Source organism: Dermacentor silvarum, chromosome 7 (genome assembly GCF_013339745.2).
Source record: "Dermacentor silvarum isolate Dsil-2018 chromosome 7, BIME_Dsil_1.4, whole genome shotgun sequence".
NCBI classification, from domain to species: domain Eukaryota; kingdom Metazoa; phylum Arthropoda; class Arachnida; order Ixodida; family Ixodidae; genus Dermacentor; species Dermacentor silvarum.
In genome coordinates this window covers 161,184,672-161,473,029 of record NC_051160.1, presented here as the reverse complement: position 1 = coordinate 161,473,029, position 288,358 = coordinate 161,184,672, and the positions used below count along the sequence as shown (strand labels likewise).

The 288,358-nt window shown below is 47.0% G+C and overlaps 1 protein-coding gene and 2 non-coding genes across 3 annotated transcripts; all 3 read right to left on the bottom strand.

Annotated features, from left to right (window-relative positions):
• Positions 1-8,235: 8,235 nt before the first annotated feature.
• On the bottom strand, positions 8,236-8,319 carry Trnal-uaa (transfer RNA leucine (anticodon UAA)). The gene has a single exon. It is a non-coding gene; the product is annotated as a tRNA-Leu (tRNA).
• A 61,091-nt stretch (positions 8,320-69,410) lies between these two features.
• Trnaf-gaa (transfer RNA phenylalanine (anticodon GAA)) lies at positions 69,411-69,485 on the bottom strand. The gene has a single exon. It is a non-coding gene; the product is annotated as a tRNA-Phe (tRNA).
• A 5,095-nt stretch (positions 69,486-74,580) lies between these two features.
• On the bottom strand, positions 74,581-211,135 carry LOC119458628 (cytochrome P450 4c3). The gene is made up of 12 exons (XM_037720474.2): positions 210,954-211,135; positions 163,516-163,800; positions 162,641-162,753; positions 161,466-161,551; positions 153,159-153,352; positions 153,006-153,075; positions 145,929-146,055; positions 132,190-132,378; positions 119,951-120,124; positions 104,870-104,936; positions 96,462-96,641; positions 74,581-74,840 (listed from the first exon to the last, which is right to left on the bottom strand). The coding sequence occupies exons 2-12, from the start codon at positions 163,790-163,792 to the stop codon at positions 74,683-74,685; spliced, it is 1,635 nt and encodes a 544-aa protein (XP_037576402.1). The 5' UTR covers positions 163,793-163,800; positions 210,954-211,135; the 3' UTR covers positions 74,581-74,682.
• Between the last annotated feature and the right edge of the window lie 77,223 nt (positions 211,136-288,358).

The window sequence follows — 288,358 nt, the reverse complement described above, 5'->3', positions numbered from 1 at the left end:
TGCGGTGCACAAGGGCTATATAAGCGCTCGTTCCCGACGCGCGCTCTCTTTCTCTCTTCAGCCATGGATAATAACGGTCGCTTCTGATAACGGCGCGCCCGCTATGGATGAAAAGGTGAGAGTGGCCGCTCAACTGTAAGCAGAGTCGACGGCTCGCAAAGCTGCAGCAAAACTGCCACGCCAGCAAGCGGACACGGAGCTGAGGGCTTGAGGAGCTCGCGCTTGAACCGAGCATCGGCGCCACCAACCTCAGGTAGAGAACACTTCCGGCGTTTTGCCGCCGCTTCCCGCGCTCTCGCCGCCTCTGGGTCCGCTTGCCGGCGTCGCCGTGCTGCTGCACTGATCACAAGGCAGTCTTAATGAAGGGAAAATAAAGTCCGCACCTCAATACCATATACGACTAATAAAACAACAAGGTATATACTGTACATATGTGTTGTCACTCATTTGCATGTTCGAGTGGGCAATGTACGGGGGATTCACGGCGACGCAGACAACAAGCGGACCCAGAGTCCAGGGCGCGGGAGGCTGCAGCAAAACTGCCACGCCAGCAAGCGGACACGGAGCTGAGGGCTTGAGGAGCTCGCGCTTGAACCGAGCATCGGCGCCACCAACCTCAGGTAGAGAACACTTCCGGCGTTTTGCCGCCGCTTCCCGCGCTCTCGCCGCCTCTGGGTCCGCTTGCCGGCGTCGCCGTGCTGCTGCACTGATCACAAGGCAGTCTTAATGAAGGGAAAATAAAGTCCGCACCTCAATACCATATACGACTAATAAAACAACAAGGTATATACTGTACATATGTGTTGTCACTCATTTGCATGTTCGAGTGGGCAATGTACGGGGGATTCACGGCGACGCAGACAACAAGCGGACCCAGAGTCCAGGGCGCGGGAAGCTGCAGCAAAACTGCCACGCCAGCAAGCGGACACGGAGCTGAGGGCTTGAGGAGCTCGCGCTTGAACCGAGCATCGGCGCCACCAACCTCAGGTAGAGAACACTTCCGGCGTTTTGCCGCCGCTTCCCGCGCTCTCGCCGCCTCTGGGTCCGCTTGCCGGCGTCGCCGTGCTGCTGCACTGATCACAAGGCAGTCTTAATGAAGGGAAAATAAAGTCCGCACCTCAATACCATATACGACTAATAAAACAACAAGGTATATACTGTACATATGTGTTGTCACTCATTTGCATGTTCGAGTGGGCAATGTACAACGCAATGCAATGTAAAATTCACGGTTACCCGAATGATCCCCCAGTGCTTCACCCACTCATCGTCATTCACTTTGTGGATATGCGGTGCTTTTTTTCTCTTCCGTGACCGTGGCCACGTGCGCCACTCCAACCGCGAGGGAAGTAGTGCCTTGCGTCGCCGCAAGGGGCGCTGCACCAACGTTCAACAAATATTCGGAACTAGATGAGACATGTGTATGCTGCAGTAAAGATCCAGAGACCACTCAGCACATCCTAATGGAATGCGACGGGATCAACCCAGCGAGAACCGTAGGTAACGTGCAACTCCCAGAAGCGCTTGGGTTTAAAGTGGAAGGAAACATAAACAGATCAGCCGTAGAGATCAGCAAGAGACGATTAGAGTACTGGTGGAAAAAAAGCAGGGAAAAGATGGATACGACCTGATCTCTTAAAATCATAGGCAGCGGTACAAGCTAAATTTTTGAAAAAGGTATACAAAAATGCGAGATAAAGAACATGTGTAGTATACCTGATTAAATCAAGCAGGCTAGGTGACTATTTGTCGCCACCCCGTTTCAAAGGGGATGCCAATAAATCATCATCATCATCATCACAGGGCTGCAGTAAAGATCCAGAGACCACTTAGCACATCCTAATGGAATGCGACGGGATCCACCCAGCGAGAACCGTAGGTAACGTGCAACTCCCAGAAGCGCTTGGGTTTAAAGTGGAAGGAAACATAAACAGATCAGCCGTAGAGATCAGCAAGAGACGATTAGAGTACTGGTGGAAAAAAAGCAGGGAGAAGATGGATACGACCTGATCTCTTAAAATCATAGGCAGCGGTACAAGGTAAATTTTTGAAAAATAGAAATAATGAGAGGTATACAAAAATGATGGATAAAGAACATGTATAATATACCTGATTAAATCAAGCAGGCTAGGTGACTATTTGTCGCCGCCCCGTTTCAAAGGGGATGCCAATAAATCATCATCATCATCAGGGTGGCAGGCATAGAGTTTCACACTATAAAACCTAGAGGGAAATGTGGCGATGCTGCGCTGTGGTATGCATGGGAATGTCGGAATCGGATTGTGGATTCGGATTGGCATCGTTCTTGGAGAGCCCAAACGCCTTGAAGACGCACCTGGCTAGCCCCGTTCCGTCTGTCACAATGATTCATTTCCTGCTAAAAAAGCACGTAAAGAACTGCTTTAGCTTTATTATTACACAAAAACATGTTTTGTTTAATTTTGAGGACATACTATTGGATGCACAATTCTATGAAACGTAAAAAGTATCAGCTTGCCACTAAAGTTGGAGGGCAGATGACAACATTATCACTTGCTCTGGAACAACTTTTCGTCTGTTCTTGCTTTTCTTCGCTTGATGGTGCATTGCAGGTGAGTAAACTTTATTGAGAAATGTAATATGGGTGAATGAAAGCCTTTTATGTAGATTTTATTTTAACAACGCATTATTTGTGTAGCCATATCCACGTTTTAGACGAAGCCTCGTACAACACCAGCCAACACAAGCCTCGCAGACACGTATCCCGTCATTCCCATGAGGGCACGGCAGCCCTTTAAGAAACTCGCATTGACGGTGGCGCCAGTTTACCCTCTAGGTGTTATAGTGGGAAACTCTATGGTGGCAGGAATAGGCTGAAGTGGGAGGAGATAAACGAGCAACTAAGGTAGGAAAAGCTGATGGTATACGGGTTTGTGGAGACACATGTTAGAGACATGGAGCAACCACCCTGTAATCCTGACTATGCATGGGAATGTTGCAATAGAACAGAGGGCAGCAGAAAAGGGGGTGGAATTGGGACATTCATTCATAAAAGTGTGAATTGGCAAAGGGTCAAAGAGGAATGCAAGGAGCATTTATGGCTAAAAGGGAAAGTGGCAGGAGAGCAGACACCTTGGCTTTGTATACCTGTGGACAGGAGCAAATGCCAAAGAGGAAAACAAAAAAATGCTGGAATGCATATCAAGTGACATTAATGAGCTAGGAGGAGGGTGCGAGATTATTATACTAGGAGACATGAACGCACACATACAAGACATGGACGGGTACACAGACTCAACAGGCAACATGATGCTGGATATGTGTGAAATGCATGACTTAGTTGTATGCAACAGTACTGAGAAGTGTGAAGGACACATAACATGGGAGGTAGGGAGCCTGCAGTCGACGATAGATTATACACTAATGTCCAATAGGATGCATAATAGGCTAAAAGTAATGAACATAGATGAATATGGCTCCAAAAGTCTAGGTAGTGATCACAAACATTTTAAGGTGAGTTTTAGTAGAGAAATGAATGTAGGTAGGAGACAAGATGAACAACCAGGTGGGATATTTTACTCGAAAAAGCAGCTGGAAATAGCAACCCAACAAATTGAGGAAGTAATTTCAGAGGATACTAAAACAGAATGGACATAAGCAAATTTAACAGGGCTATTTGAGCTAGAGCTGGCTAAGATACAAGTCAGGCCCAAAGGGAACAGAAGACATAAACCCAAGAGCTGGTGGGATGAGGAGGTTAAGGAGGCCATAGAGAAACGTCAGGAAGCATCCAGGGAACACAGATATTCAAAGCAGAGGGGTGAACCAGAAGCTGATGTAGGCAGAAAATGGAATAACTTTTTAAACTGTAGAAGGGAAACATGCCATTTGATCAATGAGAAGATTAGAAGAAAGTGGACCCAATGGTTGTCAGAAGTAAACAAAAAGGATAGAAAAGCAGCGAAGAAATTTTAGAAACATCTCAACTCCTTGAGTAATAAGACTAGCCTAGAGCAGAGGTTTATAGCTACAGCTCAAGGTGTTCGGCTAGAAGGAGATGAGGCAATGGAACATATAAGAACAATGATGACAGAAAAATTTAAAGAACGAAATGTAGCACGGGCTCAATCAGGTGAGGATAGACTAGTTAGTGCAGTGGCTCCACTTGAACAAAGCGAGTGGGAAAGGGCAGAGAAGAGGGTTCCTAGTAGCACGTCAACAGGTCCTGATGGCATCCCAATTATATTAATAAAGACATTGGGCCCAAAATCTAAGAAAGCATTAGGAGAGGCAGTGAGCAAAATGATAATGGACGGTAAAGCCCCCGATGGGTGGAGACTGAGCAGGATGAGCATGATATATAAGGGAAAGGGGGACAAAGCCGACATAAACAACTACCGTCCCATAACAGTGACGTCAGTGGTTTACAGGGTGGTGATGCAGATCATAAAGGACAGACTGCAGGCATGGGTGGAGAGCGAGGAGGTGCTGGGGGAACTACAAAATGGGTTCCGAAAACAAAGAAGGTTAGAAGATAATCTGTTCTCATTGACGCAGTGTATTGAAATAGCAGAAAAGGAACACAGGCCCCTATGGCTCGCATTTCTGGATATCAAGGCAGCCTATGGCAGTGTAATCCAAACGGATTTGTGGGACATACTGGGCACTCTAGATGTGGAAGATGGAGTAAGTAATCTTTTCAAAGTTATCTATAAAAGTAACAAGGTGCTTATAAAATGGGAAAACAAGGTATCTGAGCCTATAGAGATACAGCAGGGGCTTAGGCAGGGGTGCCCTCTGTCACCTCTGTTGTTCATGCTGTATTTACAAGGATTAGAGAAACAATTAGAGAGGAGCGGACTTGGCTTCAACTTTTCCTTTTTCAATCAAGGAGAATAGATTAAACAGTCATTACCAGGACTGATGTACGCGGATGAGTTTGTACTTATGGCTGACAGCAAGGAAGACTTGCAGTGAATAATGGACATCTGTGGTAAAGAGGGAGATAGCTTAAGTTTGAAATTTAGTAAAGAAAAATCGGCAGTCATGATATTTAATGATAATCAGGGCAGCGAGCATAGGATACAGGAGGTATCCTATGCTGGAGGTGGTGGATAAGTAGAAATATCTTGGAGGTTGGATAAACAATGGGGCTGAGCACCTAACGGAACATGAAAAATATGTGACGGCTAAAGGTAGTAGAAATGCAGCTGTGATGAAAAATAGGGCACTGTGGAATTACAATAGGTACGAAGTGGTGAGAGGGATTTGGAAAGGAATGATGGTCCCTAGTTTGACTTTCGGCAATGCCATCCTGTGCATGAGATCAGAGGCCCGAGCAAGGTTGGAAATTAAGCAGCGAGGGGTAGGTAGGCTTGCTTTGGGAGCTCACCGAAACCATAGTCCCTCAATACGGGACCATGCCGAAACGCACCAAATCAGTGGGTACAGCGTGACATGGGATGGACGTCATTCAAGGGCAGGGAAGCTAGCAGCAAGATAGAATTTGAGGAGCAATTGAGAGAAATGGTGGAAAAGCAGTGGGCAAGGAGAGTTTTCAGTTATTTGTACATGAGGAATGTTGACAGAAAATGGAGGAAGCTGACCAGAAAATTGTCAATCAAATATTTGGACTGCAGGAGGGGTGCAAACCGAAACAGCGGTTAAGAAACTGGTTAAAGAAACAGAGAGGGGTATGTGGAAAACAGGGATGGAGACGAAATCAGCCCTGGGAATATACAGAACTTTCAAGTGAGAAATTGCCAAAGTAAATATCTATGATAATTCTAGGGGAAGCTCTTTGTTGTTTGAAGCCAGGACGGGAGTATTGCGGACTAAGACGTACCGAGTCAAGTACCAAGGTATAGACACGTTGTGCGGTGCATGTGGAGAAGAAGAGGAAACGGCTGAACACCTCATACTTTTCTGTAAAGGGCTTAACCCTACAGTGCAAAGCAACGGAGCTGATTTTTTCAATGCATTGGGGTTTAGGGACAGTGGAGGCAAAATAGACCTTAAGCGGGTAGAAATAATCAAACCGAGGGTATCTGATTGGTGGCTAAAATCAAGGCAAGAGAGAAATTTCACCCTCCACAAAGTACAAAATATGTTAATAGTCCGGCTAGGTGGCGTGTGCCACTGCCCGATTTTAGAGTTACTGCATATATGGAGCATATACAGTAAGTCTACCCGATTTAAAGGGTTCAGCCTCATCGATCCATCCAGCAGCGATAGCACGTCAGAAGCTGTGCGTTTCCTGTTCTCCTAGCGTGACATTATCACGACAAGAGCTCACGCTGGCGCCGTCCCATAGTTTCACCTCCTGTTATTCTTTCTCCGTGCCACAGACCGAAGCTCGAAGGAAGGACAGGAGAGGCCCCGGCAAGCAAAAGTGTGGCGGAAGTCACGTGCCGTTGTTCGCAGAGGAGCACAGGCATAGAGTGAGAAACTCTATGAGCACAGGGACGGGTGAGGTACGTTCGATTCGCCTGCACCGCCTGAACCAGTCTACGAGGTGCTGCACCCTGCCATTCGTTTCAGCGGTGCAGCAATGGCGCCCGCTGAACCACGCCGTTCGTTTCAAAAAGTGCAGGAAAGGTGCAGGGCTGGTTCATGATTTTGCTGCACCCACTCCACTGTCGGTGCCGTCTTGGTGCAGGCGTACAGGTGCGCGGCAGCAGCGCAGCAGACGACACAGCACACGGGCGCGAGCGCCGTTAAGTCCCCGCTTATGCACGCCTGATGCATCTACGCAAGTGTGGTGTGTATTTACGCCCCAGAATCCGATCATATCTGCAGTTCAGGACCTCTCAAACTTACGCACTCCGTGCACATTAGTCGGACATAACATAACGCCTGAACTGCGTGTGCACCTTGGCGTTCGTTTCGAGTGTCGCGCTCTGCCTACACCGCAAAAATCAAGCTGCACAATTTCTGAACTTCTCGTGCACCACCGTGAACTGGTTCACGGTGGTGCAGGCGAATCGAATTTCCACGTTGCCATAGCAAACGCGCTCCTGAAGCTTTCGCTGCTGCTCTCGGTCTCTGAAAAGTGATATAAGATTTTCCCACCGGTGTCTTTCTCGCAGCACCTTTTCTTCGCGAGAAAAATTATGTTGGAGTGTGGTGTGTACGCTTGAAAGGTTTTTTTTTTTTTTTTTGGGGGGGGGGGGGGGGGGCTGTGAGTGTGAGTGTCAGCCAGCAACAGATACACTCAAGCAATCACAGCGCGGGTCTTCGTCGTCTTCTTCACCGGGCCACGGAAAAACACAGGAGCGCGTCTGCTTCACTAAAACTGCTACATAAGTTTCGTATTGAAGTTTAAAGTTCGCGTCCATCTGCTCCGGCGAGCTGTAGAACCCTTGATTGGAGGCGCAAAGGGAGTTGGCACACCAACATGGTTGCACTTCCGGCTTCAAAAACGTTACGTCAGGGCCTGTCCTGTTTTGTTTGTTTCCTGCATGGATTGAACAGCTTCGCCTTTACTACAGTGCCTAGAATACCTTTACCACTCCAAACCCCACTTCTATTAGGCAAGCTTGTAGGTTTCAGTGATGGCGGAAGCCCTTGAATCGCAACATTTCCTCTCGTTGGCTAGGTACGGGGTTGAGCTTGCGCCCGGCCGTGGCTTGCGCTCCTTCCCTGTAGCTAAAACCCTCGTTATTGGTAGTATGCATGAAATAAATAAAACTCCAGCAGCCGGGCAAGACCGCGAACTTGGATTTTTGCAAGTGGTGTAAAACATATCCGCCGCCTATCCGTTTTTCGTGAACGGCCGGCTCGTGTTTCCTTCATTCATTACTTGACACAGAAAAGGTTTAGGAGAAAGAAAGGCGCTTGAAAGAAAGTCAAAGAGCAATAGGAGACCTTTGCCGCACAAGTACTATCGTAAATAAGCGTTGTTTCGGCCAAGGCTACGTACGGAAGAAGGCAGGCACTATTGTGTACGTCGTGCAGTACGTCGCCTGCTATTTTGCACATCGAGCGCTTCCTGCGTTGTGACATGCTATAGGCGGTATAGTTTCTGCATAAGTTAGTGTAAATGCTCCCGTAGGGAGCAGGAGCATTTACAGTAACCTCAGTGGAAGCTAGCACCAACCTCTCATTGATAATGAAAAATGCAAGCGGCCGCGAGCCGGTTGCGTCCGTTTTGGTAGCACGACAAAGATGACCTTAAACCAAATAACTTGCGCGCGAACGCATATTTACGAAAAACACAGTGCTTAAAGATTGAAAAAAAAAAAAAAAAAAAAGATTTGTCAGAAGTGGGGTTCGAACCCACGCCCTCTTACGAGGACCAGAGCTTAAATCTGGCGCCTTAGACCACTCGGCCATCCTGACAGGAACGGTAGTGCGGTAGTCAGAGTGCCCTATAAAGGAATACCGACGTCTTTTATTCTTTTTTAGCTCGTAGTAGAGTGCTCTATTTGTAGTGTGCGTTGTTGGTTCCTAGTTTACTAACTACTTATGCAAGCTTCACGGTTCCAATGCTTCTCGACGATTCTTTACAGATGGCGTTTCTAGCACCGGGCAAGGTCAAGCAACCTCGGCTTGACAAATTGAACGACAGCCTTTATTCTATGCGACAGCTGCAACGAAGCACGACTCAAATGGCAGACGCTCTGCTGCACCAAAGCTGGCAGCTGCTCACATGTAACGATGCCAGCTGGGCGCAGTATTTACTAGCTTCCGCAACTGTTAATATTACCGACACACTGGAAACGATTATAAACAGAGGCAGCGACTGTTGTGAGACATCGTGGATAGTTATGCTTACACTACGTTTCGAGATTGGCGCCGTGTGGGACTGTACGCTAATTAATCACAGTGCGCTATGGCCGTTTACGTAAGTTATACCTCTCCATGTAACCATACGCGTTTAAATTTAAAGGGCGATGTCGCCTTGGACTCAGTGCTTGGATACCACTGGGATAATGATGTTTGTATTAGTGTACAGCGTTGCTGTTTGTGCATGGTTTCTGTTGATTCGTACCAGGCGCTGTTCGTACGTACAACAGTCAATTACCTCTTGGTACAGTACATATATGCGTCCGCTTGATCACAAAGGATTGGGCGTTCAAATTTATACTGTTTATTACACAAACGGTACAATTTGGTGCGATGTGTGGACATGAGCGACTTCGACTGGCTCGACCTACTTACGAACTTTGTAACCCCCCCCCTGAGGCCGACTTAACCCCCCCTTTTGTTTAACACCTTGTCTTGCCTTGCGCATTTGAGTACTACAACTAAAATGTCAGATGCGTAATCGTCCGCACACTTGCAAAAAGCGCATTTTTTTGACGCATTTCCCGTGCAGAAATTGAAATTAGTATCTGTATTGGCGAACTGTCAACTCCCCCTTGGCAGAGATCCTGGGTGCGCTACTGGCAGCAGCAGCAGCCACGACCAGAAAAGTACGGGAGGGTTCATGTAGAAAGATTCTCTTTAGAATTAACAATTAATACGCCTTTGTAGAACGAAACACTTTGGTACACAGGGCAGTATCTACACCAATACACCTGTAAGCTAATAGACCAGTACAAGCTATCGGTTTTACCAGTTTATCAGGCATGCTATTTTATTGTCCAATAGACCAATACTGGCTATCAGTTTTATTAGTGTATTAGGTATATCGTTGCATAATCCAATAAGATGAAACCTATAGAAACCAATAAAATATTTCTATTAGAGTTTTTCCTAGGTTGGGAGCTCGTCTAGGATATCGGAGGTAAAGCGTGGAAACGTAGCAGCATCCCTTATTTTTGCATTGCATTCAACCTGCATTGACTTAAGCTTCATAATTAATCTGGCTGTACGTAACTGAAAGCATATATAGTTGTAAACTTTATTTGCATTTAGTTTAAAGCGACCCCACACCTCAGTTTTTTTGTTTCTTTTTAGCAACGCCTCAATTTACCTGACTGATACTTCAAATTTGCCAACAGCACGAGCTCGTCACCAACACAATTCATTTCAGGTTTCAACTATAATTTAGTACACGTACTGGCCCATTGCAGACGAACTCAAGTGTGTGTGAATTAAAATGCATAGCATTTCAAAGCAAGCAGATATCAATTTAAACATCAATTAATATTATACCAGGCTAGTCAAAATGTAAAATTAATTGTGCTAGTCAATTAATATTATACCAGGCTAGTCATAATGTAAAATTAATTGTGCTAGTCAATTAATATTATACCCGGCTAGTCATAATGTAAAATTAAGTGTGCTAGTCAATTATTCCAGCTATATGTCTGAAAAATTATTCAAGGCTAAGTAATTGAGTAGTGTCATATCATCATCATCATCAGCCTATATTTATGTCCACTGCAGGACGAAGGCCTCTCCCTGCAATCTCCAATTACCCCTGTCTTGTGCTAGCGTATTCCAACTTGCGCCTGCGAATTTCCTAACTTCATCATCCCACCTGGTTTTCTGCCGTCCTCAACTGCGCTTCCCTTCTCTTGGTATCCATTCTGTAACCCTAATGGTCCACCGGTTATCCATCCTACGCATTACATAGCCTGCCCAGCTCCATTTCTTCCGCTTAATGTCAACTAGAATATCGGCTATCCCCGTTTGTTCTCTGATCCACACCGCTCTGTTCCTATCTCTTAACGTTACTCCTAAGATTTTTCATTCCATCGCTCTTTGTGCGGTCCTTAACTTGTTCTCGAGCTTCTTTGTTAACCTCCAAGTTTCTGCCCCATATTTTAGCACCGGTAGAATGCAATGATTGTACACCTTTCTTTTCAACGACAGTGGTAAGCTCCCATTCAGGATTTGGCAATGCCTGCCGTATGCACTCCAACCCAATTTTATTATTCTGTAAATTTCTTTCTCCTGGTCAGGGTCCCCTGTGAGTAATTGACCTAGATAAACATACAGTACTCCTTTACAGACTCTAGAGGCTGACTGGCGATCCTGAATTCTTGTTCCCTTGCCAGGCTATTGAACATTATCTTTGTCTTCTGCATATTCATCTTCAACCCAATTCTTACACTTTCTCGATTAAGGTCCTCAATCATTTGTTGTAATTCGTCTCCATTGTTTCTGAATAGGACAATGTCATCCGCAAACCGAAAGTTGCTGAAATATTCGCCGTCGATCCTCACTCCTAAGCCTTCCCAGTCTAAGAGCTTGAATACTTCTTCTAAGCATGCAGTGAATAGCATTGGAGAGATTGTGTCTCCTTGCTTGACCGCTTTCTTGATAGGTAACTTTCTACTTTTCTTGTGGAGAACCAAGATAGCTGTGGAATCCTTGTAGATGTTTGCTAAGATATTCACGTATGCATCCTGTCCTCCTTGGTTACGTAATGCCTCTATGACTGCTGGTATCTCTACTGAATCAAATGCTTTTTCATAATCTATGAAAGCCATATAGAGAGGTTGATTGTACTCCGCAGATTTCTCGATTACCTGATTGATGACATGGATATGGTCCATCGTAGAATATCCCTTCCTGAAGCCAGCCTGTTCTGTGAAGTCAAGTGTTGCCCTGATTCTATTGGAAATTATCTTGGTGAATATTTTATATAATACTGAAAGCAAGCTAATGGGTCTGTGATTCTTCAATTCTTTAACGTCTCCCTTCTTATGGATAAGCATCATATATGGATAAGTGTCATATATATGTTCACTACTCAGGAATTTTTGTAAATGCGTTCTTGCCATTTTATTTCAGCCATTTTATTAGGGCACCAAAGTTGAAAAGAAAAACTGTCCTACTGTATTACAGTAATATATACCGCAAGACAAAATGTTTGGCCCCCACCCTGTCTGTATGTGCTCTGCTTCTTGCACCTTCAGTGGAATGCAATACCAACTGGTCTGGTGAAGCTGAAATACTCACCGGCAACATGTACGTGCTGCTTTGTCAAATGAATAAATACTGTTGTTTCATGCAATAAAACATTTCGCAGTATTTGTATTGTGTTCTGTTGCCAAGTTCAAAGTCATGGTTTAAAACCGGCCACTGCAGCTGCATGTTGATTGTGGCACAATGCAGGAGTGCTTAGCCCCATGTGATCTGTGTGTTAGTGTAATGTCAAATATTAGGCTAGTTGGTTTTGTCCTCATTCAAGAAGTTGTGCTGTCGTACTTTGAGTTAGTGTCTGTTATAGTTTTAGGTCATTCTGTTATACATACGTTCGGGACATATCATCTGTGTTTCTTTAAGGCACCCTGAAACACCTGTTCATTAAATTTGTGTGACATGTTGGAACGAGTGCGATACCTTCTAGGTGAGCATATATACCTGTCTGTGTACTGTGCAGTGTAGAATGTATATAACACCCAATATGGACAGAGATATATTGAAAGCACAATGTTTACTTACCCAATTTTTCCTATAACTCGATTGCTCTCAGGTCGGCCAGCACGCAGTGCGAGTGACAAAGAATTGGTGAAAGACCGGCAGGACTTATTAATTGCCTATAGCTGTGTGCCACCTCCACATTTCCTAGAATTATATTGCGAAGGGTGTGCATGAATGGGGCCCAATATCTGCGTGACCTGCTGTCATGTCATTGCCACATTATTTATCTATTTATTATTATTTATTTCATAGTACTGTTTGTTTGAGTTCTGCTACAGTAGTGGAAGACATGAGCACGTACAATGGATAGAGTATATGGAAAAACCAACTAAATGAACAACACAGACTTAATTCTCAGTAGAGAAGTAAATCAGTTTAAATTGCAATTCACTCGCCCTCAATAAACAGCTACAGTCTTGGACAAGTTAGGATTTACGTATTAGTTATTGGTAAAAAGAATTTTGTATTCACCTTTCATTTCATTTACTATACCTTAAAGGCCCCATAGATGGAGAATTACATGAGGGATGGGCTGAGTTTAACAGAACAGTGACTTGAGAACAGCCTTGAAGTGATGTGGGTTGGAGTGGTGCGTGGCATTGGCAGACAGACCGTTTCAGTCCCTTGCTGTTTTCACAATAAATGAGCGCAGATGGTTAGTAGTCTGCACCAGGGGAGGATACATGGCTTTTCTGTGGTTAATGCAGCTGGACTGGTGATGAGCTGGTAATATAGCTGAAATTTGAACTGGCAAGTGATAGAATTTATGAAAAAGACACAGTCTGGATATATGATGTCATGCTTCTAGATTAGTAAGACTGGTACGGGTGTTTAGTTAAGAAATGCTTGCGTGATGAATATTCAGACTAAATAAGCCGGGCTGCACGATTTTGAACTGATTCAATCGTATTAGATAGGTTATGTTGATAAGGATCACAGACATAGCATTCATATTCTAACTTAGTGCAGACACATGTAACGTAAGCTAATAATTTTACTGATGGGGGTGTGATATGGATATTGATCTCCTGGTCAGGGTCCCCTGTGAGTAATTGACCTAGATAAACATACAGTACTCCTTTACAGACTCTAGAGGCTGACTGGCGATCCTGAATTCTTGTTCCCTTGCCAGGCTATTGAACATTATCTTTGTCTTCTGCATATTCATCTTCAACCCAATTCGTACACTTTCTCAATTAAGGTCCTCAATCATTTGTTGTAATTCGTCTCCATTGTTGCTGAATAGGACAATGTCATCTGCAAACCGAAAGTTGCTGAAATATTAGGTTCCGGTGGAGAAAACCGAGTTGTTCGATTCGCGGCATTGGCTATGTTAATGAGATGATGTGACCAAGTTAGGGTAGTCGTAAAGGTTATGGCGAGCTATGTATATGATTCAACAGATGATATTTCGGAACCGTATATCACCCGCCGGGGTGGCTCAGTCAGCTAAGGCGTTGCGCTGCTGAGCACGAGATCGCGGGATCGAATCTCGGCCGCGGCGGCCGCATTTCGATGGAGGCAAAATGCAAAAACGCCCGTGTGCTTGCATTGTAGTGCACGTTAAAGAACCCCAGGTGGTCGAAATTAATCCGGAGCCCTCCACTACGGCGTGCCTCATAATCAGAACTGGTTTTGGCACGTAATACCCCAGAAAAGAAGAAGAAGGAACCGTATATCAGTGGCACACCGACGGGGAGGCCGACCTAAGCCCCCCCTTTTGTTTAACCCCTTTTCTTTCCTTGCGCATTTGAGTACTGCAACTAAGATGTAAGACGTGCAATCGTCTGCACACTTGCAAAAAGCGCATTTTTTGCCAATTTCCCGTGAATAACTTGAAATTAGTTAGTGCTGTTTGGATGGTATTGGCAAGCTGTCAACCCCCCCCCCCCGGCAGAGATCTTGGGTGCGCTACTGCCGTATCTGGTGTATTTCCCTGATTTGTGATGCTTTTGTTGATGGAAAATTGGAAAGAAACCAGTGAGGCTTTTTTAGTATTTAATCGACATTAGGCCATTTGTTGTTACACCATTTGAGGTCATTTCGAAACACGTCCATATCTAAAGTCATGAGCCAACTTGATTGCAACCCAATAAAAAAAAATTGCTCAGACCAGTTGAAAATTACCACTTGGAACAAACTGAATAGTTCCAATTGTTTTTTCGGGCACTCATTGGAAAAATCGAACAGGTCCAATCGGACCAGTTGGTCTCTCACTTGGACTTGTTGGGACCAACATGACAAAGAAAGCAAAGAAAGAAAAACCTAAATGGGTCCTAACCCTGATATTTTTTTTCGGGCAAAACAGGTACAAGGTTTGCCCGCGAGGTAAGGCAAAAGGAGGGCTTAAATCTCCTGACTAAGCCTTACCTCGCTGGGGCAGCAGAGATAGCGGAATTTGCAAGTTACAAAAGCAGTTTGTAAAACAGACATTTCATAACTACATACAAAACAATCTTTGAAGCACACTGCAGAACACCATTTGCTTGTAAAATAACATACAAACGAGTTAATACATGACTAACATAAAAGTAACATTTAAAGAATTTAATTATTACATCACTAATGCAACAACCAAGCACCTTTAACACTGAAAAATTCACTGTTGCATTAACATTTGTACAGCATATCTAGATCAGAAGAGAGAAACATGTTCACTATGAAGTGTTTAAATTGGCGCATAGTTCTACAATCTCTAGCGACATCAACAATGTTAGGGTACGTATTACATAAACGCATGGTTTCATATTCGATAGTTTGCATGCCATAGTTTGTCCTGGGTTTCTTCGCTACTATTGAGGTGTGGCGTAAGCTGTACCCTGTGTTCCTACTGAGGTACCGGTTTGAAAATGTCTCAAAATTGCTGGAGATATCTGATACGGATATCCTTAAAAGCTTCTTTTGAGAAGCATACTCATGCATGGACACGATGTGACAATTCTCTTCAATGGCATACCCACCATTCACCACTTCGCTATAAGAGATATATGTCAGGTGGCATATATGTAAGCAAAATTTGGTTGACCAAGTGGTGTCAGTGGTTCATGAGAAATTCTTAAAATTTCAGAAGAGATTTTTAACTTGACAGAAAGCTAAAGGCTTCTATCCATTGATCACGCCAAAAAACAAAGATCTTTTACATGAAAACTAACATTAAAATTGTGCTATTATTATTATCAACTATTTTGTTGTTTCATGAGGTACTCATCCAGTGACTTCCAATTTATTCCAATTGGGACCAATTGGCATACCAAGCTTATCATCATCATCAGCCTATATTTATGTCCACTGCAGGACGAAGGCCTCTCCCTGCGATCTTCAATACCCCTGTCTTGCGGTAGCTGCTTCCGACTTGCACCTGCAAATTTCCTAACTTCATCACCCCATCTAGTTTTCTGCCGTCCTCAACTGCGCTTACCTTCTCTTGGTATCCATTCTGTAACCCTAATGGTCCACCGGTTATCCAACTTATGCATTACATGGCCTGCCCATCTCCACTTTTTTCTCTTAATGTCAGTTACCAAGCTTATAGTGATGTCAATTGGAACCAACTGGACTTCTATTCTTGTTATGCCCAATTAGAACTTGGTCCTCCGACGTGTTCAATTGGAACCAGTTTGGTCCCATTGAAAAATCCAACTGGACTGAATGGTCTCAAGGCTGACATTACTGAATTAGGGAGTGAATTCCATTCATTAATACCTTTCGGAATAAAACTACCTGAAACAGTCATTCAATTCTGATTTCAGGTGGTTGAATGTACTGGCGATATCCAGATGTATCATTTGTTTGAATTTTTAAACACTTGTTTTTGTCAACAACCAAGTGCCCATTATTGATCAGGAAACATAAGGCTGATGTCTGATAAAGCTAGGTGTGTCTGAATATTTTAAACTTTCTAATAACCAATCGCATATTGTGCTATTCGACTTGCTCCTCGAATCGAATAGTCATGATTTGATTTTGTTCATCGAACCTAATAGGGTAGTCATTAGCGTATTTTCCAAATAATGTTTTTTCAAATACTTTAGGTCGTCAACCGCACATGATCAAACGTCAAATTGAAGCAGAAATGTGAAAAGTTTTTCCCATTTATAGTGTAGACAACAATGGACAACGCATTGTCACTCAACCAGCCAGACTTTTCTAGCGAAGCACAATCACTCGCAAATAAAACGTTGGTAAGACGCAATTCGGCATTGGGTAATTGTTTGGTACTATTTAAGATGCAGAACCTGTGCCCTCTCATCGAATTAAATATGAAAACATTTCATTGCAACATTTAACCAATTTAATAGGGGCTCCATATACCGCGACCACTCAAACAAAAAGATGTCACACAGACGGCGCAAATTTATTCTGGTTTGGTCGAGAATGTATACACAAATATTGATTGGCCAATAGGGCTGCTTTTGTAAAATTTGTATAAAAATTCATGAGCCATTCCACTCTGTGAAGGTGGATGACCAGCGAAGCTGTATAGATGGTATATCTAATATACAACAGAGGCACATAAATGATTTGGTGTTATTTTTTCACCCAAGTTACTGTTGCTTTGTGGTCGCTATGGTAGGCGGCCAAGGGTTCAGTAACGACGATGAACAGGTTCTTGGCGAAGGTTAAGTCCAAACACGAGCGCCTCGTGGCATAGGTCGGCAGTGTGGGAGAAAACTGACTCACACTCACCATAATTTTTCCAGGCCCCGCACTTACTCACGTTCACGCTCACCTGCACTCACACTCACTGGCACTCACTCGCACTCACCTGCACTCACACTCACTGGTACTCACCTGCACCCACCTGCACTCGCACTCACTCGCACTTACCTGCACTCACACACACTGGCACTCACTCGCACTCACCTCCACTCACAGTCACTCGCACTCACCTGCACTCACACTCACTGGCACTCGTCGCACTCAGGCGCGGATCCAGGGGGGTGTCCAGATGTCCTGACCCCCCCCTCAGATTTCTGCATCGCCCCCTTGCTGAGAGGGGGATGGCCCTGTCACAAAAAATATGGCCACCAGCATTCTTCAAAATTATTTTTCGTGAGTACCAGTGGTATCAGCCATGTAGAAGTAAAGCTAGCTCGCTCACAAGCTTAGTTGTACTCCGTAGGGGTGTGGTGTCGCGAAGTTGCCGTCGTTAATTTTTCTCATGAACACCTTGGACCTCCTGGCGCCGGCCGTGCCTTACTCGTCCCGTCGGTGGCGTCGAATGAACGAGGGGACGTCCTTTTGCCAAGCACGCCGATGTCCGCGCGAGCGCCTTCGCGCCTGATCAACTTAGTTGCACATTGGGGTGTCATCGGTTGCCTCATTTGCTGTCATCGGTTCCGTGACCAACTTGCTTAATGAAATTGATCTCTCACTGAAGGGTTCATATATAAATAATAACAACTAACAGCTAATCTAAGAACTACGCATAGGCAACTTTTTTAAAACTGTAGCACTCATTGTGATCACAGTTACACGTTGACAATATCAACTACGAGCACAGTACCGTTCGTACGCTACAAGTTTTTCATTGTAACTTCGCAGTTTTATTGTCATACATTAGGTATAGGAGGCTCAAAGCCGCCGGATCCGTTTATCTGAGTGGGCGTTCTCGCGGAGCAGGGCGATGATGATGATGATGATGATAAGTGGTTCTTGAGGAAAGGGAAAGGTTGACGCTATCTTCTGCAGCCCTTGAGGGAGCACGGCTCAGTGCCAACGGGGAGGGGTAAGTGGGATCGAAAGAAGGGATAGAGTGGAGTCACCATGGCCAGGCGTAGCAAACCGGCAGGCATTGGCGGCACGTATCGGCCGAGGTGGTAGGCCGTAAAGTGCTGCGGAGTCTGCGGGTGTGTGGTTCCGGGCCGGTCAGGCCTGGGGTGGGATGGGAGGCCGTGAGGCCTTCCCGCTTGTAGAAATGTCCTTAGAGGCGTGCGGAGAGCCCTGACGAGTCAAGGAACTCCACGACGCCTCGAAGTGCAGAAAGGTGGTGTCGGCCGGGGAAGAGGAGATCTTCCTCCTTGCCAGAGGGGAGGCCCAGGCGGCGGAACTCCTGCAGGAGTGGGCCCCGCTGCTGGAGGTACGCCGGGCAGGCCAACAGGAGATGTTCCATGGTCTCCGGCTCTCCGCAGGAACTGCAGGCCGGGGACGTCGCTCGTCCCAGTCGGTAGCTGCGTGCTGCCGTCCAGCTGCAGCCGATGCGGAGCCGGAGAAGGAGCGAGGTCTCCCTGCGAGCCAGGCCTCGCTGTGGGAGTGGACGTGGAGGGCGTCCCAGTGCCACCCGTTTGTCTGGGTGGTGGGTCGCCAGGTGTCGCCGCAGCCGCAGCCCTGTGAAGTCGCCCTCCGTCACGGCCCGGCTGAGGGGCACAGTGGTGTGGTGGGCGTCCTTCGCCAGGGTGTCGGCGGCCTCGTTGCCCGGGATCCCTACGTGGGCGGGGATCCAGTGCAGGGACACCGGGTGGCCTGCGTCCTGCAGCGCTGTCAGCCGGGTAGACAGCAGTGCGACTCCAAGGCTGGCGCTTTCTGGCCTCTGCAGGCCGAGGAGGTCTGCCTTGGAGTCGCAGAGGATGGCCGCTGGTACCCCAGGAAGCTCCTCGGAGAGTAGGTCGACGGCCAGGTGGAGGCCTGCCACCTCCGCTGCAGTCGAGCTGGCGTGTCTGGGCAGTCGACACTGCCTGCTCTTCTGCAGGGCTGGTGCCGTGCAGGCCGCCGTGGCAGAGCCGGTGTCCGGTACCACCGAACCGTCGACGTACACCAGGAGGTGGTCTCCGAGGGGAGCGGGGCGATGCCTCGAGCAGCGGCTGCGAAGTGGGGGAGCGAGACGTCAGCGGCCAACGCCAGCGCGTGGGCCTATAGATGGCGTCGTGTTGTTAGAGAAACGGGAGCAGATGCGCGCCTTGTGTAAAAGGATGACGTCGCGTGGGAAACAAAATATGAAGACGCTGGTTCGCGCTCTCGGCTACTACGCCACATCGTTCTTCTTGTAGGTGGCGTCGTGAGTCTTCATACGCGGTGATTCGCATATCGTAAACAACCAGCGTAGTGGTTGCCGCGTTGGAGCGGAGCGTTAAAACGAAGGTGTCTCAGCCGAACACAAACAATCTTCTTAAGGAAATCAAGGGGTCCCAACAGAACTCCAAAGACGGACCCGTGCTTACGCATTTATAACGAACCTGCGACAGATCATCCGCAATTCTATTTTAAGAAACAATACAGGCAGTGGGGCACCGACGGGGGGGGGGGGGGGGGAGGGGGGGGAGATTCGGGAGTTGTAACCCCCCCCCCCCTGAGGCCGACTTAACCCCCCTTTTGTTTAACCCCTTTTCTTTCCTTACGCATTTGAGCACTGCAACGAAGATGTAAGACGCGCAATCGTCTGCACAATCGCAAAAAGCGCATTTTTTGACAATTTCCCGTGACGAAATCGAAATCAGTGCTGTTTGTATGGTATTGGCAAACCGTCACCCACCCCCCCCCCTGGCAGAGATCCTGGGTGCGCTACTGAATACAGGCTAGATATACCGGGTTTTCAAAATACGCTTTATGGTTTTCTTAAAATTAGGCACTGGGAGGCACGTGAAGACCACCTGCGCAAATAATTTGTGTGGCCAGGGGGACACAGAGTGAGATAATTATCGCTGTCAGCAGCCGTATTAACTAAAATTGAATAATTAACTTTTTATTGACTGCAGTAAGTGTGTATGTTTGTATTCAAAAGTTAGAGGCAGGCGTGTTTCTACACAGTTTCACTTGGAAGAATTCTTCTAGCATGGGTATGCTCCGAGACATCCAACTCCAAATTTTAATTGTCGTTCGCATGATTACGCATGCAAGAGAATGAGGATCGGCGCAAAGCTCCTCCCTGAAGTGACGCGGCTGTTGGGTGCGGCGTTTAGTCTGACAACGCGGCGGAGGCATTGGCAAAGATAATAACTGCCCCCATTTCCCCTCACGGCTGGCGAAATAAAAAAAAATCGAAGAACCCGTAACCGCTGTCGTAACACGCGACCGCGCAGCCTGTAAAGATGGCGGCAGCTGCCATGCCGAGATATTGGCGCAAGCGGAGAAGCCGGAGGGCAGTGCGCGTGCGTAATGGTGACTAGACGACCGGGCATGGTCCTTGTTTGGGCTACGCAAATAAAGTGACTGCTGATTTCCAAGTATTGTAAGTTTTATTGAAATCAAAAGCAACAACTGCACCATCAGCAGCAGAAACCTTTTTAGCTATGCTAACGAATATTTCATACTGCCGTGGTGTTGTCATGCACAAATCTCATGACGACACTTCACCCATCAAGATGTCAGCGCCCTAAAAATGTTCAAAATGCCTCCCTTCCACAGAAACGCAAAGCATAAACCGCTCTCGCGTCGACTCGATAACTCTGCGCAGTACGACAATTGAAATTTGGAGTCGGATATCTCGGAGCACGAACACGCTAGAATAATTCTTCCGACTGATACTGTGCAGAAACACGACTGCCTCTAAGTTTTCAATACAAACATACCCACTTTCTGCAGTCAACAAAAACTATTTGTTCAATTTTAGTTAATTGGGCTGCTCACAGCGATAATTATCATCTCACTTTGTGCCCCCCTGGCCACATAACTTATTTGCATAGGTGGTCTTCGCGTGCCTCTCAGTGCCTAATTTTAAGAAAAGTTGCAGTGGCTTAGCTCGGCTATGCCAGGATATACGTAGCGTTAGAAAAGGTTCAGCTGATTATTCTTAGCTTATTCTTAAGATTATTCTTAAGATAAGATTATTCTTATGAGTCAAGCTTCTCCGTTCTTCTGCGCTGTTGAGCAGCATTTGCGCTCTCCTTCTCCATGGCTATACCACACTGGCAAACGCCAGTCAGAAGCGCAGCGGCTCCAGCGCAGTGTCAGACGGCGACTGCACAGCGAGCGCGCGCCGGCGCCAGTGCGTCTACCACGGCTACGACGTCACTCCTCTGGAATGCGCAGACCGGCGGCGGTGAGTCGCGCGCGGCGGCGGCGGAGTGCGCGAGAGGTGCCGGCTCCGGTGGCTCCGGTGCGCAAGCCGTGTGACATCACTGATCCTTGCGCATGCGCAGCACGGCTCTTGGTGTGCCGCGCGAAACGGGCTTGGCTAGGCTAGTGTAGCTAACGCTACAAAACCATAAAGCTTAGTTTTGAACACCCTGTATCATCAGGCACAGCCGCCAAGCACATGGCTGTATTTGGTAACGTCTTTTTCCTATAAGCTCGGAGAAACCGATACCTGGCTTCGCTATAGGGCTTCTTCCTCTTTCTGGAGTTTTACGTGCCAAAACCAATTCTGATTACGAATCGTGCCGTAGTGAAGACTCCGGGTTAATTTTGACCACCTGGGATTCTTTAACGTGCACTACAACGCAAGCACACGGGCGTTTTTGCATTTCGCCTCCATCGAAATGCGGCCGCGGCGGCCGTGCTCGGCAGCGCAACGCCTGAGCTGACTGAGCCACCACGGCGTGCTACAGGTGTTGCTCTAGCAGTATAAAACGCGGGTTTATCGTGAGCAGAAACGGTGAATTTCGGTAAATGAGAAAGGCTACTATCATCATCATCATCATTGACAGAAGCTGACCCCCCCCCCCCCTCAAAAAAAAACCTGGATCCGCCCCTGGTCGCACTCACCAGCACACACACTCACTGGCACTCACTCGCACTCACACTCACTCACTCACACTCGCACTCACTCACTCACACTCGCACTCACTTCCACTCATACTGACTGGCACTCACTCGCACTCGTACTCACGCCTTTGAAATGAGTACGAGTGAGTGCGCCGACCTATGCCTCGTGGTCGTTGGCACCTCCAGATCGGTGTAGCACTGTAGCCCTAACCGTCCGAGCATAAACGAAGGCATGCAGCCACTGGCCGCGACACGTCCACGTTGAAGTCGCCAATGACCAGGACTGGAGCTTAATCTTCGTTGGCCGGATCGAGCAGCCATCCAAAGTCGTCGTTCATAAAGTCCTCTACGTTGCGCTTGGAAGAGGCAGGTCGAATGCACAACACGCCGCGTTTTCTTTGGGTGGCGGACGAAACATCGTACGGCGCGATGGCGGGTAAACCACTGTCAGTTGTACCACCGGTTACATGTCCCGAGCGTGCGGTAGAGGGGCTGGAGCACCGACAGTTATGCTGGTCGGGCATCGTCTGTGGCCTTACATGGTCGAGATGCGGGGTCTATTGTCGCTCGTCATTCTCTTGTAGCTCCTCCTGTGAATTGTGTTGCCTGGAGACTACAGCGGAATCCAGCTCGGACCTGACCGAAAATTCCTGGTGAATACCCTGTCTCCTGGTTCTGTTGGCACCCTCGGTTTCGCTCTTTGATCGTACTCCATCTTCTGAGCGAGTTGTTTTTGGAGGATTGTTTTCCTTAGGTCCGACCGCAGCAGATCCGATGCAGGCCTGAGCCTCCGTCCCATCAACAGCTCGAATGGGCAACACCAGGTGACCTCGTGGGATGTTGACCTATATGATAACAGTATTCGTGCAATTTGTGCACGAAGGTCTCCTGGACCAACTCTGTGTAATTTTACTTTCATAGTTTGAACGGCTCTCTCCGCCGCACCATTAGAAGCAGGGTGATAGGGCGGTACTATCATCCTCTTCACGCCGTTCTTCAAGAATGTCTCGTACGCTTCACTCGCGAATGCGGGTCTATTGTCCGATACCAGCATGTCTGGGAGGCCCTGATTCGCAAACATGACCCGCATGCACGCAATTGTACATTCCTCTGAGGGAAACGAAACGGGAAAAAAATTCAATCCATTTGGAGAATGCATCAATTGCAATAAATAAAAAAAAGGAATTCTAGTAAGCTAGGTCCCGCATATTCCACGTGGATCCTTGACCAGGCCCTGTCTGGGAACGGCCACGGCATCATAGGCACTGGTCTCAATGGTCTCTGCTGTTGTTGGCAGGCGAAGCACTCTTGAACCGTGGTTATGATGTCACTTATGATGTCATAAAACGGCTGGTGCTGTCAAGGATCAGCAGCAGATGCTCGGAATCATTATTTTCTTTGGCACTGAGGGTCCCGCTCGGCTTAACTCGGTGCGCAGTAGCCGCATTACCTACCTATGATACAAATGTGTCATTGATAGGGTAACACAAAGGGAAAGTCAAATCAGTTGCAGGATACACACAACAGCAACAATGTAGAAGTGTAAACTGGGTAGCTGGCATGGGTTAATGTTGAAATATCATTGCAGAAAAGGAGATTGGACAGAAAGAATGCACGAGACAAGAGCGGGTGACGTGTTCTTTTCGTACCATCTCCTTTGTGAAGTGAAGTTTCAACGAGACTGTCTTCTGCAATGTTATTTCATACAGTTTGGCTGTGTAAAGGTGCATAGCCTTGTCAACAACAGTTGTGAGGGTAAATGAAAACAGGCTGAAGTGAAGAGAATTTTTTACATGCTCATATTCCTCATTGGAACAGTAGTTCCCACTGGAATGCGTATTTTTGCATGTTGCTTATAAAATAGCCAAATTGATTCACTTTCGCACTGTTAGCTGCAAACTAGAATCTGCACAATTTTTGTATTGCTTCTTGCAGCGACATCAAAAAGCCTAAAGCATCGCAAGTCTGGTGAGGTTATGCCACAATATACAGTTTTTGTAATTGCAGAATAAAAAAAAAAAAACTTCAGCCAGCTGCAAGTAGGTGGAGCACTTCTTACCGCTTAGTTCAGTAATAAGTTTGACCACGGAATTGAATTTTTCTGAGTATGTTGCAAATTCTGAAAATTTATATATTGCACTCCAGTGTGCAATCAAAATTTTTTGTTGGGATCAGATTCGTTTGCACTTTGCCTCATTAAAGTGTGCAAAACGTAAAATGTTCTTTCTGTTCCCCGACTTTTAATCATAATTTACCATTATATGTACTTCCAACAGCATTTAAGGGTGGCTACAGTGAGCACACATCACAGGTAGCATCTGTCAGTCAGAATTTATACTAGGGCTCCATGGAACTTTACCGTCGAACTTCACGCCTGCAGCACAACCCTCTCTACCACTGTGGTGCCTGCATCCAATCCAAGCCCTTCTTGTAATTCCCGGTATCAAAAAGAAAACGGAGATGTCATTCGCCCTCAAACAAACCGTGTTTTCATTCATGCATGAAAAGCACAGAGAACGCACCCACGTTTACGCGGACGGTTCTGTCTCCTCCAAAAGTTCAGCTGGAGGCAGTGGTAATTCCCGTGAAATCTGTCACCATCCAATTCAAGACGTCTCACGTTACATCATCGACGGCTGCAGAACTCGCAGCTATCCGTGCTGCTCTGGAATTTATTGGTCCCAAATCATCACAGTCATCATGGTCCATCTTTTGTGACTCTAAGGCAGCTCTCCAGTCCCTGCTGTCCCCTTTCAACCACGGACCTAACGCACAATTAGTCGCAGACATCCGACTACTTTTGTAGCAAACTGAGTGACGTGTTGGCACTGGCGCGCTTGATGGGTAACCGCCGCAGCGGAAACACCCGCGTTCGCGACGGCCAAGTTGCACTACGTTTGTTTCCACCATGGCAGTTTCGACTGTCAATTGGGCTGGCTCCGAATGTGGCGTTGGGTGAGCTCTTAGCGTACGGGAATCTTTGCGAGCAGCCTCGGTGGCCCGTACCGTACTCATTGCGGTTTCCAGGTTTAAATCGGCTGTTTCAAGTAAACGCGTTTGCATTGGCACGTCGTCAGTGCCACTGACGATTTGGTCTCGTAACATGCTGTCTCGGAATGACCCAAATTTGCAGTCGTCGGTCAGTCGCTTTAATGATAAAAAGTACTCGCTCACGGCCTCTATGTCGTGAGAAGAACTTGAAACTTGCTACCACTTCTGACACCCTTGGCGCGAAGTGGTTGTTGAGGGCTTCAAAAATTGCCGCTAAGTTCGCTGCGGCAGGTTTCTCAGGGGCCAGTAGGCTTCGCAGCAAGGAATACGTCGCGGTCCTGCAACACGTTAGAAATACGGCCGTCTTCTTAATGTCTGGCACGTCGTTCACCGTCAGGAATAGTTCCACCCGCTCTCGGTACTCGGTCCAGTCCGCAGTGTCCGCGTTGAACTTGTCTATCTTTCCGGTGACCGGCGTGTCCCACGAAACACAAAACGTCTTGAAAACTTCTCAGAACGGCTACAAACGGCTATAGACGTCTTGGTCTACGCGAAGACGTTAAACAGATGTTGTTGGAAACATCATGTAGCAGGAAGTACGGTTAATCAAATATGCTATTGTGTTTCAGCTGTGGTAATAGCCCACCTCTGGCGTCACCGGAGTATACTTTGGTGAACGGCTTGGTGGCGTATAACTCAAGAACTTTTTTAGATGTTTTTGTCGGAAAGTGTGCGACATGCTTGGGCGTGCGCGTGAAAGTGAAAAAGATTTAAAATGCGCGTGCCCGACGCGCAGCCTTATACATTCCGTGCGACTTCAACAAACCATATGCAATCCGTTAACGTCGCATCATATAGCCTTTCGCTGCTTTCCCCCTTTTGGTGAACAAGCAGAAAAAGCCTGCGGGGTTATTTGATAAAATCCGGCGTCGGCGTCCGTGGCGGAAAAAAATCTGCAACCACCGCATCCGCAAGGTGTTAGTGCAGCAGAAAAACATAATGCTGTTACGAGGAAACTTACACACAAATCACTTTTGCCAGCATTTCTACCCAAGGCGGTTGAAAAAAAAAAGAAAAAGGAACTTGTTTCTACCTACCAACTGCGGCGCGCTCGGGTATGCTACTTGCGACAATCTTATCCAGATGGCGCTCGCATCCTCGGCAGGTCAAATTGGGCCTTGCCCTGCCAAATACGTTTGGGACACGCGCGCGCGTCGGGGCAATAGCAAACAATTAATAAAATAATGAAAAAAAGGTCCTTGGGCCTTCACCGTACAATACAAGACGACTTATATTGCCCCTGGAAGAACGTCTTCCCAGCAATGCATTTCTGTTTAAAAGTGAAGCCGACTTTAAGGGAATCGGTGTAAGCTTGGTCTTTGTAAGCTGGCTTTCCCACGTTCGGTGTTGCAGTGATTGAAGCCTACTTGCCGTTTGCGAACGGTCCCGATAATGCTATCGCGTTCACTCTTAAAGGCGAAGCTTAAGGCCCTTATTTTGAGGATTTCGCAGAATTGAAAGCGCGGAACAGTATTTCAAACGAAGCAGTTTGCGCCGCGAAAAAGCAATCATGTTTACAGTGTTAGAAAATAAATGAGTGCAGCGGACCCCTCTGACGTTGTTGGTAGATGTGTCGCGCAAATCAAAAGCGACGTGCGGCGTCAGGTAAGCAAAACATCGTTATTTCGTGCGCTCTCTCTCATTTCGTTTTTTATTACTCAGTTGTCTTCGCGCACGAGGCACACTGTGGGAGCGAGCTGCACATGTAAGGCTGGATGCCGAGGGTGGTGTAAACACGCCGCAGCCCTGGCTGTGTTTGGTTTGGTTCTTCACACGCTGCCAAAGGCCTGTTTCGGGGCTGAAACAGGCAAAGTTCATGACCGCGATGAGCAAATGTCCAATGATAGCAAAAAAAAAAAAACACGCAAAAAAATTGAACAGCGCGTTTGTTTACGTCGCCCGTCGGACGGCCCGGATCCATGCGCTCCCGTCGCTCCTCATAAAATTTCCCAGGAAACCCATAAAATTTTATCTTTGGGGAGCTTACCGGCGGCGTTTCTGTAGCTGTTGTAGCCGTACACGCAACAATGCACAGTTACACTCTTTTTTGACCGCGATTGTGCGTCGTTCTTTCGAGGTGCCATGCCTTCGCCCTCACGTGCTCGCGTTGAGCAACGACTGATTAGTAGCGCTCCTCGTCGCATGCGGCGCCACTTGTTCAGCACGAAGCTGCAGCTCCAGCTCTCGAGCCCTATATGGCAACTCCGCCCGCTCGCGAGTTGACTCGACGGTCGCACGCGGCGCCGGTGTAGCCGTCGACTTGAACGAACAACAACACCACCACCGACCGCGTCGTCGTAGACTACGGTTTGACTCACCACGTGCATCGCCGCAGAACACTGCACCGGTCGTTTGGATCATCCACCTGCGAAGCCGTCTGGATTGCCTCCTCTTGTCCGTCGTGGTCGGGGATCGCGTGCAACTTTACACGATCTACACTAACGCAGTAGTGTCTATACAAGGGCGTGTCGAGCATAAAGGCCAACCACGCTTTCACGTTCGAGTCCCATAGGCGTATCTACCGGGGGGGGGGGGGGGGGGGGGCAAAGGGGGGACTTTTCCCCCTCCCCACTGTCAGAAGAGGGGCGGAGAGGGAAAGTATGCCAATTACCCCCCCCCCCCCCCCCCCACACACACACACACACACACACGCTTTTGAAAGCGGGCACTTTCGGCTACACGCTGGAAAGCCCAACAGAACTACAGCTGAAGCTCAGTTTTCTTTGTTAATAAAGTGGCCACGTAAGTAATGGTTTATGCCCTGCTTGGGCAGCGACTATTGTTTTCATAATGAAATATTTAGCGCGCAAAATAGACAAGGACACAGTGAAGGGGGACACACGAGCGCTGAAAAGGTGTGCTGAAAAATGCATCAGTCAACCATCGGTTGCAATCACTGTCAAAGAATTTGCATTTTTCAATACCGGTTGAACCTTTGTAATCTGTTTCTGTACATACTGATGACTCTTGTTGCACATGCTCAGTGCAGATAGCTGGTGCATTTTCTGTCTCTTTCGAAAAATGAACAGCTGTGAGTAAGCGTTCGTGTGTCCCCCTTCACTGTGTCCTTGTCGATTATGCGCGCTAAATATTTCACTATGCATACGCACTAACTCGGCCAACTATTAGTTTTGCAGCGAGTATTGTCTTTTGTGCCTCCTCGGGAGTCGGGTCTCGCTGTAGCGGACGACGCGCGGGATTCGCCATACACGCTCCCGTTGCGGAGAAGGCCTGACGCTAGGCAGTTCCCGCCCTAAAAAATGTCAGCTTGCGTTACTTGCATCATGCCCAGTTTTTTGGGACCGCTATACCTGAATTGGAAAACACAGTAAGCTTGATATATTTAACCTGCGGGCGAGGGGGAGGTCTGGATAAAGTATGATAACCAGCCGCGCCCAACGACTGGTGTGCCATACAGCATGAAATCGTTGGATTATCAAACGCTGAAACTATTTAATCTCTGTCCAGAGATCGCCTACATAGCGTTGCAGTCTCAGTATCTTATCGCCATAAAAAATCTAATCAGACCTCTTACAGATTTAACTGTCTAAATTCATTGTGTATTCACAAGTTATCGTAGATATTGCTGATCGAACGTGCAATATGCCAATAGAACACTTACTTGAATTTTTTCTAAAGGCATGTTTCACTACTGACTTTGTCAATTTCATTCTGAGACTTAGACGGCTGGCTGGCTTAATTACAACAACTGAGGTCAAAGTTTGAGAACATAGGGGAAAAATACGTGAAGTTTATGTGCGAGGATAAAGGCGTGTTTATTAAATACAGCTTGAAAAAAATTGTGAGTATTCAAAAGAATCACGCAGCTTTTATTATCTAGGTTTCCCAACGTCCCAAGAGAACTCTTGTGTTTTAGATATTTTATGCTTTGAAGGAATTGGCAGCATTTTAAGTACAGTGTGTGGCGTAGTTTTAACGTTTCTGGCTTATTTAGAAGCTTTACGAATAACAATTGAACACTCGTCTCTTTCCTTTGTACTTTTTCATGCGTGATATATTAGGGCCGCCTGGTGCCCTCACTAAACTAAAGGACGCAGCTTCGTTATGTTTGGTGACTGTAAGAACAAGGTAATGGGTGATGTGTAGGTGAAGTTCAAAATAGATAGGTAATTGGGGCTTTCGCAGTAAATTACGTATGCGAGCACTCTAGAGTGTTATGAGCGTGTCTAACGAGCGGGGAAGAATTGAGTCCGCTGCCATGGCAGAACTATAGAAGTCATCTAGACCAAATTTAGCCAAGATTGATGGTACGCTGTGGACCATCTCTGTGCGAAGTTAAATTCGGTTGAATCAAACAGCCTTTGTAAAAAATATTATTAAAGTGTTAGAGCGTTTGATATGGCAGCTATCAGCTTTTTTGCCAGTGTCCCGACATAGCTGGCGGTTACAACAGGTTTATATTTCGTAGAAAGGGGAGAGGGGTCGTGGTAAATGCAATGTGTGACATCATTTTTTACGTTTCTAGTCCAGTTAGAAGCGTTGCAAAAAAAAGTGGCAGTTTCAATCGCCCGAAAGGCGAAGCGTCGATTGCGATAGCAAATTAGTATAGAAAGTTATACGAAGCAAGGATAGTAGTTTAATTGGCCGTATAATGTTGTAAACATTCGCTTACTAACTAAATAAACGAGCACGGTGTCGCACACGCAAAGGTAAACATGAACACATCTCGCTCGATGACCGCGGAAACTCGCCGTGAAAACGCCGGAGTGAGAAAGCGCGCCAGCAGCAGCGGGAAAATTGACCTTCTAGCTGTCTCTCGGCTCGCTTCAACGCAAACTAAACGTCGAAAGCACAGCGCACACGAAGCTACCGACACTCGGTGCATCTACTTTGTCCCCGTCGCAGATCGCTTTCAAGATGAGGCCCGCGCGGGCGCTCACTTCTCCCACATCGTAAATCGCTTTCAAGAACGCACCCCCCTCCCCGCCTCCCTCCCTCTCCGTCGCCTCGCCCCCGTGCCTTGCGCGCCAAAGAAGACCACGCGCTTCCGGCCTGCCTACGCTTTCACTCGCACACGCAACGTACGACGCGCGGCGGCGATTTTATCGTCGTTGGACTTTACACGGAACCTCACGGCGACGCCGACGAAAGAAATGTGCTTGGAGTGTCCATATAATTGCAATCGCAATAATAATTACTGAGCCGTCGTTCTTTCCCCCTATTTGCAGCCTTCATAAGAGGTTCCTACTTGGTTTCAGTTATGCCTTCGGTGAACTAAACAAGGCACTTCGTTTATAATTAGAAAAAAAAAATAAAGGGCGTGTTGTGGGCAATATGTAGGTAAACTTCAAAGACAGGGGACTATACAAGTATGGCATTTGCAGTAACTTACGCATGCAAGCGATCCGGAGCTTTATGAATGTGTTTTGCGAACAAAGCAGAATTTATCCCGTTGCCCTGGGAGAACTGCGAACTCAACCGATATCAAATCTAGCGTAAATTAAGTAGGGGAGGGGGCATGGATGGAGTAAGGACACCGTAATAAATGGTATGGCGATGTACCATGTGTGTTGATGAATTACTGACTTTTTAAAAATTCTAAACAACAAGTGCACCAAACATTACACGCGCAGGCAAGGTTTCAAACGGAACAGTCAGATACGGGCTACTTTTTAAGCTATAGAAACTGAAATTTTTATTGCAGCTGTTCCACAGAAACTACTTCGCCAGAAATCGGGTTGTAATTCTCCAAGGTTGTACAGATCTGCTATTTTTTCTTGCGAATATTGCAAATAATTTATGTTGATTGTACTTCGTTCTGTATAACCTCGACAATACTATTGCCTGAACTAGCGATACATTTATGCTGTAGACGTAAACACCAAGCTAGTACAGTTCCAAGCTAGTCAGTGATCGTAGCGATCTGCCTCAGCTCCGATCTCTCAGTGTATCCTTGTGATTTTCTCGTGATTTCTGCAATCAGAGACAAGAACACTGGGGGACGTTTTCTCTTAGGATGGGGGATAAAAACCCCTCCCAGCAATGGGGCCCTGGACGACCACATCCTTGTGCCTCCGATGTGAGTGACCGCTTCGGCCCCAGCGTCGTCGACATTGATACTTCCGATGGCTATTCCACTGAAGACATGGCCTCGGATAGCGACTTCACCGTTGTCTCAAGCCGCCGTTTGAAGAGGAAGATCGGAAGGACATCACCGACCGGTCGGCAGCCACCGAAAAAGGCGAGTGGCATGCGGTCATACGCAATCTCGTATGTACCAACAACGACGACGGACATCTTGAACTCTCTGAATAGGCAGAGCTTGACGGAGTATTTTGAACTTGTCGCCCCTGGCCAAGTTGAAGAGATACGTATAAATGCTCAAAAGAACATCCTGTCTGTGGAAGTCAATACAAAGACCATACTGGACACACTAAAAGCAATTAGTCAGTTGGGCAACATTCCGGTCCGCGCATTCTCCGCGTATGACAAGGAAACTACAACAGGCGTCATCTACGATGTGGACGAAGACATTACTGACTCCAGCCTTGAAAAATTGCTCTCATCGTCGGCTCCTGTACTTGGTTTTCACCGCTTTGGACGGTCCCGATGTGTGAAAGTAGTGTTTCAGTCGGAGACCTTGCCTACACACGTCAAGGTTGGATACGTGAGGCATTCGGTACGTCCTTACGTACCGAGGCCTCTACAATGTCATAAATGCTTAAAATTTGGGCATGTAAGTGCAGTTTGCAAATGTGTGGTAACATGCAAACGATGCTGTGGATCTCACGAAGATGATAACTGCAGCGTTGCTGCAAAATGTCCAAACTGTTCGGGCGCCCATGATGCTACATCAAAGGAATGTCCCAAGATGAGGAACGAAGTAAGTATCATGAAAAAGATGGTTAGAGACCGTTCCACACACAGAGAAGCTGCAAGGACTGTCCAGCGCCGTAGGCTTCGTTCACGACACCGACTACGACGACGAAGCAGCAGTGCTCATCAAGTAGAAAAACCTACACCCAAAGTACAGTCTTCATCACCTCCTCGCCCGATCTTGCCGGCCAGAAATGAAGACACGCGTACTTCAATGTGCTTACAGAACGCGAAAGTGCAAGGTCACCAGTCATTAGCCCCGAATACATCGGAGGCAGAATGGCCATCGTTACCATCGAGACCCACGTGTACGCCTCCATCGCACAGTGCTGCTGCTTGCAATGAAGAGAATCGAAAGACGGATGAAGTTGACGTGAAGGCTATGTTAAAAAATTTGATGGGTTCGATGCGCAAGATCCTTGGCAACCTCAACAGCCCGGCTGCTAAGGCTGCTGTACAGCTACTTGAGGTGTTGGAGCCACTTCTAGTGGTTCTTCAATAAGCGAATATGGCATTGATGTTTGAGGAACGCATACGTCAGTCGCTTGTTATGCAATGGAACGCCAGAGGTCTACGTGGTCGTCTGCCGGATTTCAGACAGCGTTTGTTTAAGTACCAATTTCCAGTTATTGTTATATGCGAACCAAACATGTATTCCACGTTCCGTATCTCTGGGTATATCCAGGAATGGTCTCGCAGCGACCAACGTGCAAGCACAGTACTAGTTTGTATACGCCGCGATCTGACGTACTTTACACATGACATCATGCCGCATACTGCCAATGATTACGTATGCCTGACTATAACACACAAAAGGCGAACGTTCACTGTAATTGGTGGATACATCCATCCAAGAGCGAAGATTGACTGCTCCTACCTGACGTCTGTGCTGCAAACCGCATGAGGTCCGCACGTTGTGATTGGTGACTTTAATGCACATCATCCCATATGGGGTAGGGCTGCAGTGAATTGTCGTGGCAGAGATTTGGCCGACTTCATGTGTACTCAGGGACTCAGTGTGCTCAACGACGGGTCACCTACATTCATTCGTGGAACTTCTTACAGCAGCTGCCTTGACCTTACTTTTGTGTCCAGAAGCCTTCTGTCAACTGCATGTCGGTCCATGGATGTAGAAACTCATGGAAGTGACTACCTCCCAACATACGTTCAATTTAGCTGGTTCCGCCAATCAGCCTCACGATGCATACACCAAACAGACTGGACTTTATTTAAGGCATCTATCAAAACCAGATGTCAGTGCCCGCCTACACCATCCGAGGTTGAGGACATCATTTCTACTTCTCTGCGTGACACAACGAAACAAGTTAACCTACCAATGCGCAGATCAGCGATCGATTCACAATACGAGGCTCTTCGTGCAATCCGCCGCCGCGCAGAACGACGATACAGAAGAACGAAGTCTCCGTCAGACCTTTCAGCCAGTCGCCGAGCGCAACGACACGTTCTTAGACATCTAGACAAGCTTGACAGGCAGCGGTGGCGGACGTTCTGCGGCTCTCTGGACCCAAGACAGCCTTTATCTAAGATCTGGCGGGTAGTACGAAGTCTGCAGACGAGTCCACAACAAAGCCACCCATTCCGTGCCGTGGCTCTACATCAAGGCCGGAGCGAACTGGAGGTGGCCAATGACTACTGTATACTTGTGGTGGCTACCTCTAATAGCGAAATTGAAGCTCTTACCACCATAGCGCCCCCGTCACCTGATGAGCGTCTCGAGGTGCCTTTTACGATGCAAGAACTTGACGCTGCAATTTCAGTCTCCCGACGCTCATCGGCTCCAGGTCCAGACGGAATCACGTACGCTGCACTCCGTCATCTTGGCACAGAAGCACGACAAATCCTGTTGTCCTATTATAACATCTCATGGGAATCAGGAAATGTTCCTGCCAATTGGAAATGCAGCCGCATTATTGCACTGCTCAAACCAGGGAAGTGCCCTAATGAACTTTGATCCTACAGACCGATCGCCTTAGCCAGCTGCGTCGGCAAAGTAATGGAAAGGATGGTACTGTCTAGATTAGAGTGGTTCTTAGAAAGCAATAACTGCTTTCCCCAATTTATGCATGGATTCAGAAGAGGCCGATCTGCCATTGACGGTGTGGTCAACTTGATCTCCGATGTTGATCAAGAAAGAAGTCGACGCAGATTAGTCGGGGCAGTATTCCTTGACATTAAGGGCGCCTATGACAATGTTCTGCATTACGCGATCCTTGATGCGCTTGACGATTTAGGCATTGGTGGCCGACTATATAATTGGATCGTTAGTTATCTCAATGACCGTACCGTATATATGTCGACAAGCGATGGAGACACCGGTCACTATAATATTCACCGCGGTGTTCCCCAAGGAGGAGTTCTCAGTCCAATTCTCTTCAATGTGACATTGATTGGACTTGCGTCTGAGCTTGCCAACACAGTAAAGATTAGAGCGTGTGCCGACGACATATGCATATGGGCATCTGGAGCTACGCGTCCGCAACTGCGTGCGCGTTTGCAACGTGCAGTGACTATTACAGCCACGTACTTACGACGTCAAGGCCTCACACTTTCAACTGAAAAATGTGCAGTGCTTGCCTTCACGCGCAAACAAATGACTAAATATCCGATAGTCGTTAAAGGAACATCAATACCTTACGTAAAACACCACAAGTTCCTTGGTGTAACCATCGACCGTGAACTGTGATGGTCAAGGCACGTCACTGCACTGAAGTCAAAACTGAAGAGTTTTGTCCTTGTGCTTCGGGTGGTAGCAGGAGCAAGATGGGGCCCGTCGGAATCATCTCTTCTTCAATTGTACCAAGCCCTGTTCGTAGGCTATATAAGATACAGCATGCCGGTGCTCTCGAACATGAGACCCAGCTGTGTGCGGACGTTAGAGAGCATACAAGCTCAAGGTTTGCGCACGTGCTTGGGCCTACCACGCTGCACCTCAACGAATGGAACCATTGCGGAAGCTCGGGCTTGCCCATCAACGTATATATGCTCTGCGAACCTCTTCGAGTGCACATACGCTTGTTGACCCGACATAGGCAACATCCCCTATCAGCACTCCCTGCCACACACCCAAACTGCAGTTTTTCAAGAACTATATTGCGTCATGAGAACATTCTGCCGTTTAGATTCTCTTCCCCATGCATTCCTAGTGCACCTCCGTGGGCCCTACCTACACCGCTTGTTAAACTTCAAATCCCTGGGATTACGAGGAAGTCCTGTGTTTCATCCATTGGCCTTAAGCAACTTACCCTATCGCACATTTTTACAGCATACAGTGGTACTTCTCACGTGTATATCGATGGCTCTGTTACCCCATGTGCATCCGCCACAGCCTTTGTCATCCCGCAAATGTCCATCGCTCGACGGTTTAAATTAGACCACAAGTCCACTTCAACTGCTGCAGAACTTGTTGCTATCCGCGAGGCAATACGATTCCTTGCAAGAGAGCCTCCTCGCATATGGACTTTATTTTGCGACGCCAAACCCGCTCTTCAAGCCATTGAGTGCGTTATGAGACAAGGCCCTTATTATATTTTAGCTCTAGAAATCGCAGAGCTTCTCGACATTAATTGCGACCAAATGCGGCCACCACGTCACCTTTCAGTGGATACCTGCACACTGTGGCGTGATAGGAAATGAACAAGCAGACGCTGAAGCTAAAATAGCTGTAAATAATGCGCCAGAAGTAAGCATCGCGTTCTCACGAACAGACACGAATACCCTGCTTAGGTGCGTTATGCGGAACTCTACACTTGAGTACTGGACCAATCCTGATCGACGACACAAGAGACTGCACAAATGGGACCCAGAAATGAAGTTCCGCATGCCTCATAAACTGAAGAGGAGCATAACAAGTCTGCTACACCGGATTCGTCTTGGTGTTGCACTCACGAGGCGTTATACACATATCATCGGCTGCAGTGACACTGGTCCCAACTGCGATCACTGCCCAGTGCCAGAAACACTTGAGCACATATTTTGCTCATGCCCAGCGTACGCGCGAGAACGGCAGAGCCTCATTTCAACTATTCAGCGAGTGACTAAAAGACCAATGTCTGACGAGATTGTCTTAGGTCCTTGGCCTGACGCCAACAGCGCAGCTGTGGTCATCGAAGCGACTATAGCCTTCCTTCAAGCCACTGGACTCCATGCATGGCTATAGTATGACCTCAACGGGATGGACATGTACATACGCACCTCCTAATCTTATCATCATCATTCATCGCTCTTTTTATCCCCTCCCCCCTTCCCCAGTGTAGAGTAGCAGGCCAGAGCAAACTAACGCTCAAGCCGACCTCTCTGCCTTTCTTCAAATAAACCTCTCTCTCTCTAGTACTGTTCGTTGTTTAATTATTAAAATTGTTTGTAGCAAATGTGCATTTTTTATGCGCGCTTTACTTCTGCTACTGGCCGCGATCCGGGACCCCTGTCAGGCACTCATTGCCTTTTGTTCCTGTATCATCTTGAGATTTTATATAGTTGCAAGAAATAATTGCAAAGTCAAATAATTTTCGAGCCATTCTATACTGTACCATGTGTGATTGATAGATAGGCCTATGTCGGTTAAATATAAAAAGAACTGACATATGCATCTCCAGGCTCGTTCACTTATTGTAATAGGGATTTGATTCTGTCTCTCTCTCTCTCTCTCTGTATATATATATATATTGAAACGGGGATTTATTGAAGCTCGTCCGAGGGATCGCAAGTGGATTTTTATGCACAGTCCTAGCTGTTGGCATCAGCAGCTCGAGCTCTGGTCTCGCGCCGAAGCGATGGCAGAGCCCACGGCGCCTACATTCATATTCCCCACTACAATTGCCCCCGCTGCAAAGGTGAGCCTTCCTGGCGACCTAAGGTGATGACACGACGAGGGGGTCGTGGTACGGCTTCTGGCGGCTGATGTGAACCGTCTCGCGGCCACGGCGGCGCTTGTCCGAAGGTGGTGTCACCGGTTCGGCCACATAGTTCACCGGCGATGTACATTCGACGATCCGGTATGGACCCTGATATTTTGGAGCAAGCTTTGGGTTAAGGCCTGGAGATTGGAATGGCAGCTGAAGCCAGACGTGAGAATCCACGGCGTAGGACTGTGTTGGCTGATCGTGGTCGCGGCGATCTTTTTGGATGCCTTGGGTATCCGACGTAAATGAGCGAGCCAGTTGACGGCACTCTTCAGCATGTCGAGCAACTTCTGAAAGCGTGGTGAATTCAGAGGCGTCCGGGTGATACGGAAGTAAGGTGTCAAGCGTAGATGATGGTTCACGTCCATAAGGAAGAAAAAATGGTGAGAAGCCTGTGGTAGCCTGAGTGGCGGTATTGTACGCGTAAGTCACAAAAGGGAGGACGCCGTCCCAATTGGAATGATCCGACGCAACGTACAGGGTCGTCCACTCTTAGTACGAACACGGCGGCGCGTGGCTGCGCTCCGCGGAGCACCAGCGCACATGGCGCGGCCGCGCATCGAAGCTAAGCGGCGCAGGCGCACATGGGCTTGGAGGCGGAGCTTCGTGTCGTCTGCTAAAGCGCGCGAGCGAGCCGTATTTGTTCCGTCTGTTGTCTGCTAAAGCACAGCGCGCTCGCGCACTTTAGCAGACGACGCGAAGCCCCACCTCAAAGCCCCGGTGCGCCTGCGCCGCTTAGCTTCGATGCGCGGCCGCGCCGTGCTTTAGCGCCGTGTGCGCTGGCGCTCCGCGGAGCTCGGCCACGCGGCGCCGTGTTCATACTTAGAGTGGACGACCCTGAGCATGTCACCAAGAGTGCGTTTGAACCGTTCCGTTAGACCGTTAGTCTGTGGGTGATACGGCGTAGTGGTGCGGTGAATAGTGCGGCACGCTGCCAGTAGCTCATTAATAACGTCCGACAAGAAGACGCGGCCTCGGTCGCTGAGCAGCTCTCGCGGTGCGCCGTGCCGTAAGATGAAATACCGTAAGAGAAACGCTGCGACATCGCGAGCAGCAGCCGAAGCAAGTGCAGCAGTTTCGGCGTATCTTGTCAGATGTTCTACTGCGACAATTATCCAACGGTTTCCGTTAGCAGTGCATGGAAGGGGCCCATAAAGGTCGATCCCGACTCAGTCAAAAGGACGTGCAGGACACGGCAAAGGTTGCAGTGGGCCTGTCGTATGAGGAGTTGTCTTGCGTCGCTGACAGGCTGCACATGACCGAATGTATTTGCGCACATAAGAATACATGCCTCGCCAATAGTACAGCTGGCGGAGCCGCTCGTACGTTTTCAGGACGCCAGCATGGGCTTGTTGTGGGTCGGCGTGGAAATACGTGCACATGTCGGAACGCAAATGGCGATGGTTGATGAGCCGCCATTTGAGACCGTCTGGCTGATAGTTTCGGCGGTACACGATGGCGTTCCGCAGCACAAAATGGGTGGTTGGCGACGAAGGGCTCGAGGGCATGTAGCCGTTGAAGAAGTAGTGAGAATGTCAATGAGAGACACAATCCACGGATCCTTTCTCTGTTCAGAAGGCATGTCGGAAACAGTAAGCGCAGCAACCGGGCACTCCCTGGATGCGGGTGGCGTGTCGTCGGATCGCATGGGTGACCGCCGGGAGAGGGCATCCGCGTCAGAATTTTGACGCCCGGAGCGATAGATGACGCTAATGTCAAATTCCAGGAGTCGAAGAGCCCAATGTCCAACACGCCCCCCCCCCCCCCCCCCCCCCTCGACGGGTCTTTCAGTGACGCAAGCCAGCACAGCGCGTGGTGGTCTGTCACAACGTCAAAGGGATGGCCATACAAGTAAGGGCGAAATTTGCTTAAAGCTCAAACTATAGCCAAACACTTTTTTTGTGACAGAATAATTGGTTTCTGCCTTTGTGAGGGCACGACTAGCGTAGGCAACCACATATTCCGGGAAGCCAGGCTTGCGTTGCGCAAGGACGGCTCCAAGACCAACGCCACTGGCGTCCGTGTGAACTTCGGTCGGAGCACTCGGGTCGTAGTGACGGAGAATGGGTGGTGAGGTAAGTAGACGACGCAGAGTGATGAAGGCTTGTTCACATGCCGGAGTCCAATCACGAAGGTCACCAGGCCCAGCCAGGAGCTCCGTCAGGGGTGCGACGATGCAGGCAAAATTGTGCACAAAGCGACGAAAATAAGAGCAGGGACCGACAAAACTTCGGAGCTCTTTCACTGTAATCGGCCACGGAAATTCTGCGACAGCACGAAGCTTGTTAGGGCCGGGACGGACGCCGTCTTTGGAAACGACGTGACCAAGTATGGTCAGCTGGCGGGCTGCAAAGCGCCACTTTTTCAAGTTAAGTTGAAGGCCGGCGGTGGCAAGGCAAGTTAGAACTTCGCGTAGACGAGTGAGGTGAACGGTGAATTCAGGGGAGAAAACTACCACGTCGTCTAAGTAACATAAACACGTCTTCCATTTGAGGTCTCGCAAAAGATTGTCCACCATTCTTTCGAATGTTGCGGGCGCATTGCATAGGCCGAATGGCATCACCGTGAATTCATACAGGCCGTCAGGCGTAATTAAAGCTGTCTTGGAGCGGTCGGACTCATCCATCGGGACTTGCCAATAACCCGATCGCAAGTCCACCGAAGAAAAGAATTCGGCACCATGCAGACAATTCAGGGCGTCATCTATACGCGGTAGAGGGTAGACATCTTTTCGTGTAATCTTGTTAAGGCGACGATAGTCCACACAGAAACGAATCGAGCCATCTTTTTTCTTAACCAGTACCACGGGAGACGACCAAGGACTATATGAAGGTCTGATAACACCACGTTCAAGCATGTCCGCAACTTGCTCAGTAATGACACGACGCTCGGTGGATGACACGCAGTACGGTCGCTGGCGTAATGGTGCGTGTCGCCCCGTATCAATGTGGTGAGAAACGGTACTGGTGTGGCCTAATGGCGCTTGGTTCAAGTCAAAAGAGGCGTGAAAGTCAGTTAAAAGGGTTAGTAGGCGCTCACGTTGTGTCGGGTCGAGGTCATCGGCAATAGAGTGACAAAAAACATCCGGTGAGATCCGGTCAGATGGCACATGGGGCGTCAGTGCTGTTACGTTAGCTGTAGCCTGGTCGTCGGCAGCAGGGAAAGACACAATAACGCCAGCGTCCAGAGTCTGAATGGTGCCAATAGTCTCGCCACAGCGCAAAGCCAAAGTGTGCGAATTTGGGTTAGAAACCAGTATTTCCGCAGCACCATGGTGAACCGTGAGGAGGGCGAAAGACAACGATATAGGGTGGCGGCGACTGAAGATGGCAGCGGGTGTGAACAAGACCGTCGCGTCGGCAAGCGATGTGCATGAAAGAGGGACAAATACAGCACTGTGCGGAGGAAGGTCAGTATCTGAAGCTACACAGATCCTGCTAACATCAGGAACTTGCAAGTCGTGAGATGGCAAATCGCACAGAACGGAGAAATGAACCTCAGCACGTGCACAGTCAATGACGGCATGATAGCGCGAAAGAAAATCCCAGCCGAGAATCACATCGTGGGAACAACAGGGTAGCACAAAGAATTCAATAGAGTACAAAATGTCCCGAATCAGCACCCTGGCAGTGCACATAGCGACTGCTGAACTTTTTGAGCAGTGGCTGTTCGAAGCGATAGTACCGAAGGCGTCATGGTCACTTTCCGTAATAAACAACAAAGCTTCTCACTAATCACGGATATAGCGGCACGACGAGCGCAAAAGATTTGATGCCATCCACTGACACTTCAATAAAGTTAGCGGGGGAGAAGCGAGGACTTCGATTTTCCGACGACGACGCAGTTCGTGCCTCAGGAACTGCGGAAATCAGTTTTCCGCCTCAGTACTGGCACTGGGCCGACGACGCATAGGCGAGAGGGAGTGGCGGCGAGGGGAAGGCGAGCGACGAACACCAACGGGCTGGTACTCCGGAGCTGGCACGCATCAGCAATGTAGACTTCCGGCGGCGGCTGTTGTGGCATACGATATGGTCGGAATCCGTAGCTGGGGGCTCGCGTGGTGCCCATGAAGGCCGGGAAACGCCGGCGGCAGAAGCGCGCTACATGTCCCGGGGTGCCGCAGGCGTAGCATATAGGGCGGTTATCAGCAGTGCGCCAAGGATTTGTATCCTGCTGTTCTGCACCGAAGAAGTGAGCCGCTGGCTGCCGAGGCACAGGTGGAGGAGAGAACACCGGTAGGCGAGGAGCCCGTGCAGCCGCCTCAGCATACGTCAGAGGTGCGGCCACGGGAGCCGGCTGACACGGAGATGGAAGAGCTTCGGTCACTTGCTCTTGAATCATCTGTCGGATCGCTGGAGCCAAAGAGTGAGAAGGCTTCTCCGTGGTCGGCAAAATGGAGAGCTGTCGGGCAACCTCCTCCCGCACAAATTCTTTTATCTGCGTCAGCAAAGTTGTCTGGTTGTCGCCAATAACCAATGCTGCTAGCGAATCTTCCGTGGGTGGTGGGCGTCGAGCTAAGAATGCGTTGTTTCCGTAGCTCGTCAAAACTTTGGCACACATTGATAAGGTCGGCCACGGTACGCGGGTCCTTCGCTAACAACATTTGAAAGGCGTCCTCATCAATGCCTTTCATAATGTGTTTTATCTTGTCCTGTTCTGCCATTGACGAATTTACCCGCCTACACAGGTCAATGACATCTTCGATGTAGCTGGTGAACGTTTCACCGTGACGTTGTGCGCGCCCACGTAGGCGTTGTTCAGCTCGAAGCTTGCGCACAGCGGGGCGCCCGAACAATTCTGCAAAACTAGTCTTGAATGCAGTCCATGTGGTGAAATCGTGTTCGTGGTTTCGGAACCAGAGGTTCGTGACGCCGGTTAAGTAAAACAACACGTTGTGCAACTTGGTGGCGTCACCCCATTTATTGTGCTGGCTTACCAGCTCGTATGATGACAACTAATCCTCCACGTCATGATCATCGGTGCCGCTAAAGACGGCAGGGTCACGCTGGCGCAACACACCACATACGATGACCGCTGGAGGCTGAGGTGTATCTTCCTAGGCGGTGTCGTCAGGCATGGTCGCAGCAGTGGGTAGCGTCCGGCTTCTGAGTTCCAGTTTTCCAGGTTACCCAGCATCTCCACTAAATGAAAGGGGGATTTATTGAAGCTCGTCCGAGGGATCAAAAGTGGCTTTTTATGCACAGTCCTAGCTGTTGGCATCAGCAGCTCGAGCTCGGCTCTCGCGCCGAAGCGATGGCAGAGCCCACGGCGCCTACATGCATATTCCCCACTGCAATATATTGTTACGCTGCGCGGCGGAGCCGAAGAAGAGGAGATGGAAGGAGTGCACGCGGTGTAGAGCTATGCCTGACTGCTTGCAATCTCGTCTCTACGCCCCCTCGATCATCTTGTAAATAAACCCATCTCACCCGCAACAACTTACTCAACTGAGTAATTCTTTTTATAAAGCAAGCCGTCACACAGCGTGAACGGCGTGGTCTGACCTGACGTGCAGGCAGCCTCCAATAGGGGTATCAGTGTAGAATCGCGATGTTGTTCACATTTAAAGGTACTGACGTCAGGAAACTCGGTAATGCTGGTAAGGTAGTCGTCGAAGTCGTTGTCGTTAGCGTCGGTATGTGGCGACGGGAGACGAGACAAGCAGTCGGCATTGGTATGACACCGACCGCTCTTGTAGGCGACAGAAAAGTTGTATTCTTGAAGGCGTAACGCCCAGAGTGCCAGCCGTCCAGAAGGATCTCGCAGTCCAACAAGCCAACAAAGGAAAGGGAATGATGGTCCGTGACTATCTTGAAATGGCGACCGTACAGATACGGCCGAAATTTCTGGATGGCGAAGGCATTCCAATTCGGTGACAGTGTAATTTCGCTCCGCTCGTGTCAGTGCCCGACTTAATTGCGTACGCAACGACGTGCTGGCGCCCATGGTGAAGTTGAACGAGGACGCGCCAACGCCCACACCACTAGCATCAGTGTGTAACTCAGTCATGACCTCGGGATCGAAATGGCGCAAGACTGGCCCAGAGGTTAGTAAGTACTTCAGCTGACGGAATGCGTCTTCGCACTCTGTAGTCCATACGTATGGACTGTCTTTCTGAAGAAGGCACGTGAGTGGGTGAGCAAGTTGGGCGAAGTTCTTAATAAACCGGCGGAAATACGAACACAGCCCTAGGAAACTTCGGAGGTGTTTTGCTGTCTTCGGTTGGCTGAAACCGCGCACTGCAGCAATATTTTCAGGATCAAGTCGTATACTATCTTTGTCGACGAGAAAACTGAGCACGAGAGTCTGGCGCTCACCGAAGTGGCACTTCTTGGAGTTCAAAACCAGTCCTGCGTTTTGTATGCGATCCAGTACGATGCCAAGTAGGTGATTGTGCTCCTCGAGTGTTTTACCAAAAATGATTACATCATCCAGGTAGCACATGCATATCTCCCATTTCAAGCCACGTAGCACTGTGTCCATAAACCTCTCAATAGTTTCTGGCGCGTTACATAAGCCAAAAGGCATGACATTAAACTCGAAGAGTCCGTCTGGGGTCACAAAGGCAGTTTTCTCCTTATCCGTCGGGTGCATCGGTATTTGCCAGTATCCCGATCGTAAGTCAACGGAAGAGAAGTAGGAGGCTGAATGAAGGCAATCGATAGCATCGTCGATGCGTGGCAGAGGGTATACGTCCTTCTTGGTGGCTGCGTTAAGTCTTCGATAATCAACACAGAACCTCCAAGAATTGTCCTTTTTCTTGACTAGTATCACTGGAGCTGCCCAGGGACTGCAAGACTCCTGGACAACACCTTTCCGCAGCTTTTCTTGAACTTGCTCGTCAATTACTTTTCGTTCTGCAGGAGAAACGCGGTGTGGCTTTTGGCGAATAGGTGTCGCTTGGCCCGTGTTTATGCGGTGCTGCGTGCGCGATTCAGGAAGCGAAATTGGACGCTCGTCTTGCGCGAAATCGAATACTGGCGCATAGTGGACGAGCACCCTTTGCAATTCTTCCCGCTCTGAAGAGGACAGCGACTTGTCCGTCATGCGGTAGAACTCCGAGGTGTAGTCACGCTTTGCTGCGCTCGCGTCAAGAGAAGCGTCAACGGCAGCAGTACTGACAGTCGCTTCTGAGTCAAGGTGGCCAGCTTCAGTCCAGTCGACAGTAAAACTTGTTGCATAGACGCGTTCACCGTCCACACGTGAGCACGACCATCTAAGCATTCTATAATCGACCGAGGAACCAGAATATTGTTTTTAAACATGGTAGGGAAGTATGGCTCAATTAAACCATGACAGCGATGCGGAGGGTCATGCGTGGAAGTCACTGGAACAAATGCCGCTGTCTGAGCCGGTAAACGTACATCATGGGACACGGAAAAGACTTGTTGCTTGTCCGCGTCAGATACTTCTGGTAATGGTGTTATCACGTGATTTCGAAGAGAAATTTCACCAGCCCCACAATCTAACAATGCACCACATTCACCGAAGAAAATCAATCCCAAGGATGATGTTGTGAGTGGTGTGTTCCAAAACAATGAATTCAGTTGGAAAATCTTGTCCACCAACACTCACTATAGCAGAGCAAACACCAACGGGCCGCAGGGTGTCACCTCCAACTCCACGACAAGTAGTCTTTCGATCCCACGCGAACATAACCTTGTGTCCAAGACGATTTTTAAACGAAACACTCATTACTGAAACTGTAGCACCGGTATCCACTAAGGCATCAGTATTTAAACCATCAACACAGACACACACTTTGTTTTTGAGCATGGCGACAGGCGGAGCACTACGTGACCGTCCCGCGACCTCACCTCCATCGGTCGCACCAGCTAGTTTCCCAGCTGGGATGGTGGTGAAAGTGAGCGACGGCGAGGCGATGGCGAGCGGCGAAAGCCGGTCGGAGGTGGAGTAAGACTGCGGTTGGAAGCCGGAGACTCATGCCGCGATACATGTTCACGCGCATGTCGTCGAAGAGGCACAGCGGTCTGCCACGGCGCCCTGTAGCGCCCTCCAGATTGATAATCGGGGAAGGCCGACACTTGCTGCTGCCACCTGCGACAATACCTGGTGATATGTCCACGGATTCCGCAGCTAAAGCAAATAGGTGGCTACCGGTACACAGGGTTGTCATAAAATAGGGTCTGAGGCCGGTTGTATTGGGGAGAAAGGCGTTGGGGTGGTGCAGCCTGGCGGCGTTCGAAGTTAGGTGAAGAATGCCTAAACTCCGCCGGGTCGACGCGGAAGCGTTCATCACGCGAGGGTCGATTTTCGCTGTCCGTTTGCAGTTGGCAAAGTACCGGCTGTGCAGGACAGCGTTCATCAAGCGTGGATTGCTGGTATTCCCGGGGGGCGTCTCTTCCTCCACTTTGTGCTTGAAAGTGAGCCAGTTCTTCTTTAATGAGTTGACGTACTAACAAAGCGATGTCGTGGGAAGTAGAGATGTCCACGCTTGCGACAGTGATGCCCTTCAGGAGATGTCCAACCTTTTCTTCATCCGACATGCCCGTGTTCACAATTCTGCACAGTTTCAATACTTCTTCAATGTAAGTTGTGCATGTTTCACCGGGCAACTGTGCTCTTCGCGCAAGCGTATGCTCAGCTTTCTTTCTTTTTGAAAGTGAGTCGCCGAAGCAGCACTTGATTTCCTCAACGAACCTTTCCCACGTAGTCATCGTGCTCTCGTTTTTATCGAACCAGAGAAGGGCGGTTCCGGTGAGAAAGAAAACGACGTTAGCAAGTCGTGCCGTAGAGTTCCAGCCATTGTGACCGCTTACCCGTTGATAATACTTCAGCTAGTCGTCGACATCCTCATCAGCTTTACCGGAAAAGGTGCGCGGTTCTTTTAGAGGGATCCAGCAGATGACTTGCCTGGGGCGCTCACTATCCTCTTGCATGCTTGTGTCATGGCTGCCGCCAGCTGCATGGGGTTCGTTCATGTCCGTGTCTTCTTCAGGTGGTAGTCCGACCAAGCGCCGGCTTCGTCGAAGGGTGCGGAGAAGAAGGTTGTCCAGAGCGATTAGCCCGCACCTCCACCAAAGTTGTTGCGGGTGAGATGGGTTTATTTACAAGATGATCGAGGGGGCGTAGAGACGAGATTGCAGGCAGTCAGGCATAGCTCTACACCGCGTGCACTCCTTCCATCTCCTCTTCTTCGGCTCCGCCGCGCAGCGTAACAATATTGTTACGGTAGGCAAGCAGACAATGTCGACGACGGAGAGGAGGACGAAGTGCTGTTCGTGGAAACAGCCTCTCTGTATTCTCAGCTGCTGTTTATCTATCTCCTGTAAATACACCTTGTAAATAGTTTATACCCGTGACATTTTTGGTGAGAGGTGCTTGGTACGCGTCTTCGCCACGGAGCTCCGCAGCGGGCGTCTCCTCCAGCCTGGGAACATGCATCAAGCGGCAGGCACTGCGTCTGCAGCTGCATCGCCGACTACGCAGACCCAGTACGTTGCTCTACCTCAGCCGCAAGACCCCGGCAAGTTCAACGGCCTCAATGGTGTTGACGTAGAAGAATGGTTAAAGATGTACGAGCGCGTCTGCAAGGTGAGCAGGTGGGATCCTACCATAATGCTGGCCAATGTCGTGTCCTACCTCGACGAAACACCGCGAACGTGGTATTACACACACGAGGAAGAGCTCACCAGCTGGGAGTTGTTTAAAAAGAAGCTGTCCGACGTTTTTGGCAATCCAACCGGTCGACAGCTAGCCGCCAAGCAACAACTCGCCACGCGTGCCCAAACTGCCACCGAGTCGTATGTCTCCTACATTCAGGACGTCCTCGCCCTCTGTCATAAGATCGACACGTCAATGCCAGAGGCGGACAAGGTTGGGCACATTATCAAGGGCATCGCGGACGACGCATTCAACTTTCTGGTCTTTAGAAACTTATCGACTGTCGACGCCATCATGAAGGAATGCCGCCGTTTCGAGCAGGCGAAGAGCCGCCGTATACATAATCAGTTTACACGGCTTCCAAATACTGCAGCGATCTCTTCTTGCACCGACCCAACCGACCAATCTAGCTTGCCACCACCAAGTGAAAATGTGACCCGCATTGTGCGCCGCGAACTCGAAGCAGCGTTTCCTGTCTCGCCTCAACAGACGTCTTTGACCAATACTGCTGAGACAATTTCGCTGATCCAGTCCGTGGTTCGCCAGGAGATCGCTAATATGGCTCTCCCCAGCGCCTGCTCCTTGAGTCGTCCTGACACCGGCCCTGCTCCTATGCCTCGGTCCTATCACAGTCCACCCTACAGTGCCCGTTATCCCTACAGTGCGCGGAATCCATCGGACAGGCGTACACCTGATGACAGGCCGATCTGTTTCTGCTGTGGCCGAATCGGTCACGTTTCCCGTCACTGCCGTAGCCGTTGGCCGTCCCCGCCTCAAAACACATTCTGGAATTCAAGTTCGCCCCGCAGTTCTTCACCCCGTCGCTTCTACGACGCTTCCGACGCCGCTACCTCTCCTCGCCGCTATATTCGCTCGCCCTCGCCTCAACGTCGCCAGCCACGTGCGCCCCAGCTTCACCGCTCGCCCTCGCCGACCTACCCAGGACCATCCCAGCCGGAAAACTAGGCAATGCGGCACCTTGGGGTAGTGCTGCAATGTCGAATTCGCCGCAAAATCCTCCTTTGACGCTGTTTACGAGACATAACCTTCTTGACGTCCACGTTGATGGTACACCCGTCACAGCACTCATAGATACCGGAGCGCACATATCGATTATGACCAGCCGCCTTTGCCGCCTTTTAAGGAAAGTTGTTACGCCTGCCGTTACTCGGGTCGTACGAATCGCCGACGGCAGCACGGTAGCCGTGATCGGACTGTGTACTGCACGTGTGAGCATTTCCGGCCGCCAAACTGTCGTCCTTTTCACTGTGCTTGACCAATGCTTCCATGACCTCATACTAGGCCTCGACTTCCTCTCTGCCCATTCAGCGCTCATCGATTGTTCCTCTAGTACTGTGCGTCTTGACCTGCCTCTGCTGGACGATCCTCCGACACCTCGAGAAATTCGCCTAAGACCGACTGATTTTGTTCCCGTTCCACCACAGGCCTTGACATACATTGAAATGGCGCCATCTACGCCAGTTCCCGATGGTGATTACATCTCCGCTCCTATAACTGCCATCGTTCTCAGCCACAACGTTACTGTCCCGCACACAATACTGAGAGTCACAGACAATCGCACGTATCTCCCTGTGGTGAATTTCGGGCTCACAAAGCAAATTCTGCCTGAAGATATCACCCTGGCTACGATCACTGCTTTAGCAGTTCACTGCGCTGAGACTTTTGCCGTCGACGCATCCTGTGAATCTTTCCGGTCTGCCACTTGTACTGACGACGAAATTAGGAAAATGATGGCCCCGAATCTCACACCTGTGGAGGCTGACCAGCTCTGCAGTTTATTGGTTTCGTACAAGGACATATTCGACCTGAACAACCATCCCTTAGGCCAGACGTCACGTGTCAAACATCGTATACATACAGGCGATAATCCTCCCATCCATCGGCGCCCCTACCGAGTTTCAGCTTCGGAGCGCCAAGTCATCAAAACGGAAGTGGACAAGATGCTCGCGAAAGACATCAATGAGCCATCGTCAAGTCCCTGGGCGTCACCTGTTGTGCTAGTAAAGAAGAAGGACGGCACATGGAGATTCTGCGTCGACTACCGGCACCTCAACCGCATCACGACGAAAGACGTCTACCCACTACCTCGTATAGATGACGCCCTTGATTGCCTATACGGGGCACAGTATTTTTCATCCATCGACCTACGGTCCGGATATTGGCAAATCGCTGTGGATGATCTCGATCGTGAAAAGACCGCCTTTATGACGCCTGATGGTCTTTACCACTTCAAAGTTATGCCTTTTGGGCTCTGCAACGCTCCGGCTACCTTTGAGCGCATGATGGACTCATTACTCCAAGGATTTAAGTGGTCGACTTGTCTCTGCTACCTAGATGATGTTATTGTGTTCTCGCCGACATTCAGCACACACCTTGAGCGCCTTTCAGCTGTACTTGCTGTTTTTCGCAAGGCCGGTCTACAGCTCAACTCGAAGAAATGTAACTTCGGCCACCGTGAAATTACAGTCCTTGGACATGTCGTCAATGCGTCTGGCATCCGACCGGACCCGGAGAAAATTCGCGCCGTGAAAGAGTTTCCTGTCCCACAGTCCGCAAAAGATGTCCGAAGTTTCGTGGGCCTTTGCTCTTATTTCCGCCGCTTTGTTAAAGGTTTTGCCACCATAGCACGCCCTCTGATAGATCTTCTGAAGAAAAGTGTGCCGCTTTCATGGGGAGACTCTGAGGCCGCCGCCTTTTCACGCCTTACCACCATACTCGCCACCCCGCCGATTGTAGGACACTTCGACACGTCAGCCCCTACAGAGATGCGCACCGATGCCAGTGGCCACGGCATCGGTGCCGTCTTGGCACAAGTTCAGCACGGCCGTGAACGTGTTATCGCGTACGCTAGTCGTCTTTTGTCACCTGCGGAGCGGAATTACTCTATTACCGAGCGCGAATGTTTGGCACTTGTGTGGGCAGTAGCGAAATTCCGCCCCTATTTATACGGCAGGCCCTTTTCTATTGTAACGGACCACCACGCCCTCTGTTGGCTTTCGTCCTTAAAAGATCCCACAGGGAGGCTCGGACGATGGGCTTTGCGGCTACAGGAGTATTCCTATTCTGTAGTGTATAGGTCTGGTCGCCTCCACAATGACGCTGACTGCTTGTCCCGTTACCCTGTCCACACGCCCGCCAACGCCGTCACGGATGCTTCCGCAAGTGTTCTTTCCATTTCCCAGCTTTCGGACATGGCCCACGAGCAACGCTTTGACGCTACCTTGAAGACCCTCATTGACCGAATGGAATCTGCTCCCACTGATCCATCGTAACGGTGGTTCGTCCTCAACGACGGGATATTGTACCGCCGCAATTTTCACCCTGACGGTCCTCCCCTTCTATTTGTCGTTCCCCAACATCTCCGCTTAACCGTGCTTCAGGAGCTTCATCATGCACCTACTGCCGGACACCTAGGGGTTGCTCGCACTTACGACCGCGTGCGCCGCCGCTTCTACTGGCCCGGCCTCGCACGCTCCGTACGGCGGTACGTAGCTGCTTGCAAGCCCTGCCAACACCGGAAAAAACCAGCAATGCCTCCTGCCGGGTACTTACAGCCGATCGCCATTCCAACTGAGCCATTCTTCCGCGTGGGTTTGGATCTCCTTGGCCCTTTCCCCGAGTCCAGCTCTGGCAACAGGTGGATTGCTGTGGCTACTGATTACGCGACGCGCTACGCCATCACTCGGGCGCTTCCCACGAGCTGCGCGACTGACGTCGCCGATTTCCTACTCGGGGATATCATTTTAATCCATGGCGCCCCGCGACAGCTCCTTACCGACCGTGGCCGCACTTTTCTCTCCCAAGTCATCGCCGATATCCTACACTCCTGTTCTACCAAGCACAAACTCACTACCTCCTATCATCCCCAGACCAACGGCCTTACTGAGCGGCTTAATCGGACCATCACTGACATGCTATCGAAATACGTTTCACCCGACCACAAGGACTGGGATATTGCGCTACCCTATGTCACGTTCGCCTATAATTCGTCACGCCACGATACTGCTGGGTATTCCCCCTTTTACTTGCTCTTCGGTCGTGACCCTGTATTACCATTGGACGCTTCGCTCCCCTTGGTACGGAATTCCCGGACCGAGTATGCCCGCGACGCCATCGCCCACGCTGACCATGCGCGCCAGCTTGCCCGTACTCGTTTGTTGGCATCGCAGGAAACTCAAAAGCACGCTTACAATTGCCGCCATCGTGAGACATACTTTTCACCAGGCTCTCTGGTACTACTTTGGTCCCCTTGCCGACGAGTGGGGCTCTCCGAGAAACTCTTTCCGTGCTACAAAGGTCCTTACCGCGTTCTACGTCAAGTGACCAATGTCACCTATGAGATCATCCCAGTGACATCCGTCGGGTCACCCGGTTCCAAATCACCTGACGTCGTACACGTCTCTCGGCTTAAGCCCTATTATGCCTTTACCAATGGCCCCATCTGAAGCACCGGGACGGTTGTGTTACGGGTGCGCCGGGGGTTGTGTTACGGTAGGCAAGCAGACAATGTCGACGACGGAGAGGAGGACGAAGCGCTGTTCGTGGAAACAGCCTCTCTGTATTCTCAGCTGCTGTTTATCTATCTCCTGTAAATACACCTTGTAAATAGTTTATACCCGTGACAATATATATAAATAGAGAGAGAGAGAGAGAGAGAGAGAGAGTGAGAAAGAGAGATCAGATCTTTGGCGGTTTGCTCCCCCACTCGAGAAATGGTTGGTGCGCCACTGCGTCGGACTTCTTAACCTGTCCCCTCTTGTACGTCGGCTTCGACAGGAGGTGACGTTTGATGTGGACCTCAGTGGTGGCGTCGTCGGCAATCTCGCGCGGCAAACTATACACGGTCTTCTGCACGTCGATCGGTACGTTGACCACTTGCCCTTTGATGCCAAATTTTCCGCTGCCGAGCATGAGTGGCCGTACGCACACAAACGGAAGGCGCGGCGCAATACACGTACCCGTTCGTAGTGCTGAAACGAGGCACGTAACCCTTTACGAGAGCGTCCTTGCACGTACTGCACACTCGAAACCTCGCAGGGTTCTCCTCGCCGGGGAAGCACCGAGTCAATACGTCCACTGCCTTGTGCCGTCGCTCTTCTGACCGTATCGAGTTGGCTTCGGAGAGGTCGTTGTCGAACCACAGCCCGAAGTTACGGTCGAGAAAGTCTCTCTTGAACCTCGAGTAGGCGCCGTCGGACCCTCGCGCGCCTTCGTTGCGGCCGGCGTCGTCGGCTCTGCGCCGTCTCTTGCGCGCTGCATCGCGGGAACGTTCTTAGAACTTCTCGGGACGGCGAGTCGGCGGCGCGGCGCCGACGCTCACATTCCCGCCACTGCTCTCGGCGTCGTTGCTCGCAAAATCGCTGTTCTTCGGGCGTACGCACCACTCGCGACCGTCCCATGGCGAAGGCGGAGCTAAAATGAGACCGCAACTCCATCTGCTCGAACGTATGACATTGCGCGCATGCGCGCCTGTGCTATACGGGCAAATACGTTCGAGCAGATGCGGAACGGAGCCAGCTATGAAGAAGACGACGACGAACGCGCGAGCAGTGGCACGAGGGCGCGAACGAGCTGTGGAAGACGACGACTACGCTTGAGTCATTGCTGCTGATGATAGTTTCTGTTCGCGGACATGCCCTAGTCATATACAACTTTACTGTAATAATGCATGACCGCATATGCTCTACTCAGGACCTGTGGAAAACTGCTTAGTTAATTGTTCCTAATATCCCTTTGGGCATTTAGTGAAGCATGCTAAATAATCAGTGTAAAGACAAACTTTCTAATGTGGCTGAGAACCAGGATGTGAAAAGTATTTCATAATATAGGCGAGAATGCTGTACATTATTCAGATACTATTAGAAAAATATGCGATATTCAATTCGATGTGATTCGTTCCTGGAAATATTTAATCCACCTTCAATTCACTTCCGACACTATTTGGTTCTTATTTGATTTGCTTCTGCCTTTATTCGATTCGTATTCGATTGGGTTGTAAAAAATTCACCGATGATTACGATACTCCTTAACGTGAAATTTGACCGTAGCTCTGTACATGTTTTCATTTCGTGATATATTGACTGGAGAGGACAATCCGTCTCGTGTGGCACGTGCAAGAGAGAAGTGGTCCGGTATCAGAAAAGGAAATGTTGGCGCTGTCTTCTGCAGCCCTTGAGGGAGCACGGCTCAGCGCCACACGTTGCTAATGAATCGAAGTGTGGCGCCACTGCCTTGCTTATCGGGGGATCGCGAGAGGCAGCGCGTGGGTGACGCGTGGGTGCGATTCACAGCAGCCGCCGCAGAGAGACCTCCGCTCATGCAGCGCTTTGTTTCCATGCAGACGATGCTCGCTACTGTGGTGCCATCTCGTAGCCATCGTCGCCGCAAAGCCCGTCTTGCGCGGCACTAGAGTGTACTAGACAATGGTCGAGTGGGCCGAACGGCGCTCTCCTGCTGAGGCGCCGCGTGTGGAAAAAAGTTGTCGCAGTTTCACCTGAAAGGCGAAGCATCAATTGCGATAGGAAACTTGTAGAGAGCTATGCGGAGTAATGATATTAGCTTTATCAGCTGTATAAACTTGGACATGCAGCAGCATCGGCAACACGCAGAACTGTTGTCGACGCCATCGGCGTTTTGCCCGCGTTAGCTCAAAATGCGTGCGGCGTTGGTGACTGTAGTAGTAGAGGTTCGGGGTGGGAAAAGATGCATATTTCTGCAGCCCTTATAGGGAGCACGGCTCAGCATCTGAGGGGAGGGGAATGGGGGGGAGAAAGAAGGAAATAGTGGGAGAAGGGTGGAAGGGAGAGGGCAGTCGCCCTAGTCTCGGGCAGGGTGTCCCTACAGCCGGTCAGCCAGCACAGTGTCCTGCAAGGTAGCCGAGGACCACCTTGAACACTTGGCTGGGATTGCGGGCTGGATGCAGCAGGTCCGTGCTGGTACCAGAAGGTAGGCCCATGCGGCGGAGTTGAGCCACCATGGTGTTGCGGTGTTGGTCGAGTGCGGGGCAGGAACATAGGAGGTGCTCCAGTGTTTCGTCTGCCCCGCACATAGAGCAGGCTGGGGAGTCTGCTCTTCCCAGGCGGAAGCTTCGGGCGGCTGTCCAGCAGCAGCCAATCCGAAGGCGTAGTAGGAGGGATCTCTCCCTTCTGGTCAGTACCCTGTCAGGCAGCCGTGTCGGAGGGCTCCGCCTTGCCACGCGTGCGTCGGGGTGGCAGCTCAGCAGCAGTCGTTGCAAGGTGCTCCTGGAGTAGTCCGATGACACGACCGCCTGGCTGGGTGCCTTGTCCGTGCCGTGTGCCTCCTTGGCCAAGGCATCTGCCTCTTCATTGCCCGGAATCCCCACGTGAGCAGGTACCCAGTGCAAAGAGACATCAGTACCACTGGCACGGAGGGCGTGAAGATTCGTCACCAGGAGGGCTGCACTGAAGCCAGCCCTCTCCGGGAGGCACACAGCCTGGAGAGCTGCTCGCGAGTCGCTGGCCACTGCGACCGGTACCCCAGGAGGCTCGGCTGCCAGCAGGTCTGCGGCCAGGTGGAGGCCCGTAATCTCAGCAGCGGTGGAGCTGGCCGAGAAGGGAAGTCGACAGGTCGATGTCCTGCCGAGCGCGGGGGCCACACAGGCTGCAGTGGCTGAGCCGCTGTCGGGGAGGACGTAGCCATCCGTGAAGACGAGCAATCTCCCCGCCAGCTCTTCCTCCAGCTTGGAGGTAGCCACCTGAAGGAGTACGCAGCTGGATGATCGCCGCTTGCTGTGTCCTTCAAGCGAGGTGGTGATGACCAGGGGCCTCTCGTGTGGTGGCGGGAGCCGTGGTACCTGGCCGACCACTGCCAGGTAAGTGTCGACGAGGCTCCCCATCCTGGAGGAGGGACGGCTCGCCAGGCGGGTGAGCAGGCGTTCTCCGTCAGGGGCGTGGGCCAGCCTGTGGATGTGCAGCAGGCCACGTTGCTGCAGCAGGAGGGACAGAGGCCACGCCCCCGCCTCTGCGAGCGTTGCTGCTATTTGAGAGGTCCGGGGCAGCCCCAGCACGCTCCTGATGAAGCCTCTGTGTAGCTGCTCCAGACGTCTCAGCCGGGTTGCTGACAGCGTGACGAGTGGCAAGGCGTAGAGCAGCCTGGAGGTGGCGGCTGCAGAATGCAGACGCAGCGCCCAGGATGTCGAGCATCCTCGCCCCCTCAAGAAAATGCGGCTCACGGCTTTCTGGACTCTCTGGACCTGGGCCACGGCAGCCTTTACAGCGGGAGTCCAGGTCAGCAGGTGGTCGATGTGCAGTCCCAGGTACATGACTGTCTTCTGCCAAGGTATCTTGGTGCCTCCTACGCTGAGGTAAGTTCTTGAGGAAAGGAAAAGGTTGGCGCTATCTTCTGCAGCCCTTGAGGGAGCACGGCTCAGCGCTGAGACAGGCAGTGCTCCGTCGGGTGGCCGAACGAGGATGCACCAGGAGAGCCTTGCCGGAGCCTCTGATATAAATAGGCACTTGGTGCCGCAGCTAAACGTAGCCTCCCTTCCCTCCCCCTCCCCCACGGCCTCTCGCGCGTCGGAAGAAGGCGCGTTTGCTCTACATATATGGTGATTGTAAAGGAGAAAAGAGACGCCTACTTCTGCAGCCCTTAAGCGAGCACGGCGCAGAACGTGCGTTTGTTCTCCGCCATGCGTTCACTCCCCGTGAAAGACGCGCCCCTCGCGCCCTTTCACTCGCACATACAGCGTTCGGCGCGCGGCGACGATTTCATCTCCAAATGACGTCATACGGAACCTCACGGCGACGCCGACGGCAGAAATCTGCTTTTGAGTGTCCATATAATTGCTATCGCAATAAAATTGTGGGAGGGCGCTGCGAGCGAACTGGATTGGGGTGGAGACGCGCTCCGTGGCATATTCAACGTACTTTCGCTGCGGGCACCGAGGCCGTTTGCGCATAGTACGCTTGTAAAATAGTGCTTTATTTCAACTGCAAATTTATAGCGTTTAACCCATTGCGCCACAAACGCATTCGCAGAGAGCTACACAGACGCGCCTTATATATCTAACACTCCTCCGTGTACCCGCGCTCTTGCTCGGGGCGGTGCCGCCGCCTATGAGCAGAAAAGAGAAGTACTGCATTATGACACTAAAGCCCGGGATACATGGAGCGAACTTTCTCGACGAACTTCACGCGTCAAGTAACGACGCGGCGACACGACGCAGGATGTTTGCTGTGTTGCAATACATGCGGCGAACGCCGCCGCGCGTTGGCCGCCGTGTTGGCGGCGGTCCCGGCCGCCCGCTTCGAACTGAATTTGGCGTTGTCCTTGTAGAATTCACTTAGTTGGAAGCAAATGACTGCGTAAACGGCTTTCGCTTAGTCTCAGGCCGCTTCGACGACAGAGTATTATGGATAACCTTGAGTAGTTTTCGAGATCGCTTCTCGTTTCGAACGCGTCTAAGCCTAGCGAAAGAAATATCCGATGCCAACGCCATCTATCGGGGAAGTCGGGAGATAGGCATGACGACAGCATGTGGCCTCTGAGATCAGAATATTTCTGTTGAAGGTTGTTGTAGAGAGCTTGCACTGCTTGTCTGTTTCCTCGCAGATCAGCGGATATGGGATGTACAAATACAACGCGATTCCTGAGAGATCATACTAGGAACTACTCAATCGGTGCAGAGACATGCAGACACGGCAACACCAACGCGATTGCAGACGACGCGAAAAGGCGCGCGCGCGCGAAACACCAGCATGCATTGCGACCGGAACTAGTGCCTCCTGATTGGCTGTCGTCCACCGCTGCGCGCTAGACGCTTCCGGCGGCGGCGTTCGCCCGACGAAAATGTTTGGACAGGCAGATCGGCTGCGGACGGCAAATTTCTTGACGCCGGCCGTCGGACGTTCGCCGCCCGACGAAGTTCTTCGCTCGGACGCCGGTTATTCGCTCCATGTATTCCGGCCTTAACGCGCACCGACAGTGAACGCTTCGGTGGTCTCAGTACTACGACGCCTCGATGCCAGCATTCGAAGGGACGCTGGCATCAAGAAGCACTACCAACGCCACCTAGGTGGCGTTCACCGTACTCAGCACAGCGGAGCGTGGCCTCCGCAATTAGCTCTGAAAATGTTTCTGAAGTTGATCGCGGAGGCTGCAATTACGACGCGCTGTACGCGCTGATTTGACTCGGTGACGATTCAGTTACGTGCTTTGTCTTGCGCGTTGTATTAGTGTGTCAGTTACGTGCTTCGTCTTTCGCGTTGTGCTAGCGTGTGCAGCGTAGTGCAGCTTCCATATGCACGACGGTTGCTCATGGTCATCGACGTTGGTAGTCGTGATGGAGGAGACGTGCCACCAGGCGTCAGCGTGGGTGCATCAACGCCTAAGGGCGCTTTAGCCACAAAACACCAATAGACATTATATATCAATGTGCAATAAACATTACACTACTTCTGTGAAGACACGTTTCACTTTCGTGTTCTATACCGATTCCTATATAAGAGGGATCAACCACATTTTTTTTACACAATTTTGCGAAACATATGCATTTGAGGCATGGTCGCATGGACGCGACGTCTTCAATATTGCTGTCTTTCTCAAGCGCGTCGTCTGCTAGCGAGCGCGCGTTCACAACGCGGACGCTGGCGGACGCCCAGTTTTTCTAGCAGAACGTCTGCGCAGTATATTTGTCATGTTTAATTCGCTTTGGTGCGCCCATGACTTAAGGGCCAGTACCAAATGAATTTTTTTATAGTTTTAGCCAAGTAAACTGCTGTTTTTACCACAGTCTTCTAAACGTAACTGGTATCTCTGCAACATGAAGGCTACGTACGAAAATGTTATTAATGGTATCGTGTCATTTACGCGCGCTTCTTGTTGGTGCATGTTGATCAGGGACAATGATCGAAGAAAACAATATTAGAGCGAAATATATAGACCAGATTTATTAACTGCGTAGCGCGAAGAATGACCAATGTATTTCTAGGTAATTAAATCAAAGGGTACATAGACATATATATTGACGATATATATGTTAGGGAAAATATAACAAATATTTTAAAGACACTCATTAAAAAAGTGAGAACTCTCGACCGGAATAAGCGCACGTGTTTGCAGTAACAAGCACACTTATTAGTGAATACTGCACATAAAGCGCTCATTCGCAGAAATATTATTCATAGCAGGCAAAACCATCTTTGATATATATATATATATATATATATATATATATGCAAGTGTTATTGATATACTGTACGTAAGACGCCGAATAGTCGTTTCCGTTTGAATGTAACGCATAACAGTACTCTTGAAGTCTCAAAGCTGAGTGACCGCTGCAAGTGAGGACTGTTATTCCGAATGATTGCACTGCCGGAGAGTCGTGGCTGTTGCGCAGAGGCTCAATTCCTGGGAGAATTAACGCACGGGTGTTAATAAGTCTTGCTTAACAAGTTCCTAGCTGTCATTCAATATAAACACCCTGTTTGGGGCAGCCTGTAAATCTGCTAACCTGAATCAGACAAGGAAACTTTTTTTGACAGTCTCACCATGTTTTCAACCCATTAAAACTGGGTGCCTCATGTTGTACCACACTTATATTCTTCAACGAACGCAGCAGGTCTGCACATATCTCTACGTGTATGTGAGACATGCCGTTCATTTAATTGTTTTATTATGGTCGTCATGATAGTGCACCGGATAACTGAAGGCAGCCGTTTCTAATATACAAGCTGCTGAATTGAGCGGTCATACATTTGGGAACGACATTACATTTATGTATGAAATATAGGATAAGCGTAACATGTTTTTCTCGGAAATCAGGCTCGAGAGTAATTTATTTTGCTTACACCCCTAGAAAAGAGCCGAAGAACGCAGCCACCTGCCTTTTTCTCTTTTCTTCAAGTTTAAACAAATTCTTCGGTTTTACGTGGAAAAACCACGATATGATTTTGAGGCACCCGGTTTAGTTTTCAGCACCCAGGGTTCTTTAACATGCACCTAAATAGAAGTACACGAGTTCCATTTCGTTCCCATCGAATTCCGCGACCTGGATTGAACCCGCGAGCTCCAGTTAAGCAGTGCAACACCGTACCCACTATATAGCCACTAATTAGGCTACCGCGCAGGCTTTTTGAAGTATCGACTCGAAAAAAATTCCACGTACGGCTTACGGCCAAAGAATAACATATAGAATGACTAACTAAAACCGTTTTCGGTGCTCGAGGTCCGACCGCAGTAAATGACCCCGTACCAAGTACTCCGCATTCTCTTACGCGAGGAAGGCGGAAACTTGAATGGAATGTTGCGCTGCAGTTTACTTTCTTTTTTTTTATCTATAACAATGCTTCCCGTAAATCTGAGTGCAAGGCACCGGATGGGGTAGATATTCTTTACTTGTTTGAAGCGGCAAGCGGGAAGGTTACATATGTTTCTTCGTCTGCGTTGCCCAAGACCTACTGATAGAAAACCATCTGCGCAACAATACACGCGTGAGATACACGCTGTTTGAAGAACGCAGTAGAACGGAGAACGCAGTAGAACGCAGTAGAACGCAGTAGAACGAAGAACATAGTAGAATGAAAGCCGTCACTGTGGCCGCAATGCATGCGTAGTCACAGAGCGGCATTAGAAAATAAAATAAAATAAAGAAGAGAAACAAAGCAATTTATTCTTAAGGCACAAATACATGTCATATGTAATTATGAGCACCATTTGAGCGGTCTGTACGCAAATACCAGCGCGCGAAGTAGTACGAAAGACCCTGCCGAGCAGCGTCGCCAGCAGTTTCCAACGGCGCGACCTTGATGCGGCCCAATCCACTTCAAACGCAGCGCCGCCACAGTATTTTTCCTTGTCGGGCGCCTCACTGCAAAGCATGCGCCGCCCCAGCCGCTCGTCCCACTCAGCCGTATTCTACTACACTCTAGCGACACTACGCTTTTCTGCTCAGGCCACGCCGGATGTGGATATGGCTCAGGCTTTCGCCATATCCTGCGCCCTCCTCGCGCTCTCGGTTACGCCGACGCTCGCCGCAGGAACGGGCGCCTAAGAGCTGTGCTCTAAAAGTACTCTTGGCGCACCCCTACATGTTTGAGTCACCTGTACCGCCTGAACCAGTTATCAAAGTGCTGCATCCTGCCATTCGTTTCAGCGATGCATCAGTAGCGCCCCCTGAACCACACCGTTCATAAAAGAAAGAGCACGAAAGGTGCAGGGCTCGGTCTTGATTTTTATACTTTCCCTACAGAGGATGTCGACTTAGTGCAGACGTGCAGATGCGAAGCAGCAGCACAACAGACGACGCAGTATGTGAGCGAAAGTGTCATTGAAATCCCCTTAAGCGCGTCTGCCGTGTATTTACAATATAGGACTGTGTTTAGGCCTCGGAAGCTGACCATGCCGATGGTTTGTGACCTTCAAAACTGACGCGGACGGCGAACCTTAGGCGAACAAAGCGTAGCGCCTCTTGGCAGTCGTTTCAAGTGAGCCTGCACCGCTCAGGTTTGGTCCCTATGTGAACTGGTTCACAGTGGTGACAACTTCTACCATTGATCTTACCGGACTTGCCGCGTTGGCTGACAGTCATGGAAGTAGTCACCCCAACCACTACAGCCACGACATCGTCTCCGGATGACAATACAACCGCCCTGCAAACCCTTCCGTGCTCTTCAGTAGCGCAATCTCCGCTCGACTCCTTGTGTGGTCGCACGGAATGTATCATCTGTGCAGCGGGACATCGCCGCACGCCATCTCGTTGCCCACGCAGCTGTAGTTACCAAGGAAACATAGAACAAGACTTTTACTGTCCTCCCACGGGACATCTGCGCCAAGATCATGGTCAGACCTATACTCAGAAACATACACCCGGAAAACAACAGGGGCAGAAGACAAGACAGAGGGCAATTCCTCCTTAACCAAGCCTTGGACAATTGCGAACGCTCAGCTTTTGTGGACAAGGCGGCATACGCGGGAAACAAAGCTTTCGCAGTTCCGGCGGTAGACGACCGCGGCCACACGACATGCAGCCACGGTAATCGCAAGGAAGTCTGAACAGGCCGAACAGGTTGCCATCACCGTTGCGTTCACCGATGACAATCTTTCTCACTTCTACAGCGACTCGATAGCCGCTATCAGAGCTTTTCAAAAGGGCACGGTCTGCGCTCAGCCTCTCAGAATTGTCACAAACAAAGAGATTAAACACCACGTCATATACTGGTTCCTGGCACACTTAGGGCCAAAGATTGGCGACGTCCTCAACCTTAACGAGGCGGCACACGAGGCTGCGTGCGCGCGCCCTTACAGACCACGCGGCTTCACTCGACCACTCGAACAAGGACGCCCCCACTATACATACAATGAAAGCACTAAACACTACTACCTACAACGTGGAGAGTATAGCACGCCACACCACACGTTCACTCGAGTTCAAGCGGTTACACTCAGAAAGCTACAGACAGACACATACTGTCGATGCAAAACAGACTACACCACTATATGCCAAAGCTCTACAAAAAATCTTATTGCACCAATTACAATACATCACTTAACGTTTATCATTTACTCTGGCCGTGCTCGCAAGCTCACATAGGCTCCGAACCGGACAAGCTCAAGTCTGAAGAAGCAATCCGGAGCGAAGAACTCGCTCCCCAACTCTGGGCCGTCCAGCAGGTCCACGACGCCGCCAGGAAACTCAACCTCCCGGTTTCGTCATGGGAGACGCCCACTCCATGAGCGCCACAAAGCTGTCGTGGCCTGCAGGCCGTTGAATAAAGTTGATTTCATTCATTCATTCATTCCTTCATTCATTCCAGCAAAACAAGGTGCACAGGCACCCACCATGAAACATCACCTACAACATATGGCGTATGCCACTACCACCGCTTTTTGGAAACGACGCTCGTCACTGTCGGCGTCCCTGCGCTTCGCAGGGAAACGGGCCGGCCGACCTCTATGGCGACGAGTGGTCCGGCCCAACGCAGAAGTCGCCTTTTCTACGTGATGGACAGAGTTATGGGACAGCAGTTCTTAGTTGACACAGGAGCTGACGTCAGCATTATTCCCGTTCAACGCCGCGACCGAAAAGCGACACCTATTTGCAAGCCGTCAACGGCACCAGGATTCCAGTTCTTGTTGTCACGCTCCGTCATACTAAACCTTGGCCTTCGACGAGCGTTCCGCTACATTTTCCTGGTTGCAGACGTCCATCGTGCACTCACTGGAGCAGACTTCTTGCACAACTACGGACTCCTTGTCGACGTTCAACGACGCCGTCTCATCGACTCCGTTACCCAGCTGTCCGTTCCCAGAGTCCCAGCAGCAAGCACATCGCCGATCGCTCCTCTTTCTGTCATGTCGGACGAACCGTTCGTCAAGCTACTACACCAGTTTCCCACATAGACGCGCCTGCCGGACTGGACGTAACCGGTCCAACATGACGTGTGCCATCCCATCGTCACTTCCGGCCCACCAGTCTATTTCCGAACCCCGGCGTTTGTCCTCGGAGAATCTCAAGATCGATGGCGCCAAGTTCGAACACATGCTGCAACTTGGCATCATCAATAAAGAGTCGATCTACTGTTGCAGTCCTTTTGCGTGACAAAAGACACCGATTGGAAAACCGCGCTACAATAAGTGGCAGCAAACATTTGAAGCGCTTCTGATAATCTAAGGCCGCAGTGCCACAGTAAAACGTAAGGCATTCTGCATGAGTCATCAACAGGCGCGAGAGAAGGCTGCGCAATTAGCAAAGAAATGCGATGCGCGATGGACGCGCGAGCCAGCTCTACCGTAGTCGCCCACTGAAACAGCGGCACAGATGTGCCGGAGCAGAGTAAGTGGCACAGGCGGCTGCCCGTTCAACGTTTAGTCGACGAGCAGCGCAGCTCGTTAAGAAAAGCAACATGACATGCTGGCATATATGATGGGACGTGCATGCGCACCACCGCTCGAGCACTAATCTCGACAGCAGGCGCCGCGGCGGAAGATGGCGCGTTGATGCTGTATCGTGTTTGATAAAGACAAGCGCCTCATGTTAACATCTTTTCAACTCATCATTATTGCGCATGCCCACTAACGATGGAATTAACAAACATGCCCTCGAAAGTTATCTTAAACGTGTTACTATTCCTACCCACAACGCATAAATAGATGAACAAATAAAGCAACGGTGTTCTGTGTTGACTGATACGTGGCTCGATCGTATTTTTTGCGTGAATTGCACGAAACATGGTGTCAGAAGTTGAATTGAATTTTTTTGAATTGAATTGAATTGAATTTTATTCCGCAACACGAAAAAGTTACGAGGCGGGCAGGTAAAAGCTGTAAGAACAGCTTGAGGTGCCCTGACCCCCCTAGCACACGGGGAAGCATAAAAGCGTGCGGCTAAGGAAGTACAACCTACTAAGGAAACGCAAAAGATATAAAACGTCACTTGAAAATGACGAAGCAGTCATAAAGAACAAGGAAATCGTCGTATCACATCATTATACAAACATTAAACGCAGTTGTTTTGGTGATGTACTAGATATGTCAATGTTATTTTCTTTTATTATGTGATTTAGAAGTGTAGGCAATTGAAATTTTAACATTTGATTTCCGTAATTAGTTCTACATTTCGCGACATACCACACTTCAGGATGGCGTACATTATAAGCGAGAAAGTTTTTCTCTCGCCTTGCTAGAGAAAACATGTCATGGCATCGTTATTTTTCAGCAAACCGAGTTTATATAAACGGCATAGCTTGTAATCATACATTGATGTAACCTGAATGATGTGGTACTTCTTAAACAAGTCTGCAGTGTGGTAGCGATATGGGACTTTACAGGCTAGGCGTAGAGCACTTTTTTGCAGGACGGTAAGTTTGCTAATGTTTCCAGCTGTTGTTGTTGACCATACAAGAAACGCGTAATTTAATAGAGACAAAAATAAAGAGTTATATATGAGTATGTTAACAGAGGTAGGAAAATTGTAGCAGTGGCGGCGCATAATGCCTGTTGTCCTAGATAGTTTATTAATAATGTAGTTCACGTGATCATCCCATGTCATGTTTTGTGAAAAATACACGCCCAATGATTTGAAGCTTTTTACCACTTCAATTTTAGAGTTGTTCAACAAAATGGTGGGTAACTGGACATATGCGTGGCGGGGGAGAAATAAAACTGCCTTCGTTTTCTTAATGTTTAGTTTTAGGGAGTTCATTTGGGCCCATGCATTAATTTCAGACAGTGCGCTATTCACTCGACTACCCAAATCGGCACATGATCTGCCCGAAAAGAATAAACTCGTGTCATCAGCATAGATTATATAATGGGCTGTTTTATCAATGTGGAAAATCTCATTAATATAAAGTATGAACACAAACGGTCCCAGGATGCTTCCCTGAGGGACGCCTGTTTTAATGCATTTTATTGAAGAATGATTTCCTTCGATGGCAACAAATTGAGTACGGTATAGTAAATACGACTTGATTAGTTTGTGCGTGACACCTCTTATGCCATAGTGATCCATTTTTTGAAGCAGAATATCATGATTAATGAGGTCAAAGACGTTTGAAAAGTCTAAAAAAAGCCCAAGCACCATATTTCTACACTCGAAATTTTCTAGAATGAATTCCTTTTGGGCCAGTAGTGCGAGCTCGGTAGACTTGTTTCTGCGAAAGCCATACTGTGCAGAGCTTATCAAGTTGAAGCGGTCAGTGAAAAAGGTCAGGCGTTTCAAAATTATTTTCTCCAAGCCTTTGGAAAATACAGGCAGAACTGAGATAGGACGGTAGTTGGACATATAATTTCTATTACCCTTTTTATATACAACTGTAACCTTTGCTATCTGCATATTTCGAGGAAAAATTCCTGTAGACAAACACATATTAAATATGTAGGTAAGGCATGGTGCTAGTATATCAATGACATATTTTACAGGTTTTATTTGAATATTGTCCGCGTCAGTGGCTTTGCTATTGCTGAGGGTTAGAAATGTGGCTACAAGCTCACCATCTGAAACTGGCTCTAAAAATATGGTTTGGTTAGTTCGGTCATTCATATATCTTAGGTCAGCGCTGCGGATCCAATCCAAGTTGGATCCAACCACCTCTACAATTGGATGCTGCGTGGCCAACCATGATGGAATTCTTAAAGCCTCCTTAACCGCTACGCCTAAGTGGCGACATTGCCAAACAATGGAGGCTTTTTAAGCAGAAATTCGAGCTTTTCCTATCAGCCTCGGTTCCAAGGGACAAGCCTCCGGATGATAGCACAAAGACTGCCCTACCGCTCAGTTTGGGAGGCGACGATGTGTTGGAAATCTACAACTACTTCACTTTCACTGAAGACGCCGAGAGAGTGGACTATGCAACCGTTATCAAGAAATTTGATGAGTACTGCGCAGCGCAGGTGAATGAAATACACGAGTGGTACTTATTTATCACCAAGCAGAAGGTGAGCCCTTTGAACCATTCGCAAAGGACTTGAGGCACCTGGCGAAATCATGCAACTTCGGTGTAATGGAAAATTAAATGATCCGGGACCAAATTGTATTTGGAACGAACAACGACAAAGTGCGCCAGAAGCTGCTACGGGACAAGGAATTGACACTGAGCAGGTGTGCAAAGCCGCCGAGTTGTCAGATGCACAAAATCAACTTTGGGCACGCGAACAGCGCCAAGTTAACCGTATCTAAGCAAGGCCAGAGGAAATTGGTGCATCCGCAGTATTTAAATGCAATGGGTGTGGTCGGGAGCACGGCTCGAGGAATTGTCCGGTGTATGGACGCACCTGTAGACGATATGGAGATAAGTGTAGTGTTATTGGGTGCAGGATCACTCCAGAAAGAGATAGAAGCAGCACGCAGAAGCACAAACACACATCAAACTTGTATTGGACAGTCGTAATACATTGAAACGGCACCACACGCAACAGTTCCCCACAATACATTCTAGAAAACATGCAGCTATATATAGATCAGTCAAACGTAATCTGCCTACTGTTGCGTTGCGCACCGCTTATCAGCCGGCGCCCAAGTCTGGCTCATCTGTTCCGGACGATAATCTGTTTCGCGCATGTGCGCTGATGTTTTCCCTCGCCCTTTGATCACGGCGTTCCTTTATAAAGGACTGCGGATCACGCCGTTGGCGGCTTCTTTTGTACACCTTCTTTCGGCAAGCATGCCGCATTAAAACTACGTTCTTCCTTCTCCCGGCGTCTTCTTCTCCCGGCTTGGAACCGAACTCGGCCAAACGTAACACTACAGTTGATGCGGAAGCAGGTGTCGCCCTGTCGGAGACGCCGTGGAACCGGTGTCGGACAGCAGTGTCGGACAACAGGGTTGGACAGCAGGGTCGAACTGCAAAGTCGGACCGCCTCGTGGAGCTCAGGTGGCCCTGCGCCACAGTCGATGTACCGGAGCCTCCGCGTGCCCGGTTTCCCGACGGCGGGGTTTGCGCCCCGGAGCACACTGCAGCAGCCCACCGGGTCACGCCCCCAGCTGGCGAGGTAGCCCTGTGGCCGCTCACCCGAACGCTCGATCAGCCAGGCTCAGGACCGCCAGCCCTCCTGGACCAGTTGCACTTGCCCAGCGGAAGAACTGGACGAGGTGGCCTCTCAGCTAGTGGCCGCTTTCATTCGGGTGCACACGTAGTGACGCGGGCGGTGATAGCTCCTACGGGCCGGACGCCCAGCGAAGACGCTCTGCCATCGAACGTCGAACCTCGCGCACTGCTCCCGCCACGGGCCACGCTCTCTCGAGCCACGCTTTTCGAGGCGCCACTGTCAACGCTCACAGGTCGCTGTCGATGATGATGATCACCTTAATTTACATACCTACTCACGGGTATTGACCAAGAGTCGGTGTCCTCTTCGCCACCGCACGGCACACTGTTTTCATATGTTTATGTTTGCCACTCCCGCGTGCAATGTATTATCACAGTAAGAACCATTTCGCTGTGCAATGTAAGAGCAGCAGGCAAGTAGCCGAAGTCAGTGCTGACGAAGCCTTCACGATTCTCGACGTATCGGTAGATACTGTCGAAAGCCATCGCGACTGGGTAGTGGAACTTCAGAATAGTGTTTGCCTAAGCTCGTTGGTTGCACATAGCACAAATGGTTTCCAGCAGAACGTATGGACACGGACAGAAAGGGACGACGACACACGCTGGACTAGCAACTGAATGTTTATTCTTAGTTTTCCACACCGTTTAAAGCACAAGACAGCTAAATGCTTCTTCCTTTATGTCATGCCGGTTATCCGTCTCTTAGAGCGAAATATCGTCTTCTGGCTTGGATTGCTCAGTTACAGGTCATGTCCTCTGTTAGACGGCAGATCGCCAGGTGAACTGCTGTTTGGTCGACGGCTTCGAACGCCATTGCCGGATTTTGCGGAGGTGCCCAGCCCGTCTGTGCCGAAGCATCGACAGACGAAACAGCCGAGACGCTCCCTGGCTCCATTGCAGAAAGGACAAGTCGTGCGAGTGGGCGGAGACCGATGGGATACCAAAGCCACAGTGATGCGAGGGGAGCAACCGAGTAGAGACAGAAGACGGAAAAATGCTGCGTCGGAATCGGCAGCACCTTCTTGCGACAGCCGAACCTTTCAGCATGGAGTCAATACACCGACGATTTCTCGGACGACGAAAGCGACAGCGACGGCATTGTAAGCCAACAAACGTCATCAACGGGAGGTGCACCGGTGATATCAAATGAGACAAGTCCGCTTTTGAAGAGATCAACAGGGCAAAGAAGTAAAGCCCCTATATTTATAAAAGTAGCGCCATCCACTTCCCTCCTCCTCCGTTCCACTATCGCGCTCGGCGCGACCAGCGCGATCGAGGCGCGATATCGACAGTGGCGCCGCCTGCGTCGGGCCTGCCGTGGCAGACGACAGCTAACGCGCTACCAGAGGAAATCCGAGGAAAACTTCGTTCGCGCCCTGCAGAGACGTTTTTGAGGCGCGATTTTGCTTCGTCAGTCAGTAACTGGTCTTAATAATGCCGTTTTGGAAGTAGCAACGCGACGATGCGAGACGGCGCAAATATCAAGTGTGCAGCAAGCGTTTGCGCACGCCGGATGGTAAACAAAAAAAGCCTTTTGCCCTCGCCTTGTCGGTTGCGGCAACTTAAGGCGCATCAGCATGCCATCACAACGAAGTTCTTGTCCCTAACACGTTTGATCCGTTTGTGCGTACAGCACTTTCGTCGCACAGGCCCGAGAATGGCAGTCGGAGTGCGCTGGAAAGAAAAAAATATACAAAAGCGCGACGCGAACTTCCACGTGACACGGATTGGCCAATGGGGGAGCGGAGGAGGCTGGGGCGACAGGAGGCGGTAAGAGAGGGCGAGGAGGAAGCGCCGGGGTGAGCGCGGTGGCGGCAAGATCTAAGAATGGCGCTACTTTTATAAATATAGGGGCTTTACAAAGAAGACCACCACAGCGCCTCCAATACGGCAGCAATTTTAAGCAATGTTCGTAACCCCTCGCAAAGCCGTTTCACTTCGGTGTTTGTACAGGAAGGGGGATGTATCGTGTTTGATAAAGACAAGCGCATCATGTTAACATCTTTTCAGCTCAGCATTATTGCGCATGCCCACTAACGATGGAATCAACAACCATGCCCTCAAAAGCTATCTTAAACGTGTTCCCTTTCCTAACCACAACGCCCAAATAGATGAGCAAATAAAGCAACGCTGTTCTGTGTTGACTGACACTTGGCCCGATCGTACGCGTATTCTTTGCGCGAACTGCACGAAACAGATGCAGCGCTCCCGTGGTCTGTATACTTTTGCTCATGGCTGTTCACTGCTTGAATATAGCAAAAATGCAAAATACTTAGACCGGATTTGACAGCAACAGGTCTTGGCACGTACACGTTGATCATGTATGTAGAATTACGAACACTATCTTCGCAACTAAATCATATTAAAATCTCTACTCCTTTGTAAATACGAAGGCTAATATGAGTTCCTAGGAATGTCAGTCCTAAGATACGGGTTCACATTGTATGGATTCCGCTGAAATACCTAAAAAGATCTAGTCGATCGAATTTCAATTATTGTGCAGTTCATGTCGGTTGCGGCATGTATTTTGAAAATGCAGATAAATGGGACATTCGGAAAGCTTTAGGCATATTGAATGGGAACTAATTACATGGTTACGTGATATCATCAACATCATCATCATCAGCCTATATTTTATGTCCACTGCAGGACGAAGGCCTCTCCCTGCGATCTCCAATTACCCCTGAATTGCGCTAGCGTTTTCCAACTTGCGCCTGCAAATTTCCTAACTTTATCATCCCATCTGGTTTTCTGCCGACCTCGACTGTGCTTCGCTTCTCTTGGTATCCATTCTGTAACCCTAATGGTGCACCGGTTATCCATCCTACGCATTACATTGCCTGCCCAGCTCCATTTCTTGCGCTTAATGTCAACTAGAATATCGGCTATCCCCGTTTGTTCTCTGATCCACACCGCTCTCTTCCTGTCTCTTAACGTTAGTTCTAAGATTTTTCGTTCCATCGCTGTTTGTGCGGTCCTTAACTTGTTCTCGAGCTTCTTTGTTAACCTTCAAGTTTCTACCCCATATGTTAGCACCGGTAGAATGCAATGATTGTACACTTTTCTTTTCAGCGACAGTGGTAAGCTCCCAGTCAGGATTTGGCAATGTCTGCCGTATGCACTCCAACCCAATCTTATTCTTCTGTAAATTTATTTCTCGTGATCAGGGTCCCCTGTGAGTAATTGACATAGATAAACGTATTCCTTTACAGACTCTAGAGGCTGACTGGCGATCCTGAATTCTTGTTCCCTTGCCAGGCTATTTAACATTATCTTTGTCTTCTGCATATTCATCTTCAACCCGATTCTCACACTTTCTCGATTAAGGTCCTCAATCATTTGCTGTAATTCGTCTCCATTGTTGCTGAATAGGATGACGTAATAGTTCAGCGGAAATCCGCTAGGTGGAGATAAGTAATTAAAGGAAAACGGAGACATCCACCCAAATGTAGCAATTTGCTACAATGGAAACCCAACCGGGTTCCTCGAAAGAAAGCCTCGCAGTTGAAGAAAAATTCGTCCTGGTCCGGGACTCGAACCCGGGACCACCGCCATTTCGGGGCAGCCGCTCTACCATCTGAGCTAACCAGGCGGCTAGCAGATGGCAGGGCGAAGTCGAATTTGTCGACAACTCGAAGCAAATGCAAGTGTATGACGTAATAGTTCAGCGGAAATCCGCTAGGTGGAGATAAGTAATTAAAGGAAAACTGAGACATCCACCCAAATGTAGCAATTTGCTACAATGGAAACCCAACCGGGTTCCTCGAAAGAAAGCCTCGCAGTTGAAGAAAAAAAACACCGCATATCCACGGGGTGAATGATGATGAGTGGGCGAAGCTCCGGAGGGAATCATCGGTAAACCGTGAATCTTCCGTGTAATTCGCCCAGTCTCGCCGCACTAAATCGAACGATTAACTTCCACCAATGACACGCGCCATATGTGACGTCATTCCTATTTTATAACACCGCCCTTCATTATAATTGCACCATCTCCCGCTTAAGGGGACGCTAGCACAAACGCGTTAGAAACGTGCAGTACGCTCTAGTAAGGGGGAGAGGCCACAGCGTCTTACGCAGCCGTTTACACATGCCGGAACGTGCACCGCGTTTGCCGACGCCATCACATGACTGCTGAGAGAATATAACCCCCGTATTCATAAACGCTCCTCGACTTGAACTTGACTTGCCACCGCCTTCAACGCGTTTCAAACGCGCTGCCCAAGGCGGTGGCAAGTCAAGTTCAAGTCGAGGAGCGTTTATGAATACGGAGGTAAGGCGGAGAGGTCACAGCGTCTTACACCAGCTTCTTACACGGGCCGTAACGCGCTAGCACAAATGCGTTAGAAACGCGCAGTCTTTCGTTAATGTTGGCTATTTATTGTCATCGTGGTGCGTGTGTCCATGTGGGCTTCGTGGTGTAGTGGTTAGCGCCACGCGTTCGGAAGCGAGGGGTCCCTGGTTCGATTCCGCGCAACGGACACAACTTTCGGAATTTTTTTTCATAAAAGTAGACGTGGCTACCTACTACTACTACGACTACTACTACTACTACATACTACAGAGGAGGGACAGACCCACACCCTAAGGAGCTTCGCCCCTAAAAATCACAGCATATCTACGAAGTGAATGATGATGAGTGGGCGAAGCACCGGGAGATCATTCGGGTAAACCACAGCTACGGACGAGAGATAAAGAGAGCGCGCGTCGGGAACGAACGTCCTTGTGCAATACAGCGCCCCTAGCTACGGACGAGAAAGAAAGAGCGCGCGTCGGGAACGAACGCCCTTATGCACCGCAGCGCACCTAGCTACGGACGAGAAAGAAAAACGCCGGAAGCGTTCTCCGGAAGCCGGAAGCTGGCTTCCAGAAGCGGAACCGGAAGTCGGCTTCCGGTTATACCATATATATATATATATATATATATATATATATGCGCATACATACATACATAGCGGTCTCCATGCCAACTAGAGCTGCGGACTTACGCCATCTAGTGAACACTTCATAAAACTACAGGTGGCTACATACGGAGGAAGGACAGACCCACGCCCTAAGGAGCTTCGTCCCTAAAAATTCGTCCTGGTCCGGGACTCGAACCCGGGACCACCGCCTTTCCGGAGCAGCCGCTCTACCATCTGAGCTAACCAGGCGGCTAGCAGATGGCAGGGCGAAGTCAAATACTCCGGTTGGGTTTCCATTGTAGCAAATTGCTACATTTGGGTGGATGTCTCAGTTTTCCTTTAATTACTTATCTCCACCTAGCGGATTTCCGCTGAACTATTACATCATACACTTGCATTTGCTTCGAGTTGTCGACAAATTCGACTTCGCCCTGCCATCTGCTAGCCGCCTGGTTAGCTCAGATGGTAGAGCGGCTGCCCCGGAAAGGCGGTGGTCCCGGGTTCGAGTCCCGGACCAGGACGAATTTTTCTTCAACTGCGAGGCTTTCTTTCGAGGAACCCGGTTGGGTTTCCATTGTAGCAAATTGCTACATTTGGGTGGATGTCTCAGTTTTCCTTTAATTGCTGAATAGGACAATGTCATCTGCAAACCGAAGGTTGCTGAGATATTCGCCGTTGATCCTCACTCCTAAGCCTTCCCAGTCTAAGAGCTTGAATACTTCAATCATGCAGTGAATAGCATTGGAGAGATTTGTCTCCTTGCCTGACCCATTTCTTGATAGGTAATTTTCTACTTTTCTTGTGGAGAACCAAGGTAGCTGTGGAATCCTTGTAGATGTTTGCTAAGATATTCACGTATGCCTCCTGTACTCCTTCATCACGCAATGCCTCTACGACTGCTGGTATCTCTACTGAATCAAATGCCTTTTCATATTCGATGAAAGCCATATAGAGAGGTTGATTGTACTCCGCAGATTTCTCGATTACCTCATTGATGACATGGATATGATCCATCGTAGAATATTCCTTCCTGAAGCCAGCCTGTTCTCTTGGTTGGATGAAGTCAAGTGTTGCCCTGATGCTTTTGCAATTTATCTTGGTGAATATTTTATACATTACTGAAAGCAAGCTAATGGGTCTATAATACTTCAATTCTTTAACGTCTCCCTTCTTACGGATTAGTATAATGTTGGCGTTCTTCCAGCTCTCTGGTACACTTGAAGTTGTGAGGCATTGCGTATAAAGGGCCACAAGCTTTTCAAGCATGATATCGCCTCCATCTTTGATTAAATCTACTGTTATTCCATCTTCTCCAGCAGTTTTTCCCCTGGTCATGTCTTCCAAGGCCCTTCTAACTTCATTGGTAGTTATAGAAGGAGCCTCTGTATGCGGTTCGCCACTATTTCGAATGAAAGTAGCTTGGCTGTTTTGGGCACTGTACAGGTCAGTATAAAATTCTTCCGCTGCTTTTACTATGTCATCGAAATTGCTGATGATATTACCATGCTTATCTTTCAGTGCATACATCTTGCCTTGTCCTATGCCAAGCTTTCTTCTTACTGATTTAATGTTGCGTCCATATTATGCGGCTTCCTCAATGGCTATAATTTCGAATATCCATTACTTTCTTCTTGTTGATCAGTTTTGACAGTTCAGCGAATTCCATCTGATCTCTTGAGTTGGACATGTTTATGTTTTGTTGTTTCTTTATTAGGTCCTTTGTTTGTTGGGAGAGCTTACCTACTGGTTGCCTTGGTGCCTTACCTCCCACTTCAATTGCTGCTTCTGAGATCAACCTAGGTACGGCTCCATTCATTACGCTGTCTTTACCTTCCTGTTTTAAAGCTGCACATTTGTTTGCGAGCACCACCCTGAATTGGTCTGCTTTTACCCTTACTGCCTCTAGGTTGGCTGTTTCCTGTTGACTAATTTCACTCTTTCTCTCTGCAAATTGAGAGAAATCCTAGACCTCACTAATATATTGTCAGTGCACTTTACCTTACCTCTACATACTGCACTATGCTTGGATCGGCAGAGAGTATGAAATCTATTTCAGTCCTTGTTTCTCCGTTAGGGCTTTTCCAGGTCGACTTCCTGTTGCTGCGCTTCCTGAAGGTATTCATTATTCGGAGCCTATTCCTTTCCGTGAATTCTACCAACATCTCTCCTCTTGCATTCCTAGAATCGATGCCGTAGTTGCCAATTGCTTACTCACCAACCTGCTTTTCCCCCACTTTTGCATTGAAGTCGCCCATGACTACAGTATACTGAGTTTCCACCTTTTTCATTGCTAATTCAACATCTTCATAAAATTGTTCTATTTATTCATCATCGTGACTAGAGGTTGGGGCGTAGGCTTGTACTACCTTCATTTTGTACCTCCTATTCAGCTTTATTACGACGACTGCTACTCTCTCATTAAGGCTGTAGAATTCATCAATGTTGCCCGCTACGTTGTTATGGACTAGAAATCCTACCCCGGATTCTCTCTTATCTGGAATACCTCTGTAGCAGAGGACGTGGCCGTTAGTCAGAACTGTGTAAGCCTCACCAGTTCTTCTAACCTCCCTAAGGCCAATAATATCCCAGGCAATGCCTGATAATTCTTCAAATAGTCCTGCTAAGCTAGCCTCACTCGAGAGGGTGCGCGTCAAGCGTTGCCAGGTTCAGTTTTTATTGGCGGCCTGCCACATGTGATATGTATACACGTAATTATTCTGACCGAAGGTTTGAAAACGTGAAACAAGTTCAACGGACGCAACACAAAGTTTTTCAGTACCCTGAATATACACTAAATACGGAAAAAGAAGCAGGTTACACTATGTATCAACACTTGTTAATAACCTACTCGTGGATCTTTTCAATATGACATCATTAAAGAAGTCTAAGCTAGCCCTCAAGAACATGTTCCTAGCAATTTCTTGATGATCCGTATTGATGTACGAGCGGCAAGCATGCAAACGTCCTTGTACATCATAATACCAATGAACTGTCGTACTATAGTTTTGTATTCAAATTGCATTTGTTCAAACCAGATCTTTTGCGTTTTGTACTTCAAACAAGCTAAGCAACGCTGTATAGGTTATTGTAAAAATTTCTAGCATTGACAACCTCTTGCCTGCGATACTTTTTATTGGTGCCATTTTTATTGAGTTTTCTTTGAAATTGAAATGCTGTGATAACTGACTGACTGCGCTGCACTCAAGCATTGCAGTGCTTACGCAGCCCAGGATTATGGAAAGTGTGCGTTCTCCGAATAAACCAATACCACTACAAACAGCTACAAGCAGACAGCCTCCTGGTCTCCAGAAACCAGACAGTGTCGTTAAGCGGAACCATACGGACGACTGAGGTGGGATTGGTCTGTTCCGCGCAAGAAAACATCTTATGCGCACACTATACCTATGTGCACAATTCTGTCCCCAAAGCAAACAAGCAAGAGTACACAGTAGGCATTTGCACCTGTTAACAGTAAATAATAAAGGCAGTGAGGTTGCTGGCACACACAGAAGGTAAACAGCCACTGTTAGCATTGAGTATTCGGCCGCAAATGAGTGGAGTTAGGAAAGTGAAGCGCAGCCGAGGGCGTCAAAGGCTATATCAAGAAACTTGCAGGCATAGGGCCGATTAGATTAATAGAAGATAGTGTTATCTAGAAATCATTGGGACAGGTCTTTGTCCTGTAAGAGGCGTGAAGAGGTTAACGATAATGACTGACTCGAAAAATAGAATTGTGGTTTGTTCTTGCACGACAAAAGTGATTTCATTGAAAAAGGGGACATTGCACAATATATTTAATATATTTATAAGAAAAGCAGTTACATCAGGTATGAATGACAGCTGCAAGAAGGTTTGCTGATGGTCTGTAGAACAATGTCCGAGCTGCAATCACCGTGGTGTAAACTTGATTCTGAGTCCGTTGCGAGGTCGAAGCACCATTTCGGGCACGAGCGCCACTTGATCGCGCTGATCGAGCGATTCAACGATGAAGCGGCGCAGGATGTTGGCGACCACAATCTTTTCTTCAGCGAGGGCGAACCTCTGGCCTGAAAAATTTCGGGACAAGAGTTATGCCAGGTCAGGAACGTCTGTCACCAACGTGTGTCTGTTCCGAAGAAGCAAGCAAATTATTGTTGTAAGGGTTATTATTTGCTGTAATATATATATATATATATATATATATATATATATATATATATATATATATATATATATATATATTTACCAAATACTGCAGGCCCTTTAGTGGGCCCAAGCAGGAGGGGCATAAGAATACAATACTGCACAATGAGAATTGCATCGCAATGACAGCAAAAAAAAAAAAAAAAAAAAAAAACATGAGCACTTATTTACAGTGGGGCATGTTAGAGCAGTAACAGGAGAAAACTTATACAAATGCAAAACATGACTATGAATAAGAAACAATCAATTTGTCAATAGAGCCGATGGACATAATCGCATCAGAAGGCAGCCTGTTCCATTCTTCAATTGTGCGTGGATAGAAAGAATACTTAAAGGCGTTTATTCTGGCGTGGTATGGAGTTAGGGACTGATCATGATGATACCTTGTATGACGGGTAGTGAGGGGCATAGGATACGGATGAGGACTCATAGAAAGTTTATTGTTCTTTAGTAAAAATATAAATTTTAGTCTTTGGATTTTCCTTCGTGCTTGAAGTGGTGGAATGGCATGTTCTTTCATTAAAGCGGAGGGAGAGTCGGTAGTACGGTATTTGGAAAAAATGAAGCGTACGGCTTTCCGTTGGATTGATTCCAGTGCCTCAATATTCTGTTTAGTGTAGGGGTCCCAAACTGAACAAGCATACTCTAGTTTTGGTCTGATGAGACTATAGTATGCTAAATGTTTTACCCTGGAAGGAGAGTTTCTTAGTTTATGGCGGAGAAGCCCAAGTTTTCGGTAGGAGGACGAGCAGACATTCGGAATATGATTGTTCCAGCTTAAGCTGTTTGTTATGGTAACACCAAGGTATTTATATTCATTAACCTCTATTAGGGGATGTGATCGAAGGGTGTACGCAAAGGAATGCACAAGTTTTTTATTAGTAATGTTCATAAAAACATATACACACTTGCAAAGGAAGAAAGGGAAGGCAAGGAGCAGGCTGGCAAACTGCCACCGGAAGAGGCACAACGCCTGCCTTCTCTTCAGAAAGAAGCAAAGAAAAACATAGAAATGGAATGAAAGCCACACCCTGCTTACACAGGTAGCAATGGATACAAGCTCACACAGAACAATTCAAAGCAACGGTTTGATTTAACTGCATAATTAACACAATTCGCACGTTTCAAAATACAATAGTCATGATATCATAGTTAAAATAGCAGTTTTCGATAACATGCGTATACTTTCATCTGCTTGTTCGAAAAGTGCGAACTGCATGTTTTGGTGATATTCTAAATGGCTCAGTCGCACACGTTTGAATTATTTCCAGATTATTTTCAAGTATTCACCGATGCCTCTGCACACAGCGATGATCAAGGCGCCTCGGCAGCTTTATTGTGCCCTTCGACTCAAATACGACGTACATTTCACATATCACATCCAGCCTCATCAACAGTTGCGGAGCAATGTCAGCTATCGATGTTGCTCTGAATTACATGAAAGAGAAGTTAACCACATTCAAGAGTGCCATATTTACGGACTCCCGCGCGGCCCTTAGGAGACTACAAAGAGCTCGCAGTGGCTGTGCAGTTGTGCGCAGCATTACTGCGTGCCGATGCAGCGCGAGCGGAGCGTCAGCAGTGGAGAATGAAGTAGTCGGTTCTCGTATCTCGACGTCGTAACATCTCCCTTCACCACCCCTACTGCTGTGCCAACAAAATTGCATCTTGCTGGGCACCCCTTGTGGTCGCCGGAAAGCTTACCGGCTGACTTCAAGTTGCGCGCAAGACGACCGCGACTAGCCAAATTTTTTGAATAACGTAATTAGAGAGCAACAGTTTTTTGGAAGAAAACGAAGAGACAGCAAAAAAGCTCCCTTTCAACTGACTTTATTAAGAAATTCCAGCCGCTTTTACACTGGGGAAGAACCAGGCCCATGCGCAACAACGTTCCGCCATCACGTGTAACAGCATGTAACAACGGCCAACGCGTTCCGCTAACACAGCGAAAACGTATACCAACACGTGTGTGATTATGCATGATAACAGTGTTGACCGAGGAATGAAAACCCTCTATCAAATAGGTGAAGTGAAGGTGTACTAATGCATCGATTCGTGGCCTTCCTTATGAAAAAGGCTTCTAAAATTTCCCTTTCTTTTTTTGTTATTGCTTTTTTCAGAAACCTTGCCTTGTGGAATAATGGCAATTGCATTAGCACTCCTTGCAATGCACAGCCATATGGCTGCCATCACCATTCCTTACGTGGTAGGCATGCTGCCTGGCTCGATCGTTAAATCATTGGCCTGTTTGTCCTATATATACCTTTCCACATTTCATCGGTATTTCGTAGACGACTTCAGATCGTCAATCAGTAAATCTGCTTTCGTGGGCAGTGTTGCACAATAGAATAGTTTTGTTTTTATTATTATGTAGGACACACACCTTAGAATGTTTACAAGGGGCGGAAAACGGCAAATTGATGTCATATCTGGTTGCTATTTTTTTTTCAAGTTATGAGAAAGCTTATGTATGCATGAAATGACATGCAATGGTCTTTGACCTTTTTTCTTTTTCTTTGTGACCAGTTTTTCTGCATTTCACTTTCTGAAGAAGGGTTTCACAAACGGCAACGATAACACTGCTAGGGTAGCCAGCAGCTTTCAGTTTTCCTATTGGGTTTTCTAAACTGATTTCGGCCTTGTGCTCACATGATTTGTTAAGGGCGGCCTGAATGCACGTGGTGGCTATGACTCTTTTTATTAACCTTGAATGGCCTCTATGAAAAGGGAGGACACTCTTAGCGCTCATAGGCTGATAGCACCAACAAAAAGTATGTCCATTAAAAGAAAAGGAAAAATTGACGTGTAAATACTGCATGCATTTGTCTCTCCGTAATTCAAATGTGAATTTGAGGCCCCCGGAACGCTCTTTGAAGACGTTTAGCACGTCGGCAACCTTATCACTAAAATACAGCTGCCCCCCTTCCTCAAGAATCACAAGATAATCATCGACGTAACGATAGACTCGACGAACATGTATACATGTAAGGCTTGCAGAAATGCATGCCTTACAATTTTATTCCGCTTTTAGAATTTTATCTCCGTTCGACTACTGTCCACCACGATGGGCAATATTTATTTCAACGAACCGGCATATGTATAGGTTCATCATTACTTCTCATCTTTACGCACCACTTCTCTGTGATATCTTTTTATCTGTTATAGACAAACGCATTTCTGCAATCCTTACATTTATGCATGTTCGTCGAGTCTATAAAAAGAGGCATTACCACCACGTGCATTCAGGCCGCCCTTAACAAATCATGTGAGCACAAGGCCGAAATCAGTTTAGAAAACCCAATAGGAAAACTGAAAGCTGCTGGCTACCCTAGCAGTGTTATCGTTGCCGTTTGTGAAACCCTTCTTCAGAAAGTGAAATGCAGAAAAACTGGTCACAAAGAAAAAGAAAAAAGGTCAAAGACCATTGCATGTCATTTCATGCGTACATAAGCTTTCTCATAACTTGAAAAAAAAATAGCAACCAGATATGACATCAATTTGCCGTTTTCCGCCCCTTGTAAACATTCTAAGGTGTGTGTCCTACATAATAATACAAACAAGACTATTCTATTGTGCAACACTGGCCACGAAAGCAGATTTACTGATTGACGATCTGAAGTCGTCTACGAAATACCGATGAAATGTGGAAAGGTATATATAGGACAAACAGGCCAATGCTTTAACGATCGAGCCAGGCAGCATGTCTACAACGTAAGGAATGGTGATGGCAGCCATATGGCTGTGCATTGCAAGGAGTGCAAAAGCAATTGCCATTATTCCACAAGGCAAGGTTTCTGAAAAAAAAGCAATAACAAAAAATAAAGGGAAATTTTAGAAGTTTTCCCATCAGGAAGGCCACGAATCGATGCATTAGCACACCTTCACTTCACCTATTTGATAGAGAGTTTTCATTCCTCGGTCAACACTGTTATCATGCATAATCACACACGTGTTGGTATACGTTTGCGCTGTGTTAGCGGAACGCGTTGGCCGTTGTTACATGCTGTTACACGTGATGGCGGAACGTTGTTGCGCATGGGCCTGGTTCTTCCCCATGTGTAAAAGCGGCTGGAATTTCTTAATAAAGTCAGTTGAAAGGGAGCTTTTTTGCTGTCTCTTCGTTTTCTTCCAAAATACTGTTGCGCTGTAACTACGTTATTCAGTATGAACGAACTCGCCCAAATCAAGCTGTTGTTGCCAAATGTTTTGTTTTGAAACCAGGTATACCAAGTTTAGAACCTTATTAATGTTAGAGCATCACTTGGCTCATTGTGCGAGGCCGGCGCCATGAGAGCGCCGTGGCAGAAAAACGGCACACTTATTACGTCATGTTAATCTAACTAAAAAAATAATTGGCTGAGGTTTAGTTCTTGTAAACCTAGTTATCACGAGCGAAAGGTCTGTTTGGCTTGGTGTTATAAAGACTATGCACACAGTTTCATTAACGCACGCTTCCGTGCTTGGTAAGCTTCTCTATAACGCGCTAAATTACGCAGTAAAACACCAACAACCATACTTAGTGCAACAAACATGCGCCTTAGCGCTTTCGGTAACGCTAGAAATGTGCTCATTTTTGTTGCTTTTATGTTCTAACACTTTATTTCAAGCTGTAGTAGTCGCAACGTACACTGCGGTGCATAATATTATAACCTCATCACTAGTGTTTAAAATATATGTATAACACTAATAGCTGCTCATGAAATTCTTGAGAATTCTTATGTAAGATGTCGAAGAAGCACTTGAAAGAACAGAAATGAAATTAATAATTTGATGTTTTTAGTGTAAGTACTGAGAGTAAAAACAAAAACAAAAAACACTGAAATATACAAAATATGCACCTCATTCCTAGTTCCCAAATTTTGTAAGTCGGATCACGTAAATAAATTATTATGAAGATTAGTTGGCGCAAACAGTAAGCCAAGTGATGGTGATGCGATGCGGTAAAGCAGTAACTTCGCCAACGTGACAACGGGTAAGTTGATATTGTACATGGTTCATTTGTTTTTACTCATTGCAGTATACACCTGCGTCGTTTTAAGGGCGAAGCTCCTTATAGCGGCACCCGTTCGTCCCCGTCGTAGTAGGTAGCCACGTCAAGTTTTATGAATTGCTCAATAGATGGCGTTGTGCGTCCGTATATGTATACCCATATATACATATATATGTATACGTATAGTATAACCGGAAGCCGACTTCCGCTTCCGTTTCCACTTCCGGTTCCGCTTCCGTTTCCACTTCCGGTTCCGGTTCCGCTTCCGGAAGCCAGCTTCCGGCTTCCGGAGAACGCTTCCGGCGTTTTATGAAAAAAAATCGCAGCATATCCACGGGGTGAATGATGATGAGTGGGCGAAGCTCCGGAGGGAATCATCGGATCTCCCGCTTAAGGGGACGCTAGCACAAACGCGTTAGAAACGTGTAGTACTCTCTAGTAAGGGGGAGCGGCCACAGCGTCTTACGCAGCCATTTACACATGCCGGAACGTGCACCGCGTTTGCCGACGCCACCACATGACTGCTGAGAGAGTATACCCCCCGTATTCATAAACGCTCCTTGACTTGAACTTGACTTGCCACCGCTTTGGGCAGCACGTTCGAAACGCGTTGAAGGTAAGGCGGAGAGGCCACAGCGTCTTACACCAGCTTCTTACACGGGCCGTAACGCGCTAGCACAAACGCGTTAGAAACGCGCTAGAAACGCGGCCTTTCGTTAATGTTGGGTATTTATTGCCATTGTGGTGCGTGTGTCCATGTCCGCTTCGTGGCGTGGTGGGCTAACGCCGCGCGCTCGGAAGCGAGGGGTCCCTGGTTCGATTCCGCGCTACGGACACAACTTCGGAATTTTTTTTCTCATTTTTCTCAGACTGGTTACACACTACTACTACGACGACGGGGACGAACGGGTGCCGCTATAGGGAGCTTCGCCCCTAAAAAAAATTCCGAAAGTTGTGTCCATAGCGCGGAATCGAACCAGGGACCCCTCGCTTCCGAACGCGCGGCGCTAACCACTACGCCATGAAGCTTTTTTTTTCTTTATTGCCGGGCTTTGGCACACACAGAAATATATAAATTCACAGAGAATAACAAAACAGAATCACAATCACAATATTCGTTAAATACGACCGCTCAACTTGTGCGGACGCGTACACGCTAAAATTGTCTCATCGTCAGTAATAATTCCACCCTGAGGCAACCATTCTGGGATACATTCTAGCAACTTTTGTTCTTCCACAAAGTCCCTTATGCTTTCTTTAAAATACTGGCGAGCCGCTCTTGCGTCGAGATCAGCGTGCCTTACTGCCATTCTGCATTTCCAAATGCTATGCAGGGCCATGAGCATTACCATATTGAATGGGGTGCCGTCATCACTTTCTATTGGCAAGTAGCGAATGCCATACGCATCGAGGGGGAATTTTTTTTTATTGTGCGCTGGAGCACATCCCAAAGAAAAACAGCATCCCAACAATCCAGGAATACATGCTCAATTGTCTCCTCCTTTCTGCATATTATACAATGGGTGCCCCAGGGAACAAAAAAACCCCTTTCAGCCATCCATGGTTTGACAGTGAGCGTGCCTGTGTGTAACTTAAAAAAGAAAGTCTTAACACCTGACGGTATTAGCATTGCCTTAACACGCTTTAGAACATTGTGCCCATGGCCTGCACCATAAAGGGATCGATATAGAGGCACGGGTAGAACCACATCACAAAGGTCCTTGTACAATTTTTTCCGATTGACTTCACTCAAGTATTCTAGTGAAAACCGCGCTGACAAAAACCTACAAGAAACCACAACTTCACGAAGAAAACCATAAACACCACCGGGCAAACTGCCGGTTGAGACAACCATGTTGGGCAAGTGTCTCCCCAGGCGAAGTTGACATACAGTGTATAGGAACGGGTTTTTTACGTCCCTGAAGAAAGAAAATGCCCACACGAACACAGCGAACACACGGTGAATTTTCTGAATGTTTACCCTTGAGCAGTGCAACACTTGGAGGATATACCAAAGTTTGCTCACTAAAAAATGTTACAAATTGTAGCTCTGGAAAACATAGACCAATTCCAGCCATTCCACTTGTTTACTTTTTCCCGCAGGTTATCGACTTCACTCCTCCAGTACGATTCACTGTCTTTGTAGCACTGGAGGGGAGCTCCCAAGTATTTAACCGGAGTCGTTACGAAACTCATGTTGGCAAAGGTGTCCGGGGCCTCCGGCCAGTCTCCGTGCCAGAATCCCAGGCACTTGCCCCAGTTTACTGCGCTGCCACTCACAGCACAGAAACGTTTAACACATCTGACAGCCTGTGTTATACTGTCGGAATCTGTGCAAAACACGGCAATATCGTCCGCATAAGCCAACTGCCGTACTTCAACCTCATGCAATTTAAACCCGCGGACACAGTCATTCTCTATGACACTCAAACAAAACGACTCTATATATAAACAAAACAACAGTGGCGAGAGAGGGCAGCCCTGACGCACCGAACGCTTGACTTGGATGCGCTCCCCCACCGCCTTGTTGACAATTAGCCGCGTTGAGCAGTCCCGGTACGCCATGGCAACCCCCTCTCTAATTATTTTACCCAAATTCACATGATCGAGAATACACAAAAGAACTTCATGAGGCACCCTGTCGAACGTTTTCTCTAGATCAATTTGGAGCATTGCCACTCGTGCACCCATTGCGTTGCAACATTCGAGAATACTCCGTGCTACGTGTATATTAGAGAAGATAGTCCGGCCTTTAATGCCACACGTTTGATGAGGCCCCACGAGCTCCGTAATGACTGTCTGCAACCTCTTGGCTAAAATTTTCATCATTATCTTATAATCACCATTAGTGAGGCATATTGGGCGGTAAGAAGTTACTCTGCGCAATGCAACGGGGTCTTCTGATTTCGGTATAAGAACAGTGTGTGAAGATGAAAAGGACGGGAGTAATACTTTGAGCTCGAATGCCTCGTTGTATACATCGGCTAATACGGGCGAGATCGCTCCTTTCAAAAATTTATAGAAGGCTGAGGTCAGACCATCAGGGCCCGGGGACTTCCCCGGATGCATACTTTCAATAGCACTTTTCACTTCCTCTTGTGAAATAGGATCCTCCAATATTTATTTCGTGTTGTCGTCTAGTTTTGGCATCAACGTTAAAAAGTCCTTCTTAAAACGGTCAATGTCAACTGAACAGTCTGCGAATAAAGCACTGTAGTGCTCAAAGAAAGCGCGCTCAATATCTTCTGCTGCGTCGCTGACTTCCCCACCGTGTTCAATTTCCGCTATCTGATTGCGTCGCGCGTGCCACTTTTCTGAGCCCAACGCTCTTTTTGACGGTGCTTCTCCCATTATCAGCCTTTCAGCCCTTGCCCTTACCAGAGCACCGCGGTATCTTTCGATATCGAACTGTTCTAGTTTATGCTTCAGTGCGCGAATATCATCTATGAACATGCCGGGCATCCTACATTCCTCACTGGTCAATTTTTCCAGGCTCCTGGGGTGCTATGCAGGATGCCCCGAGTTTGGCGAAACTCGGGATCTTCACGAGCTCTGTCGACGCCCCAAGATGAAAGAACTAATGGTAACAAGACAAAGTTTGTCCGTCGGCACACCTCCAGTTTCATTGGTTTATCTAGATTCACTCTGGGTGGCCATCATCCCTTAGGCGTTGCCATATGGGCGGTCGACAAACTGGGGCTCACGTGATCATACGGTCGGTGCATGGTCGTGCATTCTTTCACTTGTTTGTCGTTCCACCGAGTGCATAGAGGCACAAGCAAGTTACCAAATAAATGCATTTAGTACAATGATATTAGTCACATTACCGTAGGGTATAGGTGTTTTAAAGTTCACAAATTGTACACTGAATGTGTATTAGACTAATTTGTAGTTTAATCGTTTCGCGTTATACCACGAGGGCACGCTCTCCCTCCTCTTTCTTCCTCTGGATTGGATTGGCGCGGCTCGCGCTACGTGCTTGCGCTAGCATTTCCGAGCACAGATTGGTGTGCGCTTGGTTTTCGCACTGGGCTTTGAACAGATCGCTCGTTGCTCTTTCTCTTTCCTCTGGATTTAATTGGTGCGGCTCGCTACGTGCTTGCGCTCCCATTTCCGAGCACAGATTGGTGTGCGTCTGATTTTTACACTGGGCTTTCAACAGATCGCTCGTTGCTCGCGCTAAAGTAAGGCTTCGAAACGAAGGGAGCGTCGGCTAGCGCAGAAGTGGTTTGCCGCGCGCTCGTGTAAGCACTCAGGAATGTCGGAAAACACTCATGCAAGGATGAAAAAAAAATTCTGGTTTATTTTCTTTTACATTGTGACGCACCTTCATACTGGCTAGCGCCGAGCGATAGCTTCTAACAACGGCAGGAAAGAGTCTTTATACTGGGTATATAGCCCCAGCAATCCGTCGCTTCTAACAAACGCAAGAAAGGGTCTTTGCAGCGCACGTGGCCGTTGAGTGCCACCACATTCATCCCAGGTGGGACTCCATCATCAGTGCAGTTACTCTGTACCCACTGCTGACGAGGTGGCGCTTCACTTTTTGACAAAAACTTTCTATTTTTTGCGTGTGAACGCTCGTGTTGGTTTCCACAAAGTGCACGCTGTGGTTAACTGTCTCCCAATGCAGATTGAGGCATAGCCCCGTTAGCATCCACTGAATTTGGGATACAGTTGTATGCGGCCAATTCGTCACTATGAATAATGGTCCCCGGTTGAATATTGGCTGCAATAATGGCGCTTAGCGTCGCCGCCTTTCGTCGGTCGACCTTGAAAAGTAGCAGCACCCCTCAGGTCGTGCAGACCATGCCGAAGACCCATGGGCCACCATCTTTAACACCACCGTAATTTTGGCGGCTCGGCGGAACGTTGTCGCCCGTCATTAGGTGGCCTCGATTGCACTTTTGCAGGCCGCGAAGAAGGCACTGGTCAATTTGCGCTGTCTTCCCGGGGCCACCGAGTGGAGCTCGCTCCAGCAGCTCGTCCCTCGCGACCTTACGGGGGTAGCTCCTCCAGTCGGCGATGGCGTGCTCCGATAGAGGAAACAAGTCTACGGTCTATTTCAACAGCCATATGTCTACGCTTTTGCTCACGCAGTACGTGAGCCAAATCATTTGCCGCCTGGAGAGGTGGCCGTTCGGATGGCCGAGGCGGTCCGTGTTGGCGCAGTAACTTCCTTCGCCTCTCTGCCCGTGCCGTGCAGCGGTACCATGTACCCGCCAAAACTGATTTCGGCACCTGTTGCACCGGAAGGCAGCCGGGCGTCCATTCTGAGTCTTCCAATATAATGTGACTACCTCGCCTGCGCAGGTTGGTTGGTCCGGGTTGAACCCCAGGTGCTCGCAGGTGCTCCAGTACTCCGATGACGACGCCGGACCTGGCCTGGGGCTGGGGCGCGGTGGACTAGCTTGCTTGAAACAGGAGAGAGCCGAAGCGATCGCACGAACTATTCCTCCGCAGCCTAGTCACACCAGTCTACGCTGGGAAAGCATAATTTGCCCGCCACCCTATCTCCGCAGACGACGGCCTTCGCCTAACTCGTCACACAGCCAGCGCACTCACGTTTTGGAAAGGCAAAAATGACGCTGAAACTCTACGTCGGACATGTAGGTGAACGGGTCCAGATGGTCATATTGACGCTTGCTGCCGCTGGATGCGATTACACAGGCTGCTGCTGCCGCCACCATGTTCCCGAGTTCAACTCGAGGGGGGTTTCGCGATGTACGAGTTTGGCCCGAGTTCGCGTGTCAATCAAAACCATACGTCACGCCCCGCGCGATGCATGTAACTCTTGTGCGCGCGCCCGCCACGGTTGGACCACGCCCAACTTATTTTCCGGCAACAGCGACGTGTTGCGGAACTGAGAGGCATCAACAATCTTGACCGCCGACAGAAAATATGCACAGCACACTGTCATCGGTGATGCACTGTAACTGAGAACCACTATCAAAAACAAAGCGGCGACTTTCGCTGGCTCATGCATCTATCTTCTTAGGCTGTGATGGCCCCACAACATGGTTCATTGTCTGCATTGTAGCGACGTAGCGCACAGCAAATAATTATTGGAACGACACTGTAGCTGCTTGCAAGGCGTCGATGCGCCGTGGTGGATGACGATGCTGAGCAGTGCGTAGTGTTTTCCAACGTAAAGGTATCGCAGCTGTTGTTTGAGATGGCTGCTCTGTCATCGGTGGTGTATCGGACCTGCATTGTCGCAAACACGGTCAGCGCCGAGAAACGCTCGCTTTTTTAAACCCAGTGCGATGGCATTTCTTCATCACAAGCACGGCACACTAAATAGTTGCAAACCCTACCTGCGTTCGAAGTTTCATTTCCTAACTGCACACAGGAGCCATCACCCGCCAAAATGCGCTTGCTGCGCTGTCGTTGCTATATCTATCTGCGATCGCTGTTAGCTCAGCAGCAGAGGCAATCGGCAAGCACATTGGAGAGAACAACACACTCAAACTGCGTATACATGCGAACGGAGGCACCTTCACTGGGCAAGCGATGACAAGCGATGAATTGTGTCACTGGGCAGCGCGCTTTTCTTTGCAATGCATCGCGGAGGCTTCCCGCTCGCAGATAAACGGGCGCATTTTCACTGTGCTGCGTCACTACGGACCCTAGAATACCGCACAGCCATTTTGGAGTGACAACCATTGCTCCCGTCGTTTCAGTTGGTAAAGCTATATCTAAAGCGCCTCAGTGAAGGTAAAGCGCCTCAGTGAAGCACCTGCGGTGAACAGCCATGCCGTAGCGCTGCGTTGCCATTCCCCTAATAGTCAGGAATGGAAAGATCATTGTCATGACTGACTTTATCAAGGATTAGAGTGCCTCGATGCGCGCGGGCATCAAGGCACCCTATCAAGGATAGCACTGCAGTGCCCCTGGCGACTGCTCACCGTATGAACTCCCTCGTGCGTGCGACCCTCTAAAATGTATCCGCTTGTAATCTTTCGCCTCACTGTCACCACTCGCGGCAAAAAAGTGCAAAATTTAATAATTCGCTTGATCTCTGTTTGTCATCAAACATTTATGGTATTCCAAACGAAAAACAGATACTTCAAGAAATAAAGTGTTTCTTATTTTATTTGTTGTACTTGAACGTAATCGATTGAGGGAAAGTGTAGGCGCAACAATGCACCGCATGTGCCCTTGTTCGCATTCGATGGAGGATAGAAAGATAATGCTCGAAAGAGGAGGCACGCCCTTTACGCGCCCTAGAAAGGCGTGGCAAGTGGCTCACGGCAAGTGTGCAGATAGACAGCGGTACAGTCACGGTATTGCTAAATGGTGATAATACGTTGATAACAATACGCGGCGCTGGCGCGTTTTGCTGCGCAGTCTTCTGTGCTTGAAGCACGGAATCACTGTGCCGCGCAGGGTGCGCTCATGTTGTCATACGCGGCTTTATCTTGACATTTCTTTTTGCCTGCTGTTCTTGCACGTTCCTTGCTATCTCCGTTCACTGACTGCCATCGAGCAAACTCGGGTGAAACTCGTGCGAACGAGAAACTCGGCGCATCCTGCATAGCACCCCTGCGCATCTGTTTTTCTTCAATTCTTTTTTCTCTGCATGTCGCACTCGCGCGCTCTATTGCTTTCATTTTAACCGCCTGCTTGAAGTTCTCCCATTTTTCTCTGTGTGACGTGTTACTCACAGCTTTCATTTCTTCAACTCGCTTCATTACGTCCGCCATAAACATTTCATCGCTTAGTAATTTCGAATTAAATTTCTATAGTTGCCACTGGAAGCCCTTTTTTCTTTCTTTCGCGCTTGCTACTAAAAAGCTAACCAAGCAGTGATCACTAAATGAAATGGCGCTCACTTGGTACTCCTTGCAAAAGGGTATCAAATCAAGGCTTACATATGCTCTATCTAGGCGAGCGTGGCTGGCTGCCTGAAAGTGAGTGTACTGTGTAGTCCTCCCACCACCAAGACATTCAGCCACGTCCTCCAAGCCATCGTCCCTTAATATCTCGTTTAGGACAACGGTGCTTGCGTCCTTGTACGGTCGAGGGCTAGTTTTATCGCGGGCTGAAAGAACGCAGTTGAAGTCGCCGGTAATGATGACAAGCCTATTACACCGGGTATACTGTTTTAGCCGTTCGAAAAATCTGCGTCTTTCATCAGCAACAGTCGGCGCATACAAACAAATTACACGCCACTCCAACGAAGAAAACAAAAAATCACATACAATAAGCCGACCAGACGGGCATGACGTAACGGCTTCTATTCTGGCTCCAAGACTCTGTCGGACGACCAACACGCAGCCGGAAGAGGTTCCCACAGCATGGCTCACTATAGAGCACAGTATCGCGCTAAGAATTGGCGCACCATGCCCCGGGTTTCCTCGTCGCCCTCGACTTTCGTTTCCTGCACAGCTAAAATGTCCAGGTCAAAGTCGCTTACTAGTCGGTAGAGTTTATTCTGTTTCCTGCGTTAGGCAAGCCCACGCACGTTTAAAGTCGCCACACGAATCGACTTATCCATTAGCATCATTGTGAGGCGTTGAAAAACCCGGGGGCATGACGCTTACCTCACAACTGCGTTTTGCTCCTGAATGCCCTGCCACGGTACAGTCCTCACGGCGGCAAAGGCGGCGTTTCCGCCGTCTTGCGCTCCGTCAACGTGCTCGGCCGTGGCCGAAAGGGAGGACGCCGCACGGGAGTCGTTTTCGCAGGGGGCTCGCCCGTTGCGCCAGCACTAGATCCCTTCTCGTTTTCATCGGCGTCGTGGGGCCGCTTCCCAGCCGCACTGGCACTGTCACTGTCAATACCGATCATCGGCTCTGGCTCGGAGGGGGTCTCTATGGCTCCGCCGGACGAAGTGTTGCCGGTGCTACTAGCATCACCCTTTTCATTCCGCCCTTCTACGGCTTCATGTGGAAGCCCGGCTTCAGGCTTACCTGGTGCTTCACGGCGGGCGTCCTGTTGAGTGCTCTGCGAACCATCTTGGGTAGCCGAGGTTTGGCTCACTCCTGCTGTTTCCTTCGAGTCTGCCTCGTCCATGAGGTGATCCGATGCGTCGTTTGCCTGGACAGGTCCGGTCACGCTGGCATATGTCCTCGTGCAATCCGCGTCATCGTGGCCGAAGCGGCGACAACGATTGCAGCGCGGCACCTTGCAGTCGCGACGTATGTGTCCAGTGCTCTTGCAGCGCAGACACAGTGGAGCGCGTCCCGGGACAACAACGAGAGTCAACTCTCCGGCAATCTTGAGCTGATGTGGGATGTCATCTACTTTGACGTCGGTATGCAATTTTAGTCCCACTGAGCGTGTCGTCGAGCCCTTTTCAGTGACGCCTTGCGCTCTCCACTTCTCTCGCGTCACTTCCAACACTTTCCCGTAGGGTGACAGGGCCACACGTACGTCTTCGTCGGTCACGCCGTGCAGCAACCAATGCAACTTTAAGCGAACCTCGCGGTTATTTGGATCAATGAGCAAACATGGGCGATCCTTTACCTTCACGTCGACGGCGCAGAGCAATTTCTGAACAGCGTCAGCACTCGTCATTGTCACAGCACACACGTGGTTCATTTGATACGCCCCCAACGCCAAAACGTCGGGGAGCGCACCAAGTTTCTCCAAAGTGTCCCGGTAGTCTTCGACACGGTAGGGCCGGGCTCTGGGATCGCCGTGCATGAAAACGGTGTTCGCGACGATGCGTCCGGATGGCAGATTTGGCAGAATAACCTGATAATCATCAGCACTAGACGCAAAAAACCTGTTACCGCGGCCCGTTTGGGCCGCCAGAACCGCTCCGTGGGAGCCAACCATCCTGCGTCCGCACGCGTCAGTGACCAGAAGCAGAATGCACTACGCCACGAAGCGCACATAGACACACGCACCACGATGGCAATAAATACCCAACATTAACGAAAGGCCGCGTTTCTAGCGCGTTTCTAACGCGTTTGTGCTAGCGCGTTACGGCACGTGTAAGAAGCTGGTGTAAGACGCTGTGGCCTCTCCGCCTTACCTTCAACGCGTTTCGAACGCACTGCCCAAGGCGGTGGCAAGTCAAGTTCAAGTCGAGGAGCGTTTATGAATACGGGGGGTATACTCTCTCAGCAGTCATGTGATGGCGTCGGCAAACGCGGTGCACGTTCCGGCATGTGTAAATGGCTGCGTAAGACGCTGTGGCCGCTCCCCCTTACTAGAGAGTACTGCTACGTTTCTAACGCGTTTGTGCTAGCGTCCCCTTAAGCGGGAGATCTGATGATTCCCTCCGGAGCTTCGCCCACTCATCATCATTCACCCCGTGGATATGCTGTGATTCTTTATTGCATTATTTAGGCTCGCGAAACGATGGTTCTGAGGTCGGGGAGCATGCAGACGCCTCCTCATACGTGATTATTGCGTTCGATCAGCTTTTCTGTGCAAACAAGGTGATTAAATACATGTTCAACTGGCGCTGGAGCCTCGACATGCTTTGTTCAGCTCCCGTAGAATTCTGTACAGTAATTGGGAGTTTTGCACAATATTGTACAGCAAGGAATAAGGGCACTTGCACAGGCGGTGTTCAAAATGTAAGAGCTAGTCAAGCTTCAGTCGAAGGTCTGTTTGAAACCGACTGCGTGCTCTTGTGTGGGAAAACTCCACAGGATGGGAAGAATTGTTCGTAATAATTTGCGCGTACGCTGTCGAAGCGCGTGGATAACAGCAACCCTCAGGGGGGAAAGTAAAGTTGCATTTGATATTGTTACGGGGAGAATATATATAGAATGGATATATTTACAGGGTAAGGTATTACAATATAGTGATGTAATAATTAAATTCTTTAAATGTTACTTTTATGTTAGTCATGTATTAACTCGTTTGTATGTTATTTTACTAGCAAATGGTGTTCCGCAGTGTGCTTCAAAGATTGTTTTGTATGTAGTTATGAAATGTCTGTTTTACAAACTGCTTTTGTAACTTGCAAATTCCGCTATCTCTGCTGCCCCAGCGAGGTAAGGCCTAGTCAGGAGATTTAAGCCCTCCTTTTGCCTTACCTCGCGGGCAAACCTTGTACCTGTTTTGCCGAATAAAATAATAATAATAATAAAAATATTAATAGAACACAATTATCAGAATAACACGCACTCATGAGCATCCACAGTTGTTTGAGACATCGTTCAGACAGCATTTACGTCGGATGGGATAATTGACAAACCGAGAGAAACAAGTGAGTCTTCACTGCTGCAGTCATTTATAAATTTTGTTGCCGAGTCGACCAAAGCGCAAATTTTTCGTTTTTTTTTTGTTGGAGAAGTGCTAGAAGCACAGGAGGATAGTGTGGAGTGGACAACACCTTCAGTCCTAGTTTTATTTTTTCAGACTCCTCAATCTGCCAAAAATTGGCAGATTTGACAAATAGTATAAGTTGAGTTGTCATTTGAGATCACAGGGAGAGGCCTTCGATCGTCCTGCAGTGGACATATGTATAGGCTGCTGCTGCTGCTGCTGCTCATGATGATGATGTTACTGGTAGAGGAATTCCAACAGAGACGCGTAGAAAAACTGTCGATAAGATTGATTACTTTCTATATGTGCAGTAACAAAAAGATAAAATGCACAATTCTTTTATTAAAGCGAAAAATTCTGTCTTCCCGGGCTTCATTATCTATTGGCTTCATGTGGTTGTGATTAACGATAATCGGGCCCCTCGGTTCCCCTTCTTCTCGCTCGACTCCTTGTCAAGTAAGGTTGTGTAAGTAAGGAGGAAGTGTGATAATAAACTGGGCCGATCCCAGAGATATAGTCCGTGCTCACGTGGACCACGTGGTTCGCGTGATGGGAGCTTTCGCGAATTGCTGGTTTGCAGGGCGGTCACTTAATAACTACGCTGCAACACGCGTTGCAGGACATGAACTGTTCGTAGCTTTTAGTAAACGGCTTGACGAAAGCTGCGCTTCATATAAAATGTGGGTTGAATTTGCATAAATCTTATATCTCAGGTTCAAGCGTTATTCGTCTGTGAAAGTATCATTTGGGCCATTCAGCCTTGAATGATCTGATTAACGCCAAAACGGCCGCCACTGCAACGTACGCAAAGACAATGCGCTATGAGAATACAAGCCGTAAGCAGCAAGTGTTCAGCCCCCTCCAACAAGCGTCTCTGCCAGCGAAAACATCGTAGCCTACGGCAGTTAAGTGCGTGCGGGAAGCCACAGTTGGGACTACTGTGTGGTGTGATGGTAATAAGGGGATTACGACAACAATGACGATGAGTGAATTACCCCTTGAAACCGGATGGTGGAATGTGCCAATACATTCCAGCAAAGGAGGAACCTACAGTGACACGTCAACCGGCTGACTCACGGCGCTACCACACGTTCCACATCCTTCTTTTCAGTTCTACACCCTCGCCGCTTGTACACCGTCGGTCGTTGCCTCGCCCCCCCCCCCCCCCCCACCCTCTCTCCTCTTTAGAAGAACCTTGTCTATGTATAGACCTTTTCACAAACCGACGTTTGAGCAGCGCCATTTGCCGACGCGGGGGACGTCTAGCGTCAGAACATGTTATGCCACCATTTTGGACTGTGCGCCTTGCGAGAGCAGGCCGGCCGCACTTCGGTTGTGTGATCTTCGCCGCGCATTATTTCGATTGTTTTCTTCCGTTTCGCTTGTCTTGTGCGGCTTGACTTGTTACATGTTTCACGTGCTCGCGTGAGCACTCAGTGTGGTGTGCCATGGCAACAGCAAGCCCAGCCAGTGGATGTGGTGTTTCGTCGTCGGTAGCGGCGGCAGCCGCGTCTGCTTCGTAGAGACCTGGCGTGCTAATCAGCGGTATATTTCATTGTTATTTCTGGACACATGTGACCGTATCGTCGATTGAATCTGATCACTATTAGGTTTCGCGGTTGAGGGTTGCCTCATTTAGCGAAAGCAGGCGCGTACGTAGCTGTCGGGCAATGCTTAGAACCAGGCGCCGGCGGCCCGACGACGCGTGTCAGTGGTTGGTAGATATGCGGTGGTTACTCCATACGCTTCCGACGCAACTGAACAGCTCAATCATGCAAAATTTATTGGATCTGGTGCGGTGCAGTGTGCTTATAACCAAATGTCAAAGCATAAGCGTGGCGATCGAGCAGCGCGGTACCTGCAGCGAACCGACGCGCGACACTGATCACAGATGCCAGCGCAACTGATACAGGCCAGGTGCTAGATTTTTATTTTTAGTATTTAGTAGTTATTTATTTATACATACTGTCAATCCCAATAGGGATTATAACAAGACTTGTTATAAAGATATATTTGTTTACCTATTCTTTACGTTTGTTTACCTGGAATGGCTTTTCTTTCGAATGTCTGAATTTGGAACAAGCTTCGCTCACGGTGAACCTTAACGTAGATCGTGCGCGAAGTTTGTATTGAAGATATCGCGTACGGAAAGAATTGTTCATGTGCGCTATCTCTGAAGCGAAATAAGCCAATAATATTGCAGCGTTAGGGGCCATCTCTGCTCTTTCTCTAGTTTCTGTGCAATGTTCATAATAAAGTAATGTCGAGTCTTGACAATTGTCGAATAAATACATATGCGTATGACTGCAAACCACTACTGACCGTGAGTGAAAAGCACTTAGTGGTCAGCGAAGCGGTCACTGCACGCACGTAAGTATTTCACTTGATCGACTGTGCGAATAATTTATTTTTTTTCGTTGCTGTTATTCTTGAAAGTATGATGCTATTGTCCGCGCGTACCCATGCGAATACCATTTTTTACGTTCTAACTTGCGCGGGCTCATTTAGCGTGTTTCTACGCCATGCACAGTTAGCGCATTACGGTTTCCGAACTCTAGCACTGTCGCTAGGCCGCGCTGATGATGTTGACACGTTCGTTTTTGCATTCTCTTGCTGCCCTAGCACATAGACAACGCTCAAAGATGGGTGAGGTCGATGCAGCACCACACTGTTGAAGTTATTAACTTTATGGGCAGGGCCGCGCAGGGTGTGTGTGAACGCAGAGACAATGTTTTGGTGGACACAGGGTCTGCATACATCTTCCATAGGACACGATTTTTCCAGATCGTTGCGAAGTGTATTTACCGACTAGTTCTCTCGCAGAGTGCTTCAATTTGTGTTATACCGGTGTCACACGGCCATTTTGATAGCGATCGAGACCGATCTGGATCAGAATGTTCGACCGCGATTGGCTCCCTTCCGCAGATTGAGCAAAGAAGCCAATCGCGACCAAGAAATTCGACCCATATCGGCCTCGATCACGATCAAACGTGCGCCATGTGGCCCCCGTATTAGGCAGTGGAATGAAGTCGTGTTTGAAAGAATAACAAATGTAGCCTCTACCACTACATACGAGAAAATATTGCATCGAAGAGCTGACAATTCTCGCAACCTATTGGGAAATGTGCCGAAAAAGGTTTACCAAAATGCGTTATTTTACTGATGTGTGCATTGGTTCACATTAGACTGAAATGCCAAGTCCTCAGGTGATGCAGGAAACCGGCGAAACGTGAACATATCACATCGGCAGTGGTTTCGCGGAGTGCTGTGTTGTGGACACACTTAGTCCCCAAAATCGTTATTTTCCGCTGGTTGTTTGTGCACCCATAAACTGCACAGTGCTGGCCTGCAGCCTTTTGATGAGTACATATGCCATTATTTACGAGCTTAAGTAATTCGTGACAAAAATAAACGGAAACATCGAAGGAAAGCTACCACTCCGCAATGCAAGCGCAAGGCAAGCTCACAGTCCAGACCGAACAGGAAACACTGACACATACTCTCCACGCCAGACCGTCGGAAGCGCCCTCGTGAAAACGTCTATACAGTGCCGAGAAGAGCATATGTTGCCTTGAAAAAGACGAGTCCACTTGTCGAAACGCTGGCTCCCGCTTTCACTTGTTCTCGTTTTGCTCATCGTACATTCCAGCAGACTATTTAAGTTCATGTGAAACTTTATTGCCGATAAATATTGTTTTTATTGCAGAAGCCATTTTACTCCAGATTTCCTGCAGACTCCGTTTCACGGAACCTACGTCATCGCCCGACAAGGCTTAACGAACGACAATGCGCCCATCGAGTCGGTGTATACGTGTAGCCACCTGTGCTACTACTGCAGATGCGCCGGTCATTTCTCTACGGAATCATGCAACGAAACAACAAACTCTACATAAATATCCTCACTGGCACGCCGTCAAGCGAATCATTCCGGTTAATAAGCGCATTCGTTTGTTTGCCTCATTTTGCCGTTTGAAAGCGAACAGATTTCTCGCGTTTTCTCGCCCGTTCTCATCATATTCGTCGCTGAAAGCCATTTAGCCTTTTTCAGACACACGTTATGTCGCGCGAGAGCTCTTTGTCGCCTGAAGCTTTAGAAACTGAGGCCGGTGGTGGCGCTATGTTGTGTTTCTTCGCTGCTAAATAATTTCTCACCTTCTGGTGAATGCATTCTAAATATAGCCTTCTTTCATGGGTAATACAATGCTATTACACTTGCAAACCTATTTATGACTGGTTTCACTATTACTATAACACTAGGTGGCTGTACCTACTTCTGGTATCGATTTCGGTTCAGAAATCAAACAGTGCTAACTTTTTGAAGTCTTCACTCCTCGTAGGATACGATAAATGCATAATTAGATAATCCTGAAGCAATGTACAGTACGAATGTTTATTGTAGCACATAGCGTGGCTCAAGGCAGATCCGATATGGCTCGATGTTTCCCGCGTTGATACGGTAGGCTTGCTGGATGTGCATAATTAGGGAAGTGTGCTTCCCCACATACATCGCTTTCAATATAAAAGAAGGTGGGCGTCACGCGCTGTAAAGGGGAATGAAGCTGGAGTGGTCGAGCTGGCATTACGTTCTTGTCATATAATAAATTTTGTCGCCTAATGTCCTTAGATGCAATGCTTTCGCTAAGTTGCGAAACCGTTTTACTTATAACTTGTCCATCCGTATAGCGGTCACGTTCCAACGCGTTTCAGCGGCGTAGTAACATTAGACGTAGACAGCCGTAAAACGTAAGAAGGAACGAGCGACTGTCAACATCCTTAATCTCCGCCATCCTAATGAATAACTGGCAAGTGACATTATGAAGAGCATAGCAGACGGCGGCGCATGAACGATAGTTGCTGCTTAGCGTTAAAAAAAAGAAGTCTGTTGTAATGGCACTATGGCCACGGTCCCTAGCTGACATGCTTCTATCCTCGCTTCCGTGTTCCTTTTAGTACGTTAGTCCGCAGATAGAGCGAAATATATATAAAAGACAGAAACGTTAACCAGGGGATATCTTCGGTCGGCTACCCTGAACGGGAGAATGGTAAGAGGGTACAAAAGATGAAAGGAAAGAAACAAAAATAAGAACAGAACGGAAAGATTCAGGTTGGCTGTTCGGGTGTCATCTGTGTTGCCGTCAGCTTCAACAGCGCATGCATGCTGTGAGTATCACGACGGCCATGTTGCAATCGGCCGATTAAAACGTACGTGTGGAACCAGGCTGAAACAACTTCGCTTTCTCGAATTAACAGAGAAAGTACGTACCGATACAGTTCCGCGGCCCGGCCGAAAAGGGAACGTAGGCGTATGGGTGGCGCCCTCTGCTGTTCTCCGGCAAAAACCTTTCCGGGTGAAACTCTTCGGGCTTGGGAAACACTTTCTGGTCACGGTGCAAGAAGTAGTTGGCGATCTGCACGAGCGACCCCTTGGGCATCGTCCTCCCGCCTGCACGTAGAGAAGGGCGCACCCGGAGTTATTACCGACTCCCCGTTGCAGTCCCGCGATCCCCCTTAGTTCTCGTGGAATTGACCTCTGCCACATAGAAAGTGCCATCTTGAGTGTCACAAGGCATTTGTGTCATTCGGAGGCTCTAGACAGCAAATGCGTGTGCCAAGTTCCGTTTCCTTTGTTTAGCTCTTTCAAAGTGTGTTTTGCGCACATTTGATTCTGTCGCCTCCCGAATTGTCTCCCTCTGTTAAAATCGGAACGTTGCTACACGCAAAGGAAGAACAGTCAATGCAAGGCCGAAGCCTGAACAGTCTTTGGTAGATGCAAGTCAAGCCTGCTTGTGGCACACCGGCTCTTGTGTTGGTAAATCGTGCCTGAGCCTCACGAGGCCTGAGTGCGGGGTAAGTATTTGCCTAGACATAGTCGTGTTGGACTTGTGACTCTTTTGTAAAGTTCAGGACAGTCCCGTGAAAATTGAGGCGGTTACGATCTTGCAACTTATGCAACGTTCAAGGTCATGGGTCCCTAGGGGAGCGGATAATAACTTAGTCACATTTATTTTTCTGCTCAATCTTGACCATAAAAAAGACTGCGGTCCCGACAACATACTTAATGACTATCTGAAAAGGTATGCGGGATGATGCAGTAAATACCTTGGCATAATGTTTCGCAAGTCACTCAGAGATTTACAGCTTGCAAACGACTGGAAAATTGCAAAGATAATACCGAATCACAAATAAGGCAACAGACGAGTACTTTCAAATTTTGACTAATTTCACTAACTAGTACATCCTGTAAGCTTCTAGAGCACATTACCGAAGCACATCACGGCTTTTCTAGAGAGCACCGACTTCTTGTCTCCCTACCAACATGGCTTTCGAAGTGGTTTAGCAACAGAAACCCAACTCGAACTAGTCCAAAATATTGCGTTGACAGTTAATCACTGTATTCAAACTGACATGATTTTACTCGACCTATCTAAGACATTTGACTGTGTATGCCATAACAAATTGTTCGCTTAGTTGGAAGTTTTATTGGAAAAGGCCACTTTCAGCCTGGGTAAAAGAATTTCTAACCAATAGTTCACAATTTCTAATTTACAAAAAAAAAAAAAACGCTACCTACCACTGTCACAGTTACCTTCGGAGTTCCCCAGGGCTCAGTTCTCCGGCCATTACTCTTTCTAATCTATATTAATGATATCGCATCTAACATCGATTGCAATGTGACTGTTCGCCGACGACTGCGTTATATATACGGAAATTACTAATTATAGCGGTCACACCACACCTAATACATCTCTCAATGCTCTATTTGGTGTTATAATTGGGAGATGTCTATTCATGTAAAAAGATGTTTGACCGCGACCGTAACAAGGAAGACAAGGCCATCTACCTTTGTATATGAGATATTATAGGCATACCGCTAACTAAAGTTGAAGAACATAAATACCTTAGGAGTTACATGAACCTCCGACCCTAAATGGGGTAAACATACTGCGAATATCAAAGCAGCAGCGTTACGCAAATCATTCTTTCTCAAAAGGAGCCTTGCGTGCTCTACTACATCACCGAAGCTAGTAGCCAACACAACGTTCGTAAGGCCAGTTATCGAATACGCCATCGCGGTCTGGTTTCCTCATTCGATAGCGAACATAACAAAATTAGAGGCAATTCAAAGAAAGGTTATAGGCTCATTCACAATAAATATAAACGCGCAGACTCACTTACAAATATTTTAATGCAGACTGGATTGTGAATTCTCTCAATCAAAAACACGCTCGACTCAAGTTCTTCTTTTAGCTACAAACAATTAAGTATAAGACAGACGTGTCCAGGTACATTTCATTTTCTGAGGCTCGAAACGCACGTAACAAACATGCGTGCACTTTAACAGAATACGCATGCCCCCAACAACGGCACGTTTAAGTATTATTTCTTCCGCCTCGCAGTAGCTCAACGGAACCAACTTAATTCTGCTATAACCAAATACTGAATCGCTGTCAGAATTATCTTACAAGTTGAAACAGCGGTGCGTAAATAAAATAATTTATCGTCGCATGAATCATCGTCATATATTTTTACCCTTTGCCGATTTCGAGGCCGTTTTTTTAACTTTTTTTACCACATTGGTACATCCTTGGTACATCCGGGAACGCTTTTCGCAAAAGCGTTCCCGGATGTACCAAGGATTACCTATCGCCGCAACAGAAACCTTAAAGACATGTTACTGCATGCAAAATACAGCCAACATGGTTCTCCCGTAATAAAAGCACGTTCTCGTCCCAGGTGCAAAACCTGCAGGCACCTTCGAAGTTACCTTAAAATGAAAATCACCGCAAATAGCTACCCACACGTAGTCAAAATCAGCTTTACTTGCAATAGCTTCTCTAAGAAACAATATATTGGCGAAACGGGACAACCAATGGACCTGATGTTCATTGCTTGTCCCGTTAATTGCTCACCCTGCTTGGACCTGTACAAGGTTTGCAGTATTGAATAAATAAATAAAATAAATAAAACGGACATCGCGCGGACACAGCTAAACAGCTTCCCAAAGCAGTCGCCGAGCATTTCAACCAACCGGTTCCTAACTTTGCTCAGCCTAAACTCTACATACTACAGTCAAATTTCAATTCTGCGCGATACAGAAAATATAGAGAATCGTATCTCATCCATAAGTTCAAGACATTGCAACCAATAGGCATGAACGTTTCAAAGGGAGCTTTAGAATCTATTCGTTATGCTAAACTTCAAAGCATAGGCACCAGTACATAGTTATTTTTAATTGAGCACGTTAAAGAACCCGAGGTGGTCCAAATTCCCGGAGTCCCCCACTATGGCGTGCCTCATAATCAGATCGTGGTTTTGGCACGTAAAACCCCATAATTTCAATTTCATTTTTAATTCAGTTGTTTTTTTTTCGTTATGCGATTGTCAATAATATTCCAACCTCCCTTTGCTTTCACCCATTCCTTTCGTTCTTTTATTTATATATTTAACATCCCCCCCCCCCCCTTTTTTTTTTCCACGAGCACCATTTTTCTGCCGCTTCGTTTATTCTCTCTTTCAGAAACGATAGTTCACTGACCTCCAGCGGAGTCTATATCACCCCCCCCCTCCCCTCCCCTCCCCGTCGTCCAGGCCCCTTCCACGAAAAGAAGAACCTACAATGACACGTCAACCGGCTGACACACAGCGCTGCCTCAAATTCCTCCGCCGACTATCAGTGGCGCATTATCTTTCTTTTCAATTCTACACTCTTGCCGCTAACACACTCTCGCTCGTTACCTCACCCACCCGCCGTACCTTCTCTCCCCTTTAGAAGAACCCTACACATACATACTGTGCCGAGGAGAGCATATGTCGCCTTGGAGAAGACAAGTCGAAACGTTGGCTCCTGCTCTCACCTTGTTCTCGTGTTGCTCATCGTTTTGTTATTACTAGAACCATGTACTTTTTTAATTGCTGGCAAATTTAGCTATTAGTGTCTACTATACATCGCTATATGGTGTGATCTCTCTATTCTAACGTGTTTTACACCGAACTGAGTCATAGTTATGTTATTTTGGCTCATCATTACGTTCAACAGGGTAAAGAACGAGGTTATTATGCCAGTAGCTGTCATCTGTGTGTCGTCAACTTTAGCAATCGAAGCGTTTATCCTGTTCTGGTGCTTGTGTACATTTATTCGGATGTATATAACTATTGCTTGTAGCTCTAAGTTTATTGAATTTGGCTTCTAGACTGGCTGCTTAAGTTAGCTAGCAGTATTTTGTCAGCCTGATAGCTTTTGATGGCCGGAAATTTTTCTGAAAATTTACATTTGGTCGTATAAAGGTTTTATTAGGAGAATATTATCCGACTAGGATTCAGTTCTACACCACCGCACACAAGCAGTCACCAAAATAAAAAGCAACGTGGCGTGAGCACACAACATAATAACGCCTGCGATAAACAAGCATTCTGTCACTTGTGTGAGAATATACAGATACGAAAAGCGCTGTGGGTGGATCCGGCAAAGCAGAAACGCCACGAAAACCATTTTGCAAAAACTATGCTCAAGGAAGACCAAGGCCGAGAACGGCACCACCGTAGCAGGGTCGATTTTACGCACCAGAAACAGACTGAGTGTGCGTGGCTACCTTGTAGCACCACGGCCGACAAAGAAACTTGATTTTGAAAACGAAGCTCGCGTCTTCCCTGACGTCTGGCGTTCGTCGTGGTTTGCTCACCGGATATAATTGCGGATATATATAAACAACTTGCACCACGTTTTTTTTTTTACTGCTGTCTTGCCGAGTAGATAACTTTGGCCACTGGGTTTGTGCCCGAATAGACCACTCAAATGCTCCTGGCCGCTGTCTGGCCTAGTATAGACAACTTGGGTCACTGAAGATTCCCCACCGGGTATGTACCCGAATTAGACAACTTTCTGGCTGCTGTCTATTCTAGTAGAAGCTTAGGCTACTGCATATGTGCCACTAGGTATGTGGCCATTCCTCGTCATTCCTCCGAATGGATGTGCCACTGTTGAACGAATTGTATTAAGACTTTAATATGTTTAGATACGTGTCGTACTTCTGTGTGCCGTAGACGTCTCATCAATAATCTTCTCTCGACATGCATCAGACATCAGCTCCGTCTTTGTGAGGCGGACAGCTAACGCCTACAAGTGATAACGCTGTGCTCATCCACTACTACTGAAGCTCAAACGAGCTTCGAGTCATTTAGATTCCAGCGTTTCGTTGGGTCAGTGTGTTTTTTAGTGCTTCAGCCGTTTTGAGCCCGTCCGTCCGTCCGTCCATGCATGCATGCATCCATCGATCCATCCATTCAATATGGCTATAGTGTTGGCATGTTTTAATAAACACAGGTAGAGTTCCAAATGTAAGTTCCAGAAAACAGCTCTGTCTGCACGACATAATTCACGTAAAGTTTCGGCAATGGTAAACTGTGTTTCTATGAGAATCTCGTCATATTAAAATTTGGGAGGTAAGGCGAGGGATGCATTTTTAAGTCGATATCATTTCTACGCGCGCGAAAAATGAGCACACCTAGCCTAAGTGATACGCTGTGTTGGATGGGGAGAATGCCGAGCTTAATGTAACTAGGTGTAGTAGATTCACTGCAATTACGGAATGTAATTATTCTAACTGCTTGGCTCCGCAAATGAACAATCTTGGACAAATGCATCCTATATCGAATTTTCTTAACCACGAGTCCAACATTCCAACCAACCTATTAGCAATCTTGATCCTATATGTGTTTCCCCAAGATCAAGAGCAGTTAAGTCAGGTTACTGTGAATAAAAGCGTAGTATAATGAGTGAAAAATGTGCACTGGGTATTAAGTACGGCTTTTAATCAGAACACGAATCTGAAAACAAATTTTAGACTAAATTACGGCGATGTGTTTATCGAACGTTACGTAGAAATCAATGGCAACTCCCAGGAATGTGGCTGTCTCGGACGCTTGAATAACTTGTACATTAATAGAAAGAGATAGTCAGAAGGGAACATTTTGTTTTCTTGTGAATAAAAAAAGAACATAAAGGTAGTTTTAAGCGGGTTAATGTGCGAGTTAATTAATTCGACGCCATGAAACAGTACTAGCAACATCATTATTTAGTTCATTAACTTTTTACAGTCATGATCACAGGAAAAAAGGTGTGGTGTCATCTGCACATAATATACATCTAGAAGAATGAAGCCAACATGGTAAGTCGATATTCTGAAAAAAAAAACAATGGTCCTAAATTAGAACCTTTGGGAATGGCTTGATTTATCATCTTTGAGTCAGAAAGTGCATTAGTAACTTGGACAACCTGTGATCTGTTCAGTAAGCAATTACGCATGAGCGTGAGTGTGGGACCACATATGCCATAAGATTCTAATTTTGCAAAAAGAATGACGTGGTTAATAGTGTCAAAAACTTTCGATAGATCCACAAATATATGCCCCGGCGAAGGATGCTCTATGGATGGAATGCTTAAGGTACTCTGTAAATTCTATTATGTACGATCTGAGGAAAAGTTAGGCCTATAACCAAACTGATATGGTGTCAAAATACTGATTTTTTAAGGATAATTCATCAGCTGGACTGCCAGAAGCTTTTCAACTACCTTGCTAAAGAAGGGAAGTATAGTTTTCAGACGACAGTTATTATTTTGGTTGCGGCCACCCTTTCTAAATACCGGTACTACTTTCCCCATTTTCAGTTCATCAGGAAAGTCTTCATTCTTGAACATCAGGTTAATAACATGAGCCAAAGGAACAGAAATCTCCGAGGCAATAAGTTTTATTCTTGAGGGATGAGTGTTGTCTAAGCCAGCACCAGTACATTTTAGTCCTTGTATAACTTGGAAAACTGCGTGCGGAGGTGCGGGTATCAGATAAAAAGAGTGCAGACCCCGTGTGAGAGCAGACACAGGAGCGGATGCAAATACGCTAGTTTTGGGAAAATGCGGGTTAGAGGTGTTTGCGATGTCAGAGGCCTTTTTAAGTGCGCATGTGCCGTCAGTAACTCTTGTGATCGCCGGCTCTGAAGCGCGCTCATTTAAAAATTCTTTATCAGCTGCCAGTTCTTGCGGCTGTCATTTCCATGTTTTAGAATACGGTTCTGATAATACCTGCGCTTTGTGTCTTAGTAAAATAGACAGTGTGCTAGAATGCGTTTTATTAAACTGCCGCGAAAGTGAGAAGTTGAACTGCGGCACTATTACTGATTTACCAAAGTTGTTATTTTTCTGGATGCCGCGCAGGAGACCATTGGTCCTCCGCGTCTGTCTAAGAACAGAATGCCATTTTACGTACGATGAGTGACTGGAATATTCCTTCATTGCATCAGTGACTATATCGCATGACTTGCGGAACGTTGACATAGCGTAATTATCATTTAACACTTTGGTCCAATCAGTGTGAAAAATGATGTTGCGGAATTGGTCCTCCATGAATGCTTCTTTGCCAGCAGTATTGGGTGTATATTGTAGATATTTTTCCAGCAACAGAAACACGGGATAATGGTCAGTGAACTGAAAGCCAATAGTTCCACCAGTGTTAGGTGTAGTTATTTTGGTTAAACTGTGGTCCATGAGCGTACCGTGCCCTAAAGGAACACTGACGGCGGCAGTACTAAGAAAACATTCCAGCCGATTTCCTTGAAAACATTTTACATAATAAGAGCACGAGGAGTCAGTAAGATGTATAATATTTATTTTTATGTCACCCGTGATTATTATTTTGTGGTTTTCATTGCTTTCACTTCACATTTTCAATGTATTTCTTGCTTTCACTGATTTTCCTTTCTGAATATTTTCGCAACAAAAATCATGTCTTACAGGTGTTAATGAGGCTGGAGTATTCCTGACACCTAGAGTTAGGCCACGAGGTCCATTTCACCAAGGAAAGCAAAGAATGTATCTATATTGATCCATTGGAGACCACAATCCGCTTGCGCTGATTGTGGTCTCCAATGGATCGCGTCCACTCTGCGAATGCAGTGGTCGACAGGTGGGTGGCAGCTTTCATATTTACGTGGAGCGCGCTGTAGCGAGAGCTGGACAAGCCTGCATGTAGGGTGGCCTTATCTTCCACGCCTTGACAGCAACATATGACAATGACAATGACTTTATTTCCAACAAACATTGTTGGGGTCCTCCAGGCGAAAAGCTGCGACATACAGCTTGAATGTGCCTGAAGGCCCTCACATGGCAGCAGTAAGTCCCCTATCGGCATACGTACGACATAGAAAACACTCATTTATTAGGATATACAATTACAGTGTAGTAAAGAAAATAGAATCAGGTATATCAGGTAAGTAAGGTAATTTTTATTTTGGTTCAAATTTTTAGTACTGAACTGGCTGTGAGCGAACTGTGGCGCATGATCTGTGGTACCGGAGACAGCGCGAATTCAGAGAGTAGGTAGTAAGGAAAGAAACGAGCAATTGAAATTGCGCTCAGATTCCTGCTTTTTTAAATAATAAAAGGGTGGACATCGGTGCGAGCAGGCGAAGTGGCCCGTAACTTACTGCGTATCTGTTGAGCTCCTTCGTCGCCGATAGTCGCAGTGTGTGTTGTGATGGGCATAAGTCTGTACAGCAATTGGTAAGTGGCGCTCGGGCGGAGCTATCGCCGGCAGCTTTTGCAAGGCTATAGGTCCACCCACATCTACCAGCACTACTTCTGCTCCCCTTTGCTTCGAATCATCCAAATGAACGACTTACCAATGGTGAATGGTTCGGTGCAGGCTCTAGTGATCATCGGCACTGACGGGTATATCCGCTGACATTCCTGTAGGAGAGGAAGAACAGCGCAAGGATAAACCACTTTAGCAATCGCATGCTATTGAGTGCGGCAGTAAATCTCTGTGTATGGGTAAAACGTTGGGAGAACATATTTTTACGATCAATTTCTTTGGTATATGGACGTTCAAAAAGGAGTTTTCCCTGGTTGCTCATTGTCCAAAAATAGAACTGTGCATTTCCTTCGTGAATTCTAGTGCGAGCAATAAAGAATGCGTGCATAAATAGCTGCTAATTATTATCGGTTAGCTCTACGTATGAAGGCGATGGTTTGACTTGTTTACCACTTCAAATTAGGAAACAACTTTGCGAAAACATCACAATCAATGTAGAGTAAGGCGGTGCAAAATAAGGCCCGGGGGCAAACGCGTCATTTCCAACTTACCGATTCCTATTCTCAGTCTCCAAATTCTGAGTGAAACATTATTTGGCCAGCACATGACACTATTATCCCCTCCCATTGAAAAGAAATTTTCGGACAGTGTACACGGCAGGAACCAAAATGCGAACTAAGTGCTTGTGACCTTGCAGCTCCACAAAAACAGGCAGAAATCATCTCACTTGTTTTTCCGAGCATGTACACTGAAGTCTTGGTACAGTTCTCCAACAAAGAGAGTTTTCGTTTCATTTTTTCTCTTCTCTAGCTACACTTAAACGGAACTTCAGGATTAATTGTACGTCTGAATATTCACTGTAGTAAAATTATTCTAACACTATTTTAAGGCAGGGGCAAAACGCACCAAGGATCCAGGATAGCCCGACAGTCGCTAAAGTGCTATGAAACATGGGCAGTTGGTCGTGGCACTTCAACATAGTCAGCTTTGGCAAAACTTCCAATTGTCGCTAATTTAGCCCGACTTAGAATCTCAACGAACATTAGTGTGGAAAAAAATAAGTGAAGCAGCAACAGTTAAACCGTCGAAAATTTCTCGGCAGTGTGGCCACCTATCTCTCAAACAACTTATAACCTTTCTCTCTGAAGCATGGTGTACGGAGATGCCTTATTTGCCGCGTCTAGCTCGTTGTTCAATGCGGTAGAAACACAGGCCAGTTGGTGTAGCATTGTTACGGATAAAATAGTGCAAAAGACAGGAGGGAGAGAAACGCGAACAGTAACTTGCAACTCGTGATGTCGTTAGCGCTTGTGATGGCTGTCTTGATCTTCATCCTATCTACACCTGTACTACGCTATTTTATTCATGACATTCGTATTTTAAAGGCCTGTTCCCTGGACGTTTTGTGTCAGAATGATATAAAAATGCAAGAGGCCAGGATACTTAGAATCGGGGACCACGACGAGAACTTGGGCGCTATAACGTAAAATGATTCCAAACGGTTTTTAATTCCAAACTACTGACGTGAAATTTACGTAACCACCGACGCAAGCATAGGGCGGTGACCCACAGCGTTGACTGAACAACCCAATCAAACACTCTCCTCGTTTATAGGAGGTCACCTTTGTTCGCTTTCAAAACCAATAACATTGTCTACACTCCGCGGTTTTTCTTATCTAATTGGCTGACAAGAGGCGAGGAGCACGTTCTAGTGGAGAGGGTTTTGATGGGGCCGAGCCAGCTCAGTGAAAATAGATAAACGCATGAAGGGGGTGGTGCCGGCTTCTTCGATTAGTCCGCTTCACCTTACTTAGCTTGCGGTGGCTGGTCGAAAATCGCGGCGGCGTGCAACGGAAGGATAAGAATGCCGCTAAAACCGATACTCAGCAAGGAAGAGTTGGCAGAGCGATGTCGTATGCATGCCGAATGGCCTCGATAACGTTTTACAGCCAGGCAAGGCTCACCGGCAGGTGCGAGTAGCGAGGGCCTGAGCGATCGGCGGGCAGCCATCTTCTATTCCTTTCGGATGGGGCCGTTCGTGGCTATTCAGAAAAATTTTCAGTTTTCTTCGGCATATTATTGCATTTCTTTCGCGTATACACGTCACTTCGACGTGGTGAGTTTTCGCGGCTTTGTGAGATCGCGTGACAGACAGGCGAAGTGGGCGTAGCCAGAGAACATTCGACCAATAACAGAGGGCTAATAGTGAAAAGGCGTCGAATCAGGAATTATTATTTTATTGCGATAGCAATTATATGGACACTTCAACCGGATTTCGGCCGTCGTCGTCGTCGTCGCCGTCGCCGTGAGGTTCCGTATAGATTACAAGGGCGATATAATCGTCGCCGCGCGAAGCGCGAGCGAAAGCGCGCGGGGGACGCGCGCGCTATCACGGAGAGCGAACGCACGGCCGAAAGCAAACGCGACCGTCGCGCGAGAGGCCGGGGGGGGGGCAGTATGGGAGGGAGGGAGGTGGGGCGACGCTGTGCTCCGGCACCAAAGGCGTATCTTGCAATGGGGGGTAAGGGTAACTTGCCATTCAATCTCCCACGCGAAAGCAAGCGGGAAGGCAGCGCGGGAGGGAGGGGGGGGGGCGCAGCTTCTACTCTGCCAACAACTCCGTTCGTACTTTGCCCGGCTGTGGCCGTCGCCCGCACGGTCTCTTATCTCCACACGGCTCTGACCTTGTATGCGCTGTGCATCCGCCGCTCAGTTTCCTTTGAAGCGATAGACCGCGCCCGCTGCGGCGGCTGCGATTTCTGCCAGCGTTTTGACAGTCGTTGTATGTGGTCATTCAGTGTGATCTATTCATGTTTGCTTGTGCGCGCTGACACCACGCTTGTTAATTCAGTTAGTAAGCGGATGTGTCCAAGTTTATGCAGCCTATAAAACTACTATCCCCACTCCGAATAGCTCTCTACTAATTTGCTATCGCAATTGATGCTTCGCCTTTCGGGCGAAACTGCGACTTTTTTGTTTTGTGCGGTTTAATCATGCATAGTCATTGTGTACACGTTATATCAGATGGAGAGCTATCGCGGTTTTCGTGACGTCGCGTGACAGACAGGTGAAGTTGGGAGTGGCCCGAAAATGTTTTGACCAATCATGGAGGCTGATTTCAGAAATCGGAATAAAAACAGTTTGGAATCGTTTTGCGTTATCGCGCCCCTTATTTGCTTACCATACCTCAAAAGCCTGATGGCATTACCGCAAGACGTGCAACGAGCACTGATCAGCATAAAGAACAATACCTTCAATTACAATAAGAGTGATTCATAAACAAATTTAACAGGAAACTACAGGAGACTCTCGCGATTTTACCACAGGAGTTTTTTTTTCCAGGTATCCCGCCAATTTTTCTTGCATTGATGCAACAGAAAACACGTTATCGTCTCACATGGCGGTGCCTCGCACGCCTAGGCCCGAAACGTCTAGCCGTTTCTAGCTCATTTGCCTCCTTCGTGAGTAGTGAATAGTGTTACAGACTTTCGGCTACGCTTTATCTCACCAGAATGCGATGTTGGGCTAGTTGGTTCATGCTTGAAATGTGGTTCTGGCGCAGCAATACTGAATGGAAACAAGAAATTACAGAAAGAGCGCCAACTTGCAGCTGAGTTTATTACATAGAGATGCCCATATTGTATACAAACAGGATTGATAGGCGCACAACTAACAAACTAGTGAACAACTATACGAAGTAAGGATAGTAGTTTTATCGACTGTAGAAATTTGTATAGGTAGGCATACTAAATAAGTTAACGAGCATGGTGTCACGCGCGCACAAGTAAAGATGAACGCATCTCACTCGATGACCGCGGAAACGCGCTGTGAGAACGCTGCAGTGAGTAAGCGTGGCTGCAGCAGCGAGCGAATTGACTTTCGGCCTGCCGCTCGCATCAACAAAAGCACAAACCAAAAGGCTTTGCTGCTCTGCGCCCGCTATTTTTCAAAGGCTCATGGATAATGTGCTTTCGGGACTGAAGTGGAAAACCTGCTTGGTCTATCTCGACGACGTCATTGCCTTTTCTTCAACATTTGACCAGCACCTACAACGATTCAAAGCAGTTCTGCAAGCCATACGGTCGGCGGGCCTCACGTTGAAGCCAGAGAAATGCCACTTTTGCTTTGAGGAACTGCAGTTTCTTGGTCACGTCGTCAGTCATGCTGGTATTCGTTCCGTCCGCACTTGCCCTTTCATTGTGCTTTGTGTGGCTGCTTACCGCAGTTTAAGGACCCACGTCTACTAGGTAAGAGTAAGGGATCGCTGGCTCGTGAATTGCTGGAAGAGTCTTTCATAAAGAAAAAGGGTGATGCTTGTGCAAATGTCCCGTCGGTTACATTGCACAATAATGAGTACCAATTTTTAGATTCACTATGGTGATTTGTAATATTTTGCACGGAGATATAACGCTTGTTCTTTAGACGTGTAGTGCACTTAATGGTTGTGCGCATGTGAATCGTGTTTGAATAAAATATGGGTGTTTCTATGTAATGAATTCAGTTGCAAGTTGGCGCTCTTTCTGTCCCTTCTTCTTTCCACTTAGTTTTGCTGCGCCAGAATCACATTTCAAGCTTTATCTCACCCGGCAGTAAACTTTGAGCGTTATTTCGGTGGTCTTGAAATTGGTTCTCAATATCGAGCGATAACGCCTAGTCTATGATTGCAGATAGGTAGCTCGCGATATCACTGCAACGGAACGGTGGCGCCATCGGTAATCGCTGAGGGAAAACACGCCGCAACATGCCACGCGGTGTTTGCACAACCGTTCCGCTTACAGAGGATTCGCCCGCTATTGAGCCGACACACTCTTGTCAACACCTGGGATTGGCGTTACATTATGCCACATAAACCAGTATACCAGGTGTTTTTTAATTACACCAAATTTAAAAAAGATACCTTGACAGATAGCGCAATTCTAATCCTCGTGCTAAACTACTCGATAAGGAGGACAATAATTGGATTAAGTAGTGGTAATTTTTCTCTCAAAATGAAGGAACAGGAATCTAGCTGTTTGGGCTGCTTGGGGGAACATTCTTTCGTCGAGGAAGAACCTTACTTAGCGGGCAATTCACACTAAAGGAAAGAAGGCGAGAGGACAGAGCGCCCCTGCCATCCTCTTTTTTGCGTGTGAATTCAACACTTAAGGGTTTTCCTCGGCTAAAGAAATTAGGCATCGCGCCACCAAGCTCCTGGAAAGGGCGGGGTGGGGGACGGGGGGGGGGGAGGCGACAGTCGCTGGCGCATTCGTTCGCTTGCACGCTCGTTCATTTTCTTGATCCCTGGACCAAACAAGGCGGGCGGCTGAGGCCAATGGAGTACGGGACTAGGGGCCCCACCCACCTGCTTCCACAATCCTTTCCTTGTACCATAAACGTTCTTAACTCAATTCTCGTTAGTTCGTTCGGACATTTCGCTTACGTTGACAATCATCTAGAATGGTTTCCGCACAATTAATATTTTATTTCCGAATGCGTGCTTGTCATTTTCTTACTGATTTGCCAAAGAAACAAGCCATTTGAAGAACATGATCCACTTTGTGAACAAGTCCTCATCAGCACTTCATTAACGCGATTCGTAAGCCTATTTTTCATAGTCAAGAGTTCGACGAAAGCTCGTCTGGTCAGGTAGCATGTTGGGTTAATGAAAAATACGGTCACTGACCAAGTCACACACACAAAAAAAAAACTTACTAGACCGCAGCGCATACAACGAAAAAATGCTTGACTTTCTTGAAAACGGAGGAACGTATTCCGTATCAACTAAGGACCCCACAAGCAGTATTCAAAGCAAACTGCAGAAAAAGCTGTCCACTGTCTTCCCGCCAGCCTGCCCTGAGCACAAGAAGTTATACTATCGGTTATTGTGCACCAATGGTTCAGCCCCTGCGATCTATAGTCTCCCGAAAGTCCACAAAACAGGTGTCCCTCTTCGTCCAATAGTCGCCGCTCTACAAGCTATCGGGGTATCTGCACCAAGTACTCAGCTCCTTAACCGGCCACACCACAACACACGTTGAGAACACTTCAGCATTCGTAGAAACTGTGCGTGACCTTCATTTCAGTGATGATGATGTGATGGTGTCGTTTGACGTAACCTCCCTATTCACGAGTGTTCCTATCGACTTGGCCGTCGAGACCTCCAAAGAAGCCCTTTCCAAGGGCGCCAACCTTGCTGACCGGACACCCCTGGATCCTTCAGAGCTGTGTGAACTGCTTCATTTGTGTTTAAGTAACACGTACTTTACTTACAACTCTGAAATATACAAGCAGACACAGGGGACTGCTATGGAGGCATCAGTATCCGTTACAACCGCAAACCTTGTAATGGAAGCACTGGAGAAAGAAGTTCTGACGAAGTTCAAACCTGCACCGAAAGTTTTTCTGCGCTATGTGGACGATGCTTTTGTATCCTGCACAAAGACGACGTCGACCGGTTGCTACAAAGCCTCAACTCCATACAACCGACCATACAATTTACTCTGGAGCTAGAAGAAAACGGCAAGCTGCCTTTCCTCGACGTACTTGTACGTCGTTCCGACGGCGGCCTATTCTTTTCCGTTTATCGGAAAATGACCCATACCGGTCGCTACCTACACTTTGCGTCCTGTCACCCAACTGGGCACAAGACTTCTGTCGTGTCGTCTTTGATCCATCGGGCCACTCACTTATGCTCCAATGAAGAAGAACTCCAAAGAGAACTTCTTACGGTACGCCAAGAACTGTCCAATAACGCCTATTCGGCTGCTTTTGTTCGCAGAATCGAAAAACGGGCGCTGAATCCTCAGCCATCCGAGAAACGAGCTTATCAAAAACGGGCCAGCATTCCCTACATACCGGGTATCAGCGAAGCGCTTTCAAGGATATTTTCAAAATATGACTTACGCGTTGCGCATGTGCCATCTAACAAGCTCCGCAGCAAAGTTGTCAACGTGAAGGACCGCTTACAAGACCAAAAGTTCCCGGGGGTAATCTATAAGATCCCGTGCCAAGACTGCAACTTCTGTTATATTGGCGAAACAGGAAACTTCATTCGGCGACTGAAAGAGCGCAAGCGCGATGTTCAAAATCACCGCCACGTGTACAACGCACTGGCGGAGCATGTGCACAAGAGTCAGCACTCTATCGCTTGGGAAAATGCTGCAATCATGGCTAAAGAGAAAAATCCGACAACGAGACTGCTGCTTGAATCTCTGCTGATACAGACGACGCCAGATACCGTTAACAGGACAGATGGAAACATGCCTCAAGTTTATGCCCGTTCATTACGTCATATACTGCATATTTAACTGGACAACGATGCTACGTCCGCTGCATTGTGAGCCGTATTTTTCATTAACCCAGTAAGCCTATTTTTGTATATAAGCATGAGTAAATATGTGCACGTATTTGCTTTTAATTTAACTTTTTAATTGTTAATTCAATTTATTTCATTATTTAAATATGTATTTTTGCTTCTTTGATACGGTAAAGCTTGCAGCGTGTTTGCAGATGTGCTACGGTGTTCCGGACAATGTTTTAAAGGTTGACGTTTGCACTACATAATCATGAGTATTTGTCTTTTCTTTTTTTGCATGCCATCATCTCCATATTCTTTTCGATAGCGCTCCTTTCAGTGTAACCGACCATTTATCTGAATGAGGTAATTAACTCGCAAAAAGAAGTATTTTAGGAGGAGGAGGAGGAGGAGGAGGTCTGTAAGGTGACGAGAAAACCAGATGTGAAAAGTGCAACCATACATGCTATGCAGATTGGCTACTTAAATTTCTGGTAGGGTATTCTGCTCTCCCTTCTTTCGTTGACCTAAAAGGACGTACAATGCTATTGAGAGCTAGATATGTAAGGCCTGTTGGCACTCTTCAGTTATTCAAAATTATGCTGTTGCAGGATCCACTGCTTTCAAGATAGCGTGAAGCAGCGCGAGCCGCGTGAACCGAATACGTGATTTAAAAGGTATGTACGCCGTTTTCAACGCAGCTTAGCAGAGTGAGCTGTGCGAAGTGAACAGGTAAAACTTATCGGTGCAAAAAGTCCAGTCACGTGAAAGCAACCGTCCTGGAAACTGCGCGTAATGACTGAACAAAAAACTGAAGAAATTATTGGCGGTGATTGTCAATGTAGGCGAATAGCCCGAAGGAACAAGCGAGCGTACGAACGAACGACACGAGTGACAGTCACGCCTCCCCCCTCCCCTCCCCAACTGAGTTGTGCGAATCTCAGGCATGATAGCATGATCTGAACTAGCTACTAAAGCCAGACCTCATTCTTGTGTGGGAGTAATCGGGACGTAAAGACCTACCAGAATCTCAATCAATTAAAGGCGACTCAGGATTTACGTCTTCTTGCAATTGATTCGATGCGGTGGAGGCGAACATGGGGACTTGGTGCTACTTCTGTGAATAGGCGTTTGGTTTCTGCTATATTTTCCAGGCTTCAATTTCTCTTGAGAACACAGAACTGAACCACTGGTAGTTTTTTACTTGCATTGCAATTTGTGCGGGTTTCGCAGCAAGTATTTTATTAGCTGAGCCAAAGCCTAAAGTAGTGACCATGGACCTCTTGAGTTTGACGAGAGCTAACCTGTTGCATTTGCGTGAAAAGCTCGACATAGAGGTGGAGGATGACAACTCAGAAGCGGTAATTAGAGCCATTTTAGAAAGCAACCGGCCGTGATCAGAAATACTTTGAATACTTCGGCAACTCAATTCTAAAAGAACAAGCAAAGGAAGAACATGAAGAGCGAGAAAGGCAGGAATGTGAACGAAATAATCAGGAACTAAACAAAATTATAGAGGAACACAGTAGGCAGGTAAGGAAAGAGATAGATGCTCACAATCAAGAGATTTTCATGAAAAATTAGAACAGGGTTATACAGGGGAGCAGCAGGTATGTCAGGCACCCGAAGAAATATCGCACGGAAAGTGCGAAGAAGTTGCACGCACGGTTCTACCGATGGTATGAAGAGATGCTGATCCCTATGAGCCTAAATGTACGTTCGTAGGTGATGCCAGATCCGTAGACCGTGGCGTAGTTGTTGGGGAACCCGTTGATGCATGGGACCGGATTGAGCGCGACGAGATACTGTGCCAATGGAATACTAGAGAATCAGCTAGGCCAGCCGTGGGCGATTTGGCACAGTTATCCGGGGAGTACGTCGCGAAGGTACCTCTTGCAGAAGTAGTCCGAAGTGACACCGATTTAGTAGACAAGAACACCGGTGTAAAGTCCAATCAGTCAGCAAAGTGCGCTAAGGCACAATATAGGCAGGGCAGTGCAGTTGTGGACAGCTCCCAGATATACGAGCTACGTTGCGCAAAGGAAATAGCTGCATTGTCCCTAAGTGTTTGAAGCTCGCCGCCAGTCGAGGTAGCATTGAGAGGAATGATTTACCCGCAAATCAATCGGACTGTGTGGTTGAGATGGAAATCGTGACCGACGAATTAAGTGCCGGTCAGCACGAGATACGAGCGGAAGGCTCGAAAATGAGCACTAGAAAACGTGCTAGGATGAAGCGGCGTCGCAAAGTCAGGAATGCGGCAGAAAGGGCAACGCGGCCGAATAAAGGCGCTAAACCCAGTGGTGAGCGCAGTCAAAGAGTTCGAAAGGCGCGTTTGTTACTTGGAATGTTTCCAGACAGAGCGCGCCCGAACCGCCGAAGGAGGAAGAAAGGGCCGTTCGGCGCGAAAGTGGACAAAAGCAAGGGGGCAATTATGTTCCCCCTCGTGGGGTTCTTTTCGAGGTGTACCAGGCATGACACAGGAGAGCGAGACAGTAAGACGCCACGAATTGGTCACCCGTGGCAGCGAAGTCGTCGCACGACGCCCAGAAGGCATGTTGCCTTTATGTAAAGTGTCGGGGGTCGGCAGCCCGACACGTGCCCTTTGTATTTCCTTGTTGACAAGACAAGCTTTCAGACCACGCCCACGGCTTAAAGATTTCACGCAACCGTAGGCTACTTCGGAATGAATAGCGCCAATATTGGTTTTGTGGAAATACCAGTTTGTTTGTTTCTGTATTTTTACTGTTTGGTTAAATGTTTTGAGATCTCCAAGACTTGAGATCGTTTCGATAACCACATTTCGAGGTTTCTTTATTCGTTTGTTTTAGAAACTCAGCAATATTCCGAAGGAGATGGTGTGCGTGCGTATAAATTTGTGTGATTTTTTTTCGACGTGTCGTTCTTTTTTGAGCAGATAGACTTGTTTTTATTTGTGTGTGAGATACGCTTGCGCAGCGTTAAGTCCAGGTTATTTGTTTTAAGACCGTAGTGGCGCGCTTGAGTATCAGTTCACTTTTCGAAAGTGTTCGCGAGATTTTCTTCGATAGTAAAGCGCGTGACTTGGAGGAGCCGTTGTGTAACTTTGCCTTCTTAAAAGGCATTTGTGCCATTCCTTTAAGGCGTGTCTTGCGCGGACACAAAGAAGGAAAACATTGGTGCGTGTCTCGCACGCGTATTTAGAAGACGGCAGAGTATTCAGTTTCCTTTAGAGAGTGTGTGGAAGTGCTTATAAATAAGCCTGAATGTTCTTGTAGTTTTGAGCACGCAAGATTTTTTGTTGTTGTTTCTTTAGTGCGTGCGTCACGCGCATGAGTGAAGAGTTTTGACCGCAAAGTTAAAGCGCCTCTGATAGTACATACGTAAACTCAGCGAGGCTAGTACGTGCGTTATTAACGGATGTAGACGACGAACAGACAGTTTATGGTGTTTGTGCTGCGTAGGAAATTTCAGTTATCAATTATTGAGGGCATTCTCGAGTATTCTACTTTTGCTCTCAGTACCACGACCATCGGGTTTTGTTGAACTTAGAGGTACATGAGAGCTCGCTTTGGCGGCAAAAAAATTGGGGTCCAAATTATTGGGTCACGCGAAGCCTGGTGGATGTAAGCGGATTTCGGGCGCTTGCCTCCCCTCTCTCCCCAGCGTAGGGTAGCAAACCAGATCTTCCCATCTGGTTAATCTCCCTGCCTTTGCCCTTTCTTCTGTCTCTCTCTCGCTCTCTCTCTTGGGCGCTTGCGAGCCATGTGATACTTTGTCACTGGGAATGACTCTTCCGTATCGGATGTTGCGAGAAGGTTGTGGATCCTCGTCCAATCTCAAAATTGTGGGCTTCAGCGAAGGTTTAGTGATGTGATGGCTGCTTTCGTGCTTTTATTAGATAAGATAGGTTCGCTAGACCAGATGACTCTTGGTGCGAGCACGGCGCTTTCCTGGGCCCTGCATAAACAAGCATAAACGCATAAACGCATAAGCACACAAGCATAAACGCGACGTTTATGCTTGTGTGTTCCCAGGAAGAAGGCCACAACGAAGTTAATGCTGGGACCTCAAGCTCGAGTGTGTCATCGCCATCATTTCAAGAACAAACCCCGAGCTTGCGAATGACCACCGACGCTTCGGGAAACCTGACGGCTGGTCACCCTTAGGTCGGATCTTCCGGCGACGGAGGAGTCTGTTGCGTCCCGAATTGGCAGGGCGCATTCTTTGGTTGTTTCCATCGAGACAGCACCTTCATCAGCGTTGCCCAGGCGGCGACAGTGCCCGACACCGACGGTGACGGGCAAACAAGCGCCCGTAATCGGCAGTGCGCATCCTTTGGTGTTGCCCCCGAGGCAGCTCCTTTCATCAGCGCCCTCCAGATGGCGACAGTGCCCGACACTGACCATGACAAGCTGACCGTCACGGAGATGCCACGGATTGATGCGAGAGGTGAACTTCGTGGAATTACTATACCGTGGGAACGGCGACGATCTCGGTTTCCCAGATGGCCACGCAGTTGCGGCAAATGCGAGGGCGAGGGTGCAACATTAGAGGCGGAGTTCTGTGAACAATACGACCTCCCTGATTGGCCGCACCAAGGTCATCAGATTCCCTAGGGAAGACGACTGCTTTACAAGCGGACACTTTTGGTTCAGTGGGTGTGCCCCTGACGTGTTCTCATGTTTGCTGAGCAATGTAGTGAGTCGATCAGTCGAAGTGCTTCTACATGGAGAGGGCTACCATATCGGGAGCCACTGCAAATACTGTAAAATAAACCCCTTTTCTCTCGCTAATACACCCGGACGTACTCATCTCTATGGCTGAAGGATCACCGGAAACGCTACCCGAGTCCGAACAGCACACTGAAGACGCCGGGAAGGGATACAGAGGCGAAAGGACATGTGGCACAAACGAATCACTTACCGCGGCGGTGTGGAAAACAAATGCGATACTCCGAACATTTTTCCAGTGCCGGATGGATGGATGGATGGATGGATGGATGGATGCTATGAGCGTCCCCTTCAAACGGGGTGGCGGATTGTGTCACCAAGCTCTTGTTATTATTTTGCCTAATGTCCTACCTATATCTTTTAGAAAACATGCAGATACAAAGAATTCCCAGAATCAAACTTTTTGAACAATTACTGGGAACTTTGTTTTTGTATGCCTCCGTTCTTTGTGGTCTGCCTACTTTTCTGCCACCAAACCTCAGTTGCGGACATGTTTAATTTCCCCCGGCTATCCATGAACCCAAGGGATTCAAGGAGGCCAGAAGAGCCTAAACTGGCAGCTCGATAGGTTTCTTCACATTGCAATAAAACATGTTCCATCGTTTCCCTAGCTTTACCGCAGCAAGCACAGGCGTCTTCGTCTTTGATTTATCTCGCTTATAAGTGCCTGTTCGAATGCATCCTGATCTCACTTTGAAAAGTAAGGAGCTTCCTTTTGAGTTATCATAAATTGTTTCTTTCCGATAGCATACATCCGCGCCGTCTGCTGGAAACAGCCGGCACTATTCGCAAGGGTATGCAAACGCGGACTGCAAAATTCATGCCTTCGTTGCTGGGGTGCGTTCGTCGTAAAAGAACAAAAACGACAAACCGACTTGAAGTCCCAGATCTACGTTTTCGTGAACTGAAAAAAAGTGAGACAGCTTCTGCTGGGAACTAGACTGCTAGTTACAGTTTACCGATAAAAAATGTCACAATTTCGCCGTAAGGGCGAAGCAATGAATGCGATAGCAACACAGCACTGTCATACGAAGTAAGGTGAGCGGCTTTGGTAGCAATATGAATTGTAGTAAACATGAGCTGATTAAGTAAGCAGGTGTGCTGCGGCGTAAGTAGACCGACATGAAGAGAGACTCGATGACCACGAGAAGGCGCGTGTGAAACGGTGGTGTTGATGAGAAGCGCTTCCCGTGGGCAGCGCGTGCGAAGGGACACACCTGTAGCGCTGCACTGCCGATCCGGGCAGCACTGCATGTGTAGTGTGCGTTGGAAAATGTGGCCCGACTATTACTAACTGAATGAACAAGCGTGGTGTGAGCGCGCACAAACAAACACGAATAGATCACACTGAATGACTGCAGACAACGACTGTCAAAACGCTGGCAGCAAGCATACGCCGCAGCGGGCAAAGGTACGTGCGGTCTATCGCTTCAACGGAAACTGAGCGGCGAATCCACGGCGCATAAAGGCCAGAGCCGTGTGGAGATAAGAGACGGTGCGGGTTAGCGACGAGCGCGGTGGTTGGCAGAGTAGAAGTGCGCCCCCCCCCCCCCCCCCCCCCGCTCCCTCCGGCGCTGGCTTCCTGCTTCCTTGCTTGCGCGTGGGAGATTGAGTGCGTTCGCTCTCCGTGATAGCGCGCGTCCCCGCACGCTTCCGCTCGGGCATACGGCGCGCGGCGAAGATTTTATCTATAGGGAACCTCACGGCGACGGCGACGGCGACGCCGACGGTAGAAATCCGGTTGAAGTGTCCATATAATTGCTATCCCAATAAAATGATTACACCTGTAGTTCAACCTGCAAAAACTTGCAGGTTGAACGAGAGACTCAACCTGGTGAATTATGTGAGAATTTTTAAACGAAGCTTTCTTTGCCTCTTTTCCAAATTTGGGAGCACTAGCTGCTGGTGCAGCTTGCGGTGTAGGCACAAGCCCATTATCCACAGTGCACTACAACACTACTGAATATCATCACTGCTTCTGCATATGTGCGCACAGTAATGTCGCGGTTTTCAATTTCTTGCAGCATGGTCCAACGGGAGATAACACATCAAGTCGGTAACGACAAGTGAAATCGACAACAAAAGCAACCAATTCTTTAGGCCAGCTATAACGCGTCAGGACACCTCGATAGCTAAATGGGCCCAAAGCGTGCATTGAGTGCATTGAGTGCAATGAATGTCGAAGATTGAAGAGACAGAGGCCGAAAAGAAAGAACATTGTTATGTCGCGAAGCGTGGTGAAGAACGCTAGCGTACGTTGGCTTGCACAGGAGAAGCAGGAGGGCGACGCTTGGAACCCACAAAAAGAGGAGAACACGTAGCTATAAACGGCCAGCGAGGCTCCATGCGGGCATGGGTGATCAAAGTTGCAGTGAGATAATGTGGACACTGCTTGAAATGGCTGGCATTGCTTCTGTTGTGGCTTTAATGCGATGCATCGCCTCCAGTCATCACACGATGCCCGTGGAGCTGCGTGACATCGTGCTAGTTGCGCTGGCATCGGCGATAACGAACACTGAAACTGACAGTCCTGATGATGCTTAACGTGAAAAAATTGCCCTGCGAGTAACGGTACTGACGTGTTACGCAAAAGGAGATAAGGCACGTGCGTTGCATGTAATAAATTTATTGCATCTTTCCGTAGGGTTGAAACGGACATAGCACCTACATCGAAACATTTGCATCATTGTGTTACACTTGCATAAATATTGTATGCCATTCACGTCGTCTTAAAAAAGCCATTTGCTGTCTTAACTGTGTGTTTCCGTAAACATTTGCGTTAACATTTAAGCAAATATCACAGAATTCGTCGCTTAAAACCGATTACTACATAAGCGTGTGACGCGCCCTATCTTCCTTTTTAATAAATAATTGCTCATATATTGAAAGACACTTTAAAGTGTGTGACGTTATGCTGAGCACCAGTGTAGCGGTACACAAAGTTCTAGTAGGCAAACTTTGTCCTTCCTTCTTTCTGCTACTGGGCAATTTTTTTGCGCCAGAAATATATGGAAACACAGACTTGGAAAAAAAATACTGTTTCCAATACTGAATAGAACCTACAGTGCACACTTTTAGTGTGCATATGGGAGGTTTGCACACTGAACCCGCGCCGTTTGGTGCAGGTCGTTTCGGGCCAGTGCACTAGCTTCTTTTAGCTAGCCAGTCAGTGCACCTGTCTCACCTTGAGCGCGCACTCGAGGTACTTCATATGCTTGAGGTCCTCGGTGGTCACGTGCCTTTCCCTGTCATCGCCGAAGATCGAGTCGAGCTCCTCGTGGATGAGTTGCTGCTCCCTCTGGTGGTGGCCAATGAGGAACAGCGCCCAACTGATGCCCATAGCCGTCGTGTCGTGACCCTGCCAAGAAAAAGTGCGTCGCCGTGGCATTCATGAGGCAAAATCTGTTAGTTGACACTGCAAACATATAGGAAGCTACACATCTTCACATGTTTATGCACAGGCAGCGTTTCTTAGCTGAAATAGTAATAACTGTCATGTTTGGACGCATTAGGTATATTTTGTAAGGCCTCAGGTGCATATGAAGGGTAAAAATTTACAAGAGCCCGTGCCAAGCTTTGTGTTACAGCATGTATACCGTGGCGCCTGTTGCAGAAAGGTAAGCGCATATTATGTCGACAAATTTTAGTGATATCTATGATATTTTGAGACCTTGCAAAAGTAAATAAAATATCCAAGCTAACCTGGTAGCTACCATTATTTAATGTAAAAGAGCGCCGCGGTGACGTAAAAATGGGAAAATAGTGACAATTTACACATAGAGGTTAATGTTTAGTGTACATGCAGTATTCAGCGGTACTACTCAAGGTAGCACCAGACTGTCATTTAACTGGGATGGACTATTAGGCGGCGATGGACAAAAGGTACAGGCTTGTGAAAGGACAAAAGGTACAGGCTTGTGAAAAGAGGCATTGTTAGGACCGTGAAAAGTATTTCTTGATGTGCAGTACCGACCAGAGGCATGTCGTATTGCATGCGGCGATCTGTTTTTCAATAGAGAGTTTTGGAATTGGGGCCCCAAGAAGATAGCGGGCCAGAACTGAGCATGCGCAGAACGTAAGGCAGCCTTGGGTCATTGCGTTCGCGTCAACCCGCAGGCTCTAAACTCGAGAAATAGCGTGGGTTCACAAGCCTGCCTTGGTGGCTCGCGCGGGTGACGAGCAGTCGCGTGATATCCATTATTTGTATTTTGTTTTGTTCTTTCTGTGTCTCCGTCATTTCTTTCTTTCCTCTTTTCTTTCCTCATATTTTCATTTCCTCTATTCTCTCCTCCTGAAAGAGTAGGTAGGTGTTGTGCCCCTCTCGATGGCAGTTGTCAGCTTGCTCCCTCCCTATTTGCTTCGTGTCCTTGTGTTGTATGTATACAACCAAATAATAATATTAATAGGCAAGAGAGACATACGAGCCGCAGCCATCCACAGCTCGGATCGCTCAGTCACGTTGGGTGCAGAGCAAACTTGCCGTTTTCCGGGTGGTTTTCAGGGCTTTTAGAGGTAAGAGACTCGGGCAACGCAAAAACACGCTAGCTGCGCTCGGGTTAGCATCCTTTGAACCCCCCCCCCCCCACCCTTTGGCTTAGAAATGGCTGAAACATAGCCATTATTTTATTGCAATAGCAATTATATGGACACTCCAAGCGCATTTCTGTCGTCATCGTCGCCGATGTCTTCGTCACCATTGCCGTTGCCGTGAGGTTCCGTATAAAGTCCAGCGGCGATAAAAAATGTCGCAGTTTCGCCCGAAAGGCGAAGCATCGATTGCGATAGCAAATTAGTAGAGAGCTATTCGGAGTAGGTATAGTAGTTTTATCGGCTGCATAAACTTGGACACATTGGCTTACTAACTGAAGTAACAATCGTGGTGTCAGCGCGCACAAAGAAACATGAATAGATCACACTGAATGACCGCAGCCAACGACTGTCAAAACGCTGGCAGCAAGCGCAGGTTCGCGCGGTCTATCGCTTCAACGGAAACTGAGCGGCGAATGCACAGCGCATGCAAAGGTCAGAGCCGTGTGGCGATAAGAGACGGTGCGGTCGACCGGCACCGCCGGGCAAAGGGCAGCGGAGAAGTTGTTGGCAGAGGAGAAGGTGCCCCCCCTCCCCCCCCCTCTTGCCGTTTCCTGCTTTCGCGTGGGAGATTGAGTGGCAAGATACGCCTTTGGTGCCGAAGCACAGCACCCGCTCCGCCTCCCTCCCTCTCATACCCCCACGGCCTTTCGCGCGACGGTCGTGTTTGCTTTCCGCCGTGCATTCGCCCTCCGTGATAGCGCGCGTCCCCCGCGTGCTTTCGCTCGCGCATACAGCGCGCGGCGACGATTTTATCACCCTTGGAATCTATACGGAACCTCACGGCGACAGCGACGATGACGGCAGAAATCCGGTTGAAGTGTCCATATAATTGCTATCGCAATAAAATCGTCGCCGTGCGCCGTACGTCAAAGCGTACAAGGGCGAGCCGGCAATCGCGGCTCAATGTAGCGCACGGCAGGCAGGAATGCAGGCCGGAAGCGCGCTTTCTTCTTTCGCGCGCGATGCACGGGGGCGAGAGGGATGGGGGGTTGCGTTCTGCTCCGTCGGTTGCTGCTCCCAGCGCGGCCGCGCGGGCACCGTATCTTGAAAGCTATCTGCGATGAGGGCGAAGTGCGCGCCCGCGCGGGCCTCACCTTCAAAGCGATGTGCGATGGGGACAAAGTGCATGCGCCGAGTGCCGGTAGCTTCGTATGCGCTGTGCTTTCGACGTTTAGTTCGCTTTGACGGAAGACGAGACAGCGCGAAGGTGAATTTGCCCGCTGCTGGTGGCGCGCTTTCTCACTCCAGCGTTTTCAAAATGAGTTTCCCCGGTCATTGAGGAGATGTGTTCATGTTTACCTGTGTGCGCGTCACACCGCACTTGCCTATTTAGTTAGTAAGTGAATGTTTACAACTTTATAGGCCCATTTAACTACTATCCTTGATTCATATAGCTCTATACTAATTTGCTATAGCAATCGATGCTTCGCCTTTCGGTCGAAACTGAGACTTTTGTTAAAGACATTCCCAAACCTGTCTTTAAATTAGAAATGCATTCCGTTAGATTTCACTTGTAAAAATACTTGTTTTTTCGCTTTCAAGCACCTTCTATTTTCACGCAACCCAACGCTGCACCCGTCCGCACACGCACGCACGCACGCACACACACACACGCACATAAACGCGCACGCACATACACACACCCTCACAGAAACGCACTCAAATGCGCACGCACGCACACTCACCCCCCACACACAAATGCGCTAAACCTCGCATGCACACACACCTACACGCACACAAATGCGCACGCGCGCACGCACACCTATCCACACACGCACACAAACGCACTCAAACACGCACGCACACACACGCGCACACAAACGCGCACGCACATACACACACCCTAACACAAACGCGTGCACACACACGCACGCACGCACGCACGCAAAATCACACAAAAGCGCACGCATTCGCGGACGCACACACGCACACAAACGCAGTGAAACGCGCACGCACGCACATACACACAGACACGCGCATAAACATACAAAACGCGCGCGCACACAAACCCGCACACATGCGCACAAACGTACACAAACGCACACACACACACACACACACACACACACACACACACACACACACACACACACACACACACACACACACACACACACACACACACACACACACACACACACACACACGCGCGCGCGCGCGCGCATAAACGTACACGAACGCGCACGCACACACACACGGACGCAAACGCACTCAAACGAGCACGCACGCACGCAAACCCACACACACGGGCACAAACGTACGCAAACGCGCACCCCCCCCCCCCCCACACACACAGACACGCGCACGCACACACACGCACGCAAACGCACTCAATCGTGCACGCACGCACACAAACCTACACAAGCGCATAAACGTACACAAGCGCGCACGCACACACACGCACGCAAACGCATTTAAACGTGTATGCACGAACACAAACCCCCACACACACACACACGCACAAATGTACACAGACGCGCACGCACACACACCGACATGTACACAAACGCACACAAACGCGCATGCACGTACACACACCCTCACACACGCACGCGCTCTCTCTCGCTACAGTCTAGGGAGCCCAATGCCCCTATTAGGTGGAGACAACGTCGGGTAGGACAGAAACGACCCTTTAAAAGCGCTGAGGTCTCATAATGGCCGAGAAAATGGCCGGGAGCGCACTTGTTATACATTATAACTGAAAAAAAAATATTGCAAAGCCAATGCATTTCGTCGAAAACTTTCGGAACGCAACTCTTGACCCTGATGTCATTCTCAGAATTCCATAATGCCGGACAATGGTTTTCAACCCATGAGCCATCTAAGGCTGTAAGTACAGAGAGAGAGATTGTGGTTGTGATGAGCGCCTCTTCCTCTTCACAACCACAATGTCTCTGTCTACCTACAGCCTCAGATGGCTCATGGGTCGAAAAATCCATTGTCCGGCGTAATGGAATTCTGAGAATGACATCAGGGTCAAGAGTTGTGTTCAGAAAGTTTTCGACGAACTGCATTGGCTTTACAATAAGTTTCAATCATAATGTTTAAAAATCATTGATAAAAAATAATGTCGCAGTTTCACCCGAAAGGCGAAGCATCAATTGCTATAGCAAATTAGTAGAGAGCTATACGGAGTAGGTCGCGGGAGGAACGCGGGTGGCGCTCGAAGACGACGGACGCTCTCCGCATCGGCTCCGTCAATAATCTCCGATTATTGCGGTGCTTCACGCCATTGTCCCAAAATTCTGGACTCATTGTCACCGCCAAGTTCTCTGCTCACCCGGATACCACCCGTGCCCAGGTGGCCCATTTTTCGGAAACTTCTACGTGTTTGATCTCCACGACGGCTCCCCACCGGGCTTGACGTTCCGTTAGGTCTAGCTCCGCATCGCCCGGGTTTTGCCGGAGTGATGGCGGACGCCTCCACGGTGACGGGCTATGACCCGACCTCACTTCGGGTCGTGACGATGAAGACCACCGCCTCGGACCAAGCCATGCCCTCGGAGCACGAGTATTTAGCCGACATGGTGAAACTCTGGCAACGGAGGCATTCCCAGGCCGCGGCTCCGCCCAAGGGCCAAGGGTCACGCGCCGCCACCCTGCCACAGGTGGCTGCCTCCGCCTCGTCCACGCGCCGCTCTCCAGACGGAACGCGCACCGCACCACTTTCCCCGCCGAGGCGTCAACACAAGTGGCGACCCCGCCATACTCCTCGTCTCTCCCGTGACGACTACATCGTCGTGCTGAAGCCTCGCGCTCCTTTTGAGCTCAAGTCGGGCCTCCCGTCCGATCGTGCCGGCGACGCGATTCGTGCATACCTGGGAGAACACTCATCCACCTCTTTCCACGTGTGGCCAGTGTGGGACCAAAACGCTCTCGTGTGCAATGTCACCTCGTTACCTATGGCGCAGCGTCTACTTGGGGACATCCAGTTGCCGGCGGGAGACCAGCAGCTCCCTTGTCGGGGCCATACCAAAGCGTCCGGGGAAATCTGCCGGTGTGTCATCACCATCAACCCGGCTGAAACCCCACAGCGCATCAAATCAGAACTAGAATGGTCGCAAGGCGCTATCCTGGTGGTCCGCAAACTCGGTGACTCTACTGCAGCGGTGGTGACCTTCGAGAGCACGAAGCCCCCCCGCTTCATCTTCTACCCCAGTGTCGTGGCCTACGTGCGCCCGTACAAGTAGACAATCCCGGCCTGTTCCCTCTGCGGCACCATTGGGCATCGGCCCTCGGCCTGCCCGTGACCCACTCCCGGTCGCTGTACCCGCCGTGGCACTCAAGTTCAAGCGACTTCGGAAGGCCTAGCTGAACACGAATGTAACCCGACATGCCTTCTCTGCTCCGGCCCGCATGAAACCGGCACTCGGGGATGTCCAGGGAAATATCGGAAACCTACACCACCATCGACCTCGAAGCCACCTGCACCCCCGTCACCGGGCACGCAAGCGGCTTCCCAACCGAAGCCTGGATCACGTCTCAAGACCCCGGCGAACCCACCGCCGACCACCTCAGTGCACTACCCGCCGCTTGTAGTGGCGCCACCTCAGGTGAGCAGCTGGGCCGGGATTACTGCTCCTCAGCCTCTCCCTCCCTCCCCCCTCCTTCTCCAGAGCTCTCCGCTCTACGAAAACAGAACGCTCTTCTTCAGCGGCCAATCGCAGCTCTCACTAAGCAGGTGGCAACTTTCCAACTGCAACAACAGAAACCGGCAGGACCCCCCACTGCCGCCCCAGTTGTTAAACCCGTCGACCCTCAGCCTAGCCCTCGCGCTACGCCCACCCCGCGTACTCCCCCCGCTCCCCCGGCTTCGTCCACGGCGCCGGCTGCTCAGCCAGCTACGGGGGCACCTCAGAGCCCTCTTTCTATAGACCACACCCTGCCGCTCGAGGACCGTATTACTCGTCTAGAAAATGTAGTCCTCTACCAAATTTCCACCATTAATGTACAATACATTGTAGCTGAGGTGGTTCAGGCGGTTCAGGCGTGGGCTCTCACCCAGTTCCGCACCAGATCATCTCGCTCGCGCTAGGGCCTCCACGAGCAGCAGCTCTGCCCTGCGTCGACGCAATGTTGGCGGTTCCTCTTCCCCGGCCCTCAACCCGGCTTCCATCCCCCTTCCTGCTCCGCAAGGCCAGGGGCAGGGCATGGAGGATGACCCATAAAATTTTGGATTTTCATCATGGCGACTCCTTCATCTACACATTCGCCATCATCTCAATTCGAAATCATCCAGTGGAACTCCAGGGGCTTCGGGAACAGGCGAAAGCGCTCGCATCTTCTCCTCTTCCTTCAATCTCGCGGCTCTCTCCCTTCCTTTTCTTGCCCTCCAAGAAGCCGGTCCAAACCCTACCCTTTCAGGCTACTGCACCACCACCAGTCTCCTCGTTCACAAATCATATCCGGCTGTTCAGGTCGATCTAGACCTTGACCTTCCCTATGATTACTGCATGATCTCCGTTCTTCCCCAGAAGCGTGGGGCCCAGTCAATCCATATTCTCAACGTGTACTGTCCCCTGCACCTTCAACGGGTCACTTTCGCGGAACTCTTCTATCGGGCTCTCCAAGCGGCGGCTCGGCAACCCCTTGTGGTGGTTGGAGACTTCAATGCTCCTAGCCCACACTGGGGGTACCACTATGAAAAGGCTCGGGGCCGCAAGTTTATGGAGCTTATCTTTACGCTCGGTTTCATGCTGCTCACCGACCCAGCGCATCCCACACGCCTGGGAAATTCAGTGACACGCGATACCTGCCCGGACCTCTCGCTCACACGAAACATTAGACATGTTACGTGGGAGAACCTCGAAGACACTCTTGACAGTGATCATTTCCTGCTTTGGATTGGCTTCCCGACGCAGAAAATGCGCCAAATCCGGGGCCCAGCCCGCATCACGGACTGGTCAGCTTTTCGCACCACGCCTTTCCCCCTGCTCCCATCCCCACAGGACTACCAGGCATGGGCATCATACGCCCTCCACACACATCAATCATACACCCGATGCATTTGTACCTCCACCTCAGCCCCCGCAGTAGATCCCCACCTCCTCCACCTTTGGGAGGCACGCCACAGCCTTACCCGCCGATGGCGATGATACAAGCTAAATCGTAAGCTTCGCTCCCGCATACAGGCGCTTACCGCGGAAGCAGCTGACTACTCTGCACAGCTTGCGGACACAAATTGGGTCGATACCTGCATGAAGGCAGCAGGTCAGATGAGCCCGAAGAGTACGTGGCGACTCTTTAGGAGCCTTCTGGATCCTTCCACTACCCGCGGGGAAACACAACGCCAACTTCGTCGCGCCTACTATGCCTACCAGGGCCCAACGAGCCAACTCGCGAACGACCTCTGCGACCGCTATCTGTGTCGTACCGTCGACCCCAAGGGCCCGGAGTACGTCTACTCGGGGCTTCCCAACCCCGAAATCGACGCCCCCTTCACGCTTCCCGATCTTCGGGCGGCGCTGGCCAAAATGAAGCGAGGTACTGCCCCAGGCCGGGATGGTATTACGGTCACTCTCCTGGCCAACCTTCCCGACTCAGCATACCTCTCGCTCTTACATTTAATCAACACAGTATGGGAGGGAGAACCCCTCCCCGCGGAATGGACCACTTCGGTGGTCACATTCATTCCCAAACCCGGTAAGCCCGTCAGCATTGAGGCATTGCGCCCCATCTCGCTCACCTCCTGTGTGGGCAAACTCATGGAGACCATGGTCCGCGACCGTCTCTCCGCATATCTGCAAAGGAAAGGCGTCTTTGCTGACTCGATGTTTGGGTTTCGCTCACATCTGTCGGCACAGGACGTCCTTCTCCAACTCCAGCACGACATCATTGTACCTAAACTATGGCTGCGGCTGCGGGAGGCTGTGGGTTCGATTAACACCGCCGCCGGGAACCCACTGGTTCAAAAAGGGTACAAGCGTACCCCGGCCTGGCGTTCGGCTTCCTTCAGGGGTGACACGCTTGCGAAAGGAGCCTGCGCCCTGAATTCCCGTTGAAACCAACGTGAGCACGGAAAAAAAAGTGTTGTCTGGGCCGCTCCCATGGCGGTCATTTCCCATGTGGCGCACCAAGCACCTATTGAGGTGGGGGCGCCTTCGGGTTGAGGTCAAACACCCCTTTCCAAGCGTTGAGGTCCCATTATGGCCGAGCACCAGGCCGGGAGCATGCTTGTACCTATTTTAGCGGTAGGTACCCGGCGGCAGCACTTGCCTCCCACAGCCGCGGCGAATGCTCGTCTACGAGGCCGTCTGTGGTTGGACAAGAGGCGCCCAGAGACAAGAGCTGAAATCTCTATTGGGCCCTCTTTCGAGATGTGGACCCCCCGACAGCCGAGCACCAGGCCAGGGGACATCTCTACCCATTAGAAAAACCGGTGGGTTCCCGCGGCACCCGGATTTGAACTCGGTACCTCCCGCATACGAGGCGGATGCTCTACCGCTAGGCCATCGCTGCGGTAATGACAATACCGTTCTGGCCCTCGATCTCCGAGGCGCCTTCGACAATGTCAAACACAGTAGTATCCTTACCAACCTTAGCACCACGAATTGCGGATCTAGAGCTTTCGGGTACATCTGTGCATTCCTCTCACATCGCACTGCCTTCATCCGCATCGACTCTGCAGAACACGGTTCGTACCCACTAGGCACCCGGGGTACACCACAGGGAGCGGTCCTCTCACCGCTCCTCTTCAATCTAGCCATGCTCCAACTTCCTTCGCTCCTTGCCCAGGTAGAGGAGACACACCACGCTCTATAGGCAGATGACATTACCATCTGGACCAACTCGGGCTCCCCCGCACAAATTGAAGACCGCATGCAGCGCGCGGCGCTTATTGTGGACACCTATGCCTCATCATGCGGCCTGGAATGTTCCCCTACCAAATCATCTCTTCTCTCAACCTCACCTCTACCGCCACCTCAGATATATCTCCCGTCTGGCCCGATACAGGTCGTCTCAGAAATTCGCATATTAGGCCTCCACATCTCCTCTACTCTCAACCCTGGTTCTACCATTGCCCGTCTTCGACGCACTAGCGAGCAGGTAGCCGTATGATTCGGCGGGTCTCCACCCAACGTGGCGGCCTCCGCGGCTGGCACTCCCTCCGCTTGGCTCAAGCGTTTGTGACCAGCAGAATTCTTTACGCCACTCCCTACCTTCGCTTGCGTCGCCACCACGAGAACCAGCTGGACGCACTGCTCCGCTCGGTTCACAAGCGAGCACTAGACCTTCCATTGCTACCTCCAATCGTCGCTTTGCGGCCTTGGAAGTACACAACTCGTATGACGAGTTGCGGGAGGCCTATCTCGTCAACCAAGTCAATCGCCTGTCCCAGACGACTCCTGGGCGCCGCCTTCTGGATAGGCTCTCACTGAACCCATCTCTACCCCTCTTCCCCCTGCTTCCGCCCCGGAGCTATGGCGGCACAAATTTTGGGTTGAACCTCTTCCTCGCAACATGGATCCCACTCAACACACAGGCAGACGCCTAGCCCGAGCACACTCTCTTCACACTCGGTACTCCAATTCTCCTAGCGTCTTCTATGTAGATGTCTCGGGACCAACTCCCTCCGGACACTTTACGGCCGCAGTGATCTCCGAGGGTCGCCACATTGATGGCCTCTCTTTCCGCTCGCCGGACACAACACAGGCCGAAGAGGTGGCCATCGCTTTGGCCGCCTCTCACCCGACCTCAAGGGTCATTATCACGGACTCCCGCTACGCCTGTTCCCGATACCTCCAGGGTACCATAGCTCCTCTGGCCGCCCACCTTCTTCGGGCGGCCTCATGGTGCTTTGAGCCTCACTCCATCCGCATCGTCTGGTCTCCTGGCCACGCGGGTCTCCCCGGTAACGAAGCGGCGCATGCCGCTGCCTGCGTCTCTCCCTCCCGGGCCGTTACCACCTCCGACTCTGCGTCTACCCCAGACACTCAGCTCTTACGCAGTACCACGCAATTCTAGAGCATTATCGCAGCTCACGCCACGTTTACCCAGACCCTGCACGGGGCCTCTCTAAAGCGGATGAAAGACTTCTGAGACGCTTGCAGACTAACACCTTCTTGTGTCCTGCGGCCGCCCAGCATTTCATGCCGGGTATACACGGCTACTGTGCGCATTGTGGGGTCCTGGCCGACACCTATCACATGATGGCAGTATGCCCCTCCATATCCCTTCCTTTTTCATACCCCTTCCCCCTACCCACAAGAGAGGCTTGGGAGGAGTTCCTGCTTGGCTGCTCTACCCTGGACGCTCAACGCTCTCTGGTGGCCCGCGCCCGAGCGGCGATCATTTCCAGTGGACTTCCGGAATAGGGAGACCACCCAAGTACTTCTGTAGAGCAACTCTCTGTACTTTTCTGATTAAATGTTTCTCCACCACCACCACGGAGTAAGATTAGTAGTTTTAGCAACTGTATAAACTTGCACATGCAGCAGCACCAACAACGCGCAGAACTGTTGTCGACGCCGTCGGCGTTTTGCCCTCGTTCGCACCGAACGCGCGCGGCGTTGGTGACTGTTGCCGGTGCCTCTGGGGGCGGCTGGAAGGTTTTAAGGCGAAAGCCTTTCATGGCTCATACTCGCGGCGTCCGACCATCCGTCCGTCCGTGCCCTGGAACGGTGTTAGCTGTAGCCTCTCTCCCTCACACTCTCTCAGCAATCACGTGATGGCACAGCGGCGCGCGCGGCAACGTTCCTTCGTCAGATGTCTCGTTGCAGCAGTCGAGTTAGTCGGATGGCTCCCAAGCGGCCCGGTGATGATTCCACGGCAAGTGGTTCGGAGAAGCGTCCCAAGAACGTGCATTCCCCCGATACCAAACGCCAGAAGAAGAATGAGCGAATGTGCATACAGTGGTAGTCAGTCGAATGGGCACAGGCTTTCGCCGAAGACACTTTGGAATTTACAAAGTGTCCTTCAATTTTTCGACGAGATCAGAACGGGACACTCGTCAAGCTGCGTCGGAAGTCTTTACCACCTTCTCGCCCCGCATTGTTTCTGTATAAATACGCATTTGGTGCCGCAGCTAAACGTCGCCTCCCCTCCCGCCCGTCCCCCCTATGGCCTTTCCCGCGACGGAAGATGTCGCGTTTGCTCTCCGCCGTGCGTTCGCTCCTCGTGAAAGCGCGCGTCCCTCGCGCGCTTTCACTCGCACACGCAGCATACGGCGCGCGGCGACGATTTCATCGCCGTTGGACTCTTAACGGAACCTCACGGCGACGGCGACGACGACGCCGACGGCAGAAATCCGCTTGCTATATCCATATAATTGCTATCGCAATCAAAATAAGCAGAACAGTGAATTTTGCCGCAAGTTTGACACTGCTCATTTAAAAACTTGCGAAATGTTTTCAAACTTCGTTCTAAGTGGATGCGCCTTCTAAAATCGCTGGCTTCAATTAGTCTATTGCAATAAGTTCTCTAAAGTAATAGTTAAAACGCTGATGAGTAAAGCTTGGCTAATTATACAACGGCATTTTGATTTCCAGTGTAAGTAAAGTCCACTTCGAGTAATTCAGCTCATTGTGCTATGTGCAACGGATGATTTTAAAAAATGCGTTAACGTTGAAAAAGAAAAGCACCCGGTAAATGGTGTACGTACAAGATATCTGAAGTTTTATTCCACCGCTAATGTTTTTTTGTTTCTGCCGTTTTTGTTGTATTGTTGTTTCTTTTAGTTTGCTTAGTATCTGGAGCTTATTTTTGATATCTGGAGGAACCGGTCATTCGGTTGCGTATTTATTAAACAACAACGAATTTTGAGTGAGCAGCTGATAAATTTTACGCCTGCTAAAGTTTCCTATTTCCCAAAATATCGTAATGACAGCGTCATACCTCGAACATGAAAGTGTCCACCTCTTCGCAGATGCCCTCCTCGGTGATGCGCTGCTTGAAGTGTTCCAGAAGAAGGAGGTCCATAAAGGGGCGCGCCCTCTTGCGTCCCCCGTCGGACTGGTCATCCTCGAGGCTGATCACTCCATCGTCCACTTCTTTGCGCAGTTCTTGCTTGCGTTCGGCAATCACCTGCGGTAATAGGTGACTCTAGCTTGTCGATTCCTCACAGTTCTGTGGCTGATGAATCATCATCATCATCATCATCATCATCATCATCATCATCATCATCATTTATTGTCCCTTAAGGACCCCTGTCGGGGTATTACATAAGGGGGGGTTACAGGAGGTAAGAATAGGAATATAGACATGGTTACAATTTCCTACAGCCTGTGGATTTCATTTGAGAACACAACTAAAAAGAAAAAAGGAACACACACAAAAAGAAAAGGAAAAACTTCGCGGCACACCGAATACAATGCAAAAGCAAGAAAAAAAGGAAAAAGAAAAAAAGAAAAAGCGAAAGAAGGAAAACACAGTACGGTCATTATAAGGTTAGAGTTTGAGGTAATCAGTAAGCAGCCGTTTAAAGATAATGTGCTTACGCTCGCTGACAACTCTATCTGGTAATCTGTTCCACTCTGCGATAGTGCTACGCAAAAACGATTGATTAAAGGAAGATGTTGAACCATGCAAGCGCTGGATGCTGCAAGAGTTAAAAAGGCGACGAGATGTACGGGTTGGTGCAATAAGAAGCTTTCCATGCAGATGTGGGAAGTTATAATATATTCGATGGAAAAGGCACAGCTTTGCAGTTTTCCGACGCAACAACAATGGTTCGAGTCCTAAGGATGATTTAATCTTACTGATACTTTCTTGGCGGCTGTACCTGGAAGTGATGAATCAAGCGGCACGATTTTGTATTGATTCTAAAGTGTTGATCAAGTAAGCTTGGTGCGGGCTCCAAATAGCTGAGGCGTATTCAAGTTTACTTCGAATGAAAGTTTCATAGGCTAGTTTTCGTGTCGATGGGGGGCACAGGGCCAGGTTGCGTCTGACGTAACCAAGTGATTTAGTAGTGTCGATAGCCAATTTTGTGATGTGGTCGGTCCAGGTCAACTTGCTGTTAATGGTGATACCGATATAACGATATGATTGAACGTTGGATAGGGTTGTCGAATTTAGAGAATACTGGTATTCCTTGTTAGAGTGCTTACGGGAGATCCGCATAACTTTACATTTGGAGATGTTAAGTTTCATAAGAGAATTGGAACACCAGGTTTCTATTAAATGTAAGTCTTATTGAAGTATTGCATGGTCGGTTTGGTCCTTGATGCGACGGTAAAGTACGCAGTCGTCTGCGAAAAGTCTCATAGAGGATGAAATGCCGTTAGGAAGGTCGCGGGATAAATTGTTTTCAGAACACCCAGAACTCTATTTATTTGCTTGTTTGTTTGTTTATTTATTTTTTAATACCCAAAGAGCCTCATCGGCGTTACAGTGGGGACTGTGATGTAATTCTGCAATGTATTTACTGTAATTTTTATGGAGCACTCGTGCACGCGTACAGAAGAGGCACATCGAGGCGAAGGGAGGAGACAGATATTCTCGTCGTGAACTGGCACTTTGAAATACATACTCTCGTTATTTAGTGTTAGAGTTATTTACTCTCGTTATTTAGTGTTAAGGGGGTGCTACTGATAATTATTGTTACGTTCACATTGTGTTGCTTCCTGCCTGTGATCATTTTTCACATCACTGTTATCCTCTTATCGCTCAGTGCAAGATATGTATCGAAGCTCAATGAATTCTATGGCGAATGCGTCCTGTCTAATTATGTTACGCGGGTGACGCGAAGATTCCTGCACATTTTATAATCTATTTACGCGAGTACCAGCAAATATTATGGAGTGTAAAGCAGCACATGTGTAAACAGCAGACACGTACTTTATTCGTTGCTTTGACGACTGACAACTGTGGTCATCACATTCGTTGTGATTTTAATGTTACTGGTCTTCCTAGACAGAAGTTCGCCAAACAATCAGTTGGATTCTTAGCTCACGCTTTTTGCCAGTGCTTGTTTATTAGGTTAGCCCGGACTGATAAATTGCTAATTGGGAATGCCACACAAGTTACTGTCACCATCAGACGCAATAAAAAAACGCGGCCTTAAACTTCCTGCGCTCGCACATGGTCAAGCCGTGAGTATCGAGCAGCGTCGGCTCGGCGCAGAAGCTCCTTGTTCTAACAACCCCGTAGAAGAGAGGAGGAAGGAGATATAATGTATTAGAAAGGCAGAGATTAAGACACCGCTTAGCGAAGTGTGCGAAAAGCTTACAGTAGAACATTCAGTGATCTCGCTTTATAAAATTTACCGCTGATATTGAGGCAGATATGTACCATAATGTTTACCAGACAAATTACTAGAACGAACTCGGGCGCACGCGCCAGCTGAAGCTGCAAGCACGGCGGTTTGTTGAGGGCGAGTGCGATGGTTAGCACATGATGTGCCTAAACTTCGGCCTTTTTTCTTTAGATGGCTTTGTTGGATATTGTATATTGACGGTCTTCAGCAGCATATTGCCTTATACGTACTACAATTCACAATGACTGCGTGTGTGTCCAGAGAGTAATTCCCTCGCTACGTTAATAATACCAATACTTGGAAATTTCTAAATATAAAGCGTAATAAACAGCACCACAAGAACGTGTGAAGCCAAAAGCATGAAGACTAGACAAATCCATGTAGTACTAACGATCATTCTTCCCTTGGTGGCTGAAGGATGGCCGCGCCAGACTTCAATCCATGCAGTGAGTTTGGTTGGACACTCTCTAATGTGTGTAACTCCTGACCTGGCTAGGCATCAGCGTGCTAGAATGTAGGAGCGGATACGCTCCTCTGAAAGCGCGTAGCCATTGGAAAAGCTTGGCTGGACGCATCAGGCTAAAGCAAAGCGTCCACAGAGGCCGGTGTCTGTTTTCGTGCAAGGCGTGCTGCCATTTTCGGGGCGTCCCTGTACCGGGGTGCTATTGACAAATTCCGCCATACTGTCGAATTCGCCATGTAGCCAGATCAGAGCAGGTTCAGAGGACTGCTGTGGCCTCTCTGATTGGCTCAAAGTGACATGTTACCCAATTTGACGATACGGCGGAGTTCGACGGCAAGAATAGCCCGTGTGGTGTCAGCTTTATGAGCATGTTTTAGTTCAGCACACAATCAGCACACAATCTGCACACTTTAACTTTAACTGCCTCCTCACTAGCATTGCTCCCCAGCATATTATGATTGAACCGGATACCCTTTCCAATAAGTTTTTCGAACTTTTTGTGAACAAAAATGACCTAAAGTTGCCAAATACCTGACGAAATGCGATGTCAAATTGACGTACCGGTGCTTCAGACGTGACGCCAGATTGAACAAGTGATATTTTGCCCTGCTGGGAACACTCTGGTAGCGCATACATACGATGATCTAAGAAGGCAATTGAAAGACACAGACGTGGCCCTTCGTTTTTTTGTATTTTGTTTGCTAATAGCCCGTCACTGCCACGTTCGCTGTCGCTGTCGGGGCTGTCGCATTCTAATGGAGGCGAAACACAAAGGCGCTCGTGTACCGAGCCTCGGGTATAGGCTAAAGAATTCAAGTTGATCAAAATTGTTTCGGACCCCAACACTACGGCATCCCTCACAGTCCACTATGCACTTTCGGCATCAAGAAAGACAAGGATTAAATGAACACAAAGTTTCGAAACAAAGCAAATTTCCTCGTATTTCTTTTCGTACCGGCGCGGAATGTTGAAAATAACAGCACCTTAGTAAAATGCGGTGATATGATGATTACTGCATCGCTGCCAATGAGAAGCAACCGCAGAGGACGCCCAAAAGATAAACAGAACCCTACAACACAAGCGATACTCTTCGATGATAGGCCGGCACACGTAATGTGAGGAATTAATGCAGCGAAAAAATGATAAAATTCCTGTTCCAACGTTCAGTTGAGGTTTCCCACAGTAATTACATGGTCGAGAGTCATCCACTCAATAAACCCGCGCCCGAAAGAATGCCGACGTTGATGTGATTAGAATTGAGGCAACATGGCGACACGCCGCAGTGCCACCGCAGAGACGCGTCATGCAGGATGCGTGTATGCAGCCAGGCTACTCTCTCACTTTTCCCTCTCTACCAGATGCGCCATCCAACCGCCGCGGCGAAATCAATGCTTGAAGCGTGTGTGAATATATGTACAGACAAGATCGTCTGAATATAGTATTTAGCGCGGCTTTGATTCTGCCCATCGCCACACATCACACCCAGAACGGGAGACCACAGTTGCCATCAAAGAAGTTCCTCGAAGAACGGCACATACCCAGTGTCACTAACCCAGTGACATAAGATGGCGCCAAGGAGGTTCATTGAAGAATGGCACGCGTGCCCAGAGACTCAAATTGAACAATGTTCTCTGGTGGTCTTGGCTCAGAGTGGCGCTGCGGACGGGTGTTGCACGGCATCGCGGCTGACTTGTGCTCGAGATGACGTGTGGTTGTGTCGTTAACGCTTGCGTCGCCATGGCCTGAGACGCGTTGAAAGGCCGTCCGTCTAGTATTGGGACGTGAGCGACGCGCCCGGTGCGGTGCTATTGGCGCCAGAGTTTCACGAGCAGTGTTGGGTGAAGCTCGCGTGCGCCGCGTGGCGTCACTGCAACCTGAAAGCGTGTGGTTTGGTAGCTCGCCTGGTGGTTTGACTCGAGCGCTAAGGGCTCATGAGGACGCACGGTGGAGACGACAAGATATTTTATGGTGATAAAAGTTCAGCGCAAACACGCAGGACAAACCACAAAAAAGACATCAGACAAGTCTCGTCTCTTCTTTGTGGTTTGTCCTGTGTGTTCGCGCTGAATTTTTTACAACGCTCAAGACAAAGCACGTAACTGAATCGTCACCGAGTCAAATCAGCGCGTACAGCGCGTCGTAATTGCAGCCTCCGCGATCAACTTCAGAAATATTTTCAGAGCTAATTGCGGAGGCCACGCTCCGCTGTGCTGAGTACGGTGAACGCCACCTAGGTGGCATTGGTAGTGCTTCTTGATGCCAGCGTCCCTTCGAATGCTGGCATCGAGGCGTCGTAGTGCTGAGACCACCGAAGCGTTCACTGTCGGTGCGCGTTAGTAGACAGTTTTAGCAGAGCGTTCACGGTCCGCTCCGCTCAGACCGTCGTGTCCGAACGATTCGCGCAGAGCCGCTCAGCGGAACGCTAGCGGGAACGCTAATGCGCGTGCGCACAACGCTCATATCGGCAGCGGAACGAAGAACGCTGCCCACGGTACGCTACAAAGCCATTTGAGCGGAGCGTTAGGATGCGTCTACAGGTTGCTTTGCCGTTTTACAGCCGCGCTGAGCGCGCGTGGCCGGCGTCTCTGGCACACGCGCTTGTCAAACAAGCCAAATCAACGCAGTTCATGCAGCCAGCGGTGTGCGTGAAACGTTAGCGGAGCGGAGCGTAAGCAACGCTCTGCTAAAACTGTCTAGTGTCATAATGCACTACTTCTCTTTTCTGCTCGTAGGCGGCGGCACCGCCCCGAGCAAGAGCGCGGGTACACGGAGGAGTGTTAGATATATAAGGCGCGTCTGTGTAGCTGTCTGCAAATGCGTTTGTGGCGCAATGGGTTAAACGCTCGGCGATCTATCGTCGCGGACCGAGAGGTCGTGGGTTCGATTTCCAAATTTTGCATGTTTGTGGAACTTTTTCTTCTGGTTTCTTTCTTTGTATTATGTTCTATGACGTATTTCCGTGACGAAGTCTCGTCTCTTCTTTGTGGTTTGTCCTGTGTGTTCGCGCTGAATTTTTTACAGGGGAGCTGGTAAGGGCTAGGCTCCAGGTGATCCAAGAGTAGACTGACCGGCGTGTACAATAATTTCGGCTCCATGTGCGTGGCGGTTTCCCGTCAGTTGTGCCTTAACACAGGTAGTCAAAACGGATGATGGATGTCCTATTGTTATACCCCTCGTCACCGCCGATGCCTCTTTCACAAGTGTGTTGATTTTTGGCGGTGGTACTTCCCACCAATCGTGGTGCCCCTTTGTCTCGTGATGTAGAGATCGCGCTAGCGTTGGTATCATCAGTTGCAGTTTGGACTCGCTATGGGACGGACGCTCGTTTAGCCACATCTTCCAGGATCATGATGTAAGGATCCTGACGATGCCGTGCAGTGTGCCGGGGCTATGAACGCTGTGGCTCATCCGCTAGTCTGTGGCGATAGGGCGGACATGGCGCAGCAAACGCACTACTTGGCCAACGCGCAGGGCGAAAACAAGACGCCGGTGTCCTTGATCCTTGACGAACATGCCGAATACGCTCAATATAATCAATAGTGGTAATATTGAAAGAAAGACGACCAGGGCAGGCTGCGCTAGCATACCCGTTTATTCCGCAGGCATGGGCCAGGCTCAATCACGAGAAAGAAGAACAACAGGGATGATGACTATATACAAATGAGAACGATGAAGTACGTTAAATGTGATTAAAACATGTAAATTTACTACGGCAATATTCATTATAGCAGACCCACCATAGTCACAGCTTCGCTTGCTTTCGTCTTCACAGTATTGGAAGGGCTCTGATTTTTTTTCACCCTAAAATACTATGTAGCAACTAGCCTCAACCGAACTGTTATTGTGAACCACACGAGACGTACTCGGTCATGCTGCAACCATGCGCAAATGGTTGCCGTGGCACGTTCAGTACAACAGCGCTGGGCATCCCGTAGTTGTCCAAGTGGCGTGCAAAACTCGGGTTGTTGTGAGAGGTGGCTGATTCTCGTGGCCAGCGAGTCATGGGTCCCGGATTATCGCGGTTAGCCCAGCCACTCTGCGAGTATTGCTTCCGGTCTATCAGTCGTCGTGTTTACAAGTGTCAGGGTTGATGTCGAGGTTTGACGGTAAGTCGACCAAGTGACACGAAAGGCACGGTAAAGCGCGGGCAGCCACTGCTGCCGTGCTGCTCGCGCTAGGATACAGTTAGTGATTGTCAGCGGGGCTGTGGCCACGTGTGGAAAGGCCGAACCTTGAAAGGGCTTGATTTTTGTCGACACATGTTCTCAGCACTGCAGTGGAACACTTAGACTGTCGGTTTTAATGGTGATAGGCTGCGTGCGAGGTGTGTCGCCGTGGGGAAACGTGATCGACTGAGGCGGCTCTGGAGACTCGGGAAGCATGGGATGAGGTAAGGACGGCACCTGGTTTTGGGTGACTCGCGTTTTGGAAGGCGTTGCCCGAAAGATAGTGCGAGCTGCACTAGAATCGTGTGAAGGACCACAGGCTGGTGCAAAATGTGCTTGAATTGACGGACAACGAAAAGTAGTGGCTGTTTGGGTAAGTATTCGACGAGCCGGCGCGGTGGCGGACGAAAATACCTGGAGTTATGACTTGACGGCAGCAAGAATTTGTTGCGGCACTTCCGGTTCTGGTAAGGCCATCACGAAGGTCCGAAGAGCGTAGTAAGCATGTCGCCCTGGAGGTGGGACATCACGGTGCAGAGCATGAGGCAGCATAATCATCATCGTCATCAGCCTATCTTTATGTCCACTGCAGGCGCTATTCTTGCCGAGCGTAAAGACTTCCAAGAGTACGTCGTCTCTTATGCCAGCCGCACTCTCACCAAAGCGAAAACGAACTATTCAGTCACAGAAAATTAATGACTTGCAATCGTTTGGGCAATCGCCAAATTTCGACTTTACTTATATGGCCGTCCATTTGACGTCGTGTCTGATCACAACGCCCTGTGCTGGTTGTCGTCATTAAAAGACCCATCTGGTCGCCTAGCTCGTTGGACGCTTCGTGTACAGGACTATGACATCCGTGTTGTCTACCGGTCAGGCCGTAAGCACTCGGATGCCGATGATCTTTCGCGCTCACCACTGCCCGATGAGTATGGTGCTGCGTCTGTCTCCAGCTACGGTTCTTCGTTTCTTACATACGCCGACATGCCAGCTGAGCAACGCTGGGATCCTTGGATAGCCTCCCTTCTAGAGTATTTATCTCAGCCGTCACCACGCACAACCGACCGCTCACTTCGGCCCACTGCTCGCCACTTTGCCATCCGTGAAGGGCTCCTGTACCGTCGCAACTACCTATTTGATGGCCGTAAATGGTTGCTAGTGATTCCTCGCCATCTACGTTCCGACATCTGTGCCACTACTCATGCGGATCCGCAATGCGCCCATGCCGGTGTATTTGTGACTTATGCACGCCTCCGGCTTCGATACTACTGGCGCGGAATGTACCGCTTCGTTCGGCAGTCCGTCCACTCGTGCTCCAAGTGCCAACGCCGCAAGAGCCCACCACACAAGAAAACAGGGCCGCTCCAACCATTGCCTTGTTCATCCCGGCGTTTTGACCGTATCGGCATTGATTTGTACGGCCCTCTACCGTACATCCCAGATGGAAACCTCTGCGTCATCGTCGCTATGGACCATCTCACGCACTACGCCGAAACTTAAGCACTTCCGGCGGCCACGTCACGTGAAGTCGGCTTGTTCATCCTTCACAACCTTGTTCTTTGACACGGTGCGCCTCGGTGACCGTGGTCGTTCATTCGTTCGAAGCTGTAAAAGCTCTCATCCGCGAATGCAACACTGTCCATAGAACTACAAGCGCATATCATCCGCAACCCAATGGTATGACTGAACGCTTTAATCGCACTCTCGGCGACATGCTCGCCATGTACGTTTCCGCTGACCACACTAACTGGGACCGCATCGTTCCCTTTGTTAAGTATGTTTGTAATGGCGCCACTCAGTCTACCACGGTAGTAGTCTCTTCCTTCTTTCTTCTTTATGGTCGCGAACCTTCCTCGTTGGTGGACACGATTCTTTTGTATCGCCCCGACGCTTCAGAATCTGCGACTCTATCCGAAGCCGCCTATGCCAAAGAATGTCGTCAGATCGCACGCTCACTTACCGCGCAAGACCAGGCCAGCCAGAAACATAGTCGGGACGCAAGCTTATTTTTTCCATCATATTCACCTGGAGCGCTGGTATGGTTCCGCGTTCCCTCCTCTACTCCCGGTGTTTCTACAAAGTTCACCTCAAACTATGATGGCCCTTGCCGGGTTCTACAATAGACGTCCCCGGTCAACTACGTCATAGAGCCTATTCAGCCATCTACGGACCAACAGTGTCGCGCACGTGAACCTGTTCATGAATGTCGACTGACTGAAGCCGCACTACGACCCACCAGTGCTGCCTGTTCCATAGGTCTCCAGGATGGCTCTCTTTTCGCCGGGGAGCGATTGTAAGGACAGATATGAGCGCCAGCAGAAGACAAAGAAGAAGACGGTTGTTGTTGATGCTCACGCTCGCTCCGCTTGGCTATTGTCTGTTTCTGTGCATTCACATGAACTCCGAGCGCATCTAACCTTAAACGCGTACTATCAGAATATTTTGTCGGAGCTGGAAGTCAACCAAAGATAGGTAGGCAGATTGGCTTTGTGAGCCCACGGCAAAACCACAAATGAGGCAGTGCAGGCTGACATGAGTTGGGCCTCGTTAGAAGTCAAGAAGCGCAAAGCAAAATTAGTTTTGAAGAAAGACTCAGGAACATGGATGAAAATAAATGGGTTGCTAAAGTGTACAAGTATCTGTACCCGGAAAGCATGGGCACAGAATGGAGGAAGAGGTCAATAATGTTGTCAACCAAGTACAGGGTAATCGAAAGTGTAAATAGACAACTGGGATTCATCAAAAAGAAAGTGAGAGAAACAGAAACAGTGAATTGGATGCAAAGAATGCAAACAAGAAAGACCATGGAGGTTTACAAGAATGAGAAGAAAGAAATTAGAAGGGAAAATCTGTACGATAACACAAAGGGCAGTGCTTTGCTCTTTGAGGCTCGAGCTGGTTGACTAAAGAGAAAAGCATACCGGAGCAAATATTCTCATCAAGATGAGGCATGTGTATGCTGCATCAAAAATCCGGAGACCACTTAGCACATCCTGATGGAATGCGAAGGGATTCACCCAGTGAGGCCCGTAGGTAACGTACACCTTCCAGAAGCGCTTGCTTTTAATGTGGACGGTGGCATCAACCGGCCAGCAGTCGAGATAAGCAAGAGTCGTTTAGAGTATTGGTGGAAACAAAGCAGGGAAGAGATTGATACGACCGGATCAGTTACAGGCATAGGTAGCGATAAATGTTAGAGAAATTTTGAGGTTGAGAAAAACGATTAAGCAGAGGTGTACAGAAATACTAGAATGAAAAGCATGTACAGAGCGGTCCACTGTTAAAGGAAACACCGGAGCGCGTGGCTTCTGCTCCGCGCCACCGCTGGCCGCCGGCTGCAACAAATTTTGCGCAAGAGCAGTGGGCGGTGTGGGCGGTGCTACTTGGTCGTCTGCTAGCGTCCGCTGCCACGCTTCGGATAGTAGCGAAGCAAGCCGATCACGCCCTTTTAACGTTTGCCTGTAAATCCATGGTCACACTCTGATAGCCAGCTGTTGCAAAGCTAAGAGAAAATTAGACGAGGGAAAGTACTAACTCGCAGGTATTTTCGCCGTTTAAACTTACAAGAAAACATAATTTCTTTTTTACGGACGTCTCCTTGCGGCACAGCTATATTAGATACTACTTCGTGTGCCCATCTCATTTGTACTAATGTATATTCGAGTCGCTGCAGTGCGTCGAGTGAACAAAGAATCCAAGCGCATGTAAAGAGCATATTAAATTATAAAGAGCGATCACTCGAGCTATTGTTAAGAGCACAGTCAGCATTTTTTGAAGCGGTTTTGAAGACAACAAATCTTTTTGAAAACCGAAGGCGAACAAATGATGGCAGCGTCATTGTGGCTGATGTTGAGGACATTAATCTGTCTATAAATCATTCCAGTCACTTTCCTTCCAAATCGTCTTTACCGCGCAGCGAAAACGTCACCCTCGATAAATAAATGGAAACAATATTTCGCATGTCTACACGAATATACTAAACTCGTAAGACGCTCTAAAAATTTTTTTTATAAAGATATGTTACATCTTGTGCGCGTTAACGCCCAAATTTTTGGAATATTCTAAACCCAAAAAATCGCTCTTTTAATATGTCTTTAACCAATCCTGATGGGTCACATGTTCCCCACGAGGAACGCTCTGATATAATGAATACGCCCTTCACGTCAATTTTCACTTGCGAGCCAAATGGTGGTGCACCTGTAGTACCAAGATCGGGATTTACCCAGATTCCTCCTGTCATTGTTACTTCCAATGATATATTTAATCTAAATAACAAGTTTAAAATATCGTGCTCCCGGACCTGACAATATTCCTGCCACAACTCTAAAGGCTACTAATCCCGTTTCTAGTCGCATCCTACAGGTAATATTTACGCAGTCTATCTCTGAGGGTTCTGTTCCAAAGGACTGGATAACGGCGAAGGTTGTACCAGTATTCAAGACCGGAAATCAATGCGACCCTTCTGACTATCGCCCCATCTCAATAACTAGTGTAGCCTGCAAGCTTCTGGAGCACTTCATATATTCACACACAGCACAACACCTCGATGTTAACTCATGTTTTTATCGCAAACAACACGGCTTTCCTCCTGGGTTATCCTGTGAAACGCAACTTTTTGAATTTACTACTGACCTTCATCTTAACTTACATTCTTCCTTTCAGACTGACGTCATATACATCGATTTCTCGAAAGCATTTGATCGCAAGCATTTGATCGCGTCGCTCACAAACGACTTACCAATAAACTCGCGGCACTCAATCTCAACCCAATAATCTTATCGTGGATAAAGTGCTTCTTAACAAACCGAACGCAGTTTACTGTCATAGGAGGTCAGCATTCTTTAACAACAAAAGTAACACCCGGTGTCCCGGGTGTTACTAGGCTCGGTTCTTGGCCCGTTGCGTTTCCTAATATTCATCAACGACATACCTAACGGAATTTCGTCTACTATCCGTCTATTCGCAGATGACTGCGTGCTTTACCGATGCATCAATAACCACCAAGATCACGTACATCTGCAGAATGACTTAAAACTAATTGAAAACTGGTGCTCAAAGTGGATGATGAAGCTTAATATTTCGAAATGTAAATTTATGCATGTGTCTCGAAAATGTTCTAATTCCAATTATACATACTCGTTGCACTCGACACCGGTATCGCAAGTAAAGGAATACCGGTACCTAGGCGTATCAATTACTACAAAACTAACCTGGGTAGAACACATAACAAAGGTTGTAGCAGATACGTCGAGGTCACTGGGATTCATCAGAAAGAATCTATCTTTGTCACCACCCTCTTTAGACAACTGGCCTACGAAACATGCGTACGCACAAAGCTTGAATATGCTGCATGTATTTGGAACCCCCATCGAGTTTACGTCATTAACACGATGGAAGCAGTCCAAAACCGCGTAGCACAATGTATATGTTCTAATTATGACTACAAGCACATCATCAGTAAAATAAAAAAAAGCTCGATCAGTCTCTCTTCCCTAGCATACCAACGTCGAATTGCCCTACTTTGTTTATTTCACAGGTTATACTACACGTTTCCGCATTTACATGGATCGCGCCTTCTCCCGCCGATCCGCACTTCTCGACATCATTTCAATTCACTGAGCGTTCAGCGTCTCCACGCTTCTACTAACGCCTTTAACAACTCGTTCTTGCCTGTTGCGATAGCGGAATGGAATAAACTACCCGAACTGGTCGTCCTTGAATGTGATCACATAAAATTTCGTGATTTATTATCCACACAACCTATATAATCCTTGTATTAACGACAGCTCGCCTTTCTTTCTTCCTGTTTGTTTGTTTGTTTAAATCATGCTTTTTTTAATTTTTATCCTGTGTACCAAATGTTCTTGAACTGTGTTTCGCTCCGCTGTGTGTATGTTGTGTAGTATGCTTCTTCTAGTAAGTCTTAGTGATCCTTGTTAAACCGTCTACCCTTTTTTGTTTTTAACAGCTGTTTATTAATTGAATGACTTCTCATGTGCTTTACCCGCTTATATTGTGAACACTGACCAGCTTTAGTGTATTTTCTATGTGCACCCCCCCCCCCCCCCTTCCTTATGTAATACCCCAAGCAGGGGCGTTTAAGGGAACAATAAATGATGATGATGATAATGATGAGAAGGAAAGCGGCTGCTTTCATATACGAATAATTCGAGGTGCTTGCTTCGCCACGATCCGAAGCGCGGCAGCAGACGGTAGCAGACGACGAAAGAGCACCGCCCACACCACTCACTGCGCCTGCGCGACGCTCATTGCAGCCGTCGGCATGCGGTGGCTCCAAGCAGACGCAACGCGCTCCGGTGTTCCCGTTAACAGTGGACCCCTCTGTACAGTGTACCTGAGTAACTCAAGCTGGCTAGGTGACTATTTGTCACCACCCGGTTTCAAAGGGGACGCCGAGAAATTATCGTCGTCATCATCATAATCATCGCCACACGATAGAGGAGCCCGGCTACATGCACGCCTCATGCGGTGGTGGTGGCAGTACTGTATGCCGCTACGCACGTTGCTTCAATGCTAATCGCATTAACGTCGCGCTTAATAACGTCTGCTGTCGGGCTAGTTGGTACGTGACTAGAAATTGTTCTAGGCGCAAAAAAAAAAAATGGACACGGACGACAGTCGCCAGTCCGTGTCTTTTATTCTGTCGTCCGTGTTTAATTTATTTTGCGCCTAAAACCATTTCGAGCTTAACAGTGAGATTGGTTCTGCGGGAATTGTGTTTACGCACCTTGCGCGTAAAGGAATGCAACGTGTCGAGACAGCGAGCGTACTCTCGGCCCATTGAAGTGAATCCGTATATGAAGTCCACTTGAAGTAGCGGCCTGAACACTCGCTCCACGAACAGCTCGCCCATTCTGCAAAAGCGTGGTGGCAACTGGTGTGAGGTGAACTTGCTATTCCGTGGTGAATCACTGTGACAACGACAGTTGCCGATAGTGCATTGGAAAGAACGACAGTATTGTGTAAGAGTTACTTCTGGTCATTGTAAAATCCTGGAACTTACACTTTAGAAGCTGGTTTTACAGCTTTGATATCCATGGTCCTGCAATAAAACATACTAACGATGACAAAACTACTACGGATTATGCGTAGCTCTCTTCTTAGGGAATCAATGCACTTCTCCGAGTGTGCAAGGGCCGGGCATCCGTCGCAACATTGTAAGCCAGGTACTTTTGTGATGTCAGAATTCTTGTGCAACTTCATTTTCGTCTGCATTCTTACGGTGGTGTTGCACGTATTAGTAGAGATGATCAGTTTCGTGGAACCAAAAATGAAACAATGAGAACTTCGAGCTTTAGAATTTTCATTGCATCCGATTATAGTGACCGAAGTGGTTTTGGCGCTGCGCTGCTAAGCCTGAAGGCGCGATTTCAAATCCCGGCCACGGCGGTCGCATTTAGGTGGGGGCGAAACGTAAAAACGCTCGTGCATGGTGCTTTGGGTGCACGTTAAGGAACACCAGGATGTCAAAACTTACCTGGAGTTCCCACTTAGGCGGGCCTCATCTACTATACGTTTTAGAGATCAGTGCGTAAAACCCCATATTTAATTTTATTGCGATAGCAATTATATGGACACTCAAAGGCAGATTTCTGCCGTCGGCGTCGCCGTCGCCGTGAGGTTCCGTATGACGTCAATGGAGATGAAATCGTCGCCGCGCACCGAATGCTCTATGTGCGAGTGAAAGGGAGCGAGGGGCGCGCGCTTTCACGGGGAGTGAACGCACGGGGGAGAACAAACGCGCGTTCTGCGCCGTGCTCCCTTAAGGGCTGCAGAAGTAGGCGCCTCTTTCCTCCTTTACAATCACCGTATATGTAGAGCAAACGCGCCTTCTTCCGACGCGCAAGAGGCTGTGGGGGAGGGGGGGAGGGGGAGGGAAGGGAGGCGACGTTTAGCTGCGGCACGAAGTGCCTATTTATATCAGAGGCTCCGGCAACAGTCACCAACGCCGCACGCATTTTGAGCGAACGCGGGCAAAACGCCGACGGCGTCGACAACAGTTCTGCGTGTTGCCGGTGCTGCTGCATGTCCAAGTTTATACAGCTGATAAAGCTAATATTATTGCGATAGCAATTATATGGACACTCAAAAGCAGATTTCTGCCGTCGGCGTCGCCGTCGCCGTCGCCGTTGCCGTTGCCGTTGCCGTCGCCGTCGCCGTCGCCGTGAGGTTCCGTATGACGTCAACGGAGATGAAATCGTCGCCGCGCGCCGCCGAACGCTGTATATGCAAGTGAAAGAGCGCGAGGGACGCGCGCTTTCACGGGGAGTGAACGCACGGCGGAGAACAAACGCGCGTTCTGCGCTGTGATCCCTTAAGGGCTGCAGAAGTAGGCGCCTCTTTCCTCCTTTACAATCACCGTATATGTAGAGCAAACGCGCCTTCTTCCGACGCGCAAGAGGCTGTGGGGGAGGGGGGGAGGGGCAGGGAAGGGAGGCGACGTTTAGCTGCGGCACCAAGTGCCTATTTATATCAGAGGCTCCGGCAACAGTCACCAACGCCGCACGCATTTTGAGCGAACGCGGGCAAAACACCGGCGGCGTCGACAACAGTTCTGCGTGTTGCCGGTGCTGCTGCATGTCCAAGTTTATACAGCTGATAAAGCTGCTATCATTACTCCGTATAGCTCTCTTCAAATTTGCTATCGCAGTTGATGCTTCGCCTTTCAGGTGAAACTGCGACAACTTTTCATTACTCCGTATAGCTCTCTACATATTTGCTATCGCAATTGATGCTTCGCCTTTCAGGTGAAACTGCGACAACTTTTTTATTGCGATAGCAATTATATGGACACTCAAAAGCAGATTTCTGCCGTCGCCGTCGCCGTCGCCGTCGCCGTCGCCATGAGGTTCCGTATGACGGCAATGGAGATGAAATCGTCGCCGCGCGCCGAACGCTCTATGTGCGAGTGAAAGGGCGCGAGGGGCGCGCGCTTTCACGGGGAGTGAACGCACGGCGGAGAACAAACGCGCGTTCTGCGCCGTGCTCACTTAAGGGCTGCAGAAGAAGGCGTCTCTTTTATTGCGATAGCAATTATATGGACACTCAAAAGCAGATTTCTGCCGTCGGCGTCGCCGTCGCCGTCGCCGTGAGGTTCCGCATGACGTCAATGGAGATGAAATCGTCGCCGCGCGCCGCCGAACGCTGTATGTGCGAGTGAAAGGGCGCGAGGGACGCGCGCTTTCACGGGGAGTGAACGCACGGCGGAGAACAAACGCGCGTTCTGCGCTGTGCTCCCTTACGGGCTGCAGAAGTAGGCGTCTCTTTCCTCCTCTACAATCACCATATATGTAGAGTAAACGTACCTTCTTCCGACGCGGGAAAGGCTGTGGGGGAGGGGGGGGGAGAGGCAGGGAAGGGAGGCGACGTTTAGCTGCAGCACCAAGTGCCTATTTATATCAGAGGCTCCGGCAACAGTCACCAACGCCGCACGCATTTTGAGCGAACGCGGGCAAAACGCCGGCGGCGTCGACAACAGCTCTGCGTGTTGCCGGTGCTGCTGCATGTCCAAGTTTATACACCTGATAAAGCTGCTATCATTACTCCGTATAGCTCTCTTCAAATTTGCTATCGCAATTGATGCTTCGCCTTTCAGGTGAAACTGCGACAACTTTTCCTCCTTTACAATCACCGTATATGTAGAGCAAACGCGCCTTCTTCCGACGCGCGAGAGGACGTGGGGGAGGGGGGGGAGGGGGAGGGAAGGAAGGCGACGTTTAGCTGCGGCACCAAGTGCCTATTTATATCAGAGGCTCCGGCAACAGTCACCAACGCCGTACGCATTTTGTACGAACGCGGGCAAAACGCCGACGGCGTCGACAACAGTTCTGCGTGCTGCCGGTGCTGCTGCATGTCCAAGTTTATACAGCTGATAAAGTTAATATCATTACTCCGTATAGCTCTCTACAAATTTGCTATCGCAATTGATGCTTCGCCTTTCAGGTGAAACTGCGACAACTTTTTTTTAGGCACTATCTTCATAAGAGTCGAAGAAGGTCGCGGCTTTTCCTTGTGATTTTACTTCCTGTGGTTGGCTACACACCTGAAAAATCGACTGTTCGCTGAAATACCACGCACATAACATCATCTCCTTGTACAATCAGCCAGAGTTCTAACAATATCACAAGGGCGCCAGCCTTTCTGATGGCCAGCGCGTTATAATGGCGAGAAGTGGCAAGATTCGCGATATAGGGGCGATAGTTCGCGCATGCGCACAGAGCACACTCAATTGCGGGAGTCTCCTGCGACGACGTTCAGTCCAGGAGGACAGACGCCCTGCCAGATTTATCCACTCAATCCTGCTTCCCAAAAATTGAGCGAAACGGAGCACGTCTACGAGTAAGATGGGACATCTGCGATCCGCCTTACAATTTCTTTTATTACAGGAGATGCGCTTGCGGCAGTGAAGATAAAGAGATTCGCGGCAGAACTACTCAACCTTGTGTTGATATCTTTGTCAGGGACAGCTCCCGTATTACGACGAGAGACCCGCTGCAGATTTAAGTGATGAATGTGTCCGTCAGCCACTATGGTGGACCTTTCAAATGAAGCGGCGCAGTTACTCAGCATTAAAGTGCATTCAGTCACAAAGACACGACGTGCTTGACCTTGTAGGTAGGTAGGTACAACTTTATTCGACAAAAGGTGCAGAAATGCATGACTGCGCCACAGTACGATGAGAGGCTCGCTTACTCAATTGCTCGCTATAACATGGCGCGTACGCAGAACGGGGCATTGGTCAAGGGAGCAGGGGAGACTAGAGCACTGCACGGGCCGATGTTTTCAGCCCGGGCACTGCCCGGGCCCGATTTTACGTTAGGCGGCCCGCCCGAGCTCGACCAAATGTTTTATGGCGAGACCCGGGCCCGGCCCGGGCCCGGAAATAATCTACATTACCCGCCCGGCCCGGCCCGCCACCCCTTCACCTTAGGCCCGAGCCCGGCTCGAAACGGGCCCTAACCCGGCCCGAGACGGAAAAAGACATGTTTTTGAGAGTCGAGACGCGCGAGGATAACTCGCTGCACGTTACATGCACACCACCAGAAAGTCTGAGCCCGGCCCGGCCCCGCGTCAAAAACCCGAGGCCGGCCCGGACCCGGGTCAAAAAACACATTCCGCTCCCGAGCCCGGCCCGAGCCCCTGAAAAAACTGTCCTACCCGGCCCGGCCCGGCCCGTGGGCCGGGCCGGGTAGGACAGTTTTGCGGCGAAGAACTGTTAAAACGAACTGTTAAAACGAATTAAAGAACTGAAGAACGGCGAAGAACTGTTGAAACATGACCAACCTGGGTCGACTATGAAGCCGGTACAACGCCGCAAAGTTTCTACGCAGCACTAGCTGCTACGATGAAAGTACATATTGGGGCAAGTGGGCCGATCCCGATCAGGAACCCAGCGCCCTAAAGCTCGAGCGGTAAGCAAAGAAGACGAGCAAGGGACACGAGACGCACGCGTCTCAAAGAGCTGGCTCGCTTTGGAACGAGAGAAGTATGCGTGCAATCATGACTTATTGTTTAAAGCACCAGACGACTGCGTTCAACGGCAGAGGTTCGATTACACCATCGAGCACACATTATTTTAATTAGGCGATACAGGAATCTACCTATCACAATGTGCCCAGAATGAGGAAAAAATGTATTGCACTGAAATGCGAAGTAATAAGCGCGCTCGGGGTATCATTAGGTATTCACATGAACGATGACACTTCACGGGTTCCAACAAAGGCAGGGAGTGTGCCGTCCTCAAGGGAAGAGCGTACTAGAGAACGCTCGCACTTAAGAATTCTTTTGATCATGTGTTGTGTTTGTATACTTTGGCCGTTCGCTCCATTTCTTGTCGTTATAAGGAGCTGACATAGCGTGAGGTCGACACTCGCGCGATATTGTTAAAAATCTGGCTGATCGTACGAGGACAGAGTGACCAGGGGAATGTTAGAAATTAGGCCTTGTTTGTATGGCATGATGTAAGGAATATTGCAAATAAAGAATTGCAGTGAACAAGTTGCATCTTTGCTCGGGCGGTGTCTTCATTTGCGTTGTTTTTAGCAAAGCGACCACCTTGTCATGTACTGCATTAGTTTGCGTAATTACATTATATGAAGATACAACGTCATGTGTCGGGTAGTTATGTATTGTTCATGATGTGTACTCTGTAGCACGACCAAAAAACAAGTCACGGTGGAAATAAACGCTTGTGCTTTCGCGTCTCTTGTTTTTTTCTTTAAGTTGTGCGAAAAAGTACACATGATGAGTTTTGTAGGTGGCTACCGCCTGGATTGCGACCTAATGTCGCGCCGCTTGAAATATACTTCACCTGCTCTTCGTCTTGCCAGTTATGACAAACTGGTCTCGTACAAGCTAGCGCCAATTCCCACGAAAGCTTGGTGCAGTATGATTTTGCCATTTACACAAGGTATCACATGACTGTGACTTCCAATCAATTTTTTTTCATTTATCTTGCTTTATGAGATTTTAGATAAATTGAAACGCTTTCCAACAGAATTTTTATTGAATTATTTATTCATACACCCACTGAAGTGAGACATTTTCAATGAGAAAAATTTTGATATATCAAACTAAATATAAGAACAGACAGAACTGTTGTTTAAAAGCAATGCACAAAATAAGTACGGAAGAAATAGAGTCAGCTACACGAACAGAGCAGCAATCAGCGAAACAAAGAGCTTTGCTTACTTCAGACTGTGCCTGATTTTGAGATTATTTGAAGCGAACCCAATTAAACACGGGCGCCTATAATCACCTATACAAAATAAACTGAGAAACAAAGAACAAATGAAATATACCAAGGCAGGCCATGCGGCACAATGGCTTGAAAGGCTGGTCGCACTGAGTTGCAAAAGAATAAATAAATACGGCATGGAACAAGAAATTAGATCTATACATAATCTCACAGCCCTTCAAGAAAATCTTCACGGATTACTACGTGCATGACGTCACAGGTAAGCTGATTTCATAAATAATCGCGTGCGGAAAAATTTTTTTTGAAACTGGCATTGCGCGCTGGGATTTCCTTTATTTTTTGCATATGGTCGCAGCGATGGTATGTACGAACTGTCTTAGATATCCACAATGGATCCACAATGAATCCAGGTGTGCACACAATGGATGTAAGTACTACAGATTCTCTCAAGAGTTAGTAATCCACAACGTAACAGACGTAGACAATGAAGGACGGTTACAGGGACATACAGAAGTACTTCTAAGAAATGCCAATATTTACACACCAGAAACCCATGGATTGACGCCGTATGAAATTGTGATTTTTATTTTTTGTATCATTAATAAATTATATTTATTCCGCGTCCGCAAGGCAGATACCTTGCTGATTGTGTCGCTTATCTTCCGATATTAAGGCTTTTGCTTGTATTATTTGACGCGTGCACTTGTGGAAGCTGATCTAGGTATACTCTTAAGAGCGCTGCACATTCGTTATGATGAAGTTCCTGTATAAGGCGTCATCAGCTCTAAGACGTGAAAATGTACGTGAGGGGTAATACAGTGATTATATATTGTTTTAATTTAAAATAATAACATCAACACATGATGTCTGTCTGCAGTACATCCCTGTTAATTTCGCGAAGAGCAGTGGAAGTGTTCATTTTGGCGTAAATGTTCGAGCGTAAACTTGCATACGATGCACAGATCCTTTTGTCTTTTTCAAATAATAACAGACGATGCAAAAGTATTTCCGTGTGCCCCCACTGCGTGTCACTTCACCACCTTCACTTCACGATCTGCGTGCGCTTAATAAGAATGGACGGTTCAGCCAGCCGTTCCCGACGCTTACCTGTTCACTGCTGCTACGTACGGGCTGTTTTCGTTGCTCTGTGCAGAAATGGTCGTTCCCATGATGGTTTCTGAAGGTAGGTGAAAATAAGGGTATATATAACCTTTCTGTGGGTTATAAGTGATAACAATGTTCGTTCAGTGAAAGGCTCACCACAGATGATGTCCAGAGTGCAGAGCGTTATCAGCGGCACGACATCAAACTTTTTGCCCAGGCGGGACAAATTGGCCAGCTTGTTAGCGAGGACCATGGACTCCGAGTTTATGGTTGGCATGAAGTCCTCCAGAATTCGAAAGTGGAACGACGGCGTGAACAGACGCCGCCTCGTGCGCCATTTTTCTCCTGTGCTGCAAAGTGGGATAGAAAGGGGAAACGGAGAACAAGGATGTCGTAGGAGCGGGAAGAAGAGGGGAAATGAGTGGTTTGACAGTGTTGCGGAGGAGAAAATGACGATATTCAAGCTAGCAGACAATCCAGTCAAGACAAACATAGCCAACTAACGGTCCTTAATTGAACTCTAAATAAATTATGGCTGAGACCTGAATTTGTCTTGCAGAATTATTTGATGGTGGGCTAGTTGGTGAACACACAAGACGGAATTAGCGCGAAAATTCGGAACTCAGGAGAGAGGCGACAGAATGTGGACCAAAGACGGATCCCAAGATCAAAAATGTGGTGTCATTGACTGAATGACATTCAGCTAATTATTATTGAAAAAGAAGGTGGCTTTGTGGCGACACCGGCTTCTATCATCAGCAGAAAGGTTAACCAGGTCATCGGCAAGAACTCACTGTGGCATGGATGTAAAATCTGAGAAGGTAAAGAGCCGTGCAGTAGGCTTGCGGCAAGAATTATGACTTACTAAACTATCGAAATCGGTCAAAGGTTGTAAACAAAATACTCTTGACATGTTTTTCACTGCAATAACCCACAGGCTGGACGATTATTATTCAGAACGGATGTTCGCAAGTTTTTGCAAGTCGTTTTTTACAAAAGCCGACAAAATTGTCAAACGTTGCAGACACTTTGATCGCGCAGAACACGAAGATGCAGTTTATTTTTTGCAATACTACCACGCAATCCGTTCCTCAATTTCAACGTTGAACGTCAACGTTGAAGATTTATGCTACTGCTCATTCCACACAAGCATCGGTTCACTATCATTCAGTCTGGATTAAAAAAATAATAGATGAAATAAATTTGGAATATTCCGCCCTTACGTCACTGGGAAGCTTCCGGACTTGAATTTTTGAGCATCAAATGGCGCATTGAGCGAAAAAGCCAGCGTGCGTAGCAGCGAAACGGCACCTAAATTCCCATTGGCTGCGACGTCACGCCACGTGCGCGCCTCGACGGAGCAGATGAGCGAAAGAGGACAGTGCGGGTGCGCTAGGTGATGCGTGAAGGAAGAGGGCATCGTTCGCTACGCCACGTCACTCTCGGAAGCCTGGGTTATCCGCGCCTTCTTGGTTCGCGCAAGCCTGCGTTCTAACTTCGCCTCACTAATCGCTATAAAGAAATTAATGTATAAAGGAACTGAATAAGTTCGAAAGGGAAAACATTAGAGGTAGTGAGTTTCGAACCTACGACCCCAGGCTCAGAAGCTGAGTGTCTTATCCACTGGGCTAAACCAGGCCAAGCGTCTCAACACGCTCGCTTGCCCGCGAGGAGTTCACAACTCGAAGGACCGATCAGCGGCGTTGAATTGGACATTACTGCTTTCGCATTCACAGCTCATGAAAAGTGCTTAAGGTGTCTGCGGTTTTTATTCAGGAGCTACTTTAATTTACTTCTACAGCAATCATTCTGTTCAAAAGAAAGGCGTTCGCATTGAAGTGCGTGTTGCATCCATCCTCTGCAATACTTTTCTGTCATCTGATGGCGATGCACATGAATGTGTTTGAGACGCTAACCATACTCACGAGATGTTTAGGTCCGCCGACGATCTTCTTGTTTTCATGAAACACGGTATCGTGACTTCACCTATGCTGTGAAGGAAGCTTTAGGTCTTATTAGGGACAACGGTAATTGCTTTCACATATGACCATCGCTAGAATGAATTTAAGTTTTTTATGTTGAAAACTAACAATTGAGGGTACTTATCTGAGCGAAAAACTATTTGCTGCAATACTCGTCTGCCCATTCTCCAGCAGTAAAGCGTGCGATTGCCATGACGTGTCTAGAATAGGTTTTGAAGAATCATTGTATGCATGCCGCGAGTACCAGTTTCCAGATGCCAGTATCAAGGTTCTCGACAGTTGGTTACTTCTAGCCTAATGGTTGCTGTGCCGGAGACGTGGCTACACCAGCTAGAAAGCAAACGTCAAATAAATGAGAGTTCCTCACAAGGGAAAGTGTCAAAAGTTATAATGCATTGCCTAACATTGCACGTTGCTTGCGTTACGAAAGTCTATGTTTTTTTCAGCGCCATTAAGCTTGCTCGCCTATGCAAGTACGAGTATGTCGCTTCTAGTCACAACAAGTCGGAGTGTGAAAAGAAAAAAAAATATGGGCTTTTACGTGCTAATACGACGATCTCATTATGAGGCGCGCCGTAGTGGAGGACTCCGGAATAGTTTGGATCACCTGGGGTTGTTTAACGTGCACCTAAATCTAAGTACACGGGTGTTTTCGCATTTCGCGCCCATGAAAATCCCGGCCGCCGTGGCCGGGATTCGATCCCGCTACCTCGTGCTTAGCGGCGCAACACCGTGAAAAGAAGCGTAAAAATTTGTTGAGTGTGCTGTCGGTGTTGTACGTTTAATTCCGTTCAGTTCCGTTTAATTCCGTTCAAAAACCGCCGCATTATAGTCTGAAAATGAGCAGTTAAGCGTAATACCATAATGATTGAGTGAGTGAAAACCAACATACTAAAAGGTAATGAAATGAATCTCTAGCTAGCTTCTTTGTAGCATTGACAGTGCTAATGAGTTCCAATCGCTAATCGTGCGAGAAAAACAACGAAAATTTGTGTATGTCAGTTATAGCGCTAAACGGCGTTATCTATTTTGCATGATGGTGCCGACTTAGTCGTGATGTCAGAGGTTTTGTGTATGGACCAGGACTCAAGGCCATGTTGTTGTGTTTGAGTAGAAAAAAGAAACCTAATCTTGGAGTTGGGCAACTTAGTTCAAGAAGCTGGATTTTTTGGTGTTGAGTCAGGCGCGTAGTTATGCCGTATTTAAGAAAATACGAAGCGACGGTACTAGCGCTGAGCTACGACGACTGCGGTCTCACTTTATGTGTGCACCTCTCGCCGTATCTGCTGCTGTGCGAAGGACACGGTTATTTGGAAGGAAACAAGGATGTCAGTGTGAAGCTTCAAACACCGAAGTTACCCTTAAACATAAAGCAAGACATTTCCAGAGGTTGTACTTGATAACTAGAAAGCATGACAAACAGTTATTGGAGCTCTACTGGATGGTTAAATAAGATATTGAAGAAACACATCTTTGATGACTCTAAAGTGCTTTACTTCCTAAGGACATTGAGATGGGTGCTTGAGGATACAAACGAAAGTTTGACGAGGAAAAGCGCGCTATTTCGAGCTGTATAAAAATATTTTTAATGTGTTCCTTAGCCGTCTTGTAGAGTGCTAACTTCCATTTACGTAGCATTGTAGTTCTTTCATTCATCTCGGAATCACTGACTTTACATCCTTATTGATTGATAAACACTAATCTAGACATGAATGGACGCTGTCGAAACCCACTGAGCTAGTTAGAACTGGTTCGTAATCTTCAGTGTGCACTTTGCCAGTCGTCTTTCGTTCGGGCTACATTTTGGCTTACCAAGCTTCCTCTCCGGAAAGGGTGGCCGTCTTAATATCGTGAGAGTGTTATTTATTATAAAGCAGAAGCTGTTCTTCCAATCTAGTACTGCTTTATGGCACGACGTATACATATGTTAACCGCCTCACAACTGGAATTTTCTCATTTTCTCATTTGTTTGATATTTTCCATTTTATGCTGATTTATTTACACCTTGAAAATTGTGTACCCAAGCTCTTTCCAGCTTAGAAACAATTCTTAACATTTTATTTTGTATGACCCCACTGTTCTTGTCCTACTGGATATATTTTGCATTATTAACTTTACCAAATACAAGACTATTTTTTCTGTCGTGCGGCGTATTTTTGTATAATACACATTTCTGGACAGAAGGTCCCAATTCTGCTGGGTGCTTTGGGGCAATTTTCTGTATATTCATGTACTCATGCACATTTTCACGAATTAAATAAACTGAAACAGAAATAATGCTTCGTAGGCACACTGTAGTCCACACTATTAAAGAAAATACCTGTGTGGCTAATGAGAAAAAAACCAAACAACACAACAAAGAACAGCGTACTCATGAAGAGGAGAACAGAGGCAGAGACGACACCTTAGGCAGAAGTGCCTCTCTGGCTGTCTTCGCGAGTGTGCCATTTATTTACCTTTATTCGTCAGACGCACCAATAAGCTCAAGTCTACTCTTCTAACGTGATTAACAGTGGCCGAACAAGGAATGTCGCCAACGTTCGCACAAGCGGGCGGTCTTCTTCAGGGCAGCAATAGATGCCCTTGTCGAAATGTTGGCTTCTGGGACATTGCTTGTTTCAGCATTGTTAATCATTTTAAGCCTCCATCCACTTGTAAACTTCTCGCTCTTCTAAGTGGCTGTCACTTTGCTGCTATTTTAGCTGCAAGTGCCGGCTACAACTTCGCCCACGCAGTGCACAGACGCGTGGAAACGTGCCGGCGGCATCACTGAAAAGCATAGGTCGATAAAATCTCTGGATACTTACTCATACTCACTGATTAATATTTTCAGAAAGACTTAGAATTGGTGATCTATCAGTATCTGGATACTTACTCATACTCACTCATCAACATTTTCAGAAAGACTTGGACTTGGTGATCTATTAATATCTGGATACTTACTCATCCAGATATTACATCCTCATCCAAGGCGGCGGTCAGACCTGCTACGCGGCAGAGGGTGCTAAGAACCTCTGGGTCAAGGCAGGCCGCCAATGGAAACTGAACCTGGCAACGTTCAACACGCGCACCCTCTCGAGTGAGGCTAGCTTAGCAGGACTATTTGAAGAATTATCAGGCATTTCCTGGGATATTATTGGCCTTAGTGAGGTTAGAAGAACTGGTGAGGCTTACACAGTACTGACTAACGGCCACGTCCTCTGCTACAGAGGTCTTCCAGATAAGAAAGAATCCGGGGTAGGATTTCTAGTGCATAACAACGTAGCGGGCAACATTGATGAATTCTACAGCATTAATGAAAGGGTAGCAGTCGTCGTAATAAAGCTGAATAGGAGGTACAAAATGAAGGTAGTACAAGCCTATGCCCCAACCTCTAGTCACGATGATGAAGAAATAGAACAGTTTTATGAAGATGTTGAACTAGCAATGAGAAAGGTGCAAACTCAGTATACTTTAGTCATGGGCGACTTCAATGCAAAAGTGGGGAAAAAGCAGGTTGGTGAGCAAGCCATTGGCAACTACGGCATCGATTCTAGGAATGCAAGAGGAGAGATGTTAGTAGAATTCGCGGAAAGGAATAGGCTCCGAATAATGAATACCTTCTTCAGGAAGCGCAGCAACAGGAAGTGGACCTGGAAAAGCCCTAATGGAGAAACAAGGAATGAAATAGATTTCATACTCTCTGCCGATCCAAGCATAGTGCAGGATGTAGAAGTGTTAGGTAAGGTTAAGTGCACTGACCATAGGTTAGTGAGGTCTAGGATTTCTCTCAATTTGAAGAGAGAGAGAGTGAAATTAGTCAACAGGAAACAGGCCAACCTAGAGGCAGTAAGGGTAAAAGCAGACCAATTCAGGCTGGTGCTCGCAAACAAATATGCAGCTTTAGAACAGGAAGATGAAGATAACATAGAGCTAATGAATGAAACCGTAACTAGGCTGATCTCAGAAGCAGCAATTGAAGTGGGAGGTAAGGCACCAAAGCAACCTGTAGGGAAGCTCTCCCAAGAAACAAAGGACCTAATAAAGAAACGACAAAACATGAAAGTGTCCAACTCAAGAGATCAGATAGAATTCGCTGAACTGTCAAAACTGATCAACAAGAAGAGAGTAAGGGATATTCGAAATTATAACGTGGGAAAAATTGAGGAAGCCGTAAAATATGGACGCAGCATGAAATCAGTAAGAAGAAAACTAGGCATAGGACAAGGCAAGATGTATGCACTGAAAGATAAGCATGGTAATATCATCAGCAATTTCGATGACATAGTAAAAGCAGCAGAAGAATTCTATACTGTCCTGTACAGTAGCCAAAACAGCCAAGCTTCTTCCATTCGAAATAGTGATGAACCGGATACAGAAGCTCCTTCTATAACTAGCGATGAAGTTAGAAGGGCCTTGAAAGACATGACCAGGGGAAAAGCACCTGGAGAAGATGGAATAACAGTAGATTTAATCAAAGATGGAGGAGATATCATGCTTGAAAAGCTTGCGGCCCTTTATACGCAATGCCTCACAACTTCAAGTGTACCAGAGAGCTGGAAGAACGCCAACATTATACTTATCCATAAGAAGGGAGACGTTAAAGAATTGAAGAATTACAGACCCATTAGCTTGCTTTCAGTATTGTATAAAATATTCACCAAGATAATTTCCAATAGAATCAGGACAACACTTGACTTCAGTCAACCAAGAGAACAGGCTGGCTTCAGGAAGGGATATTCTACGATGGACCATATCCATGCCATCAATCAGGTAATCGAGAAATCTGCGGAGTACAATCAACCTCTCTATATGGCTTTCATAGATTATGAAAAGGCATTCGATTCAGTAGAGATATCAGCAGTCATAGAGGCATTGCGTAATCAAGGAGTGGAGGAGGCATACGTGAATATCTTGGCAAATATCTACAAGGATTCCACAGCTACCTTGGTTCTCCACAGGAAAAGTAGAAAGATACCTATCAAGAAAGGGGTCAGGCAAGGAGACACAATTTCTCCAATGCTATTCACTGCATGCTTAGAAGAAGTATTCAAGCTCTTAGACTGGGAAGGATTAGGAGTGAGGATCGATGGCGAATATCTCAGCAACCTTCGGTTTGCAGATGACATTGTCCTATTGAGCAACAATGGAGAGGAATTACAACAAATGATTGAGGACCTTCATCGAGAAAGTGCAAGAATTGGGTTGAAGATGAATATGCAGAAGACAAAGATAATGTTCAATAGCCTGGCAAGGGAACAAGAATTCAGGATCGCCAGTCAGCCTCTAGAATCTGTAAAGGAATATGTTTATCTAGGTCAATTACTCGCAGGGGACCCTGATCATGAGAAAGAAATTTACAGAAGAATAAAATTAGGTTGGAGTGCATACGGCAGGCATTGCCAAATCCTGACTGGGAGCTTACCACTGTCGTTGAAAAGAAAAGTATACAATCATTGCATTCTACCGGTGCTAACATACGGGGCAGAAACTTGGAGGTTAACAAAGAAGCTCGAGAACAAGTTAAGGACCGCACAAAGAGCAATGGAACGAAAAATCTTAGGACTAACGTTAAGAGACAGGAAGAGAGCGGTGTGGATCAGAGAACAAACGGGGGTAGACGATATTCTAGTTGACATTAAGCGGAAGAAATGGAGCTGGGCAGGCCATGTAATGCGTAGGATGGATAACCGGTGGACCATTAGGGTTACAGAATGGATACCAAGAGAAGGGAAGCGCAGTCGAGGACGGCAGAAAGTCAGGTGGGATGATGAGGTTAGGAAATTCGCAGGCGCAAGTTGGAATACGCTAGCGCAAGACAGGGGTAATTGGAGATCGCAGGGAGAGGCCTTCGTCCTGCAGTGGACATAAATATAGGCTGATGATGATGACTTACTCATACTCACTCATCAACATTTTCAAAAACACCTGGACTTGGTTATCTATCATGATGACTGGAAAACATATCGCAAATAATTTGAACACAGGCACATCATTTGTCCTCGGCTGCTTCTTTTGTGTGTGTCCAATTATTGTTCCACTAAGCTTTCTAGTCCACACCAATGTATTTGCAGGCAATGTGCTCACTCGCACTCATGTGAACGTACATTTGTCGACACTCCCTTTCGTTTCGATTCACGACCACTCATACTGATAACACTAACTCACGTTCATAATTCCTTCCATGCACACCTACCGGCACCCACTCTCGCTCATACTTGCAGACATTAGCCCTCACTCGCAACCACTCACACTCGTCGACCCTAGCGCAAGTTCATACTGGCGTACACTTGAAATCACCGTCACTAACAATCATTGGTACCCACGTTCACTGGAACCTGCCCACTAAAGCTCAGCTTCCCTTCACCTCCACTCAACTCCATCGTTACACGCTCTATCTCATGCCTTTGAAATGAGTGCGGAGCAAGCCAATGTACTTGTGAGTGAGTGTGCCCGCATATGTGCGAGACCCAGGCGAGCTTACACTACCCAGACGCTTTACCTCGTAAGCAGTCCAGTTCCCAGCCAGCTGTGAAGGAGGTGGTACTGTTCCCCTTTAGTCAAAATCTTGTTGCTCGAAAGGACTTCCTGGAATACATTTGCATTAAGTATTATTCACAAATACTAGACGGCAAATTTCATTCAGGAGGCTACACCATTCTACCATGTTGTTGTTTTGAGCCAATCAAAGAGGCCCGTATGAGTCTTGTGAGCCAATGAAAACTTGAAAGATGGCGAATTCGACAATATGGGGGAATTTGACAGTGGACAGAATAGCACCGCAACCTTGATCCGGATTTGTATAGACAGACTTGCATCAAAACCACGTAAAGGCCAGCCAATGCTGTCTAGCTGTATTTGTCAATTGCATAACATGTACTGGTTTGTGACATGTGAACTAAGCGACAATTTTAGGTAAGCTTGAAAAGAAGCTAACAAGACAGTTATTAGAAGCTCTTTGAGTTGGGAAAAAGAAGGAAGAATGCATGAGTGGGCCGTTTAGGAAGTTACATAATATGGTTATTACTTTTTCAGACGGCAGACGTTGATAAATTGCATAGGTTGATGATTTAATTTCCTTTGCTTTTTATCGGTTGCTTTTCACTCTGACCATGAGTGCAATTGAGAATCGGTATGTGTAGAAATTCCACTTGCGAATGCCAGCCGCTGTCTGCAATTTCTTTCTTTCTTACTCTCGTGCTTGTTTTTTCTTGGGCTACATTGCAATAAAAGAGGGGGAGGGGCAGTACAGAATTACGCTAACTCTAAGGTAAACTGATGAGATACGCAGAGAGTAGTTATTGAATGGATGCGTGCTTCCTGGTTCGATAACCATTTATTTATTTATTTTATTTTACAAGTACTGCCAGCCTTGTTAACAGGTCTTAGGCAAGAGGGGGCATTTGGAACAAAACAGAAGTATGAAATAAGATCAGACAAGATAGGGGGGGGGGGGGGGGCAGACACTGAACAAGAATCTGCATAACAAACAGCACAAGGAAAACCTTTTTACAATCATGATTTGATAAGAAATTACGTTTTCGTGACACTAAGCTTGTACCTATAAGACTTACTCTATCAGCTCTCGAAATACATACGTATTCGTGCAAGTCAACAGTGTTACAAATTAGGTCCTAGTGAGTGGTTTGTGAAAAGAATCTTCGATATGTAACTTACCTCGACATATTCCGCTTTGTATAGAATCAGAAATGGCGTGAATCCAAGGTACATGAGGTACCTTCCGTATTGTTGGAACGTTGCGTGAAATCCTGAAATTGCAGCGAAAATCACTGCAAAGAAAAGAGAAGATGTCGTAGGCAGGCCGATTAGGTAGTTGACGAACAAAGACAGAATTCAGCGGTCATTGCCTTCCGTAATTAGTGCTCGAAAACGGCCACAGCGATGGCTAGTCCTTTTTCTACAATAATCGTAAAACGAATAGCCCAGTGTTACCATAGTAGTTTGCACCGCAAGCTGCTTTCACTTTGTTGTAAGGTAAAATATCGACATCTTCCTTTGGGTTTTCAGCCATATGTATTATACTTATTATATATAATTCATTTCAATGTGAATTTGGTGCATATTTTTTATAGAAATTTCAAGTTTGTAAGTGTGTTCTTGTGTGAAACTTCCCAACATCGTCTGTCGATTATACGCAGCCTTACAGGGCCACAATTCCCAAGCGTGGAAGGTATGCAGTCAGTGCTGTTGCAAGCCATAGCGCAAACTACTCTTCGCATCAATTCAATTACTGCTGGACACAGTAAGAAACGTATATGGCGGAACTTACAATTGGAAATACTTTCTGGGACGATTACTTCCAGGGATATTTTCACTTTCGCGATATTTCGTGTGACTGTAGCACCCTAAGCATCTTCGTGTATGAATGACTGCATTCCTAGCGTAGAATTAGTCTTTCCAAAATGTGGTGTGATTTTTCCCATCTGTTGCGTTACATGTGCTAAAAGTAGAGCAAAAGTGAAACTGACCTAGTAGTCCTCGCATATCAACTGTGGAGTATACTCGTCACTCTGCTTGATGCCTATACTCACTGGTACTGAACCCAACGGGTGAGTTGGGCAGATTGCAAGCCGTCTTCAAGATCCATTGATGCTGGAAAGGGAAGTGTTGCCGTATCTGCGGCAATTCGTTCAGCTCCCTGAGGGTCCTTGAGTGGATCCTCCGGAGTATCCACAGCAGCACGGCCACCACCACCACGATGCTCGCAAGAGTCAGCGCCGCTGTTCGTACAACGAAGAACAGCACTTGAGACCACCAGCTGCTGGTAGAAAGCAGGTGCCACACACCGTACGCTGAGATCCCTGGCATCGTGGCAACTAAAAAGAAAATAAAAAATAAGAAGAGCAAATTAGTGGCCTCTCAAACGCCACTGGCCATTAAAAATAACAATACGAGCTCACAAACAACCCTCACATTGGATGTCTGAAAACTTGCAATGCAAATACAGGTGGTTGTCCATGTAAAGTAAATCTAGAAACTCATATATAAACATTTGGTAACGCAGAAATTGTTTTTTTTTCTTGGACAATCACACCATCGATCTTGATTAGGTTTATTCCATTTAAGTGAAAACGTTAACATCTAGTAACTGTGGCAAGTGAATTTTCAGTTTAAGTCACAAAGAAATATGGGAAATAGCTTTGGAAATGAGAAAACTGTAGAGCAACATGAAAAGCTCCCAATACAGCTTTCTGTTGATCAATACGTGCTACATAAAAGTGTTTTTCCGAGTTTGAAAGAAGCCCGCGAATACACGCAAAATTGCTGTCTGACTGGCGGCTCGAGACACTTTGCGTGTATTCGCGGGCTTCTTTCACGAGCAGCAGAAAGCTGTATGGGGAGTTTTGTAGCGTTAGCTACACTGGCCTAGCCAATCCCGTTTCGCGCGGCACATCAAGAGCCGTGCTGCGCATGCGCAAGGATCAGTGATGTCACACGGCTTGCGCACCGGAGCCACCGGAGCCGGCACCTCTCGCGCACTCCGCCGCCGCCGCGCGCGACTCACCGCCGCCGGTCTGCGCATTCCAGAGGAGTGACGTCGTAGCCGTCGTAGACGCACTGGCGCCGGCGCGCGCTCGCTGTGCAGTCGCCGTATGACACTGCGCTGGAGCCGCTGCGCTTCTGACTGGCGTTTGCCAGTGTGGTATAGCCATGGAGAAGGAGAGCGCAAATGCTGCTCAACAGCGCAGAAGAACGGAGAAGCTTGACTCATCGGATCCCGAAGTAGTTGCCTGGCAATTAGCGGTTGAGCGTAGGAGACAACCAGGAAAGCTAAGAATAATCAGCTGAACCTTTGCTAACGCTACGTATATCCTGGCATAGCCGAGCTAAGCCACTGCAACTTTTTTTCATGTTGTTCTACAGGGGCCGTATTCTGAAACGTTCGCCCTAGGCGAAACTTCTTTTTTCGTTTTCAGGCGTGCGCCGATTGGCTGTTTTAGCAAAATTGGATGAGCTGATTGGGTGGTTGAGCCCGACGTCATTCAATTTTGCTCAACCAGCCAATCAGCGCGCACGCTGATTTCGCCTAGGCGAACGTTTCAGAATACGGCCCCAATTTCGTCATTGATACTTTTCATCTTATTATAATATTCGAGAAGTTGGCCGATTAATGAACACTAATATGTAATTAGAAGAAAGGCAAAAAATAATCTGAGTATCCGGAAGTGATGGCAAACATCATTACCTTGGTTCAGTCCAGTTACGTGGCACTTGCATATTTTTAAATCTTGGTGCATGATAGTTGGGATTCTGCATAGCGAATGGGGCGTATCTGATCAGACGGTGCGTGAAGAGAATTGTGCTGTATATTCTCAAATGTAAGCGAACAGCAGCCATTGCTCTGCAATGCCCTACATGAATAAATAGCGGATGGGCTTGACCCGACAGTTCGAATTTGACCGGCCGCAAGGAAAAAAAGAAAAAAGAAAAAAAAAGCTACTTGTGCTCTGTAGGGACACTACCAAGCAAAAGAATGACAACAACGTAGCACAGTTTATATCGATTTCACTATGTTCAATAATTTTCTGAAGACCACCAACTAGCCGAACGCCACGTCGTTTTCGCCGACCGACGACTGTGCTTGCTTCTATCGTTATGATTTGAGTGTGGAATGTTTTTGTGGGCACCTAATGAAAAGCTAGGTCTTTAACTCAGTTTTGGTAGCGCCTGTCGCTACAACGTGGCAATATGCTGTTTTTTGTCTATTTATTTATTCATTTATTTTAATGCAATAGCGTTAAGGGCCCCGTGTCGCAGAAAATAAGGTGTCGGTGTCCCGTGAGCGAAAATTACCATATATATTTAGCTATATGTATATGCCACACCCTGCTATATACACATGCGATATATGTGGGTTATATTGCCACACCATTATATCACTAAAGTTGCTCATACCTTGTCTTACATTTTTGACACAGTTATTCCTAGGAATTTTGAGAATGACATCCCACAGAGACATGTTGTGAAACTAAACACTGACAGTGCATGCCTTTTATGTTAATTCTTCTCAGATGAAATATTAAAAGTGCGAAACAATAAAAGAAACCTGAAAATGGCGCAACTTTTTTTGGTGCGGCTGTGTACAACCTCCGGGATCTGCCCACGCAAGAAGCCGCGTTTCTACCAGAAAGATCGCCTTTGTGCACAGGGTTCGCCGCCAGCGCTTCCCGGGTAAACATTAGGGTTACATAAGCTGCAGTTGCCGGGAAGCGTGAAAAGCAGCCATGGATCTTCGAATGCTATCGCGTTCCGCTCTTAAAGGTGAAGCTTAAGCATCCTCCAATTTTATTTATTTGTGGTACCCTCAAACTATACACATACGTATAAAATTCAGAGGGGAGGGGCAATGCAATAAATACACAGGCAGGTAGAACAATTCCGAGAACTATGGTGAAATGAAGTTAGTTACAGCGTGAATGAGTTGACATAAATTTTAGCGTTGGTGCGAGGTATATTTACTTTGAGGAAATGCTCTCGACACGAAGAAATAAAAGCTGCGGTCTGGATATAGAGAGACGCTAAATGATGCTAACATCTGCTAATAGGATGCTAAATATGTTATGGTACAAGCATGCCCGGACAATTTTCCGACGCTTTGACAGCAGTTACAGATTTAAAGTCGCTTTCATTTGCGTAACGCTGGCTGTTCTGTTATAGTTATTCAGAATCAAGCGTGCTGAACAGTTCTGTACTACTTCCAGCATATTTTTTAAGGTAACCTGGCATGGGTCCCACACTGATGATGCGCATTCTAGTTGAGAACGAACGTAAGTCTTGAAACGCTGCAGTTTTAGCTGAGAAGGCGCAACTGCAAAATATCGTCGGAGATATCCTAAAGTACTGTTCGCTTTGGATGCTATATTCTCAATGGGCTGATTGCAAGAAAGATAATGCGTTATTAAGAGGCCGAAGTAGAGGTATGATGCCGCAGAGTGCAAGGGTAAATCTTTAAGCATGTAGATTGGACAGGTGACTTATTATGAAAAACTCGCATTGATTTGCACTAGTTTATGTTGAGCCTCATGCATGCTCCACGTAGCGCACCAATCGTATAAATGATTTAGATAATCTTGAAACAGTGAAATGTCAGAGCTGTTAGTTATTCTACGGAAAATCACGCAGTCATCTGCAAGCAAACAAATCTGTGAAGAGATGGTATTAGGTAATCCGTTAATGTATATCAGGAACAGTAACGGATCAATGACGGAGCCTTGAGGAACTCCCGTAGTAATTGACACCGTCGATGAGTTAACGCTGTTGATATTAACAAAGTGTAGACGTGAAGTAAGAAAGGCTTGTTTCCAGGTGAGTATCTCGGGGTCAAAATTTAATGCACAGAGTTCATGTAGAAGTAAGGCGAGGTTAACTTTGTCAAAGGCTTTCGCAATGTCAAGATAAATACAGTCAGTAAAAAAAGCGGTGTCGGTACAGCTATGCAAGTTAGTGAACATAAGGAGTTGAGTCTCACACGAGAAGTACTTCCTACACCCATGCTGAGAAGTAAAAACAAATTGCCTTCAAGATAATTTACAAGGTGCGTGTACATAATGCGTTCCACGATTTTGCAAGGAACTGACGTAAGTCATATGTGTCTGTAGTTAACTAGGTTTTGGAGGTCGCCGGACTTGAAAATAGGAATCATTTTGCCGGTTTTACAATCTAGTGGTAGGGCTGAATTATTGTACGACTGGTGAAAAAGGCATTCATGAAAAACACTAGCCACATGTTGGCGTTGTTAGGCCAGCATTTGGCTGGCCTAAAAACACCAGTATGATGAAAGGACGGAAGAACAAGCGCTGTGTTCTCATCAGTTCTTCTGTTTTTCGCTGACTTACGCTGCTAGGCTAAGCATGCATTTGTACAAAGGTCAACGTTCTATTGAGATAGTTTTTCTAGCGCGACTAAATTAGCGGTGGGTAGCTCGCGTACCTGTTACTTCATATATAGACCCACCTCAGTTGCTCACGCAGGCAGTATGTGGTGGAGCTGTTAACAGTACCAATGGCAGGTTGGGATTACCGGCATTTTCTCGGTGCCCATAGGAATACATGGGACCAAGAAGTTTCCGATTTAATATATCATAACGCAGCGCAGTTATGAAGTGATGATCTTGTGATAAAATTGTTCTAACATCATAGAAGAGCTCGCGAAACTGAAGGAAAAGACATTCCGAAGAAGATATATATTGAAAACGCAGCTATGGCTGCAGTATCAATATCTTGAATGCGAGCCTTTTAAACGCATGTTGGCGACACTCCGAAACCAGTTCGCTTGTTGCAACAGTGACCGATAATGCAGGTATTTGGATAGCAGCTGCCCAGTTATTGTCACAACCAACAGCTTCTGCAATATGTCAACGTTGACACATCCTATTATCTGGGAAAATACCAGTAGGCAACAGCAGAAAATGGTAAAAATGGTAACAATGTTCTGGGAATGTAGCCTACTACTTCATACTAGGCAATGTAGCCTAGTATGAAACGTAGTGGCACCAGAACTTTAGGCAAAGCACAAACGATAACTTTACACCTTCAGTATTTTATTATTCGCAGTGAACGGCACCACAAAGAGTTAAATATTTTAAAACAAACCTATTCAACCTTGGTTTTCAAAAGTACGCGTCATTCAAACAGCTGTCGAGCTTGTACTTTGCCGATGCATGCATACTTTTGCTACTCAAATCCGTACCGAGGCGTTCACACAGTAAATCAACAATAAGATGCACAGTTGACGTCGAGCTTGTAGGACTCACCAACGGGAAAATGCGACATGTAAAAAAAAAAAAGAAATTACCCTGAGTACACAGAGTCGCGAACACGTTCCGTTCTTGTACGCCGATCAAAACGATGCACGCATTCCGATGAGAAACAAAGCCAAGAGCAGACGCACAAATATGACGATGGTTAGAAGCAAGGCGAATTTTCGGGCAATTCCGAACGTCTTTGTCGGTTTTACGAGCAACACAGCCCGAAGAAAAGCTGCTCACAAGCGGCAGCTTTCGGCCTCATTTGTTCCCCTCTTGGTGCTGTAATTGCCGCGAAATTGCCGTGTGACAGGCCGCTGGAGGCACTTTTCTTGTATTCGCGGGCTTCTTTCACGCTCGGGAAAACACTGTTATGTCGCACCTACTGAGCCACAGAAAGCTGTATCGGGAGTTTTTCATGTTGCGCTACTTTTCTCATTGACGCTTTTCATCTAATTATAATATTTGAGAAGTTGAGTTAATATTTAAGACTAATTATCTAATTCTGCGGAGTGCTAAAAATAACCTGAGTTCTCCTAACGACGGCAAACAACATTACTTTGGTTCTGTCGAGCTACGTGGCATTTGCATATTTTTAAATCTTCGTGCATGATAGTTGGGTCACCCTGTATACGAACAAGCTCTTAGCGTATACGCCTTGACCGAAACGCATCTAGGAGATTTGGAGCAGACGCCTGTTAGGGACAATTTCATATGGAAAGTGTGCAAAAAATTACTAGGGGTCACTTATGCTACAACTAAGACGACTTGAAGGCAAAAGCCCGAGCGCCAATAACCCAATGATTCACCAAGCTCGAACCGTGACTCAGCACTTTTTTGCTGAGTCACTCTCAATTGGACCCACAAATCTCACATATATTTTTGCAAGTCGCACCCACATTTCATAACCCATTGATTCACTCATGCTTCACACTTGATTCACCCTTGATTGACTGCTTAGTTCACCTTCATACACTCTATCATCTCGATTTTGCTTCCATCACACTTGTTTTGCTCTATCACTCGAAATGTACAATTTTCATCACTCTTGATTCACCATATCACCACTTGATTCACTTTCATTCACTTTTAGTTCACTCTCATTTCCTCTTCCTTATCTTAGCTAACTCTATATCTCATCATTGCATTTCGTTTGGCTCCTATCACCATCAATTCCTTCTTATTTCTCCATCAATTCACTCTTAATTCACATCATGCAATTCTCTGTATGCCCTTATCACTTCAGTATACTTGCTTATTCGCGGTTTTGTCCACATTATTGCCTCTTAGCCCAAGAGGACTATTTCGTGTCGACGACACGGTTTTGAAGCGGCCTTGAAACGGAAACCACCATGAGACATTTAAGGCTTTAGCCTTAATAATGTTTGCGTCAAGGAACAACGCAGACGTAAGCATGGTTATTGGGCGAGGTCATCATAATCATCATTATCAGCCCATATTTATGTCCACTGCAGTACGTAGGGCTCTCCCTGCGATCGCCAATTACTCCTGTCTTGCGCTAGCTGATTCCAAAATGCACCTGCAAATTTCCTAAGTTCATCAACCCACCTAGTTTATTGCCGTCCTCGACTGTACTTCCCTTCTCTTGGTACCCATTTTGTAACTATAATGGTCTACCGGTTATCCATATCCTATGCATTACATGGCCTGCCTAGCTCCATTTTTTCTTTTAATGTCAATTAAAATATGGGCTATCCCCCGGTTGCTCTCTGATCCCCACCGCTCTCTTCCTGTCTCTTAACGTTAGGTCTAACATTTTTCGTTCCAACGCTCTTTGTGCGGTCCTTAACTTGTTCTCGAGATTCTTTATTAATCTCCAAGTTTCTGCCCCATATGTTAGCCCCGGTAGAATGCAATGATTGTACACTTTTCTTTTAAACAGCACTGGTAAGCGCCCAGTCAGGATTGAACATTATCTTTGTCTTCTGCATATTAATCTTCAACCCCACTCTTCCACTGTCTCCGTTAAGGTCCTCAATGATTTGCTGTAATTCGTGCCCATTGTTGCTGAATAGGACGTCATCTGCACACCGAAGGTTGCGGAGATATTCGCCGTTGATTCTCACTCCTAAGCCTTCCCAGTCTAAGAGCTTGAATACTTCTTCTAATGATGCAATGAATAACACTGGAGAGGCTGTGTCTCCTTGCCTGACCCCTTTCTTGATAGGTAACTTTCTACTTGTCTTGTGGAGAACCAATGTAGCTGTGGAATCTTTGTAGATAATTCGCAAGATATTCACGTATGCCTCCTGTACTCCTTAATTACGGAAAGCCTGAAATGGGGTTTTGGCGCAACAAAACTACGAGGAAAGAAGCAGGGACAGAAAGAGCGCCAACTTGCAACTGAATGTATTACATAGAAACACATATTTTATACACGCGGGATTGACATGCGCAGAACCATGCGCAGAAAAAGATTTACAAATCACCATATTGCGCATCTAAAAATTGGTGCTCATTATTCTGCGATAAGACCGACGGTTAGGATACTCCATAAAAAAGGGTGGTGCTTGTGTCAGTGTCCCGTCGGTTTCATTGCACAATAATGAGTACCAATTTTATATGCGCACTATGGTGATCTGTCAATTTTTTTCTGCGCATGGTTCTGCGCATGGTTCTGCGCATAGTTTTCTGCGTATGGTTCGGCGCATGTGAATCCTGCGTGTATAAAATATGGGTGTTTCTATGTAAGAAATTCAGTTGCAAGTTGGCGCTCTTTCTGTCCTTTCTTCTTTCCTCGTTTTGTTGCACCAGAACCACATTTCATGCACGAACCAACTAGGCCTACATCGCATTCTACGCAATGCCTCTATGACTACTGGTATCTCTACTGAATCAATTAAATGCCTTTTTATAAGCTATGAAAGCCATATAGAGGGGTTTATTGTACTCCGCAGATTTGCCAATTGCCTGATTGATGACATAGATATAATCCATTGTAAAATATCCCTTCCTGAAGCCAGTCTGTTCTCTTGGTTGATTGAAGTGAAGTGTTGCCCTGATTATATTGTAATTTATCTTGGTGAATATTAATACAATACTGAAAGCAAGCTAATGGGACAATAATTTTTTGATCGTCTAAGGTCTCCATTCTTATGGATTAGTATAATGTTGGCGTTCTTCCAGCTCTCTGGTACATATGCAATCGTGAGGCATTGCGCATAAAGGTCCGCAAGCTTTTCAATTAAGCATGATATCTGCTCCACCTTTTATTAAGTCGACTGCTATTCCATCTTCTCCAGCCGCTTTTCCCCTGGTCATGTCTTGCAAGGCCCTTCTAACTTCATCGCTAGTTACAGAAGGAGCCTCTGTATCCGGTTTATCACTACTTCGAGTGAAAGTAGCTAGGCTGCTCTGGGCACTGTACAGGTCAGTATATAATTTTTGCGCTGCTTCTACTGTCATCGAAATTGCTGATGATATTACCCTGCTTATCTTTCAGTGCATACATTTTGCCTTGTCCTATGCCTAGTTTTCATCTCACTGATTTCATGCTGCGTCCATATTTTACTGCTTCCTCAATTTTTTCAGGGTTATAATTTCGCATATCCCTTACTTTCTTCTTGTTGATCAGTTTTGACAGTTCAGCGAATTCTTTCTGATTTCTTGAGTTGAGCACTTTCTTGCTTTGTCGTTTCTTTATTACGTATTTTGTTACTTGGGAGAGCTTACCTACTGGTTGCCTTGGTGCCTTAGCTCCCACTTCAATTGCTGCTTCCGAGGTCAGCCAAGTTACGGTTTCATTGATTACGTCTATGTTATCCTCATCCTTCTGTTCTTCAGCTGCATATTTGCTTTGCGAGCACCAGCCTGAATTGGTCTTCTGTTACCCTTACTGCGTCTAGGTTGGCCTGTTTCTTCACTAATTTTACTCTTTCTCTCTTCAAATTGAGAGAAATCCTAGACCTAACTAATCTATGGTCACTGCACTTTACCTTAGCCAACATTTTTAGATCCTGCACTGTGCTGGGATCGGCAGAGAGTATGAAATCTATTTCATTTCTCGTTTCTCCATTAAGGCTTTTCCAGGTCCACTTCCTGTTGCTACGCTTCCTGAAGAAGGTATTCATTATTCAGAGCCTAATCATTTCCGCGAATTCTACCAACATCTTGGCTCTAGTGTTCCTAGAATCGATGCCGTAATTGCCAATTGCTTGTTCACCAGCCGGCTTTCACCCGCTTTTGATTGAAGTCGCCCATGACAACAGTATACTGAGTTTGCACCTTTCTTATCACTAATTCAACATTTTCATAAAACTGTTCTATTTTTTCATAATCATGACTGGAGGTTGAGGCGTATGCTTGTACTACCTTTATTGTATACCTCCCAATCAGCGTTATTACGACTGCTACCCTCTCATTAATGCTGTAGAATGCATCAATGCTGCCCACTATGTTCTTATATGTTAGACATCCTACTCAATATTCTCTCTTATCTGGAAGTCCTCTTACAGAGGACGTGGCCGCTAGTCAACAGTTTATAAGCCTCACCAGTTCTTCTAACCCCAATAAGGCCAATAATATCCCAGTAAATACCTGGTAATTCCTCAAACAGCCTTGCAAGCTAAGCTCACTCGAGAGGGTTAGTATGCTGAACGTTGCCAGGTTCAGTTTCCAGTGGTGGACTGTCAGGACCCAGAGACTCTTAGCGCCCTCTGCCGCATCGCAGGTCTGACCGCAGCCTTGGTCAGGTGCTGCGCAGCCGCTGGTAACTGAGGGCCGTGAGTTAATTGCAGGGTTCATGACCCCGCAGACACATACCCGTTTTGGAAATGATGCTGGAAATGAGGAAAGTAAACGTTATTAAGGAGTGAATGTTTGCCTGTAACTTATGCACTCGTGTTACTTATGAATGGAAGAAATGGCACAAATAGGGTGATAGTTTGCAAGCAGTGTTTTATCTTCCGTCAATTGCCCCGAAACCTCTCTGTACTCGAAGGCAAGCAAGCGGTTTCTCTCTGGCCTTCGCTATCCTAAGGCACGAAGCGTGTTCGGTGGTGCATAAAAATGTGAATATGTCCTGGCACCTATAGCTATGAGAAGGGATTTTTTGGGCGAAGACTCATTTAGTCGTAGCAACTGAGTCAAGAGAGCTTGAGACGTGTAAATCCGACTTCGCTACGTTAGCGCCGATTACTAACTGGCCCTTGACGTAAGAAGTGTTACTGGACCCTTGGGCTGACGTACTATCAACGAAGCAACCCATCAAGGCTCTCCTTTAACACAGGCCTAGATTCAAGGCTATGATCGGGCTCTTCGAACACAAACGTGTATATTATCGCCTACTACTGCCTGTCCGCATCATTACTCCGCAGCCCCCTCATTTTTCATCCTCTTCCCTTTCCCCGTGGGCAGAGTAGCAGGCTGGAGAACGCCTCTGCGTTTCCTCAATGTGCTGTCGTTACTCTGACTCTCTCAGTAAAGCCTCGCTACACATAGACTTCAGCATTGGTGTCAGATCTGCATGATTATTTTATAAGTATGTAAATGCACGGCTTGAAGAACAAGCGTAATATTTCAATGAGCTCAGCAGCAGCGTCGACGTTTCGTATGTACAAAATAAATTTGTGCTATTTTTCTGGTAGTATTATTCTATTCTAACACCATTAATTTTTGGTTAGGCAAATGACCTAGAACTGGGTCGAACCGGTATGAACCGTTATTTTTCGCTCTGGAGTTGAACTGGAACGAACAAATTTCGGTTCAACGTTCTGTCTTGTGTTGTTTTTATCACGTAAACGCGCACGTGACCGCAGTTGTCCCCCGGCGGTAGCCTCCTGTGTTCGCACTCCAAGTTAACATCATCCATCTTGAAAGCAGCAGGACGCTGTCAAGGCAACAGCCACCTTTTTAAAGTTTTCGAGAAAAGTGCAAGTGAACTTGCAGATTGTGTCGGCGTCTGACTTCTTCCATTTGTCACGGTACATTGCCAGCGCCCATGTTTGTCACTCAATCTCACCTCTTGGCAAACAGGAAAAGCCGATTCGACTGCTGTTTCTGTGCGCAAATTCGATCATGCGATGACTCACCGGCACGGCGAATCGGCTCGGCGGACGCGCACAAAACAGACACAAAAAAGAAAGAATACCCGTGGTACGCGAAAGTGTCAGCGCGCGGGTGGCGTGTCTGCCAAACACTACCGCGTGTGTACCGGAAGATCGCGTGATCAGTTAGTCGTGACGTAGGCCCGGAAATTTGTATTATCCGAAATGGTTTAGAAGCTCTTTCGGCACGGGCACACTGCATACAGATAGTCAGTCAGGTGAAACTGCAGTGGATGGGATTGGACGCATGGATAAGTACCTGTAAATATTTCAGCATTCCTACGGCATACCTGTGCAGGAATGTATAGGGGAACTATCGGGATCTTTAAAATAATTTTCTTGACACGGAGTTACCTGAAAAGTGCACCATGCAAAAGGTACAATATAGTGTCTCTGGCGCGCCTTGAGAAGGCGGCGTACAGTGTCACCTTTCACAGAAAACGCACTATATAATGATATCGTGATTTTGGCACGTAAAACCCCAGACTGTACAGTATACAATACTGCACTACTAACGTGAGAAACGTCGTGGAGGATCCTTATAATTTCTTTTTAAAATTCGAAGTTGCAATCATGTTTATAAATTCCTATGCTGGGAACAATAAGAGGCGAGCGCGAGAGCGATTGTACGACATCTTTGTTGGGAAGCCGAAACGTGGGGCTCTAGCAGAAAAAAAATTAATCTTTTGTTTGTCAAGCCGATGTCCATGCGGTTGAAACTGTTGAAATATTTCTGAAATAAGCAGCCGAGTGGCTCCGTGGGTACCTGTCCAACTACCTTACAAGTCAAGTGTGTATACAAGTCAAGCCATGCTCCTTTTAGCCAAGTAAAAAACCAAGTTGTCGAACTCTTAGCAACATTTTCATTATAATGAACTGTACTTTTACACGTGAAGCGCCATTGTGCCCTTCGGAGGCACATCACTAGAAAATATGAGTGAGCTAAGAATTTTAGCTAGAGTGCGGGATCAGAAGTTGCGTCCACACAGACTTCAGTGCGAAACAACGAAATGTGCGCCGCCGTGCAATGAAGGGCGCCATGGTTTCGCAATTCCACTTGCTACCGCGTAGGGAGCGCTGCTTGAAAGCACGAGCTTTCCCGAGCTGTTAGATCGTAATACACACCGAATAAAGCGCAAACTCCTCAAAAATATAAAGCATGCGATTTTAAAACATACTATCTCACAAACAGATTACACCATTTGGGGCGCATCTTGTCCCCAAACAATATTCAGCATCGGTAGTGCTTGCGTTTCCTTCCCTGAAAATTTGACGCTCGATACTTTCCATTCAATAATGCTACATCACGGTGACAACGCCGCATGCAGTTCTTGACCAAAAGATACCGGGCGCACAAAGTTAGAAAAACGAAAACACGCGCAGGATAGATGATAATTATTGTTTCGGGACATGATGAACCCCAAAGGGTGTCAACATTTCTTAGAGTACGTATGGTGCACTTGTTAATAGTTGACTGGCGTTCAGTAATCTGTGGTCAAAATCCAATAATCTAGCCCTCGTACAACAGTTTCACCAGAAAGCGTTGCGATATGCCGTTTATGCGACTGTCTGTGCGAATTACGAATTATAATTTCTACTTGAACCACGAACAGCGAGTTCGAATATACCACTATAATCCATTGTCTATTCATTCCCACCAAAATTCCATGGCACGTTCTGCGCGGTTTCCGGTTCAATTCAGCTGTTCAGTCTGTAGCTATTACTGTGCTATACGAAACTTTTTCCTCCTTGGACGCCTGAAATTCCTTTCAAGTAGATTCCACCGCTTCCTAACTCCTGTTCGGGTTAAAATTGTTGATATATATATATATATATATATATATATATATATATATATATACAACGTACAATGTAAAAATAACGGAAGTAGGAGCGACACAATAAGCATATTAGGGTAACAAAAAAAAAACAGGAAACTTCGGTAATACAGATGAAATATAAATGCGTGGTATATATATATATCAACAATTTTAACACGAACAGGAGTTAGGAAGCGGTGGAATCTACTTGAAAGGAATATATATATATAGTCAAATTATAAGATGCCAAACAATGACACGAAGGCCAGCACATGGGAAATTGTTTGTAGTTCTTAATTGAATTAAAGAACTGATAAATTAATGGAAACGAAAGTGGATGAAAAAAGAACTCGGCGCAGGTGGGATATGAACCCTCGTCTTCGCATGCGATGCTCTCACCAAGTGAGCTACTGCGGCGCCGTTTTGCCATCCACTTTCTGGCGTATTTAGGTCTGTCTACCAGAACTAACCCTGGGAGTGTTAGCCATCGCCACACACACACACACACACACACACACACACACACACACACACACACACACACACACACACACACACACACACACACACACACACACACACACACACACACACACACACACACACACACACACACACACACACACACACACACACACACACACACATATATATATATATATATATATATATATATATATATATATATATATATATGAACGCTAGTTTATGGTTATAAACGCCAGGATTATACAAGAACAGTTGTGGTTTTGCTGTTATTGGTCAATATGGACAAAGTTGCTCCCACATTTCATGCGATGGAAACGCCTAATGTTTATCAAGTCGAAATTCATAAGTGGACTCTAGGATGTACAGCCTCCCGCATTTTTAGCTATATCACGCGTCATTTTAGCGCCTTTAAGCGGCGATAATCAGCAAACCAGCAGAAGTATACTCTCAAGTACACTAAGCATTCTCCTGTGCAAGAGTCCTCTAATGCGATGTTCCCTCCAGGACGACGTACGACCACATTTTATTTATTTATTTATTTATTTATTTATTTATTTATTTATTTATTTATTTATTTATTTATTTATTTATTTATTTATAGTACCCCCAGGGCTTACAATGAAGCATTACAGAGGGGAGGGGCTAAAGATACAGATAACTATACAAAAAGGAGAAAGGAAAACAAGAATACTAATGAGATGACAGTGCATGGTACAATGTAAAAATAACGCAAGTAGGAGCGACACAATAAGCATATTACGGTAACCAAAAATTAATTATACAAAGAAAAACAGAAAACTTCGGTAATACGGATGGAATATAAATGCGTGGTATATAGGTCAAGTTAGAGCGAGGCAGTAAGCACAGAATGATAAAAAATAAAGCATAATACAAAACATACTGTTTGTAGACTAGGCGGATAAAAAAATAGAAATAACTTGTAAACAATACTGATCAGGAGAAAACAGAACTGATTCGCTATACATTCACATCTAGTCATACCAGATAACGTTAGTAGGTGCTTTACGGAAGTCATCTGTGTTCGTTATACAGACTAGTGGATCCGGTAGGCGATTCCATTTCTGGCATGATTTTGGAAGACATGAATTACCATAGGTAGATGTGTTGTGGAATGGGATGTTCACCTTATGACGATCGTCCAAGCGTGCAGAAGTAAAAGAGGCTGGTTCGATAAAGCGTGACTTGAGTGTGGGAATTAAATGGTATATTTTATGGAACAGACAAAGGCGGGAGATTTTTCTGCGTTTTCTTAATTATGGGGTTTTACGTGCCAAAACCACGATCTGATTATGAGGCACGCCGTAATGGGGGACTCCGGAAATTTGGTCCACCTGGGGTTCTTTAACGTGCGCCTAAATCTAAGTACACGGGTGTTTTCGCATTTCGCCCCCATCGAAATGCGGCCGCCCGTGCTGAGCAGCCTAACACCATAGCCACTGAGCAACCACGGCGGGTATTTTTCTGCCTTTAGAAAGGAGAGATATGTTTAGGGCAAGTTTCATGCTAGTTACGCGTGCTGTGCGCTGGTAATTGTTAAGAATAAAACGAACCGACCGATTCTGCACAGCTTCTAAGCTGTTCATTAATGTTAATTGATGAGGGTCCCATATAGATGATGCATACTCTAGGTTAGGCCGAATGTAGGTGACATATAACTGTTTTTTTTTAGGGGAGAAGGTGTGAGTGCAAAATTACGTTTTAAATAGCCCAGCATGCGGTTAGCTTTTCATGTAATGTGTTCCATATGTCGTTTCCATGAGAGATTATTTGTAATTGCACTCCGAGGTATTCATAACACGATACTGCTTCGAGTGGGATGCTGTTAAGATGATAGTTAGAAAAAGATACTTTGCTACGTGAGATTCTCATGAATTTACATTTAGAGGTGTCAAGATTCATGTGCCAGCGGGAGCACCAGGTTGTAACGTTATCAAGGTCTGATTGTAATGTAACCATATCAGAATCATTAGTTATTTTTCGTTAAATTACGCAATCGTCGGCAAATAAACAAACTGAACTAGTGATTTGATTAGGCAGGTCGTTAATAGAAATGAGGAAGAGTAAAGGCGCCAATACAGAGCTTTGAGGTACACCCGATTCTACTGGTACCTCTGGTGAGTCATTGATGGTTACGTATTGGGTACGACTAGAAAGAAAGCTGCAAATCCATTTGAATATGAAGGGGTCAATATTTAGAACGCTTAGCTTATAGATAGGTAACTGGTGATTAACTTTATCAAAGGCTTTAGAAAAGCATAAAAAATACAGTCAGTCGCAAAACCCGAGTCCAAGAGCGCATGCAAGTCATTAGTGAATGTTATCAGTTGTCTTTCACAAGAAAAAGATTTCCTGAACCCGTGTTGATAAGGGCTAAAAATTATTTGATTCAAGAAAGTTTACAAGGTGAGCGAAAATGATGTGCTCAAAAAGTTTGCAGGGCACCGAAGTTAATGAGATGGGTCTGGAATTCAAAGGATGATGTGGGTTTCCCGATTTAAAAAGCGGGGTCACCTTACCAGTTTTCCAGTCGATGGGTAGGGCACTGTCGTTAAGGGATCTAGTAAAAATAAAGGTAAGTATGATAGAGCTGTATTCTGCAGTGGTTTGGAGAAACTTAGAATTAATACCATCAATACCACATGATGATGACCGCTTTACCTTGAAAATTCTGGCTCGGATACCTACTGGGTCTAGGGTAATGGGATCCATCGCCAGAAAGTTAACGGATGTAAAAGGGGGATAGTCACTTATATTAGCTGTGCAGAATGATTGGCCAAATGTATTGTTTAGTACAGAAGCGCAAAGATGATTCGGAACTTGATCCCCTGAATCGTTTACGAGACTTATAGATTTGTCTTTAGTATATTTCATGATGTTCCAAAACCGTTTTGGGTTAGTTTTTATCAGAGACGGTAGGGTTGAGTTAAAGAATTTAAATTTGGACGTGTTTAAAGCGCTTGTATAGGCTTTGGCAGCGGATGTATATGCCAACCATCATCAGCGTTTAATGACCTTTTAGCGGAACGAAAAAGTCTGCATTTTTTGTTGGATAATCTTTTAAGATGGTTATTGTACCAAGGAGCGTTAGAAGATTGATGAATGATTCTAAGTGGAATATATTTGTTGATGAGATGCATTACTGTAGTTTTAAAAGACAACCACATTTCTTGAACTGATGAGTCTACATGGGTCCCAAGGAAGTAGTCAAGAAAGGCTGATAGCTCAGAGTTTATAGCGTTAAAGTTAGCTTTTTTGTAGTCCCTAATATATTTGGTGTGTTTCTTTACTTTTCTAGGGGGGATGGAAATTGTAAAGTGTAAGATGTCATGGTCGCTTAGGCCAGGCACGTGGGTCACTGGTGAAACATTATCGGCATGAGTGGCTAGAATCAAGTCAAGCAAGGAACTTGTAGTTGGTGTGACACGTGTTGGTTTGATAACGAGGTGTGCAATGTTAAAATCTGCGCAAACGTTAACCAATCCGGTAGCCTCTGTAGATGCCGGATTAGAAAAGGGGCAGGAACGCGACCAGTCAATAGTTGGGAAATTAAAGTCTCCTAATAGAAACACAAGTGAACCAGGAAATCGAACAGATATTTCGCTGAGGGTGTCATGAATTTTATTCTGCAAAATCATAATTGGGATTAGGTGGACGATAACAGGCCCTATGATTATTTTTTTGACACCAATAGATAGACAGCACCAGAGTAATTCCAAATTAGTAGTCACACACAAAAGGAACGATTCAAAACCAGAGTTCACAGCAATTAAAACACCAACGCCTCTCCTATCGGCGCGGTCTAGCCGATACACAGTAAATTTCTTGTTGCACTGAAAGAGCGCGCCTGTCTCTATTTCGTCGGAGAGCCAGGTTTCCGTTAGTACAACAATATCAGCTCCAGTATCGTTAATTAAACTGCCCAAACTGTCTCTTAGGAAAAACACTCCGAATGTTAGTAAAGATTACGGATGCTGTTGCCGATGGGCCTCCACCACTCGCGTGTACCTATTTATTTCCCGCATAGGCACGTCCAGAACGCGTTGCTCCTGGGGACATATCGACAGCATTGCTCGTTTGTCTGCCAGTATTCACTTCAATAATGGAATGTTCGTCGGTATTGAACATGTAACACTTTCCTTCCGAAAATAGTCTTTTGTAGCTTAATTTGAAGTTAGTGTTCAGGCCTCTATACCGAATTCTAAAAGTTTCTTCCGGGCGTGACGTGTGACTTCGCAAAAGCCTTCGCTTACGCTGATACCAGTTCCCGCGAAATCAGACCGTTTAGAAAACACCATCTCTTTTGTCTTGAATGTGGGGAACTTCACTACTAGAGGCCTATTTTTGCCGCTGGCAAATTTCCCGATTCTATGTGCACGCTCTATGCTATCTAGTGGTAAACTTATACCCAGTTTGTCTGAGGCGATGGAGATAATTGTTTCTTCGCACTGACGCGCATTCTCAGACGGGCCATCAGGTATCCCGAAGAATATAAGATTTTCTCGTCGTGATCTGTCTTGAGCGTCGTCAAGTCGCCCACGAAGCGTTTCGGTTTCTCGCTGCAGACGTTTTATATTTTGACACGTGTCACTCATTTCTTGCTGTAGCGTCTCAAACCCAACAGTCTGACATTCTAGAGCTTGCAGTCGTTCATTGATATCAGTGATGATGTTCATTGTATCAGCGATAATGTTCTCGCTCGATATAGCTAAAAATTCGGGAGGCTGGTCATGTCTAGCGTTCTATCTGGAAAAAAAATATTAGCATAAATCAATAACCAATAAAAAATAAATGTCTAGAGAATTTTTTTTGTTCTTATTCGACAGCAGGTCTTGTAAACACGGAAGCTTCAAAATTAGGGAGCTGGAATGTGTTAAGGATTTCGCCACCAATGCCATCGATGATCAGAGAGCGACTGAGATCTTTTGGGAAGGCTTCGTTCAAGCGGCACTGCATATCACGCTGTAGGAGGGTTCCCCACTCCACAATCAACGCTGGACTTAATTCACCAACTTGCACATCACCGTCATGAACCTGCTTCACCACAGAACGCAGATACGGGAAGTTTCCGATATCATCAGGCTTTAGTTCTTTGAATTTGAGCAGACCATGCGCTTGCAGACGTTCCTTGAGCGAGGGGTTCGTCGACTGCGAAGTTGTACAGGGCGTGGTGCCGAAAACTGGGTCAACGCGCCGACTAACGTCACTGTGGGCCTTGACGAGCAGGTCGTCGACCTCTCGGTCACCTGTGGCTAGAACTCCTAAAGTGATGTGAGCCCGGTAATCTTTGTTGCCAGTGTAGGCCACGACCAGCTGCCAACCGTCGCTGCAGAGAGCGATGCCTGTGAGGCCGTCGATGACGTCACCCTTGAATCCCCTCCGGTGCAACACGTAGCTCGCTTGCGTCATCCATTCCAGTGCAGCTTGATGAATACGTGCCTTAAGCTCATCAACAGCGCCCGCGACATCTCCGTACTCGACTTGCACAGCCAAGTGCGAAGGATACATGGTGCCAAGAAGAAGCCACTGATCGAGCACTCTAACACACGATTTGCAAATCACTTCCTCCGCTTCTTTAATTGTGTTTCCCAGAACTCTTCCCAGGTGGGCTTTAAGTGAAATGAGCAGATCGTTGGGCAAGGAGGCTGGATTGTAGACTTCTTCGTTGAAATCTATGCGCACTTGAAACAGGGTAATGTGGAAGGCATCGTCACGAGTCTGGAGGACGAAGAGGTCTCGAAGCCTGTCCCTCGCAGTGTGGATAGATTGGTTCCCACGTATGCGGAGGATTACTCCGAAGCCAGGTCGAGTGTTGCATATGGAGATGCCGTCGAAGGAGGCAGACCACCACTCTACGTCCAACCACTCCATGGAGCTTGCGGTGACGGACGCTGGGAGAGCCACCGTACAGAGCTATTTATACGCCCCTTGTCTCGGACACCGAACGCCTGCTTTCGTTTGTAAAGAGGATATGATAAATTCCACCGCTATGTTGGCCTTGGAGATAGTAGCAGTATGGTGATAGAAGAAAACAGCTGATGAGTCACTTGAATTGCGACAATTGCCTTAATTTTCGCCATAGGTGAGACTCTCTTTAATTGCAGAAACTAACAGCGTAGGCTGTATGACCATACATATACATTACCTCATGTAGGCCAGCGTTACACTGCCTTGATATCACGATTCCTTGGCCAATAGCTTTTCCAATGGCGTTGCACGAAGGACACACAAACGGGCCATGCAGGAAGCACGTGAGTATGAGAAACAAACTGCTGCGTTAAGCGTTTTGTTTTTTGCACTCGTTTATCACTTTATCGCCAAACGGCAATCACGCGAAAGTCCCACGATTAGCATCTTGACACAAAGTAACGGAGTTTTTCAGGGAATAGGAACTTTTCCTGCACGAAGGAAGGCGAACAGAAGATCTATCGTGAGCTGTTGACTTAGGGTGAGATAAAGTGTCTATCTGGCGGGTTCATTGCGACACGCGGGCGTTTAGATTGCATGCCCCATGGTGAAAGGGAGAAACTGAAGAGAGGCCCTGACATCACTCTTTGTTAAGCCTCCGCGACGCCGGAAGTCGGTGTTACTCCGCTATCTGGTCGAGGCAGATTCTCCTCTCTTGTTTACATTTCTCGCCTTTGGCGGGCAAGCAAGTCTGGCTGCGCTGACGTGCGCGCACCATAAAGATCCGACCAGTGGATCCAATCGCGGTGTATCATTGCGATACCCTTGCCAAAGTAATTTCGTCCGAGTATTTTTCTCCCATGTTGAAAGAAGTTCATAATGACTTGCGTAAATGAGACCGCGAGGCCGGTACCCGCTACTATTGCCGGCTTTTCTGAAAATAAATCTGCATTCTCACTGCACTGCATGAATGCATAGGCGATGACAGGCAGCACACTACGCATATCATGACACATCGACCTGTTGCTAGCTCCTCTGCAGTTATGAAAACAAACACGTATTCTGGTCGTCGCTTGAGGAATGGTTTTGCTGTATTGAACAAGTTTCGAGCGGCCACGCACCACGGAGATGTGACGAGCCACGCACGCCGACAAAGAGGCCAGCAGAAAACGTCGTTACGCGTTTAAATTTTTTTGAATATCACAGTTTAAAACGCTTGCATGGATCTACTAAGGTTTTCAATCAATCGTTTATGCCCTCTGTAATTAAAACATGGAATTGTTTGCCTGATATCATTGTCTATGGACGAAATTAAAAAAAAAATTCGAGAGATGGTAACAAAACACATGCCACTAACCACTGTATCCTTCTTACCATTCATTTAATTGTTGCTAATTGTATTATTGACTGTGTCAGAGCTTTTATATTAAAGTATCATTCTTGTGTCCGCTGAAAAGAGAGAGAAAGAGAAATTTATTTACAGAAAGGCAGAGAGGTCGGTCTGAGCTGTAACTTGCTCGGGCCTGCTACTCTACACTGGGGAAAAGGGACGGGGAGGAAATGAATGATGATGATGGTGATAAGAGGAGGAGGAGGTGTGTATATACAAGTTTACAACGTTGTGGCATCTCTAAAGCCGTACGTCCAGCCCAGTGGCTTGTAGAAAGACTAAAGCGGCACTGGTTATCAGGGCTGTGCTGTTTGCATTGGGACCAAGGACCTAAAAGAAACTCGTCTGATAAGGGCCTCTTATTGACTTTTGCAATTGAAGAGACCAGTTTCTGTCGTTCCTGCGCGTACGCGGGACAGGAGGAGGAATAAACTTTATTTAGAGAAATGAGCAGACGGTAAGATCGTCCGAGGTGGGCGGCGTCCCTAGTTCAGGATGCCGTGGGCCTGAGCCGATAGCTTGGCCCTGCTCACCAGGCGATACTGGTCTTCAGGGCTCGGGCTTGTCAGCTGGGCCACCCACTGCTCGACGGTTAGTCCAGTGATAGGTGGTGTCGATGGGTTTTGTCGACATTCCCATACCATGTGGTAGAGGGTATTGGGCGCAGAGCAGAAGGCGCATTTGTGAGTATAGCTCGTAGGATACATGGCGTGTAGCAGGGTGCCGTGCGGGAATGTGCCGGTCTGTAGTTTGCGGAAGATCACTGCTTCTTCTCTTGTTAGCTTGGGATGCGGGGGTGGGTAGATTATCCTACCCAGTCTGTAATGATTCAGGATATCGGCGTATCTTTTCGGGACGCTATCATGTTGGTCTACCGGTGGTCGTGAACCCGGTGGGATAGCCCGGAGAATGTGATCTCGGGCAGCGGCGTTAGCCGCTACATTACCCGCCAGGGACTCGTGCGGGACAAACGCAAAATATATGCGGGACAAGCGCAAAATATATGATCAAGTGTTTCTGGTACCTGGCAGTATTCACAATTGGGGCTAATGTCACTGCAACCAATAACACGTCTATAACGATTCGTGAATGCGACACCAAGGCGTATCCGGTGCACCATACTTGTTTGGCTTCTTTTAAGCTTGCGAGGAATGCGGTATTTCATTTCCGGGCCCCATTTATGCACTCGCTTGTGTCACAGACTGGACCCAACCGGATTGTGAAAGCTCAACGTACATGTTTGATGTATGTCACCATTTATCAAACGTAGCCCCCATTATGTCTATCCAACATGTCAGAGCTCATTCTATAATGCTGCTTCTTTTATTTATTGTTAATGGAATGGTTTACTGTGTATGAGCTTTATTATTAATGTTTCATTTTTGTGACAACTCACATGACTGATGTATGTCAACATTTTTCAAACGTTGCCCCCCACCCCCACCCCTTCCCCCGGAAGGCTCCCGGTCCTTTAAGGGTATAATAAATGATGATGATGATGATGATGATGCAACACACTGACTACGGCCTGATGTATATTGTTCTCACGGTAAGTCACGGAAATAAAGTTGTATGGCAGCCGCCGCGCGGTGCCGCACAATACGTCCGTATGCGTTCGGCTAGCGCGTTGACCGGACCTATACTAGCCGTTTGATTTGCACGCAGGCGTAGGTTCTCTTGTCGAGCCTTGTTAGCTTTTGCACCACATTACTGCATTTGCCAACCTTCACTACCCTGTGCCCATCGGGCACACTGATAAGATATCTGCGGTAAGGAGGGTTCGTCTGTTAATAAATCACTGCAGCCGCTTCTTTCCCATTCTTTCACATGGTTGTTTTGCGTGTCACAAATGCATCGCTCACAGTCAAAAGCAGAAACGCCGCACAGCTGTCACTGACCTGCAAGGAGTTTATCTTACATATTCTGAAGCACAGAGGTTTGATTCTGTGGTGATACGTTAGCATGAATCCACCGAAGACGGCAAGTATACTCCCAGATGGTCTTTCATCCATGGCGTCGTATGTGGTGCACGGCGTTGCATGCACGCTCCCTTCACCATTTTTGCTTTTTCCAGTCCCACCTGGCCCCAACAGCAGCCGGGAGAGCACTGTCTAGATAACACAGCGGAACAAAACACGGAGACTAACGCAAACCTGCACACACGACCCCTTTGCCAATGCACGAGACCTACAGAACAGAACACACATGAGCAAACGCCATAACAAAACAGTCATTGTGCCCCGACAACATGTCCGCTCCAACAAAAAATACCACGTTACTTCGTCCAGACTTGTCTCCTATAGCGCGCGGAGTGGGTAATGCCTCTCACTTTCTTCCGTCATTCATGGCATGTCGCCTCCCAGCTCGTCTGTCCCCGTGTTGCATTGATGCCGTTAAAGGCGATATGAAATATTCTTACGCTATCAAAAAAGTTGCGATTCATTTTATCATTGCTAGGTCTACAGATATTTATTGAACAACAAGTGAAAACGTAGAATTAGTACTGTTTTACGCTGTCTAAAGAAATTAAAACTAAAACAAAGCGCTCATTTTTCGAAATATCTGTCAGAACGTCATTGCATACTTCAAGAGCAACAAATTTTGGATTTTTTAGTCACACTCTTCCTCAAGCGCACTTGAACTATCGTTAAACAGATAAGAGCCATACGATATTAATCACGAGACAGTACCAAACAACCTGGTGCCTATACTGTACGAATATGACATTCGTGTGGACATAATAATTTTATTGCGATAGCAATTATATGGACACTCAAAAGCAGATTTGTGCCGTCGCCGTCGCCGTCGCCGTGAGGTTCCGTATGACGTCATTTGGAGAAGAAATCGTCGCCGATCGATAAGTGGTTCTTGAGGGAAAGGGAAAGGTTGGCCGAACGCTGTATGTGCGAGTGAAAGGGCGCGAGAGGCGCGTCTTTCACGGGGAGTGAACGCACGGCGGAGAACAAACGCGCGTTCTGCGCCGTGCTCGCTTAAGGGCTGCAGAAGTAGGCGTCTCTTTTCTCCTTTACAATCACCATATATGTAGAGCAAACGCGCCTTCTTCCGACGCGCGAGAGGCCGTGGGGGAGGGGGAGGGAAGGGAGGCGACGTTTAGCTGTGGCACCAAGTGCCTATTTATATCAGAGGCTCCGGCAACAGTCACCAACGCCGCACGCATTTTGAGCGAACGCGGGCAAAACGCCGATGGCGTCGACAACAGTTCTGCGTGTTGCCGATGCTGCTGCATGTCCAAGTTTATACAGCTGATAAAGCTAATATCATTACTCCGTATAGCTCTCTACAAGTTTGCTATCGCAATTGATGCTTCGCCTTTCAGGTGAAACTGCGACAACTTTTTGATAGTTTCCATGTCTCTACCAGGTTCAGAATTAAGTTGTAACTGTGCGATGAATTCCGTATTGATTAATGGCGTTGAAATTAGAGCTACGTTTAAAATATTGCTACGCGTCTAGTGAAGGCGAAAGGAAAGAGCCATCGCTGGGAAACGACGACGAAGAGGATGGTGCTGTACTGCATGCGAGCTGTCCGCAATTTTGCTGGGAGCCTTGCATCTCAGTGTAAACACATCATGTACATGATCAGGTCCAGTGCTTTCTTTACGTAAGATTTCTGGTGGAAGTGCACGTTGTTCCCTGTACCACCACGGAGCTCCGCAGCGGCCGCTCCATTGCAGTTGCGACCATGTCTTTCGGTGAAGGAACATGGTCTCCGCCGACCACACCTCCCGCGGCTCCCACCTACATAACTCTGTGTCCTGCCCATGATCCTGGCGTGTTCTGAGGCCAAGCTGACGTTGACACTCCTTTATGAACGTGTCAGCGCTAACTAAACGTGGGACCCGACCCTGATGCTGGCCAATATTCTCAAAAAAATTATGGGGTTTTACGTGCCAAAACCAGTTCTGATTATGAGGCACGCCGTAGTGGGGGACTCCGAAAATTTGGACCACCTGGGGTTCTTTAACGTCCACCTAAATCTAAGTAGACGGGTGTTTTCGCATGGCCAATATTCTCTTCCATTTCGGTGGCACACCGCGGGCATGGTTCGAGACGCATGAAGGCTCACATTACCAGCTGGGAATCTCTCAAGCAGCAGATCCGCGGCCTTTTCAGCAACACTTCTGGTCGCATGCTTGCTGCCCCCCCCCCCCCCCCCCCCCCCAAAAAAAAAAAGAAGAACTGGTGAGTCGAGCTAAGACGTCTGCCGAGCCCTATGTCGCTTACATTCAGGACGTGTTGGCTCTTTGCTCCCAGGTTGACGACCGCATGTCAGAGTCGGACAAAGCCGTGCACGTATTGAAAGGCATTGTTTAAACCTGCTTGTTTACCCGAATGTCTCCACTGTCGATACCATCATTAAAGAATGTCGGCGGTATGAACAAGGCAAAAGCCACTGAATAACGCAACAGATCGCCCGGCATCAAAATACGGCTGCCACTTCGTCATGTGATGCCCCCCGCGAGCCGCCCACCTATGACAAGGTCACGCGCATTGTCCATGGCGAGCTTGAAGCTTCTTCTCCCGCACCCATTCAACCACCTGTTTCTCCTTCGTACACCTACGACCCGTCGATGCCATCGGTATCCCTGATTCAAACAGAACTAAGAGTTTGCGTATCTCGGGCTGCCATCCGTGTGCCCAGTAATTCGTCCGGATGCTCGGCCCTACGCCGCGGCTGCCGTTCGTCGTATACCCAGACCCCTCCTTTGTCCTTCCGGAGTCCTGCAAAATAGAGAACGCCCGTCGATCAAGCCATCTGTATTTACTGTTACTGCGTCAGACATATTTTTCGCTATTGCCGTCGCCATTGGAGCCCCTCACCCCGGCCAACCTTCCCTGCCTACCTGTGCCCTACCAGTTCCCAAAATTAATCCACTCTCACTTACCACTCTCGGGCCTTCCAGGAGCCTTGTACCTACGACGCCCCTATCCCTGTCAGCCGCTGCTCCAGATCCCCTGTCGCCTCAATGCCGTCAATTCCACTCTCCTCAGCCTCGCCACTCTTTCTCCCCGACATTTTCTGGATGCTCGCAGCCGAAAAAGTAGACGGTGCAGCTTACGGAGGTAAAGCTGCAGGGTCGTCGTCATCCACAAACCCTCTACTGACGCTACCCAAAGACCATAGCCTTCTTGACGTCCAAGTCGACGGTGTTGCTGTCACTGCAGCCGTCGTCCCTGAGGCACCTTTATCCATGGTGAGTGCCACTTTACGCCGCCGCCTAAAGAAGATCTTAACGCCATCTACGACGCCGGCCATACGTGTTGCCGATGGCGGTACTGTTGACGTAGTAGGGATGTGCACTACCTGTGTCGGCATCGGCGGTCGTCACGTGGTTTCCCTATTCGACGTCCTTGCTCACTACACCCGTGATTTGATACTCGGCCTCGACTTTCTCTTGTCGCGTTCTGCCTCAATTGATAGTTCATCTAATACATTCCACCTTGACCTTCCTCTTCTATCGGATGTACGTGAAGTTGTATAAGTCCCACCGCTTTTTTTCGCCTACCGCCTCAAGACATCAGGTATGTTTATATGTTATCCACCTCTTCCTTCCCTGATGAAGGTTTTACTATTCCCCCGGTACCTGACGTGCGGCTGACGCGCTGTGTTACTGTCCCACATACGATCCCCACGATTGGCGACAACTGCGCGTTACTTCCGGTCCTATACTTTGGGCTGACCCCACAAGTGCTTCCCCAACAGATAACGTTTGGCCAGCTCAGAGCTATCGAAGGCCACGCCGTCGAAAGTTATTGCTGCAGCCCCTTCTCCTGATCAAACCGAAGGTCCACGGTCGGCCGCTTATGACGACACCATTTTCGGAACATGATTGGATGAGACCTTTTGCCTGAGCAGGCCGACGCCCTCGGCCGCGTTTTGGCTTTTCATAAGGACGTTTTTCACATCGATGGTCGCCATTTAGGCCAGGCTTTGATTGTCACTCGCCAAATAAACACCGGTGGATCTATGTCAATTCAGCGTCGGCCTCAGCGTGTGTGCGCATTAGTGCGCGAAGTCATTCAAAAGGAAGTGAAGAAGATGATAGCTAAGGACAGCATCGAACTATCATCTAGTCCATGGGTGTCGCCCGTCGTAATAGTCAAAAAGACGGCACATGACGTTTCTGCATCGACTATCGCCACCTCAACAATATCACTAAAGAGGATGTGTACCCATTCCTCGTATTGACGACGCCTTTGACTGCCTCCACGGTGTCATTTCTTTTCCGTCTCTGGACCTCCGATCTGGCTACGACCGCTGTAGACGATATAGATCATGAAGATACCACGTTCGTCCCCCCTGACGGCCTTTATAAATTCAACTTGGCTGCAGCGAAGGCAGCGCAAGCAAGATGTTCTAAGCAGGCTTGCTTAGAACACCAAATTTGCCAAGTTGAGGTCCTTGCACAGCGCTAGAGCTTCTTTCCTGAATTTTCAAGTTTCTAGTTGTAAAACATAAATAGCCCAGAAAGTGGATGGGAAAACGGCGCCGCGGTAGCTCAATTGGTAAGAGCATCGCACACGTAATGCGAAGACGTTGGATCGTTCCCCACCTGCGGCAAGTTGTTTTTTCCATCCACTTTGATTTACATCAATTCATAATTTCTTTAGTTCACTTAGTAAGTTCAAGTAATTTCCCCTATATTTTTCCTTGGTGTCTCTGTTTGTTGGCTTCTTATGATACGATTATAAATATCGAGGCCCTCGGTACCCTTTCTTCTCCTTCATTACATAACAACGGTCTCGAATCCGGCAACATTGATGCCTTCAGGTAGCATATGTGGGTTTATTGACTAGTTGCTTTCGCCCAAAAAGATCACGTACTCGTCACGCCTGCAGCAGAAAGGATGTTCCACATCCGCCACCAAGGTTTGTAAGTGGTGGCGCTGGCTAACACTCACAGGGTTAGTTTATAGTTGTAAAACATAAATAGCCCAGAAAGTGGATGAGAAAACGGCGCCGCGGTAGCCGAATAGGTGGCCCGTAAGAGAGCGAGGGATTCTAGGATGCGCCACTTCCACTGCCACTTCCAAAACTGAACCTTCAGTGAAGAAGAAGAAAATGAACGTACAGTGCGACTTATCAGGCGTCGATGAGCTGTGTAAGGGCTGACACCGAATAATTCTCCAAGATATTTCTTTCTCTAACATTGACGCAAGCAACAATAACTATTTCAGTACTCGCATGCACATATACACGTATTATGAAACATGGCTTTACGGCTCAAATTTAAACGGGACACAGTGAGATACATACATAATACTCGTAAACAACTAGCCCACCTTAGTTCCATGAACACAGACAGAGGAAATGCGCCGCCGTAATATGTCGGCGATACGGCCATTTCCCCATCTTATTGAGAAAAAAGCGAAAACTTATAACTACGTACCACTTCAAATGAGCCTCGAGTTTCGACCAAGAAATGCCGTTGACAGCGCGCAGTTTTCAAACATTTTCAGCACTTTATTTCCTAATTACGCTAGCTGCGCCGTTACTGACGATATCGGTCGCAGCGACGATCACAGAGAAGTATTTACTAGGCTGCTATAGCCATCGCCTCAGCACCCGACTTTTTAAAGTAATGCTTATATACGCTTGATAAATTATCGGATAAAGATAACCTTTTAATCTGTCGGACTGACCCGCAGGCAGGGCCGGTATTTTGTAGCGATGCCTTTAATGTCATAATTCCTTTTCGCGCTTATCGCGCTTTGTCAGTGGTCAGAGCGACGGTGCGCTCGCGTTATCAACGTTGATATCGTGAGCGGACCGTCGCTCTGACCACTGACAAAGCGCGATAAGCGCGAAAAGGCATTATTACTTTAAAGGCATCGCTACAAAATAGCGGCCCAGAGCAGTCAGTGACGGTGCATCCAAGCAGCAGCAAATGTCGTAGAGCTGAACCCGTCAGAAACAAAAAGGCGACCGAAACGTTATGAATAAAAGCATATCCTTACTTTTCTTGGCTCGTCATCGTCGCGCCCAGAGTGAACTGAAACCTAGAAATCAGCTGCATGAATGGTACGACATTGCTGGCCGACAAAGCGGACGGAAAGCCTCGCACGAATGGCAGTTAAAACCGCGCAGAAAAACACGTGTGCCGGCCATACCGCTGATGCCGCCGCGTCGTCCGTCGAACCGGAAGCTGCTAGCCGACGGCGCGCCCCACAATTCCCCGCGATTGCTAGTTTCACCGGTCACCTATTGGTAAAAGCATTGCACGCGTAATGCGAAGACGTGGGATCGTTCCCCACCTGTGGCAAGTTGTTTTGTCATCCACTTTGATTTCCATTAATTTATCATTTCTTTAGTTCACTTAGTAAGTGCAAGCAATTTCCCCTATGTTTTTCCTTAGTCTCCGTGTTTGTTGGCTTCTTTTGATACGACATATATATATATATATATATATATATATATATATATATATATATATCAGTGAAGCAAGGAATCACAGGAGCCGGCACAGAAGTAGTTCAAAAAATAGAAGCACGTAGGAAAAACATAACAGGACTTTACTGACGTTTTGGCCGGACCCCGGCCGAAACGTCAATGAAGTCCTGTTATGTTTTTCCTACGTGCTTCTATTTTTGAACTATATATATATATATATATATATATATATATATATATATATATATCACAACGGGGTCATTCCACGCCAACTGTCGCAACCTTGGCGCTCGACCATCGGCGATTTCTTTGAAAACAATCGAGGACTATCTATTTAAAACCAGAAACCTTCCTGTAAAACATTTTTCCGAAAAAAAAAATTCAGCACCGCTAGGAACATCTGAAGTTCTTTAGAAAGGTCAAAAGTATGAGTAGTAAAACGGATTGTCAAAAATTTCCTCTTCTTAAAGCAGGCGAGGACACGATTTTCCCTTGCGAATGAAGATAGGCTTTTCACTTAAAAAAAAAAAATGTTTTATCGACCTTTACGTTCCTGTGACATTTTTATACGACCCTAAATATCTAAATATTGGTCCATATTGGGATTTTTTTGTAGAAAGATAACTTTTACCAAAAGGTTATATTTTATAGTAACTAATTGCCTGAAAGTTGTACTGTAGGCGAAAAATAACTTGGGACGGATATAACGTGAAATTACCTGTACAGCTGGCGAGAAAGTTGCAAAAAAAGTTAGTTTTAGCCGATTTTTAGTCGTAAATTTAGCATTGAGGTGGTCGGAGCAAAAATACGTAAAAGAGTGTACTTATTAGCAACATACATTGTCTACAGACTGAGAAACTTTTATCAAATTACTATTTGTTTTAAGCAAGAAAAACAATTTGGAAGTTGTGTTATACCGGTCTCTGTGCTTGCACGTGTTCCCCCTTCGTAGGTAAGCGTCCTAGCGGTAAGTAGAACTTGCGCGGATGCAAAATTTTCCGAGTCAATAGAGGAATATCTAGAGAAGATAATCAGCTCCTCAAGTGTTTATTTCAATGCTTTATTAGATAGTATTAGCCTAGCCAATAAAGAACGCAAGCCCAAATTGACCGTTTTCGCGGCGATCCCGTGGACACTGCAATGTTTGATCACGTGGTGACGCGTCCATTGCTTGCCTCAGCTAGCTGCCTCCGTTGCCTCCGTGTTTACAGTGGATGTACATGATGTGGTACATGACGCCGGTTTGGCTCAGGATGCCTCGATTTCGGGAGATATCGTAGACGCTGACTGGGTGGACGACACGAAGCTTATTTGGCCACAGCTTCAGAGGACATGTAAAAGCGCTTTCGAACCTCATATAAGCTTTGTCCAAACGGCGCGAGCAGCGTATATGGTGCTTGCTCTAAAAGCGGGGCTAAATATGTATTCCAATCTATCCGAACTTTCCGCTCATGAATTGAATCAGGATTAGTGTGCTTTGCTCTTCGTTTTTTATTTGAAAATTTATTGAAGCAGCGGCTTTTTACGTTCCTGACTCAGTTATGTTCGTCGGTGCGGTCACTATCTAATTATTTTCTGCATAATTGCTCGCGGGTGTGCTCAGTTGCAATAGATTTGTTTTCGCTGTACACAAGGCTTGGAACGTAGCTGTTCTGTACTTGGTAATAGCTGATAGCAAATATTTATTACCGCTTGTAACTGGCTTTATCTTGTGGACCGTCACGAAACATTCATCTTCGACCATTCATCCTCTTGTGCTGTCGGTGTAGTCGCTGTCACCCATGCTTTGGCACATTGATTCAAGCGTGTACCCATTCACATATTCTCAATACGTTGGCAACAGTGTGTACGTAAATTTGCGTACGAGTTGGGGTAGATGTGTGAAGGTAACGTGCTCGAAACATACTATGCCAGGAAGTGGTTCTACTCCATTTTTCATTGTTTAACGAGCGGTACTCACTCTTGCTGACGTTCCGGGGGTTGAAGTCTTTTCTTTGGAGGTTAGCAATACAACGCTGGCGGATGAGTGAATTTTTAAAGTGAAACTTTATATGTCTAGGTGAAATCGTATATGGCTAGGCGAATTCTTCTCTGTACATAAAACTATCAGCACCAGCATTGGCTCGAGCGTCGTCGTCTTCTTCCGCAGCTGGCTCGTTGGCGCCCCTCGGGTTGCGCTCGTGCTCGGCACGCGCTCGTGCCACTGCTCCCGCGTTCGTCGTCGTCGTCTTCTTCCACAGCTGGCTGCCTGGCTGCGTAGCCGCTAATCATTCCAGCGTAGAATTTCACCTCTCTTCTGTCGTGGTAATGGGGAGGCCGCGCATACGGGAGTATGAGCCATTTATTGTCTTACGTAAGGGACAGATTTAATTTTGAAGCAATTTAATTTCGAAGAATTGCAAGCGGCAATGGCGGGGAATGCTGCTAACCACGCCGCCGAACAAACTCGAGACATCGAACGAAGCGACAACGGCGGACTGCGGGCATACCGTCAGTGACGTCGTTCTCTCCGTCGCAGCTGAACATGTGCGTAATCTCATAATTGAGAAATACTTTAATGAACCCTAGGGATTAACCCAGTGATACCGGAGCCGCACGTTTCAGTTTCACTGGTTAACCATCTTCGCGGGGTGGAAGGGCCGACGTTTCTTTTATTCGTTTTTTTTTTATGAACGAGGAAAGTCGTGCATCGAGAAGGTTCCCGTATGCACGGTCCGTGAACTTGGTCGCACATATTCATTCCGTTCCTTAATATGCCAGTCACTATTTTTGCAGCCAACAACGGCAAACGTATTCTATCCATCAATCCACATCTTGCAGCGTGATTGGAGCACAGTGCGTGAGCGAAAACTCAGTTGCATTTCCGATCGCACAGAAACAGGGAGAAGCGGTAATGGTTTCCTATTCGTGCGCTTTAGCTGAGGCAACGTGCGGCGCGCCGCCGAAAGCGCCACCTCGTTTCTCAAGAACAAACTGCTCCGCGAAAAGGGTAACCGGATGTCGCCGTACACCGACGGCCTGCGGAACCGGGAAGTTACGCCGATGTGAACAGAGTGCAGTTACGTACACTAAGATTTAGAAATCGGCAAATATTTATAAAATATCAGCCAACACAATCGTGTTTTAGCTGCCTTGTTGGCAATGGCGTTAGAGGAGTGATGTCGACTCGCCCTTAAATGCTTTGGCATACTTAAGTTCAAACTACTGCATTTAAAAAGATGATGGAAAGAAACAAATGCGCTTAGTTGCTCGCCCTCTCTGTGTTTCTTGTTGTTAAATGTTAAATTCAAACCGAATGAGGCAATCGCTGATGTAAATAGTGTAGGTTTCAGCGAAAGAAAAAAAAGTACCTTGGTCAGCGCCCTCATGGCATGGTATCGAAGGACGAGTAGATGCTTCCATGACAAAATACAAGGGTCTTCACAAAAGTGCGACAAGTACAGGTAATGTCATGCATACAGCTTCTCCAATGGCACGACTGCTACATATCGCCCACTGAAGAGCCGCCTTTCCTCATGTGCAAGCCACACTGGGGATATCTAACTCTTGATTCCAAAATTTCACAGCCTTGCTTTGGAATGATCCGAGCACGCCAGCTAGGACGTCTGCCTACTGGGGCGTTGTACAGTTTCGCCTGTCACTTGTTTTTTGCAGTGGAAAAATGGTTGCTAAAACACGATTGTGTTGGCTGATATTTGCTACATATTTGCCGTTATGAAGAAACAGATTCTTTTCTTAATCGTAATGTTTTCGGTCACTTCTAAATCTTAATGTACGTAACTGCACTCTGTACACACCGGCGCAACTTCCCGGTTCTGTGTGACGACGCTATGCAGGCCGTCGGTGTACGGCGGCATCCGGTTAAATGTGCTCTATTGGGGCTCGCGTTTTTTATTGGCCAGGCTAATACTGGCTAATACCAATTTTATTCTTTTGTAAATTTCTTTCTCGTGATCAGCGTCCCCTGTGAGTAATTGACCTAGATAAACGTAGTCTTTTACAGACTCTAGAGGCTGACTGGCGATCCTGAATTCTTGTTCCCTTGCCAAGCTATTGAACATTATCTTTCTCTTCTGCATATTCATCTTCAACCCAATTCTTACATTTTCTCGATTAAGGTCCTCAATCATTTGCTGTAATCGTCTCCATTGTTGCTGAATAGGACAATGTCATCTGCAAACCGAAAGTTGCTGAGATATTCGCCGTTGATCCTCACTCCTAAGCCTTCCCAGTCTAAGAGCTTGAATACTTCTTCTAAGCATGCAGTGAATAGCATTGGAGAGATTGTTTCTCCTTGCCTGACCCCTTTCTTGATAGATATCTTTCTACTTTTCTTGTGGAGAACCAAAGTTTCTGTGCAATCCTTGTAGATATTTGCCAAGATATTCACGTATGCCTCCTGTACTCCTTGATTACGCAATGCCTCGATGACTGCTGATATCTCTACTGAATCAAATGCTTTTTCTGAAATACTTCGGGCAGTAGCCGTGATACCACTGCCCGCGAACTGTTGGAAGCTTTTTATATTTCGTCGAAAGGAGATGCCTGTATAAGTGATACATCAATTTCTTTTAAGGAAACTGAGATAATGTTCTTGCCCGGCGTGTTCTAATCTTTGAAGTGTGTCATGTAATCACCGCTGTTGTACATACGTCAGTGAGAGTATATATTGACAACGTAGGAAAAAATAAAGTCAGTTGAAATTTTGCACTCGTCCGTGTCTATTGCTGTGCCCGTGTTTAGTTGGCGCATACCCATTTCCTTTGCAAGTATGAACTAGCTCTCCCAACAGAAAGTTTTACTGAGCCATATTTCCACTACAGCGCGCCGTTTCTTCAATGTATGTTGTTCCCCTTCGTTGTCAACCTTCAATTTCCTGGTGAGCCACATTGTCACCGCAACTTGCCGAGCAAGATATCTCACTTTCTGTATACGGAAAGGACTTGTACCTGCAGAAGTTCTTGGACTGTTCGGTTTTGCTTGGCCGTCTCTGGGACATGCAAAACGTGCGTGTCGCTTACTACGTGCTGAACTTTGGAGGCAGATCCGGCTTCTTCAGGATTACCTATGTGTCCTGTGCTACGTTAGTGGCCCTCCCTGGAATGCAGAAGTGAAGTTAAGGTCCTTAAGGACCTATACTACCCGTATGGTCGAAATTTGGTGGACAGCCTACCTGAGCAGCGTACTTTGCCAGCTGAACAAGAAAGAGGACATGAAAAGAGGGGTGTCTCAGGTTTTGCTTCTAGGATAGGATGCGAAAATCCCGGATAACGTTGAATGCCTGCTCAAGAAAGGGCCGAAGTATATGCTTGAACCCATTGTTCCGCCTCATGAGTTGTTGGCGTTTAACAGGCGTATAGCTAATAGAGCACCTCAGGATCAATCTGCCCGGTGCCTCCTTGAGGGGTTCATGCGATGTCCAGGACTGTACGAAAGAAAAACCACCGCCAGTACCGGGAACCGACAGATGTCATTGCGAAGCATTTTAGGGACAGTGACCTCCGACTGCTCCAAGCCGATAAGGAGGGTGGGTTTGTGGTGTTAAGTGCCGCTTCTTTTGATGAGGAGACTAGGAAGGCCATTTCTAAGAATTTAATTGTGGTTAAAAGTAGTGCCGTCCGTGTTAAGACAAAGGCAGCTAATTTGTGTAAATGCTTTCAGCTTCTCAAATTGGCCAGGGAAATTAGAACTTCTAAGGGAAATTCATTCAGTGTTTTCTTTACCGCAAAAACGCACAAGCCGGAAGTCCCATTTCGCACAATAATAAGTGAGAAGGGATCTTGACAGTACTTGGTCAGCCAATTCTTGCTCAAGAAACTAAATGTACTTTCAGTTATTGATCTCTTCGATACCAAGAGTTCGGATGATGCGAGATTTTTGCAGGGGGGAACTTCTATTGATTTAATGTTCTCTGTCGATGTTGAGGATTTATTCTATTCTATTCCTCGTGGGCATCTATTCGTTGCGGTTCGAGGCAGCATTGATGCCAGCGGGGTCATTGCCTTTCAAAATTCTGCTGGAATGTCGGTAGATGATTTTATCAGTTTACTTGAATTTTATCTTTGGTCAACTTTTGTGGCCTTTGAGAATAGTTTTTATTTGCAGCGTCAAGGGATTTGCATTGGGTCTTGTGTGGCGCCTGCCTTATGCAACATTTTTTTAGCTGACGTGGATCGTTGTGTTAATTTTGGAGAAAACTAACGTTAACAAACTTTTAGGTACGTAGACGATTTTTTAATGCTTTTAATGAAACCACCTGTTCTTAACTTAGACAAGCCTGTTGATGAGATTATGGACGCCTTTCGGCAATATGGGAAGGGACTGGCCTTCACACATGAAATCCCTTCTAATGACTCGCTGCAGTTTCTAGATGTACGGCTTCGGTTTTAAACGATCATGTTTGCTGGTCTTATAGCCCCCGAGCGCAAAACGCCATTATTGCAATATGATTCTGCGCAGTCTAAGCTAGTCAAGCGGGGGATTGTGAAACTTCGTCTGGGTTCTGCACTGAGGAAATCGTGCCCACATGCTATGCAGGATAGTTTTATTGTCCAGGTTCGGCGTGTGTTGGATGCCGGTTACCCTTGCACGCTAGTTACGGTAGTTTCAGAGGCTCTTCTGCGAGAGTCAAAAGCAGCCCGCGCTGGTGCAGAAACTGGGCTGCAGTGCTGGAGCCGTCCTGAAGTGTTTCCCTACATACATCGCACCTCTCATAAATTGAAGAAGGTTGCGAGTAGGCACGCTGTGCCAATTGTTTTTTCAGCCCCGCGCAAGTTCGCTGGGCTCTGCCCGAGGATATGTTCTGATAAGAAAAAAAAATCCTGGAGGATGCGGCAAAATGCACGAGCCGCCCTACGTAAAATGCCCGGTTGGCGTTGTGTACGAAATTCCGCTATTATGTGGAAAGACGAACGTAGGGAAAACTGGCCGGTGCGTCAACGTTCCTGCAAGGAAATATGAGCTACTGGTTAAGAATACTGAGAATGCGCATTAGCCTGCGCACGTCTGCATTGCATGTGTGAACCGAATTTCCGAGGCATCAAGATTTTGGGCAAAAGCCGTGATACCACTGCCCGAGAAATGATGGAAGCTTTTTATATTTCGTCAAAAGGAGATGCCTGTATAAGTGATACATCGATTTCTTTAAAGGATATTGAGATAGTATTCTCGCGTGGCATGTTGTAATCTTTGAAGCGTGTCATGTGATCACCGCTGCTGTACATACGTCATTGCGAGTATATATTGACAACGTAGGAAAAAATAAAGTCAGTTGAAAGTTTGCGCTCGTCCGTGTCTATTACTGTGTCCGTGTTTTGTTTGCGCATACCCATTTACTTTGCCTCTCATTAATGCTGTATAAGTGGTGGCGTCGAGCAGAGGTAGAATACCCGGCTTCCAATCTGAAGGTCGTAAGTTCGAATCCTACTCCAGTCCACTACATTTTCCAGCATGGTGTGGTGCCTGACACCGGCAAGAAAAAACATATATATTGTCGAGAGCTAGTGGGGCTATACTAGTTCAGGTGCAACAAAACTAGGAAGGCCCACTAAGCTTCATCAAAGTCACTCCCTCACCACAACAGGAATTGGCCTCCGTGGTGCAGTATTCAGCCACTACTTCCCTCATGACTCCGACAATTAACCCATGGCCCTCAGTTCTCAGTGGCTGCGGAGCACCTGACCAAGGCGGCGGTCAGACCTGCTACGCGGCAGAGGGTGCTAGGAATCTCTGGGTCCGGACAGGCCGCCAATGGAAACTGAACCTCGCAACGTTCAACACGCGCACCCTCTCGAGTGAGGCTAGCTTAGCAGGACTATTTGAAGACTTATCAGGCAATGCCTGGGATATTATTGGCCTTAGTACGGTTAGAAAAACTGGTGAGGCTTACACAGTGCTGACTAACGGCCACGTCCTCTGCTACAGAGGTCTTCCAGATATGAGAGAATCCGGGGTAGGATTTCTAGTCCATAACAACATCGCGGGCAACATTGATGAATTCAACAGCATTAATGAGAGGGTAGCAGTCATCGTAATAAAGCCGAATAGGAGGTACAAAATGAAGGTAGTACAAGCCTACGCCCTAACCTCTAGTCACGATGATGAAGAAATAAAACAGCTTGATGAAGATGTTGAATTAGCAATGAGAAAGGTGCAAACTCAGCATACTGTAGTCATGGGCGACTTCAATGCAAAAGTGGGGAAAAAGGAGGTTGCTGAGCAAGCAATTGGCAACTACGGCAATGATTCTAGGAATGCAAGAGTAGAAATGTTAGTAGAATTCGCGGAAAGGAATAGGCTCCGAATAATGAATACCTTCTTCAGGAGGCGCAGCAACAGGAAGTGGACCTGGAAAAGCCCTAATGGAGAGACAAGGAATGAAGTAGATTTCATACTCTCTGCCGATCCAAGCATAGTGCAGAATGTAGAAGTGTTAGGTAAGGTAAAGTGCAGTGACCATAGGCTAGTGAGGTCTATGATTTCTCTCAATTTGAAGAGAGAAAGAGCGAAATTAGTCAAGAGGAAACAGGCCAACCTAATTCAGGCTGGTGCTCGCAAATAAATACGCAGCTTTAGAAAAGGAAGATAAAGTCAACCTAGAGGTAATCAATGAAACCGTAGCTAGGTTGATCTCAGAAGCAACAATTGAAGTGGAAGGTAAGGCACCAAGGCAACCAGTAAGTAAGCGCTCCCAAGAAACAAATGACCTAATAAAGAAACGACACAACATGAAAATGTCCAACTGAAGAGATCAGATCGAATTCGCTGAGCTGTCAAAACTAATCAACAAGAAGACAGTAAGAGATATTCGAAATTATAACGTGGGAAATATTGAGGAAGCCGTGAAATATAGACGCAGCATTAAATCAGTAAGAAGAAAGTTTGGCATAGGACAAGGCAAGATGTATGCACTGAACGATAAGCATGGTAATATCAGCAGCAATTTCGATGACATAGTAAAAGCAGCGGAAGAATTCTATACTGACCTGTTCAGTGCCCAAAGCATCCGAGCTATTTTCATTCGAATTAGTGAACAGAATACAGATGCTCCTTCTATAACTAGCGATGAAGTTAGAAGGGCCTTGAAAGACATGACCAGGGGAAAAGCTGCTGGAGAAGATGGAATAACAGTAGATTTAATCAAAGATGGAGGAGTTATGCTTGCAAAGCTTGCGGCTCTTTATAAGCAATGCCTCACAACTTCAAGTGTACCAGAGAGCTGGAAGAACGCCAACATTATACTAATCCATAAGAAGGGAGACGTTAAAGAATTGAAGAATTATAGACCCATTAGCTTGCTTTCAGTATTGCATAAAATGCTCACCAAAATAATTTCCAATAGAATCAGGGCAACACTTGACTTCAGCCAACCAAGAGAACAGGCTGGCTTCAGGAAGGGATATTCTACGATGGATCATATCCATGTCATCAATGAGATAATCGAGAAATCTGCGGAGTACAATCAACCTCTCTATATGGCTTTCATCGAATATGAAAAGGCATTTGATTCAGTAGAGATACCAGCAGTCGTAGAGGCATTGCGTGATGAAGGAGTACAGGAGGCATACGTGAATATCTTAGCAAACATCTACAAGGATTCCACAGCTACCTTGGTTCTCCACAAGAAAAGCAGAAAGTTACCTATCAAGAAAGGGGTCAGGCAAGGAGACACAATTTCTCCAATGCTATTCACTGCATGCTTAGAAGTATTCAAGGTCTTAGACTGGGAAGACTTAGGAGTGAGGATCAACGGCGAATATCTCAGCAACCTTCGGTTTGCAGATGACATTGTCCTATTCAGCAACTATGGAGACGAATTACAGCTAATGATTGAGGACCTTAATCGAGAAAGTGTAAGAATTGGGTTGAAGATGAATATGCAGAAGACGAAGATAGACTTCAATAGCCTGGCAAGGGAACAAGAATTCAGGATCGCCAGTCAGCCTCTAGAGTCTGTACAGGAGTACGTATATCTAGGTCAATTACTCACAGGGGACCGTGATCACGTGACAGAAATTTACAGAAGAATAGAATTGGGTTGGAGTGCATACGGCAGGCATTGCCAAATCCCGACTGGGAGCTTACCACTGTGGTTGAAAAGAAAAGTGTACAATCATTGCATTCTACTGGTGCTAACATATGGGGCAGAAACTTGGAGGTTAACAAAGAAGTTCGAGAACAAGTTAAGGACCGCACAAAGAGCGATGGAACGAAAAATCTTAGGACTAACGTTAAGAGACAGGAAGAGAGCGGTGTGGATCAGAGAACAAACGGGGATAGCCGATATTCTAGTTGACATTAAGCGGAAGAAATGGAGCTGGGCAGGTCATGTAATGCGTAGGATGGATAACCGGTGGACCATTAGGGTTACACAATAGATACCAAGAGAAGGGAAGCGCAGTCGAGGTCGGCAGAAAACCAGATGGGATGATGAAGCTAGGAAATTTGCAGGCGCAAGTTGGAATACGCTAGCGCAAGACTGGGGTAATTGGAGATCGCAGGGAGAGGCCTTCGTCCTGCAGTGGACATAAAATATAGGCTGATGATGAATGCTGTATAATTGATCAATGTTACCGGCTATGTCCTTATAATAATGTTTTATTTCGCATCAATACAAAAATGATGGAGGGGGTGGGAATAAAAGCGACAATCCGCTTGACGGTGTTGCCACTCCCATTACAAGAGGCAGCAGCAGTGGGGCATACAGTACAAAACATTTGAGTGCACATACGTGATAATGTTAGTTCTGCAGTTGAACCAACGAAAAATAAGAAAAATAAAAAAGGAAAGAAGAAAAGATGCATTTGTTGACGCTGGAATAAAAAAGAGAGAATAGAAAAAGTGCATATACGCACCTACAGGCATACATGAACGCCCATATATATTCGCAAATGCGCGCATATAAATAAATGTACACACACACACACACACACACACACACACACACACACACACACACACACACACACACACACACACACACACACACACACACACACACACACACACACACACACACACACACACACACACACACACACACACACACACACACACACACACACACACACACACACACACACACACACACACACACACACACACACACACACACACTTCACTTCACTTCACTTCACTTTAATACCTTAAAGACCCCATTGGAGGGGTATTACATAAGGGGTGGTTAAAAAAATAATAATAAACATTAAATACAGGCGTTCGTTTTGAGATAGGTGATAACAGCTTCGGTAAAGGCAGACACACACACACACACACACATATATATATATATATATATATATATATATATATATATATATACATACGCAAGCATACATAGATGTAAATACAGTCATGGTAACAAAGAACATAGCTTCGCTCACAAAAATAAAATAAAAAGAAAAGTAGAAAAATAAGCAGCAAAAAATCACCTGCATTAGGAGAAAGTGGGCAAATGAAAGTGGTTATTGTTGCTGATTTCTTTTTACGAAAAATTGGCGTATGCCCAAACTATGGATGTCCGGAAAACTAACTTGCGCGTCGATTGATTAATTTAATATGAGGGGTAACTGGTAGTGTAGTAGTCGGTAAGACCCAGTGAGCTTTGTGACGGTGTACATACGGGGATTGGAATAAGCTTAACGACGCAAGGCTAGAAAAGCTGTACTCGTGGTTTTTCAACTCCGCTTTGTACTTGCGCAGTAGCCTGTAGTGGTATAAACTAAATATATTAACAATATCAAATTTAACGAAGAGATCTCTTGTTGTGTATCCATAAGGTAGTCCACAGATTACCCTAAGTAACCGTGGGTTTGATAAAATTTCTCTACGCGTCGAAGAATTACTTTTTTCAAGACCCTTGGAAAAAACGGGAAGTATACTAATAGGCCGATAAATTAAGAAATCATTTATATCGCCTTTTTTGCGCAGAACGGTTACCCTGGCAATTTGCGTGCCTGAATGAAATTGCCCATATTGTAAACATAGATTATATAAATATGCAAGTTGATCAGATATAAGATCAATTACGTATTTGACAGGACGTATTTGGATGTCATTAGCATCGCAGGAAGCGCTGTTGTTCATTTCAGAGAATATGGCTATTATTTCGTTTCCATCGACTGGTGCCAGAAATATGGTAGGTGAATATGCCTCTTAATGGCTGGTGTAGGCATATCTACTGGTGTAGGCATATCTACTGCGGCGTTCGCAGTCGACGCTACAGACTGATATGACGCCGTGCCTGCAGTATCTAAAAGCCCAAGGAGCGGGGTTGGCGCTACAGCGCAACGTGGCGCACGACGGAATGACGAGGTAAATTTGGCGGCCCGCTGGCATTGAAGCGCTAGGCCAACGCCGCAGACAGCGGCGTTGCCCAGCGGGCCCCAAAGTACTCATTTGCTGTAGCCACCTATTGTTGATAATTAGAAAGTTAATTACCGTAACTTCGCTAACTACGCATGTAAGTGCGGAAATTGCTCTGTATCTAGAGGCCGCCAATCCGTACACTCCAATGGTAAACATAATGTGACCTAGATTTATATTTTTCTAATTTAGAAAATTTGGTGCAGCTAAAAAAAAACACCCTGTATATATAGTCGCACGCCCTACATTCCAAACAATAATCGAGAATATACGGTCTATGGACTAAAATAAAAGTTAACCCCGATTGCTGCCTATCTGTCAAATGGTACGGAATCTTTCACTAAGGTAATAATATTGCGTTGTGCTGCTGAGCACGAGATCGCGGGATCGAATCCCGGCCCCGGCGGCCTCATTTCGATGGAGGCGAAATGCAAAAACGCCTGTGTGCTTGCGTTGTAGTGCACGTTAAAGAACCCCAGGTGGTCAAAATTAATCCGGAGCCCTCCACTACAGCGTGCCTCATAATCAGAACTGGTTTTGGCACGTAAAACCCCAGAAAGAAGAAGAAGGTAATAATATTACCTAATTGGCTTCAAGTGTACTTAATTAAGGTACTGCAGGGATCTGTGTTAGGGCCTTTACTTTTTGCGATATATATTTGTGACGTCAGCTTTTGCGTTGAGGATGGCGTGAGAGTTTGACTAGTCGCAGGCGACCTCGTGGTGTAAAGATTTGTGCGCTGCACTTATGATCAAAAGCAGCTTATCTTGTGACTCGAAAAAATTGCTCTAGGGTGCAGTTCGTGTGGTAAATAAATTGAACAATAATAAAACAACGCTGACGTGCTTAAATCCGGAAACTCGTAGATTAGGGTGGATTAAAGATTGACGGTCGCCGATGTAACACAATCAGTATAATATATTTAGGCGAAGGGAAACAGTATTCCCGCCAGGGCACCGTGAGTACTGTCCTTGAAGTGTACCACAGATACCTGCTTGTCGGCGACAAGTAACTGCAATGAAGTTCATTTTTTCAGCTTGATCACAATCGCATCGACATGATCATATCAATAAACATGTACAACTGCAACCACCCCATCGCCCAATTTCATTATAATCTCTCACGGCGAGGCAGGTCTTCAATAGACAATGTTATCGACCTGACAACGTACATACAGCAACAAAAATGTCTCAAGCGCATATCAGTGGCGCTCTTTCTTGATGTGAAAGGGGCGTACGATAATGTCACACATGAAACGATCCTTGAATCACTGGAGGCTGTCGGAATCGGTGGCCGTATGTTTCAATGGATCAGAGACTATTTGACCAGAAGGTCCTTCTATGTGCAGACCGAAAATGGCCCCTCTGCCAACTATTATACCTACTGCGGCGTCCCACAGGGCGGGGTATTGAGCCCTATTCTGTTTAACCTAGCTATGATTGGCCTTGCTGAACTATTACCCAATACAATACACCTGTCGATCTACGCCGACGATATTTCTCTTTGGTCTTCTGCGGTGACTCGTCTTCAAGTGCGCGCAAGAATTCAGCGGGCAGCCACCCTAACTTGTTCCTATCTCCGAAAACAAGGCCTTACTATGTCCATCGAAAAATGTGCGCTCATTGCCTTTACGCGCAAACCCATGTCACCGTACCCTGTTTCTCTCAATGGCCAGGATATTACATACCAGAAGTCTCACCGCTTCTTAGGTGTGATTATTGAAAGGAACCTTTCATGGAGCCCCCACTGCATCTACCTGAAGCGGAGACTAATTTCAATTATACATATAATGAAGTTCCTGTGTGGAAAAACTTGGGGAACGTCGGTACGGTCCATGCTGCAGCTGTACAGAACACTGTTTCTGGGCTTTTTACGATACAGCTTGCCGGTTTTGGCGAACACATGCAAAACAAATATTCGTACCCTCCAAAGTTTGCAAGGCCAGGCTCTGCGGACATGTCTTGGACTTCCACGATGCGCCTCGACTCATGCAACAATCGTGATTGCTAGAGACTACTTGATTCCAACATACATCACGGTTGACAACCTCAGAGCACACATTCGACACCTGTGTCGCGTACCCAGTCATCACATTGCTGTTTTGCCGGCACAAAGACCTCAGGCCACGTTTTCGAAACTTGTTGCGACACATCAAGGCTGCCTTCCATCGGGATTTACACTAGCAGCAAGACCACTGTCACCCCCGTGGTGTCTACGGCAGCCACAAGTACACCTCACGATTCCGGGAATTACGAACAAGCTCAGTCATTCCACGGTAGCTCTACGACAGTTGACATTGTCATTGCTGAACGATGCATATGAGTTAAGAACGCAGGTTTACACCGATGGATCTGTCTCAGCCACCAGCTCCACAGGCGCTTTTATCATCCCGACCTTACAAGTCACAAGGAAGTTCAAAGTGTCCCACATAACGACTTCTACGGCTACAGAACTTGCCGCTCTACGTGCTGCAGTTAATTACATCGTAGAAACACCACCTCGAAAGTGGGTCATTTTTTGTGACTCCAAGGCAGCCCTTCAGAGTCTGCAGTCAGCATTACGACGCAAGACACATGAACAACTGGTGTTTGAGACCAGAGAGGTTCTCCATCAAGCCCTCATGAACGGACATGACATCATCTTTCAATGGCTGCCGGGGCACTGTGGCATCGTCGGTAATGACCTTGCCGATGATGCCGCCCGGTCAGCCCATAAGGAAACCCTGACTGTTCCTATACCCTTATCGAGGACAGACGCTGCGAGGGGTCTTCGTTTACTCGCTCAAACCGAGACAGAAACGTCATGGAGCAGCCCGATTTTTACGAACTGTGATCTCCAACGGCTGGATCCTACAATGAGGCTACAAATTCCATCGAGCTTCCTCCGCCGTGATGCAACTTTACTTGGCCGCCTCTGGTTAGGAGTGGCTTTTACGAAAGCATACTCATTCCTTCTGGGCATGTCCGACACACCAATCTGTGACTCGTGCAACTGTGAGGAGACGGTGGAACACGTGTTGTTTTTGTCATCTTTATGAGACCGAACGTGACCTTCTCCGGAGTGTGTTAGACCGATTAGACAGCAGACCGTTTTCAGAGACAAAGATTCTTGGACCGTGGTCCCACGCGTCGCAGGCTTACAAAGCGACGCGGGCATTGTTACAGTTCATGAAGTCGACTGGCCTCAGTGACCGATTGTGAAGTGTTGGACAACCGCACGTGTTTATACTGCGAGTGCTTTCTTCCCTCTCTCTCCTTTCTTTTCATCCCTTTAAACCCCTTCCCCCGTGTAGGGTAGCAAACCGGACGTGCTTCTGGTTAACCTCCCTGCCTTTCCTTCTTTTTTCCTCCTCCTCCTCCTCACGACAATCAGCTCAGGACATGCGACACGCACTGAGCTTCGTCTTTCTTCTTGTTTTTTTTCTTTTCTGAGGCGTATAAAGATATGCAACGCGCTGCAGCAGGAAGTTGTTGAAACTGACTGTGTAGACAGCTTTTTGGCTAAAGAAGCACACTTCCTCACACAAAAACGGGGGCGGCATGTAGTGATTTACTTGCATATTCGGTAGAGCGTGACAATATATGCACCCTTACTTTGTCAATGTTTAGTGTGCATATTTCTATTAACGAGGCACGATTTCTTTGCTGTACATTTCTATTATAGTGACCTAAACTTCATATCCTGCAGTCAGATTTTTTTTTGTGCCAGAGGAATAAAATTTAGAGTCATTATCTCATCCACAAGTTGAATAAACTGCTACCGACACGCATAAACAAGGTAAAAAGAGCTCTGCAATCCATTTTCATTACTAATTGCACGATTATGAGAATAACTCTTCGCGCTCGTACACCTGGTTAGGCTAAAACTAGTAATATACTGTGCCCCAATTTATTACTTATTTCATACGGCATTTTTTCGCCTATTTTTTAGCTCACCAGTATCGCGATTACTTACATTTTTATGTTATTTAATATTTTGTCAATCTAGTATTCTATTTTATCTCTCCCTGAGCGTTCGAGAGAGATATGTATTCGTACTCTTTGCTCTCATTTCCCATTTTTAGGTTTACACACTGGCAGAGGAGGGCAGCCGTATCTTGCCATGTTAGCCGCAAACACCATCTCTGCTGTGCCGGAAGAGCTCTCGAATCGGCCAACTTGTTTAAAAGCTTAGAACCCGCTCGCCGCAGAACTCGCCATCCAAGTGTTGAGCGATGAGGTCCATTCAGAGTTCAAAGCATACAAAGCGAGAAGTATCGTTGTGTTGAAATATGCTTTAAAATGCAGCACATACATTCAACTGACTGCACAACAAACGGAAGTGTTCTACTCTAACACCAAAACTAGAGAAACGCAGCTGAAAATTAATTCTTATAAATAAGCACAGCCCCTCTGTGCTTCAAACGTTTGAAACTCTGTGTATTCCGTTGCACTTAGTCTTACTGCATACAGCGTAAGAAGACCTTCTGAAGAAAAAAAAACACAGAAAAAGGAAACGTCACGTCAGTAGCAATTACGGAAGCGGCATCTTGCCGCCCAATGGAGGCAGGCGGCCATATTCCTGCGACGCCATGGAGGCAGCTCCCCGGCCTGGTATATAGAAGTTCCTCCAGGTGGTGTTGCTTTCACTATACCCGTATCGACTCTCTCAAGCCTCACTTGTTTTCGGCGTGGGTATTTTCGCCCATGACCTTGACCCACTATGCCGCTATAAACACTATCTTAATAGGAGGTTTCGTCTGTCAGGGTGCTCTTGCGTCCACGTTGACGCAGGTTTGCCGATGCAGGATTCGAACACGGTATAAAAACTAATAACGGTCCTGCAGGAAGTCTCCAAATGAGTGGTTAGTGAAGCATACTGTTTAAACCTATAGTATGCCAAAACGATCCCAACAATTTAGTCAAGGATTTGCGCGACTAACTGCAGTGAGTGATGCCTGTGCTGTATTTTTTTTCTGTGCAACAAATAACAATACATGGCAATTTTAGTGGTATACCTTCTCTGTTTCTCACTTTTTCTGCAGTTTCACTATCATTTGTGTTCATAGATTTTTTAATAATTTTACAGAAGAACAATTATTTTGTTTACTCCCACACAGGCGTGACATTTACTCCTCCACATGACTGCAACTTTCAGGGAGTACGAAAGAGTCAAATGCGGGGATGCGGTTGTATCAAATTTCGCAAGCACAGACAACCACGCAACATAGAACATATGAAAAGGGACAAGACATCCGGCAACATGACACCTGGCGCTACGAGACACACCCAAGCATCAACTCTGCAGTATTGTCTATAGCGATGCTCTGAGCCATGCATATTTCGAGGGGAGCAGCTGTATTTCTTCATCAAAAATTAAGACTGATTGGCTTGGGCGGAGATCTGTGTGCCTACAAATACGGGGCTGGTGAAGCAGCACACACACGGTAATTGGGAATTGTCACGGGACGAACAAAACACATTGGGCTCGTAGTATTGTAAGAAATTTTGACTTTGCCGCATAAGCACACATTTGCTAGATATAAAAAAAATGTTGTCTTTCAGCATGCATAGAAAAATAAATCGTTTTTCATATTGAAATTTGTCTCTAGACACCGTTAAAAGAGCCTTTGTTGTAACAAAGGTCGAAAATGCTTTGTTTATTTGTTTTTCTTACATTTACTTTTGTTTACAGCGTAGAGCAAGGTGTCACGCGGAATCTTCGACATTTGAGGCTACCAAACGGATGGAATTCTCCTCTGCAAAAGCGTGCACGCTTCTTACCGTGGAAGCTTGTGGAGCGTTAGAAGCGGTTCAATGGTATACAAGCTGCACACCTGGAACTCAATCGCGGGATGTGCACACAAAACAGGCAGACAGCTGAAGTGGACCCCAGTGCAGAGCCGGGTGGCGACGCAAAGCTACAGCGATGCCCACTCAGCCACAACGACTCAACCGCGATTCCGAAGCTGCGTTTGCCGGCGCTCGTCGGCTGCCGTTGTGATGCAACTCGGCCTTGAGTTGTCCTCGATTTTGCCGGAGAAAGCGGCAACATAATAAAGCGGCAAGAAAGTATAAGTGTATATAAGTGTACACCAACCGAAACAACCGGGGTGGAGGCACAGAGGAGCTCTTAGGACACGTGCTTCGAATGATCGTTGTGCGTGCATTCGCGGACTGAACATGACGCGCGGCGCACGGATACTTGCATCAGGCGACCAATACACGCATGTATCACGTAAGGCCATCGAAGCGTTACGCTCACATTTTGCAAGCGGACAGGACAATATAAATCGAACAGTTTTGTTACATTTTATTGGCTTGTCCTTTATTTATTTATACGGGTATTTATTAGTTTAGATTTATTTATCTATTTTATATATTTTCAATACTGCCACTCTGTTGAGAGCATAGCAGGTTATCATTAACAAAGGAATAATCATGTTTAAAGAAAAAAAGAATAGACATTTCGTAAACATGCGCACTGTACACACGCACGCACGCACGCACGCACGCACACACACACACACACACACAAAGAAACGAAGCACATCCTCCGCAGGTAGGATTAAAGCAATAAATGAGCCCTAAGCAGCTTTTCACGCAAGGAACATCAACAGCGTAACAAAGTTTAAAAGTGTGCAATGAAGTGCATTGTGCATGCAAGAGAAAACAACACAAAAATTTATCGAGAAAAAAACGTTTCTCGACACAGCATTTAAAGCAAAGATCACACACACAAAGTAAAATTAACATTTAGAAAACATGCATGCTGCGCACACGAAATAAAGCACAACCACCGAGGAGGGATTACAACCAGTTTGCCAAGCAAGGAGAATCAAAGCCGTATCAATTATGCGCAATGTGCAAACACCAGAAAATTATACTGATAAATCAAAAGCGAACCACAACCAGGCACAGGATTGCAATCTGGTACAAAAATGCGACTGAAATAAAGAAGAGAACCAGTTAAATCTGTGCATATTTGAATGCTCACTGCCAGCAAATATGAGGGTAAGGAAACACATTGTATAAGTGCAGGAATGGCGAGAATGTGTGCGGCAATGGCGATGGCACAACAGGTTAGGTTAAGCATGTTCAAACTTTGCGGTGAAAGCGTACAATGTTTCGGCATCCGTGACACCTGGACTTAAACGATTATATTCGCGTATCGGAAGTGGAAAAAAAAAACGGGCATGCTTGGACTCGGTCGTGCAAAGCTTAGGCACAGCGAAACTGTCGATCCTCAAGTCTTACTGGCTGCTACTGCTGGGTATAAACTTGGTTGCTGCTAGGTCTTATTTTGTTTATTTATTTATTACTTCAATACTGCGGACTCAAGGTCCAAACAGGGTGGACAATACAAATACAAACAAAGCAGCAAAAGCTAAAACAAATAGCGACAAAACAGCAATACCGATGCAGGATAAAAAATGGTAACTCTCAATCTGATCACTTGCCTCAGTAAGGCAATTCCAATGATGTATGGTGCTTGGAAAATACGAAAATTTAAACAGGTCAGTGCGAGCAAAATATGGCGTCAGCGCATTTTGTTGGTGGTGTCGGGTGGGTCTGCTAGTTAAGGGTAATAAATACGGTGAAATATCTAGAGCTAGCTTGTTCAGAAGTTGGGAAGGAAATTCTAATCTAAAAATATTTGCCTTCGTGCCTGTAAAAAGGGTATGCCATTAGCTTGCATTAATTTATAGGGTGAGTCTAACACAGAAAATTTGTTATATATAAACCTTACAGCCTTTCTTTGAATGCGCTCAAGACTATCAATGTTACGTTTAGTATAAGGATCCCATGCAATGCACGCATATTCTAGTTTTGGTCGCACAAGAGCGGTGTAACAGAGAAGTTTACTCTTGGGGGTGCAGTTCTAAGTTTATGTTTCAGGACACATTGCTTGCGAAAGGCAGATGAGCAAACATTATCAGTATGAAAATTCCAAGATAGGTTAGAAGTCAGTGTCACACCGAGATATTTGTAGCAACTTGTTGTAATGGTACAGACCCTAAGAAGTAAGTATATGGAAATGGATTCTTTTTCCGAGTTACTGGAATGCAGACGCATTTGCTTATGTTTAGTGACATTCCTCAATGTATACACCATCCATGTATATTACCCAGACTAGTATTGAGGTCGTTGTAATCGTTAGTGCAAATAAATTCTTTAAACAGAACACAATCATCAGCAAATAATCTAAATTCTACACCAGGGTTAACAAAATCAACAATATCATTAATATCGACACGACCGAGACGGTCGCTTTTTGCGTGGGGGCAATTGACACAATGATGTGGGGCTCCCGCACCGCGGGACGGCGCGCACAAAGGTCGGCGCTTTGAAAGACGACGAAGCGCGTAGGCTACACGTTCTTCTTCTGGCCCGCCATTAAAGAGAAGTGTCTATTTTTGAAGACTCCGTCTTCGATCTACGTTACAATATACAATAGAAATAGCAAAGGGCCTAGCACACTGCCCTGTGGTACACCAGATGTGACTGGAAGACAGTCCGAGAGTTGGCCTCCGACATCTATACGTATTGTTTCCGACTAGTTAAGTAGGCTGAAATCCAACAAACAAAAATTTCTCGAATACATATTGGTCTAAGTTTGAAAATTAGTTTGCCGTGAGGAACTTTGTGAAAAGTTTCACAGAATTCTAAGAAAAGCATACCTACCTTGCCGTGTCTACCCAGGGTTTTTGCAAGAGAATGAAACAATGTGACGAGTTGGTTTATCTTGGTTTATCTTAACTACGCATGTAGGGAAGGTATTCTCGAGCGATCATTTTCGGAGGTACCTTCCCTTTCGCGACATTTCGCGCGACTAGCACTGCATGCGTCGGCGCCTACGAGTGACAGCGTTCCTGGCATGCCACAAACGCAGGTAGGCTAACCAAGGTTGACAGAGTACCAATAATGCTGTTGCTTGCCGACGCCGAACGCATTGGAGGCTAGCCGCTCGATATATAGTGAAAGTTGACACTAGGCGCAGCCCATTTTATGGCAAACTCCAAGGCCAAGCGCATGCACACTGGGCGAAAGCTATGCACACTGTACGGGCGGCGCGGAGCAGACGACACGCCGGGATGACGTCACGGCGCATGCGCAGTAGCGCGCAGCTGGCGGGTGCTTGGCGGAGCCGTGTCTGTGTCGGGCGAAGCGAGCGCGCACCTGCACCGGCGGTTACTAGGCGACGCGAGGTGACATCATTGCTACTGTTTCGGCGCATGCGCGGCTAGGCAGCGCGGGTGGTGTCGGCAGCAGCTCTGCCCGTTGCCTCGTTGTGGTGCTACAATTTCCCTCTATCTTGCTCTCATTTTCTATTTCCCTCTCCCGAGTATGCTCTCCTTCCCTCTACTTAACGTCCCATTGCAAGGCAACATGTGCACGGCACGGAGAGGAGGCGAGGCACACACCGCTCCGCGAGGTGGTTGCTAGACAACGCAGTGACGTCATAGGTCAGCGAGGTTTTGCGGCAGCAGGTGGCACTTTTTACGATTAGCTAGAACAGCTTGGCTGTTAAAAATTAGCAGCCCCTTCCTTGTCGAGGAAATGGGGGTAACCGAAGCTTGTCGTGCGTTTCTTCGGTGTTCCTCCGAACGAATTGCACTGACGAGTACCACGTGGTGCTCGAACCACAACCGGTCACACGCACTGCAGCTGGCTTCGAAGTTCCGGTTGAAAAAATGGCGTTGAAACCTGGCCGTCGCACCGGTACAGTGGCTAGAATAGCCACTGTAGCACCGGGGAAGTTGGCGCTAGCGTTGCCGAAGCGTGCACCACCATTATCGGGTTCCTGGAGGGCAAGACGACGCTAACGTTTGGCCTCAACATCGCGCTCCCTCAACTCGGAGTCCGCGGCCCTTCACTAACGTTTTGCCTAGGCTTCGGAAGCCCTCACGCTGGAATCGGCACGTGGACGACGAGCCCTTTCCCGAGAGCGTTCATTCTGGTTGGATTTCCATAAAATTGCTTCAAAATTAAATCTGTCCGTTACGTAAGACAATGAATGGCTCATACCCCCTTAAGCAATGGCTCATACCCCCGTATACGTGGCCTCAGAATTACGACGACAGAACAGAATTGAAATTCTACGCTGGAGTGATGAGCGGAAACGGAGCCAGCTGGGGAAGCAGATGACGTCGACGAACGCGGGAGCAGTGGCACGAGCACGAGCGCGAACCGAGGAGCGCGAACGAGCCGGCTGCGGAAGAAGACGATGGCGCTCGAGTCAATGCTCATGATGATAAGTTTGTGTCTGCATGAACGCCAGCTGAATCGGTGAGTTATAACAAGCTTCGCTTGAAAAACGATTGCCCAAACGAGTCCTTGAAAGAGTATTCTGTTAATGTGTATGTATGCTTAGGACGAGTCGGGGCGTGACTGAAAATGCGACATACTTAGACACATCTATCCTATAGCTGTCATGCAGCAGACGTGCCTGCTTTGTCCTTGTAGATAGTGTCCTAATGCCAGAAGAAGCCAGAGAATTAGTGGGAGAGTCCATGCGTTTCTACTTATTGTTATGCACAAATATAATGAATTTGCGCTGTACTGACTCCAATTTTATTATACTATATATAGTTGAGGGAACCAAGCCGTGTTTGCATATTATAACACTGGTCTTACGAACGTAGTGTATGCTAGTAGTTTTGAGGACGCGGGTGCCATCTTTAGCCATCTTTTTATATCGCACAGCTTACGTAGTGCGGCTGCCGTAATGTTCGCAACGTGTGTGTCCCATCTGAGGTCAGACGTCAACGTAACGCCTAAATACTTCGGTTGTTCAACGTTCGCTACTGGTTTACCATTAATAGTGTAAGTGAATTGAGGGAAACCGACTGTGTTTACGTGTTTGTGCAATGGTTACGGATTTTTCACATTAATTGACATTTGCTATTTAGCGCAACTGTCTACTAACTTGCAAGGGATCTGTTGAGTTTAAGGTGGTCTATGAAGCTGTGAATTTCTTTATCAATAATGCGGTCATCTGCGAAGAGCTTGATACTACTGTCAATGTTTTCTGCAACATCATTTATGAAGATTAAAATAGTAGTCGTTCAAGGACGGGACCTTGAGGAACTCCAGAAGTTACAGGGACCGTTTCTGATTTAACAGTTTCGAAAAGCACAAGCTGTGAGCGGTCTGTTAAATATCTTTTATCCATGAAAAAAAAAAACTAATACGTCTCCGATACAACTTTTTAGTTTTGCGAATAAATTATTGTGACAAACGTAATCAAAACATTTGATAAATCAAGTAAAATAATGGCCATTTGGCCGCCATTGTTGATGTTAAGTGCGAGGTCATGAATAACCTTGATTAGCAGGGTAATAGTGGATAAACTGCTACGAAATGCATGCTGATTAGGGGACAAGAAATTTAGTTTCTCAAGAAAAACGGTTACGCGTTTTAGGATAATGTATTCTAACAAATTACACGGAGTGCTTGTAAGAGAGATTGGACGGTGATTTGGTATTAAAGACCTATCTCCAAATTTGTGAATGGGTTTTATTTTTGCAATTTTCCAGTCGTCTGTAGTCGAGACAAAGTGAGTGATTTGCGGAGATTTAGCCCAAGATACTTGCCACACCATTCTGAATACTTTCTAAGAAACTCGCTCGGAATATCATTTGTGCCGCAGGATTTTTTAGGATTGAAATTAAGCATTAAGTTGAATATTATTGCATCTGTGACTTCAAGACAATCGATGCTTGATGGACCATGAGATAAAATAGGAGGCCTGATAGCGTTATTTGTAGTGAATCTGAACGAAAGAAAATTAGCGTAGCTTGCACTGGAGCCGCAATGATAAAGAGAGAGCGGAACTGATGGGCACCTAGCTAGTCCTGGCTTTTGGGCTAGACTAAGCACTATCAAGTCATCCCCAGCATTTTCAGGAATTATTTTGATCGATTTTCGATTAGCTATTGATTGACTGTCGATTGGCTATCGCAAGGCATTGGCCACGTATTTGGGCTAGGCTAAGCACTACCAAGTCATCCTCAACATTTCCCGGAATTAATTGACTATTGATGGATTATCAATTAGCTATTGATTGGCTATCGCAAGGTATTGGCCACATATGCACCAAAGCTATCCCCGATTTTACCCTCGCTATCACTATCGTACGCTAATATACGAAGCATATTGTCGAAGCGCCAGCTTATCTCTTCTTTTTTGGAAGACAGTAAATCCGACGTTATCGCTTTCACGGAAACCTGGCTGCATTCTGCAATAAAGAATGATGGAATCTTTTCATTTTCAAACATATATGACATATATAGGCGTGACTGCTCTTTTGAAAGAGGGGGCAGTGTCTTGATTGGTGTAAAGAAAGCCATCACGTCATTTTTGGTCAACACTAATTCTGATCTCGAGATAATTTGGGTGGCCTGCGCGATCGCTTCTTCTAGGATACTAATCGGTAATTGCTACCGTGCACCGGATTCTAACAGTTCTTTCATCAATGCTCTGCGTGACACAATCAACAAAGCCATTGAACTCTTCCCGGCTGACTCAGTCTATCTTCTTGGGGATTTCAATTATCCGCTAATTGATTGGGCGAAATTATCATCTCTATGTCATACATCGCCTGAATTCATCAACTTGTCTTTAGATTTCAATCTCTTTCAAGCTGTTACAAAACCTACACGTGGTTCCAATGTTCTCGACCTTCTTCTTAGTAGTGCACCTGAAACTATAGGTCACATAGAATACTTGGATGGCTTCAGCGATCACCATTTACTCCAAATAACAATAAACATAACGCCATAGGTTATCGGTGTAACCAGTAAGCAAATTCGTGATTACAATAAAGGTAATTATAGCACAATAATCTCGGAACTTGAAACTTTTTTAGCAACTACGATGTGGCCATCATTTTACATTAGATCCGTTGAGGAAAACTGGATACTGTTTAAAAATACACTGTGCGCGTTAGTAGACAAGGATGTTCCACTCGTAAATATAACGAATGATTGGTTTACTAAAAAGCTTCAGCGCATGAGGAATAAGAAAAAACGCTTGTATAGTAGTGCTAAAAGAGCTCGCACATCAGCTGCGTGGCAGAATTACAAATCGTACTGCTGAGATTTAGGTGAAACTAAGAAGAAATATTTTTCTAATAATCTTCCAGAGCTACTCAAAAACAATCCAGCTAAGTTTTGGAAATTAATAAAGCCGAACAACGAATCCGATCAGGTGTTCTTACAAAACAGCAGCAATATGCCTGTTCCAGACAGCGAATGTTCATCGGCCTTCAATTCATTTTTCAGCTCTGTGTTTACACAGGAGGACAGTGCAAACATACCATGTGTTTCAGAGTTCAGCTACTAATACATGGAACCTATTGAAGTCACTTTGGAGGGCCTTTGTTCTCTCATAAATAACCTTAAGATGTCTTCTTCATGCGGCGTAGATAGTATAAACTCAAAGATTTTAAAGAATACCGTATCAGTATCAAGCAAAGTTCTCCTTCACATATTCAGACAGTCACTTGCGACTGGTCTCCTTCCCACAGACTGGAAGATGGCAAAAGTTATACCTGTATTTAAAAATGGCAACAGAAACTCCTGCGAAAATTATCGTCCCATCTCCTTGACATGAATTTCCTGCAAATTGCTCTAACATATTATCGCGTCACAGATTTACAGACACCTTGAGACTAACAAATTCTTTTTTCATAATCAGCATGGTTTTAGGAAGGGCCTCTCATGCGAGACACAATTACTTGAATTTAGAACAGATCTACACACTAACTTGAATTAAAGCTTACGAATTGATCGCTTTTTTTCTAGATTTTTTGAAGGCTTTTGACCGTGTCGCACATTGTCGCCTAATATGACAACTCTCCGCACTCAGATTGGACTGTCTTACCTTGTCATAGCTCCGTAACTTTCTGTCAAATCGTCAGCAGTTTACTATTGCAAATAACTACTCTTCCTCCATAACAGACGTTACTTCTGGTGTTCCACAGGGTAGCGTTCTCGGTCCCTTGCTTTTCCTCATCCTTATTAATGACCTACCACACGTTGTATCGTCCACTACAAGAATATTCGCCGACGACTGCTTAATTTATCGCCCAATTTAAAAGTTCATACGATCGTCTCATTCTTCAGCAGGACCTTGAACAAATTATTAGCTGGTGCAACAAATGGATAATGACTTTAAATACTTCAAAGTGCAAAGTAATGACGTTTACCCGGAAGCCACAACTTCATCGTATCCATACCATATTAATAATTACCCTGTGGCAACGGCAAATCCATATAAGCATCTAGGAGTGCTATTGACATCGAATCTCTCTTGGTCAGAACACATCACGTCCATTTCAGCTAACGCCTCCCGATCGTTGGGATACCTGCGACGCAACTTAAGAAATGCCCCTTCAAATGTTCGCAAGCTAGCTTATGTAACTCTCGTTCGGTCTCAGCTGGAGTACGCTTCACCCATTTGGTACCAAAAATACTTAATTGAACTGCTAGAACGGATTCAAAATAGGGCAAGCCGTTTCATCTTAAACGATTACAGCTACCAGTCCAGTGTAACTCAAATAAAACTTAAACTTGCATTACAATCCCTGAACACTCGCCGAGACATTGCCCTGTTAACACTGTTTCACAAATTCATTCATTCTACTCGAGCACCGGCATGCTTGAAACGACCCTATTCCACGTGACACAGGCTTCATAATCATTTCAGCTATGCCCGCATTTACGGTTCTACTCAAGCATTCCAATATACTCTACCATTCCTCGTGCCGTCAGGTTTTGGAATTCTCTCCCGGATACCATCGCATGCCGTCCAACCATGATTCATTCCGTGATGCCTTGACAGACTATATGTGTGTGATAAGATAGCTCGCCAGCTTAGGCAGCGTCAGCAGTTACAGCGCCGCTGTGGCACTAGCGATGTGGTCTATAAAAGCCGCTGCTCCCTGATAATAAAGGTTCTTTTGGTTGTTGCTTGTTGAAGGTGAAGGACGCTTTTCTTTCCGCCTTGTCGCGACGCAAACATGGTGTCAGAAGTGGCGCCCGCCGATCTGAGGCAACACGGCTATCGGACGTCAGACTAGCCCTGAAACGAGGACGCAGCGGGCCCACTGAACAGTGCCAGACGCCGGACAAGCCACCAGGTACCTTACAAGGAAAGACCAAGTAAGATGGCTTTGTTTCAAATTGCTCCACCCGAGCCCTTCAGCTTCGCAACACCCAACGACTGGCCTCCCTGGAAACAGCGATTTCTTCGCTTCGGAACTGCGTCTGGACTAGACGGGAAGCCAGAAAAGAGTCAATTAGATGCATTGGTGTATCTAATGGGACCTCAGGCCGAGGACATCTTCAAAACGTTCAAACTTGAACCTGACGACCAGGAAAAGTTTGAGGTCGTACTGCCGGAGTACGAGGCCTACTTTGTTCCTCGACGGAACATCATTTATGAAAGGGTTAAGTTTAACACCCGAACGCAACAAGGTGAATCCGTCGAGGATTTCGTTACCGCACTGCACACGCTTGCTTCCACGTGCGACCACGGGGAGCTGCGAGAACATTTAATTCGGGATCGTCTCGTGGTGGGCCTGCAAGATCGTAAAATCTCGAGAGCTCTGCAACTCGATCCTCACCTAAAACTACAGAAAGCATTGTTGGTGGCACGACAGCACGAGACCGTCAACCAACAGCAGGCAGAGCTTCACCGCGTGCGAGAACAGGAAGTCCACCAAATACAGTCCCAGAAGGGTACGCGACAAGTGGGGAAGAACGTGTCTCCGCCTGAAAGTGGAACCAACGTTCCCAAACAATGTGGGTGGTGCGGAAGAAACAGGCACAATCGAGCGCCCTGTCCAGCGAAAGATGCAGTCTGCAGAAAGTGCGACAAAAGAGGACACTTCGAGGCGGTTTGCCGATCAACCAGAGCTGTCAGAAACGTCGAAAACCGGACCGAGGAACCAGGTTTCCTCGGAGTCGCATCCCGTTCATCCGCTTACAGGTGGGAAGTTCCAGTACTTGTTGAATCTTCGAACGTCGTATTTAAAATAGATACTGGCGCAGACGAAACGGTCGTTCCGGCGGAGCTCTTCAATCGCATCTTTCCCGCGATAAAGCTTCAACCAGCAAGGCGCCGGCTTCAGGGACCTGATGGTAAATCCCTTGCCATATCTGGTATGGCTGTCATGAATATGACGTTTGCGGGAAGGAACAGCCGCGAAGACGTGTAAGTACTTCAAGGGTGCGATCTCTTGGAACGGAGGCGGTCCATTCCATCGAGCCGCACACGATTGGTCAATTTGATCGTCACGGTTCAGATTGACCAATCGTGTGCGGCTCGATGGAACGGACCGCCTCCGTTCCATTTTGGAACGCGTACAAGATCGCGCCCCAAGGCCTCCGAACCCCTCTTCTTGGGAAACCAGCGATAGAAAGGCTCTGCGTACTACCACAAATCAACGTAATAAAGAAACTAGACCCCGAATCTGAGTTTCCACAAGTGTTCCAGGGACTGGGGACCTTCAAAGAAGAGTATGGCCTCAAGTTGAACCCTGAAGCAAAGCCTTTCGCTCTGTCGTCCCCACGCAGAGTCCCCCTGCCTTTGTTCGAAAAAACAAGACAAGACCTCGAGCGGATGCAAGTACTAGGCGTCATTTCTCCTGTCACCGAGCCTACTACACGATGCGCACCTATGGTTGTCGTTCTTAAACCCTCTGGTGCTGTTCGAATCTGTGTCGACTTCATGGAACTCAACAGATACGTTAAACGAGAATGGCATCCCATCCCGGCCGTAGGGGACACCTTCGGAATGCTACGGGGAGCGAGCACGTTTTCGAAACTCGAGGCGAACTCGGCTTTCTGGCAGATACTGATGAGTGAAGGGAGCAAGGAATTCACAACTCTTATCACGCCGTTCGGACGATTTTATTTCAACCGGCTTCCGTTCGGAATATCGTCGGCCCCCGAGCATTTTCAAAGACGAATGGGACAGGTTCTTTCAGGACAGGAGGGAGTCGTCTGCCACATGGACGATGTGCTTATTTGAGGTGCCACGCAGGCGCAGCATGACGAGCGGCTTCGGGCAGTGATGAACCGCCTCCGCACAGCGGGCATTACTTTGAACAGAGATAAGTGCGAGTTCAGTGCCACCCAGATTTCATTTTTGGGTCATACAATCGGGAACAACGCAGTGCGTCCTGATAAGCAAAAGCTTGACGCGGTGACAGAAATGCCACATCCGACGTCCAAGACGGAGTTACGGCGCGTGATGGGCATGGCAAATTATCTGGCCCGTTTTGTGCCCCGCATGGCGGAAGTCCTTCAGCCTCTTTCTTTCATGATGAGCTCAAGACAGGATTTTGTGTGGGGCCCGGCGCAAGAAGCCGCCTTCGAGAAGTGGAAAATTCTTCTTTCATCGGTCCCTGTTCTGGGAATCTACGATTCAAACACGGAAACGGTGGTGACAGCAGACGCCTCATCGTACGGTCTTGGAGCTGTCCGGCGCCAAAGGCAAGAAGACGGTCAGTTCAAAGTGATTTCTTATGCTTCCAGAACTCTTACAACCACCGAGCGGCGATACGCCCAAATTGAAAAGGAAGGACTTGCCCTCGTGTGGGCTAGTGAAAAGTTCCGTGATTATCTCGTAGGAAGCACTTTAGCCTCGAGACAGATCACAAACCACTCGTGTCTTTGTTTGGGTCAAAAGGAATTGACGAATTAACACCGAGGCTACAAAGAATGCGCATGCTTCTGATGCGCTACACGTATGACATTGTGTATGTTCCAGGCCGGGACCTGACGGTGGCGGACGCGCTTTCTCGGTCACCTCTTCCACAAGCGGAATTCACGGAACTGGAGGGCGAGATCCACGGCTATCTGCGATTGGTGGCTTCGTCAGTCCCGGTAACAGCGCCGAGTTTACAGCTTATCGCCCAGGAGCAAGAGCAAGATCCAGTATGTCAAGCTCTTATCAATCTGCGTACAAAAGGCTGGCCAAGCCGTCGAGACGTTGGGTTTGACCTGAAGCCTTACTGGAATGAGAGGCAAAGCATTGCCCTTGTCGAAAACCTGCTCATGTGCGGCTCTCGGATAGTGATCCCATCGACACTGCGGCAGCCCGTCCTTGAAATAATTCACGAGGGACACTTCGGAATCGAGAAGTGCCGGGCGCGTTCCAAGAGCTCAGTTTGGTGGCCAAGTATCGACGCGGACATTGAACGACTTGTTAAGAACTGCCACAGCTGCCTCAAGCAAAGCACCAACCGAAAGATGCCCCTGCTACAGACCAAGTTTCCAGATAGGCCATGGCAGCGCATTGCAATGGATTTATTCTTTCTTGAGGGAAAATGGTGGCTGATCGTCACGGATTATTTTTCACGATACCCGGAGCTCGTACCGCTGAATAACCTGACTTCATCAGCAGTAATAAACCACTGCAAATCCATTTTCGCCAGACATGGGATTCCGGAAATAGTTGTTTCCGATAATGGGCCGCAATTTTCAAGAGCCTTCGGCGCTGAATTTTCAAAGTTTGCAACAGAGTACAACTTTCAACACGTGACGTCTAGCCCTCATTATCATCAGAGCAACGGAATGGCAGAGTCCGCCGTGAAACTTATCAAGGGCTCCTTAAAGAAAACTGCTGACACATATAAAACTCTTCTGGCCTACAGGACAAGCCTACTGAAGAACGGATACAGCCCCACCGAGCTTCTCATGGGGAGACGACTGCGCACGGCCCTGCCTACGTCCAGCGAAAGCCTTCAGCCTCGGACGCCAGACTTCCAAAAACTGGCAGCTTTCGAGAAGTCGCAGCGTCAGCGCCAGAAGAGAGACTACGACCGACGCCACGGAGTGCGCGATCGCCCGAGCTTTCCGAAGGGACAGACGTATGGATCGTAGGCCTCCAAAGAGAAGGAGTCGTACGAGGAAGCACCGACGAGCCCAGATCGTACTGGGTCGACTCCGGGGAAACTTCTCTACACAGAAATCGCACTCATCTCGTCCCGCTGCCTCCGACCAGTTTAGAAGACGGCCGAGGAACAACGCAACTGACAGCGGAATCGCCAGAAATATGCAGCGATGAAAGAAGCAGAGCACAGCAGTGTAACGATCCCTGTCACAATCACACACGAAGCGGAAGGTGTGTGGTTCCTCCAGAACGATTTCAAGCTTCGTAACAAGAGTGGCTTCAAAAAAAAAAAAAGAAAAAAAGAGGGAGATGTGTGATAAGATAGCTCGCCAGCTTAGGCAGCGTCAGCAGTTACAGCGGCGCTGTGGCACTAGCGATGTGGTCTATAAAAGCCGCTGCTTCCTGATAATAAAGGTTCTTTTGGTTGTTGCTTGTTGAAGGTGAAGGACGCTTTTCTTTCCGCCTCGTCGCGACGCAAACAATATGTGTAATAAAATGTGAAATTTTATGATTGTCGCGCCACGCATTCTTGTATTTACACTACGTTCTTGCACCTTATTGTAGCGATGGTACCGTTATGTCGCCGTGTTTACTGCTATATCACTATGTCGCGTTAGCACTCCGGTTGAGCTATGTCAATTGCTTCTGTTTTATGTATGTCAAATATTCTATGTATTTTCTGTGTGTTTTCTATGTACTGTCCCCCTTACTCAATGCCTCAATTGAGGCCTGTAAGGTCATCATCATCATCATCAGCCTATATTTATGTCCACTGCAGGACGAAGGCCTCTCCCTGCGATCTCCAATTACCCCTGTCTTGCGCTAGCGTATTCCAACTTGCGCCTGCGAATTTCCTAACCTCATCATCCCACCTGACTTTCTGCCGTCCTCGACTGCGCTTCCCTTCTCTTGGTATCCATTCTGTAACCCTAATGGTCCACCGGTTATACATCCTACGCATTACATGGCCTGCCCAGCTCCATTTCTTCCGCTTAATGTCAACTAGAATATCGTCTACCCCCGTTTGTTCTCTGATCCACACCGCTCTCTTCCTGTCTCTTAACCTGTAATACCTGTAAAAATACCTGTAAGGTATTTTTAAATAAATAAATAAAATATATAAATATCTGGGTTAGGCTAAGCACTAGGATAGCACTCAGTCATCCACAGCATTTCCCGAAATTTATTGATTATTGATTGATTATCTATCGATTGGCTATCGATGACTGACTAAGCTTAAGTAGTCCCAACCATGATTTGCTAGACTTTGCCAGACTCAGCTCCACTAGTGGACAGGCGTATATGCCATTGCGCTTGGACCCTTTCTGCACTACCACCAGGATCGGCCCACATATTTGTCCGCGACGGACGGACTAACGGCCGGCTTAAACAGCTCCGTTGTTAAAAATTCGCGGGGCCACAACATTCATGTAGGGACGGATTACAGCCAAGCTGTTCAGGTACATGGGATAGATACATTATTAAACCGTACATTTTTTTTCATACGGCACCACACTACACCGACACAAGCACCGCCACGGTCACCGCACCTCCCATGCCTCTGCCGCAACCGCTGCTGCAGCCGCGCGTGGCGTTATAACCACAGCAGCGCAGGTCACGTGCATAGGCGCCGTCGCCACAACCGCTGCTGCAGCCGCGCCGGCACATTCGACGCGCTGGACATACTCCATGCGCAGCGCTCATAGCCCTGAAAACGACCTACAGGGGCGCTGCGAGCGCCGCTCGCGTACGTTATGATGTACATGGTAAGGATGGAAAGAGTGCTAGAAGGAATCAATATCGGGTTTAACCTCTCATACAAACAAGCCGGCACAACAGTTGATCAGCAGCTTCCAGGTTTATTTTATGCGGACGACATTGTGTTGCTTGCTAACAAGCAAAGTGATATGCAACATCTGGCTGATATCTGTGGAGAAGAATGTGAGAAGCCAGGATTAAAATTTAGCGTTAAAGATCAGGTTTTATGGTATTCAATGAAAACAGTGAACAGACAGTGTGGATTCAGGGCCAGGAAATACCTCGGGTAAAAGAATACAAATACCTTGGTATATGGATAGACGAAGGCGATAGATATCTGGAGACACAGGAGAAAACAACAACAGCAAAAGGGAAGAGAAATGCGGCCATAATGAAACACAGAGCGCCATAGGGATAAGGTACGAGGTGCTCCGGGGTATGTGGAAAGGTGTAATGGTTGCAGGGCTTACATTTGGAAATGCGGTTGTTGGCTTTAAGTCAGGGGTACTATCAGGACTCGATGGCAACCAAAGGTCAGTGGGACGCCTCGCGTTGGGCGCCGACGGGGAAACTACTAATGAAGCTGTGCAGGGTGATATGGGCTGGAAAAATTTCGAAGCAAGGGCGGCTCAGAGTAAAATTGATTTTGACGAACGACTAAGGAAAATGGAAGAAGGTAGGTGGGGTGCAAGAGTATTCAGGTATTTGTACAGGCAAAACATTGAATCAGAGTGGAGGAAAAGAATTAGGAAGCTTACCAGCAAATATGCCACCGGTATGGCCAGCAACATGGCAACAAAGAACGTCACACGCAAAGTGAGAGAGGCTGAGACAAGGTTATGGGTGGCGGCAATAGAAAAGAAACCTGCTATGCCTAACTACCCCAAAGAAAGAAGGGAAATCGGGAAAGAAACAATTTATGATAACTCAAAGGGAAGCTCCTTACTTTTCGAAGCGAGATCAGGATGCCTTAGAACGCGCAGTTATAAAGCAAAGTACACCATGGACGAAGCCGCATGTGCTTGTTGTGGCAGAGGTAGAGAAACGGTGGAACATGTTTTATTGGAATGTCAAGAAATCTACCCAGCTCAAGTCTAGGCTCCTATGACCTCCTTGGAGTCCTTGGGTTCAGGGATAGCACGGGCAAAGTAAACATATCAGCTGTAGAGATTAGTAAGAGGCGGTTGGAAGTTTGGTGGCAGAAAAGTAGGGAGACCACAAACAACGGAGACGTACAGAAACAGACTTCCCAGTAATGGTTAAGAAAGGTTGATGCCTGGAATTCTTTGTCTTTGTGTGTTTCTCAAAAATAAAGGTAGGAAATTAGGCAAAATAATAACAAGAGCTTGGTGGCGCAACCCAGCACCCCGTTTCAAAGGGGTCGCTCATAGCATCCATCCATCCATCCATCCATCCATCCATCCATCCATCCATCCATCCATCCATCCATCCATCCATCCATCCATCCATCCATCCATCCATCCGTCCGTCCGTCCGTCCGTCCGTCCGTCCGTCCGTCCGTCCGTCCGTCCGTCCATCCATCCATCCATCCATCCATCCATCCATCCATCCATCCATCCATCCATCCATCCATCCATCCATCCATCCATCCATCCATCCATCCATCCATCCATCCATCGTGACGTCAGGGCACGGACTCGAGCCTTTCGTGTGCTGCCGTTCGGGCTTTGTCTGGGCGCCTTCTGCAGTGTTTCCGTTTGTTCGTTATCGTTCCCTGTGCTTGTAGGCTAATGACGGTCATCCCAAATACATTTTTACGACGTCTTCATTCGCGCAAACTTATTCAAGGACCTTATTTCCTAGGCGACAATTTATTTCTCAGGGGCAACGCTGCAGTGCCAGCCGAAGGAGCTCAGACCAGCCAATTGCGTGTTTTTCATGCGCGGATCTAGACTTTGCAGATTGAGAGACTAATAAAAAAGCATAAATAGCACGTGACTAATAAAAGCTTAAACGCAAAAGCCTAGCACATGAGAATACAGTTAGGATACTATACCTGCAGTGGTGCAACGAGCATATCACTGTCTGCTACATATGACTGCTACACTTATCTTGATTTAACCCATTAAAACCTGTTTGCTTATGACGAGCAGCTCATGGTATAATATGCAATTTTTCATTTCTTCACAGAAACGTTCGGTAGTAACACGAGGACCTGACACTGCAGTTTAGATTCAACCAGGACCACTTGTTCCTTTAACTGCTTCTCAAATATGGCCGTTCTTCATCGGTAAATCTTAAGTGCCGGTAATTTGAAGTAAAGCTAATTGAGGCTTACAGCTATTTGCAGAATACGCAAAGGAATGTACCAATATTTATTCATGGTTCTGTGCTATACGTTCAACTCACTTGTACAATTTACTGCTGCTTGTTTCTTGAGGAACAGACATCACGAATCTCTTTGGCGAACTGACATAGGCTGCTCGGCCCAAATTATTTAGTGAAATATGCGTTTTGGACCGTATACAATCACGTGGTTTCCGGCACCACATCGAACCCCAACTCGACTCCCTCCCCAACCTCAATGACATCGCACACGTCCAAGCGCGCGAACTAACCCTCCGCGCTGACGCCACTGCGAGTCGAGGCTCCGTCGATTCTAGGCTCGTCGAGTTCCGTGACACTCTCTTCACCTTCAACGAGGTTACAAAACACTACTACCTTGGTAGGAGACTATACCCTCCCCCACACAGCACACTAACCAGACCTCAAGCTGTCACACTACGCATGCTTCAGACGGGATCATATCCCAACCTGAATTTATTTCACTACATCAATCCAGACCGCTTTAGTCCAGACTGCCCTAGCTGCGGACAACGTAGTACATTAGACCACATGCTCTGGGGATGCCCCTCGTTACAGAGGGGCCCGCATCGATGTACTGCAGAGGAGTGGAGCTCTGCTCTTCGGAGCTCCAACCAGTCACGCCCATTTTGGGCTGTCCAGAGAGCCCACGATGCGGCGCTGGAGCTTGGTCTCCCCGTCCCGACGTGGGTGCGGCCCGTGGCATCGTCGCCTCCCTGAGAGGGGGCAACAGAGCTTCTCAGGACCTTCATTAAAGTTCTTTGTCTGTCAGTCTGTTTGGACCGTATGGCTACAGCTAGAAAGAAGCCGAAGCCTCATTCATTAGTAGTATGGGGCTTATTGAAGATATTATTATTCCCCTGCGGAGGTGCAAAAATAAGTGAATTCATTTGAGGCTTGTGGTGTCTTCTCTATGAGGCGGGTATGTGACGTTCTCGTTTATGTACTCACGAAGCAAATAGTTCTCAGTTTGTGTAGTTAAACAACGCATGATCGAGACATGGTGAGTCAGAAGGCGTTTGAATTTTCCTCTTCAGCGCAGCCTAATCTGTGCTGTATAGCCTCGAGTATACCTTAGGCATTGCAATTGGCGCTTGAAGGTTTCATGCTTTCATTTCGAAGTTGTTGTGAACTGATGGGTTTCGGAAATAATGAATGCCTCGCCATAACGACAGTCGGGAGATTTATTTGCGTAAGGGCTGTGCCATGATGTCCATAAAGGCAACTGCATAGCCAGGAATTAGGGACATTTTGTACAGTTTCCTTTTTTCGCCACCACGTGGCGTATCGACCTTAAAGAATTCGAAATTCCCGTTATGACGTATGCTATGAAGCACAACTAAAGACAGCACAATAAAAAGAAACACACCCTGAAGCTGTGGCTTCACCTCGGTACTTGGAAACGAGCGCGCTTGTGTATCAGCGTTATCTCAAAAACGGCCAGCTACTTGCTCTACTGACAATGAATCGACGGTGTTGCTGGACACTTGGCCAGACAGCTCGTCGGCATTCCGGAGAGATGTCTGGCTGAGATAACGGCTCCCGCGAAGCTTCCGTTGAATATATATAATTTTTTCTTGAGCGGACTTTTTATTTGTGCACCACTGTGGCCACGGTCTCGCGTATACGTCAGGGTTATGTTTCATGGGTTTCCTATAGAACTGGCGCGATGCACTGCTTCGATGCGATCCACTATCTTCGATGCCGGATACTCAAATACTGAATGGAAAACTCCCTATACGAGCCATTCGAATCCTGGGCCGCTTACTAGAGGGGACTCACGGGATCGTCTGGCGCCCCTTGCACGAATTCCTGCGGGGCCACAAAGAGGCGGACTGCGGAGCTCGAAGTCTCACTAGCCGAGCGGCTGACCGCACCGTCCTTGAGCACCCGATAGACCGAGTAGCGACCCATGAGTTAACCACGAGTCAACAAATACTGGAGGACCAACGTCTTGCAAGAAGACAATACGCTCCATCGCACAAAGCTCTCAATAGACTCCAGGCTAGGGACTGGCGCCGCCTGCAAACAAACACATAACCACACTTATCCCGCCTACACGCCATCTCCCCAGACAGATATACATCCCGCACATGTCCCTGGTGTAGCACACACACAGCGACACTCGCGCACATAACACACCAATGCACAGACAGACCGGACGAGGCAATCTCGCCACGAGTCACATCACACACGTTCACTACGGGGTATTGGGAGGCAAGACTCTCTGAACTGGACCTGGGAAGCCAACTGACGACCCTCGACCAGGCCCGGCGAGCCGCGATTGCCAGTGGAGCCCTGTCAGAGGGAACCACCCAGAGAGAGTAGATTTTAATGAAGACAAGGGAGGAGAGGTCGGCCTGGAGAGCGTGTCTCTAGCCTGCTACTCCTCACTGGGGTAAGGGGAAGTGGGAGGTACAGAGAGAGGTAGGTGACTGGTGATTATGATATCGTACAATGAGCTACTATTTACACACGTTGTCCAATACGCGGTTGTGCACTTTTCACACACTACACGCAGGAGTAGTGTTGTCCACACAGAATGGAATATACCGCGCATATAGCTTACTCTATTAATAATTTTCACCACCACCACTCAAATACATGTAAAACGCAGGAATGCTCTTATGAGAAAACCGCTGAACCGATTTGAATGAAATGTACTGCATTTAAGTGAGAAAGTTAAATTGCAGGGACTATAGCAAATATCATTTTTGTTTAGATAGTGTATTGTTTACCAAGAATTGCAGGATGGCCGTAAATTTGGCAAAAAATAGAAGCATGAAGCTTACAAATCCACAACTCAGCCATTAAAAACAAATATGGCATTTCTATAAACTGCACCCGTTGGAGCATCAAAAGCGAAAATTTTTTTTTGCTATACCTTAGAACTTACGTGAATTTGTTATAATGTTATGGAAGAGTTTTGCAAATGCAACATTCACAACTTAGTTGTATATTTCAGGATGGTGTATGATATATGATTGCTGTATATATGATTGGGTGTATTATTAGGTGCAGTTTACAGAACTCCGATATCGTTTTAAAGCTGTTGAGGTGCACGGTTCTCAAATACTGAATATGTACATATACATATACATAAATATGTAAATATACATATACGTCAAGTTTTCTTTTTCTAAATATTGCAATTCTTTAAAATTTTACGTAAAAATTTTAGGTAAAAAGTTGCATCAGCAGTTCACAGGAATCTAGGAGCACTTGGAAAGGGACTACTTGGTGCCTGTGCCAACTGATTTCCAATTCGGGCCCGGACCAGTCATGCCCACAGGAGACCAGTTAGCCCCCTTTGGGACCAGTTGCAACTGGTTTCGCTTATTACTGGGAACAGCTAGGCCCAAATGCAAAGCAGTTTTACAGTTGGTGCCATCTGAAACCCGTGAGCCCCAGTTGAAACTAGCTAAAAACCAGTTGGATATTATCACTGGGGCACGCGAAGGGACATATCTATTCGTCCTGAAGAAACCTATTAACTACTGTAGAAAAACTAACGAGACGCGAAGAAACCAGACAGAGAGCTGTTGTTGTTGTTGTTGCCTCAAAACATGAGTTACGCATCGTTCCATCTTCTTCGCAGTGCCCGCCTGCGCACCTTTGTTCGTCTTTTTCTACAACTACCATAGCTCATGTGTTCTAGTTTGTAATAAAGTGGTCCTTGGTTGCCCGGATAAAGCTCGTGCTTTCCTGCTTTGTCTTTGCCGTAGTTTGCGTTAGCCATCTATCCCAGTAGCACATGGGCTACTAGGCTAGACGTACCAGTTTGCACAAAATCCTACCATCCAGGGTTCAAACTTCACTACTAGCCGAGAGGCTTGGCTTTTTGCGATGACTGATTAACTACCCCTAACCTTGTTTCTTTCTAGTCCCGTGCTTCACAGATGGTTACTAGCCAAGCGACATTCTTGTCCTATGTGCCTCGGAGATCGTTCTTAAGTGCAGTCGAGTTGAATCAATACTGTGATCTCAGTAATCAACACATTCATTTGGTGCGCTGGCACGTTGCCTTGCGCTGGCTTTTCTATTGTGCACGGCCTGGTGGCGCCATCTGTCAAAACTTATACCAACGAGAAAACCCTGAATCATGGCCTCGGAAATTACGCGTGCGTGTTCTGAGAGAGCGCGCTTTCTCGAAGGCCATGCCTGAACGAGCTGAAAATAATGAAAGAAGTTCTGATGCGATTATCGTAGATTTTTGGGCCTGACTTAGTTTCTTGTTCTTGTCTTATTGTGCGTTATTCTCAAGTTTTGTTTTAATTCGCTTGGTAGACCTTCCAGGTACAGATATAGGCCTCTAGTTTCAATGTTTGTTTGCCGGCTGCATACACACACACACACACACACACACGTATATATATATATATATATATATATATATATATATATATATATATTGTGAGCATTATATTACCCCTTCATCTTCTTCATCTGTATATACTCATCATCATGGCCAGCGTCATTCGCTTCGGCGCGCGGCCTGCATAATAAACCGTCGAGGTTTAACAGCTGTCTCGCAAGTGGTGGAGGTGCTCTCGATCCCTTGGTCCTCTACGACTTCGAGTTTCCCTGGAGCTTCGTTCCGGTCGCCGCTTGCCCCGCCACAGAGATTGTGCATGTTTCACGTTTAAAGCCTTTCATACGGCGTTCGCCGCCATAGCCAGCGGCCAGGTTGGCCGCTTCCATGCGCGGGGGTAATTGTGTGAGCATTATATTACCCCTTCATCTTCTTCATCTGTATATACTCATCATCATGACCAGCGTCATTCGCTTCGGCGCGCGGCCTGCATAATAAATCGTCGAGGTTTAACAGCTGTCTCGCAATATATACATTCATCAAGAGTATATATACTCTTGAAGAAGGCCGGACAACGGCCGAAACGTCAGTAAATTCCTGTTATATGTTTTGCCTACGTGCTTCTCTTTTTTTAGCTATTTCTATACCGGCTCCTGTGACTCCTTGCTTCACTATATATACATACAGGGTGTCCCAGCTATCACGCAGCACGATTTAAAAAAAGAGGAACGGCGTTACGCGAAGCAAACCTAGTGCGCAATGTTGCCAGTACAGTGGAGTAGCCGCTAATATTTTTTTCGTTACTGAGATTTACTTAGGTAATTGTAATTATTTATCTAACTCGAGAAGTACTGTCTTAATTATCCCCGCAGGGGCATCTGCGTCAGCAGGCGTTTGGTGTGTTGCGACACCACGTACCCGAGCACATGAGGGTTGGACCCTCCCGCGTGTAGCCGTGCGCGGCTTAGCCGTGTCTGGGGAAAGGGGGATCCTGGGGGTTGAGCCGATGCCGGGTGTTCGGACCTCTAAGGCCCTCCGGTGGAGGCAACACACCTTTTCGGCCTCTGCTTCACATAGACGGCACCTCCAGACTGACCCACCTGGAGGAAATCGGCAGTCGCCTTTTCCTGTCCCCCTCTCAACACTTTTTCTTTCTCTTTCACTGTCTCTTCTTTCCTGTCTCCTATTATCTTCTCTTCACTTCCAAATTTCTGAGCGGCAAGGGTTAACCTTGTGTGGCTAGCCAGTCTTGGTTATGCTGTATTTGGTTATAGCAGTGAGGTACAACTGGCGTTGGCAGGATTCCGATTACAGGAACTCCTGTCACGTCCCCGCGTTGGGCTCCTTGGTGGGTGGTTGGCATCGCTGCCCAAAATCCCAGCTATACTCATGGACAGTGCCTTCCCTAGACTCCCTGATCGCCCTCAAAAACGAGGGCGCACCGAAGATGTATTTCAATTTTTTTGGCAACAGAGCACAAAACGTTCCACGATTTCACGTCATCCATTCTGACAAGCCTGAAAAGACAGTGAAAATGATCTCACCCTTCCTTGTCTCGAAGTCTCTGACTGAAGTTCTTGGCCGAGGTTACAAAGCATCAAAGATGGCAAGCGGTGATCTGCTTCTAGAGCTCCGCGATCAGATACAATACGAAAAACTGCCGAAATCCGCCTTTTTCACGGCCCGACGGCGCATGCGCCCTGCCCTGGCGGATTAGTCGCGAAACGTTTTGGAAGGGTCGCGCGCGCGGCCGTGCGGCCCCATCTCGGGGAAACGTCCCCCGAAAAAAAAAAAAAAGCGCTCGGACGCGCTCTACTGACAACTCGTGCCGTGTACCGCGTTGAAACTTCACTGGTAGCTCGACGTCAGTGCAGTACTGAAAGTGTGCGTAGCGTAAGACTGGCTTTGGTACTTTGGTACTGCGACGGGCTTTCTTGTCGACGGCACCGATAAAATCCACGCGATAGGCCGTCGAACCGATAACGCGATAGCCGCAATGCCTTCGTTGGTATATATAAATAATCGCGCTCAAAGTGAGTCAAAACATGCCTACGAAGATGAAAGGTTGAAATGCGCAAGGCTTCGACCCTCTCAAGCCGTGCACATGAAGTTTGAGCCAATGTTGATTTCAGCGAAGCTTAGGCCTGGCTCCGTCGAGTTCGTGCACCCGCTACCGGCGGACCTGTACTGAAAAGTAAGCAAGTTAGGACGAAGGAAACTGCTTTTATAGTTCAGTTCTGGCCTTAGCGATTTGAAATAAACTACTCTTCGCTTCGCACGGCGCGTACACAATAGTCTGCAAGCGGCGACACAGCGCTGTGCCCAACGGCTGTGCCAACATCTGTAGGTCACCGTTCCCGTAGGCTGCCGCTCGTATTCGCAACGTAGATGGGTCGGTTTGTACGTGTTGGTATGCTCACGCATTTCTTAATTCCTGAGATGTACTGTTTATCTCTGCGTCAAACGGAGAAACAAGAGACGGTACATTCGGTACAGCAGCATAAACAGCTGCCTCGCTCAGTTATATAGACCCTTTCACTGTTTACAAACATAGGCCCTGCACGGCTTCCGGTTTTGCCCGCTGACGTAGCTGCGAAGTGTAACTGGCAAAGAAGCAACCATGCGTTAAAACATAGAAGACTGATAAGGCACGTGACCGGAAGTTTCTTGGGGGCGGCGCGCTCGCTGCTGTTATCGCGAGCATGAAACCGTCTATACCAACGGTGTCAGCGATGGCATCCGCGTTTTTGCGGGAGAACAACACGGCCTTTAAATGATCGCTTATGTGAGCCCATTTTTCTCTAATAATGCTTTATGACACACGCAAACTAAGCATGATGAAGTTAAAGAAAAGCGAGAATCAGTAATAAATTAACAGCCCGATATTTGTAACTGGATCACAGTCGCCGTTGAGTAGCTCAAGCACTCATACTGACTCGTCTCACGGTGGAATAACGCGGCTCATATGAGCAGGTATGTGTGTTTTATTCGACGTTTTGACTTTTTTTTCATATCAGCGATGCACCTTTTCCCAATTTTTGACGCGAACAACGATCTGTCGCTGTAGATGTCGATGTAAACAAGCGCACCGCTTTGCTAAATCCGACGCGGAAGGCTGCGCGCTCGAATACTTCTTATTTATGCAAAATGTCTAAAGAATGTGCCAAAAGAATTGAAAGAAAAGCGAGGTGCAAGTGCAGGAGTCAGCGACAACAAACTCCAAAGCAGCCGCGCCGGCAGAGGGTACTCAGCGTACCTTTATAGGCCACACTATAAACAAAACAGCGCTATCATGCCTGCTCACCCTATATATATAGTTGGTGAGTGCTAAATGGCTTCCAGGAACGACATGCTGCCCCGCAGAAGCCATTAATAATTATTCGCGATCCACGAAATGCACAACCGATGCGCACTCAACAAGGGCGCAGGTTCACAAATCAACCGGCGAAAGCCCCGGCACCCTACCAAAACGTTTCCGATGGCGTGCGGCAGAGGGCAGCACAGGAAAATGAAAAGGCGGATTAGTGTAATTTGGGGACATCCCAATAACACTGACACCACACCGCACTATGAACACCACGCGCGGCGTTATTTCAGGTGATGATTTAATGGAGCTAACCGAGGCTGAACTCTTGGAGGGCTTCAGTGAGCAGAATGTAATAAACGTTAAAAGAATTAAGATGAGGCGCGACGGGAAAGAAATCAAGACTAAGCACCTGGTGCTCACTTTCGGCTCAAGTGTCCTGCCCGAGTCCATCGAGGCCGGATACATCAAACTTCGTGTCAGGCCATACGTTCCAAATCCTCTCAGATGCTTTAAATGCCAGCGGTTCGGCCACAGTTCTCAGAACTGCCGAGGCCGGCAAACATGCGCGAAATGCAGTGCTCATGAACACTCATCTGAGTCTTGTGAAAACTCGCTACATTGTGTGAACTGTGATGGGGAGCACGCCGCATACTCGCGGTCGTGCCCATCCTGGAAAAAAGAAAAAAGAAATTGTAACGATTAAAGTAAAGGAAAATCTAACGTTCAAGGAGGCACGCAGGCGGGTATCCTACCTGCCAAAGAACACATTTGCCGAAGTGGCGCGTCAGGGGGCAGCGTCGCAACGGCTTCCGGCGGCTGTCCGGCCCGCACACAGTGAGCCGGCAGTGACGCCATCCGCCCCCCCCCCCCCCCCCCCCCCCCGGCGGCTGCAGCTAGCGCTGCTCCGCCAACTCACAAGAAGGGGCCATCGACCTCCGGGCTGGTGGCCTCGAGGGCCTCGTCTCTCGAGGCGAGGCCTTCTCGTCAAACCAACCGCTCGCAAGAGCGCGTGTCCAGCGCCTCACAAGAGGCTATGGACACAACAACCAGCCAGACGGCGCCACTTGCGCCTAAGGAGCTGCGAGAGTCTCGCGATCGCTCCAAACAAGAAAAACACCGCATCACGGCGCCCGGAAAGGGCTCTGTGAAGTAATTCCTCGTTCTTAACACACAGCACAAAACCCACATTCAACATGGATACACAAATATTACAGTGGAATGTCCGAGGACTCCTCCACAATCTCGATGACATCAAAGAACTCCTACATAAGTATAATCCAAAGGTGCTGTGTGTCCAAGAAACACACCTCAAACACACGCAAACAGATTTTCTCCGACAATACGCCATTCTTCGTAAGGACCGCGATGACACAGTCGTGTCTTCCGGTGGTGTGGCTATTGTAGTCGACAGAGGTGTTGCCTGCCGGGAACTAAAACTTCGTACGCCCCTAGAGGCAGTTGCTGTCCGAGGGGTGTTGTTTGACAAGCTGGTCACTGTCAGCTCTATATACATCCCTCCCAATTATCAACTACATAAATGAACTTCCGGAGCCATACATAGTTGTCGGAGATTTCAACGCACATAACACTTTGTGGGGAGACTCACGTTGCGATGCGAGAGGTCGCCTGATTAAAATTTTCTGTTTTCTTCAGGCGCATCATTACTTAACAAGAAAGAGCCTACGTATTACAGCATTACACATAACACATATTCATCCATTGACTTAAGTATAGCATCGAGTACACTAATGCCATACCTGGAGTGGTCTGTTCTCAAGAACCCCTTTGGGAGCGACCACTTCCCAATTATGCTAGGCTTAACAGAACATGATAGATGCTCGCCACACGTTCCCCGATGGAAGGTTGACTCGGCTAACTGGGAACTTTTCCGACAAATAACATATTTAAGCCGTGATGACATTGCCTCTTTTAACATAGACGATGCTGTGGCGTATATAAGAGGTTTTATCATTGACGCTGCTGAAAGGTGCATACAACAAACTAATAGACTAGCTAATAAACGTCGCCTGCCTTGGTGGAACGATGAATGCCAGAAAGCGCGTAAAAAGCAAAACAAAGCCTGGGGATTGTTTCGCAACTCCCCAACAGCTGAAAACCTGATAAATTTTAAACAAGCAAAGTCACAGGGCCGAAGAACGCGTCGACGTGCAAAGAGAGAGAGTTGGGAAAGGTACATTTCCAGTATAAATTCATACACCGACGAAACAAAAGTCTGGAACAGGGTAAATAAACTAATAGGCCGGGAGTCACATCCTCTACCCTTAGTAAGTAGCCAAGGTGATAGCCTGGAAGACCAGGCGGATTGTCTAGGTGAACACTTTCAATATGTATCAAGTGAATCGCATTATACAGACACTTTCCTGAAGTTCAAAGAACGCGAAGAGCGGCAGCCTCTTAACCGCAAAGGTTCTTCGAGTGAGGCTTACAATCAACCATTTAGCTTAGCCGAACTTAAAGCATCTCTCGCTTCTTGTAACAACTCGGCGCCAGGTGGCGATCGTATCATGTACGAAATGATTAGGTACTTACACCCCGAAACAGTGACAAAACTCCTGTTTCTTTTTAATGTCATGTGGACGGCTGGCTGTATTCCGTCCTCATGGAAAGAAGCCATAGTCATCCCGGTACTTAAACAAGGCAAAGACCCGTCCTTAGCCAGCAGCTACAGGCCAATAGCTCTAACAAGCTGCCTGTGCAAGCTGTATGAAAAAATGATAAACCGGCGTTTAATTAGTTTCCTAGAAAATAACAAAATACTAGACCCCTTCCAGTGTGGATTCCGAGAAGGTAGGTCGACAATAGACCACCTTGTTCGCATCGAGGCAAACATCAGAGATGCGTTTATTCATAAACAGTTTTTACTTTCTGTATTTATAGATTTAGAGAAAGCGTACGACACGACATGGCGCTTCGGGATTCTGCGAGATCTCTCTGCGATGGGGGTCCGCGGTAATATGTTTAACACAGTCGAAAGCTACTTGTCTAACCGCACGTTTCGCGTAAGAGTGGGCAATGCTTTATCTAGAACATTCACCCAGGAGGCTGGTGTGCCGGAAGGGGGTGTACTTAGTTGCACAAATTGTAAAAATGAACTCCCTGCATACAGTCATTCCACACAGCATGTTTTATTCTGTGTATGTCGATGACGTACAGATAGGTTTCAAATCACGTAACATCGCTATCTGTAAACGACAGGTGCAGCTTGGATTACATAAATTGTCTAAATGGGCGGATGTAAATGGGTTCAAAATAAACGCGCAGAAAAGTACATGCATACTCTTCTCAAACAAAAGAGGCGTGACACCGGTGACAAATCTCACGATCAATCGAGAGGAACTATCCATGAGCAGTGAACATAAATTCCTGGGCATAATTCTGGACTCTAAGCTTATCTTCATCCCCTATCTTTTAAATATCTGAAGACAAAGTGTCTGAAGACTATGAACCTTCTAAAAATTCTCTCGCACACAACATGGGGTAGTGATCGAAAATGCCTCCTAAACTTGTACAACAGTCTTGTCCGCTCACGCCTTGATTACGGTGCTATAATTTATAACTCTGCAACGCCAAGTGCATTAAAAATACTAGACCCCGTTCACCATTTAGGTATCCGCCTTGCAACCGGTGCTTTCCGAACAAGCCCGATCCAGAGCCTCTATGTAGAGTCGAACCAGTGGTCACTCCATCTGCAGCGTTCATATAGCAGTTTCACGTATTTTCTGACAGTACAAGCAAACAATGAACATCCTTCTTATTCCACCATAAACGATATGACCGCTGCTGCACTCTTCCATAACCGACCTGCAGCGAGAAAACCGTTCTCATTACGTGTAAGGAATCTTAGTGAGCAAATGGGTGTTCCATTGCTTGAACATCGACCTATGTCTCCTGCTAAACTGTTACCGCCGTGGCAGTGGCAGATCATAGAGTGTGACACATCGTTCGTAGAGGTCACGAAATACGCTCCAGAGGCACAGATTAAAATGCATTTCCTAGAGCTTCAATCCTTGTACTCGTGTACAGAGTTTTACACAGACGCTTCTAGATCACATGCCGGGGTTTCTTATGCAGCCGTCGGCCCATCTTTCTCGGAATCCGGTGTACTCCACCCGCCAACAAGTATCTTTACGGCTGAGGCCTATGCACTATTGTCGGCTGTGAATCATATAACGAAAACAAAACTTCAAAAAACAGTTATATTTACAGATTCTCTAAGCGTTGTGAAAGCCCTGATGTCACTCTGCAAGCACAAAAATCCTGTACTCATTGAGCTCTATTCCGCCCTATGCAGAGCGTATGTAGCAAACCAGCATGTAATAATATGCTGGGTGCCGGGCCATAGAGGCATTGAGGGTAATGTGCAAGCAGACCAAATGGCCACATCAGCGACATCACACACTAGTAATCATACAGTAGCTGTTCCTGCAACAGACTTGAAACCTTTCTTGCGAAAGGAACTGCGAAGCCACTGGCAACGCTTGTGGGACGCTGAAACAAGTAATAAACTTCACATGATTAAACCACAGTTAGGTTTCCGGCCCTCAGCTACGAAAACACGACGAATTGACGTCATATTCTGCCGTCTCAGAATAGGACACACCTACGGCACCCACAATTTTTTGCTTACTGGTGATGAACCACCAACCTGTGGTAGATGTGGTGAGAGGCTGACCGTCCTCCACGTCCTGCTGGAGTGTCGGGAAGCCGAACCGGAGAGAAGAAAACATTTTCCTGTAGCATACCGCTATCATATCCCTCTTCATCCCATGATGTTTATTGGTGAAGAACCACTTTTTAATGCCGATGCAATCCTTGGCTTTTTGAGCGATGTTGTGCTACATGTTATTAGTCCAACAAGTTCATAGCGCATCCTCTCTCTAGATGCCACTGTGATAGTTTTTTTTATAGCACATGCCTCCAGGCCCTTGTGGTTCAAGGGCTCTGTCTAGGCAGTTGTGCTTCTTGCCAATTACTGCATCTTAAATATTTTAAATATCGTGTCATTCTTTCTCAATGCATTCTTCATTGCATAGTACACCTCATTAGTCATTGCCATGATTTTAGTACATGTATATTTTACGCACTTTACAGCGATTATTTTTAGGCCCCTTTACAGCCACGCCTCATCTATTTCTCAGAATTCATCACTCCACTGCAAACTCACAAACACTGGCATGGCGCTCTTTGGCCATACTTGGCCCTTGCGCCATTAAACACCATACATCATCATCTGTCTTAATTATAAAAGGGTCAATGAGAAAGTTGTAGAGCAACATGAAAAACTCCCGATACAGCTTTCTGTTGCTCAATACGTGCTACATAAATGTGTTTTTACGAGTATGAAAGGAGCCCGCGAATACACGCAGAATTGCCGCACGACTGGCCGCTGGAGGCACTTTGCGTGTATTCGCGGGCTTCTTTCACGCTCGGGTGAAACGTTTCACGTGGAACAGTTTGCTCTAGTGAAACGCCGTGAAAACTGAATACATAGCGGCAAGGGAAAAAATGTCAGCATTCATTCGCACTCGTGTTTCCATTGTGTTGCTGGTGTAATTGTACTATGGAAAGCACATTTTCATGACAATAGTAATTGTTTCAATATTTATTCAATGTTTATTGCTCCTATAGAAGCCAGAAAATTTCACACAAATATAGAAGGAAGCCACAATTGTAATATAAATGAAGTACATTGCAGAGAGTATACACAAAAGAAAATGATAAACAGCAAGTAGGAAAACTTATTGTGCCACTGCTCTATGGTATCAGTATTAGTCAGCATACTTGTATGCAACAGGATATTTGTATAATAATGTTATACAAAGTAAATTATATCACACGTAGTATTGATACCTTTAATAAAACTCCCCAATGGGATCAGCTATCTCTGAATGTAGCTGCAGTTTAGCTTACAAATGCCTTGTATGCAACGTCTTCCTACGGGGCTATAATTGTACGACATTTATACCTGCGATGTACTCACAAATAGCGAGAGGCTTCGTTGATGGTGATTATCAGAAAAATAGGCAAAACATACTGCAGTCATCGAAAAAAAGAGTGGTAGTTCACAAAGTCAACGTTGAAAAAAATGATGTGAGGTCAGATACACAAACTAAGTATGTCTACTTTAAAATACAATTTGCTTTGCTCCAAGTAAAATGTACAAAAAAGGTTATGTTGTATAACATACCTAGAAAAAAAATGAGCAGCTGTCCAAGCTGAGCCAATACACATCAAAATTAAGAGGCGACGACTATGTTGCGCTGTGAACCTCAAATAAGTGAATATTTCACGGCATTTAAAACAATCATTGAGTGGTATACACCAAATGTTCGTGGTTAGAGTGAATCTGGCCTCATAAGAGGCTATTGTAAAGCAAGTGAACAAAGTGAGCACATTAAATTATTTTGGAAGTAGTAAAAACCAACGGTATTCCAGGTGACAGAAGCTAATTTCCACAAAGGTAGGGTAAAAGTAATACAGGATCAAACTTTCAAAAATACATTGTCATCCTCAGGAGTATACTTAGCTCACACATAATGCATTGACAGCATTCACAGCATGTCCATGTCATCACACAGTTTGCTCTAGTGAAAGGTAGGCCAGCTAACCTACCGTCATTGTCCATACTGTTTAGCTTGGTGCTGAATAGATCAATTGTTTAAGCAGAATTCACGTTCAGGTGATTCAAGCTACAGCATTCAGCAAGACAACAAGCATGTACTTGCACAATTTACAATAAAGCATCATATTTCTTCCCCTAAAAGTTTGATGTCTGCATACAACGTTCTTGAACAATATGTGCGCTTTACAAAGTTACTGAAAAAAAACAAATGCCTTAACACAGAACCTGGTGGGACTGCCGAAGTTGATGGATGAAGGAAATAATTGTGTAAGCCATCACGAACATAATTTACCCGCGAGGAAACTTGTGTAGCAGTTTTTCCTGTACTGCGAGCCACAGCAGCTAAATAAGACAAGCCATGGTGGCTCAGTGGCAATGGTGATTCAGTGGCGCAACGTCGCGGATCTGATTCCCAGATATAGTTGCGTTCCTGTGAGGGCGGAATGCAAATGCGATTGTGTACTTGAGTTTAGATACATGCTGAGGAACTTCCAGGCAGTCAAAATGAATCCAGAGGACGCCACTATGGCATCTCTTAGAGCCCGTCTCATTTTGACTCTGCGTGATGAGTCAGATGTATTCTACCCACAGTGCTACTTGCCAATGACAGGTTGGAAAGCTTCATGCACCCTAACCATGCTTTGCAAGTGTGCAGCCAAGGCAAATGACCAACATGAACGCGAGATTTGTATTTCTCTACACGAGGCACCAGCTTAGGTTCACCACGTCAATTGACGGCCATGGTGGCACAGTGCTTGTGGAACTAGGCAGTCATGTTCCCGATAATGTAACAATTATAATTCAATGGTGTTCCTTGTTGCATTCTCAGTGAATCAAGCAGTTCCCAGCCTATGATATCGCCGAGACCAGTCGGTCTTAAACAGTGGATGATGAAAAACAAAGCAATACAATCGAGCAAAAGGGATCCAGATCGTCTGCACGAGGTTGCAGGCACTATCCTCACCTTAGCGACCGCACATTGTTGTGGCAACATTCAAAAAGGCCAGTCTACTGTTCGGCTGCCAATTGAAGAAGCCCAGGTAGTATAATTTAACTCCTAGTCCTCCAAAACAACGTGGTTGATAAACCGTTGCATCGTGTTTGCCTGTGAAGCCCTTAAACCTACATGTAGGTCATCCGCTTCGACATAAAAAAAGTTGGAGTAGTTGTGAATAATTAGCCACTGATAGTGCAAAATTTGCAATATTTTCTAGATTTTTTGATCCTTGAACTGCGTCAGCTTTGTGTGCTTTTCCCTAATTCTTTCCTGATGGAGACGTTCTGTTGTCATCTTGGCAACCTAGCGCAGTTTCACATCTAGGTATTTGTCTATGATTGCATTCGCAAGATGGGATGAGTGGCATTCAAGCGGGTGATTTCGGAGCATGTGCTGATCTAACATTTTAAAGAAATCCTTGCCGAGAAAGGTTGTCGTAGTGGCTACTGCAACTTTAGCTACAAGCTTTTGAGATGGTAGTGGCGAGCACACCAGAGCCCTACGAAGCTATTTCTCACATTGTCTACCGTTGTTCAGAACATCATTTGCAGCGTAGATGAGTCCGCCTCGCGTTTTTCGCCGAGTCAGGGAATATGCAGGCGTGGATGGATGAGTTGACACATTTAGTGTAGAAGCACACTCGTCGCACTGGAGGTGAAGCAGTAAGCTGCGAACTAGAAACCCGGCTACGTGCACAACAATTGCATCTCCAAGCTCAGACACCCTGCCTGGGTCGGCAGAGTAGCCATGATCTTGTAAAATTGCTTCCGTTAGTGGTTCACTAGCTGCAAGGCTTCTCTGAGGGGCAGTGAAGTTAATTTCATCGATGGAGGGTGGTTTTTAGAGGAGCTTACAAAGATAAGTTCGATGTGTTCCAATGGCAAACAATTTCCGCCATTAATGTCCTTGATCTCATTATCAACTACCAGACGCTTGAACGCTGCTGCAAACTGCTTTGCTGTTGGGCTGTGATTGCAATGCCAAATGATCTTATTGCAGCAAAAATAGCTCAAGGTGGTCCTAACTGATCTTGGAAGTCGGAAGATATGCCAATAGGCCATTTCCTGTTACCAATTGGTTGTATAGACGGATGGCATTGGCATCAGCACACCACGAAGCCAATGAAGCCTGTCTTTCGGTTGGTTTCTGTCATTAGTTTACCAGCTGCAGACCCCATGAGTGAGCAAAAGTAGGCCTTCAGTTCTTCTACATACGCAGTGACACGAGCCAAACTTTCAGGACACAGCGACCTTTTTCCATCTTTCTTGCCTTGGATGTCTTGAATTTAAAATATAAAATGCGTTGTTGACATGTCTTATAAACTCGTCTGTTGGCAAGGAATGTGAAAACTTTGGAATTTTTTTCAGCTCTGCATTCACTAAGAGCATCTGCTTCCTTTTTAATAAACGTTTCAGCAAACAATGAGACTTCATAGGCTGTTTTTTTCAATTATTATGTGCCTGTCTAAGTTTGTTTGCCAAGTGTAGGCCTTCTGTGTACTGGATTTCATGCAGCTCATCAATGTGTTTGCACAATATGAGCTGTTTGTTCATATCGACAATTGTCTTTTTATCACACATGGTGCGCCGCAGCAGCTTCAACATGTGACAGGGATCCAACATGGCAAAGAGAGGCTTTTTGTCACTGGATGCCGAAAACAAGCACCCAGCTCAGTCAAGTCCATCTTGCAGCCAAGGCTGCGCAGCAATGAAACATTCGCTGCAGCGCTATCGCAGGTCTAAACTCACAATGTGTACACCTTTTTCGGGAGTGAAGCTAGCAGCTTGCAGCACCAAATTGCACCTATTGCTCACGACCAAGGCCATCCATTAGAAAGTAGCCAATCGGCAGCTTCCATCTGCCATTGATTACAACAAGCATTAAAATAAATGCATTTTGGCAACTGGAAAGCTGTCATTATTGACATCAATGCCCATGTCAACATATCCATGGAACATTTTCCCATCCCACTCAACACGTCTCCGAATGGCTGTCTCATCCACAACCAGATTGCATAATGTGAAGTGGTCGTGCTTTATCTTCTTAGTCAATGCAGTCATTGCCTCTTTCGAAAAGCCAGCAGCCCCATCAATGGATTGATACCATTTACACACTTTCTTTGGATGCCGGAGTCATGTGTCGAAAACAGCTTGTACATATCGGTATGCTTTAGGGGAATAAAAATGCAAAGTCAATGCAAATGCCCTGAGCCCTAGCGAGTAAGCGGGTGACACTGCTGCATAAGACTTACGTGGCAGTTGACGCATGAGCAAGCCCTTTCTTGCCCCACCAAGACTCTGCAATGTGGCGAAGTCCTCATTTTCCAGAATGCGATTGCCTGATAAATCTTCTGTGACATCTTGGAGATGGGCAACCTTTTGCAAAAGCCAGTGATGGGATTGATGCAGAGTCTTGATCTTCTTCTTGGTCGCTGTTTGCAATTTTGAGTAACGCCTTACTTCATGCCTCGGAAAGGCCTTTTCAGGTGTGTCTTCTGCTAGGTGTGGCTGCAAAATATCACACGCACAAAAAACAGGTGCTTCAGCAACCAAAATGACACAAATCACATACCCAGAACAAACTACCTAATTTTTGTAGCATACATTCTTGTGCAAGCTATGAAGAATATAATGCGAAACTTTAGGTCATTACCTTGCTTACGACGGTTTCCGTTTAGACTGCCGTGAACTTAAAAACTTTGAGGGCTTAAGACTGTCATCCATACGAGATTGCTAGCGCCACCTAATTTTGTTGGTTTATTTATTTGCAAAATACTGCAGGCCCATCTGGGTCCAGGCAGGAAAGGTAAAAGTACAAGACAACTAACACAGAAGAGGCCAATGTAGCATAGTTCAACGTGAGATGCGTCACAGAAGCCTTTTAGATTCAGAGGGCAAAATATACTGAGCTCATACTCCTACACAAAAGACCACTTTTGTCTGCTTGCATCACGGCTCATCATGACCGATCGAACAAATAAAGAGCACAGAAAATTGTGAAAACCCTGTTGGTCATTCTTTCATTTGAATGCAAAAGAGAAATTGAACAAAAGATTATTGGCCGCCAATTGGTGTTTAATGCACACCCTGAGGAAACTCATACCTGTGTGGGCGAATATGAATATGTTTCAGCTTTTATTTACATGGTTGCCATGATCATAAATGTTAGTGTCCACGTGCAGTTCACTAAGTGACATTTTTTATGCTTCAGCTATTGAACAGTTGCCATGAAAATAAATGCTACTTCATTTGCAGTTAAGCAACGAAACAAGTATGTAAATATTGTAGTGGTCGAGTATTAGCCTCACCATAATATGCCTTGCTGTTCGAGGTGTCACTGGGTTGTGCGTAGGCAGCGCTGCAGAAGCGTCACCCTTGAGCGTGCTGGTAGGCATCGTACTGGGAGACTGGACAAAATGCGCCAAGTGCAATGATGAGGGACTGTTTACTGCAAGATAGTTTGAAATTGCTGACCGTGCAAACAAAATACCAGATGCACAGTTGAAGCCAAAACCCACAACTAATGGCGAGACCATTAGCTTGATTTAAAATTTAAGCATAATAATGACCAGCAAGCAGGACATCGTTAGGGAGAGCAGTGGCTGTGGCTATGTACTGTGTTTTTTATTTACTGTCCCACAAAATGTTGTTGATCAAGCTTACCAGCAGAGGTGGCACGTTATACATTTTATTACTGTAATAAATGTTGGAGCCTAGCAAGGCTGTTATTTACGCGTGTAATGAGAGGACATTGCTGAAGTATAGTTCAGACAAGGAGTGTGTTTTCCTTATTCCAAATTTACTAAAAAAAGTAGTTTTTCATCTTGCATAAGACTGCGTCGCTGCACTTTGTATTATTTTCCTTAGCTTGTACTTATCCTAGACTGACTAAAAGTAGGTTATAATGTCGCATGTATGACTTTCATTCATTAGCACTTGCTTTTGCCAGTGTTAATAAAATTTGAACGCAGTATGCTTGTCACCTTTGTCAAAAAAAGCTGTAATGTAGCCGGTGATAAGTTGAACAGTTCTACCTTTCTCTTCATTCTGAGCGTTACTATTAGGTGTTTTAAATCTGTCGAGCTGTCTAAAACTTTGTGCAAAAAACTCTATGACAAAGTCTCGTATGCATTTTTGAAACTGCAATAATTACATTGTAATTAGATGTATTACAAGGAAACACCTGATTTTTGCAAAGCAGAGCAGTACATGAATGCACCAAGGCACACACATGAGAAAATGCCTTATGCAAGCCCTGTGATCATTGCCAGAACCAAACATACCAAGACATGTTGGATTTCGGAAAGCTCATCAGCGATGTCTGAATCAGTGAAGGACGAGCTAGGAGATGTAGCAGCACCCTCTGCTAGCACTTCAGACAAGCCTTCAGAGATGTCCATGTTCATTGTGGCTTGAGATAGACCTGCCTGAATACAAGAAAAGCATACTTCACTTCAGGAATAGTGGGGGACATCTTCCTCAGTCATGAAAAAGGCATAATCAGACTGGAAACATGCATTATGGCTGCATACAGCTGTGCATCAACTTACTGGCTCATTCTGATGCTGTGATGTAGCCGTCGATGAAGTGGCTTCACGTAAAAGTCGACTCATTGGTGTGGCATCGTCCTTTGCAAGCGTCTGCAGGTAAAGAATAACCCACCAGATATTTTTTTAAATTTAGCAATAACGTTTGCTGTAGAATGAATTTACACAACCTCTGTAGAGTCATGCAAAAGGCCTCACATGATCTGTGCATGCTTTCCGTACACACCACATCCCCTTGTGCGTAAAACTATGTTCGATTTCAGGGTGCTTGTAAAATACACATACAACTAATTGAATCTCGGCGTAAATGGAGCTGTAGTAACGCCGCAGTGCATGTTTCTCACAAAAATATAATGCACAAAGCTTCAACACATACATAATGTAATGTTACTCCCTCTGTATTGCCTCCAGGCCTTGAGTGTACTAATAAATGAATGAAAATGACGTTCACTCCTGTAATTTACAGCACAACTGTGTTATTTCATCTCAATTATCATTTACGTGTCGTTTAAAGTTTGTCAACCCACACCATATCTGCTGAAAAAAAATGATGGCATTTAACCTGAACATGGGAAGTACAACCTTGAGAGATTTGATCATACAAAAAAAGTTCATGACATGATTGAAATTTGAACACACAAGCAGAGCTACAATGTGCAGAATATTATTTACAAAACAATTGTTCTTATTGACTTTTGAAAAACTTAGTATGTTACGTGAATACTAATATTGCATGGTTCCTTCAATTAATTAGTTTTATGGCAATTTTAATTGTTTTCATCCACAAGAAATACATACAAAATTCAGTCAATAATAATGTTTATAGCAGGAAATGTAACTGTCCGACAATAAATAGCTACACATCGTGGGCTTTTTAGGAGTGTACGCTAGCTGATAAAAGTAGGTTAAGGAGAACTACATGTTTAGCACTTTGTGGGTATTATGACAAAGTTGGAAAAAAATGACTGACTTGTAATGCACCACCATTTTCTCAGTTAAATTTCACGCGAGCAGGTAGTCACAAGCGAATATTGCAGTTTCATTTTCCTAAATACAAGAAACTTTCATTGTGCTTTCTATGCAAGGACAAACCATCACGCCGATTTTCTGTTCGATTAGGGCATCCTGGCACGCAACACTTCATCACGCAGGTGCGCCTACCGCTGACGGGAGTTCTCGCCGCTCTGCTGAGAGGCCGAAGACCATGAGCAGAACAACAGTATAGACTATAGACTAGACCTTAACTACGGGCTGGCACGGCCTTAAATATGTTCGCAGTCACCGGCTCGCCAGTTCATCCTTGGGCATAAGACGGGAATATTTCTTTTTCCCGTGGGAAAAAAGTCGTTTCGGACCTTGTACACTCGTTTAATCGCCCTGCACATGTTTTTGCGGGGGCGAAAGGCACCATTCTTTACCAGAAGACGTCCCAAAACGCGACGAATTGTCGTCGGAAGGGCGTCTTGGTTGCCTTCACACGTTTGGAGGGCGAAAGGTTTCCTCATTTCCCTGAAACTGCCTCGAAACGCAACCAGTCGTCCTTGAGGTGGTCCTCCCGGGTTGTTGGGCGCGCAATGCCGGTTACCCGACGCCTTCGTTCGCTACAGCCTTGGCGCCTGTCTGCTGCTTAAGCGGCGAGCCGCGTGGTGGTTTGGTGCGTTACCTGCTTGACATAACGCAGATTCGACTGCTTCACACACTTGAATTTCTTCACTAATCTTGGCGCTCGTTTGCCTACGCCTAACTATGTGCGCATATTCCGAAGCCCCCAGCAGCAGACGAAACCGAAGCCACCGAAGCGAGCCGAGTAAAATCTACCGCTTGCCTATCAATTGAGGGCCTATCCTATCATCACATTCCTCAAAATTTTTTATGACTAGGCTTCCAGATTGTTACGTGACTATCCTAGGTTTTTGCCTTCCCTCCATGGCCAGAACCCCTTGCGCCGGGTTGCTGAATGCGCAGTTCGTTCCCGAGCACAACGGCGCCCCCCACCCCCTCCCTCGCTTCCATCCCCCCACAGCCTTCGCGCGGTGGAGACGTCGCGTTTGTTCTCCGCCGTGCGTTCGCTCTCTGTGAAAGCGCGCGTCCCTCGCGCCCTGTATGTGCCTCCCTCGTACCTGCAGCATACCGCACGCGCCGACGATTTTATCACCCTTCGACTTTATACAGAACCTCACGGCGACGGCAAAAATCCGCTTGGAGTGTCCATATAATGCGATCGCAGTAAAAAAAAAAAACGAAGTGCAAATGCAAAATGCTGGAAAATACTGACCAAATGGCACAGGAGAAAAATGAACATCTTAACTGCACACTACATGTGAATGTGGTGCACCGACGATGGCGATGGTGACGACGATTAGCGTGACGGTGATGTAACGACCATGATGGCATCACCACCACGAGAACATACCTAATGGCCCAACCTATCAGACAACTTCAGGAAATGGGTGGGCGTCGAACGCGTGATGACGACTGCATGAAAAGAGTCGGGCCAGCGGACAGAAAAGGTCAAGCATAAGTGCAATGTGTACAATAGCAATGATATAGGTAGACAAAAGATACAATAAAAATGATCCAAATGTTGAAAGAGACAAAGAAAACGAAAAAAAATACAGCAAAAGAGTTGATATAATCTAAGAGTGCTAGCAGTACTGCGGGAAAACTCGTGCCAGGTGATACACGTGCCAGGTGATATAATTTTTTTTCATATTTTCTGATTTATTTTCAATTTCGTCCCCGTTCGTCTCAGGAGGTGAACCGGAAGTGCTGTGCAAAGAACAAGTGTGTCACTCGATGCTCGTGCCACTAAAATCTCCCAATACTGCTTTTTGGTGCTCAGTACATGCTACATAAAAGTGATTTCTTTTTTCTTTTTTTTCCGAGCGTGAAAGCAAGCCCGCGAATACACGCAAAGATTGCTGAGCCGTGCCTAGAAATCTCGCCACGAACTGTAGAATGTACAAACGCACGGCCAATCTTCGAAGAGATGGCAGTCATCGCTACAGCGAATGAAAAATTGTCAACAGAAATTCGACAAGCTATAGAGATAGAAGAATAAAAAAAAATCACCAGTCCTTGCCCGGTCGAGAAAGGGGGGTAAGCGAAGCTTGTCGTGTGTGTACCTGACCTACTACTTTTCGTTCCCTTTCGTACTACTTGTCCTTGCCTTTCCTTCTACTTTTCCTTCTGTTGTGTTGTACAATTCTCTGCTCGTCGTTGTTGTCGCTTGCGTTCGATGTCTCGAGTTTTCTCGGCGGCGTGGTTAGCAGCATTCGCACGGCATTGCCACTTGCGATTCTTCGAAGTTAAATAGCTCCAAAATTAAATCTGTCCGTCACGTAAGGCCATGAATGGCTCATACCCCCTGAAGCAATGGCTCATAGCCCCGTAAACGTGGCCTCCCCATTACGATGACAGAAGTGAATTTCTACGCTGAAATTATGAGCGGCAACAGTGCCAGCTGTGGAAGAAGACAACGACGACGGATGCGGGAGCAGTGGCACGAGCGCGTGCCGAGCCCGAGCACGAGCGCTACCCGTGGGGCGCCAACGAGCCAGCTGCGGAAGACGACGCTCGAGCCAATGCTGATGATGACACTGCGTACGCGTACACCGACCCCGATTCAAGTGCGCCTACAAAGCTTCGCTTAAAAGGCAAGTGCTTTAGCGCGCCTGCTGGCATGCTCACTGACGCCGAATTCACACACGTACTACATGCGAAACGCATACACGCGGAAAGTTTACCAAATATGGGGCAAGAAAATGTGAGGACGTGATCTGAGAAGGAACATTGATTCCCGTGCCCCGCTTGGTTCAAACAGACAAAATGCATAAGTAATAGGTGTTACTGTATATATATATATATCAGTGAAGTAAAGAGTAACCGGAGCCGGCACAGAAGTAGTTCAAAAAATAGAAGCACGTAGGAAAAACGTAACAAGACTTTACTGACGTTTCGGCCGGGGTCCGGCCTTCATCAAGAGTGCGTGTACAAGCATACAGAGCTCAATTTATACCTTTTTGCCCTAAGAGTGAAAAGAGACAAGAAAAAAATACAAAGTGAAAAAAAATACAAAGTAAGAAATACAACGAACATGTAAATGGAAAACTGCGCGTGCACAGAGTGGAATTATTAAAAAAAGTGAACTTCAACAGGGCTGTGAAAACAAGCTCCTAAATCGTGAGTAGCCCATGACCACTGACCACAGGTGTGCACAGATTTCGTGTCGTCATGGATGTCAACACGTGCAATGACTCATGTCAAAGTCATCAAAACGATGGGCATGTACAGTGGTGCTATACAGGGGTACAAAGTTGGGCGTGCATGGAGTGGGTTATTGAAAACGTATTAACAAAGAGCATGCGGGCATCACTGACAGGATTTAGTGGCGTCGTGAGTGTCTACACATCTGATGGCTCATGTCAAGGTACATCAAAAGCGACAGGCATGTACAGTGGTGCCATAAAGGGGTACAAAGCTGCGTGTACATACAGTGGCATTGTGAAAAACATATTAACAAAAGGGATGCGAGCGATCGCTGCTGCCAGGTTAGTATTTGACCACAAAGACGGTCATGCACCCTCACCTGGCTTAAAGGACTCCTGCACTGTGACCTCCACTAACCTCCGAGTTGAACGAACTGCGATCCGTTGAATTCTTTGCACACGTGGTGTTCTTTGTGTTTGTAGGCAGGCGTATTTTATACAAATTCTATGAGTGTGTGAAAAAAATGAAATAAAATATAAAATAAATGAAAGATTTAGTGACAAGATTAAGTAATAAACAGCAATATAATTTCGATTTAATGCTGCGGAAATATGCCTATTCCTACATAAGCATGCCATATAATATGTGTTATAGAACCGTCACGAAATGCATGTTCATACATATATATATATATATATATATATATATATATATATATATATATATATATATAATTCAAAGGACAGGAGAACGGAGTAAAAAAAAAAACAATAACACGACTTTACTGACGTTTCAGCCGCGCAGTCAAATGTCAAAGAAGAATGAGAGCCGGAAATGCAGGCGCGCACCTTTTTTACCTCAAAGAAACCAAAAGTGATAGGGATAAAAGTATATGTGCAATGATAAGGGGCTACGAACTTGCAAGGTGTAAAAACGCGGATAAAACACGAAACGGGTAAAAAATAAAGTTTGCCAGCACTTTCATTGATTCCACAAGTAACCGCTTTAAATTTATGAATCAGATAGGATTCTGGAAGCTCTTTTTCATGGTGGGAATGAAAACCAGATTGATGGATTGTTGCGGTGATTTATCAAATGAGTGGCCTGGAATGAGCACGTGTTTTGATAGTGGAAGATGAGGGAGAGTAGCTGCGTGGCACTTGTGGTTGTTAAAGCGATACCGGAACGGCGTTTCAGTTTGTCCAACGTACTGTAATTTGCAAACAGAACATTCGAGCAAATAGATACAGTTGTTAGTGTCACACGTAAAATTACCTTTAATTTTCATTTGGAAATCGGAGGCTGTGCTTTTGGCAATACATGATGTCGTCATGTGTGCACAAACTTTGCACCGTGTGTTCTTGCAAAATTGGCAACCCGCAGTCTCAGGAATCCTTGTTTCAGATGACGTTAATATGTCATGCAGATTACTAGACCATCTGAAGACTACCCTTGGGGGCTCTGGAAAGATAACTTTAAGGTGATCACTCTGTGCTAGTATGTTGAAATGTTTTTTAAGGATTGACGAGACATTTGGAACCGATGCTGAGTGGGTTAGAACGAGGGCACTTTGTGTCTGAATGGGCGATTGTTTTTTTGCACGGAACAAATCCTTCCGATTTAGCGCATCGGCCCTTTTAACGGCATCATCCACAATATGACATGGGTATTCCTGCTGAATTAAAGCTTCGCGAAGTTGTTCACAATTTTCATAGAAGTCCGACTGTTCCGAGCAAAGTTTTTTAAAGCGGAGCTTCTGACTAATGGCAGGCGCGTAACCAGGGGGGGGGGGGGGGGGGGGGGGCTGATGGGGCTTCAGCCCCCCCCGAAATTTTTTCGTGCCGGCATGCACCACCGGCCAAAACTACCACCGACGCTGGGAATAATAATAATAATAATAATAATAATAATAATAATAATAATAATAATAATAATAATAATAATAATAATTTATTTCCCATGAAAATAATTACATGGTGGGGTTCTGGATAAACAGTTGCACGCTGGCAACTTGACCAGCCCAAAAACCCATCAAAGGCAACAGAGGGCGTCGGGCGCTCACATGTCAGTAAACAGATGTGAAGGTGTCAATTTACAAAAACAATGTGAATACGAGAGAGGTGGTAATACACTTTAACAATTAGAAAAACAAGTAGTCTGCATTAACAAGGAAATATTGAATTTATGCATGAGCATAGATTACATAAAGAAAGTCTTATTATACAAAAACAGGAATAAAAATAGGAGACAATAACATAGCACAATATTCAGTGCAGCATAAACTAAAGCAAATAAAGGGGGGGAAAGTCATACAGCATTGCATACGAACAAACTCATTAAACAACAAGGATTAGTTTGACTGAAAGTAGCTGTGCAGGCTGCATAAGGACAGAAGGTCTATTTCTCGTAAGGCGAGGTTATTGAGTAAAGTCGGAAGTGTATGTCGAAGCATTTGTTGACCATAATTTGTTCTTGAGTGCGAAATGTTCCATTGTTCAGGTGTCCTAGTGTCATAGGCTGCGACATGTTCGTGTAGGCGAGCTATGTTCAATCATTCTGCATTCTGTCTACAATGTCTTTTTCACGCTCGAAAGACATTTCGGCACGAATATTGCGAACTCGGGCTGGATTCATGGCACCTGGGGTGGATTTCGTGGAACCTGGGGTCACGTAACCCAAGGAGCCCCATCCGAGCACAAACTTTCAAGGGCTTTTCGATAGCGAGCGGGCGCGTTGTGGCATCTCGCAGCGGCCGCGGAATCTAGGGAGCGCATGGATTTCAATTCCGAAACTGTATGGGTGTAACGTTCTCATAAACTTTTGACGCGAAAGGTGCACTGGCATTTCCAAAGGCGTGCTTTAAAAGATTTTCAATTCTGGAACTTTATGTGGTTAATGCTGTTACAAACGTGGACCAACATGCGTGCACTGGAGCCCTCGTGCTCAAGCCGTTCCAGAAATGAAAGCACGCTCTCGCAATCTTCCACTCGCACGAAAATACTAAATATTACCGTGACTGTGAGCTAGCAGCTCATAATTTTCTCCAAACATTTTCAGCACGCGTGCCCAATGTGATCGATCAGCTGGACCAGGGCAGGCAAAGTAAAATTTGAGAAAACAGGAGAAAGGAAATGGCCTATTATTGAGGAAATTCTTTTTGTGGGCTGCAAGGTCTGGCTCTCGTTGGCCACAGGGACAGTGGTCCTATGGATTTAAGCATAGGCCCCGCTGAAAATACAGGTATTTTCAGAGCGCTTCTTCGCATGCGAGCTGAATATGAAGATACATATCTGAAGAACCATTTGGAAGGTTGCCCCAGTAGTGCCTTGTATTTAAGCCCAGATGCACAAAACCAAATTATAGAAATTTGTGGCGAAATTATCAAAGAAAGCCTAGTTGCAAAAGCAGGCTGCTGCTCCATACGTCCTGACGAAACGATGGACATCGCCGGAATCGAACAGCCTACTGTTTGTGCAAGGTACCTAAACAAGGATGCCAACGACATCGAAGGAGGGTGTTTAGGTTTTAGCACCGGAATAGATGCCCTCTTCCTTTGCGACTGCAGGTTCTATGTAAATGTGTACAAACTGTTCCAGATTCTAGTCACCCTTCCAGTGACCACTGCCAGCGCAGAGAGAATATTTTTTAACGCGAGATTACTAAAAAACTACTTGCGCTCTACAATGTCTGTGGAACGCATGGTTAGACTGGTGCTTCTATGCACCCACAGAGACGTCGGCATCAACGTGTCCGAAGTCATTGACCGCTTCGCTCAACTTCCCCGCCGAGAGAAGTTTGTCCTATAGATAGCGAAGCAGGAACATTCAATGCAAATAAGAAGCTCTGTTCCTTCACGTCCATAATCTCGTAATTATGAAAACGTATGACTGTTCGTTAGCTTTTAAAACAGCAGAAATTTTAGCCGTTTATTCTAGCAGTTAGCATCATGATCAAAATTATCGTGCGAATACGAAAATTACGAGGACATCAATAACCAATTTTGACCGACCTTGCTCATTGAAAGCCCGGCCCACGCGGCGTTTGCCAAAAACACACTCGGATATTGGGTAGTAACTTGCCGCATCATCTGTGGCTTTCGTTTGTCCTTTTCTTTCCTTTTTAGCTACCTGCTTTTATTTCTTTTTAGAATCGAAGCAAAACCCTCCTTTTTTTGGGTGCAGAACAATTGTTGCCACTGTGCAGGCAGTTAAATTACATATTTTCGTACTGATTCCTGCATTATTCCTCTATTATTCTACCTGTATGTGTCATAATATATTGCACGCGGGAGTGACAAACACAAACATATGAAGACAGTGTGCCGTGCGGTGGCGAAGAGGACAACGACTCTTGGCCAATACCCATGAGTGGGTATGTACTTTAAGGTCGTCATCATCATCATAGACACCGACTGGTGAACGTCGACAGTGGCGCCTCAAAAAGCGTGGCTCGAGGTAGCGTGGCCCGTGGCGTGAGCGGTGCGCGAGGTTCGGCGTTCGAAGGCACAGGGGCTTCCTCGCTGGGCGTCCGGACCATAGGAGCTATCGCCGCCCGCGTCACTACGTCTGCACCCCAATCACAGCTAGTACCAGCTGAGAGGCCACCTCGTCAAGGTCTTCCGCTGGGCAACTGGTCCAGGAGGGCTGGCGGTCCTGAGCCTGGCTGATCGAGCGTTCGGGTGAGTGGCCACGGGGCTACCTCGCCAGCTGTGGACGTGACTTGGTGGGCTGCCGCAGTGTTCTCCGGAACACAAACCCCGCCATCGGGTAACCGGGCACGCGGAGGCTCCGGTACATCGACTGTGGCGCAGGGCCACCTGAGCTTCACGAGGCGATCCAACCCTTGTTGTCGGACACCGGTTTCTCGACGTCTCCGACATGGCGACACCTGTTTCTACATGAACTGTAGGCAGACTGAATTTAACTAGCCTATATATATCTGCATGTATTCTAGAGCGTAGTTTAGGGAACTGTTACGTGTGTGCCGTTCATTGTATTACGTGTCCAATACAAGTCTGATGTGTGTTTGTGCTTCGGCGTGCTGCTTCTATCTCTTTCTGGAGTGATCCTGCACCCAATAACATCACAGTATGGTGCTGTCGCGACCGCTGCATGGCCCCAGTACATATCACGATTTCTGCGATCATAGTTTTGTGCTTGCCTAGATCATCTGTCTTTCTGTGCGCAAAGTTTACTATCTCCGCAACGCAACGACTCCGCAACGTGTTTCTTTGTCTTGTTTGACGCATATTATACAGTGAAGTTTGCTTAAATACGTAGATTTATTGGAGACGTAGACGTATATTTAAATATCTTGTTACGAGGTGTTGTGTATACAAGCAGTGAACTTTGTTTCCAGCGACTCTTTTTTGGCCTTTAGCGAGTTATATCTTCGCATTTGTATATTCCATTCTATCTTCGCATTTGTAATGTATATTTTGCAGAACTCCTACTTTTATGTGACTTCCACAGATACGAAAATGAGAGGCTTGCCCTTCGGACGGCTTGGGGGCACTTAGACGACAGGCCTTTTACGGAGGAAACGATCTTGGGCGCGTGGCCTCGTGCGTCTGCTGTGTGCAGGGCTACAAAGGCGCTGCTGTGTTTTTTGAAGTGCGCAAGCCTGTATGACCGCCTGTGACGAAGCTCAGCGATGAGCGCTTAACTGTAAATGTGCAACGTGTGAACTGTGAACTTCTCTCTTCCTTCTCTTTCAATCCCTTCTCCTCCTTCCCCCGTGCAGGGTAGCCTATCGGGCTCAGCATGGTTAACCTCCCTGCCTTTCCCTTATGACTTCTCTCTCTCTCTCTCTCTCTCCTACTTTTTATTTGTACTCACTGTTGCGAGTATAATCTTGGTGTAATTACAATACACGACCGGTAACAGCTGCTCCTGCACAATCTATTGCAACGAGGGACAGCGTCATTGAGGTTTTTTCCTGGCCGTTGCATATGTTCAAAAATGTAAACAAGGTTCTTGAATGACGAAGATTCATCAAAATATTTGTCCTCAACTTATTCATTTCATGGCCTTTACGTTCTTCATATCAGCTGTATACACTGCTTTGCTGGTTTCGAACTGATATATTTCTAATGTCCGTGTGATATTTTCTTTCCTTATTAAATAGACAAAAAAAAAACGCGGCCGCATTGATATCAGTTATTTCTGCCAGAATTTTTAGGACATCTGAATATATTCTTTTATGAAAAAATACATATTTTACTTGACAGTGCGTAGCGTTCAATAATTCGTTTGCAGCATCTAATATACAATGGCATGGGCAATGCAGTTATTGCTCATGTATTTGATCCCTCGACAACTTCTATAAGGAGGAGGCCGCGCTGCAACCTGAGCCCCCCCCCGAACAAAATTTCTGGCTACGCCACTGCTATATGGTACACTGGTTTTCCAGTGTTTTGCGTGAGAACTTTTAAAGTGAAAATAACGATGCCTGTCCGTTGGTTTTCTGTAAAGTTTAGTGGTTAGTTTGTTGTTAGATTGGAAAACTGTAACGCCCAGAAAGTTAATCGTAGAACGAGAGTATTCATGCGAAAAAGAAATGGATGGGTGGGCGGTATTGAAATCGGCTATAAACGATAACAGTTCACTTTCACCATGAGGCCAAATCAGAAAAATGTCATCTATAAACCGCTCATAATAAAGAGGTTTTAGTTCGCGCTTGCCAAGAAAGTCATTCTCCAGAACAGACATAAAAATGCTAGCACAATTAAGGCCAATGCGAGTGCCCATTGATGTGCCGCTTATTTGAAGGTAGTGCGAACCATCAAATTCAAAATTATTGAGCTGTAAAATTAATTTCAATAATGTAGACAGTGTGTCACTACTAATGGTTTTCTGATCATCCGACGATCTGTCATAGACTCTGTCATAGACATGAACAACTGCCTGAATCCATCATTATGGGGGATGTTCGTATAGAGTGAGACCACATCTAATGTAACGAGCAGGGACTTTTCTGGTATAAGGAGGTCGTCAGTGTCCAACAAAAAAATGGTTCGTATCTTTAAGATAAGATGAGAAGGTACATGGAAGACTGCTGATTATTACATCAACGTAGCGCGAAAGTTGCTCCGTGACAGTGCCAATGCCTGAAACAATAGGGCGCCCGGGACAGTTTTCTTTGTGTATTTTAGGTAGTAAGTAAAACCTGCCCGGGATGGGACTGAATGGGACGAGTGAACCTACTGCGTTATCGCTTAATTGCTTCGCTTTTACGAGACTTTTAATGGTGTCTTGGACTATTGTTTTCAAATTTGTGGTAGGATCCCCGTCTAGACGCTTATAGAAAGTCTGATCATTTAGCTGTCTCTGGGCTTCGTTTATATAGTCCGTTGTGCTCATGATCACCACGGCACCTCCTTTGTCCGCTGGTTTTATCACAATGTCACTGCGTTTGGCCAATGATGCGATAGCTTTCCTTTCGTCTAATGAAATATTTGGCTTAAATAAATTTTGGTTTTCGTAAGCTTTAAGGACGTCACGTTGGACGGCGGCAATGTACATGTCTAGGCATTTATCACGCTGGGCCGGAGGGGTCCAACGTTTGCTAGAAGGCATAACTGGTAGCGTGTCAGAAGTGGATGGGCGGTGGTGGAAATATATATATATATATATATATATATATATATATATATATTGTCTTGAAGAAGAACGCGTGGACTTTGGCAGCAGGCTGGCCAACTGCACCGCGTGCCGCAGAGGCTCGAGCTTAGGATTGTTCTTAATTAGGTCCGCTTCCGACATGGTGGCATCGACGCGTTCGCACAGATCGACGTCTTCGATGTAACGGTGAATGTTTCACCCGTGTCCTGCGCGCGTGTGCGCAAGCGCTGCTCAGCTGAAAGTTTGCGGACGGCGGGACGGTCAAATACTTCTGTAAAGGCTGCCTTGAACATAGACCACGTTCGGAAATACGCCTCATAGTTCTTGAACCAGAGATTGACCACGCCCGCGAGATAGAAAACGACGATGGTTAGCTTGGTCGAGTCGTCCCATTTGTTATGAGCGCTTACCCGCTCGTAGGACGCAAGCCAATCTTCAACGTCGTTGTCGTCGCTCCCGCTGAAGATGGTAGGATCCAGCTGGCGGATAGTCCCAGCACAGAGAACGGGCGGTGACGGGAGCATCTGTGGTTCGGCGTCTGGCATGGTGGAAGGTAGCGTACGAGTGCGGCGTTCCGGGATGGTTGAGTTGAGGGGTACCCAGCACGTCCACCAATTATAAAGGAGGTTTATTCGACGAATGGACGATATCTGATATGACAATAAACCGGTTGGAAGTTTGCGTTTCTTCGTTTCAGTTTGCAGCTTCGTTCCCATTCGATGTCCATCTGGTGCCCGTTAGTGTGTACGGTACATAGCCCAATAACAATGATCGTTCTCCAACTAGACCAATTCATTGGTTTGTTAAATGCTCTGTCGTTTTATTGCTTTTAACGCTGCAATCCACGTAAACGTTTGCACATCGCCATTCAACTGCCTGTCCGCCATGAACGACCACAAAGGTTTTTTGGCCCGTAAGCGTTTCACTCTGAATACCGGTTTACTGAGGAAGCAAAGAGCCTCGATACCGATGGCGACGTATCACAATGTGGGAGCGCAAGGCACACGCATGAGCGGTCATTGAGCCGAGAAATACTGAAAAAAGAGAAAAGAAATAAAGGCTGCGCTCGGCTCTCTACGGGATCGTCCTTTGAACGGGGAACACGAAAAAGGCCGGATCGGAGGCTGGCCAATGGTCTGGGCGTCGTCCTGGCGATCATCGCCTCTGCTGCCGGTGACACTGGCATTCAATGGTACCGCGCCGTGGAAGCGATCGCATCGTCGAGGGCGAAGCTTGCGGATGAAGCCACACAGAAGGAAAAAATAGAAAAGCTAGAAGCACGACAGGAATAAGCACGCGCAAGCCTCGGTGAAGAAGCGGGTGAGAAATATTGATCTCTCTTCACGAGGCTGGATGAACGCTGGCTGCCTGTCGGTGTGACTCAAGAAATGAGCGCTCGCTCGAGGGAGCGCAGGCTGCACGATGAGCTCCCTCCTTCTGCTTGCAAAGTTCACCGAAGCACGTCTTGGGAGAGGGCGTAGCTGAAAGAGGGGGAGAAAAAAAAAGGCCCTCCACCCGCCGCTTTTACAATGGAAGATTGATTTAAGGTGCTTCTCCGGGAACTATACCAGCGCGGCTTCTGGCTGTATTCGACAGAACGCTGCTGCAGACAACGAAACCCCGAAGCATACGTTTCCCGTTCTGCGTGCTTGAGAGCAGCTCGTTATTTTGGCGCACATTTATTTTTACCCGCCCGCTTTCCCGCAGTTTTGACACCAGTGTATTCATGGTCGTCTGCAACGACGTGCTCGCTTTCTTGCTGCTTGTATTCGCGAGGCCTGCGTATAAGTAGCAAGGCCTGCAACCGTGGCCGCCTGGTCGTTATCGCGAGTAGGACAGAGCACGCGTTGCCGGCGCGCAAAGCGTCAGACGGAAACGGTGCGTCTGAAATAAACGAGGTTTCTTCAACCGTTGCGCCTGCCTCGCGCGCAGCTGCGATGCAGTCGACGAATAGCAGACGTGAAACTCGACGCCTGGCCTTTCCGTTGTATTTTTTCACGCGAACCTAATGATACGTTGAGTGTGTGATGAGAGTAATTACGCTACTGAATTTAGGTCGTATACAATGCTTCGTAAGTCAAGAAAAAAAAAAAGAACGCCATAGAAAACCTCGGAAAGAGTGCACAACAAGGATACTTGAATTTGACTGTTCTGAAAAGAGCCACTTCCTTTTTTTTTCCGAGATCTTCATAAATTTTCGTGACGTGTTTGGACTTATGCAACAGCGCGCGTGCACCTTGTTTGTGACGAAATAACGAGTTTGTTTCGAAGCGCATGGCATGCAGTAGGAAAATAAGAGCGTCGAACGCGCGCAGCAGGAAATGTAGCGGTGACCTGTCAGGAAATTTACAACGCTCCGTTGCCTCCCCACGGCTCCTCGCCTACGTGGATGATGAAGTGCCGAGGCCACTCTGGAGATGAAACGTCGCATGGCGTAAACGTAGCGCTAAAACACGGGACACAAAAATGTCTCAGTATCGCCCGAAAGGCCAAGCATCGATTGCGATAGCAAATTAGTGAACACCTTTACGAATTAAGAACAGTAGCTTTATTGGCCGTATCAACTTGTAAATATCGGCATACTAGCTTAATGAATAAGTATGGTGTCAAACGCGCACAAGAAAACATGACACATCTACTACAATTACGAAGGGAATTGACGCAACATATGAGCGACAAGAATACTGACCGGTTTATTGCTCGGTACTTGAGCCATGGCTATGTCAGCTCGTATACCCCCCCTCGGTAAACAGTAATTGCTTCACGAGCGCTAGTTTCTCCCCTGATGCTTGGTAGGCCATGCGTCTGAGAGAGCAAATAAACTCACTGCACTGGTTCGTTTGATTTGTCTTTCTTTACTACTCTGTAACCACTCCCCTCTTTAATGCCATATGGCCCTGAGGGTATTTTTCAATAAATAAATAAATAAATAAATAAATAAATAAATAAATAAATAAATAAATAAATAAATAAATAAATAAATAAATAAATAAAAGAATAAGCGTGCTGTTATGGCAATGGTTTTGCTGACGCGCGAAGGGTAGACGGCCATCCTGCTTGTCAGCAATGTGCTCGACAAGTGTGCGATTTTCTCGGCAGACGCCAGGGGAAACTAGCACGAGTTCCCTTTGCTGATACAGCCTGCATTATTCCAACAGCTGTCATTTGCATCCTCTTTCTTTTTTTTTGTAACGACCACTTTCTTTTGTGAGTGTGGTCCATGTATTGAATAAACGCCAGCAGCACATACGCGTTTGCTAAAATTTTACCCTATTCCATGATGATACGTGAGCCAGCATGCCATGAACGATGGAAAGCTGAGCTAGTTGGTAAGGATTCATAATGCAAAAAAGGTAAGGGGTGCAGACATGGACGCAAGAGAAGTGGACAACACAAACGCCGAAAAGAGGAAGCACTGAGGCGAAAAAAGAAAGAAGACACAAAACTCAAGTACGCATGCTCTGGAATGGTAGCACCACGTGTCAATCGGGTATACGTGCCGGTCTAGGTGAGAGATAACTGTTGCGGCATTTGATCTCTTCCTTATGTAACCTAATCGAAGGCTGACTCACGCACGAACTTCCACCATCATTGATATGCGGCGTTTGTGTTGTCCGCTTCTCTTCTGTTGTGTCCGTCTCTGCACGCCTTATCTTTTTTGCAGCATCCCATAGCGCGTGGCTACTGCGTTTAGGCAGGACAATAACAGACAGGGAAGTGTGCTTTATTTTGTACAAACTCACATTCTATAGGAGCATATGCATAAAGCTTCTTACAATTCCTAAATAGCAAATAGTCATGTTTTCTGTTTGTTTTGCATGAGACAATCCTACCAACGCAAATCGTTTGTCGCAACATTACACATTCAAAAAAAAAATACCATTAAGCGAGACCAGCTGAAAGGCTGAAAACGGCACATTTCGCATACCCAAGCACAAACGAGGTGGAGTTGTCCGTGCTGATGCTGTGGTCTAGAAAAAAAAATGGAAGTAATAAGTCTTATGCTTACATACAGCGCAATTGCAGGAACAAGTTTAAGCACTCTTTACGCAAAACAGTGATTTCAATCATGTATGTAAGCTCTCATATTTTGTTGCGGGACTTATGGTAAAAATATGGCAGAAAAATTTAATCCAAATTCTTATTTTAACTACTGCTACATTGAAGTAACAGGTTTGGTAGTGTTGCTTTTTCAACAACTGTCTAAAACACTGATCAGTTTCTTACAGCTAAATTATCCTGATCCCTGAATTTCTCATTCACTTGTCAATAAGGCACTGACAGATTAGTTTGCTCAACCTCTTTGTATACTCCTCGTCTTCCTATTTTTGCAGAATGCTTATTACTGGAAGATGATCTTCCGAAAGTTGTAAGCTATTGGTCAATGGTCTATGAGCATTTCATACTCTAGAAGAATTTGTTGTGCACAAGGGAGAGCAACACTTATGGAGAACACCGGAGCGCGTGGCTCGCTAAGCGCCGACTTTAGCGCCGACCGCTAAGTACCTTCGAACGCATTGCGCGCCAGCGCGACATGACACGAAGGTAAATTCGCTCGTTCTGAACAAAATCTGCTTGTCTACTTAGTTCTCAGTTAACAACCGCGAACAATTTACATCGCAGATGAGTGTTCAATAGAGAAGAACAGACAAGCAGGCGTTCTCGCTTTTTTCGTTTTGTTTTGCGCAAGACATTTCGCTGCGCAACGTAAAACGGACCCGGTGCCGTAGTACAAACGCGAAGAAAACAGTGCTTGCAGTACTTTCGGCACTCGCGCAGCACTCCTTCAATTGGTTTCCGCACCTTGTGAAATATGGATTGGTGTTTTGTGGCGCAAGGGCCAAGTATGGTCAAAGAGCGCCAGGCCAGTGTTTATGAGTTTGAAGTGAAGCGATGAATTGCGAGTAGCGGATGTGACAGGCCTGTAAAGGGGCCTAAAAATGTTCACTGTAAATTGCGTAAAACCTATATGCGAGTGAGTGAGTGAACATTATTCGGTCCACGATAGACGCGAGTAAACTCGACGTCCCCTGGCCAGGTCCACTCGGGGACCATCAGGTCAAACCTGACGGCCCTCTCGCGGGCCCTCTGGAGTGCAAGGATTTGAGAGGTGTGATCCTGGGCCTTAATAAGCGTCATCATTTCCTCTTGGCTGTAAGGGGGACCGACAGAGACGCAGCCCCACAGGAAATGCTCGAAGTCCACACAAGCACCACACATGCAGGGTGCAGTCGGGGCTTAGGGACCGTTCGGGGTACATTGTGTGATGTGCCGCAGAGCTCGGGTAAGCGCTGGTTTGTAGAAGTCTGAGAGTGACTGCACAGCGAGGAGTGCGGCAGAGGCAGGAGTCTTCTTGATAGGTAATTGTGTTTGCAGATCTCGTTGTACGAGCAGAGAGGCTCGGGTAGCCCAGGAGAGGACGCATTACCCGGCGCACAGTCAGTCCAACCTCGTGCAGCCGAGTGTGCCTCCTCGTTGGGGTTGAGCGATGCACCCTCAATGTTTCCAAGGTGCGCAGGGAACCAGGCCAATGAGTGATGTTTGAGGTCTTTAGCGTTTTGGATGATACGTAGGGTCTGGGGAGCCACCATTCTAATCTGAAAGGCCCTGATAGCGGTCTTGGAGTCTGAATAAATCGTGTCATGTACACCGTCTGTCAAAACAAGAGCAATGGCAACCTGTTCTGCAACGCTGGAACCAGAAGTGCGGATGGTAGCGCAGCTGATGATTTCCGAATCACAGTCGATGACCACTGTGGAGAAGGCTTCTTCTTGAGCATACGAAGCAGCATCTACGAAGCACGTTCGATCCGCCTAGATTATTTATCACTCCTAGAAAATTCTATTTAATGAAGTGCTAAACGACTTGGTTCATTCCCTTCCACAATCCGTCCATGTGTCGATCTATGCGGATGATATATGCATTTGATCATCAGGAGTTACGCGTCCCAGGTGCGCGCCAGACTCGAAAAAGCGGCCACAGTAACATCAGGTTATCTTCGAGCACGAGGTCTGGAGGTGTCATCAAAGAAGTGCTCTATGGTCGCCTTCACGCGCAAAACAATGAGACCGTATGTTGTCAAAATTAATGGATAGCCAATCCTCTACGAGAAGACGTTCTCTATGAAGGCCTATAATGGTGTCTGGCAGTGCACCTCTCTTGCTGGAGAATAGGACATACGTACTTTCTGGGGGGTTTAGTTTGAAACTGTGCTCGTCCGCCTACTTGGACAACTTATTTAAGCCAAGCCGTACTTGTCGCTCGCAGATAGTAATATTACACGATTTGTAACCCACCTGGATGTCATCCACTTACACAAATAAAACATTGTATGGCAGTTTGGAGGGAGCTTATTGTGCCAATAACTAAAATAGAGCTGAGCACAACGCCTTGTGGTCCACCAGCTTCTTGCGTAAATGGTCGAAACAGGACGTTAACAATTAAGTCTAACACAAAACGTGCGATGAGAGAAGCTAGCTCTGAATCACGTTTAGTAAGTTGCCACGGACTCCCATTCTAGCCAGGTCACGGATAATTTTAAAACGCCATGGTGTGTCGTATGCCTTCTCCATGTCTAAGAATACTGACAACAAATCTGTTTGTGCACAAAGGCATCACGGATATTTGTCTCGATGAGGACAAGGTGATATGTTGTGGATCTACCTTCCCTAAAACCACACTTTAAGGGATCGAATATTTTGTTGCTTCCAAGAGAATAGGTAACGCGCCGGTTAATAATTTTCTCAAAAAGTTTGCATATAAAAGACACGACAGGGGAACAGCGCAAAAAACACCACGAAAGACAAGAAGGGAGACACAAACAATGTTTGGAGACACAATGAAGACACAATGGAGACACAATGGAGACACAATGGATACACAATGCTTGGCGACACAATGTTTTGTCTTTCGTGTTTTTTGCGTGTTAACTTGTCGAGCATGTACCGGCTAGCCTAAGCCTCTAGGATGTTGCAATTTATTGCATATAGAACTTGTCAGAGCTGTAGGCCTGTGACTACTGGCCGAGGAAGGGTCCCTGCCCTCTTTGAGAATATTTATTATGATTGCTTCTAAGGCGGGCGGAATGTAGCCAGCAGAAAACATGGAGGTAAAGAGTGGCAGTATAGTGTTCTGAGGGTGTTACCATTTCAGTGTTTTATCATTTCATATGGTATTCTGCCATTTCCTGGAGCGTACTTGTTACAACAATTGATTTAAACCTGAAAATACGCCATGCTAAATGGACGATTTTATGCTTCATTAGCTGTGATATTCCGACCCAGAGGCTGTAGCTCTGCTTGTCGCTGATATCTTATAAATGTATCTGTGTAATGGAAGGTACTGGAAATGTGTTCGAAATGGGCCCCTAGACAATCAGCCTAGTCCTCAAGAGTGTCTCCTTGTCTGTTCACTAATGATAGAGAATGAGTCTCATGTCCTTTTTGTACCCTGTTTCAAGCTTTTCTTGAAGCTGATGTGGTTTTCTGCAGTCGGAGAGTCACGAAGGTGATTCCGTGCCTTGTTTAGTTTTTTCGCGCTCCCCCACATTCATCGTTCCACCAGGGAACATGTTGTTTAGAAGGTGATCCATTTGTTTAGGGGATACATATTGACGTTGCATTGACAATAAATGGTAAATATGCAACTGCATTGTCAATACTAAGCATATGAATGTAATGGCAGGTAAAATATGTCAGCTCTCTGTATCGCTGCCAGTCCGGCACATTTGGAATGCATTCGTCTCGTTTTGTTTATTTTTAAAATGATCTGCAAATGGTTACTCCCGTATAGATTCTTAACCACCTTACATTCCAAGTACGGCACGACTGTACTTGATGCTATCCTTGTGTATAAAAATGTTTTGTTTGTGACGCTGTAAAAAGTCGGTTCTTTCTTATTTAGCACACACGTACCTGTACATAACAGAAAATTTTCTCTCAGGCGCCCTCTAGTGTCGGACCCTCATACGGTTATAAATCGTCAAACTAGATCGAGTCCAGCGTCTAGCAGCTAGATTCATATTCAACAAATATCGTTATTGTCACTCCCCTAGTGAATTGTGCCGGAACGCAAATCTTCCTGCCCTAGAAATTAGGACAACAGTGGACAGATTAAAATTTCTGTTCCTCATCATTCACAATAAACTTAAAATGAACGGGTACGACTTTTTCAAGTTATCGCCCAACGCACGCTTCCGACGTAGACACACCATGTATATGAATCCCGATTAACACGAAATGAGACCTTTAAATATAGTTTTTTTCCTAGAGTAATTAAGGAGTGGAACTTGCTGCCCGATTCACTGGCTACCTCCTCTTTCATAGATACATTTCTAAACGAGCTGCATGTTCTTGTTTATTCGGGTCAAGAAGTTTCCTGATCTGCTATCTTCTATAATACCACGTTGTGGTCGCGAAAAGTAAGACTGTGTTTGGCATATTAGTACAGTGAATATGTGTGAAATAAGGAGTTCTTTTATTGTTATTATTATTATTATTATTATTATTATTATTGTCGTTTTCTTTATTGTTGCGCCTGTGATTATTCATTGTATTGTAAATATTGATTGTATTTCAATTCCCTTCGGGGGTTAACAGTATCAACAAACAAACAAGCAAGCAAACAAGCAAACAAACAAGCAAACAAACAAGCAAGCAAACAAACAAACAAACAAACAAACATACAAACAAACAAACAAACAAACAAACAAACAAACATCGAGAATCGCCCCACAAGGTATGTGCATTTTGGTCTCCAACGACAATGTAGGGCTGCAGAAGTTGTGCAGTAAAGCTTTCAAATTTTGTTCGGGAGAGTTGATAGCTGGGCAGTATGTATAAAGAAGTAATTGTAAACAGCTTACCAAAAAGCACTGCCCTGACTGCAACCGTCTCAAGGGGCATTTGCAGCTGCTGTAAATGCTGGCAGATGACACCCTTGTAGATTGTTATGGCGACACTGCCCGATCAGGCGAAATCATCGTTGCGGTCTTTGAGGTAACTGGCATATTGCCGCGTAGCGTTTGTGTGTGTAGAATTGAGGTGTGTCTCTGCATCCACGCATGTATGCATATGAGTGGATGCATACGTGAATATATTGGCAAATATCTACCAGAATTGCACAGGAACCTTGGTTCTCCACAATAAAAGTAGAAAGTTACCTATCAAGAAAGGGCTCAGGCAAGGAGACACAATCTCTCCAATGCTATTCACTGCATGCTTAGAAGAAGTATTCAAGCGCTTAGACTGGGAAGGCTTAGGAGTGAGAATCAACGGCGAACATCTCAGCAACCTTCGGTTTGCAGATGACATTGTCCTATTCAGCAACAATGGGGACGAATTACAGCAAATGATTGAGGACCTTAACCGAGAAAGTGTAAGAGTAGGGTTGAAGATTAATATTCAGAAGACAAAGATAATGTTCAATAGCCTGGCAAGGAAACAAGAATTCAGGATCGCCAGTCAGCCTCTAGAGTCTGCAAAGGAGTGCGTTTATCTAGGTCAGTTACACACAGGAGACCCTGATCATGAGAAAGAAATTTGCAGAAGAATAAAATTGGGTTGGAGTGCATACGGCAGGCATTACCAAATCCTGACTGGGAGATTACCACTGTAATTGAAAAGAAAAGTCTACAATCATTGCATTCTACCGGTGCTAACATATGGGGCAGAAACTTGGAGGTTAACAAAGAAGCTCGAGAACAAGTTAAGGACCGCACAAAGGGCGATGGAACAAAAATGTTAGGCCTAATGTTAAGAGACGGGAAGAGAGCGGTGTGGATCGGAGAGCAAACGGTGATAGCCGATATTGTGGTTGACATTAAGAGAAACAAATGGAGCTGGGTAGGCCATGTAAAGTCTAGGGTAGATAACCAGTGGACTATTAGAGTTACAGAATGAGTGCCCAGTGAAGGGAAGCGCAGTCGAGGAAGGCAGAAAATTAAGTGAGGTGATGAAATTAGGAAATTTGAAGGCGCAAGTTGGAATTAGCTAGCGTAAGACGCGGGTAATTTAAGATCTCTGATGACAGTAACAATGGCGACTTGAGTGCGGCACTTCACAAGGACTCGGGGCAGTGCTTTCGCATCGAATCAATCGAAAATACTATCTAGCAGACTTCTACTCAAAATTCTGAACGCAACCGAGCGCAGTTATTCTCAGCTCGGAAAAGAAGCGGCATTGATGTTTGGCATTTTTAGTTCTGTGGTCATTTGCATAGCAGGTACTTCATTTGTAACACATCATAAACCTCTGAGTGGACTTCTTTATCTATATAAGCCAATTCCACAATTGGTGGCGGTGAGAATACAACGTTGGGCTCTACTCCTTGCAGGATACCAATATAAACGAGTTCAGGAAGGGAAAGCTGAATGCTAACGCTGACGCATGAAGTCGTTTGCTTTTGTCAGGAGCCGATTAGTGCACCAAGAAGCTAGCGAAATATCTGCTGTTCATCCAGGTCCTAGACTGTGGCGCTCATGTCGCACTGGAGTTGGCTGCCTTGACGGCTGACGACAGGATCCTCGAGCAAGTTCGGAAGCTGATTCTGCACTGCTGGCGGTCGGAACTGGGTACTGAACTGTAACATTTTCAACCTCTCTTCGTAAGGTGAACTGAGCTCACTGTCAGTCATGGTTTATATATAGTCTACAGGGGTCACCGGGTGGTGTTACTGAATTCAGCTCGTTCCTTCATTTAAAGGAGCTTTACGTCACCCACCTGGGAATAACGGCAATGGAGACCTTCGCACGGCGGCATTTTCTGGTAGCCAGCTTTAGACCACGACATACAGACGTTGGAAAAAGTTGCTCACAATGTGCACAAAGCTGGGCTATGCCTGCACCACAGGCTCCTGGAAACTGGCCCAAAACTAACATACCCTGGTGCCGTCTACACATGGGCTGTGCGGATTCAGTCAATGGGCACATGATACTTGTTTTGGTTAATGCGGAAAGAAAACAGGTGATAGCAATGCCCCTAAAGGCCGCAAGTGCCCATACAGCAGTGGAAGTTCTCCGAGGAATTTTCGCGCGTTTTGAACTGCCGGAGACGCTGGTATCAGACAACGGCGTGCAATTTGTGAGCGCGACAACGCAACGCTTCCTCCGAGAAAAATCGGTTGCAGTACTTCACTACAGCGCCGTGCCACCCGCAGCCCAACGGCCTCGCGGAGCGAACAGCGTGTATCATCAAGGGAGCGCAAAAAAATTAATATGGGCGAACTTTCCAAAGCCGGATCGCGAAGTTCACAAACATTTCAATAGAGGTATACGCCTAATGATTTTTTTAAGATTTAAAGTTTAAAACTTTTAAAAAGACTATTTCTCCCTTCCTCTGTATTTAAAGGTTTGTATGATCGCACGCCTAGCATGCTGCTAGTGAATGCGACAATAATTTAATAGTACACGCAAGGCCTGCGACACTTTGACCCCCACAAAAATAGGCATAACAGAACATATGAACACTATTGAAGTATTTCATTAAGAGCGCCTTCAAAAGAATAAAGGACGATTTCATGAGATTAAAATTTGGCCAGAATAAAAGAAAAAAAAAGTTGCAGTGGCTTAGATCGGCTATGCCAGGATATACGTAGCGTTAGCAAAGGTTCAGCTGATTATTCTTAGCTCATTCTTAAGATTATTCTTAAGATAAGATTATTCTTATGAGTCAAGCTTCTCCGTTCTTCTGCGCTGTTGAGCAGCATTTGCGCTCTCCTTCTCCATGGCTATACCACACTGGCAAACGCCAGTCAGAAGCGCAGCGGCTCCAGCGCAGTGTCAGACGGCGACTGCACAGCGAGCGCGCGCCGGCGCCAGTGCGTCTACCACGGCTACGACGTCACTCCTCTGGAATGCGCAGACCGGCGGCGGAGTGCGCGAGAGGTGCCGGCTCCGGTGGCTCCGGTGCGCAAGCCGTGTGACATCACTGATCCTTGCGCCTGCGCAGCACGGCTCTTGATGTGCCGCGCGAAACGGGCTTGGCTAGGCCAGTGTAGCTAACGCTACAAAAATGCACGCGAACGCATGGAAGACTTTCACTTTATCAAAATACGTACAAATTACGTCATTACTACTATGGTGGGTCTTGTTTAGCCTCTGCTCATGCGCATTGCATTTCTTCTGGACTTCCAGGAGAGTAATAAATCAGCTGCGAGTCTAGGCCTCGGGTCTTCTGTTCTTTGTTTTGTCTTTCTTAAACTACAATAAATTCTTCCAGACCACCTCTGTACCGCGGGACACAGAGCCATCACTTGGCCACGGACCAATTATATGGTGGTGCATGTGTCTCTCTCCTTTATATCGTGTTTCTATTGCGCTGCTATCAAGAATTTCTCAACCAACTACCCTGTTTAACAGCACTGCTTGCAAGTACCCACAGATCAAGGCGTGAACACTGAGGCAAGCCTGTGGCATGTGGCGTGTTTGGCGTCCAAACCTTGGGGCGTCGCCACCATCGAAACGACGACAGCACAGCGCCGGCAGCAGTAATCGAAGCAGCAGCAAAACCTTTATATTGTAAGCTACCAAAATAAGCATTTTAATGCTAATGCATTAAAATGCGTACTTCGCTACATGCGTATTTATGCGCTACATGCGTGGGCATTTATTAAGCTATTCATTGTCATCCGTACATGATCATCATCACGTGGGGTTCACTGGGGTTCGTCTTCATCATCGCATGTGGGGCATTCTCTTGAATGTGAGCTGTGCTTTGGGCGTGGTCGGCTCGTCGTATATCCGACGCGTAATAAACGTCGTGATAACTGCTGCGTCACAATATACATTCCCGTGTATGTCTTCTTGTTCCATCTTGATGCAGTTTTGTGGAGGGATGGAATTCGCTTCAAGAGCGTGCTTAAATTTTCTTACGATGACTTCAATGGTACCAGTGGCCAGTGAGGCATGTGCCCTCTAATATGAATTAAGGATATTTTTTTGCTTTAGGGTTTTCGGTGCCACTTGTAAAAAAGTTCCGGCACACTGTACGACTAACAGTTTCAACGTCGTTGACGCGCATCGATGCCACTCGCTGGTGTTCTTGGTCAGAACTATCCATCAGAAGCCGGAAGGAGCATGTCACCTAGAATATTGTAAGCGGCACAGTACGTTGTTACTACCCGCACTTCGCTTTCAACGCAATGCGATCGTACGTCAGACATGTCTCTGACTTGGACATTATTCCAATCAGTAGCCTTATATATCCTCCAGTCACAAGCAGTAGTTCCGAACGATCAGACTCATTTTTCACTTCGAACTTGGCAGCTTCTGTGGAGCTGGAATGATTGATACAAAAGCTGTACGGAAAAGAACGACAAAAGCTTGTTCCAGGAAGCAATCGCTCTAGTGTGAGTGATAAACGAAACGTGTAGTGGCACTTATTGTCCTGCTTTTTTTGTGTGTCATAATCTACGCTTAACTCCTTATTGATTTTGTAATCACTTTGTTAAGGTTGAGAGAGGGGCTAGCTTGTCCTGAAAGTTATGAAAAATACATTATAAACACAGGTGACAGTTGAGGACGAAGCCACAATAAAGAATGTATTCTATTGAATTTGTTCAAGCAATGTCATTTACTTCACTGGTGGAGTGAAATTAAAGAATGAGGCAGCTTGACAGAGGTTCTTTGAAAGCGATGATGCCAATATAGGCATCAAAATGCTCCTACTCAAGAATACTTGGTGCCCATATAAAAATAAAAGCGTGTCTCATTGTGTTTTGTTAGCAAGCACCAACCCATATAATTAATTTATCTTCTTACTGCAACCTTATTTTTGTTTCATCTAAAAAGGTTAGAACCCTCTGGTTTAGGAACACCTAAGCAAATGTCAATTTCTCCCAAGAAAGCTCGGTCGCAGAAAGTGTAGTCTACCGTAAAAAATACCTGGAGTTATGGACATATTTTAGGACCAGAGAGAAATACATGAATAGCAGAAAATCTGTAAAATATTGTAGCGTTGTATTGAGGGGAAAAATGACGCAGTGTCAAAACTGTGAGTTGAGAATTTAACTCTTTATTGGGCGAACTTTGGCGCAGCAAAACAAGTAACACTTACGCACAATGATAGCGGCGAGCAAAGTCGGCGATCGCAGAGAATCTGATGTGCGGGTCAAGCGCGTCGGCTTTTATACATGATTCGTCGAAGGTTCCATCGTAATCGCTGCAGACCGCGTGCCTTCCAGAAAATATTGGTCAATTCGTGTCGGGCACACCATTTGACTACGCATACTTCGGTGACAACAGCCAACGGATAGAACCAGCGATAGCATTCAAAAACGTTCCGATACAGAAAGGCACATCTAGGGCTGAGCAATAACTTTTAACATTTGTTAGGTGATTAAACGCACTAATCGGTAAACTATAAATAAGTAAGCGTGTCAATATATCAGAGGCCTTGAAAAAAACTGAAAAAATTTGCTGTAAAAGTGGAGTTACACCTTCAGCAAGTGCAATTTTAAACTTTGATCACGCCACCTATGGATTACTAAATTACAGCTTCAGTAACTAAGCCGGATTTGTTAAAACGCCTACCTTTGTGGAGATTTTCCCTATGTGTAGTATTCATAAGATTGATGCAACCTTGCTTGCTTGCTTTCGAGAGTGACTCGTACCTGAAAGAATACCTTCTTGTTCCTCTGATTGTGCTATGTTGCTCCGTAATTAGCTTTTTTTTAACAGAACAGCGGGTGTATATTGTAAATAGTGCTGGCGTTTCATTTCCTACCCATCCTTCATTCAAAATAATGGCGCTGCAAAACATTACAGCCTGTAATACGTTATGTTTTCACACCAAATTTGGCTATCAGGACGGAACAATTCTTTACTTTTCTGCTCACCACAGCCCAGAACTGCGTGCTGTTTCAGTGAATTATAGAGCGAAATTTTAACATTTAAGAGGGAAAGGTCTGGCAGTGTTTGTGGCCATTGTGTTTGTATGCACTCAACCACTTGGCATAATGAACTTAAGTTGACGTCTAAGTAATTGCGAGACGTTCATGATTTGTGGAGCACTGATGTACGAATAATGCATGTGTTGCGTAGCGAATCGTTATGCACAGATTATGTGCTATATAATTGATTATACAGGGTGTCCCAGCTAACTTTAGCAACGGTTTCAAAATATGCTGGAGCACTCTACGAGTACGCGACTGAATGCATATGAAGCCAGTCACACTATTCTTGTATTGTACTTAATTGAATAATTAGTCAAGATAATCAGCCGCTTTGCAAGTATTACCTTAAGGATAAACGTCAAATGAGAAAGTGCCTGGCATAACACATGCCATGTACATACTTGGCCTGATGAATCACGCACGCACGTGCGCGTGTGTGTGTGCGCGCCGTACGTGCGTGCGTGAGTGCGCATGTACGTACGTGTATACGCATGGATGTATGTTAAGCGTTTCTATCAATGTTTATTTTTCTCCCAATTTAGTGCTCTCTCTCTGTTGACCGCTCCTTAAATGGCCTTCGAAAATTGTTAAGTCGATCGTACAGTGTGAATGAATGGATGAATCAATGAATGAATGAATTTTAGGGTTTTACGTGCCACACCCACGATTTTACCGCACGAATGCAGTAGTTGAAGCACTGTTCGCAAATTTCTTCCTAATATATCTATAACAACATCGTTGTCTGTGATTTTTGTTTATGGACAGTTTTTACGTGCACGTTGTTTAATGATTTTGTTACGTACACCTCTTTTAATCTTGCGTTTGTATTCCGGACGTATGACCCCTCATAAACTTTTTTAACCTGCTTCGTTGTAAGCTTTTTGGCAGATTTTCATGATACTACAGAACTGTAAGTTTCACTTTATTGTTGTTTAAGGTGCATGCAAGTGATCCCACACACTTACTGTCTTTTACCTGCGGCCACATTGACGGTGATAGGTCAATTGATAGTGGCAGAGCACGTGCTGAGAAAACAGCGTTTTGGTAAAAGAAGTTAGTGGAACAACAGTACATTTATACGGCGAGTTTGATGGCGCATATATGTCCAAACTGGTGTCATTCTGGAAATTTATTCCAAGTGGATCCGCCTGACAAGCTCACCGGCTACAAATCGGAAATAACAATATGTGTCGTATAGTAAATAACTAGGAAGCTAATTAGTGAATTTTCGTCAATTAGTTGAATAGGTGTTTTGATTTCTCGTGCTACTAATGCCCGCCTAACCCAGCTCAATGAAAAGCACTATGCTACCTGCCACAGGCGAGTTCAAAATATCTCAGAAAACTGAATACCCTATATATATATATATATATATATATATATATATATATATTGTGAAGATGAAGCGAACTTGGCCTCGGGCGCTCGCAAAGAGGGCGCGAGTAGAGAGAAGACGAGGACGTAGCAGAGAATATAGAACAGCCGGCCCAGGAACGGGTGCTGTCTCTGTGTCTCTCTCCATTACAATATATAGATATGTAAGATGCCAACATGAATGTCTATAAGCCTATGTTAGAAGTCACTGATGACCAAGATACAATGCAGGACGCAGTCCAATTAAATAAACGATGACAAATCAATCGATGCTTTGGTCATATAAAGAAGACAAATCGATAGAAACTGTATGAACAAGCGCAACTATTAAGTGTTAGTCTACAGTTCTCTAATAAATACCAATATCTGTGATTGGAAAACTATGTGTGAGCATCGATCGATGTATAATGTGCGTACTAATACACCGGATCCACGTATGAATGAATTATTTCTTGGGTTGTACATGCCAAAACCACGACTTCATTATGAGGCACGCGGTAGTGGGGGACTCCGGATTAAGCTTGACCACCAGAGGCTCTTTAACGTACCCTCAATGCACGGGACACGGGCGTTTTTGCATTTCGTCTCCATCGAAATGCGGCCGCCGCGTCCAAATTTGATCCCGTGACCTCGTCCTTAGCCGCGCAACACTATTGCCGCTAAGCCACCGCGGCGGGTGCAGGAACCACACAGTAGTACGTAAATGCATAGTTCATTCTTTTTTATTGACAGTACTTTAACATTTTTTTGACCCTACAGTATACACCAGCACGAAAGTGCCCAGCAAGTTTGGTTTGTACACACTACATACTAACTACAATGAAGGCATGAATAAGCATCTTATTCCGGAGTACAGACGAATGACGTTTGCATCAGCAGAAATGATGCTGACATAATTACTATGTTAATTAAGTTAGACGGTGTTACGTAACTGCTTTATTGTACAAGACAGTTTGTCAGCAGTGTTGAAGAAAAAAATCATTTGAGGCTATGGTTTCAGAATTGGCGAAGTCCATGCTGGAGAATGGCAGGAGCTGTGAGGCCGAAAATGAACGCAGACTATAAGTTCTGGAGCATGAAAGTATTTGCGCAGTGCGCTTTCACTGCGCTCCAATGCACTACAATTTCGACCTTAAAAGAAAAATGCTTGAAGCAGGAAAAAACATCTACCAAAATGTCCCAGTCACCTTCTGTGATCCGATGCTCACGGTTTAGGAGCTTTTTGGGAACCAGTGGGTTTGCCGTTGACATTGTGCTACGACCTGGGTGGATTTGAAGAAAGGATCTGTAAGCATTTAAACCAAATAGACAAGAAACTTGAAGCCGAAGTCCCTAAATTTGTGAAATAGGCTGAAATATGGTAAAGTTTTAGCTTGAATAGCAAGCCCGATGAAAGAGAACATTCCGAATTAAGGACATTATGCTTCATCGGTCAGATGCAGATAGCTGATGCTGTGAAGAATACACTAACCTCTTTGTTGATAAACATTGTTCACACGATCAAGCATGGTTAAGTGCGATCTCGATCATACATGGTTGTGAACTTCGTTTCTGTGAAGGCTAAAAATATGACACGTGAATGCAGCATAAGCCACAATTTCGCGACAGCAGGAAGCAGAAGTGCAAAATACTCTTGCAGATTTCCTCTCGTAACCGAACTCACGAGCATATCCCACGAGTGTGCCTGCTTGAAACTGTCACGTTCTCATGATCTCCCCTTGCGCCACATGAAAGACAAGTACAAGAAGTCAAGGATGCGTGTGTGGAGCTACTAACAGCGGTATATAAAGCGAGGAAACGGGAGCGAGCACACGTGCTGGTGCACTTGACCCTGCTAAAACGAAACAGGATGAAAAGTAAAACGTAACTAAAATAATACTCTGCGTGAACAATCAGTAACACAGCATGGCAGTCAGATAACGCCTCCCTCACCGCCAATGATTTACTCGAGGCACGCAACACCAACGCCCAGCTCTGTGAAGACGTGGGTTGTATTACAAATGCAAAGTATTGCCTTTAACTTTAGTAGCCCCCATGGTTCTTTTATGCGAGTAAGCGCCACTCTTCAAACACCTTTAAACTCAAGACATAGTTACCCATCTGTAGCTGCTCGGCAGACGAAGACGACACTGTCCTAGGTTTGGAACAATAGAAACCTCTTGCCATGACCGATTGCACGCTCGGTCGCTCACTTCTTTCACATAAGAGCAGACACTACCGAACGCTTCCTGCAGTGTCTCCTACAGCGGAGCCCACGCTTGTCTGGGCAGGCGGCAGAAGAACTGCGCATGCGCGTTGTGCGAGTCCCCACGACTGTTTCAGGCATTGCACTCTCGGCCATTTGCTCCGTGCTTTCTTTCTCCCTCTTAACGAGATCATAAAGTAGATCTGGCCGTTTTGTCCAAGTACATACATATTTCCGTAATGTTTACAGGAAAAAAATGTACGAAAAAACGGGCAGTTTTCAAAATGTGTTTTATGTACGACGGCAGTAATGGTGCATGGCCCGTCTGACACAATGTTGTGGTCGTGAAATATATATGCTGTCATCGTCATCCTATAAGATCGTTCTGACAGTCTCTTGTATGATATCAAATGTTTGCAGAACTGGGCTGCATTGCTCAACATGGCATGTAACGGTAAACAGTGCAGAAAAAAATATTTCTCAGCTGTGTTTCATTTTCATTGCCGCTTACCAAGAGAGCTCATGCGTTTGATGAGGGCATTATGAAACAGCGCTGAGCTTAACACGTATCTTTTAAAATATCACATTCAACTTGTTCGGTAACATCCAAGCGTACCATCCAAGAATAGAAGCATGAAGGAAGGGGGCACCCTCCGACTGGTCAGAAGCATGGTGGTGAGCAGAATCGCATACAGCCTGCCCTACTACAATCTCACACAATCTGAGTCGAAACAGGCTGACACGCTCTTGAGGATGGCTATCAAGACCGCTGTCCGCCTGCCGATGAGTACGTCGACAGGAAATTATTGGCGCTGGCGTTACACAACACCCTCAGCGAACTTTCACGTCTCACAACAACAGACTTGCGCGGACTCACACGGGCCGGCAGGTCCTATGAGCCTTGGGCTTCAAAGCCACAACACTACGAACCCAAGAAACCTGCACGATACCTCGTCAGGCCCAGGACAGGTATCACATTGCCCTAATACCACGAAACATGGACCCTAGCCTACACTCCGCAGGAGGAGAGCGAGGGCCCAGTACATAGAGAATACATTCAGGTTCCATACCACGGCCCCTTTTACGGACGCCGCTATGTACGGGATGAAGAATAAGGGCGCAGTGGCGGTGGTCTGCGACCGCCGAGGCCACGTCACCTCTGGTGCATCGAAGCCGAATAGCTGGCGGAAGAGCTCTTCGGCCAGACGGAAGCCGAAGAGCTGGCCACCGCGTTAGCCATCCGCGAAGGCCAACACGCAAACAAACCACTGATGATCCTCACGGATACCCAGCTGGCCTGCTGCAACTTCCTACAAGGAAGAATCGCAAGACCTACGGCACAAGTCCTAGCCTAAATACCCAAGGAGGACACCGACAACATCGCCACCCAAACCATCACCTGCATGCTGGGCCATGCTGCCATCACGGGTAACCTGCACGCCGACAAAGCAGCTCGAGAATTTGTACATAACCGAGCACTCATCACGCCGACTGCAGATGACCCTGACCCAGTTGACCCCGAGTATTCAGCAATCCTCAACTACCACAGAGGGAGTCGCTTTCGATATCCCCCACCCCATCGAAAACTAAAGATGGAGGATGCCGCTTCTCCGGACCCAGATCCCGCTCCGGACCCAGACCCTGCTCCGGTTCCAGACCCTGCTCCGGTTCGAGACCTGCTGGCAACAGCTTGCGTGGAGCTGATGATGATAATGATTTAATGGCCTCCACTTTGAAATGGGGCAGTGACAAAAAATTTAAAAAATTTAATTACGGGGTTTTACGTGCAAAAACCACGATCTGATTATGAGGCACACTGTAGCGGTGGACTCCGGGAATTTGGACCACCTGGGGTTCTTTAAAGGGCACCTAAATGTAAGTACACGGGTGTTTTCCCATTTCGCCCCCATCGAAATGCGGCCGCCGTGGCCGGGATTCGACCCCGCGACCTCGTGCTCAGCAGCCCAACACCATAGCCACTGAGCAACCACGGCGGGTGGGGCAGTGACAGATAGTCACCTAGCCTTGCGTGATTTAATCAGGTATGCTATACATGTTTTATTGCGATCCGCATAGAGTCCAACGCGCGATGAAATCATCGCCACGTGCCGTATGCTGTATATGCGAGTGAAAGCGAAAGTGAAATATGCGGTCCGGCGCAGAAACTGCAGAACTTTTCATGATAAGCTGGCTTATGACCGCGTGCAAACTTTTTGCTCTTTCCAGTGGTTTTCTCGGGCTTTAATGCGGCGACGCAAGCTTCTGGGATCGTGCCCTCGTGCTCTTTTAGCTCGGCTTGCTGTTTCTTTACTGTTTCGCTTGTACGTGCTTTTGCCAAAGCAGTGCTCAGCGTGAGATTAGGATCCATCTGTAGTTCTTCCGCGAAAAGCTGGTCTCAAAAATTTTAATTAAATTGTGGGGTTTTACGTGCCAAAACCAGTTCTGATTATGAGGCACGCCGTAGTGGGGGACTCCGGAAATTTGGACCACCTGGGGTTCTTTAACGTGCACCTAAATCTAAGTACACGGGTGTTTTCGCATTTCGCCCCCATCGAAATGCGGCCGCCGTGGTCGGGATTCGATCCCGCGACCTCGTGCTCAGCAGCCCAACCCCATAGCCACTGAGCAACCGCGGCGGGTGAAGCTGTGTTAGATGTGTTACATCTTTCGTAACGTTAATGCGACATGAAATCGAAAGGATGAAAATACCATGTACACCGGTGAGCAAAAGTATACAGACCACAGGGTCGCCGAAAGAACTCAATTTCTTTGTAATTAACATGCATAAAGTGGAATTGACCAGTACACGTTAAACCTCGCAATGCCAAGATTGGACTGCAGTCCTCAATTTCAAGTTGCATTCGCAGGCAGTTGAAAAAAATCAGCTTTATCGCGCAATCCCTGGTCCGTATACTTTTGCTCGCGGGTGTACATTTCTGCAATAATTAACAATGTTTATTTATAACGAAGTAAAGAATGATCCCGGAAGCGACGGGAGCAGCCGGTGAAAATTCCGAATAGCTACTGTCTAGTGCGCTTCGGCTTTTCTTCGCGGTTGCTTCGTCCCTTTCACACCATTTCCTTTTGTTCCTGGGCTTCGGTGTCGTCTTCGTCACGTACTGTGGTAAATTCGGAAGAATCGTGGGAACAGCGTTTTCTGATAGCAGTGGCAATTGTCACGAGGAATTCACACCTCTTTGCATTCTATATTTATAAGGTGCACAGGTCCCTAATTATGAATCGCGGTTCGAAGTGTAAATCACAGACTTGCAAGATTCCTCCAATGTCTTATCTGCGCGGTTGAGGTTCCTCTCCCATTCCTTTCGCCGTTCTTCATCACGTGGAACGCTGAGCAAAGACGCCTTTGGTGCATCTTTCACACGACTGTAGGCAGATCTGCACTCGGGTTCAAAGCAGTATTTTCGACGGCGGCTAGCCATTCTCACTCACTAAGAGTGCACATTCAGTAAAGCATCAAGCAGAGAGCAAGCAGAGAGGATACTGCTGAAAACGCCGGCGGGACTTGCAGTCGAGAGCCGACAACGTCGATATTAAGTGGTTAGTTTTCAGAAAGGAAAGGTTGGCGCTATCTTCTACAGCCCTTGAGGGAGAACGGTCAACGTCGCGATCCGACAGAACGTACTCCATACCAAGCGAGGGAAGTTTTCAGGAGAAACTGGCGGCAGCGCCTCTGGCGGGCGCCGGAGCAGTCGACACTGAGTGCGCCGCGGCGACGCGGCGCAGGGATATGACAGTGAGCACACTGCCCCTATTCTAGTACACTGTAACCATGGGGCAGAAACTTGGAGGTTAACAAAGAAGCTCGGAAACAAGTTAAGGACCGCACAACGAGCTATGGAACGAAAAATGTTAGGCCTAACATTAAGAGACAGGAAGAGAGTGGTTTGGATCAGGGCTAGAAAACGGGGATAGCCGATATTCTAGTTGACATTAGGAGGAAAAAATGAAGCTGGGCAGGCCATGTAACGCATAGGATGAATAACCGGTGGACAGTTATAGAACAGTTACAGTTACGGCTAACCGGTAACAGTTACAGAATGCATACCAAAAGAAGGGAAGTGCAGTCGACGACGGCAGAAAGCTAGGTGGGGTGATAAAGTGAGGAAATTAGCAGGCGCAAGTTGGTACCAGAAAGCGCAAGAAAGGGGTAATTGGAGATCGCAGTGAGAGGCCTTCGTCCTGCAGCGGACATAAATATAGGCCGATGATGATGATGATGATGATGATGATGATGATAATGACACATGCCTAATCGGGCTCCGAATATTTGCTCCGGTGTGTTTTGGTCCTTAGGCAAGCGGCTCGAGCCTCAGATACCAATGCACTGCCTTTTGTGTTATCGTACAGATTTTCCCTTCTAATTTCTTTCTTCTCATTCTTGTAAATATCCATTGTCCTATTTGTTTGCATTATTCGCATCCAATTCACTGCCTCTTTTTCTCTCACTTTCTTTCTGATCACTCCTGGTTTTCTATTTACAGTTTGAATTATCCTGTACTTAGTTGCCAACTTTCTTGACATCTTTCTCTATTCTGTGTCCACGCTTTTCAAATGCAGATACTTGTGTACTTTAGCCGCCCATTTATTTTCATCCATGTTCCTGAGTCTTTTTTGAAAACTAATTTTGCTCTGTGCTTCTCTGACTTCAAAAGAGCCCCAACCGATGTCACCTTGCCATGCCTCATTTGTGGTTTAACCGTGGGCTCCCAAAGCCAACCGGCCTACTGATGTTTTGTTAACTTCCAACTCCGACAAGATATCCGATTTTAAGCATATAATGGCACTTGCGAACGTTAGCGCTGGCACCATTACTCCTTTCCAGACTACACGCACCACTTCATACTTATTGAGGCCGTAAGGTGGTAAGGCACAACCTTATAGATATTGAAGGGACTGAACGCATCGAGTGCCACCTGCAGTTCCGGCCATGCGCAGCTGTGACGTCAACGGCATCACCCCTGGAAATGATAAGACCAAGCATCGAACAGCAAGGTCCATCTTTAGATGGACCTTGCTGTTCGGTCACGAAGCTTGGTACCAAAGGTGTGCCAAAACCTATCGCCAGAAATATCAGTTAAGGTTGTGCGATTGAAGCACGACTAGGTGAGGGGGAGACAAACACTCAAACTAGAAAATGTATGTGAAAGAAATGTTCGAAAATTTTTGACTAAATATTCCGCTGTAATATTTTTGCTGTACTAAAACAGAAAATATAATTTTTCTCTATTTCACAATTCACTAGTTTGTTCTTGGTGTGACCCCTGCCAACCAGTGATTCTGGCGCAGGACTTGGCAAGATTGTGCAAACTTGGTGCAAACCAGCATCGACCAGCATTATGTCATGCAGAATCGCGTTGCTCACTTTACCGCGGCGGTTTCATCCGAACCTTTTTTATTTCCTTGCGTGTTTGTTCAAAGTGTGGCGTGTGCTCCACTTGAAGTATTGCGTGTCATAGCGCACGGAATTCATTGGCAAAAGGTGTGAGTGGAGGTTGTTTTGTTATCGTGCAAGTTCACGCTGGAACATCCAACGCACTGTGTCTCGTTGTGACGATAAATGCGGAACGTTCCGCGAAGAAACGTCGCGCTATGTTCGTTCGCTTTCCGCAACACAGGCTCTGAGTGTCCGACTGGAAGCAAAATTAGTAAGTCTAATGTTTTCTAAATGATAATGTGGTGCAATGTTGTCTGGTAAGTGTTGGATATGAATGCATGGTGTCGCACGGTATTGCTATTGGTTCCTAGAAAAGGTTTCGGCATATGTTATAATACATTACGACTTTGTGCTGACCATAATACTTTTCTTAAGTTTAAACATATTTTGTTTGGTCATTTATATTGGTTGCATTATTATAGATGAATGAAAGTGAAGTTGCGTTTGAAACCTTTGTGGCACTATCAGTTATTTCTATCCTATTCGCTCACCTTCCTCAGGATCCTACTGTAGCAATTGCCGTGAATGACAGCCTAATTAAGTGCACAATAAGACATACGCCACTCCGAGAGTTTATTGACACGCTGGTGCTTCAACTGAGGTGAGTCGCCAGCTCCCGTCAGCCCTCCCCCCCCCCCCCCCCAAAAAAAAAAAGAAAAAAGAAAAAACTGCCGGCGTAGCGGTCGAAATACCGGACGCTAAAGAAATTCAAACGTTCGTGCCAAGCAGCATAAGATCTTGACGTCACTGCCATTTCCGGTTGTGAAGTCACTTTTTATTTTTTTTGTCTTGTCTTTAGTTGTCTCCCCGATACTAGGGTGGCTAGAAGGGGAGGTGTGAATACCGGCGGCGCAAGCGTGACACCTCAGCGCACCGATGCCGCAGGGCGGCGCTGTTGACCGAGGCGCGGGTGGCAGGTCCTTGCCGAGCTACAGCTGGCAAGTCCTTCTCCAATGAAGAACACTACCATTTTGGTTAACACAACAGGCGCAGCATTTCGTTCATTGCAAACTCTGCAGTCCAGTAACGAGCAATGTTTTGTTTAAACTTTTGCAGTGACCACAGTTCCAAAGGTCGCTTAAGCTCGATAATGAACAATTCTTCTGCGACTGGATTGGGCATTCCATCCCGCTGTATATTTACAGCTGCCACGTCTGCCGGTGGGCATGTATTCCCCCGTCTTGTCAATAGACAAGCGCCGCTTCTCTTGTAAGATAATAATAATAATACTTTATTCGTACTCAGAGAGTCGAATATGTAGTCCAGACATACAGGGTCATAGTAGGCGGAACTGCCTATACCGGAGTGGTTTGCGTGCCGAACCTGGGACCCGTGGAGCGTGTGAGACATCTGTTCTTTTTCTTTCTTTCGTCAGAGTCCCGCTAATGTATTTTGGTAAGTTCGGAAGTACTGTGGGCACGGCATCTTCTGAGAGGGCAGGAATGTGACGTGGTATCAAGACTGCAGTTCCATTAATAAAGTCGCGAACGATAAACCTAACGAAAAAAAAAAGAAAACAGGCGGTGGTGATCAGATTGAGCTAGCGTGAAAGGCCTCCTGAATAATACTAGGATGGCAATTGGCAATGCCACGACGACGCTGTGCAACACGCTATGTATCGCGAGAAACACCACAAAACAGGCGACGAGACCAAAACTGACGGCGAAGGCACGGAGGCGAGGCGAGGCCGGCAGGCCGGCGCGGCTATGCTTACCGCGCCGCGAGCGGTAGCGCCATATTTCCCCTGGTGGCATCGGTGCGCACGGGGGTCACGCGCGCCCGCAGGAAAGCGCCGACGGTATTCACACCTCCCTTTCTGGCCACCCTACCGATACGGAGATGGCCACGGTTGCCACGAGCCGCCATTTTCTTGACATGCGGGCTTCTACGGAAGCTTCGCTACTAGTTTTCATATACCTTGTTGAACAGTATCTCTTCAGTGGGCCCGGAGGCTCGATGAACGGCAGAACCAAAGCATTACGCACCTGTTTTTTCGTCCTGCAGGTTAGTTGCCTTTCCAAATTACCTTGTCGTACCTTTAGATTAGATGATCCCTTTATTATCGTGCTACCACGCCCTCAAGTAGTCATATTGCCCTTTGCGCCTTGCTGCTTCTTTGTGGGGATGTTGAAAGCTACCCAGGTCCCGATAAACATGCACAAGTTCTGCAAACAATGAAAGACCACAATGAGCGTACTAAGATGATTGAAGCGATGAGGAAGCGATGTCCGAAATAAAGGACAAACTAGTAAAAGTTCAAAACCACACTTCCATTTTTGAGCCGGGGCCACAAGATATGAAAGAGCTGCGTGCCGCAATAGAGATCCTCAAAATCACATGTGTGACTTTTACTCACGTCTTGATGGCGCAGAAAATCAGTCTCGAATAAACAGTCTTATATTTTATGCAATACCAGACACCAGAGACAAAAATTCATGCAATTCACAAAACGAAGGTACTAAATCCGCTGAATTTTACTCTGAAGGTGGACATCACAAGTTCTGACACATACCGGGCACCCAGTATTAAGCATTTTGATTCAGCGAAAAGTCGACCACTCGTAACTAAATTTCGAACTTGTGAAACCTGGGAGCTCGCCTCTTCAAATGGTTTGTTAAAAAACACGTTTGTTGAAAAACACGGACACAGCAATGAGCAAAAGTTTCTGTCAAGCAACGCGTAACATAAGACAAAAATAATAAAATATGACAAATCGAAAGTCATGTCTTTCAAGCTCCGATATAAAATAGTAACCTTAAACGGGAAATGCTGCGGATATGACGGAACCAAAAACAGCATTTATGAAATAGGGAGAAAAGATTATACACGTGGCACAACTCTTCGCTCTGGCCGTATGTTGTTACCGACAAGTAGGGCCATCCGAGGGGAGGTGCTAAATACATTACGGGGGTGCAGTTCTTCGTAGTTTTTTTTACCATGACAAATTTGGTGTCTATGTTAACGACTGTAATGCTGACATTGTTGTATTCACAGAAAGATGGCTAAATGGCAAAATAACAAACCAGAGCTGCTTGAGTGTGAGAACCAATATGTTGTTTACCGAAGTAGAATATGAAGTTTACCAGGTAGGATAGCTGGAGGTGTTTTGCCCACTATTAAATAATTTAGTAATTGTTACTCTGTGCATATTAATACGAATTTAGAACTAATTTGATGTTGCTTAACTATTAGCTTAAAAATATTACTGGGTGTGTGCTACCGATCCCCATCAAGCGACTCATCCTTTTGCGATGACTTATATGATTGTTTAAATCAGATTATTTGCTTGACTTCTGCTTATCGCAGATTGTCAGACTTCCAACACGCGTAGCACAAAGTACATCCCTTCTGGACCTCATTCTAACTTCAACGGCCGATAACTTGTCTTTGGTGACGCACATACCTTGACTGATTGATTTTTCGTTTACAATGGCACAACAAAAAACACACCCACAGCAGAAAAAGTTCTCAGATTATAAAAAAAAACTAACTATCAAGACATTAACAGAAACTGTTAAAATACACTAAATGGTCCATTTTAAAAACTGAAGTCAATTAGGTAATATCCAAACATGTCCGCCTTCGAACCGTGCACGCTAACATTAAAGCACGGTGGGGCAAATGTATGGGCGCAGGTCAGCCGGACGGACTAAGGAATCACCGAAAGACAGAGAGGAACGATTTTTAACACGGACAGCAGACAAGGGACTAGACGCACACGAAATACTGAGAGTACATTACACAAGTTGTCGCGCTATTGTGGATAATCTCAGTCAGGTGCTGTAACCCCTCACAGTTCAGTTCCAATCGCTGTAGTGGGTCACCCGCCGCAGCGGTGTGGTAGCGACGGCTGGGACGCAGCTCAGCCGCACGTCACTGCGTCGGTGATGAGAACCGGGACGCAGCCCGGCCTCGGCGGGTGACAAACGGCGATGACACTGTAGGGCGGCCTATCTCGGCCGCAACGGGAGCTGGGGTGCAGCCCGACCTCGATAGGGCACGACGGTGATGGACGCCGCAGCAAAGCCTGCCTCGGGAACGTCTGGGAGCCGGGGTGAAGCCCGACCACGGCAGGATTCGCCAAGTAGCAGCTCGGCCTCCAAGTACAGCGAGCCGGGGCGAAGCCCGGTTTAACAGGGTCGAGACCGGTGACGTCGGGACGTGGCCCGCTGCTCGATCCGCAGAGCCCGGCGACAGACCACCGTGCTGGCCCGCACCGCGCAGCTTGTCGGCCAAGGCCAGGAGCAGGGAAAGCAGCGTCCGTCTCGGCTTCCTTTTTTCCTCGACCTGGCGGCCGGCCAATGACTCCGAGTTCCAAGGGCCAATGACTCCGCCGTGTTTTAGCTTTGCGCGGCCTGAGGAGACGCCCTAAAGATGGAGGACAGCGACGCTCATTCTTCTAACACCATGGACGCCGATGTTGCCTCAGGTCCGGACGATGACAGCAGCTGGTTTCTTGTGGCTCGCAAGAAAAAACGCTCAACTCAAGCTGCTACGATCCCATCACCTGCCCCGGTACCCCGCAAGATGAATGCGCACCTCCCTCCACTGCCATTTGACCACTACAAGGTAGTGTTCCGCCCGAGAGATGGTCTGAACCTCGGTGCGTGGCCTCAACCTTCTGTTGCCCAAGCCATTGGTGTAGCAGCTGGGCTTGATGC

Bases quoted from the DNA above. Each gene is read 5' to 3' on its own strand.
- LOC119458628 (XM_037720474.2), bottom strand. From the start codon at position 163,792: ATGCCAGGGATCTCAGCGTACGGTGTGTGGCACCTGCTTTCTACCAGC. The intron at 132,379-145,928 runs GTGCGTAAACAC...CTATTACCGCAG, and splicing joins TGCATTCCTTTACGCGCAAG to GTGATTGCCGAACGCAAGCA. The intron at 104,937-119,950 runs GTGAGACAGGTG...CCTCTCCTACAG, and splicing joins ACCTCGAGTGCGCGCTCAAG to GAATGTCAGCGGATATACCC.